Here is a 288,358-nt window from a genome sequence, read left to right as displayed (position 1 = left end):
GGAATTATTATATTCTTCTTGAAGTCTGAGGGTATTTCGCCTGTCTCATACATCTTTCTCACCAGATGGTAGAGTTTTATCAGGACTGGCTCTCCCAAGGCTGTCCGTAGTTCTAATGGAATGTTGTCTACGCCCGGAGCTTTTTTGCGACTCAGGTCTTTCAGTGCTCTGTCAAACTCTTCACGCAGCATCATATCTCCTATTTCATCTTCATCTACATCCTCTTCCATTTCCATAATATTGTCCTTAAGAACATCGCCCTTATATAGTCCCTCTATATACTCCTTCCACCTTTCTGCTTTCCCTTCTTTGCTTAGAACTGGGTTTCCATCCTTGATATTCATACAAGTGGTTCTCTTTTCTCCAAAGGTCTCTTTAATTTTCCTGTAGGCAGTATCTATCTTACCCGTGTTGAGATAAGCTTCTACATCCTTACATTTGTCCTCTAGCCATCCCTGCTTAGCCATTTTGCACTTCCTGTCAATCTCATTTTTTGAGACGTTTGTATTCCTTTTTGCCTGCTACATTTACTGCGTTTTTATATTTTCTCCTTTCATCAATTAAATTCAAAATCTCTTCTGTTACCCAAGGATTTCTACTAGCCCTCGTCTTTTTACCTACTTGATCCTCTGATGCCTTCACCACTTCATCACTCAAAGCTATCCATTGTTCATCTACCGTATTTTTCCCCCATTCTTGTCAATTGTTCCCTTATGCTCTCCCTGAAACTCTGTACAACCTCTGGTTCTTTCAGTTTATCCAGGCCCCATCTCCTTATATTTCCACCTTTTTGCAGATTCTTCAGTTTTAATCTACAGTTCATAACCAATAGATTTTGGTCAGAGTCCACATCTGCCCCTGGAAATGTCTTACAATTTAAAACCTGGTTCCTAAATCTCTGTCTTACCATTATATAATCTATCTGATCCTGTCAGTATCTCCAGGTTTCTTCCATGTGTACAAACTCCTTTAAGATTTTTGAACCAAGTGTTAGCTGTGATTAGGTTGTGCTCTGTGCAAAATTTTACCAGGCGGCTTCCTCTTTCGTTTCTTACCATCAATCCATATTCACCTATTACGTTTCCTTCTCTCCCTTTTCCTACTGACGAATTCCAGTCACCCATGACTATTAAATTTCCATCTCCCTTCACTATCTGAATAATTTCTTTTATTTCATCATACATTTCTTCAATTTCCTCGTCATCTGCAGAGCTAATTGGCATATAAACTTGTACTACTGTGGTAGGCGTGGGCTTCGTATCTATCTTGGCCACAATAATGCGTTTACTATGCTGTTTGTAGTAGCTTACCCGCATTCCTATTTTCCTATTCATTATTAAACCTACTCCTGCATTACCCCTATTTGATTTTGTGTTTATAACCCTGTAGTCACCTGACCAGAAGTCTTATTCCTCCTGCCACCGAACTTCACTAATTCTCACTATATCTAACTTTAACCTATCCATTTCCCTTTTTAAATTTTCTAACCCACCTGCCCGATTAAGGGATCTGACATTCCACGCTCCGATCCGTAGAACGCCAGTTTCCTTTCTCCTGATAACGACATACTCTCGAGTAGTCCCCGCCCGGAGATCCGAATGGGGGACTATCTTACCTCCGGAATGTTTTACCCAAGAGGACGCCATCATCATTTAACCATACAGTAAAGCTGCATGCTCTCGGGAAAAATTACGGTCGTAGTTTCCCCTCTCTTTCAGCCGTTCGCAGTACCAGCACAGCAAGGTCGTTTTGGTTAGTGGTTCAAGGCCAGATCAGCCAACCATCCAGACTGTTGCCCCTGCTACTACTGAAAAGGCTGCTGCCCCTCTTCAGGAACCACACGTTTTTCTGGCCTCTCAACAGATACCACTCCGTTGTGGTTGCTCCTACGGTGCGGCTATCTGTATCGCTGAGGCATGCAAGCCTCCCCACCAACGGCAAGGTCCATGGTTCTAGAGGGTAGGTATATATATATATATATATATATATATATATATATATATATATATATATATATATATATATATATATATAGAGAGAGAGAGAGAGAGAGAGAGAGAGAGAGGGTATATAGAAGCGTATATAGAGGGTACATTTCATATTGTGAACAAACGCAGATGTGTGGAATTAGCAACTTGGTGGATCCCCTTCGCAACGATCCCCTTCGCGCTTTGCCAAGCTGCCAACGGAATGCTTGTACTTGATAGAAGTATGTCACAATCCCTGTTGCATGAGATAATCTATTATGTTGCGACACCACTAGCACAACTAAAACACGTTGAGAGGGTGGAAGTAGAGGTTCATGCTGCCTAGCAACCTCAGCGTGATGTAGCTCGAATCCCGATTTCGAATACCGTTCAGGAATCAGTGGAGACTGGCTCGCTGTCTCAGGTTCTCCCAACAAACAGTTCGGGCGACACTCAAGAGGAAGCGAAACTCTCGAAACCCAAAAAAGAAGTTGCAAAAGTGAGACCGCTATAGATGCCCCTCACAAGGGGGACAGTTGTAAAGAGACCGCCTATCAGGCTTCTCGTCCTACACAGTTCGTGAAAATAGCGAATGAACAACGTTTACGCGAAAACAGAGAGAAACACTCTTGCAGAATTTCCCACGTAACGAAAGTCTAACATCGGCAAAATGTAAAAGCGAGGATTGCGCGATGGTCCTGCCCTGGCACTAGCGCCAGCCCTCGCACAGAGAAGGCCCCCCAGAAACCTTGACACAAACGGCTACAGCAAGCTCAGAAACTAGTTTCGAGTTCAAGCGTTCGACTGCTACAAGCTCAGAAACCAGCTTCGAGATCAAGACTGAAAACCTATAGCAGGGGCAAAGCGTTTTGGCGAAAATTTACCACGAAATTCTACACTGAGATCACAAAAGTCATGGAACACCTCCTAATATCGTGCCGGACCTCCTTTTTGTCCAGCGTAGTGCAGCTACTCGTCTTGCCATGGACTGCACAAGTCGTTGGTAGTCCCTTACAGGAATAATGAGCCGTTGTGCCTCTATAGCCATTCATAACTGCGATAGGGTTGCCGGTGCAGGATTGTATGCATGAGCTGACCTCCCGATTATGTTCCATACATGTTCGATGGGATTCATGTCGGGCGATCTGGGTGGCCAAATCATTCGCTTGAGCTGTCCAGAATGTTCTTCAAACCAATCGCGAACAATTATGGTCCGGTCACCCAAAAAAAAAAAAAAAAAAAAAAAAAAAAAAAAAAAAAAAAAAAAAAACATTGTTCTTTGGGAACGTGAAATCCATGAATGGCTGCAGATGGTCTCGAAGAATGTTGAATGTGTCCATTTCCAGTCATTGGTTGGTTCAGTTCGACAAGAGGACCCAGTCTATACCATGTAAACATAGCCCATTCAATTATGGAACCACCGCTACCTTCCACGGTACCTTGTTGACATCTAGGATCAATGGCTTCGTGGGATCTGCACCAAACTCGAAACCTAACATCAATTCTTACCAGCTGGAATCGGGATTCGTCTGACCAGGTGACGGTTTTCCAGGAGTCAAGGGCCCAACCGAAATGGCCAGGCACTGAAGGCGATGTGCTGTTAGCAAAGGCACCCACGTTTGTCGTCTACAGCTATAGCCCATTAACGCCAGATTTCACCGTACTGTCCTAACGGATACGTTCGCCGTACGTCCCACATTGATTTCTGCAGTTATTTCACGTATCGTTGCTTGTCTGTCAGTACTGACAACTCTAAGCAAACGCTGCTGCTCTTAATCATTAGGTGAAGGCCGACGGCCACTGGGTCGTCCTTGCTGAGAGTTATCCTCAGCATAGTCTTGACACTGTAGATCACGGAACACTGAATTCCCAAACGATTTTCGAAATGGAATGTCCCACAAATCTGCAGCTCCAGAGTCTGTTCCTTTCCATGGGCACATTTTCACATGACTCACCTTGTAATTTGTATTAATTTACACGTGGTCTGTTCAAAAAATTCCGGAACATTCGTAATTTTACGACTATCGTGTGTTGGAATGAAATGCGGTTGGCATCCCTGCACACCCCTGGTTAATGTGTAATTGCTGGAAGTTTCATTGTTGTATGTCTGTTAGTTATTGTTCAGTGCTGTATTGTATAAAACGTTGTGTCGCACAGTTTTCGAATTTCGAAATGGCAGAGTTGGAGGAGCAACGCATCTGCATTAAATTTGCATCAAACTCAAGAAAAACACACAAAATGATGCAGGAAGCCTACGGTGATGGGCGCTTAAACCAGACTCATTGTTACTAATGGTTCACATGGTTTCAAAATGGCCGTACGGAATTTAAAGACGACCCTTGTTCAGGACGTCCTTCGACGCCTACCGACGACGCTCACGTTAGGAACGTCAGCGAAATTGTGCTTGCCAATCGAAGACTGGCTGTCCGAGAGATTGGACGAGAATGTAAAATTTCAGTAGAATCATGTCATGAAATCCTGACACACAATCTTGGAATGCTTCGTGTTGCAGCCAAGTTATCCTACAGCTCATGAGACAGCACCAAAAAGACCTTCGCCTCGCAATCTGTGAAGAACTTTTGGATCACACAAATGAGAACAAGATGTTCCTTAAGAGAATCATAACTGCGAGGAGACCTGGGTCTACTGTTATGATGTCGAGATGCAGAAAGAACGAAGATTTGCAACGACAGATAAGATAAAAGAAAATTCGCTGACGGTGCTTCGCAAAACCCGGCAAAGGCGTATTAAGCTGCTTCGGGAAATGGAAACAGCATTGAGAGCGGTGTATCAATTGTCGAGGAAAGTTTTTCGAAGGATACCATGCACAATAAGTAAATGGTTAGCGTAGAAAATTTTGTGAACAAAGTTCCGGAATTTTTTGAGCAGACTTTGCAAGTAAAAATGATAAAGAATATTATATGAATGTGTACCAGTCTGTTTCTGAATGTATAGTCTCTTTATGAATATAAGCTGTTGCATTCCAAAAAATTCCATTCATAGAAAAGAACTATGTGCAGAAATAAACTAACCTGAAGTTAAAGGTTTTTAGATCTGTCTGCGAGAATGAGAGGCAAATATGACTGCGAGAGTGTAAATGAAATATGCCCAGTCTGAACGAACAATCTTACAGAAACAAATTGACCCTGACTTTAACTAGAATAATTAAACTCAGACTGTTAATTGACCCTGTGAAACTGGAAACTCATATCTCCTGTATTTGGTTTGCGTGTGTTGCGGTGGAAAACGCCGTGCAACTGCTCTCTTAGCGATAGAAGAAAAGGCGCATCTCAATTTCTGAGCTGCTGCTAACTTCTGAGAATCACAGTGGTGCAATATATGAAATGTAATATATGAAATGCAGACTTGATTCTCATACAAATTATCTCTCATAAAAGGACTTCATCATGTAATGGAAGCAAGATATCTACATAGGATACCACAGTTATTCTCTATACAAAACTTCTCCTCAAGAAACTGTATTTAAAAAATCAATTCAAAAAACTTCCTAATACTATTGCATTTACAAAATTTCGCCATTAGAGGCTTAGCAAGAAATAAGACAACATTTCATTATACATTGCAGTTACGTAAGATCAACACTGGAGAACTAGAAAAATGTAACTTAACATGAAGATTTATTCTAACGCAAAACCCTCAGGCTAAAGTTTAAATCATCTTCGTGTTTCCAGATCCTTTAATACTGACAGTAACAAATGTTTAAAAGTAGCAGGAAATTCCTGATTTCGATGTCTGTGTTGAACCAAGAATGCCTAACTCAATGCTGCCGCAATAAAGTAAAATACGTTCATTCGTTACCTTCAAGCCTGATCTTCTCAGAATAGTATCTGTCTTAGTAAATCCATCTCATTCAGTGCATAATGATAAGATTCCTTTTGTAAGAACAATTTCTTCCATCAGATCAATAAAATAATTTAGAAGAACACAATGCCCAGTGTCCTTCCTGTACAAGCGCACTGCCACGACACCCCTATACAACTCCCTGTCGCCTCTTCTCGTGACCAACATTTAACTCCCGCGCATTCCAATGATTAACTAGCTTGTCTACGGGTAGCACTCCGTCTCTGATGAAGTTGCGTGCACATAACTAAACGACTCAAATATTAGATGCGCGTTCGAAAACATCCAAAAACTAGAAAATTACCTATAAAATTATGTACGCACACCTTTCAACCTGAGGGCAAATGACAGCTCCGCTAATGCACTGGCCTTTTCCATCTTGTGTAAGCGGTGCTATAGCCATTTGTATATGTGCATAACGCTATTCCATGACTTTTGTCACTTCAGGCACCGTCAGTTCATAAACAATGCTGTAGAGACCGATCTCAGACGCTCATACGACTTTTTGCAGCGATTAAAAACCATGAAGACGGAGCTTTTTACGGTAGAAGAACCCAAGCAAAATATACAATTGTTTCTAAGTCAGCCAACTGGCGTTACCTGTTGGGAAGAACCATCTTTTACAATATGATGGGTGAAATCCACGGCCGTCGCAAACGTATTCTGGGCGGATGTAAAGAGGAAAAAAGGAGAAGATTTTATCATTCTTGCTGCGACGTTGTCGAAAACGCATAGAACTTGTTTTAGAAAAAAGTAGTGGGTGACATAGCAGTGAAAAGCTTTATGCAATGAATCCCAAACATTCTCAACGGAAGAGATTAGGCTCGTCACTACAAACGCTTCATGGGAAATGAAGTTCACGACGTTCTTAAAAGCAGCTCTAGAGAAAGACACCAGTGTGAATACCCCATCTTCCGAAAATCTTCGCTTCCGGGAATTTTTGCGCCCAGCGATAATAGAGCTCTTCAATGAGGTACACTAGCGAAAAACCATCGTTCGGATCGACTGACGACCTCTATCAGTGGGAATGTGTTTTGACGAAAGTCTACCATGGAGTTCCCAAAGATTTCTTGGAAAGTATCATAGATCCACTACCTAAAGAAACACGAAAAGGGCAAATAGAAAATTTATGACCTGTGCCTCTAGTGAATGCCAGCTACAATCCCTTAGTCCGCTGCTTTCTTGCTCGCCTATAAACCATGATGATGAAGGCACTTACCAAAAATCAGAAGTGCGCGATCGCTGGCCACAACTATCTACGAAGCCCTGACCACGTACAGAGATGCAACAGCCAGTGCTGCAACTATACGAAAACTCCTGGCGACCCTTTCAGTGGACTTTGCCAAAGCGTTGCACGAAATCAATCATAATTACTTGAAGCAGATTGTGTTGAATATTGTTTGGTAACAAGTTAAATAAAGCAGTCACGAGACAGTTGTACACCTCATGTGAAGGATTATGATCGACGGGAAATTACCACAATCTATAAGATCCAAAGGACAGCAACGCAGTGCTTTCCACGGGGCTCCTCGTGATCTCGGTGGAACCTGTGCTGTTCAAACTGAGTTCCGAGTGTGGCGGTGTACAGGTTGGGAACGCACAGATGGTCTGTCGTGCGTATCCAGATGATCTCGTCTTGTTTGTTAATAATATTTTCCTGGAGTCTCAACTCTATCTTCGATAAGAACGGAAGCTGAAGTAATTAATTAAAATTTGTGCCAAGGCCGGGACTTGAACCCAGTTCTCCTACTTACTAAGCAGATGTGCTAACACTACACACCATTATGTATTTTCTCCAAACTCAAGAAGTTATTTATTACATTTCTCCAACTTCAAGAAGATACTTATTCCAGTTGCAAGCGCCTGTAAGATGCAGTACAATGAAAAACCCTCCAAAATTGCAAATTTCACTTTTTCATTCACTCAATGACTAGTTTTGGGCCAGGACCCATTTTCGAATCATCGTGACATACAGTCAAATCAGTATTTCCGAAAATGCAAAAACAGTGTCAAAAATGCGCAAACAGTTACATCACATGCAGATGAGTTATCTGCATGAACTGTAACTGTTTGTTTGCACATTTTTGACATGATTTTTGTATTTTGGGAAATACCAGTAAACTATCTCTTACGAAGTATTGGAAATGGATCCCAGTAGTCATTCACTGAAATCTGTAACGTTGATTGGCTTTTCGTTGTACTGATTAACAGAAGTTGTTGACCTACAATTACCACGCGACCGCTCCGGTCGCAGGTTCGAATCCTGCCTCGGGCATGGACGTGTGTGGTGTCCTTAGGTTAGTTAGGTTTAAGTAGTTCTAAGTTCTAGGGGACTGATGACCTCAGATGTTAAGTCCCATAGTGCTCAGAGCCATTTTTTTTTTTACCTAGAATTATGTCAGGGGGCTGGAAGTTTGTGAATGTATAAGATTTCCTTTCCTCATTCCAACACAAGGAGATCAGTTCTTCTGTGAATTTCGGTTGCAAATAGAACTTTTAAATTCACGCCCGCAAATGAAAATACACTACATTTTCACTAATTACATTAACACTTCTGGTTTCTTTAGAACAGTTTTTCGGTTCAGTAATTACAAATGCGTCAATAACTCAACAGTTCACTGGAAAATGTTGAAGTCCAATTTCATTTTACAGTTTTCTTGTGATAAAGATGTATTACTTGCTTTTAGTTTTCTTTGGACAATAATTACAATGGATGAAGTTTGTTTATTTCTGCAAGGATTCTTTTTTTATTCTGAAGAAGAACTTAAAAATCCAGGGATGACTGATTGCCGTTAGCTCAGGAAAACGGACGTCACCGAAGTACCGTCCACTAGAAGGACAAGCAACAGCCCGTTGTGTCACACGGAGATAATATTGTTAACGTGCAAGTACTGAATATGATGCAAGATATTGATTACCTCGTTTCCGTGTAGAAAACTATGGTAGTGTTCTTTTGAAGAGAATATTGTGATCAGTGCAACAATTCCAAAATGCGAGAAACAGTCACCGCCCAGCCCACAATAAGGCAGAGAAACTGGCTACCATTCGTCAGTCGGCGAGTCACGATTTCACACAGTGCGAGGCGTCGACTCGACGAGAGCAAAATGTAGTGTGTAGTTCAGCCCGAAAGGGGAAGAGGGGGGGGCGGTTCTGTTTGGTTATGTGAGTGTTTTCTTGCAGCGTCACTTGGGTCCACTGATTCAGGTTACTACGAACACAAGCCATGATTTTTATTTCATCATTCCTGGTTAGGAGGTTTCACTCTTCTTCTCCTACGTCTTCACAAAGAGTACGTTGTGACCACACCTGTCTTTCAAGCTAATAATAGCTACGTTCACAGGGGTAATAGATACTGGTTTGATATGCGCTCACACTTCACTGTTGCACCTTACGTCCTCAATTACTTGCTGATGGTGTTCAAATCTCTGTCTTGCTCTACACTTATTACCCTCTACGTTTCTCTCCAGTGCCGTGGAGGTTACTCCCTGATGCCTTAACACATGTCCTATCATTCTGATATTTCTTGTCAGCGTTTTACATGTCTTCCTTCCTTCACCGAATCTCAGAAGATCCTCCTCATTAGTTATCTTTACACCTCTTTCACAATATTGTTCTGTAGCGTGGCAACTTAAACGCTTCGATTCTCTTCTGTTCCAGTTTTCCCAGTCGCTACCATACAGTGCTGCGCTCCAAAGTACATTCTCTGAACGTTTTTCGTCAAATTAAGGCCTATGTTTGATCCCAGAAGGTATTTCTTGGCCTGGAATGCCTTCTTTGCCGGTGCTAGTTCCATGCTTCGGCTATCGTGGGTTATTTTGCTTCCAAGGTAGCAGAGTTCCTTAACTTTTTGGCCACTATATTTCGTATTAAGTTTCTCGCTATTCTAATCTCTGCTACTTCTCAGTACTTTTCTATGTTTTTGGTTTACTGTATATCCAATTTTTGTACTCATTAGATAGCTCATTCCATCCAAAAGATCTTTTAACTATTCTTTATTTTCACTGTGAACAGCAATATCGTTAACTAACATTATTACTAACATCCTCGCACGCCGAATCTTAACCCCACTCTTAATTGTTTACTTTATGTCCGTCGTTGCTTCTTCGATATTTAGATTGAACAACAGGAGCGAAAGAATGCTCCCCTGAAAGTAAAGCTACGAGGACGGGGCTTGAGTCGTGCCTGGGTAGCTCAGTTGGTAAAGCACTTGCCAGCGAAAGGCAAAGGGCCCAAGTTCGAGTCGCGGCACGGCACAAAGTTTTAATCTGCCAGGAAGTTTAATATCAGCGCAGACTCCGCTGCAGAGTGAAAATCTCATTCTGGAAACATCCCCCAGGCTATGGCTAAGACATGTCTCCGCAATATCCTTTCTTTCAGGAGTGCTAGTTTTGCAAGGTTCGCAGGAGAGCTTCTGGAGAGTTTGGAAGGTAGGAGACGAGGTACTGGCAGAAGTAAAGCTGTGAGGACGGGGCCTGAGTCATGCTTGGGTAGCTCAGTTGGTAGAGCAGTCGCCCGCGAAAGGTAAAGGTCACGAGTTCGAGTCTCGGCCCGGCACACAGTTTTAGTCTGCCAGGAAGTTTCATACAGCGCACACTCCGCTGCAGAGTGAAAATGTCATTCTGAGTGCTTCCCTGTTTCAAACCCGTTTTAATCCGAGCACTTATTTCTTGGTCTTCACATAATTTCGAACATTTTGCCACATTTCACATTGTCGAAAGCTTTTGCCAAGTCGACAAATCCTAGGAGTGCATGTTCATTTTTTTGTTCTTCCTTCCATTATCAACCAGGAAATCAGACCTGTCTCCTTGGTGTCTTTACCTTCTATAAAGCCAATTTGGTTGTTATCTAACAGATCCTCACTTTTGATTCCACTCCTCTGTACATTATCATTGCAGTATCTTGGATGCTTGAGATGTGAAGCTGATTGTGTTATAGGTTACGCACCCAGCTGCCCCTGTTATCTTCGGAACTACGTGGATGGTATTTTTTCCGGAAGTCTGATGGTGTTCGGTAGTTACATTTGACTGAGTCTCTGGACAGTGCTGCCCTCTCTGGAGGTATTTGTACATGAGGGATAGTAGTCAGCCGGCCGGAGTGGCCGTGCGGTTAAAGGCGCTACAGTCTGGAACCGAGCGACCACTACGGTCGCAGGTTCGAATCCTGCCTCGGGCATGGATGTGTGTGATGTCCTTAGGTTAGTTAGGTTTAATTAGTTCTAAGTTCTAGGCGACTGATGACCTCAGCAGTTGAGTCGCATAGTGCTCAGAGCCATTTGATAGTGGTCAGTGGGCCACCCCTCCTAGGGCACCTGACGCTACACTCGCCGCGGCGAGAGAGAGATTTGGAAGTTGCGAATGGACACCCGGTAGAGCGGTTGTAGTATATCGGGGCCCGCGCGTCTCGTATGCTAAAAGGCGAATATGTATATTTTCTTTGCGTGTGATTGTTGTTAATAATAAGTGCTTCTCCGCATATGTTGTCACTCATTGCAACCGGAATGGAGCCGAACCATTATATAGTCCTTTACATTCCTGGTCCTCCGGTAAAATTGACGATTCACATTTCCGCCTGCGGACGCAAACATTTTGGTCCATCCGGGTCGGATTGTGATGGATTCGACGAAGTAAACTGCAGCGATAGCCACCCATCGGCGGAACGGCAGTGACGAGTGTCGACCGAGCAACACGGACACGCAGCTTGCAGCGTCGAGACGACACATCTGATAGCTACGTACCGTGTCTGGCTTTCCTGCTTCCTGTAATTCCCACTCATTGTAACTGCTGATTCTCCTGTTGGCTGCCACCGCTAGCTTTCCATGATGGACGAAGTATTAAGAAAGAAACTTGTAAGCACACCCTCGGTGGCGAAAGCAAGCCTCACACGGTTTTTAAAGTTTGCAAACGAATAAGGTGTAACAGGCAAATCAGACACTTGGACATTACTGTCAGGTTAGAACAGTTGCCAAAGACCGTATAGAAGTATGAAAACTAGCAGTCACAGCTCGAATTGTTTGAAGACGTAGAGAGTCATGCTTAGGACAGAAAGTTTCGAAAAAATGGTCTTCCAGGTTTCAAAAAAAATCAGAGCAATTCAGATGAATCACACAAACGCAGTTGACAAGGTCTCGTCAGATGCTGGGTCTGCCTTGAGTGTATCAAAACGTAGCATCAAGCTGCCCACCATAAAACTGCCATCATTTAACGGTGACGTAACGCAGTTCCGGCATTTTCACGACACATTTGTGTCTCGTCGTAAACAATGAGGAACTAAAGGACATTGCTAAGTACCATCATATGCTGAGTTCATTAAGAGGTGAAGCACACAATGTAATTGCCCATCTCCCTGTGACTAATACTAACTTTAAGGTAGCCTTTGATTTGGTCTTTAATAGATACAATAATCCTCGACTGATTGCATCAGCACACGTAAAGAAACTGCTAACGCTACCAGCAGTGACAAAGACAGGTTCAAGTGAACTTTGTGCACTACTAAACAAAGCTTTAAGCAACGTGCATGCGCTGATGGCATTACAGATAGATGTCTCCTTGCAAGACATAATTACATCACAGCTCCTTTTAGAAAGGGCTGAACATTCTATAAGAACCGAGTTTGAAGCCAATCTCAGTTCGAGTAGCTTTCCAACATTTAAAGAAACTTGTGCCTCTCCCGAGAATAAATGTAAAACTTTAGAAATGGCCAAGACTATAGCACAACAACGTCACGGCACAGCTATTAACAAACATCAGAATGCACCCAACACCATGCAGTTTGGGCATCCGAAACAGACATACGTCGCTACAGGTACTGCACGTGTCATGTGCTACCAGCCTCACATGCTGCACAAGTGCAGCAAACTCAAACAAGCTACGTGTAGTGACCGCTGTTCTGATGCGCAACAACGTGTGTTACAACTGTCTGAAGAATGATCACAGGTCTTCTCAATGCAACTCTGTTAGCTGTCATACCTGTGGTAAACGATACCACACGTTATTACATGCAGAGTCACAATGGGCACAAGCTACACAAAGGAAGGAGGTACAGGTGACATACAACACCAACACAGTGGCAGGCATCAGTCAACTACATTGAGCTATTGTTCACTGAAGATCAGTCCAGACAAACGAGTGCTCCTTGCGACAGCGAGAATAAGGTTGCATGATGTGTAAGCAACTTTATGTCATCTGTCGAATGTTTAGTCTTGCCAAAGATAGCTGATACCTTGCCTGAACAAATAACTGGTCCCAGTACGTGACACTTGCCAAACGTACAACTCGCTGATCCAGAGTTTTGGTCATCTGGAAAGATCGACGTGTCGCTAGGAGCATAATTTTGTTCGTACACTCATAAATCAAGGTCTATCTCCGCAGGAACTGATCACCCTGTGCTTCAAGTGACAGAACTGGGCTGGGTCATATCCGGTCAGTATCAAATGGTAGAGCACCATATTTCGTCACGGAGGCCGGTCGTGTCGTGCTTTGTAAAAGTGAACACTGATGTTCAAACACTCTTGAAGAAATTCTGGGAGATAGAAGAATTAAATTGTTATGTAATGACGAAATAAGAGGAACAATGTGAAGCACAGTTCATGCAGCACACAACGAAAGATTCCACAGGCAGATACGTTGTCCACCTTCCGTTTCGCGAAGAGCCAAGTAAATCAGGCGAATCTTTCAACTCTGCAGCAAAAGTCTTCTCTCAGATTGAACAGAAACTGGCGAGACACCCAAGTCTTAAAGAAAGCTACACACAGTTTATGATGGAATATGAAGACGTAGGACATATGAAACAAGTAGCTGCACCTGCTGCCATTCCATACTACATGCCACACCATGTGGTTCTTAAGGAAGCCAGCTCTACTACCCGAGTAGCTTTTGATGATTCGGCCAAAACGAGATTTAGTTTGTCACTAAACAGTTTGCTGATGGTGGGACCAACGATTCAAAAAAAAATGGCTCTGAGCACTATGGGACTCAACTGCTGAGGTCATTAGTCCCCTAGAACTTAGAACTAGTTAAACCTAACTAACCTAAGGACATCACAAACATCCATGCCCGAGGCAGGATTCGAACCTGCGACCGTAGCGGTCTTGCGGTTCCAGACTGCAGCGCCTTTAACCGCACGGCCATTTCGGCCGGCGATTCAACAAGATTTGTGCTCCATAATATTACACGTCTGCATGCATTGCACTGCGTTCGCAGTTGACATAGAGAAGATACATCGACAAGTTCTAGCAGGCGATGAAGATCGCGCCCACCAACTAATACTGTGGAAGAGTGACAGATCTGCAGCACTGCAGCCGGCCGAAGTGGCCGTGCGGTTACAGGCGCTGCAGTCTGGAACCGCAAGACCGCTACGCTCGCAGGTTCGAATCCTGCCTCGGGCATGGATGTTTGTGATGTCCTTAGGTTAGTTAGGTTTAACTAGTTCTAAGTTCTAGGGGACTAATGACCTCAGAAGTTGAGTCCCATAGCGCTCAGAGCCATTTTTTTGCAGCACTGCAGGAATATCAGTTAAAGACAGTCACATGCGGAATGGCCTGTGCACCTTTCCTTGCAGTACGATGTCCGTTACAATCAGCTCATGAAGAGGGCTGATGTAACAAGGCAGCATATATCCTTGCTCATGACTTCAACGTGGACGATTGTATCTCAGGCTGCGATGCAGTAGAGGCTGCAATCAAAGTCCAGCAAGATCTCACAAAGCTTTTGAAGAAAGGTCGTTTCTCATTACAGAAGTGGTCCGGTAAAAATGTGGAATTCCTCGAAAATATCCCCTCGGAGTTAAGAGAGACACAAGTATCCTTACAGCTTGATAACGACGAGGATATTAAAACTTTAGACTTTCTCTGGCACCCAGGTGCTGATCAGTTCCAAATTGTGAATAACGTCAAACCAGCACGTAACGTCTACAGCTCCACAAAACACATTTTACTGGCTGTCATGTAATCCATTTTTGATCCTCTGGGATGAATCTCTCTCGTTGTTATCACATTCAAAACCTTTTTGCAATGTCTGTGGGAAGTTTCAGTTAACATAAGACAAGCCCTTGTCTCAAGAGTTGAGTTGCATGTGGCAGACACTATACAGAGAGGTTCGTATCATATATAACATTTGTGTTGATCGGAGTGTCATTACAGAAGGGAAACTTCTCAGCATTCAACTGCACAGATTATGCGATGCTTCAGAGAAAGCCTACGGCTGTTGTATTTATGTACGATCAACTAATCATCATGGACTCACATGTGTCAAATTATTAAGCTCCAAAACACGAGTATCCCCACTGAAACAGTTGTCCTTACCTCGCATGGAACTCTGTGGTCCTCTCTTGCTGTTGCGACTACTACAGCACGTTGTTAGCACTCTGGGTATGGATACAGAATATACTTGTGGACTGACTCATCCATCTTACTGGCATGGCTCACGTCTCCACCCACGAGGTGGAAGATATTTGTCGGGAACTGTGTCGCTGAGATACAGGAAAATACAGCAGCTGCGATGTGGAACTATATATTTACAATGGAAAACCCATCCGGCCGGAGTGGCCAAGCGGTTCTAGGCGCTACAGTCCGGAACCGCGCGACCGCTACGGTTGCAGGTTCGAATCCTGCCTTGGGCATGGATGTGTGTGATGTCCTTAGGTTAGTTAGGTTTAAGTAGTTCTAAGTTATAGGGGACTTATGACCTCAGCAGTTGAGTCCCATAGTGCTCAGAGCCATTTGACTTCGTAAGGAGTGTCTCCTGTAGACCTTCAAGAAAACAGCCTGTGGTGGGAAGGACCAGCTTGGCTTAAGGAAGACATCACCTCATGGCCTGTGATAGACATCTTTAGTGATTCTACAGCCCAGGAGCTGCTAGAAGGAAGCGCTTAAGACCTGTGTCACATCAGCAGAGAAATTCAGGACGGTATCATCTGTCGATTCTTGAAGTTGTCACGACTACAGCGGATAGTGGCATACTGTCTTAGATTCATTAATAACTGCAAGACTGCAAATGAAATCAGAGTAAATGCTGAATTGTCTCGCAGTGTACGGCAGGGCGCTTTGCTACAGTGTGTCAGGATAGCACAAGAAGATACATATGCAACGGACATCTAATAGTCGAAGACCATACAGTTAGTGGATAAAAATAGCACACTCTAATCACGGCATCCTACCCTCACTGACATGAGACTGCTACAGGTTAGACGCAGGCTACAAAATGCTGATCTGTCATATGAGGAGAAGCATCAACTCATACTGCGACCTAGCCATCATCTCACACGACTAATAGCGGGAAGTGAACATCGTCGTCTTTTCCATCTTGGTTGTCAATTGTTTCTTACATCTCTCAGAAAGCAATACTGGATACCTAACAGACGAAATGCAATAGGGCGTGTTCTACATTAGTGCTTGACTTGTCAGCGATTAAAGGCGAATCCTGCACAGCAGCTCGTGGGAGACCTGCCACGCCCACATGTAGAAGCTGTGAGGCCTTTCTTCAATTGTGGGATTGATTACACAGGACCTTTCTGTATGAAAACAGGCTCACAGAGATCCAAATTAAAGGAAAAATGCTACATTGCCCTGTTTGTGTGCTTGGCTACACGAGAAGTGCATTTGGAGATAGTTGGCAAGATGATGACTGAAGCATTCCTGTTGGCCTCAGAAGATTTGTTTCATGGCGGGGTAGGTGCCAAAACCTGTACAGCGACAATGGAAAAACTTCGTTGGAGCTAGTCTGCAACTTCACGAAATACAAGCTGCTGTGAGCAGTCGTTATCAGCAAACACAGGTGGAAAGCTTTGTGCATGAAGAAGCTGTGGACTGGCACTTCATTCCTCCTGCATCACCAAACGAGGTGCATTCAAATTCTAAGACCTCCGTTTTTTTTTTCTCCGGACTGGAAAGAGATAGAAACATGCGCATTGTTTTAAAATGAGGCTGCGTTCATTGTCAATACGTCCCAGAGATGGCAGCACCGTACGGCAGATGGGATTTTACCGCCAGTGGCGAGAATGAGAACTGTTTTAAATACTTAAAATGGCGACGTTTTCCTTACTTGAACAGTGTGCAATCATTCGTTTTCTGAATTTGCGTGGTGTGAAACCAATTGAAATTTATGGACAGTTGAAGGAGACATGTGGTGACGGAGTTATGGATGTGTCGAAAGTGCGTTCGTGGGTGCGACAGTTTTATGAAGGCAGAACATCGTGTGACAACAAACCGAAACAACCTTGGGCTCGCACAAGCCGGTCTGACGACATGATCGAGAAAGTGGAGAGAATTGTTTTGGGGGATCGCCGAATGACTGTTGAACAGATCGCCTACAGAGTTGGCATTTCTGTGGGTTCTGTGCACACAATCCTGCATGACGACCTGAAAATGCGAAAAGTGTCATCCAGGTGGGTGCCACGACTGCTGACGGCGACCACATGGCTGGCCGTGTGGCATGTTGCCAAGCAATGTTGACGCGCAACGACAGCATGAATGGGACTTTCTTTTCGTCGGTTGTGACAATGGATGAGACGTGGGTGCCATTTTTCAATCCAGAAACAAAGCGCCAGTCAGCTCAATGGAAGCACACAGATTCACCGCCACCAAAAAAATTTTGGGTAACCGCCAGTGCTGAAAAAATGATGGTGTCCATGTTCTGGGACAGCGAGGGCGTAATCCTTACGCATTGCGTTCCAAAAGGCACTACGGTAACAGGTGCATCCTACGAAAATGTTTTGAAGAACAAATTCCTTCCTGCACTGCAACAAAAACGTCCAGGAGGGCTGCGCGTGTGCTGTTTGACCAAGACAACGCATCCGCACATCGAGCTAACGTTACGCAACAGTTTCTTCGTGATAACAACTTTGAAGTGATTCCTCATGCTCCCTACTCACCTGACCTGGCTCCTAGTGACTTTTGGCTTTTTTCAACAATGAGAGACACTCTCCATGGCCGCACATTCACCAGCCGTGCTATTGCCTCAGCGATTTTCCAGTGGTCAAAACAGACCCCTAAAGAAGCCTTCGCCGCTGCCATGGAATCATGGCGTCGGCGTTGTGAAAAATGTGTACGTCTGCAGGGCGATTACGTCGAGAAGTAACGCCAGTTTCATCGATTTAGGGTGAGTAGATAATGAGAAAAAAAATCGGAGATCTTAGAACTTGAATGCACCTCGTACTTTGGCGGAATATGGGAAGCTGGAGTGAAGTTCTTTAAGTACCTCTTGCAGCGAACGATGGGACCCATATGTCCAAGATTTGAAGAGTTGACAACCCTGACTTGCCAAATTGAGGCTTGCTTGGACTCTCGTCCTCACACGCCACTGTCTTGTAATCCTACTGATCTCCAAGCTCTCACCCCACTGATTGGAACCGCAATCACAAGCATCCCTCAGCCAGATGCAGGTACAGCCAACCTGAGCCTGCTCGCAAGGTGGAAACTACTGCGAAAAGGCTTCCAGATCTTATGCCGGCGCTGGTCACCTGACAACCTGCATCATCTGAAGCAGCATGCCAAGTGTATGGTCCCCAGTCATATTATGCAACCTGGTGAATTGTTCATAGTAAGAAAAGATAACCTGCAACCCTTATGTTGGAAGCTGGCCGTCATTGTAGCAGTGCGCACTGTTTGAGAGATGGAATGGTGCGAGTGGCCACTATTCCCACATCACAACCTGTTTTCAGGAGACGAATCTATAAGCTATTTCTTTTCACGAGTGATGTGATACAAGAGTGAACAATGTATTCGTGTTTTTTACTTGTGTGTGTTTCTCCGTTCCTTGCAGCAGACTCAGTATATTTGGTAATTTTTTATGTTTAAATGAATATTTTTTATGTGATTGTGATTTTCAGATTCCAGTTACAAACTCAACTCTATGGACAGAATACCTGATTGAAGGACGCAATGTTATGTGTATTTACTTGTGTTATTTTCTATGATTTAGCAGGACTTGCGATACCTGTATTATGCTGGTATGTTCGGTTGTTACTTTTGACCGGGTCTGTGGACAGTGCTGCCCTCTCTGGAGGTATTTGTACGTGAAGGACAGTGGTCAGCGGGCCGCCCCTCCAAGGACACTTAACGGTACACTCGCAGCGGCGAGGGAGAGATTTGGAAGTTGTGAAAGGACACCCAGTCGGGCGGTTGTCGTACGTCAGGGCCCGCGTGCCTTGTATGCTAAAAGGCGAATGTGTATATTTATTTGTTGATTGTTTTCAATAATAAGTGCTTCTTTGCATATGTTGCCATTCATTGCAATCCGAATAGATCTCAATCATTATATAGTCCCTTAAATTCCTGGTCCTCTGGTAAAAGTGACGATTCTAATTTCCACCTGAGGATGCTAACAGATGGTGAGTCACTGACCTCATAGATTCTACACCAACTTTAATGGTCGATGGGCTGCTACTTTGTCAGATGATTTTAGAAATTCCGAAGGAGTGTTGTCTATTGCCTCTACTTTATTTGATCTCAGGTCTTCCAGAGATCCTTTAAATTTTCACTCCAATACTGGATCCTCTATGACTTCCTTACATATTGCAGTTCCTGCTTCTATCAAGTCATCAGACAAGTCCTCCTTCTGACAGAAGTGTTCAGTGAACTCTTTTCACCCATCCCCTCTTTCCTCTTTCTTTAACACTGAAATTACCATTCAACTATTAATGTTACCACACTTGCTTTTCTGCATGCTGAGTCAGTCCTTCCGACAATCATTTCTTTCTGATTTCTTCAGTTTTCCTTGCACTCGTTTCCCCTTGGCTTTCTTCACTTCTTATTAGTTTCATCCCTAAGTGATTTATATTGCTGTATTACTAGCTTCCTCGTCTTCTTCGCTCAATTGAAGTATTTCTTCTGATATCCAAAATGTCTTCACACTTAGCTTACTTGCACCTATGCCTGACTTTCGAACATCTGTGACAGGCCTTTTCTAGAGATGTCCACTCCTGCTTGTATTGAAATTCCATGTCGCAGTTCCCACATCATTAGCGAACTTCAAATACGTAACATAATTCCTCAGTACAATAGTATCTCTGTCTTAACACAAAGTTTCTTCCATACGATACTTTTAAACTTCAGTCTGTTCTACAATATTAGTAAATTGTGATCTGTGTCTATGTCTGGTCCTGGATACGCCTTGCACTCCAGTATCTGATTACAGAATCTGTGTCTGACCACTCTGTAATCCATCTGGATATTTCCCTCGTCTCCTTTACAAGTTTACATCCGTATCGTTTGATTCCTGAGCAGCGTATTCTCTGGTACCATCTGAAATTTATTGCAGAACCCAATTAGCCTTTCTCCTGTACATTCCTAGTACCATCACCATATTCTCCCTTAACCCTTTCTCTTATTCTTTCCTCTAAAACTGCGTTCCAATCCTCTATGATTATTAATTTCTTATCTCCATTTACATACTGAACTACCAGTTAAGTATCCTCATATACTTTCTCTATCTCTTCATTTTCTGCTTGCGATGTTGCCATGTATACCTGAGTGTTAGTTTGCTGTCTAAACCTGATGAGAACAACCCTGTCACTGAACTGTTCACAGTGGCTCACTCTCCACACTTTCCTATTCATAAGAAATCTTACTCCTATCACACCATTTCCCGCTGCTGTTGGTGTTAACCTATATTCGTTTGACTAGAAATCCTTATCTTCCTTACATTGCACTCCACTGGCCCCCATTATTTCTAGACTAAACTTAAGTATTTTCATTTTCACATTTTCTAGCTTCCCTACTACATTGAAACCTCAGACATCCCACAGGCGTAGGAAGTTATCTTTTCATTGGTTATTCACTCATGATCTCATGGTCACCTCTTCCTTGGCAGTCCCCTGCTGGAGATCCGAATGGGGAACGAGTCCGGAATCTTTTCCCGATGGAGAAATCATCATGTCATTTTTAACAGGTCATATGTCCTGTGGATACACATTATGTATCCTTAATGCATTGGTTTCCATTGCGTTGATGTTCAAATGGTTCAATTGGCTCTGAGCTCTATGGGGCTTAACATCTGAGGTCATCAGTCCCCTAGAACTTAGAACTACTTAAACCTAACCAACCTAAGGACATCATACACATCCATGCCCGAGGCAGGATTCGAACCTGCAACCGTAGCAGTCACGCGGTTCCGGAATGAAGTGCCTAGAAGCGCTCGGCCACTGCGGCCGGCGTATTCACTTTCTTTTCTTCAGTAATTAATGTGCGAATCTTTTAAAGGACCCGTTGATGACGCAAGGGAATGAAATTATTCCTATGCAAGACATCTGCCAAGAATGGTAGATTGTTCGGCAGTTCTTGTTAATTATCCAGCGTACTGAAAAGCCTACAAATAATATTTTTACTTCTGCATGAAGTCACAAGGCACGTGAAAGAAAAATGCACGAACAGCATAAATTACCATATATTATTTAAAATTTTACAACTTACAATGCGAAATGGCCGCCGCAGCGTGCGCTAGCTTCGAGACTAGAACAGAGAGTGCGTAATAACGTTGGTCGTTTTAATTTCTTTCGGCAGCGAATATAAGAACAATTAATTACCACAAAGATCCTATACAGTTATCTTATAGAGTCTGTTTGTATCATTATTATTTCATTGTATTATAAATGATCGTTACGATAGCTAATTGCACGCACATTTTCAGAGTTTTTTAGAATTTTCATTTCCCTTGGTTTTGTGTCTGACTTGTCGTCGCACGATTTAACATTTTGTGCCGCGTATCGATACAAAGACCCCATGGCATGAGTGGGCCAAAAACACTTGTGGTTTGCGAACAGTCATACCGCCTTTACAATAACACATGTTACTTCTCGAACATATGTTTTTAGACACATGTCACTTTACGTCTCTTTTGCTTTCAACACATATGAGTATATATACAGTATATATCACTTTACAATGGTTGAAAATTTATAATCATTTTGAAACTTCCTGGCAGATTAAAACTGTGTGCCGGACCGAGACTCGAACTCGGGACCTACGCCTTTCGCGGGCAAGTGCTCTACCAACTTAGCTACCCAAGCACAACTCACGCCCCGTCCTCACAGCTTTTCTTCTGTCAGTACCTCGTCTCCTACCTTCCAAACTTTACAGAAGCTCCCTTTTTACGAGGTTTCATCTATTTCGACTATGAGCATTTGTCTACCTTTCACCCTTACACTACGCGACGGGTGAGAACAGGTTGGTATGATTGAACAATCCTGATAAACAATAACTTCACTCCCCTATTTAGGTTACGGGCGACGGGAAAAACAAGGTTAAAAAACCCCGCCCAGAGTCATCAAAGTACACACTCTTGTTACTATCAAGTATGGATTGTGAATGATGTTACCATTTGATTACCTTGATCTGTAGAGGATCATTTGTAGAGGAAACAGTTACATATCTGATTCATTATATCGGGCATACAATATGAAAATATGCAACTGATGGTTAGTTTTACTAAGTTCTTTCACTTTTCTAGTGAATCAACATTCAATGTAAGTCCACTTTACATAGGTAACATAGTTTTTAGGCGATAAATACAGCACAAAAACCTTTTCATTCATGTCTCTCGCAGTCAGTGTCGCAGAATACATAAGTAATTAGGATTCACAGAATTTTACATAGTTTTTATATGAAATTATGACGATGCTCTCGTCGGTTGACTTTGTTGTTCGGTGCCGCAGGAATGCTGGGCAAACTATCGGGAACGAGCCATTTGCCGACGAGCGTTGAACGCCGAACAGCTGCGCATGGTTGTCGTAGTAGCGGGTCCCGCCCATCGCCCGCCGATCAGCTGTTGGAAGTCATCGCGAGACCCCGAAGCAAGCATGAAACAAGTCCGCTGCGCATCAGCTTTCTTATCATGAAGACATATGCACATATACGCTGAAAAGATGTTTAGATTAATTCACAATCACTCTACAGCCACACGTGTCACTGTCTTGTTGTTTGTGTATGTACTTTGTTTCGAACGTCACTAGTCCAGAACGTTATAACATTTATGATTAGACTTCAGCTATCTCACTGGTTAATAGAATGCGCAGCTCGTAGCTTGTCAACGCCTCCCGTCACACACGCACTGCATTTTCACTTCCTAGGGCGTTTTCCTTTAGGATTTTCTGTTGTATGTTGGTCCACCTGTGACTTCAAGTGTTCAGTTGACCCGTGTTTTCACGTTACTCACTGCCGTATGCGGATTCCGCAGTTTGACAGTACATCTAACACTTTTATGCATAGCCAACCGCGGTGGTCTCGCGGTTCTAGGCGCTCAGTCCGGAACCGCGCGACTGCTACGGTTGCAGGTTCGAATCCTGCCTCGGGCATGGATGTGTGTGATGTCCTTAGGTTAGTTTAAGTAGTTCTAAGTTCTAGGGGACTGATGACCCCAGATGTTAAGTCCCATAGTGCTCAGAGCCATTTGAACCAACCACTTTTATGCATGTGATATTTCACATTAATTCTTAGACATTTCCACACGCTACAGACTTTGGCCTTAAATTTACATACTATTTACAGATTCACAATCTCTTCTGTGTATCATAGTTATTCCTTGGTGTGATTGCGCTCACTGCTTTTTCCACCTACACAGTTTGTGAATTTGTCTTTTATTTGTTAATAGGTTTTGACCTTTTACTGTCGTTACTTTACCGTCGAAATTGTTCGACACTTACAATGCACTTTCGCACACAGTTTGTACATTTTACGTGCGAAGAGTCTATTATAAGCACTTTCACTTTTATATTATGTAGCACACATTTTACATATCTTATAATAAAAGTCTTTATATATCTTCAGGATTCATGTAGCCAGTGTGCCCTCATGCAGAACGTTCGAGCAATTGGTCACCTGTACTGTTCAGTTCAGTATATTTAACCATCATACTTGCTGTCAACACTAACTCATTTTCTAGAGTTAACTTTGCTTTCTGACAACAGGGTCCGAGCACATTACTGCCCAGTATCTAAAGTGCGAAAGGTTTATACCTTCCATCGTGATAGCAGTTTAATATCACCAGTTATGTTTCACAATTCTGTCACTATGGTTATTCTAAAATTCTTAGATATCGGTCTACGATTTACAGGCGCACATTAGTCACCTACGGACCAAATTGCCTACATTTCCGTACTCACATTGTGATTTCATGAAATTTCCACTAACTAAGTGCACTGTCCTCATTAGTAATTCACTTTTTGTTGCTGATGTTCACATGCTCTCTCATGTAATCATGCAGACATCCTGCTTTCATACGCAGACACGTAAACATACATATACATAAACATTTAGGCGGATATTTACAACTCACACAAGAAAAATACAAGAATGAATCTAAAATAAATGAAATAACCTTATACTACTGTAACTACTTTTTTTCATGATCTTCATTTCAGGTCGGGTTCTTACAGACATAATGATTTTGTTACTGTCTCGGGCATCCAGCACTAACCGCATACTTCCATCTGCTTTCGTGACTGCGAGCAGAGGGCTGCTATATGGCGACTATGAATGTTTTATTATTTGCCATTTATGCAATTGTTAAATCTCTTAACTACGGCTTGCTTTTTAGCCCATGGCACGGAATACGAGGAGCGGCAAAACGTATCATGCGGTTTAATTTGCATGACTTAAGTGTATCCATTTACTATACCAGGTTTCTCGGAGAATACCTGACTCTACTTATTTAGAAGGTGAGTCAGTTCGTTCTTTTGGTTACGATCGAGGTAACTCGACTGCGACACATTTACTTCAGTACGTTGTCCTATTTCTTTTGTTTCAGATTCGGTATCATAGACTATCTTATCGTAAGTCCCCCTGTAACAGCCATTTCCTACCTTTTGGTCAGAGACATCCACCTCAACCTGCCTACAGTAGTTGTTATATGTGGCAACATTCTTTACCAGTGCTAGTTCAACCAACTTATTGTAGTTTTTCACTGTGCATATCGCAAGAGAGAGGTCTATCTTTGCGTTCCTCTCACGCAACGTATACAAACTCAGGATACAGGATACCGTTAAGTTCCTAACGACCAAGAATGAGCATTTCATCGCTTCTTTTTCGATGTCTAGGACGGCCTGTACCTGATTTTTAATGATCTGCACCCGGTCACGTATGGCCCCCACAATTTTACAGTTTTGCACTGGCAAAAACGGCAGTCTCTTACCCTGGTCTACGCATTTATAAAATTCATAATCCATAACTGAGCACTTGCTCCTGTATCAATAATGACATTTACGGTATTCCGTTTATCTGAGCCTTAAAAGCAGCTTGGACTAACTCAGCCTTTTGTGCTACGCCTGTCTGGGTTCAGCAATTAATTCCTCCCTGAGGTTTTCACCTTCATTATATCTCAACATGAATGTTGGCACGCTTCGCCTGCCTTCGTCCTGTGCCATACCGACCCTATGTGGAAGGTTTACATAGGTCGGTAGGAGTTTACCGCCCCCGAACATCCGGGATCCGACTCTTCAACAAATTCCACATTGCGTACTGTTTCATTTTGTTTCTGTTTCTTCTGTTTGGGACATATTGTGGTTATGGTTTCCAATGCTGCTGCGTAGTTGGCGGCGGCATTGGTATAACATTTATATGTATTCACTAGCACGTTCCGGTCGTCGGATGAGTGCTCTTTCTGCCAGTTTGCACGGTCAGATATGTGTCACTGCTCATTTGCACTTCGCATATTTTTGTCGGCGAAGGAAGTGTTAAAACTTCCTTCGTTCCTCCGTTTTCTATAAAAATTTCGGTTTCCGTTTATATTCGGGGAACGGTTACTATTTCCATTGTATTGGTAGCCAGTCGAAACACTGTGACTATTTTGTTTGTTGTTACTTCGGTCGGTGTGGTAATCACTTTCTCTATTATGTCCACCTTTTCTGGGACTGTTTTCATTCGGACTTCTTTGTTTTTTCTTACTACTGTTCGATCTTGGCCCACCACTCCCCAATTCGTTTTGCCTGGCGCCTTCTCCTGTTAAATCTAACGAATCTATGGTGGCCATAAATTGGTCGAGGTCCGTATCAGGCACGTGGACAAGCTTCTTCCTAATTGAAATTGTTAACTTGCCCTTTAATACACGCAATACACGTCTCTCAAGCACGGGTTCATCCCAGTATTGTGTCTTGTTAAAATACCTTTCAAAATATTTTCGAAGATAGCCTTGAAGGGGATTAAACGGCTCGGGGTTAAACACTTGCTTTCTCAGTAGTTCTTGTACGCATGACGATCAGAAGCGAGCTAAAAACATCTTCTCAAAGTCTGAATATACCTGTCAATTGTCTGCAGCCTCCATTGCCCAGAGAGCTGCATCTCCGTCTATAAAAAAAATTATTAATTGTATTTTCTGTTTCTCCGTCCAAAAAAAGGTAAGACATTTCTAAAACTCTTGATATATATCACTGGGTGGATTGACTTTCCTTCGTCAGTGAATATTTTGAACTTCCTGTCCTTAATAAGCGACTCCTCGTGTTTTACCTGTGCGACAGTTGGCACTGCACCCACATTTGTCGCATCAATAACACTCCCATAACTGCACGGGCTATACTGCTTGGCGCTATTGCAAGCCTACTGATCACCGTTTGACATAATCACAGGTACGTTTCCGTACCGAGTACAAATGAGTGGTGGGCTATTATGTTCCCTACGACCACGTCCCCTTTCTAAAGCGGAAATACGCCGCCGCATCTCACTTAGTTCAGGGTTTAAGTGCGTGTTCGAGTCCTGGCTCTCACACTCAACACCTATATTTAACCTTTGCAACACATTTTTACTTCTTGTTCTATTTTTGTTTCTACACTGTCACCTATTCGATCTAGATTTTTAGCTAGCAATTTCACCTGACCCTCCAGCACTTGTTGCGCTCTGTCGAGTTCGGTCACTTTCTCGTCAAGTTTCTGGACTTTTGGTGGAATACCTTTACTTTGTACTAACAATCCGGGAACTTGTTCCCGCAGACCATATATTTCTCCCTTAAGATGTGAGGCGATGAGTTGATCTCGTTCATCTAAAATATGGTTTAGTCGACTGACTAAACGTTCATCACGTTCCACTTTTTTACTTTCCATTTCCAAGCGTTCTGCGGTTACTATAATTTTAACTTGATTATTATCGATTTTTCATTTTCCGCACGCTCTACTTCTAATATACTCTTCACTTGAGCTATTAGAGCCTATTCTCTTTCGAGACGCTCCTCTTTTTCACGTTTCTCTCCTACTTTTTCTCTCAACTCGATATTTGCCAGCAATACGGCCTTCCAAAATGCCTTCACAAAAGAAGACGAAGTACATATTCCAGAATTCGAATCCAGAACAGCTGCCAACATGAGTAACGTAGAAGTAAATATCCTCGGAGTAGTGAAGCAACTCAAATCGCTTAATAAATGCTAGTCTTCTGGTCCAGACCGTATACCAATTAGGTTCCTTTCGGAGTATGCTGATGCATTAGCTCCATACTTAACAGTCATATACAACCGTTCTCTAGACGAAAGATCCGTACCCAAATACTGGAAAGTTGCACAGGTCACACCTATATTCAAGAAAGGTAGTAGGAGTAACCCACTAAATTACAGGCCCATATCGTTAACGTCGATATACAGCAGGATTTTAGAACATATATTGTGTTCGAACATTATGAATTACCTCGAAAGAAACTGTCTATTGACACACAGTCAACATGGGTTAAGAAAACATCATTCCTGTGAAACACAACTAGCTCTTTATTCACATGAAGTTCTGAGTGCTATTGACAAGGGATTTCAGATCGATTCCGTATTCCTGGATTTCCGGAAGGCTTTTGGCACTGTACCAAACAAGCGGCTCGTAGTGAAATTGCGTGCTTATGGAATATCGTCTCAGTTATGTGACTGGATTCGCGATTTCCTGTCAGAGAGGTCACAGTTCGTACTAACTGACGAAAAGTCATCGAGTAAAACAGAAGTAATTTCAGGCGTTCCCCAAGGTAGTGTTATAGGCCCTTTGTTATTCCTTATCTATATAAACGATTTGGGAGACATTCTCAGCAGCCGTCTTCGGTTGTTTGCAGATGACGCTGCCGTTTATCGACTAATAAAGTAATCAGATGATCAAAACAAACTGCAAAACCATTTAGAAAAAAATATCTGAATGGTGCGAAAAGTGGCAGTTGACCCTAAATAACGAAAAGTGTGAGGTCATCCACATGAGTGCTAAAAGGAATTCGTTAAACTTCGGTTACACGACAATTACGTCCAATCTAAAAGCCGTAAATTCTACCAAATACCTAGGTATTACAATTACCAACAATTTAATTTGGAAAGAAGACAGAGAAAATGTTGTGGGGAAGGCTAACCAAAGACTGCGTTTTATTGGCAGGCCACTTAGAAAATGTAACAGACCTACTAAGGAGACTGCCTACACTACGCTTGTCCGTCCTCTTTTAGAATACTGCTGCGCGGTGTGGGATCCTTACCAGATAGGACTGACGGAGTACATCGAAAAAGTTCAAAGAAAGGCAGCACGTTTTGTATTATCGCGAAATATGGGAGGGAGTGTCACAGAAATGATACAGGATTTGGGCTGGAAATCATTAAAACAAAGGCGTTTTTCGTTGCGACGGAATCTTCTCACGAAATTCCAATCACAAACTTTCTCCTCCGAATGCGAAATATTTTGTTGACACCCACCTTCATAGGGCGGAACGATCACCACGATTAAATAAGGGAAATCAGAACTCGTACGGAAAGATATAGGTGTTCATTCTTTCCGCGCGCTATACGAGATTGGAATAATAGAGAATTGTGAAGGTGGTTCAATGAACGCTCTGCCAGGCACATAAAAGTGATTTGCAGAGTATCCATGTAGATACAGATTTAAATGTAGAAGAAAATCACTCGTCGGTGTTGGCTGGGGCAGCACATCAGCTGAGTTTACAACTGACGTTCATTTGTTTGAGTCGTCAGCTGAGCTGACGCCTGTTTGCTGTTCCAGCTGTTGACCGCTAGCTTCAGGCAATGTTTCCTCTACATTGCTCTCTTCAGTTTCCAAACTGTGGACTGCCGAAACAGATTCGTCATCGATCACTGTTGTGTCGTCCATGTCTAGGTTTCTCTCTTTGCAGGTCTTAACCATACTTGTATTAACACTTTTACCCCCTAATGACGCAAGAAACACAAAAATACACCACTTATTCCAACACAAATTGGAAAGAAAAATTAAAATTACTCTTGAATGGAACTTTTGAACGCTCTATAGCAACATATCAGATTGTGTAGCTTATTTCACAAACTGCCTATGTCAATTAAAAGCATGTGGCTACACCTGAACTTTAGCACTGCAGTCAAACATACACATTTTTGAAATTAATGAACCCGGTTACACTAATCAAAGTATTGAATGTCACACTTTATGTAATCAGTAACCACTCTGCATGGCCCACAATTACCTAATGATTCCAACATTGAACTTGGGAGCTCATGTAGTTGTATCAGTTACCTTGGTAAGCAATTTCTGTTACTCGTCGCTCCACATCAAGGTTCCCACGTCTATTTTGTACAATAATGTTATGGCAGCTGCAGTCTGTCCCAGTCCAGCAGCTCGAGTTACTTATTTTCCGCGATCAGTAATGGATTGTAATTGTTATAAGTTCACGGAACAAAACATTTACAGAATTACAATCTGTACAAAATTGTTATCATACATACATAAACATAATCTGGTACTATTAATTTTTGAATAATATTGTACTCACCACAGCAATATTTCTGACTTGTCAGTTGGATACTGAACAGTAATATTTATTTAGTCCAGCCCCAGTTAGGCGCCATTTGTACCGCTACTGCCTTGGTATACTTAAGGTGAAGCCAACGAATGTGAAGTAAAGAGTGTAAGAGAATCTTACCACCTAACTTTACTGATATTTACGCCCGGCAGGATCGTGAACAGAGCACTTATTTGGCGGAGTGGACACAAGAAAGAATCATGATCATATGTGGGACCGGAACCTATATTTTCGTAAAATAGTTCTATGAAGCTCTTATTATTTAACAGCGCGCGACTCACCACCTTGTTAATATAGGATTGCGTGAGGAGCTTTTAGATTTTGTTGAAAGTGATGTTTAGTGGAGCTTTCATACTGACAAAAAACGTAAACATAATCTCTGGGATTGTATTTCGTGTTATCACATTAAAATATTGCTGCAGGGCAACTTTACTGTAGCGAAATTTAATTAAAAGAAACCTTTGAATTAAAGAAAATATTTACCTCTTTAGAAACTTAATAATCTTGGTTCTGTCGAGAAGCGGCCAATATCTTAACTGAACTGAATGTTCGTATTTTATACTTCAATACGAAATAAATTAATGTATTCACTTTCTTTTCTGTAATAATTATCGTGCGAGTCTTTTCAAGCGTCCGTTGATGACGGAAGGCAATGAAATTATAATGAAATTATTGCTATGCAAGATGTCTGCCAAGAATGGTCGATTGTTAGGCTGTTCTTGTTAATTATCCAGCATACTGAAAACAGTATGAATAATATTTTTAATTCTGCATGAAGGTCACTAGGCATATGAAAGACAAATGCACGATCAGCATAAATTACCATATATTATTTAACATTTTACAAACTTACAATGCGAAATGGCAGCCGTAGCGTGCATTAGCTTCGAGACTAGAAAAGAGAGTGAGTAATAACGCTGGTCTTTTTAGTTTCTTTCGCCAGCGAGTAAAATAACAACTAATTACCACAAAGATCTTATACAGCTCTTTTATAGAGTCTGTTTGTACCATTATTATTTCACTTCATTATAAATTAACGGTATAACAGATAATGGCAAGCGCATTTTCAGTTTTTTACAATCTTCATTTTGTTTTGTGTCTGACTTGTCGTCGCACGATTTAGTATTTTGTACCGCGTATCGGTACAGTGCCTTCGCAAGGTTGACAATTATTAGCATTTTTTTTTCTCTTTGGAGTTTTCTGCTACTTGACTGCAGTGATGACAAAATAACGCTGAAAGCAGTGACATTCGCTGTTCCGTAAGACGCTGCCTCAATGTACATCTATCTGCGGTGGCTTCCAACAGAGCGCAGCACTCAGAAGGAAACCGAACTGCGTATGCACCTGTTACTAGGCAACCTGCTTAGCTGACGTGTTGAAACGGTTGCCGGGAAATCAGGTACTTGTTGTATCTCGAAGCATTTAGTTCATTATAAAAATGAACAATCAAGGAAGATAAAGATCAAGTTTCGATGTTCCGTCGATGATGATATCATTCAAGACGTAACAAAGGTTCTCATCGGTCACAGATGAGGAAGGTAATTAACTGAGGAAAGTAAAATGATTAAATCTGCATGATTGGATGGAGATCCTACCCTGCAACCCCCGCAACCCCCCCCCCCTCGATTTCCTCACCAGAATACATTACCAGCGTCTAAACACGGCAACACATTACTTGGGTTTTTCTTTCTGGAGGATGCTCTATATTTTACGTGTTGTATTTCCCACACAGAAAATAAGCAGTCTTCAGATACACGACAGAATGAAACAAACAGAAAAAAATAAAAGTGCTAGCTGCCACTTCCTTGCAGTAAATAAACATAAAAAATTGATTCCATCTTTCATCTCACAACACATTTAACTTTCACGTGTACCAATGTGTAAACTAGCAGGTGTTACACACATTTAACTGCCAAAAAGTCTCTCATGCATCATTGTTGTAGCAATGCCAAAGAGTTTCTAAAATTTTCTGAGGCTCACTGCTAATTCACACTCATGACACAGTTATACAACATCATTCATTTTACACGTGGTTGTACTATAAACATTTCTAAGAAGTGATGTCCCTTTGAACGATTAGAGCCCCACGAGTTTTATACGTGGTTGTTAATGATGTTAAATAGTTTCTTGTATATTACGGAGGAAATTCTGGCTGCTCATTTGCTTTTTTTTCTTTCCTATAACTTTTCTTGTGAAGTTCCAACACTTTTCTAGGTTTAGGGCATCCTCTTCCTCCATAGAATGTCTACACAGATTCTTAATCTTTAAAGAATTCTTCGCATGCTTCTCTAATTTTCGCTTTGTTTACGATTTCTGCGCCATCCACTCGAATTAACAAATTAAATGTGATGTCTACGCACTATAAGTTCTAGATTCACCTGCTTCATATTGTAATGGAAAGTTTTGCATCACTTAAGCTAATTTTATTGCGAAATAAAACCTAAAATTACCCAAATAACGACAGCTTGTTCGAAAACCGACATCTTTGCATATTTGTGAAGATAAATCAGCAAATTGGGAACATTCAACAGCCTGTTGCTCCACTCCACGCACAGTAACACACTTGCACGCTCCCTGGTATGCTGTCAACAAGGTGGTCTAGTTGTTCATGCTGACGCCTGTCGCACGGTTTGACAATGGCAATCTTGTGGATACACTGTGTGTGAGGATGGCTCTGCGCACTGCGAGTTGTTGCTGGTTAGAAGCATACTCAGTCGCTTTAATGTCAGAAGATACCGCAGCTCATTCTATCTGCTTCATTTCTGACGTCCTATTGAAGTGAGCACGGTGTTCTCGTGCACTATAGTTTTGAAAGACATATTCATAGCCGAAATTCTGGCAGTAGGGCTTTACAAGAGACTGGATAACCACTGCAAAGCCTTCAAGTTCCGATCGATAGGGATGTGAGACCTCCGACTACCGTGTGTGAGGCGGGACTGAAAGGGGGGTTAGGTGTAGTGTTCAATAAAATTATTTAAGCCCGCTACTACATGAGGAGGACTGCACTTGAATGCAGTAGGCTATAAATGTATTTTCAGATCAGGCTCTCAGTGTATCAGTGAACATGTGTTAGACAAGTGAAAAGGAAAGAACTGTTTTATGTGGCTAGTGTTATTGTTAACATTGGTTTTACGTGCAACGAAAACTTTCACTACGACATGAACTCAAGAATGTTGGATGGTGTTTGGAAGAATTTTATATGCATCTCACTAATTAATTTAATCAGACTTCCAAGCATTCATCACATCGTAGTAGTTCGCTTTAGGGGATTGAAGCTTGGAGGTAAGCATTTTATTAATAATAGATAATTAGTCAATAATCATTGTAAAGGACATTTATTATTTTTAAACTAATACCACGGGCATCGACTCCTACATTAAGAAAGGCTAATAAGAGCGATGTGGACAGCAATGAAAATGTTATAATTACATAGTCACCTAAGATAATTGATAATTTACATTAACATGTGGATGCTATCACACATGTAGCTTATTTTATATGAACTGTGGATAGGAAGAACTGTATGAGATATTGGTAGTGGAATAATTCATTCAAATTCACTAGAACTGGTATAGTAAGTTTCAGAGATAGAATCTACCAAGGATCTACTGGTGCTCACTTCATGGACTAGGGCGAAAACGAAGTGATTACATGTATGTCACTAGCTATATACCAAAATGATGAAAAACGCATTAAATTCTACACGTGCCAAAGGAGAGAAGATTCATTACACATGATAGTACTCGTTCAGTTCGTTATTTCATGTACGACAGTATGAAGGATAGCACTGCTTGTTTGATGCGAACTGAAGAACACATAAAATATTATGCCTGTGACTATTACGTGCAGCGTCGAACAAAAATTGCGTAACTCCCAGAAAGCGGGTCATGAAATAACAAAACGCAATCGCTTATGGCTACGATAAATTCATTTAAACAATTCAGGATGAACTTTGATCACTTACTCAGCAACGTATCTCCTGAGCGTCGTGCAGTCACTGTTGTAGGCTGTCTTACTGTTGATGTTGCGAGGGCTATTCGGAAAGTAAGTTACGATCGATCGCGAAATGGAAAGCTCAGTGATGCCTGTCAGTCGGCTCAAATCACTCTTCTTAGTTCTGAGCACACAGTGAGCACGTAAACATGGCCAAAAGATGTGTCTTCCGGCAAGTATATTTCCCTGGAGGCATGCAGCCCATATGACATAACTGTCATGCGTTTCCTTCTTCATGACAATCATCGGACGCACTCTGCAGAGGCAATGAAGATGTTCCTGCAATATTTTCGATACGAAGTGTTTAATCACCCACCATACAGTCCGGAATTGGCTCCCGCTGATGTTCGTCTCTGCTCACATGAACCGCTGGCTATGGAAACAACGTTTTTACACGGACGACGAACTACAGATGAGCGTAGAGAACTGGCGAAAAGCACAGGCGCCTGCATTCTCCTACAAGGCTATTGGAAAGTTCGTACAAAGCCACGACAAATGTTTCATTCGGAGTGGCGACTTTGTAGAGATATAGCTGGAAGGTGTAACTAACTGTTGAAAATAAAACATTTTTAATTTTACCTGTGGTTCCATTTCGCGACCGACTGTACATTATTTTCGAATAGGCTTCGTAATTGCTCATTTGTTACAACTGTCTCTATAATAACTCCTACTAATGTGACTATTACTCGTAGCAGTTACGACGGTCTTACCTGAGGCATTCGGTACCTATCACTTAGAAGTTGTTCTGGCATCACAAGAAGATAAACGATTCAATAGAATGTGAGAAACTTAATCTGTAAATGATGTCATATTATTCTACGCGGGAAATGGCAGATACGCCATTTTCCTATGTTTTAGCCAACGTTGTTCGTCGAACCACATATGACACTTCCGACAACGAAGTACGTAACGCTACATTGCATCTGACTAAATATTTTTCTGTTTTTTACAGTGACTTGCAGAACGGAACCATTCACATGGAGGACAAGGGATTTCGGTGGACTTTGCACAGTACGACCGTCGAAAGTTGTGCGATTTGTAGGTGAAGAACCTGAAACATATGGAAGCTTCTAGACGCATTGACAATGCTCTGACGTGGCTAATTCTGCACGAACAAGTAATTTATCAATATCAGTTAAGGCATGTGTAAGCTGACAGGTGCCGGCCGCGGTGGTCTCGCGGTTCTAGGCGCGCAGCCCGGAACCGTGCGACTGCTACGGTCGCAGGTTCGAATCCTGCCTCGGGCATGGATGTTTGTGATGTCCTTAGGTTAGTTAGGTTTAAGTAGTTCTAAGTTCTAGGGGACTTATGACCACAGCAGTTGAGTCCCATAGTGCTCAGAGCCATTTGAACCATTTTTTGAGCTGACAGGTGACAAGTCCGCATTGTCAAATGGCAGTAGTGCCCGAGGATTTTAATTGTAGGGCGGAACCCTAGGCATCCACACCTCAATGTTTGCATTTTATTTAAGGAGGAGGTGCGATTCGTACTGAGTGGCATAATGTCAGCACAACAGCTACTCATCCGCAGATGCAAATCCTTGAGCAATCATGGTAGTAATGCACCAAGTTCGTTTTAATGTCAACACATAGGCAGGATATGTAGTCGACAATGTCCTTACTTTACCCAAAATACTAGCAGGCGACGTTAATCATTAATTTCTGTGTAACGAATTACCCACGCTACTGGAGAACGTTATCCTTTCATTAAGACAATGATTCTGGTTTATGTACGACGGAGCATGTCACCAGTTCCCTAGCATCGCATAAAAGCATCAATCACTGATGATCGTTAGTGTGATGGATTGGTCAAGGAGGTCCTATAGCATGACCTGAAGTTTCACCTGATCTCAGTCCCTTAGATTTCGGCGTAGGGGGACGTTTGATGTCACTGTTATATTATTCACACGTTGACGACCTCCACATATTATAGGAGTTTGTCTCCCAAGTTTCTGACCAAACGCAATAGAAGCCAAATGTGTCCACTCGATTCCTATCGAAAGAGGTGTGAAAGATATGAGACAATAAATGGTAACTACACTGAGCACGTGCTGTACTGCTAACAACTATAAAGCTAACAGGTCATAATGGTTCTTGTCTCAGACAGTATTATTTTCCAAAAGATCTGCTTTCTTGTGGCATCATCTCTGGAAAGAAATGGAGGTTAATATGAATTAAGGTTTAAAAACCTCTTCATTAATACGTCATTAACTGCTACTTAGCATTCTTGAAAGATGGTGTCCTTCAGACTGCTCCATTATCCATTATATTCATCGGCGATACGTATCCTTGTTGCTGATGTGTAAATTCTTATATCAACTACCCCTCTTCAGGTGCTTCATATTATTGGTATTTCCGCATCTCTTGAAACGCAACTAAAATATTCCTTTCTCCTTCGGCCATCCATTCACCTGTCCATGTCCTGACCACCTGCTGTGCATTTTCATTAAATCACATTTACGTCATCCACGCGAATCTGTCCCATTACCTGTCTGATGTTTCTATTACTCACAGTAATTCCCTGAAGTCTTTTCTGCAAGTATCTGTATGCCTGACAACCCTTTCAACAGTTCTGCGCAGTGGGTTGCCACGCTCTAGGCGTTAAAGGTACTGTCTCGTTTTGTTCTGCACTGTAAGTCAAACGACATTGATTACGAATCTTCCATTCATACACATTCGATGCAGTTTTCACAAAATTGTTATTTCTCCTCAAGCACTGCAGGTCAAGATCATTGTTATCTTTATTTCTTTTGCTGAACATGAAGTCGTTTCCTTGAAATTTGTCTAAAAACAAACGCCGTTTCTAACGCTGCATTGTAAATTGGGGCTGTGTGTTTTCAGTGTATTATTTCTATATTATTTTAGAATTATTACAATGCAATCTAATCAATGTAAAATACAGGATGGAATGTAACAATATTGTGAAAAGGACAGGTGCTACTCGCCATGTAGCGGAGATGCTGCGTGGCAGATACGCACAACAAAAAGGCTGTCACAAATATAGCTTTCGGCCAGTAAGGCCTTCGTCAAAATTAGACGACAAAAACACACACATCCACACTCACGCACATGACTGCAGTCTCGGGCAGCGTGACAGAACGTACAAACTTTACTTCCTTGGACATGAATGGGGTCACACAGATTTGCGTTTATCCACGTGTCACTGTCAGTGTAGCCCTGTGGAATTAATTTGGACAAAAGATAAGGCTGTATGAGAGGGGGAAAACATTCAAGATAACATTCACTGAATCGCTTGTGCATGAGGCAATACACAACATCCCACATGTAGCGTGGGCACAGTCCTTGTGGCATGCTGAAAAGCTACAGAAAGAATAATTTGACAGACAAGCGATGACGGATATAAGCCTTGAACCTATCAGCATGAATTCACGATCAGGTTGTTCAGAAACATACTCAAATGACAGTGACTGTGGTATTACGATACAGACTCTGGAACAAAGTTTTAATATTTCTTAGTTTTAATGACGCGTGGTTTAAAAATGTGTTTGTCAACATATCGTTTGCATAAATAATAATGAGAACTTCCTAGCTTTTCCATTAGAGCACTGTATCCTTTGAATTATGCAGACTATAATGTTCAACATGCCCGAGGAACCGTTAAGCTTCTCCCACCATGTTGTATGCTCTAATAACACGCGAGAATGCAGCTGAATAGATCGTCAAAAGTTTGATATTTCCACATGTAAACAGCTACCATTTTCAAGGCACGAACTGAATACGGCCCTAAAATGACAGTAACTGTTACTGGTCGAGATATCGGTTGTTTTCGATGTTATCGGTCATCATTCCCTACAGTTATTCACAGATGATGGTTAACTGTCTGCATTTCAATGGATTATAAATGCGGTCGCTTACTGTAATGTCGAATGAGTTAGTTTACACTCAAAATTCCTGTTAACAGTGAAAAATATGACAACTTACTGACCATTTTTACGATAATCTTTTCATTAGTCTTTTCTACCACTAATTCTATGTTACGCGCAGAGAGTACACTTAACTACAGTCAAATACAATAACAGACACCCCTTATACAAATTTTTAAAAATTCTATTGAGTAGAAGCAGTTGTCGAGCAAATATAATGATTTCGGTTTCTGCTTGAAGTTAATTTTGTTGTATATTAAATTTTTACTTATAATATAGTATTAAGGAATGACGAGATACGTTTGAAGTTCTCTAACGCTATAGATACAGCAATAAGGAATAGCGCAGTAGGCAGTACAGTTGAAGAGGAACGGACATCTCTAAAAAGGGCCATCACAGAAGTTGGGAAGGAAAACATAGGTACAAAGAAGGTAGCTGCGAAGAAACTATGGGTAACAGAAGAAATACTTCAGTTGAATGATGAAAGCAGGAAGTACAAACACGTTCCGGGAAAATCAGGAATACAGAAATACAAGTCGCTGAGGAATGAAATAAATAAGAAGTGCAGGGAAGCTAAGACGAAATGGCTGCAGGAAAAATGTGAAGACATCGAAAAAGATATGATTGTCGGAAGGACAGACTCAGCATACAGGAAAGTCAAAACAACCTTTGGTGACATTAAAAGCAACGGTGGTAACATTAAGAGTGCAACGGGAATTCCACTGTTAAATTCAGAGGAGAGAGCAGATAGGTGGAAAGAATACATTGAAAGTCTCTATGAGGGTGAAGATTTGTCTCATGTGATAGAAGAAGAAACAGGAGTCGATTTAGAAGAGATAGGGGATCCAGTATTAGAATCGGAATTAAAGAGCTTTGGAGGACTTACGGTCAAATAAGGCAGAAGGGATAGATAACATTCCATCAGAATTTCTAAAATCATTGGGGGAAGTGGCAACAAAACGACTATTCACGTTGGTGTGTAGAATATATGAGTCTGGCGACATACCATCTGACTTTCGGAAAAGCATCATCCACACAATTCCGAAGACGGCAAGAGCTGACAAGTGCGAGAATTATCGCACAATCAACTTAACAGCTCATGCACCGAAGCTGCTTACAAGAATAATATAAAGAAGAAGGGAAAAGAAAATTGAGAATGCGCTAGGTGACGATCAGTTTGGCTTTAGGAAAAGTAAAGGGACGAGAGAAGCAATTCTGACGTTACGGCTAATAATGGAAACAAGGCTAAAGAAAAATCAAGACACTTTCATAGGATTTGTCGACCTGGAAAAAGCGTTCGACAATATAAAATGGTGCAAGCTGTTCGAGATTCTGAAAAAAGTAGGGGTAAGCTATAGGGTTAGACGGGTCATATACAATATGTACAACAACCAAGAGGGAATAATAAGAGTGGACGATCAAGAACGAAGTGCTCGTATTAAGAAGGGTGTAAGACAAGGCTGTAGCCTTTCGCCCCTACTCTTCAATCTGTACATCGAGTAAGCAATGATGGAAATAAAAGAAAGGTTCGGGAGTGGAATTAAAATACAAGGTGAAAGGATATCAACGATACGATTCGCTGATGACATTGCTATCCTGAGTGAAAGTGAAGAAGAATTAAATGATCTGCTGAACGGAATGAACAGTCTAATGAGTACACAGTATGGTTTGAGAGTAAATCGGAGAAAGACGAAGGTAATGAGAAGTAATAGAAATGAGAACAGCGAGAAACTTAACATCAGGATTGATGGTTACGAAGTCAATGAAGTTAAGGAATTCTGCTACCTAGGCAGTAAAATAACCAATGACGGTCGGAGCAAGGAGGACATCAAAAGCAGACTCGCTATGGCAAAAAAGGCATTTCTGGCCAAGAGAAGTCTACTAATATCAAATACCGGCCTTAATTTGAGGAAGAAATTTCTGAGGATGTACGTCTGGAGTACAGCATTGTATGGTAGTGAAACATGGACTGTGGGAAAACCGGAACAGAAGAGAATAGAAGCATTTGAGATTTGGTGCTATAGACGAATGTTGAAAATTAGGTGGACTGATAAGGTAAGGAATGGGGAGGTTCTACGCAGAATCGGAGAGGAAAGGAATATGTGGAAAACACTGATAAGGAGAAGGGACAGGATGATAGGACATCTGCTAAGACATGAGGGAATGACTTCCATGGTACTAGAGGGAGCTGTAGAGGGCAAAAACTGTAGAGGAAGACAGAGATTGGAATACGTTAAGCAAATAATTGAGGACGTAGGTTGCAAGTGCTTCTCTGAGATGAAGAGGTTAGCACAGGAAAGGAATTCGTGGCAGGCCGCATCAAACCAGTCAGTAGACTGATGAAAAAAAAATACAAAATCAATTAGGGGTAATGCAGGAGTAGGTTTAATAATGAATAAAAAGTAGGAATGCGGGTAAGCTACTACAAACAGCATAGTGAACGCATTATTGTGTCCAAGATAGACACGAAGCCCACTCCTACTACAGTAGTACAAGTTTATATGCCAGCTAGCACTGCAGATGAATTGATAAAATATATGATGAGATATTCAGGTAGTGAAGGGAGACGAAAATTTAATATTCATGGGTGACTGGAATGCGAGAGTAGGAAAAGGGAGAGAAGGAAATATAGTAGGTGAATATGGATTGGGGGTAAGAAATGAAAGAGGGAGTCGTGTGGTAGAATATTGCACAGAGCATAACTTAATCATAGCTAACACTTGGTGCATGAATCATAAAAGAAGGTTATATACATGGAAGAATCCTGGAGATACTAGAACGTATCAGATAGATTATATAATGGTAAGACAGAGATTTAGGAACCAGGTTTTAAATCGTAAGTCATTTCCAGGGGCAGATGTGGATTCTGACCACAATCTATTGGTTATGAACTGTAGATTAAAACTGAAGAAACTGCAAAAAGGTGGAAATTTAAGGAGATGGGACCTGGATAAACTGAAAGAACTAGAGGTTGTACAGAGTTTCAGGGAGAGCATAAGGGAACAATTGACAAGAATGGGGGAAAAATACGGTAGATGAACAATGGATAGCTTTGAGGGATGAAGTGGTGAAGGCAGCAGAGGATCAAGTAGGTAAAAAGACGAGGGCTAGTAGAAATCCTTGGGTAACAGAAGAAATATTGAATTTAATTGATGAAAGGAGAAAATATAACAATGCAGTAAATGAAGCAGGCGAAAAGGAATACAAACGTCTCAAAAATGAGAACGACAGGAAGCGCAAAATGGCTAAGCAGGGATGGCTACAGGACAAATGTAAGGATGTAGAGGCATATCTCACTAGGGGTAAGACAGATACTGCCTACAGGAAAATTAAAGAGACCTTTGGAGAAAAGAGAACCACTTGTACGAATATCAAGAGCTCAGATGGAAACGAAGTTCTAAGCAAAGAAGGGAAAGCAGAAAGGTGGAAGGAGTATATAGAGGGTCTATACAAGGGCTATGTATTTGAGGACAGTATTATGGAAATGGAAGGGGATGTAAATGAAGATGAAATGGGAGATATGATACTGCGTGAAGAGTTTGACAAAGCGCTGAAAGACCTCAGTCGAAACAAGGCCGTGGAGTAGACAACATTCCATCAGAACTACTTACAGCCTTCGGAGAGCAAGCCCTGACAAAACTCGACCATCTGGTGGGCAAGATGTATGAGACAGACGAAATACCCTCACACTTCAAGAAGAATGTAATAATTCCAGTCCCAAAGAAACCAGGTGTTGACAGATGTGAAAATTACCGAACTACCAGTTTATTAAGCCACAGCTGTGAAATACTAACACGAATTCTTTACATACGAATGGAAAAACTGGTGGAAGCCGACCTCGGGGAAGATCAGTTTGGATTCCGTAGAAATGCTGGAACACATGAGGCAATATTGACCCTACGTCTTATCTTATAAGATAGATTACGGAAAGGCAAACCTACGTTTCTAGCATTTGTAGAGTTAGAGAAAGCTTTTGACAATGTTGACTGGAATACTCTATTTCAAAATATGAAAGTGGTAGGGGTAAAATACAGGAAGCGAAAGGCTATTTACAATTAATACAGAAACCAGAGGGCAAAGTTGAGGGGCACGAAAGGGAAGAAGTGGTTGGGAAGGGAGTGAGACAATTGTAACCCATACGCGATGTTATTCAGTCTGTATATTGAGCAAGCAGTAAATGAAACAAAAGAAAAATTCGGAGTAGGAATTAAAATCCGTGGAGAAAAAATATAAGCTTTGAGGTTCGTCGATTACATTGTAATTCTGTCAGAGACTGCAAAGGACCTGGACGAGCAGTTTGATGGACAGTGTCTTGAAAAGAGGATATAAGATGAACATCAACAAAAGCAAAACGAGGATAACGAAATGTAGTCGAATTATGTCGGGTAATGCTGAGGGAATTAGATTAGGAAATGAGAAACTTAAAGTAGTAGATGAGTTTGCTATTTGGGAGGATGTAAGATGTAAACTGGCAATGGTAAGGAAAGCGTTTCTGAAGAGTATAGGAAGTCGTTTCTCAAAGTATTTATATGGAGTGAAGCCATGTATGGAAGTGAAACATGGACGGTAAATAGTTTGAACAAGAAGAGAATAGAAGCTTTCGAAATGTGGTGCTATATAATGATGCTGAAGGTTACATGGGTAGAGCATGTAACTAATGAGGAGGTACTAAGCAGAATTGGGGATAAAAAGAGGAATTTGTGGCACAACTTGACTAGAAGGAGGGATCGTTTGATAACATGTTCTGAGGCATCAAGGGATCACCAATTTACTATTGGAGGCAATGTGGAGGGTAAAAGTCGCAGAGGGAGACCAAGAGATGAATACACTAAGTAGATTCAGAAGGATGTAGGTTGCAGTAGGTACTGGGAGATGAAGAAGGTTGCACAGGATAGAGGAGCATGGAGAGTTGCATGGAGAGTCTCTGGGCTGAAGACCACAACAACAACAATGCAGTTCAAATCGCAATAAATAATATTTATAAAAGCTGTTTCAATGATCTTATCGTTAGACAATTGTCATTTTGACTTCACGCCTCCACAAAGCTGTAGCAGCTGTTCTCGCCTCTCGACGTCACGCAGAGAAAATCTATAGAGCAGTTGACGTAACGTCGACTAGACGTGAATTAATATTTCTCTCGTGACGACCGATCGAAATTGGTTTTAATATTTACTATCCGCTCATACATTTGAACGCATAATACGATGCACCGTAGGCAAGTGAGCCTGACTGGTTTATACAGCATCGCAGTTCGACAACGTGGGCGATTTTTTAAATAATTTTCGATGCTATAGTGTCAGCAGCTACGTTGAATTTTTTGAATGATTTCTTGAAGCCTTCAGCTGCCATTCTCTTTATTTTTGTACGATTTTACAATTTCGGCATTAGGCCATTTTCAGGTATCTAAAACATCAACCACAAAGTACCTAATAGATGGAGCACTTCAAATTTTACGTAAGTTAAAGAAAAGTCATGGATATAATGAAAGAAATTGAAATCTACATACATCTAAAAGTTCAGTCAGACAGAGATTTAAATGAGCAAAGAGACCTGCACAATGGCAAATTCATAGAAAACTTCTACGAAGCGTTACAGAAGCGTACAATGTAAAATCATCGCTACACTAATTAATAAATTTGAGTGAAATGCGAAACATCACGTAACCATAACTCGACTCTCGTGGTTCTCAGTACTGTGTCATTAGAATACTGTGACAAACGTGATATACAGATCTTAATACCAACTATTCAAAAATGATGTAAAATTGGTTCAAGTGGCGCTGAGCACTATGGGACTTAACTTCTGAGTTCATCAGTCCCCTAGAACTAGTAAAACCTAACTATCCTAAGGACGTCACACACATCCATGCCCGAGGCAGGATTCGAACCTGCGACCATAGCGGTCGCGCGGTTCCAGACTGCAGCGCCTAGAACCGCTCGGCCACTCCGGCCGGGAAAAAAATGACGTAACAGAACAAATATTTACAAGTTATTTTAAATAAATTACATACAGTCATACTTACACCAATGATGAACGATAATTAAATATAACTAAGAACAAAAGCATAGGCAGATTAAGTAGCAAATTTCTGTAAAATAATTATAATCTTCCTAGTGTTAAGTACGTGATATATGAGCTTTCCAACAATTGCTCGAAAGTAACGTGTTCCTAAAATTGCGTGAACATCTAGAATTATTTTATGAGCCTAACATGATGTCAAAGGAGTAATGACGTATATGACATAATCTGCTACTAAAAAATCATCCGTAAAGTAAGTTATAATGCGCCTAGTATATCTACAGACGTGACTTGTTCCTACATAAAAATCACAAGTGTCACTAATGTATCCAATAAATAATACTTCCGTTTTAGTTACTTGAAAATGGCCTAAGGCCGAAATTGTACAATCGTACAGGAAATAAAGAGAAAGGCAGCTGAAGGCTTCAAGAAATCATTCGAAAAAAACGTGAACTTTGTTTGCCCGCTCTCTACTGCCGCGCATACGCAGCTCTCATCTCTCCACTGTTCGTCTTCCGAGACGCAGCTATAGCTAAAAGTGAATTGATGGTATATATGGAGTGGAAATTAAGATGTACGTAGAATTATGTGCAAGTTACAATTTATATAAAAAATGGAGCCTGTGGGTGAATCATAAGGTGGTGAATGGACACCACTAACCAAATACGTAGGTAGGGAGAGGCTGAACGTAGCTCCAGATAAGGAACGGCAAAAAGGATGATTTAGTATAGAATGCTTTCAAAATAGACCAATATTTGTCGTGTGAAAATAATTATTCATTCTCGACACCTAAGTCTTCCGTTTGATACAAGATGTTGCTCACCACTGATGTACTAAACGTGGCTGAATCTTCACTTTGTCTTTCATTCTTGCATTAGGGTCCGAATGTATAACGACCCCCTTGATTCGTGTGACCGAGCGAGGTGGCGCAGTGGTTAGCACACTGGACTCACATTTGGGAGGACGACGGTTCCGACCATCCTGATTTAAATCTTCCGCTATTTCCTTAACTCGCTCCAGGAAACGGCCTATTTCCTTCTAAGGAAACAGCCTATTTCCTACCCCATCCTTCCCTAATCTGAGCTCTGTCTCTAATGACTTCGTTGTCGATTGGATGTTAAACACTAATCTCCTCCTTTGACTTCATCTACATAGTAATATGCCTTTTTTTTTGTAGTAATGTGATATGAGTATCGAAGTTCAAAATGTCCTGCCCCATTTTAGAGTTTCGTCTTTTCTATACATTTTCATTCCTTATCGAACATTAGTTGGGACCATGCACGTATGTACCCACTTTATTTACTGCTCTTTTGGACTGACATTTTGCTTGGCAAACATCCACATTAGTTGCAACTTTGGCTGCCTCTTTTTGCATCGTTGTTATTTAGTTTCTTGATATTCTAACAATTTTTTCGGTGTTAACAGCGCCAATCGCCTCTTCCCGCTACATTTTGTCCCGCTAGCGTCCAGATTTCTCGCTTCGATTATTTCCATAAAATTATCTTCAGCTGCTGGTCCTTCTACATCCAGAGCATTCACCTCCCTCCTATTTCGATCTGTTCTTGCAATACCCACACCATGTCGGGTGTTTCTGTTATTGCAGTTGTTACTGTGGTTAGGCCTGTTTTGATTACTATTACCTCGGTTTTCTTCGAACTCAAGTATTCCTCTAAAAATATAGCCATAACACATTCCCCAGAGATGACCAAACCTGGGACAACCCTAGGTAATTTTCTGTGTTGTACGTGTAACAAATGTTCTTTTACGTGCATAACCTTTCAGTGTAGTTCTTCGCAGCAAGGTCTCACTTTCCTTTCTCGTCCTGGATATTACGGAGTAACGTTCAGGTATTCGTGCTGTATTTCGCTTTGCTTGCAATGTCATAGGAATTATGCTTCAAATCTATTCTAAAATTCTCCGTATACTGCCCGACGCCGTGCATGTCTGCTGAGTTTCGTTTCTGCTATTAAAACTCAATTTTCCTCAGGATATTCTGGAGAAATAAAGTTTCTACATATGTTGTTGAATGTCACCGATCAGCTCTTTTGTTTTGGGTCGACGTTTTCTAGTTCGGCACTTTTTGCTATGACTTATCCTTGCTAATGGGAAACTACGTGCCACCCTTTTAATACTTCCTAAATGTTCAATACGGTCGTTAATTCTTGATGTTGTGTTTAACATTCCCACCAACGGCTGATAACAATCGCAGCTCTGAGGCGCTGCAGATCGCGGTTAACGATCGCCTCAACGTGCGTGTGCAGCATGTCTTGCGGACGCAGCCTCTTGCAGCCACGGGGTCAGGTAGGCAGCCGTGATTCACTGTAGTAGAGACGGCTGCATTAGCAGCTATCAGTCACACCCTTCTGTTTACTGGATTTGTATCCTGCATTGTTCCTATAATCATTTGTTGTCGTTATGGGCTTTCATTCGATGTGCTCCTCTTGACGGACACGACTTCGTTTACAACGTACAGGTGTGTATCAGGAATCTACTGAAAAATGCCGGTATCGTCTTACCCTAACACGTTTGTCGACACGTCTACATCCACTACAGTATTAGGTATTCCACGCTTCTGGAACTTTGGCAACAACAGCTGTCACAGCAACAGCAGAAGTAACAGGAATAACGACAGCAAGAGTTAAATTATCATGTTGCTTTTTGGCATGTTTCTGCAGTTCTTGTCTCAACAGCAACAAAGTCCACCAGTGGTCAAGTGTTCCGTGTCCACCTCCATTCACTGCCTGCAACGATTCTTTGGACAGCTGGGAAATCTACTTCCGTCGTTTTGGACTGTAATGTTTCAGTTTTGGCATTTCTGGTACGGCAGAAAAGTGATTGCCTCTTGTCATGCAAAGTGGTGCAGACCCAAGTGGTGCGGACCCAAGTGCTTTGCCTTTTAATGGTCTCTGTGCTCCGTTAGCGAAGTACTACGGTCGTCACAAGCACCTTGTTATGGCTGGGTTATAGTTTAATCAGCGTCATACACAAAATGGACAGTCATTCACACCACGGTCTGCGGACTTGCAGGGCCTCGCATGCAAGTGTAAATACTGCATCAGAAGTGTAAAGAAAGTACACAGAATCATTGATTCAGGATGTAAGTGTCTGCCCTCCACCTGACAAGTAGGTCATACGTATAAAAAAAGCTTTGGCCGCGTCCAATCCTAGTCTTAGTGAAACTGTTAAATCTTTGGGGGTTGCTTCTGAGGCTCGGCATGATTTCGCAAATGAAATTCATGTATCACAATTAGGTCGTCGCCGTAGCGAGCAGCGGTCAACATGATTCCGAGCCATCATCTCTGGGACCTGGGTTCACGGGTGTCCGGATCGCTGGCACCTAGTGAGAGAAATGTGGAGCATTATGTTTCCCCCACACCTCGACGTTGAGTGATAGATTTTGTAATGATAACTAGGCAGGTCAGAATCGCCCTCGGGCATTGCACTGCGACATGCTTCGCGCAAGGTTCAAGAAAATCCAATCCTGCCCTGGCTGCGGTACCCGGCATTCCAGAATCAGCTGCCCAGAGCGGTGTGTTGGGTCTGTGAGAAGCACGCCCGCCTCTCAGCACTGTTTGTCAACAAGCAGCGCGCCGGCCGCTCGCACAGCGACGGGGACAGGACCTCGGTCCACACCGTCGCGACAGAGGAAAATGGCTCTGAGCACTATGGGACTTAACATCTATGGTCATCAGTCCCCTAGAACTTAGAACTACTTAAACCTAACTAACCTAAGGACAGCACACAACACCCAGCCATCACGAGGCAGAGAAAATCCCTGACCCCGCCGGGAATCGAACCCGGGAACCCGGGCGTGGGAAGCGAGAACGCTACCGCACGACCACGAGATGCGGGCAACGACAGAGGAGCAGGCGGCTCCCCTACCACCGTAACAACTTACGTTGTGTTCGATTCCAGGCCAGGTCGGAGATTTCCTCCAATCGGGGACTGGCGATCGTGTTGTCCTCACATTCATTTCGTCATAACTGACACGAAAGCCGCCTCAAACACACAGTCGTATTCTCTTTCCAACAGTGAAATGGCTGTATGAGCACAAACCGAAAGCCATAAAATGGATTTTTTTTTTTAGTTTTGTGTTTGATCTGACACTTTCTGGTCAGTCTATGAACTTCCAGTTGGACACCAGCACCGTGTGTCATTAGACGTTGACGGCACGTATCACCAACATGGCTCTCCTTCACTACATCTGTACCTGTTCTGTGTTGTGTCTTACAGCAGCGAGGCTATTCTTCTCATCGGAGAAGATTGGCAGCTACCAAGGGAACCACGCCTACTCGTCACCACCGAATTCGTCCAAACTTATTACACGAGCGGCACTTGGCCAGAAATGAAATTGACAGAAGTGGGAGGGGGGGAGGGGCAGATGGGCAACCGATTGGGTAACTCCGGACAAGTGAGAGTAGGACTCACGCACCGAGGATTCCGTATAAACTTAATTATGTGTGTAGATAGTTTATCCACACCGAGAAAGAGAATTTCGAAGATTCACGCATGTTATCGATATCGATGCTGACAAGACATCAAACTACGTGACACAAATAACAGTATTTTTTAATTGCGTTGTCGCGGAAAATTAATTTTCTTACACCGCCAAGGGACCATACGGTTAAGTATGTAACAAAAATTTCAACTTCATTTGTCTACAATATGACAAGAAAAATCATTTTTTTACTTGTGACTTAATTAAAAATAACAATTTTCTATGTTTTCCTTCGTTTTTCCTGTAAAATTATGCTTCTCGCCAAATTTCATGATTCTAGGTCAACAGAAAGTAGGCTGCTCTAAAGATTCTGATGAGATAGGTTTGCAAGTATCAAAATACGTGCATAAATGGCCGTGTTCTTTGATTACAATAAACAGTTTTCGAATTTTTTCCTATAGTTGTACTGTGAAACCTTGCTTCTTACCAAATATGATGATTCTTGGTCGATGGGAAGTACCCTATAGTTTTTGATGAGAGAGTTTGCAAGCATTAAAATATTTGCATAAATGGCCGTATTTTTTTATTGAGTTGACTTGGACGGTTACATTTTTACGCTGCCTGGAGACCATAGGCCTTAGTATGGGACGCTGCTTGATAAGTTTAGTGATCCTGAGAAAAAGGGCTTTCAATAGTCAGACAGAGAGACAGATAGATAGCCAGTCAGACCGACAACATATCGATCCTACAAGGTTCCGATTTTACCGATTGAGGTATGGAACTCTAAAAATAGCATTTTTGGTTCGGGTCGAGGGAGTTATCAACCACTTATTTTACCGTAGTTTGCAGGCAGCGGTTGGTGGAGCGGAAAGAGTACAGAACAGTAATCTGAGGGGCGTTCGGTGAAATCCCTACGCACAGACATCCTTTTTTTCTGTTCATGTTTTACTTCGCGCACATCGAAAATAAACCGAAAAAATACTCAGTGTACTATGTTTATTAATATTTCCAAAAAAGGCTCGAAAATGAAAGACAAAGAAAAATTTGAGATAGCAGATAAATTAAAAAAAAAATGGCTCTGAGCACTATGGGACTTAACAGCTCTGGTCATCAGTCCCCTAGAACTTAGAACTACTTAAACCTAACTAACCTAAGGACATCACACACATCCATGCCCGAGGCAGGATTCGAACCTGCGACCGTAGCAACCGCGCGGCTCCGGACTGAGCGCCTAGAACCGCTAGACCACCGCGGCCGGCGATAAATTTCCAGAAAAGGACTGTAGCGCCTACACGATAACTTCGTATATTAAATTAGGTACTCTCATTTTTTTACAGTTGATAGTTCTTACCTGCTGCGGAGATATTCATCGTAAAAGCAGGGAACATCGCACAGATCGGCAAAAAACTAAGCGTAATGCGTAACGAAGATAGCTGGTGATGTACACTGGAAGGTATTTTCACCTAGTGTTCCGGAATGCGATGTCTTTCTCTCTCTCTCTCTCTCTCTCTATGAGATACAGCAGTTTTGAAGCGTTTTGATCAAATTCTTTATTTGACGATAAAGGTAGACATAACACAGTCGCACTAACGGACTGCATTTGAGGGGAATCCTGAAACCCTAAATTTTCCTTTGCTTTCCTACTCATGCTTTTTATGAAAATATTTATGAGAGGAGCGTAAAAGTTGAAAGTAAAAGAAAGGAAAAAAAGCCTTCCACATTGAAACTTGACACTCGAACTACCGTTACTTACTCTTTCCCTTCGGCATAGGCTGCCTAGAAACTATGCAACAGTAAATGGCTCATTCCTCCCCGACCCGTGTCAAAAATGCTATTTCTTCTGAACGTGCGACCATATGCAGCTTCTGCTTCTGCCACTTTCATTTCTGCCAAAGCCTTGCACATACCGTACATTCGGACGAAATCGATTGCGACGTGTAGGCGTGGTCCCCTTGTAAATACAAAAACTTATCTTCTTTGTTGTATGCTTCTATACTGTTTCAACCATTTTAGACTTAGATACATTCACCAGTTTTGATTTCAAGTACTGGACAAAGTCAATTTTATGTCTAAAATAGTGGCTTTTTCTCGCGTTGACGCTCTGTGCAGTCCATACGATTTTGAATCATTGCCCGCCTGTCACTTATTCAGTTTTACCTCTCACATGTCTATGAAGCCTTCATAGTGTCAAAATATTGTACAGCTCGCCTGCTACCGATTACTGGTGGAGAATCTGTTCAAGCAGAGCTCTCACTGCTTCAGAACCAAGGAGTCACTTTGCCGGTTTTAAACCACTCAATGGACGATGCCAGTGACTATCCCTAAGAAATCTCACAGGGCTCTATGCATTTGTGGTGATTTTATGCCCACTACAGATGTCCAGTCTAACACTGGTCTCTGTCATATGCCTCGCTAGGAGTATTTGTTAGCTAAACTGGACGAAGATCAAAATTTTTCAAAGGACTTGTGTAGGAAACGTTTCTGCAAATGCTACTCGGAGATGCATCGCATCAGCTGCTACTGTTAAATTCGCTCCTTTGCTCACACAGGTATTGTCGCTTACTGTTTCGGGTTCCTACTCGCCCCGCCATTCTCCAAACCTGTTTAGAACAGTTGACTGACGGTATTTCGCACTGTGTTAATTATTTATATGATAATATTAGTGTTGGGTTTCGACGCACTTCGAACACTGCAGGAACCTCTAACCCCATTTCAAGCGATCTAAGAAAATGGCTTACAACGTCCGTTGGAGAATTTCAGTTTCTTAGCTCCAATGGTGCTAGAGAACATTCATAGTCACGAGGGTATGAGCCATTGTAGGACCACATCGACGTGATCACTAAAAAGTTGAGTCTTAATAACTGTGACGGTATGTGTTAGTGGTGATGCTGGACTGAGAGGCGTGCACAATAACATTAAAAAAAGCTATTTCTTACTGTCACCAGAGAAGTAATCATTTAGAACAAAACCCAATCAAGAGAAGAACACCAGTTAGCTTTAGAATTTCTTTACCACAACGTATAATAACACCAATGAACAATAATTAAAAATACTCAAGGTAGCAGCACTTAAGGGATGGCTAAGAAATTAATAAACTTTAAACTTTCAAAATAGTTAATAGGAAATGCCAGAATTAAAATAATTTGCTTGAGAGCGTATGTTTATAACGCCATCTACATTCCTTTTAAAACAACATCAGTATTAAAATCTCTTAGATATATTTCCAGACAATATGAAGTTCACATCCTAACCACCTGAGGTGATAAGGCACAGTTTGATCTGAATGGGAGCCCACAAAATTTGTAATAGTTAAAAGAAGGGCCTTGAAAACAGTAACAGACTTACCTGAAAACCTACGGCTGCTCAATGCTGCACCCAAGTTAACATGGAATCTCTTATGTTCTAGATATTTTATCTGCGGAAGGTTCGAAGACGTTAACAATCTCGCGACACCCCTGATACGTCATCACGACACACCAACGGATCGTGACACTTGGGTTGTGAAACGCTGGGCCAGACAATACTCATCCTTTCGCTCTTCTTGAAATATCTTTATTGGTAGCCATTGTATTGTGGAGCATGGAACTTGCAAGGCCTGTCACAACCAAAAGCAGTTGCTGCCCACTAGCTCGCCGTGCAAGCGCCGCACATACTTTCATCCTCACTCACTCTCATATTACACGGCTGCTCCTCTTACCGCCCATTGCTGTCCAAACCTGTGCCCTGTCAAAAAATTTCTTTCGAACCATTCACACGGTTTCAGTGATTCGATGCGATATAAAGTCTCTGACATTACCAATACAGATTTAGCAAAACTGTTTGTTACAGTTTCAGTTACTATATCAATTATAACAAATTAATTACTCATATTTAGTTTACAACGTTTACGGAAGAGAAACTGATCGCAGTTAATAAGGAAATTTCATGAAAAAGAAGAAACTTAAATATTCCAGTGGAGATGCTGTGTTAAATTGTAACATATTGCGTTGTAGTCACAACCTGTCAGCCGGAATTTATGCAACCTACGAAACGTGATGGAAAAATTCTCTAAATATGGGACGTGTAAACTGACGTAATTAAATCAAATTTGTTTGGAAAGAGTGGGCCACATTTACAAATTAAGCACCGCAACTGACCGTGAACAGACGCTCCTTAATTGCAGCCAGTGTTTGCGTAGCGCGTGACCCGTAGGTATCCTGGAGCAGAGGTTATTACCTCGGATGACTTAGCACTTCCCGCCGACGCCAGCTAGAGTATTATATATTCATAAAGAAACGCATAAGTAAGCCGGTGGCCGTGGGGATACGTAAATACAATTCATTTCACTAAAACTACGGATTCTTCAAATGTACATATCCAACTCTTATTAAAATAGCTGCATTTGTTTCTTTATTTCTTCTCGTGTTGCGTATCCTGTTGGTTTAAAGTATCGACTCGACATTTCATTTCCAGCCACCAAAGCGCGTAGAAGGTTTTATTATTTCACTGATTTCTTCTGGAACCTTGGAAAGGGAAGTTATTTATTCCTAGTCTCTCGTCACATTTACGTTGCAGCAACTGAAAGGTCACGTTATGAACTAGTGCTAATATATACGTTAGTACTTCGCAGTCCACGCATTTGTTGCTCCACAGAGAGATACGTAACCTGTAGCGCATGGCAGTACAGAAATACTCGTCACCAGATGTTAGCGGAGCTCATAAAGTTAGATGTTTCAGTCTCAACAATTTTTATCCATAAAGCACGGTTACGTTAGCTGGTGAAACAATAGTAACCCACTCAACAGACAGAGTAATCGCTGCTTTACCTGAAACTTGCATGAGGGCATTGAACCAGTATAATATCAGGTGTATACAGTCATCAGAATTTGTAATTTAATTAAATGATTGCTCTGATAGCGTAATAGAGTTATTCTATGCCCGATGACGACATGAGTTAGCACCGAGTAATAGAAACTTATTAGAAACTTATTAAGTGCTCCCGTATTCACACATTAGTCACGAAATCAGATACTTCGAGAAGAACTGTTCCAAATGTGCTCGAAACATTTAACGGATTAGACCGCCTAGACAAACATTCTGATCCTTGGACGGAGACAAAATGTTCCTGTGCTCTATGTGGAACTCATTGAAGGTGGTCGTCATGCAGTTAGAAAATTGCATGGTAGGATTCCATATGCTTTCTGATCTTTATGAGCTGCATTCCAACCCCATGTGCTCAGATACGTCGTAAAGTTTAGTTTGAAATGGTGAAGTGACCCCCATATAGAAAAGAAACCTTGCTCCCTTGAGCTTACTGTTTTGGATTCTTTTTGAAATGTTTCCTATAGAAGCATGACAGGTGTCATGTGTAATTTTGGTATCTGAATATATTGTGAGCGAGCAGCGATATTGTAAAGCTGTATCGAAGAAGTTAGGTTAGTATAATCTCTGGCATGCGCGAGGGCGCAGTGGGTCAGACAATGTTTAGCTGTGTCAGGGTAAGGAAGCAAATAGCCGGCCGGTGTGGCCGTGCGGTTCTAGGCGCTTCAGTCTGGAACCGCGTGACCGCTGCGGTCGCAGGTTCGAATCCTGCCTCGGGCATGGATGTGTGTGATGGACTTAGGTTAGTTAGGTTTAAGTAGTTCTAAGTTCTTGGGGACTAATGAGCACAGATGTTAAGTCCCATAGTGCTCAGAGCCATTTGAAGGAAGCAGATAATGTTAAACTGTGCTAGAGTGAGGAAGCAATGACAATGTTACCTTTCAAAAGTAAAGTATCAATTTATCAATGTATTCTATCAACATGATTATATCAAGATCGTAACGGAAACTGATTTGTGAATGAGGAAGTCTAATGGAATGCAAGTGGTAAATATATAATGAAATTTTTTTGCACTATTGCTACGCCATCGGACTAACTTGGTTATTGTACTGAGAGCTGCTAGATTTCAGAGATAGGAAATTGTATTATTTGGATGTTAAGAAGTTCATTAAATTTAAAATCAGCCATGAGCACTTTTCCACAGTATGCAAAAAAAAAAAAAAAAAAAAAAAAAAACTTATTGTTGTCATTTATGCTCATATTTCATTTTGTTACCAACCTGTCTCTCATTATTTTTAATTGATCATGGAACCAAGACTGTTCATAAAATACTTTTGATTTGCAACTAACAGAGAACTCATTGCACCTCTCGAGTGTCTCTGTGTAGATACAGTAATCTGCAGCTGTAGCATATCGGCGCCCAAGGTAGAACAGATTGCAACGTGTTATCCAGATTTGCGCAGAATGCAGGTAAAGACTAACTATTTTGATGTTTTTTTATTTATTCAATCAGGGCCAACTTATGTCATTCAGAGACAGTTTTTGTGATCAGATTTGCAAAGCTAATTCTTGTAGGTTTCATGTCAAAGTTCATTACTCAGGCAGTTTATACTGTTCAAAATTCTTTCAGTTAGATTTCCAACTGTTACAGTAAGAAATACTTACCTTTACATTACGACAATTATTTGTTATTACAGTGCAGCTTTGCTTTCACATGAAAACAGTACGAGTTTCATTACGACCATTTATTATTGGAGCTCAGAGATTACAATCAGAAACCGTACTTCACTATTTATTTTTATTATTTTAAGGGAATTTGCGGTAAGGGCTTATGGGACAAAACTGCTGAGGTTATCGATCCCTAAGTTTACACACACCCATGCCCGAGGGAGGACTCGAACCTCCTACAGGGGTAGCCGCGCGGACCGTAGCAAGGCGCCATAGACCATGCGGCTACCCCGCGCAGCCGGAGGTTAAGACTTGTCTACTAGATATATTATTATAAATATCAGTAATGGTAGTATAAAATTTCCTTGAGGTACATCTTACATAACTTTTACATCTGACTGTTTTGTTCCCTAAGAACGATATGTGGATTAAATTTGACTCACTTTTTGTTCCGCTAATAAATAGTAAGGAGACCAGGTATGTGGAAGATTTAAAACAGAAGTACGTGACGTAAATTAGGAGAGAGAGATAGAAGGAGCTGATAATGTCCGTTTCACAGATCCACAGTGAAATGGTTCTCATGTACGTGAAATAAGCTAAAACAAATATGAAAACACATTTTCATGTAAGAGGTCATAAGAAACTTGTCAAAAAACATGGAAATGGGCAATACACTGCAATATGGTAATCCTTAGACTATAGTTAATACACATCATGAAAGTAGAATATCAGCTTATAGTACTTATTTACACTCATCATAACACTGCATTAAAGATGAGCAGAAGTCCGATTTTACATAACATTCACGTTACTTGACGTCATTAATAAAACGTATATCAATCGGTTCTTCTAAGAAATTAGTCACCTGGAGCAGGAGTCACCACGATTAAGTCTCATAGGCTCCTCTTAAACTAATCTTTCTTAAGAATTAAGCACTTTATGGCTACAGGCATTACTAAAAATGGGCGTTCCTGGATAATGAATAGCTAAATAAGTAAGTTTAAATTCTTATAAATGTTATTCTGAGCTGTTGGTTTTAAAAAGATGTGTATTATTCATGACAAATTTCGTTAAGAAATAAATATATATGGAAGTAGTAATTATTATTTCCATTTCCCTGAATGGGCCTCTGCAGGTTGTTCTTGGGTTCACACCACCAACAATTCGTATCATACGCTTTTGGACTCGAGTAACTTTAGCTTAGCTTGAGGAGTTACTGATAATGTATGATACTATGGAATAAAATATGCTGAAATTCGGATTTTTTTATAAACAGAATCTGACAGCATCCATATGATAAATAAAGATTTATTTAGATGCTTCAGCACTTCTGTAGATGCACATCCAAATTTAATAGTATTTCTGCAGAAGCGAGTCTCAATTCATTATCAGCGTATAATCCCCAGAATTTGACTATATCAACCTGTTATCCGCTTTTCATCGTGTATTAGGCGTATACTGGAGGAAATTCCTTACAACTTATGAACTGAATATAGTTTTTTTTTTTTTTAATCTAGTGACAAACAGTTGACGAGCTACCTTTTCTTAACGTCAGTGGAAATTTCATCAACAATAGAGGAGATACCTTTTATTAACGTCTGTGAAAGTATCATTAATGTATCTTTCTAAAACTGTAATTGCAATGTTTAAATACTGTACAAACAAAACAAACTTTGCATCTGTAACTCTACTGATGATAGGTCATTAATTTTTTGAGTCATCAGTCTTCTGAGTGCTTTGTTGCTGCTTGTCATGATTTTCTCTCTTGTGTCACAGTAGGATTTGCACTCCACGACCTCAATTATTTGTTGTTTGTATTCTAACATCTGTCTTCCCCTGCAGTTTTTACCGTTTGCAGCTCCCTCTAGTACCGAGGAAGTTATTCCATGATGCCTTAATATGTCCTATCATCCCGTCCCGTCTTCTTGTCAGTGTTTCCATGTGTTCCTTTCCTTGTCGAGTCTGTGCAGAACCACCTCATTTCTTACTTTATCTGTCCATTCAATTTTCATCATTCTTCTGTAGCACCACGTCTCAAATGTTTCCATTCTCTAAAAACTTAGAAGTACAGTATGAAGGCTGAAAACTGATCAACAGTACAAAAGGAAAAGTCTTATTTTATACGTCACATGTAAGGCACTTATAGAAGTTGTCTAAACCTGGTCAAAGGACTTAAATTTTGAGACTGGGGGCTGTAACTGCTTCAACTTTACATTGTCGAATGCTTTTCTATATCGGTCAGTTCTAACAACGGGTGTTGATGTTCCCTAATTTTTAGAAAATCGAGAAAAATCAAGATGTTTAATACACACTATAAAAAGTAAGGGTTCTATGATGGAAAATTGTGGCACTCTACCTGTAATTAGTTCCCTGTTGGGTGCTAACTAATAGTTTAACATATAAGTCTTTCCTTCTGTCACCCACTGTTTTCTGCCACAGACGTATGATTTGTAACATTTTGGACATTTCCTGTTACACAATAACATTCCAATGTATTTAAAGGGACACAGTTACTTATACAGTCTAATCGTTTTGAGAGAATGTAGAATAAAGCAGTAGTCTGTAATTTATACCGTAACGAGTTAAGTACATTCTCACCGTATTAGTAAATATCATTCTCATTATCGGAACCCTTTAGGAATTTAAACTGTGTCTTTTGACAATATGCGTAAGTTCGTAGGCTTCTACGGCCGGTGTCATTTTGGATAAATAATTTTGGGTATTGGGCGCGTCAGTGTAACAACATACACAGGGTAGTTAGCAACATCTGAAAAGGTTGTAAGGGGGTTGCATGGTAGGCTGTCCTGAGAAATAACTGTTGTGAAACAAGTACGATATGTGGGGCCGTTTCCAATTTAGTTAACATCAGGCCGCTGACTTTTTTGTGAACTTTGTTGGAACCACTTTTACTTCTTTGAGGGAGACAGTTTTCAAGTAAGGTAAGAAGTTTCTCAATAAATGTGCCGCATTTTTGTCATGTCATGAGTTTGTATAGAACACTGCATCCATGTCTTCGAAACAATACATTTTTTGCACACTGAACCTCCATCCCCCCTACCCCCTACCCCGGCAAACTCTGATTGATGTTAATCCTGAGCAATATTGCTTTTTAAACTAATGAGATTCATGTTACACGCTGAGAGGCCATTGACTATTGATTTTGTAATACGGTTTCGTTCATTAGACTTGATATGAAGACGTTATCAACGCCTGTTTTTGAGCAGTTAGTTTTGTAGTTGGGAGGTTTAACGTAGGAATTAAATTTTGTGAAAAATAATTTCTTTGTGGAAGAAGGTTTATGAAAATCCGTATTGAAATCAACGGGAAGTATTATTTCTTAGTTTTTTATTTACAAGTAGACCAGACGATTATGAGTTCTGAATCTAAACACAAATCTAATCTGACACTCGGTAATTTCGAATTTTGTTCACTAAATGAGAATTGCGCCATCGTCTTGGAACCTTTTTTTGTACGGTGCACAGGATCTCATGGGCAAGCAGAGCGAACTAACTTTCGAGGCATTTTTGTTTGCGGAATCCATGTTCTTATATTACTTTTCACTGCTGAAAAAGGTCAAAATGTGTGAGAATGAAAGACGTTGCTTACGCCTATGCAGACGCAGTGGTATATGTCAATAAACATCTGCATCTGATGAACTAGTCTTCTTGGAAAAGAGCCCGCATCTCGTGGTCGTGCGGTAGCGTTCTCGCTTCCCACGCCCGGGTTCCCGGGTTCGATTCCCGGCGGGGTCAGGGATTTTCTCTGCCTCGTGATGGCTGGGTGTTGTGTGCTGTCCTTAGGTTAGTTAGGTTTAAGTAGTTCTAAGTTCTAGGGGACTTATGACCACAGCAGTTGAGTCCCATAGTGCTCAGAGCCATTTGAACCATCTTGGAAAAGAGAATCACCTGAATTTCTTTTCCAATATCTTGGTATGTTTTGTTGCTCCAGCGACGCACAATAAACTGCTGCTAGAGGATTAGCAAATTCTTTCGCATCATCTGCGTAGAACTGCATACCTATGTAATCAGGTCTACTTCTACATCTACACGGAATACCTTGAAAATCGCATTTATGTGTCTGGCAGAGGGTTCATATAACCTCGTTCACACTAATTCTCTCTTATTCCAATCTCGTATAGCACGCGAAAAAGGTGAACACCTACCTTTATTTTATTATGACGATCGTTTCCCCCTATTTGGGTTGACGTCAAAACATCTCTCAAAACATTTTCTCATCTGGAGGAGAAAGTGGTGGTTGAAATTTCATGAGAAGATTCCACGGCAACAACAAACGCCTTTTTTTTATTGATGTCCACCCCAGATCCTGTATCATTTCAATGACACTCTCTCCCCCATTTCGCGGTGATACAAAACGTGCTGCCGTTCCGTGAACTTTCTCTATGTACTCCGTCTGTCCTACCTGGTAAGGATACCACACCGCGCAGCATTATTCTAAAATAGGACGGACAAGAGTAGTATAGGTAGTCTCTTTAGTAGTTACATTTTCTGACTGTCCAGCCAATAAGACGCTGTCTTTGGTTAGCCTTCCCCACAACATTTTCTATGTGTTCCTTCCAATCAAAGCTGGTGGTAACTCCTAGGTATTTTGTGGTATTTATGGCCATTACATATGACTGATTTATCGTGTAATCGAAGTTTAACGGATTCATTTTACTACTCATGTAGATGATCTCACTCTTTTCGTTATTTAGGGTCAACTGCTAGGTTCCGCACCATACAGATATCTTTTCTAAATCGTTTTGCACTTTGTTTTGATCTTCTAACGACTTTACAAGTTGATAAACGATAGCAACATCTGCAAAATACCTAATACGGCTGCTCAGATTCTCTCCTAAATCGTTTATATAGATAAGGAACAGCAAAGGACCTATAACAATACCTTGGGGAACGCCAGGAATCACTTCTGTTTTACTAGATGGCTTTCCGTCAGTGGCTACGAACTCTGACCTCTCTGATAGGAAATCACGAATCCAGTCACATAATTGAGACGATATTCCATAAGCACGCAATTTCACTAGAAGCCGCTTGTGTGGTACAGTGTCAAAAGCCTTCTGGAAATCTAGAAATAAGGAATCAATTTAAAATTCCTTCACAATATTGTTTACTATAGTGATACACAGTGGCACTATTTTGTCACCGAAAAAGGTCTTCCGAAGAGCAAAGGCACTGTCAAAAGTCTTACCGTCAAAGAAAGTTTACATGTTCCATATAAAAATCAAAAGTGACACCGAAATAACTATACTGCTGTGCTCAAGAAACCATTCGTGGCACAAATTTCTAATTTTGTATAACACAAGAATATATGTAAAAGAAATAAGGTTACTTGTCCGATTCAGTCATTCAAAAATCATTCAACGTACTCTTTCACTCCAGGAAAGTCATCAAAAAGATTAGCGAAAACTCTAAAATCTCACAGCAGTAATATTTCATTTTATATACTAAACACTGCAGCTGATTTCTTAATTAACTGAAAAAACCTAACAGATTTATTATTAAATAATAATCAGTTGCATTGGCTGTTCGCCCCCTGCAGCTGAGTGATGAGGGCGACAGAATATCTATCCTAAGAGCCCGGGTTCGATTCCCGGCTGGGTCGGAGATTTTCTTCGATCAGGGACTGGGTGTTGTCCTAATCATCATCATTTAATCACCATCGACGCGCAAGTTGCCGAAGTGGCGTCAAATCGAAAGACTTGCTCCCGGCGAACGGTCTATCCGACGGGAGGCCCTAGTCACACGACTTTTTTTTTTAGTTGCATTGGCTGTAAAAAAAAAAAACTTTTTACTTCCAGCATGCTATTTGGCAATAGGCAGAAACTTACTATGATTCAAGGAAATTATAAAACCGTCATAGTTGCACAGATCTCTTTTTCTATTCAAATAGCGATTAGTTTCGGACTTTTGTAGTCCGCAACTGATAGCTATTTGAACAAAATCAAATTTTTGTGCAAATTCGACGCTTTTGTAATTTCATTGAGAAAAGCTGGTTGTAGATCAGACGGGCCGGGCTGTAGCAGATAGACTGACTGAAACGAAAGCAGTTTGAGAAAACCCAAGTCAGATGTTACTTTAGCCGAACACGAGCTGAGGAAAGGTTATGAATATAACGTCAATACAGGAGTGCTATGCTTAGCAAACAAAGGGAATAAATGTAGCCTAGTAAAGTACTTTAGGTAAATAAGCATTCAACACAAAACCCACACCTAGTTCTAAATGATAAGGTACAACTGAGCACATACCCACTGTTAAGTTTTACATGACTAATGAATCAGCCACATACTTCGTGATCTCAATCCCAGTGAACACACTCGTCTCCACAAACTTGTACCACAGATTAATTGTTATTATATGTTGTTTTTCCTTACAACCTTTAGTATAACTTTCATACAAATTACATATTTTAATATTGTTTGTTTTCGTTATCTACAGTGTTTTATACTATACTCCCTGTAAATTACAACTTGACACTGTAATTTAACATATTTGGAGCATGAAACAAATTATGAGCGCTCGATTTAACACTTCCCACATAACGACAAAAGTCTGTGTACGTCGCTGGTATCTTAATTAATAACGTTTGGTTTCCTAAGTATTTGTGTCTCTTTTGGATGCTGAGTTGTTTCCTGTGAGCCAATAAGCACAAAACCAGTTCGAAATAAATGCACATCAGTAGAGAAAAATACAGTTGGCTTGTTTTTGAACCTTAAATAACAGGTAATAAATTTCTGACACTACGAGGTCTATACCTTCGTGGACTTGGTATGTACTGACTTGGCACTCGTGTTACATACAAATGCGTTACATTCATTAACAAACGACAGACATACTAAGAAGCTCGACATTCAGTCACCAAACTGCTGTAGTAAAATATTAAAGTACATTACTTTATTCACACAAGATTACGATCAATTTTTGTACGTGTTTGTTCCAGTTAGACACGATTAATTCATTAACATCCGTCAATACATCAGCCGAGACGCTGGTCACCCAGATGTCCTCTGCAATGTAGTTATCCTGCAGTCTTCATTATTATTATGACACTTTAAGTCAGAAAAGGTTTTCTGTCGAAAAGTCACGTTCTTCCTCTTTAAGTGCTTTAAATCCTCTGAAATGTGTTGATGAACTTGAAGTTAGTAGCTTAGTGGGGACTCTCAAATTAGCATTTCATATTAAACTGACAAGGCACAAAGCAGTCATTACGCAGGCGTCACAAAAATCTTGTCACAGGCATCCAGTTGTGGCGATGTTGCCAGTTATTCATGTTACCTAATTGTCACGATGACGTCACTCCCGAAGGCCAGTGCGAAAGAGTTAGCCTTCAACAGTCTATCCCAAACTCAGGCTTAACGAGCATGAATATTCCCGGCTAATTGTCAGACGGTATCCTGATGTCTTATTTACGAGTGCAGGAGCTAATCGGTTTGAGGCGGGATGAGACCGTTCTATGTGGAAACCAGTTTCTTTAGCAATAAGTCGAGTTGATCTATGGGCGTTCTGCATCTAACGAAGAAGCATTAATTAACAGTTTCAGATCAACATCGTAGGTAACGACTGATTTTCATATACGTTCCACAGCCCAAGGTCTCATAAGATGCTGCCATTCAGCTCATCTTACCTTCTGTCTGTCTCATAATCTATGATGACAGGAAGCTGTCACACAATAGTTGTATCTGTGATCTATAAGTTGCCGCTACGATAGCTCAGCGTGTTCGGTCAGAGGGCCGGCTGCAGTCTGTATTAAAAAAGAAACTGAGTAAAGGACTCGACAATGAAGTCCATCGAGTGTTACGTGACGTCCGCTCACACCAAATGCAAAGAAAAAAAGGAAATAACAATAAAAATAAATAAATAAAACAAGAAGGGAATCATCTTTGACTGGTAATAAAAACGTCCTCAGTTCCTGGTTCGAACCCTCCTAAATTTTGAATAAAAATCATCAACAATGATAGAAGACTTCCGGATAAAGAAGTTACTCTTATTCAGCTAACAGCTTTGTTAAACAGGCTGGAGGAGCGGACAGAGCTACACGGCATTCTCTTGTCCTTGGGGTGGAAAACTGCCACTAAAGGCGGAAGAATCAGCGATGATCAGCGGCCTAAGGATTCAGAAGGCAATGGAAACCACTGCATTACAGACACATAACGTGTATCTACAGGACATCTGGCCTGTAATTGAGAAAGCGTCGTGATTATCTCTCCATTGGCAAGAGATTCCGGACATGTCCCCCATTCAGATCTCTGGGAGGATACTGCCAAGCGGGAGGTGACCCTGAGAAAAAAATTTATAACCAACGAAAGGATAACGTTCTACGAACCGGGACATGGAATGTTATAAGTTTGAACATGGTGGGGAAGCTGGAAAATTTTGAAAGGGAAATCTAAAGCTCTGTCTAGATACAGTGGGTGTCAGTGAAGTGAAATGGGAAGAAGACAAGGACATCTGGTCAAATGAGGATGATATCAACAGCAGAAGAAAATGGTACAACTGGGGTAGGTTCAAATGGTTCAAATGGTTCTGAGACCTATGGGACTTCAATTCTGATGTCATCAGTCCCCTAGAACTTAGAACTACTTAAACCTAACTAACCTAAGGACGTCACACACACCCATGCCCGACGCAGGATTCGAACCTGCGACCGTAGCGGTCGCGCGGTGCCAGACTGTAGCGCCTAGAACCGCTCGGCCACTCCGGCCGGCACTGGGGTAGGAATTATGAATAGCAAGGTCGGGCAGAGAGTGAGCTATTGCGAACAGTTCAATGATAGTGTTGCTCTCGTCATACTCGACAGACAATCGACACTGGCAACGATAGTTCAGGTACATACGCCGACGCCGCAAGCCGAAGACGAGGAAATAGAGAAAGTATATGGGGATACTGAGTTACCTGTTCTGTATCTACATATGCTTTTCCTATCTCCTGTCTACTGTCTCCTATCTACATACTAAATTATCCATTCGGTATGTAAATGGAGATGAAAATTTAATAATCATGGGGTATTGAAATGCAGCTGTAGGTGAAGGAGTAGAATAAAGGGTTGTGAGAGAGTATGGACTTGGTAGTAGAAATGAGAGAGGATGAAGACTAATCGAGCACAGCAATTAATTTCAGCTAGGAATAGCGAATACTCTGTTCAGGAACTACAATGCGAGGAGGTATACGTGGAAATGGTCGGGAGATAGGGGAAAATTTCAGTTAGATGACATTACATTCAGACGAGATTCCGAAATCAGATATTGGGCTGTAAGACGTACCTAGGCGCACATACAGACTCAGATCGCAATTTAGTAGTGATGAAGAATAGGTTGAAGTTTAAGAGACTACTCAGGAAAAATCAATGCCCAAAGGGGTGGGATACGGAAGTACCAAGGAATGAATAGATGCACTTGAAGTTCTCTGAGGCTATAGATACTGCTATAAGAAATGGCTCAGTAGGCATTTCAGTTGAAGAGGAATGGATATATCTAAAATGGACAATCACAGAAGTTGGAATGAAAAACATAGGTACGGAGAAGGTAACTGGGGAGAAACTCTGGGTAACAAAAGAAATTCTTCAGCTGATCAGTAGCAAAAATGTTCAGGAAAATTCAGAAAAACATAAATACAAGTCACTTAGGGATGAAGTAAATAGGAAGACGAAATGGTTGTATGAAAAATGTGAAGAAATCGAAAAAAGAAATGACGGTCGGAAGGACTGACTCAGCGTATATAAAAGTCAAAACGACCTTCAGTGATATTAAAAACAAGAGCGGTAACATTAAAAGCGCAACGCTAATTCCACTGTTAAATGCAGAGCAGAGAGCGGATAGGTGCAAAGAGTACATTGAGGGCCTCTACGATGGAGAGGACTTGCCTGATGACGTAATAGAAAAAGAAACAGGAATCGATATAGAAGAGATGGGGGAACCGTTACTAGAATCAGAATTTAAAAGAGCTTTGGAAGACTTAAAATCAAATAAGACAGAAGGAACGGATAACATGCTATCAGACTTTCTAAAATAAAGACGCGTTCATAGGATTTGCCGACCTGGAAAAAGCGTTCGACAATGTCAAACAGTGCAAGATGTTTCAAATCCTGAGAAAGGATTTTCTATAGGGAAATATACAATAAGTACAGGAACCAAGAGGAAACAGTAAGACTGGAAGACCAAGAATGAAGCCCTCGGATTAAAAGAGGTGTAAGTCAGGGATGTAGTCTTTTGCCCCTACTGTTCACTCTGTACATTGAAGAAACGATGACGGAAATAAATGATGTTTCAAGAGTGGAACAAAAATTCTGGGTGAAAGAATATCAATGATAAGATTAGCTAATGACTTTTCGATAGAGTGAAGAAGAATTACAGGAACACTGAATGGAATGAAGAGTGTAATTTGTGCAGAATATGGACTGAGAGTAACTCGAAGAAATACGAAAGTAATGAGAAGTTTCAGAAATGCAAACAGTGACAAACTTAATATCAAAATTGTGAATCTCGAAGTAGTTGAAGCTAAGTAATTCTACTAACTACGCAGCAAATTAAACCATCGCGGACAGAGCGAGGAGGACATAACACCTGAATAGCTATCGACGTATTGTGCGTTCCTGAGCAAGAGAAGTCTACTAGTATCAAACATAGGCCTTAATATTAGGAATAAATTTCCGAGAACATACGCTTGGAGCACAGCATTGTACAGTAATGAAACATGAACTGTGGGAAAACCGGAACAGAAGAGAACCGAAGCATATGAGATGTGGTGCTACAGAAGAATGTTGAAAATGAAAGGGTAAGGAATGAGGATGGTCTCCAGAGAGTCGACGGGGAAAGGAGCATATGGAAAACACTGACAAGAAGATGGGACAGGATCGCAGAACATGTTTTAAGACATCACGGAATAACTTCCATAGTGCAGAAGGTAAAAACTGTAGAGGAAGACAGAGATGGGAATACATCCAGCAAATAATTGAGGACTTATGTTGCTAATGCTACTCTGAGATAAAGAGATGGGCAAAGGAGAGGTATTCTTGGCAGGTCTCATCAAACCAGCCGGAAGACTAATGACTCAAAAAAATTGTCTGACACATATTCTGTTCTCTCTGTGCTTCTCAAACTTTTTCCCTCTATTTCTGCGTATACAACGATGATGACAACGCTTAGATACTATAGCTGGTGTCCCACTAACCTGTAGCATACTTTCACAGCCCTTTCGCTACTAAATTTGTGCCAGCAGCGCCCCACGCTCCAGTACCGACCGTCCTGTGATGGTAGTTCTATCATTTTCCTGTCAAAAATTGTCCATATACCGGAGAAAAGCTTAGTTGGTAGTATCCACATTCAGTGGGGTGGAGTCGTCCAAATATTCCGCAAGTTGCCCTGTTGCCATTTTCAGGTGGTCTTGATGACAGATTTGTCTTCCGCTCGGCGCCCCCTTCCAGAGCGCAGCTCTTCCTGTCATCTTCTTCTTTGTCTTCGTCATCACTTTCAATCCCAGATGGCGAGCGCTGAAAGCAATAGTGATTTTCTCAGTCTTGAGTTGCTGAAGGACCAGGATTGTGAACACTCTATCCTCATCGGAAGGAAGAAAGAAAGATTATGTCTTAGCGCCCCGTCGACGTCGAGGTCATTAGAGACGGACCAGAAGCTCTGACTGTATCAAGGATAGGGAAGGAAATCTGCCGTGCCCTTTTAGAGGAATCATGTCGGCATAGTCATCCCGGCATTTGCCTGAGGCGATTTAGCGAAGTCACGGAAAACCTAATTCTGGATAATCATACGCGGATTTGAGCCGTCGTGCTTCCGAATGCGAGTCTAATGATCGTTATCGGAAGACGAAGGAAAATTAAGTTGTCCTATCATTAGTCATAAATAATCTCTCTGTTTCCGCCTTTGACAATCTGCAAACCGCATCTTGATACTGCTTTGTAACACGTTCGTAAACTGTAATACCACGAAAAGAAGTGAAGGACAAGTGATACGGCTTCTTCTGCCATATTAATGTAGTTCGTAGTACGACTATCAGCTTCATGAACCGCTGTGGATCAAGTTGCTCATTCATCTTGACTGAAAACGTGGAAAGGATATATCTGACTTTCGCCGTCCTTCAGCTAACTGACTGCTGCCTCCGACAGACGCCCAAAGCACAAAGCTCACGGAAATACGACACTGATGTAGACGCTGACGAATCAAAAACATCAACACCGCCGCCCACCGCCGGAATGAATGCTGTCTCGGGGCATTGCGGGCGTGTGATGCGGTAAAGGAAGTACTTGAACTGAGCAGGGACGAATGGGGAATCATTAGCCTCGATGCAAGCTGTGAATGGGGAATTCCAGTGACATAAGTGGCTTCGACAAAAAATTTGTAGTGGCCAACGTCTGGTAACGAGCATCTCCGAAACGGCGAAGCTATACGGCTGTTCGTATGCTAGTGTTAAGAACGTCTATAGAAAGTAGTTGAACGAAAGTGAAACCAAGATAAGGTGACAGGTTGCTGGACGTCCACGCGTCATCACGTTACATGGAGGTCAGAAGCTCGTCCACTCTGTGAAGCAGCACAGGCAACGGTCTGTGGCAGTTCTCACAACTTACAATCCTGTCGCAGCCACAAGTTTTACGGGGCCCATCGTTCAGCTCACGTTGTTTAAACATGGAGCTTCGTAGCCGACGTCCTCTTCGTATTCCCATGTTAAGCGACCAGCGACGTCAGTTGCGACTGCTATGGAGATGGGATCATCGAGAATGAACCGTGGAACAATGGAAACATATCGCATAGTAGGATGAATCACGTTTCTTATTCTGTCAGGTCGAAAAGTACATCGCGGCACGGACACAAGCTGGTGGGGTTATACAATACGCTAAGGTGGGGGGGGGGGGGGGGGGCAGGCAACAGGGCTTCCATGGGACTACTCGGAGAAGGGGTAGAATCAACGATAATTCTAGTATTGGAGGCGATCCTACTGCACCTCGACCCCTATTGACACTAAATTTTGTAGTGTTCAACAATTATGAAGTACTTCTGCACCCGCGAGAACGGAAAGTGTTCAAGCTCAAGGTGAATGCACAGTCAGTGGTGCCTGTAAATTATCCTCTCTTCATATTAGTATCATACACTCTGCAGCACTCTTCATTCATGGTGTTCCGAAATGTCAATATAAATAGCAGCTGTTTACCCCCGAACTACTCATCTCTATTTTCTTCAGAAGTTTCCGACATTTGACTGTTAACTGGTCATTTACTTTACACAATTATGATTTCTACTTTACAGCCCTTCTCAAGTGGATGTTGAAATGTTAAAATACTGTATGTTTCACCTGCCCGTGACATGTCATCGTCGAAAAGTCATACTGTCGATCTTATAACCCATTATCGTATTACAGGATATGAGCACATAATACGACTGACATTGTGCAGAGTGAAAAACCATTAACACACAGTATGACACATTTAACTGCTAATCTATTTACGTGACCTGCATTCATCAGATAGATCAGATTCATTTTAGCGTTTCTGTAAGCATCTGAGAGTGGCTATAAATCCGATATCATGACTGAGTCAAATAAATGAACACTCAACAGTGAAATGGTGAAAATATATTTCAGAAAATTCCATGAGACTGTGATCCCTCATGAAGGAAAGACTACTGATTTCTAGCCACAATGTGTGTATTACGTGCCGATAGGAAATTGTCTGCCGCCATGGCTCTCTCATGACGGACATGAACTGAGTACTGATTTGATTCTCGGCCGCTTTCACAACTGAGGCTGTATTGGCAGCCGCTTTCATTGTGGCCTAGTGTTGCAAGTCGTCCCGATTTTTGAGGGATGCCCACATTATCAGGGCTATCGTGACCCTTCACGCGTCCCGACTTTTGAACACCTAGACAAATTTCCAATATAAGGCGTGGTCAATTCAAAAATAGCCTACTACATGAGAGTTCTGAAATGAGTTTCTGAGCGCGTCGATGGAAGTCATCAAGAAAGTTACAATACGTTCCGCCAGGAGGACGCCATCAGCCGATAGCTGAAGAGGCAGCCCTGCGCAGGCCCAAACAGTACGTTTCGAAAACACTGAGCCACATGGAATGACCCTTCCCATTACTACCGCTACACCGCTGTTTTCTAAACAGGGTTTCACCTCGGCCGTATTTCACCCACTGACTGGTCGCGACTACTCTGGCTTGCCGATTGGTAGTTCCACAGGCCTTTGAACCCGTTCACTTATTCGTTTCGTACTTTCGTTGGCAGTGTGGAACAAAACGCAGGAAACAGGTGATGTTAAGTATGTGCATGTCGTGTGGACGTTCTCAATTCTTTCAGTTGGACTTTGGCCGCTTAGTAACGAGCGCAATTTCATTTCTTCTGTAGTTGGAATACGCATTGTGTTAGTCACTTATTCGGTCAAGCTGTCGATTAGCTTTTCTACTGCAAAATTTGTTTGCTAATGCGACCATGCGGTGATCTTTTCTCAGACATTAAGGTATTTGTACCTCAGTCAGCCACTGGGAACATTCGGCGATAGTTTGCCCTTTTCCTTGGCACGTGGCTCGTAGCACACAAGACTTTCCACCCTTCTTCCTGACTGCTCTTCGATCGGCGTGACAGGCACGCTGCCTCTTCACTCGACGCTGTTTGCAGCGCCACCAGAACAAGTAAATATTCAGACCTTGATCAGATGTACGAGAGAGATGCTTTTGAGGAGCATTCGATGTAATATGGTGAGAAGGATACTGCCGCGAACATTGCGTTTAGCTTCGTTTCCATTAAGAGTGCCGGCCGATGTGGCCGATCGGTTCTAGGCGCTTGAGTCTGGAACCGCGCGACCGCTAGGGTCGCAGGTTCGAATCCTGCCTCGGGCATGGGTGTGTGTGATGTCCTTAGGTTAGTTAGGTTTAAGTAGTTCTAAGTTCTAGGGGACTTATGACCTCAGATATTGAGTCCCATAGTGCTCAGAGCCATTTGAACCATTAAGCCTTGTAGGACTATTGGGTTTGTAATTTCGTGTACTAAATATCGGTCTTTGTTCGACTTATTCTAAAGCACGTGAGATCCAAAACTAGTTGCATGTGAGATCGAAAACCAGTTTCCGTGGTAAGCTTTCTAATGCTTGAGTGATTTACACGCAGCTTGTTGTTGTTGTGGTCTTCAGTCCTGAAACTGGTTTGATACAGCTCTCCATGCCACTCTATCCTGTGCAAGCTTCTTCATCTCTCAGTACTTACTGGAACCTACATCCTCCTGAATCTGCTTAGTGTATTCATCTCTTCGTCTCCCTCTACGATTTTTACCCTCCACGCTGCCCTCCAATACTAAATTTGTGATCCCTTGATCATAATGTCCCTATCGACGAAACTCTCGAGGCCACCAACAGAAGGAACACCAGTACCACCTCTTACAATGGCTACAGTTAACCAACCGTTGCCATGAGTGAAGGAATCATTAATATCAATGCTGAAATTCAGTCTACATCCACGAAACACACATGGTCCGTCGACAAGTGCAGTGGCAGCAATATTCTTGACAGTGTTCTTCTTGTCTGCAGCTGATGTAGTAAATTCAATGTTTTCAATTGTTTTGTAGATTGTTAGACTGAACATTCACATACACCTTTACCTTTAATCCAAATAAATACAGAATCATTTACAGACACCTTACGTCTAGAACGGGTGTAAAGGGAAAAGGGGGAAGGTGACATATAAGCAGATTTGCCAAAGTCTTTATTTGCATGTTCAGTCACGTGATAGGTACGATAGGCTCGTCTAACAATCTACAAAACAATTGAAAACATTGAATTTACTACATCAGCTGCAGACAAGAAGAAGAACACTGTCAAGAATATTGCTGCCACTGTACTTGTCGACGGACCATGTGTGTTTCGTGGATGTAGACTGAATTTCAGCATTGATATTAATGATTCCTTCACTCATGGCAACGGTTGGTTAACTGTAGCCATAGTAAGAGGTGGTACTGGTGTTCCTTCTGTTGGTGGCCTCGAGAGTTTCGTCGATAGGGACATTATAGCCTATCGTACCTATCACGTGACTGAACATGCAAATAAAGACTTTGGCAAATCTGTTTTTATGTCACCTTCCCCCTTTTCCCTTTACACCCGTTCTACCAACTGGTCCCTTCTTCTTGTCAAGTTGTGCCACAAACTCCTCTCCTCCCCAATTCTGTTCAATACCTCCTCGTTAGTTATGTGATCTACCCATCTAATCTTCAGCATTCTTCTGTAGCACCACATTTCGAAAGCTTCTATTCTCTTATTGTCCAAACTATTTATCGTCTATGTTTCACTTCCATACATGACTACACTCCATACAAATACATTCAGAAACGACTTCCTGACACTTAAATCTATACTCGATATTAACAAATTTCTCTTCTTCAAAAACGCTGTCCTTGCCATTGCCAGTCTACATATTATATACTCTCTACTTCGACCATCATCAGTTATTTTTCTCCCTAAATAGCAAAACTCCTTTTCTACTTTAAGTGTCTCATTTCGTAATCTAATTCCCTCAGAATCACGCGACTTAATTCGACTATATTCCATTATCCTCGTTTTGCTTTGTTGGTGTTCATCTTATAACTTCCTTTCAAGACACTGTCTATTACGTTCAACTGCTTTTCCAAGTCCTTTGGTGTCTTTGAGAGAATTACAATGTCATCGACGAACCTCAAAGTTTTTATTTCTTCTCCAAGGATTTTAATACTTACTCCAAAATTCTTTTGTTTCCTATACTGCTTGCTCAATATACAGATTGAATAGCATCAGGAAGAGGCTACAACCCTGTGTCACTCCCTTCCCAACCACTGCTTCCCTTTCGTGCCTTTAGACTCTTATAACTGCCATCTGGTTTCTGTACAAATTGCAAATAGCCTTTCGCTCCCTGTATTTTACCCCTGCCACCTCTAGAATTTGAAAGAGATTATTCCAGTCAACATTGTCAAAAGCTTTCTCTAAGTCTACAAATGCTAGAAACGTAGGTTTGCTTTTCCTTAGTCTATTTTCTAAGATAAGTCGTAGGGTCAGCATTGCCTCACGTGTTCCAACAATTCTACGGAATCCAAACTGATCTTCCCCGAGGTCGACTTCGACCAGTTTTTCCATTCGTCTGTAAAGAATTAGTATTTTGCAGCTGTGACTTATTAAACTGATAGTTCAGTAAGTTTCACATCTGTCAACACCTGCTTTCTTTGGGATTGGAGTTATTATATTCTTCTTGAAGTCTGGAGGTATTTCGCCTGTCTCATACATCTTGCTCACCAGATGGTAGAGTTTAGTCATGACTGGCTCTCCCCGCAGCTTACCTCACTTTAAATTATGTGTTCATTCCACGTGGACTATTATGTTTGTAATAATGGTTTGAAATACTGCACAGAAGGCATTTAAATTTAGCCCATTTCAGTTTGTGAGCACAGCCACCAGCGCTGAATTGTGTACTGATTCCACTTTCAATTATAACTTCAGCAGATTTATTTTGCTACAGACGTTCATTACTTTATTACACCTGTTATTGAATCTCAACTTGGCGTGAGGTACAGCATCTACATTACAATTTCCAATGAAATCGCTCAACGAGCTCATGTAAGCCACAGGATCTGGTACATAATGGACACACTGCAGTACGTACGATGCTGCAGTGCCTGTGTCGTTAAGAAAAAAAGACCCAACGTTCATTCTTATCTACACAGGCACTACAATACCGTATTTATCTGCCGGTACAGGACAGCGACATTCATTTAAAATATCCCCACCTGTAGGGGAATTTCGTAATCTGTGTGCGAGTACAGATTGTGACGTAGGATCGACGATGTATGGAATTTTGGGGCTGGCCGTGAGTCATGAACGGATAGCCTAAGCGCTTAAGGCGACTGCCTGCGTAAAGCGGGAAACCCAGGCCCTCAAAATTTTTCATTGTCGTCATTTCCTTATAGAGCTGATAGTCGATCGTATTCACTGCTGCGAATACGTTTCATACATTGCGCTAGCATGTTGCCTTTGAACTTATTTTTTGCAAGTGATTTTCAGGCCGTAAGCTAAGTCTGACACGGATGCAGTTTTCCCCGAGATCTCCGGATGATGGAGACGAAAGACTTGCACTTATTACTACCGATCAAAGAACAGAGATTGTCAGGCTGTTAAGCACTAATAGGGAAGAGATATTTAGACATGATATCGGAGTTTACAGAATCCATTTAAGTACTATCTTTTACCCTTCGAGATAGTGAAATTAGGAGCTCATAGTTCACAATTCACGTTTAACGTACAGAAAGATATTCCTACCAAATGATCTTTCTATCATCTGCGCTTTCGCTGAAGCTTGCTCTCCCTATTCCTATCCAACTCAGATCCATAACTTTCAAATAGTTTTATCTATTTGTGGGAATATTTTAAATAATTACTTTAAAAATGAATGAATAGGCAAATAGTAGTTTACAAGATAGGGGGTAAATACAGTCAGCGGATATACGACTGGTAAGCAATTTACAGAACATATATCTGTTTCGAAACAAAGTAAACAGAAACATGCTGATTAGATACTTTAAGTAATTACAATAACAAGGCAAAACATCGCCCAGTCTTAAATTTTAAAATGTCATTAGTATTCTTAAGAAACGCAAAGCATGCAGTTCTTTATTGTGCGTGTTAAATCATTTAATACGAATTTGTACTATTCAGAATTTTTGATGTTTCGACTTCTAAGTCCGTGTCCCGCTGCCTTTATAAAACACCAGCCCCAAGTTCCAGATTTCCCGCAAATTGGACCTGCTTTCTGCAGATGCCTGGTCCACTTTTTGTCTGACCATGCCTTATGTGCTGCATGTGTCATAGCCGTGACAGCTAAAATCTTTGCCAGTGGAAACCCGCACATCTGGAGACTATCTCGCCACCACTCTCAAACAATGAAAATCACAGTGGCATCTCCGCGACAGTTGCGAGTACTTTCTGCAGAAAATAGATGTGACAACTGGTGTTGTCGTTGCTTTGTGGAGAAAGTCGGTGAAGTGACACAAACTCAAAAATGGGCTGAAATGATGTAAGAAGCAATCTGTTATCTGAAATTGCTGTGGTCTTCAAAAAAGTTTAGGGAAAAATTCAGAATTTCTGGAATCAGGTGAATTCGAAACATTTAGGCTACTTCAGACCAGCTATAGAACCAACATACTCCGTGACGCGATTCCTAAAGGGATAAATTTTTTTTCAAGTATCCTAAGAATTGACTAAGAATAAGAGAACGTAGTTCAAGAGCGGAAGTGAAGGAGCAGATATGGCACTTGGATTAACTGTTATGCCATGTTTCTTAGTCGATGCACGTACACCAAATTTTTAGGAGAATACGGTAAAGATTGTGAATGGCAGAAAAATCTTTTTCCTTCGCTCAGACAAAGGTACTGGTGTCTGCCGACGCTGTATACAAGGAAGAGTTACAAAAAACACATGACATATACAATTATTGTAAGCAACATCAACATGAAGAAATTTGCACTGAGCATCTGCCGCTGACAACGTGACAACTCTGAGTGTGTGTGTGTAATTGTAGTAGCAGCTCCCACAGTCGTTCGGAATTTTAATAACCATATTCCTATGGCACATATACAATGACGAAGGTTCCAAAGCTTGTGCTACATTTCAGATGCCCCATCCAGGCTCGAGTTGTCTCTGGAAACTGAAGTAAGTAGTAGAGAGGGCTTTGATAAACGTTGTATACACGGTTCTTCAAACGATAAAGCTCCAATGGATGAAGAGGAGAGGTGGAGAGAGGGTGAATTGGTCGGGTTTGTGTAGGGTTTACATAAAAGCAACATTTCCTTATTTCATAATTGTTTGAAACGATTTTCTCTTTTCTTGGCAATAATGATAACTACAAGTAATTCCTTCAATTGAGATTAACTTTTTAATTTTTTCAAAAACAATTAAGTGATTGAAGCTCGGGTAAGTAGGCTTAATTTCGGGAATCTTCGAGGGTGTCTCATACACAGTACGGAAACAGTAAAGTCAAAGTTTTATTACTGATGGAGGGCAGCATTCCTGCCACAAACAGTGTAAAGGCACACTGAGCTACTTGTACAGATCAGACGATCACTGTAAAACACATTAATACAAATAGTATATGTACGATGGCCTCCTCACTGATTGTTAACTCCACTTTCACCTCCTGTCGTCTGTTGTTTCATCTAAGGCGGCTAGTGCGAAAGGAACTCGGCCCGGTCTGCAGAGACACTTCAGATTAAAAGGATGTCGGAATTTCAAAACTGACTACCTATTCAGGCTTGCGGGAACTCTCTGAGTAGTCTGGAGACTGAGGAAGGTTGGCGTGGGTCTAAACTCAAAAACAAGAACAGGTGAAAGTGTAACAGAATAAGTGCAATCCGAAATTAGAAATACATGATATTTAGTTGATGGCAGTCTTTACTATGTTAACCACAACTAATAGAAGCACAGAACATTTACGAAGGCAGGCCGTAGTGGACAAGAGGTTCTAGGCGCTTCAGTCTGGAACCGCGCGACTGCTACGGTCGCATGTTCTAATCCTGCCTCGGGCATGGATGTGTGTGATGTCCTTAGGTTGGTTAGGTTTAAGTAGTTCTAAGTTCTAGGGGACTGATGACTTCAGATGTTAAGTCCCAAAGTGCTCAGAGCCATTTGAACCACGTACGAAGAGCTTATCTAATGTGCACAGAAACCACATGACATGATAAAACTTTGGTTGGGCTATCCAGTGGTTCCCAATTTTGTCTTAGACTATTACTCCTGAGTGCAATGAGTCATTAGTAGTATCCCCGCTCTCCCCCCTCCTGTCGTCTGTTGTCCGCCCCTTCCCCCACAATACCACCAACTTTAGCACCTAACTAAACTGTACAATGAAACACTTTTCGTGGAACAGTTTTATTTTTAAAATGATGAGTGATGAATGATATTTAGTTTATGTTTGTGTGCTTGTGTATGTGTGTGTTAAGGTCTGTGAGTGCGTGTGTGTGTGTGTGTGTGTGTGTGTGTGTGTGTGTGTGTTTGTGTGTGTGTGTGTGTATATGTGTGAACCAATGTCTGGACTACTGGACGTACTATCTACAACAAAGAGAAGGCATTTTCTTGAGATATTTAGCATTTGTTAGGTACATGTCTCACTCTTATCATTAGCGATGTACGGAACAAAGCACAACATATGTGTGTTGTGGGTAGACAATGTGAGGAACCGGTAACCCCCACTGCATTGATGCTACTAATTGGGAATAAGTAATTATTGACAACTTATGTAGTTATGATTAGAGTCTTTCAAAATTATGATAATAGTAATGACCTTTTGAAAAAATTTACTTTCGTGACTGAAACAGAATCGAATCCTTTATTTTTTACCCCCAAGAAAATTTCATGTTACTCCTCAGGGGATAATTATCCCAGGTTGGCAACCAGTGGGCTGTACTAACACCAGTATTCTGCTACTTGGGAAATGTCTGAGGGTTTACGATTAAGCTGTACAGAAAGTACTGAGCTATAAGGTATAGATCAAGGTGGCAAAGGGACTAGCTAATGTGAAATCATGCCGATAGGCTGATGCCCTCAGTTTGCGTTTGTAGCGCGGGAGCCGGCCGCGGTGGTCTAGTGGTTCTAGGCGCGCAGTCCGGGACCGCGCGACTGCTACGGTCGCAGGTTCGAATCCTGCCTCGGGCATGGATGTGTGTGATGTCCTTAGGTTAGTTAGATTTAAGTAGTTCTAACTTCTAGGGGACTGATGACCTCAGAAGTTAAGTCCCATAGTGCTCAGAGTCATTTGAACCTCTTTTTTTTTTTTTTTTTTTTTTTTTTTTTTTTTTTTTTTTGTAGCGCGGGGTCATGGCCTTCGCTGAGAGAATGAAGGAGGCGTTTGTACACGCGTTACATTACAATGTTATGTTCAAAGTGATGTATAGTTAAGCTAAGGCGCGGCTCTTAGTTAAAGGCGCTGAGAAGGAGCATCACGAAAATAAATGTTAAACTACACTTATCAGCCAGAACATTACGACCATCGACCTACTATCGGTATAAACCCGTCCAGGCGACAGCAGCGTCACCTGCCGAGAAATGACTGCCAGTTAGACACAAGCACCGTGCATGTAGTATCAGTGAGCTTACTGTCCGTGTGTAGAATGGGGAAGGCGCGCGATCTATCTGAGTTTGACCGAGGACAGATTGTGATGGTTGTGGAGGCTCGCCACGAGCATTTCGGAAACTGCGAAGGCGGAACCACATCATGACGTCGCGGGGTTGGGCGTCCCACCTAATTACAGATGTCGGGCATCGTAGGCTGGGCAGACTGGCATAAAAGGACAGGCGGCGAACTGAGACGGAACTAACATCAGACTTGAATGCTGGAGAGAGTAAAAATGTGTTCGAAGACAAAGTGCACCTTATACTACTAACGATGGGCCTCCGCAGTGAACGACCCATGTATGTGCCGATGTTAACACCACGACATCAGCAACTACGAATGAAATGGGCAAGCGACCATCGGCACTGGACATTGGCGAAGTGGCAGAGTTTTGCATGGTCTGATGAATCCCGATATCTTCTTCATCATGCCGACAGGAAGTCACGAATCCATAGTCTTCGAATGGAACAGCTCCTTAATACCTGTAATGCGGGACGGAGACAAGCTGGCGGCGTCTCCATTATGCTCTGTGGAACAGACACTTGGGCATCCATGGGTGCAGTGGAGCTCGTGCAAGGCACCGTGACGGCCGAGGGGTACCGTACAGTTGTTGTAGACCACGTACACCCCTACGTGACGATCATGTTTCCCGGTGGCAGTGGTGTTTTTCAGCAAGGTCAGAAGTGTGATGGAGTGATTCGAGGAACAGAGTGGCAAGTTCCAGTTAACGTGCTGGCACCAAAACTCACCAGATCTGAAACCGACCGAACACATCTGACATGTGTCGTCATAGCCCATCGCCTCCCTCCCCGAAATTTACGGGAATGAAGTGACTTGTGTGTCCCAATGTGGTGGCTTCTCCCTCCAGCGACCTACCAAGGGCTCATTGCTACGATAGCCGCTGTTATTGGTGCCAAAGGTGCACATACATGCCTGTTAGGTCGGTGGTCATAATGTTCTGGCTGATTAGTGTATATTTCTCAATAAATGATTAACACATTTAAAGTATCAGAAGAATTTCGAATGTTTCTCACACTACTATTAATAGTCTTCCTTTTTAACACTCATTATGTCGACTGATGTTTCTCGAACAGGTAGTAGGTTGTCTTAACGCTGCTTGAAATACCCCTCAGCTCTGTGTAGAAGTGGCTTGCGGCTTGGATTTTCACATTCCTCTGCTTACGACAAAAGGAAATGAACAGAGTGGGTGAAACTTCGCTATAGAATCAGTGTCTCTTTATATCACTATTAGGCATTGATGCGTCATTAATCGACGTTCAGTATTAATGTTTTGTTGGTGTTTTAGGTAGTCTTTTCTTCCTGTCATTGGCAGTTCTATTTACCGTATGAATAAGTTTCTAAATGTATCGCTGTAGAGCACTAGAATATGGTAACATTAAGTGTCACCACCTAGCGAGAGTTTCCCACTAAAATAGACAAAATACGGGCACGAATACTGCCCCGTTACTGTTACTAGCAAGTTTCTTTTTGTGTGTGTGTTGCGACTGGGTTCTAGCGATTTTTATTTTCTTATGAATAACGGCAGCATACCGCGAGTCTTAAAACAGCACAACAAGAATTCAGCGTGCAAGTTATTCGGCAAAAATTTGGAACATGAGTTCGAAATACAGGTTATCCGAAAAGACTTTCCCTGATTACATAAACTGATAACTCAGGCTAGAAGTAACATAGAAATATGAAACTTGTGTCGAATTGTTTACAACTATCAAAGTTCTTTTCTGTTTTAGGTTCGCAGTACGCAAGTAGTGGATGAGGTACAGTACCCAAGAAGCCATGTCAACCAATCAGGAGAAGGCACAGTGTGTTCTGTGGTACCATGAGACACGATCACCAACCACAGTGCAGAGACACTTCCAGATAACATTTGGAAGGAATCCACCTGATGTCAAGAGCATTAAAGCCTGGTATGAGAAGTTCAAGAACACAGGATCGGTTGCTGACCTTCCGAGGTCTGGTCGACCAAGAACCTCAGCAGACAGGGTGGAAGCTGTAAGACAGTCTTTTCTGAGAAGTACGAAGCGTTTCTGAAGAAGAGAAATTTGTTAACATCGAGTATAGATTTAAGTGTCAGGAAGTCTTTTATGAAAGTATTTGTATGGAGTGTAGCCATGTATGGAAGTGAAACATGGACGATAAATAGTTTGGACAAGAAGAGAATAGAAGCTTTCGAAATGTGGTGCTACAGAAGAATGCTGAAGATTAGATGGGTAGATCACATAAGTAATGAGGAGGTACTGAATAGGATTGGGGAGAAGAGGAGTTTGTGGCACAACTTGACCAGAAGAAGGGATCGGTTGGTAGGACATGTTCTAAGGCATCAAGGGATCACCAATTTAGTATTGGAGGGCAGCGTGGAGGGTAAAAATCGTAGGGGGAGACCAAGAGATGCATACACTAAGCAGATTCAGAAGGATGTAGGTTGCAGTAGGTACTGGGAGATGAAGAAGCTTGCACAGGATAGAGTAGCATGGAGAGCAGCATCAAACCAGTCTCAGGACTGAAGACCACAACAACAACGAAGAAATCGGTGTGCAGGGCCTCGCGTGAATTACGGATGCCGAAAAGCTCTCCCCATGACATTTTACACAATCGTTTTTGTTTCGTGCATACAAAGTGCATATCGTTCAGGCCTTGTTGCCCAATGACAGTAAACGTCGATATGACTTTGCGGTCGAAATGCTGTCACGTATTGAGGACGATGATGGTTATCTCAGACGAATTACCTTTTCTGACGAAGCGACCTTTTTTGTCAGTGGAGTAGTGAATCGCCATAATGTGCGCATTTGGGGTTCGCAACCCCTTGGCGAGGTCATGGAGTGCACCAGAGGCAGTCGAAAGGTGAATGTTTGGTGCGCGCTATTGCACGATCGAATTATCGGGCCATTCTTCTTCGCTGAGGCTACCAACACATATGCAGTGTATCTAAACATGTTGCAACTGTATGCTGTTCCACATCTGCTTCAGTATCACCCCAATGTCTTGTTTCAGCAAGACGGTGCACCGCCTCATTGGGGTTTGGACGTCCGTGCCTATCTCGATATGACCTTTCCTGGGAGATGGATTGGTCGTGATGGGCCAACGGTTTGGTCTCCACGTTCTCCTGACATAACCCCATTAGACTTCTTTTTATGAGGTTATGTCAAGGACGACGTCTACCGAACACGTGTACCAGATCTAGAAACCCTGCGGCAACGGATAACCACAGTCGTTGAATCGATCCCTCCTGTGATGTTGGCTAATGTTGTGACGGAAATTGAATATCGCCTTGATGTGCTACGTGCTACCAAGGGTGCTCTTGTGGAAGTTTACTGATGTGTGAAAAAACTTTGATAGTTTGTAAACAATTAGACATCAGTTTCATATTTGTAATCTTACTTCTAGCCTGAGTTATCAATTTATGTAATCAAGGAAAGACTTTTCGGACACCCTGTCGAACGAATGATTCGTCCAAATTTTAATCAAATGCTCGTACAACATTTTGCAGGGCGGGAAAGGACATAAGTTGATTTCATCTCTAACGAAATGAGTTAAAGTAAGCAAGAGTGCATTAATAGGCGATAAGCGTTTAATTTATTGGAATTACTATTCAGCCTACTAAACGAAGTACTTAAAAAATCCGGCATGGGTAGGGGACAAGTCTGCTTAGAAAAAATGCACTGCAGGCGGAGAACTGCAGCGTCAAATTGAAATTGCTTTCACGTCAGCAACGCGAGTGTGACTGACATGCAATCTATTAACAGTGCCTGCGTAGACGGCGGGGTTAATTATTACTCGTCTTCATAATAATTAAAAATCAACGTGACAAACAATTTGAGGAAGGCAGACAACTATACATCATGGAAATCAAGGTGCATACTAAAAGAAAATAATATGTCAATTAACAATACTTTGCCTCACTGTGCAAACATTATTACGGGTAAAGCCTACGAAAGCGAACATTTTTTATATGATTTTCCGTTATATCTGTCTCCCGTACCCAAGTGTGAGACGTGGAACGTTTCTTGCAGACTTTCATGTATATTCACATCAAACTGATCTTCGGCTATTGTTTTACGATTTCCTGCTCAGGTTTCACCTTCATTATTGGGTACAGAATTCAAAAGTGGGACATCTGTAAGAATGTGTGCGATGAAAGAGAAAAATATGAGTTGGAAAGAATTATTAGAGCGTGAAGGCAGAAGACGGCGAAGAAGAGGGAAAAGCCCTCTCGACAGGTCACTGGAGATGAAGCACAAGCCCTGATACCGTGCGAGGTGGCGCAGTGGTTAGCACACGGACTCGCATTCGGATGGACTACGGTTCAAACCCGCGTCCGGCCATCCACATCGCTTCAGGCAAATTTCGGCATGGTTCTTTTGAAAGGAACCCGATGGGACCGATTTCTCGTTGTTTGGTCCCTACATCGCTTCAGGCAAATTCCGGCATGGTTCCTTTGAAAGGAACCCAATGGGACCGATGGCCTCGTTGTTTGGTCCCCTCCCTCAAATCAACCCAACCAACCAAGCTCTGATTGCGAAAAGAAATTGACCATGCTCTCTTCGATGAAACTTCTCAGGCATTTCGTTTGCGAGACGTAAGTAAACCACGGAAAATCTAATGTAAGATGAACCGCTGCGTACCCGAATGCGAGTTCAGGTTCTAATCACTGAGCCAACTCCGTAGCTGAAGAAAAAATGGATCAAATGGCTCTGAGCACTATGGGACTCAACTGCTGTGGTCATAAGTCCCCTAGAACTTAGAACTACTTAAACCTAACTAACCTAAGGACATCACACAACACCCAGCCATCACGAGGCAGAGAAAATCCCTGACCCCGCCGGGAATCGAACCCGGGAACCCGGGCGTGGGAAGCGAGAACGCTACCGCACGACCACGAGATGCGGGCAGCTGAAGAAAAGAAAAAAAAAAAAAAAAAAAGGTAACAAGGGAAAGTAATAAGTTGAGTTAAAGTAAATGGTTTATTCCAAGAAATATGCATGATTAGTAAGCATATACGCGATTCATCTGTGGAAGGTGGTGAAGGGCGACAATGTGTCAAGGCGCGTTGCCTCTCTCCAGACTGCGGTCCGTACGGTTCCATACTTGAGGGCCAAATATCATCCTCCCGGAAGAAAACGCCACAGTCTGAGTCAGCGTTGCGATTAACTCGGAACGCACAAGGGCAGACGGTAGCATTCGCCGGATTACGAAGCGGGCACCCTGACCCTCGCCGCCACCACTCTCAGACCATGACAAAGCAGTCAACGTCGAAACGCAAATTCCCTCAAGGGGCGGTTGACGAAGCTGCACGGCACTAAAAGTTGAACTGTTACATCATACAACAGCCAAAGGGAAATTTATTTTAGAGATACCATTCTCAGCTTTATAGCAAAGTATACAGGGTGTTTCACAATTCATGTTACGCACTTCTAAAGACTGCGGAGGGGACTTAGTAGACCAGGTTTTAAATACGAACCCACATCCGCAAAGGTGATCCAACGACCCTGTAGTGTGTCAAAGTTATAGGGGCCGGAGCCTGTAAATGTACCTGTATACAGGGTGATTTCGTGACGATGTTTCAAGTTTTCAAGGACTACGGAAAATAATAAATAAATCATTGTGAGGTAAGGATCCCTGTACTAGAAATGAACGAGTCGAAAGTTATAGGCGAAAACCGTTCACAAAACGGTCAAATGACTGTAAGCACAATGTGACTTAACATCTGAGGCCATCAGTCCCCTAGACTTAGAACTACTTAAACGTAACTAACCTAAGGACAACACACACATCCATGCCCGAGGCAGGATTCGAACCTGCGACCGTAGCAGGCGCGCGGTTCCGAACTGAAGCGCCTAGAACCACTCGGCCACAACGGCCGGCAACCGCTCTCATACAATTCACAGTGGAGTACAAGTACCGGTACTGTCGTTACCAACATTGCGGGTTAAGTAACTTTCAGAGAGGGTAATATCAACAAACACAAGAAAACTAGGAAACACGGGCTCTGAAGTGCGTATCTGAAGAACTATGAACGCCTGTTCAATAGAGATGTGTTGCACACTAGTGAAGATGAACAAGTGCTTACAGCTCCTCATGTATGCATTTTAGAGCTAATCTTTAGAAGACGTATTTTCTTGCGTTGGTCCAAACTATCATCTCTGAAAGTTGCATACCCTACATTATTAGCAACAACGCCAGCGGTACATGTATTCCACTTTCAAGGGTATTGGAATATTTTCCGCTCGTAATTTTCGACTCGTTCATTTCCGAACCAGGGACTCTTATCCGAAACTGATACATTTATTCGCCATCAACATCCTTAAAAGTTTGTAACATCATCACGGAATCGCCCTGCATATACGTACATTTATAGGCGCCGGCACCTATAACTCTGACGCTCTGTAGTGTCGTTGGATGACGTCACAGACTTTGGTTCCTATGTAAAACTTGATCTACTAAGTCCCCTCTACAACCTCAACAAGTGTGGAACATGAACTGTGAAGCACCCTATACATACCCTGCAGTGAACGACACCACAATGAGTACATCTGACTATTTAAATCGCAGCTGGAAAATAATTCAGTTAATCATTACCGGTTTCGGCTAGTAGTGGCCACTTCTGAGCTGTACGGACAGATTTCTGTGTCGTGAGGTTCATTATGAATTTATTGGGGAGACAACCGTTGCTGGCGCCGATAGTAACCTATTGCAGAACACCTGAACGCTACAAATTTCGAGATTGCCTCTAGCGTTCGAAACCGGTCTTAAACTTCAGAATAGTTTTGACTTATGACTAGAATAATCAATTTTAAGTCAGTGTGTGGCTCTGTGGAATTTGGCTATAGGAGACGAGATTTCTGTAGTAGTGGACCATTTCTACCCCTCGTCTTCTTAGGGGTTAATGCAGTTTACTGAATACATCTCGAAGTAAGTTGGGGTAACTTTCTGTCACTTAAATACATAGTGAATGCGGATAACATTGCAACAATCCCAAAGTACCCACCCGTCGCTTTTGGTAACAATGTTCTAGGCCGCGCACATCTGCTCAAAATACGCCACCCGCCACTAACAGTTATTTGCACCCTACATCAAAGCGCTGAACCACGTCCTGGAACTTAAAGTGAGGGCATACAACGACTGAGAAGATGAGTGAGAAGAAACACGACAGAAGAGAGACTGCTAGATCTGTAATATCCAATCTTCTTCCACAGAAGATAGTGGTTTATGGATTGTAATTGTGGCAGACGATACCTAAAATCAATGATATGATAATCAAGTAACTGTGCAGGCCCTTGCCGCCTTCTCTAGCCGATGAGCGTTTGCTTCAACTGTTCTGATGACACAACACGTATTTATACTGCATTTGAGGAGTTGACCTACGTAACGAGGCTTTAATGGGATGGTTTATAAACAGGCCTTTATTATTCTGCCTGTTGCCGGTTGGAGGATTATTGTTTGATCAGTTGAAACCGCTCATAGTTGTAAACATTTTCCACCCTTAAGGTTGGGTATTCCATGAATGTGGCCATGTCAAGTCCTATAAAATCCATGAGAAGGATATGCTCTATCATGGAAGTCCGTCATGATAGATCGGAGAATAAAAATTTTAATCTATTGTTAGTTGACAATAAGAATGCAAATTAGAAGGCGTCAGAACTAGTGTCCCTTATTAACCGTAATAATGCCAACCTAGTATAGAAAGCTGCTTCGAATGAAATGTTACAGCAATGAAGCTCTAAATTCCGATTGGAATGTGCATCGCAAAGACAGGCTGATCACAGCTGGTGGAAGCGCGTTTACAGCCGTAAATAACCGGGAGATATAGCTTAATAGTGATGTTACTACAGGTTCCAAATTGGAAATAATGTGGGGAAGGGAGGTGTTAAACATCGATCAGTCATGGCACTCGGATGGTTTTCAGATATTCCGTCTCAAGAGCAAAAATGGCGGAAAATTTGAGGGAAGACGAGAAGTTTGCGCATAAATTCCCTGATCATGTTAGAACATTAAGGGGAGATTTCAACTCACAAGGTTACAAACAGAGAGATTCCAGTGATCAGGTAAGGCTGCAGGAACAGGAGATTGTGTTGTCTTCAATCTTATGGCTACAAAGAGGATCCAACTTTTCGCTCAATTAACGTATAACAGGGGATCGGCGATCATAAGTCCGTTATAGTACCTGTGCATGTCCTTATCAACGCTTTAGATTACTAACTGTTCGCTAAATATTAAGCCTTTCTTACTAAAACGTTCGGGCATGAACCACCATACTAATATCAGGGAAAAACTTAATACCGAGTGTGTATTGTTAAGTGGTATCAATCGTAACACTGGTTCTCAAATCAGTGTCACTGTAGATACCACTCGGCAGGGTACTTGTCTATTACGTTTTTCTCTGATATTCTGATACTGATCCATGCCTGAACGCGTTAATAATAAGAGGTTTAACATTTGGTCGACAACCAGCGACCTAGAGAGGCAATGAGGCTGTGCTCACTTATTCAAACAATTATCACAGGAGTCTTGCTTGACTTTACGAAGCTATTTAAACGTTTTACTGATTTCGGCTGAAAATAGGAATGCAAAAAAAGATAGAAAGTTATATCTCCTTAGTATACGCAACAAGAAACGGATTTCAGATTATCTGAGCTGTCAACACGAGTCATTCATTTCTAAGACTGAAAATGCTAGGTATAAATGACAAAGTTCAAGAGTATTCTACAACACTAAACAGGTATATGCCGAGAAAATTTGTGAAGAATGGGATAGACCCTTCTTGGTTCGACAGTAAACATAGAAAGCTGTCTCGAAAACAAAGACAGCTTCACAGCAGATTAAAACCTAGTCTAACATTAATAGGCAATCAAAAACCAAACGAAGTCAAAACGTGCGTAAGGAGAGTCAAGAGTGAATTCGAAAGTAAAATTTCATCTAACAGTAGGCAGAAAATTATAGGAACTGTTAGTCTGATGTCAAATTACTGAACGGATCAAAGTCATATGTCTAAGCATTCTGTGACTGTACAGGCATCGACATGGAGGACGAAAGAGAGAAGGTAAGAAAGCTACACGCTTTTTTTCAAAAAACGTTTTGCTGAGGAAGGTCCATTTGCGGTCCCTCCATTAAAACATCACACGAACGACGAAATGACATGTGTCAAAATAAGTCACTGCTGGAGAGAAAATCAACTGAAATCTCTCAACACAGCAAGAGCGACTGGACCTGACAGGATACCTGTACGATTTCACGTAAAGTGTAAGAAACAACTTGTTCTTCTTGTAGCAACAGTGTCCCGTAGGTCGCTGGAAGAACGAAGCGTTTCTAGTGTTTAGACAAATGCGCTGCTCATTCCCGTTTTCAAGAAGAATCTCGAACAGAAGCGGAACACTATCGGCCATTACCGCTGGCTTCAGTGTGTTGTAGAGTTTTGGAACATCTCTTACGCTCGTGCATTATGACATTTCCCAGTACTGAGAGTCAACATGTAATACGCAAACAACGATAGTGTGTAACCCAGTTTCCTCTGATTGCCCGTGAAACCCAAATGGCAGCATATATCGGTTTCCTTGTTTATGTCATTGTTCCTTGATTTCCAGAAGACACTGAATACTGTTCCGTCATCTAATGAATACATCAAGAGTGGACAGAATAACAGACCAATTTTGTGATTGGATTGAAGAATTCCAAGCAAATACAATACAGCAGGTCGTTATTAACGAAGAGAGATCTTCAGACGTAAAGCTAACGTTGGATGTACCCAAGATAAGTGTCAACTTTTCGCAATATATATGAATGAATTGGTAGAGGAGCTAGAATGTTCCATGAGGCTTTTCGCGAATGATGCTGTTATTTAAAGGGATGATGCAACGCTAGAAATTATAGTGAAATGTAGGAAGACTTGCAAAGGCTAATGATTGGTGCAGCGGTTGCTAGTTGACCAATGTGAATGATGCTGCTATATAAAGGGCAGTCGCAACGCTAGGAATTATAGTGAAATGCTGGAAGACTATCAGCAGATCAACAATTGGTGCAGCGATTGCCAATTCATCATAAAATTGTGCTCAGTATACAAAGTGAATCACCTAAACTTGCACCGCAAATATTACTCAAATGGAAAGTGCTATTGATGTTTGGTTTTCACAGAATGCATTGGTAGTCAGGAGCTCGAATTGTTAGCCGATCAACAGATTGTATTAATATTTAACAAGTTTATATGTCTGCAGACATGCATTTTTTTTAAAAAATAACATTGCCTATCGACAGTGACAAACTAAAAGTAGGGTAAATCAGAATGTCAGTGACCTTTTCAGCAGGATTCTAGTGCAAGTCGCTTACGAGATATCGCATTTTGAGAAGTTCTCACGCCGACATTTGTACAATACCCTTGGAAGCATAAACTAAAGAACAACATAGGTGCATTAACTAGTTATCTAGATTCGGACCGCTAACAAGACAACTGACAATCACAGGCTGACTTCAGAATGACTACCGGCAGCGGAAATATGTGTACTTACTTCCAGTCTGGTATGGAAAGATTGCTACACACGTGCTAGCATTTCAGAGGCGGTGTTCGAGCAATCTGCTGTAACACGCTGTTTCATATCGTCGGCTGTAGCTGGTATATCCTGTTATACATCTTTTAGCTTTACCCACAGAAAAAAGGCTACAGGTGTCAAATAGGGTAAACGAGATGGCCAAGGTACAGATCCTCTGCGTCCAGTCCCACGATTTAGAAACAGTTCGTGAAGATAGGCCGTAGTTCTTCGTGCAAGTTGGGTTGGACAACCATTATGTTAGCACCACAGGTTCATCCTAGACTGCAGAGGAAATCTAGCATCCGTGGAAGATGGTCTGTTAAGAGGCTGCGATACTTGTGCGTGTTTATTGTTCCGTCTATGAAAAACGGACCTGTGAGCTGAGGGTTCACTCTCCCACACCACACTCCATGGAACCTGACGTTACTCCTGACGAAGCCACATGGGATTGTCAGCAGACCAACAGCGCATGTTTTCTTCCATAAACCAAGAGAAATTACACTGGTGAGACATACGCAATAGACATATGGTAAAGTATTTTATTCAGATATCGGTTACAATCGTAATTTGTGTGTGATACAATACGATGTTTTGCTGTCTCGACTCTTCACTTCAGGTTTACATGGCGTTTACGTAGAGCGAGACACCATGGGGTTACCATAATATGGAAACAGTCACTATCGTTGCCATCTAATATGGTATGTGATCACCTCAGACGGCCAGTACAGTTGCACACCATTGTGGCATGGACAGTACGAGGTTATCAATGAGCTCTTGAGCGATATTTGGACATCATTCCATGAGTGTAATATCCAGCTCTCCAGCCGTTGTGGGAGGTGCTGGTCTGGCTGCAATTCGTCTGCCAAGTGCATCCCAGACATGCTCAATCGGATTTAAGTCCGATGAACCAGCTGGCTACTCCATTCGTTCAATTCTATCAGCTTCAAGCATGTTGTCCACCAATGCAGCTCTGTGGGGACGAGCGTTATCGTCCACCAGAAGGAACCCATATTCTATGGCCCCACCGTAGGGCACAACAAAAGGTCCAAGCATCTCGTCTCTATACTTCCGAGAAGTCAAAGCGCTGTTCTGAACGGCATAGTGGTCCGCACGTCTGCCAATACTGACTCCTGCCACACCATTCGTCCACCACCACGACATGGTGATGTTTCCTGCACATAAGCAGGATTGTTCGGAGTTCGACGTTCTTACCAGATTACGGAACGACGATTGTCCGGCTAAACACAAAATCTTTATCTGTGAACAGCATCTGGGGCCATTAGTTACGACTCCAATCCTGATGTTCCTCCTCCCAGTTTCTGCGGGCTAAACGGTGTCGTGGTTTTAATGAGACACACACCATAGGCCTCCGGGCGTAAAGGCCACATTTCCGAAGGCGATTTTGGACAGTTTGTGTTGATATTGCGCGTCGTGTTGCTGCCTGGAGGGTGCTTTGCATTTGAGTTTCATTCAGCCTCCTACCTCCGCCAGCTGTCAACCGGAGATAACGGTCATCTCTTGCTGATGTTACCCGTGCGCGACCTTGACCTTGTCTTCTTTTAACGGTTCCTGTTGTCTGAAATCCCATCCATGTGCTGGAAATCACACCTTAGGACACTCCAATAGCTGCAGTCACCTCCCTGTGTGTCTGTTCCGCTTCCAACCGTCCTATGGCTCTCCATGCCATAGCTTCGGGTAAGTCAAGTTGTTGCATTGCACTACCTGCTCACTAAACTGTCTGAACCCAACTGCATGTGTAATTCGTTTGTTAGAGTGAACTAAAGTCAACACCAACCCCCTCTGCAGCAACTTTCCGTTATTACCACTATCTCGGTGACCATACTGTCGTGTCTCCACTCCGTAGAACCGACAGAAAGACGTCGAACCATTTTAGTTCATTCTGCCGATGACAATACGTCAAGACCTTGATATCTCAACTGATCCCCTAATTGTTTTGAGCAGTATATATATGCTGCTTCTTTACGGACAGTGCAGAACTGCTTAGCTGTACGTACAAAGGAATCCCGAAAGACGGTGTCCAGCAAGAATTACTTTTCAGCGAATGTGCGAAAAAGTATTATTGGAAGGGCATTGACATACTATGTGGAGGGCATGGAGCAAGACTGCAATGAATAGAGTAAAAGAAATACTCGTTCTGGCAGCTGTTGCTCATAACAAACATATTAGCTCCACAGAAATTGCGAGTGCCCCTGGAATAAAACAGCTCAGTGTTGTTAAAATCTGAATCTGTATCATGTGTCACTTCAACTGCAGATTAACCAGCGGCATTGCAGAAGACACATGGTTTTTTTTTTTTTTTTTTTTTTTTAGTTTTCAGCAGCAGCGTTCTCCTGAAGACGGCGGACAGATGGATCGCCGAAATACTGAACCGTGTTGATTTTAAGATCCAGCAGAAAACCCAAGGAGTTTATCAAAAATTATTACGCCGGGATCTATTACGAAGTCACACACTTGGAAATTAGACTGTCCGTTCTGATAATGCATCTGGGCAATGAATTCTTTCCTCAAAGACTTCTCGTTACCGATGAAGCTACTTTTACAAATCGTGGAAAACTGACTGTAAGAAATGTGCTTTATCGGGCCACTGGGAATCCGCATTCACTGAGACCGGTTGAACATCAGAGATAGTAGAATGTCAGTGTTTTGTGCTGGACTACTTGACTGGTCCTTAATCCTTTGAAGAAACCTTCACTCGTAAAAGACACTTACAATTTCTTACTGAGGTGCTACACCCTGTAGGAAACACGATCTGGTATACTTAGACTTATACGATACCATCTCACTACTTGCTCCCCCCAGCTCACCCGGCTCTTATCTGATCGCTGGATAGTGCATAAAGTAGTTACCAGTTGGCATGCACTTTCGTCTAATTTGATGCGACTGGACTTTTTTCTGTGTGCTAAACTTAAAGCGGTATGTACAATTCACGGCGACCTAAGGGCTTTAAATCATCCCATTGTTGCAGCATATACGAGGGTTGACTGAAAAGTAAGTTTAAAGATGTTGAGGCGGAAACATCTGACCTGCGTGACAAACAAAGAGTTGGACATCCTGTGACAGCAACCACGGAGTTTCACAAGCAAAATGTTGACAAATTGATTCAGGACGATCTTCGTATTACTCAGAGAGAAACTGCCAGCACAATCGGCATTTCACAAGAACATGTGGCCATTACTGTTGATATACTTTCCGGGATGTGAGGTCGTGGTCCAAGAACTTTTCTGCTCCTTACGTTTCGTCCAGGACTGCGCTGGACTTCCTCAGAGGCGCTGCTCCGCTGAGTCTTGCCGACTGACTGGTCGGGTGTCTGAGAGCGACTTATATATTGTGAGAAAGGGGGGCGTGGTTCAGGTGACACGTGATGAGCAGTGATAATCCATAGCAAACATAAGGTTGACTATCGATTACCACCTTGTCAAACATAAAAATTGTTAGCAATTTTGTAGAGCCACTGTCCATATATCGCTAAGTTTCATAGCCTCCTCTTTCCTATTAAAATTATCGTGATGTTTATAAATTTCGATAGCTTCTCTATATAGCCGTGGATAGTAATTTAACGTTGTAGATAAAACTTCGGTATCCGAAAACTTCACTTGGTGGTTGCCTGGTTGAAGAGCATGTTCAGCTACAGCTGACTTTTCTATTTTTCCAAGTCGACAAAGACTTTTATGTTCTTTCAGTCGCGTGTTTACGCTTCTTTTGTTAGTACCAATGTAAACTTTACCACAGGTACATGGAATTTTATACACACCACATGTCGACAGGGGAGGGCGTTTATCCTTCACAGATCGTAATACTTGACTTATTTTCTTTGTTGGTTTAAAGATCGGTTTTATGTCATGTTTTCGTAAAATCTTATCGATCAGATCTGTTACTTTTTTAATGTAGTAGTACCCCTTTTCATTCTTTGTGTCGATATTCCATAGACTGACGTTTCGTATCCGGGTCGTAATGGTGTACCCAACTTTCGTCTCCTGTCACAATTGAATGGAGAAAGGCGTCACCTTCATTCTCCTAATGCGAGAAGAGTTCCTGGCAAATTTCAAGTCTGTGCACTTTCATTTCAGCAGTCAGCATCGTGCACAGATCTTCCGCTAGCCAAGCAGAGCAATAATGTGATCCACAGGTTCCTGTGAAATGCCGATCGTGCTTGCAGTTTCTCTCTGTGTGATACGACGATCGTCCTGAATCAATCTGTCAACATTTTGCTTGTGGATCTCGGTGGTTGCTGTCGCAGGACGTCCAACTCTTTGTCTGTCACGCAGGTCAGATGTTCCCGCCTCAACATCTTTAAACTTACTCGCCCAACGACGCATAGTACTCACATCAACACAATATCCGCAAACTGCTTTCATTCTCTGATCAATCTCCTTTGGGGTGACACCTTCTGCTGTCGAGAATTCAATGACTGCATGTTGCTTAAATCTCATTCACCGACAGTCGGGGCAGGTTTCCATACTTTATACTGTAACAACACAACCGTTCAGTGCTAAGGCTTCCCGCGAACTGGAGCTGTAGACTACGGAACAAGCCAGTACCTGCCGCATACCAATGCTGCCAACTGTTGAAGAGCTACGAAGGTGGAGGCATTACTTTTCAGTCAAGCCTCGTATAATAATATCCAAGGAATCTCTTCACTACGAGATGCAACACCGATTGCAGCAGTGTTTCTCAGTACACGGTGGAAATTTTGACAGCTTGATGACGTAAATGTAATTTAAAGAATGGTTTATGATCGTAATTTTTAATGATTTCATTTTCGTTGCTGCTGCAGATGTAATTTTGAAGTGTAAGTGTATACTTCATACCTTAATTCCTGTTTTAAAAATCGATCAAATTTTCGACGTGTACCTTTCTTTCGAGGCTTTAATAACAAGAGCAAGGCAGTTACCGTAGCCAACTGGTGAATCATACTTACATGTCACGTCCATTGGTTTCCAGTTGGAGTGTCTGTCTAAACACATGTAGCCCTGTTTGATTACTATCACTTTTAGATTAAACTTTTCTTCGCTTTTCTGCTTTTGTAAGCAGTCTGTCTTAACTGCCTCAAACAGCAATTCCTCAATTGACACTCCCGTACGACAGTTCCAACGTCAACATTAGATAGCTATCGGTTTCATGTTCGAAACAGATTAATCCTAATAAAGTTCTAAACATTGTAATTACTATTCGGATAATTTGTAATCGGATTTTGAAGAGTGAAAAATCGTTCAGATTGTATCTTTCATAAAGAAATTACTATAATTCTAAACGGAAGAACGAAGTTAATATCGGTATCTTTATAATTAACTAGCTCAACACCCACTACTTTGCTCGCGTAGACTGTGTGGCTTGCAGAGATTATTTTGTTTTTATTTAATCGAATTTTTATGATGTTCACAAATTGCAAAACCTTTAACTGGAGTCCGAAGTTTTCTTTAATAGTGTTTTTCGCGTTCTTTTGGAGATATTTCCATAGTAACTTTCATCCCCTAATAAATCCGGAAGTGAAATCCCATTATTCATAGATTTAGCTTTAAAATTTTGTTCATGAAACAAAATATTTTCTTAAAAATTTTCACCTCTTGTTGCTCTCCCTTGGAGGTTGAATTTCCAGAAACACTGAAGCATGTATTCTCTTTTATCTCTAACCGCGAAGTGGAATACAAGCTATCATAGATGCAGCTTTAAAAATCCGTTAGTAGTTCTTTAGTGATACATTTTCACAAATACGTTCATCCACTATTTTATACCCTTCGTGGTCGAATTTCCGACAATGCTGAAACACGTACTTTTTATTTTCTTATTCAGAAACCAAATACCAATTGTCGTAGTATTAGCTTCAAAATTCCCTTAAAATCAGCAGACTTTCAAAATGCCCTTCATCCTGCATTTCACCCCAAAAACAGTGGAACACGTACTTCTCATTTCTACTCCAGAAGCCAAACACCAATTTTAAAATTTAGCTTTGAAAATGCTTTCTGAAAAAACGTTTTACCCCCTGTTTCACCCCGTTAGGGGTCTTATTTCCCAAAACAGTGACACGCATATGTTTTATTCCTAAAAGAGAAGCCAAATACAAAATTTCATTGATTTTGCCTCAAAAATGCCCCCCATTTTACCCTCTTAGGGACTGAATTTCCATAAACCGTGATACAAATTTTTCGTTTTGTTTCTAAATAAGAAGGAAAATTTAAAATTTCATAGATTTAGGTTTAAAAATGATTTCATAATAAAATATTCTAATAAAAAATGTCATCCACTATTTCACCGCCTTAGAGGTTCATTTCACGAAAACACTGACACACGTATATTTTTATTTGTAACGAAAAAGTCAAATACCAATGTTCGTCGATGTAGCTATAAAATACTTTAGAAGTTGTTCAATAATTATATATTTTCAAACAAAGTTTTCACCCACTATTTTACCCCCAAACGGCTAAATTTCGAAAATTGTTGAAATACGTATTTCTTTATTTCTGAGTGAGAACCAAATATCAATTTTCGTAGGTCTCGCTTCAAAATTTCCTTAACAGAGACTTTATCAAAAACTCTCTTCATCCCCTACTTCACACTCTTAGCTTTGGAATTACGAAAATCCCTTCTTAAACGATGCCTACCGTATAAGATCCACACTCAAGTCTCTACACTAAGCGTGTTGGGCTGGGAGATGATGATTCAGTCAGTCAATTCGGAACATTGCCTTTTATGTATAGAGATTAAGTTGTAGCTATGAAAAGAAACGATATTGTATCTAAAGAGGACTTTCTCAAAGTTCCTGTACCTGAAAAAGAACTACGACATCAGGCGAACAGCTTTGCTCAGTCACTCTTCTTTCCATCCTCCTAAGTACTGTATATCCTGCAAAAAGTCAACGAAGATAAAATTATAGGAATTAGAGCTCACATGGAGTTTTACCAACATATCGTTCTTCCACACACCAATCGCGACTGAGCAGGAAACGCAGTGTGTTATAGCGCAGTGTTTATCGCACTGGAATCGCAGTCGAGAGGACGACGATTCAAATCCCCGTCCGACCGTCGAGCTTTAGTTTCCCGTGCTTTCCTAAATCGCTTAAGATAAATGCCAGGATAGATGCTTTGAAAAGGCCCAGCCGATTTCCTTCCCCGCCCATCCCTAACCCGAGCTTGAGCTTCGGATCTAAAGACCTCGTTGTCGACAGGACTTTAAATACTATTAGTAATCGTCCTTGGAACAGGGAAGGAAGTAAGGGACAATGGTATAGGGTGGCACCTGCGTGGAAGTTAATTATCGCCCTGAGCACTGAGAGAGCCAACCCTGTTTAGAGAAGGTGGCCGCCGCAGTCGGCTGCCGTGTCCCAACCTGCGAACTTAAACCTTCTCATCACTGTCTCTTCGATACGTAGCGTGGTAACGCAGTCTTTATGCACCATAAGTGCAGCGAAAGTTCTTTATAACCAGGCATGTATGATTATATGCAATGATGTTAATGTCTGAACAGCCGAGGAGCCAAATACCATATTAAAATTTTGCTTAACAGAGTTGAAGGGACCTCTAGTTATTCAAATTACACAACAAAGAGAATAAAGGAGGGGCAAAACAGAGCTGCAAGCGCTTTCCAAGGCTTCACTACTTCAGAAAGACACAGAAGAAAAAGATAATTATTTTGTTTTTAGGTAACAATACTAATCAGGTTGTCAGGGTACTGACTCGTAACTTCCAAGTCACCCTTGTTCTTCATTTTATAGTTTCATTGTCACAGTATGTGACATTGCTATAGTTGGAGTCACGTACAATGGCGGTCGGGTTTAGCCTTGTTCTGCGCACCTACGTCACGCATACTACGGCAACCAACGAGCGTCCAGTAGTGTTCTGAACGCTCTGCTCTGAATGCCGTAGATAATGCGAGCATTAAACGTGATCGTAGCGAGTTGTTTAGTGAATTTATATTTCATTTGTTGCGAGTTGTCATTGCTCGGTTGTGGTAAGTGCTAAATTCTCCATAAGCAAGAGAGAAATATAATTTGCAGGTCATACGGTTCCTTCAAGCGTAAAGCACGCGCATGCGCTTATCGCAACTGTCGCTCGCAATCGTCAACAATACCATTCCCGTCCATGCCCCGATATGCACGAACGGCCATCATTTGTGGATCGGACAGTAGCTACGCTCTCTTTGGTTTATGAGTTCTTCTTCTGGCAGTCTGAAGTCAGACTTGTTTCAATATGGTTGATCCTTTCTTATGTGACTATTTCTTTTTCGATGTTTTTCTGGGAAACGATTGACAATGAGTGTGATTCAAAAAGGAAGAAGAGATTTCAGTTGGTTATTGTACAGAAACTATCAAGGACAGAAACACATCGCGCAAGTCACTATCAAGTTTTATGTTCGCACAGACACTATATCACACATTCAACATGAGTACTGTGCATTGCTCGAGAAATATCGAAAGGGTTATTCATCTCATTGCAGTCGCGAATCAATAGGTCCCTGTTTATTGAATCGACAGCTTCAAAAATTTGACTTCTCAGATCTTGAAGAGTAGCTGCTACAGGTGGGACAAAGACTGTCTTTAATGTACCCCCAACGAAAAAAAAATCGCAAGATGTGAGGTCTAGTGACTTGGGAGGACGAAAGCAATGTTGTCCACCTCTTACAGTCCACAGTTGTGGGATGGTGTTGTTAAGATAACGCCGCACCTCAAGGAGAAAGCGAGGCAGGGCGCCGCCATGCATAGAAATTATATCATTGGGATCTTCGTGAAGTTACGGCAACAACCAGCTTTGCGACCTGTACAGGTATGAAATTCATGTCACAACTTCCTCCACAAGAAAGAAAGGTCCATAAACTTAGTGAACAAAAACGGCACAAAACACATTCAGTTTCGGTGGGTCTCATTTTATTCGACGACGGCAGGATTTTATGATGCCAAATTCTTACATTATGCCGGTTTGCTCTGCCCGATAGACGAAACGTCGGTTCGAGCGAAAACATGAGTCGTTTGGAAAAATGTCCTCTACCACATCCTGGACAACTTAAACGGAAAATTCGTACCGCCTGCTATGGTCGCCGGAACGCAACTGCTGCGTTAATTGCCCCTAATAATTCTTCATATCCACACGTCATTTCAGAACACACCGCACCATTGTTTGAAAAATTCAGTTCCTGGTCTGCGCGACTTGTGGACTTCCGAGGACTCCTTGTGAACGCATCTCGGATACGCTCGACATTTTCATCAGACGTGCGTGGCCGACCAGTGCTCTTCCCTTTCCACATGCAATCAACTTCCAAGGATTTTGTACCTCAGCGGTAAATCTGCTTGTGCATAAGTGGCTTCTTGCTGAATCGGCGACGGCATGCACGTTGTACTTGAACAATGGATGGTTTTCGTGCCGATTTTTGTAGTTTAGTCACCATATTGCTATAAACAAACAACAGCGCAACTGTGTCGAAACTTTGAATCTTCCCCCCTCCCGTGACATGCGCAGTGTGTTTCTATCTTTTACAGTGTGTCTGTAATAAACACCTGAAGTCTGTTCTTTGATTATTGAATCACCCGGATTTGTTGAATTATATTGGTCATACTGGTACAAGCTGTTAGTACTAGGGACATTCAAGTTATAACACCTCCGATTTTTTGTCTCACAAACCAATGAAATGAGAACTTCGAAACTTGTGTCACTTTCCGACGCAGTCTCCCTACAACCGTACACATTTTTCGTGTTGTCGGCGCCTTGATTCCATGGTCGCTGCGAACGCTTCTTTAGGAGTCTGGTTTGACCATGATAATCGCATCCATGCCTCATACAACGTCATAGCTGGTAATAAGTGCCATTTATGCCATCATAATGCATCAACATTGCCTGACATCATGCCATGGGCTATCGGAATTCGTGGCACTCACCTGGAGAACAATTTCTTCATTTTAAATATCAAAATCAGTCCTCCCTCTTGCTCCTGCCGCTAGAGCTCTATATGCCATCTCTCTCACGCATTCACCTGTGCGCGCGTGTTTTAAATTAAACTGTATCTTTTTCCTGCTTCCAGTCCTGAGAAAAAAAATGAAGTTGTCATAACTTGAACGCGTCTCGTACGGTAGTTCGCAAACTGGCTGGCTATAGCTTTTAAGTTGTGCTACATACGTATTTGTGTACAGGCTTCATGCTGATCGCCGGCCGATGGTGGCCGAGCGGTTCTAGGCACTTCAGACTGGGACCACGAGACCGCTACGGTCGCAGGTTCGAATCCTGCCTCGGGCATGGATGTGTGTGATGTCCTTGGGTTAGTTAGATTTAAGTAGTTCTAAGTTCTAGGGGACTAATGACCTGAGATGTTAAGTCCCATAGTACTCAGAGCCATTTGAACCATTTTTCATGCTGATTGTTAACATTGTTTGGGAAATTCTTTCACTTTCGCGCCGTCAACAGAACTGTAAGTTTCGTCTGTTGTGATGGAAAATCGTATTTTTTTTCTTTAATGTTTTAGATATTATTCTCTTGAGTCGTTCATTAGATTTTGCGAATTGCTGTCAATACATAATTAAGATGGTAGTTTTAATGCATTAGGAATTCTACGTTAGTCCCTCATTTCAGTACAATGCACAAGACGTTCACAAACCATGTGAAACACACAGATGTTCAACACACTCATCACGTTGGCTCGCATATCGGTTATGTTGTCAAAGCCCTTCATGAGTCTTTCTGCATTTAGTCGTTTTGTAGCAGATTCACTCATATAAGACTATGTTTCCTCATTCGTGATGATTTTCTCCAGAGAAGGATTGACAGCGTTTTGCATTTCAATCATGTTACGGCCGGTGTCCAGGCGTCATTTTTTTCGTTCGACTGCCAAGGTGTGCCGAACTAGCTTTGCGTATAGTTTTCCCCTTTTAAAATTATTCTACAGAACGTCTTGATTCAGAAGTGTTTGTCCAATGTGATCTGCGACAGAGCAACTTTGACACACTAGCGCTTCACGTCACCTATCTAACACTTCTTGCTCAGAACTGACTGGTTGAATGCACGTCCATCGTAACCAATTGTTTACAGTTCTTAGTTCAAGCTGCATTGACTTTTTGGAAGAACGGTGAAAATAAGGAAGTTCAGTAACGATGCGAATTATCGAATCACTGCTCCTTTCTCATTGATGTCCATATACTCGTGACTGCTTGAAGTGGAATTTCAGTATGTGCATCCATTTGCAACGAAAAGAGTTTTATTGAACAGCTACAGGTGAACGGACCTGCATTTGGCAAGACCACGACAATGAATGGTCCAAAGCAATTCACCGCTTAAAATTATCCGTTGCTCGTTAACCAACAACTCACAGAGCACAAGTTATATAGGCCCACTGTCTGCAAATTAGGAAGAGTTTAGCACCTAACAGCTAACCGAGGACTCACGCTCTAACTCCTGTACTTGTTATCGTCTATGGTTTGGGCACAGCTGAGAGAAAATGTACTGCTGACACAAGCAACACCAAATTCAGCATTATTTATTTCTTGTGTGGTCTCGAAATAAAGGCACGAGCCTCTTGCGGTACGCTACGACTGCAGATTCAGCAGTTATGAATACGTTTATTCAACTAGGAAACCCTTCGGAAGCGTGTGGAGATCGATCAGTTGGTAAACGCCTTGGAAGAGTATTACTATCGTCCATATAACTCTGCGGTACCTTCTTCGTAGATAGCTTCGGAGATTTTAACGATTGGTGTACCAAAATAGCGTCATGGCGTTTTCTGTTAATCAGGAGCTGTTTATCCAAATAGCAGAAAATGCAGTATATGACACTAGCTCCCTGCTGTGTGCGTACCACAGCCAACCTGCCCATTTCTTCGAGGGAACGCTAACAGTTAAATGTTTCCACCCATAACAATAATACTGTTAAGGGCAATGTACTATGATACAGTAGTATTCTTGAAGCACCCTGTTTAACAGATCATTGACATCAATGACGTTTGAAGAAAACGTCGTAATTCTGCTTAATCAAACCCATTTTTCGAGGCACAAGACTTTTATTTACATATTCGTTCTACTATGATCTGTTGTGCATTATTGGAAACTTGCACATCAATATTTTCATCAGAGACTTATTATTAATAAAGGGGACTTGATTGTTTTTAGTTGTGATCTCGCGTCAGTCGATAGACCGCTAAACAAGAAAGTCGGAATATGACTGCTGTTCATTTGAAATAATGTTTATGATAATCTAGCTCAGTGCTATTGTTGCTGTCATACTCGTATCTAACGGTCCTTTGACTGTTTTTCCCTTCATCCACAAGGTACCTTTAATGTATGTATGTCTACCAAATTTTAAACGCACTTATGGAATGTTTTGATACGTACTATAATAAATAACCCTTTCTGATACGCTAATGTGCTCACATCTCTCATTCAGTGCAGTAGTATTAGGTTTCGACTTCCACTGCTACGCACACAAAAAAATAAAAAATAAAAAAAATCTCCGCGCAGCGGTGGTCGCTTACGTACGCCCGGGAGGTGGCACTCGGCATGGAAATAGCGAAGTTCCTTTCCTGCTGGTGGAAAAAATTAACACCGCCATTATTTGGCCCACAAAGAAAGTAGAGTTTTTGAAGTACAGTTACTGGTCACCGGACTATGCATATGTATCTGTTTTACCAAATCAATTAAAAGTGGCATACAGACGTAAGACATTTAGAGAGGCACAAAGAGACATTTTCAGCGCCTTTTGCAGTTATAAAATAAGTACCTCTATGGATTAGTAAAACACATCTTATGTGCGCCGCAAGGCAATAAGTCGAGAAATCACACCACATACACACGTTATAGTAAATTCAGTAAATGATTTTGTAAGTTATCCTGGCGTGGAATGCCACAATGAAGGTTAACCCGTGATGTGACGATATAAAATGATAGAGAAGGTAGTAAAATTTACTAACAACATTTAGTTTTTCACATAAAAACAGACATTAACTATGGTTATTGATTGAATACAGTAAACAACTAGCAGTTGGGTTAAGAGAACGATGGACAAGGATCCTAGGTGGCAGAAGTCAGTCAAACAATCTGGCACTAAAAATTTGCTTAACGCACTCTGAACTGATCTGACACTGAGCAGATTTTGATTGATAATTTACACAAGTCTGTATAGATGCACCTGAGAGCAAGTGGCGATTGAGTTATGTACGCCCTGACACGGCCGGAACAGCAGTATCTGTTTGCTTTGTGCAGTGATCTAACTTCCAGCTGGCGACTTCTGTGCGGCGGAGGCGAGGCCTAAGGCAGTGAGTAGTTCTCGGCAGAAAGATGGCAATTTACTCTCTACCAGAGCACTGAAATAACCGTAGATTTCAGTGTGTGACACATCAGGTCGCTGGTCGTGCCAAGGACCAATTTGGCTCACTTATACGACAGAGCGCAGAAGGATATCAAACGTCAAGACTGGTAAACCAAAAACGAATATGTGTGCCCACGGCAAACGAGTCTGAGACATTTGAAGTCACACTGTCGGTACAGTAAGAACTTCACCTCAGGCTCTCTAGTCTAACTGCTTGCAAGTGAAGTCTCAGGCCAGGTCCCGAGCACCAACCACACATGCCAGAGCTTCGACCAGATCACTGCCAGACCAAAATCCTGAACACGAGAGCTTTGCACCTCTCCAGATAAAAAAATTTAGTTTTTCCGCAAAGTGCATGAACGACACCACCTTCACCACGTCTTGAGTCAATCAAAGGGATTTAGAGGCGCTAAATCTCACCTCCTAAACGACAGCACAAACTCATATCAAACCAGCGCAAGTGTTAAGAAACATGCATCTCTGAAAAAAAAAGAAACCTACAATTACTGCCTTTTTTAAGTTTTTACGAAGGAATAAGATGTTTTTCTATGAAGTCGCTTCACTTCCTGTGACAACAAGCGAACGGATAAAATTGTAAAGATCTTTATCTAAATCACATGTGCCTTGCGGCATGTTAGTCCTAGCTTTGAGGTGTAATAAAGATCCTATCTCTAAACCTTTCTCAGATGCTAGAGCTCTTATACAACCGAGGTAGCCAATGAAAGTGAGTCACAGGCCTATTTGCAGTATCGGCGAACATGAAAACTTGTGAATTTTTATTAGACGTGGCTCTGCCTGGTATACGATTCCACTGTGTAGACACGTCCCTTAGGTCCATTGCCCCCAGCCCAGCCTTCGGCTGGCGCCAACGCAGGTATAGCGGCATTATCCTGCTGGAGACCTGTCTTAACTAGGGGCTGTCCTGTCTGCCCTGTACAGCTGTGGTCCTCTCCAGCAAAATTTACTGAGGGATGGGCTCGCCACCAATTGCTTTCAACATCTAAAATGCCGTTTCTACGTGTTGCGGATTGGCAAGAAGGCATACCCACTAATGTAAGAGGAAGCCAAAAGGCACGCGTTTTAGCTCACGCAGGCTGGCGTGAGGTCTGGGACAAGGAAGTTAGACTAGAAAAAAAGGATGTAGCTGGTGGAATACTTAACTTTAATCCATTAATGGTGAACGTAGCTCTTGTCTGTACATTATTTACAATATCAATGTTGTTGTTGTTGTGGTCTTCAGTCCTGAGACTGGTTTGATGCAGCTCTCCATGCTACTCTATCCTGTGCAAGCTTCTTCACCTCCCAGTACCTACTGCAACCTACATCCTTCTGAATCTGCTTAGTGTATTGATCTCTTGGTCTCCCTCTACGATTTTTACCCTCCACACTGCCCTCCAATGCTAAATTTGTGATCCCTTGATGCCTCAAAACATGTCCTACCAACCGATCCCTTCTTCTAGTCAAGTTGTGCCACAAACTTCTCTTCTCCCCAATCATATTCAATACCTCCTCATTAGTTACGTGATCTACCCACCTTATCTTCAGCATTCTTCTGTAGCACCACATTTCGAAAGCTTCTATTCTCTTCTTGTCCAAACTGGTTATCGTCCATGTTTCACTTCCATACATGGCTACACTCCATACAAATACTTTCAGAAACGACTTCCTGACACTTAAATCTATACTCGATGTTAACAAATTTCTCTTCTTCAGAAACGCTTTTCTTGCCATTGCCAGTCTACATTTTATATCCTCTCTACTTCGACCATCATCAGTTATTTTACTCCCTAAATAGCAAAACTCCTTTACTACTTTAAGTGTCTCATTTCCTAATCTAATCCCCTCAGCATCACCCGATTTAATTTGACTACATTCCATTATCCTTGTTTTGCTTTTGTTGACGTTCATCTTATATCCTCCTTTCAAGACACTGTCCATTCCGTTCAACTGCTCTTCCAAGTCCTTTGCTGTCTCTGACAGAATTACAATGTCATCGGCGAACCTCAAAGTTTTTACTTCTTCTCCATGAATTTTAATACCTACTCCGAATTTTTCTTTTGTTTCCTTTACTGCTTGCTCAATATACAGATTGAATAACATCGGGGAGAGGCTACAACCCTGTCTCACTCCTTTCCCAACCACTGCTTCCCTTTCATGCCCCTCGACTCTTATAACTGCCATCTGGTTTCTGTACAAATTGTAAATAGCCTTTCGCTCCCTGTATTTTACCCCTGCCACCTTCAGAATTTGAAAGAGAGTATTCCAGTTAACGTTGTCAAAAGCTTTCTCTAAGTCTACAAATGCTAGAAACGTACGTTTGCCTTTTCTTAATCTTTCTTCTAAGATAAGTCGTAAGGTTTGTATTGCCTCACGTGTTCCAACATTTCTACGGAATCCAAACTGATCTTCCCCGAGGTCCGCTTCTACCAGTTTTTCCATTCGTCTGTAAAGAATTCGCGTTAGTATTTTGCAGCTGTGACTTATTAAACTGATAGTTCGGTAATTTTCACATCTGTCAACACCTGCTTTCTTTGGTATTGGAATTATTATATTCTTCTTGAAGTCTGTGGGTATTTCGCCTGTCTCATACATCTTGCTCACCAGATGGTAGAGTTTTGTCATGACTGGCTCTCCCAAGGCCAACAGTAGTTCTAATGGAATGTTGTCTACTCCCGGGGCCTTGTTTCGACTCAGGTCTTTCAGTGCTCTGTCAAACTCTTCACGCAGTATCTTATCTCCCATTTCATCTTCATCTACATCCTCTTCCATTTCCATAATACTGTCCTCAAGTACATCGCTCTTGTATAAACCCTCTATATACTCCTTCCACCTTTCTGCCTTCCCTTCTTTGCTTAGAACTGGGTTGCCATCTGAGCTCTTGATATTCATACAAGTGGTTCTCTTCTCTCCAAAGGTCTCTTTAATTTTCCTGTAGGCAGTATCTATCTTACCCCTAGTGAGACAAGCCTCTACATCCTTACATTTGTCCTCTAGCCATCCCTGCTTAGCCATTTTGCACTTTCTGTCGATCTAATTTTTGAGACGTTTGTATTCCCTTTTGCCTGCTTCATTTACTGCATTTTTATATTTTCTCCTTTCATCAATTAAATTCAATATTTCTTCTGTTACCCAAGGATTTCTATTAGCCCTCGTCTTTTTACCTACTTGATCGTCAGCTGCCTTCACTACTTCATCTCTCAGAGCTACCCATTCTTCTTCTACTGTATTTCTTTCCCCCATTCCTGTCAATTGTTCCCTTATGCTCTCCCTGAAACTCTCTACAACCTCTGGTTCTTTCAGTTTATCCAGGTCCCATCTCCTTAAATTCCCACCTTTTTGCAGTTTCTTCAGTTTCAATCTGCAGTTCATAACCAATAGATTGTGGTCAGAATCCACATCTGCCCCTGGAAATGTCTTACAATTTAAAACCTGGTTCCTAAATCTCTGTCTTACCATTATATAACCTATCTGATACCTATTAGTATCTCCAGGATTCTTCCAGGTATACAACCTTCTTTTATGATTCTTGAACCAAGTGTTAGCTATGATTAGGTTATGCTCTGTGCAAAATTCTACAAGGCGGCTTCCTCTTTCATTTCTTCCTCCCAATCCATATTCACCTACTATGTTTCCTTCTCTCCCTTTTCCTACTGACGAATTCCAGTCACCCATGACTATTAAATTTTCGTCTCCCTTCACTACCTGAATAATTTCTTTTATCTCGTCATACATTTCATCAATTTCTTCATCATCTGCAGAGCTAGTTGGCATATAAACTTGTACTACTGTAGTAGGCATGGGCTTCGTGTCTATCTTGGCCACAATAATGCGTTCACTATGCTGTTTGTAGTAGCTAACCCGCACTCCTATTTTTTTATTCATTATTAAACCTACTCCTGCATTACCCCTATTTGATTTTGTATTTATAACCCTGTAATCACCTGACCAAAAGTCTTGTTCCTCCTGCCACCGAACTTCACTAATTCCCACTATATCTAACTTTAACCTATCCATTTCCCTTTTTAAATTTTCTAACCTACCTGCCCGATTAAGGGATCTGACATTCCTCGCTCCGATCCGTAGAATGCCAGTTTTCTTTCTCCTGATAACGACGTCCATATCAATAGTAACTGAATAATGGCGCCTTGCTAGGTCGTAGCAAATGACGTAGCTGAAGGCTATGCTAACTATCGTCTCGGCAAATGAGAGCGTATTTTCTCAGTGAACCATCGCTAGCAAAGTCGGTTGGACAACTGGGGCGAGTGCAAGGAAGTCTCTCTAGACCTGCCGTGTGGCGGCGCTCGGTCTGCAATCACTGATAGTGGCGACACGCGGGTCCGACGTATACTAACGGACCGCGGCCGATTTAAAGGCTACCACGTAGCAAGTGTGGTGTCTGGCGGTGACACCACACTACGAACTACGAATCATAAAAATACCTCATGCTTTTAGCGCCCTACCAGCCTCCATCAACTTTTGCTCAGGCTGTTAACATTCTACAGCCTCACTCATGGTGCGTAAGGTTGTAACAAAATCTTTAATAATCTTCTGCATACGAAAAATTGGTGAGAGAGTAACCTGTCCCATCTCAATTTCTCCTAAACTCTCAAAATAAAGATTCATTTGACTCCAAATACAGTCAGGTCATTAAAACACGGCCGAATCCATTGTCTTTGAAGTCATTCATTAAACTGCATGTGCTTAGATGAATGAGCCCAGTTAAGAATTACTGTTGATCTGTTTACAATCTGGGTGCACGATATTCAAATTTTGTGTAGAAACCTATAGTTCTAAACCCTATGTAGTGCTGTTACTTTAATAAAATATTTTGATGTGTTTCCTCAATAAGAAATTATATTAATAGCTGATGGAGTTTGTATGACCGGCGATAGGATGTAGCATTACATATGGAAGGGACAGCTGGCTAATTTACTTATTAGAGCGCTGAAACACGAGGCACAAATAGCGGAGGTACGACATAATTCTCTCTATTTCCTTCTATTTCAAAATTTATTGTGTATTTCAAATTTACTCTGCATGGTATTCTGTCAGAATAGGATAAGTAACGGTGGTAGAATAGTGTTGTGTAGCAAAAGGTGTAAAACGTTGCTCGTTTAGTTCGTCCGAGACCCTGACGATGGTAGATGAAGGCACCCTGGTAGATGGCGTGTTCCTTGAGTAAAAAATTCAGTTCTGCACTGCCGCCAAATGGACAATATAGGAGCATGCGGAATATCAGGACACCTGTGTGTTTGGATTGAAGAGTTCTTGCGAACAGAACACAATGGAGAGTCTTCAGACGTAAAAGTAACGTCAGGCATACCCCAAGGGAGTGTAATACATCCATTACTTTTCATATTGGAAGTTCCGTGAGATGTTTCGTGGATGATGCCGTTTTATAAAAATGAGTCACAACGCTAAAAAATTGTAACGAAATGCAGGAAGACTTTTAAAGGGTCGACGCCCGGTGCAGGGAGTGGCAACTGACCCTCGACAAGAACAGGTGTAGCGTATTGGGTATACAAGACAGAAAGACCCATTATTGTGTGATTACACCTATATGATTGAAGAATAATCAATGAGAGCAGTCACTTCCATCAAATATCTAGGAGTATAGGTACGAAGCGATTTAAAGTGGAAGGAACACATGAAACTAATCACAGAAATGGCAAATGCCGGACTGAGATTTATTACAAGAATCCTCAGGAAATGTAGTTTGTCTATGTGGAGGTGACTTACAAAATTGTCGTTCGACCAGGAGTTGAATATTACTCGCCAATATGCGATCCGTAACATATAGGCTGGAGAGAGGGAAGGAAGATACAAAGAAGAGCAGCACGTTTCGCTACAGCACGGAAGCGTCATGGAGATTAACATTCAACTCCAGTGGCAGACGCAAGAAGAGAGGCGTTTTGCATCATGGGGTGGTTTACTGTTTAAAGTTCCGAGCGCGTACGTTCCTTAAACTGTGAACAAATGCATTGCTTGCTCCTACATATATTTCACAAAATAATCACGAAGATAAAGTTATTATAGAGATTCAAGCCCACACAGAGATTTACTGTCAAACGTTCATCCCGCGAATCATTTGCGGCTGTAACAAGAAAACGGGAAAGTAACAATGGTACACAAAGTACCCTCCGTCAGAGACCAAAAGATGGCTTGCGGAGTATGGATGTAGATGTAGAAGGAGGAGATGGAGGGCTGGCTAATTTGTTATAAGAACGCTGAAATCACGTGGCACAAATATCGGAGATACGACATATTCCTCTCTACTTAACTTTTTATACGTTTACTAAGCATGGTGTTCCGCGAAAACAAGATAAGTAATGATTAAACCTAAAGTTGAATGTGTGAATGCTGAATCTGCGTATTAATGTTCTCGTAGAGAAGCGTTTTTCCTTAGTTCTCGTGGTGTTTGTTTAAAGCATTACTGAAGACGTAACGCTTCACTTATGTAAATAGAAGCTTTTCCTTACTATTTACATGGAGATAATGAAAGACAGCTGGTGCATGTAGTTGTAATGTGTTAACTAAGGATTACTACGATATTTTGTGGTTCACAGCTCGACAGTTTATAGAATCTTCTGGTACTTAATAAAATAAAATTTGGCTTGTCGTTACGTTCACACATTACATGAACGTAAAATAATAACGGTTAAAAATATAAGTACATGTTCCTGAGGAGGAACCTCGAAGTGAATCATTTCTATAGGCCCTGCGCGACTTAATACCCGTTCCTGTAAACAATCTTACAGACAATGATAGTCCCGGAGTAATGTTACCTGTAATCTCAGTGTTGATCACGATTAACTGTCACAGGTATTCAGAAGAGGTTTTTGTATCTGACAGCGTAATGTAGTATATCTGGAAGGTTTTGTCAAGGTAACTTTTTGATATAAAAAGGGTATTTCATCATTCGTAGAGAACAAAACTGTGCAGTGACTTACGTATAAGTGAATGTGAGTGCTTAACTGTTGTGGTTTTATCGGGTATGTGGAAAATCGTAACATGCTCTGTTTTAACTTCAGTTTGTGGATCTCGAATGACGCAGAAGAATCTTCGTGAATTTTATAAGATTTTACAAGCTAGATCACGTAGCTCCTTACACTGAGATTCTGGATGTGTTCAGCTTATTGTCGAGAGTGAAACTCATGCACACAAAATAAAAAGTTCTTCATTTTAACCATTGTTGTATTAATCAGAAGTATCAAAGTTTCCGAAATGTTAACAGAAAAGACTCTTTGTCAGCGCTGCCCAGCAGTTTTAAATATTTTAGTTTTAAACATTTTACTTCCGCGTTTCATCTCTTGTATGACATATGCGAACCGCACGCACACTATGACAGTCCTGAATGGCTTTGCATTGTTTTGTTGCACACAAGGCTCTCTTGGCCTTTTGTGGTTCTCACTGCACGGGAGCCGAATTTCCGTTTAAGAAATAATATTTCGTTTAAATTAGATAGAAACTCCTGTTGCCTAAAGAAGCTTTGATTCATACAACTATTTGCAGTCTAGGTAATTTTTAAGCGATTACTAATCTTGAATATACAGACATACAACGAGAAAGTTTAACGACTATTAGTCGTGAAGTTTCTGCAAATAATATATACAGACAAACGTATAAAACTTGCGCATGTCTCGTATTATACGTCAAGGAGGGCAGGCAAAGTAGTCGATTCTGACACACACACACACACACACACACACACACACACACACACACACTACACCTGTGCAATATTAATTCATTTAATTCATAACATCCGAGAGTATTCGTATTTTTAAAACCAAATTACTGTCTCGTTTGTAGCAAATTCTAGGTGAAGTGATATAGAGTAGGAATATCTATGGACTGAGCACAACACACTGCACATGTAGCCAACATCTAACGGAAATTGTGACGTGATTTTGGAATGACCCTTACGTTTACGTTTAGCACTAAGATCTAAACTTTAATGTTACACCTATTTACCCTGTTTTCACCGATTTATTTATCGGTAACAGTAATGATGTTGAATTAGTGCTGCTACGGATGAAATTCGTCAAAGGAGGAGAAGTTCCTGTTCGTAGGTAAGTACCACAAAGATCTAATTCCAGTTTCTACACCAGTAAGAGCCGTTTTGTGTGTTGGTTAACAGTGGGACACAACGTAATGAAGGCATAAAATCGTAGCGTTAATTAATGTGGCTGTATGGCCATATATTTACGAGACAAGTGATACACAAATTATGTCATTTGTGAGCGTGCTACCAATCAGTCTGTTGAATGTAGTGTGTACACATATCTCCCGTTTTTTACCTGTACATAAAATCTATATTTGATAGGCTAAGTCATTATCTCCGGATCATACAAATCTCCAAACAGCGGTCTGTCTTTTACAGTGGTCACAAGAGGGCACTGTAGTACTAGTGCCCATTATATGAAGTATGAGTATGTACGATTATTTCTCCAATGATGATGGAAGATTGAACATACAAAAAAATAAAGAGAGTAAAAAAAAAAGAAAAGTTTGCTTCATGTCATAACCTCAAATTTGATATTTTTCGGTACAATTTCATATTAGCTTGCTTATGAGCAATATCGCAATGCTGTCACAGCCTAATTTACGATAACGTGTAGTACAATACCTAAAAATAGCAGTGGCTATTCATTCTTTACCTATAACGAAAAAAATAACGACATGCAAGCTGTCACAGTAGTCATTATGCACTTGCGTTTGTCTCTTAAAGGCCTTCCGCCAAGTTCACTCCAGATATCAAATGCAAATTAGTGAAATACGTATGAAAAGAGTGTGCCAATACATGGTATTTTTGAGTGGTACCTGTCTTTATTAGTGATGTGATTACACTGAAAATCAGCTGAGCATTTTCGGCGTAACATTACGCCACGCGCAAATACGAGACTGTCGTAGGCGCATGTAGGCGATAAAGAATTCTGTTCTGCGCCTTTACTCAATAAATATTGTTCCCCTAATGATGAAATAAAATCTGATTGAGCACTATACCAGAGACGTTCATGTCCTCTTTGCTATATCTCTGATCCAGTTTTTTTCTCTTTTTTTTGCCATGTGGTGGTTTCATGTTTAGCGTAGCGAGAGACAACACAGCAGTTACGAGGATAACAATTAAATAAACAATGGTGGAAGACGAGAGCTGTCAGTTTTGTGTTCAACCTGAAAAAAGTCTGATCGAAAATAGTTTTGTGCGCCGTCGTTGCAAGTGATATTGGGATAGTAACGTAATAATAAGGACCATGTATCTGTAATAAGAGGCAAAGAAATAAACTGAATGCTGGCTATATGAAGGTAACTGTTACATTGTCCTTCAGCTGTCTTTAAGTAATTAATACTTCTCAGTTTATTGAGTGGTATCCGCCCTTGCTCAGTTAATAAACCAACGAAATTTTTGACAATTATACTCATAAATTCTTTTTAAATTATTACCGTATGTAAATTAACAGTCGACTAGTATTTCCTTAGGCCTTCATCAGATATATCCGCTATTAGCATTCGGAATTCGTTACCGCCGTTTTCATTTGCATACAATAGCAACAGCGACTAATTACAATCAGTTAACTATGACTATGACGAATATATAGCCCTCAAATGCAGTAAAAATCTCATACTTAGAAATTTTAACAAATTGCTTCTACCAGAATGGTAACCCATGGTAATGCAGATAATCTGTTGGGCAGTGTGTTACCATACGAGATTGATTACATGGTGTCATGTTTTATAGAATGATTCATCCTATAAAGTATGAAATGGGACAATAGAGACAAACACCAAATTAGACGTAAAGCAGTAATGCTTTTCGGAAGATAGATTGATAATTGAAAGTTTTAGTGCCTAATTTTCCTAATATAGTACAGTGAATACCTGATACACAATACTGCAAGAGGGTGCAGTCGCTTAGGAAATAATGGAAGTATAATTATCCTGTCTACCAAGCTTATTTACACAGATGTAAAGTAATTAAGTGAATTCAATGCATTATTTGCTTTTTCGCTCCAAAAACTATTTTCCTTACACTTCAACAATACCTTACTATATTTCCAGTAACGCTTCACGTGTACACTCCCTCACTTAAACTGAATCACATTATTCTATACAAACACATTTCACTTTATTTCGGACTATAAATTAGTCCAACAGCATTTTTTCTTTTTGCAACGTACTATTTTTCCATTCATTATCCTCTGTCTTTCATCACGTATGTTAGTCATTACCTTTGCTTTCTGAATTAAGGAAAAGAACAATATTGGGAAATATAGTTTCAATATTTCGAGTTTTGGGGATAGGTAAAGCCAAATAGTTTGATCAATTTTTTTTAGCATTTCGGATTTTATAAAAGAATCGTCGTTCCCAATAGCTTTATTCTAAAAGTATTCTTTCAGGACATAAAACGTCGTTGTTAGGACGCGGTGATCATTCTGGATAACAATATTTTAAACCTGTAAGGGACACTTGACGCTTTTCACTACTTTTCACGCTTGTAGTCGAAACAGTTTTATTTGCTTCGGTCGATCAATCATCTTACTACGTATGTGCGGTATGCGTAAAGAAACTTGGTAGCAGTTTTTGGTGACAGCGAAATTGATACCTCGCCTTTGTAGTGCCCCGTTATTCAAGATAGTTGTCACTTTTGTAGTCATTCATCTAATGTCTAGACGCGAGTTTCTCGTTCTAATTGCAAACTACTGCGCATGACACCAACTATGTTACTGCTCTTCCTGAATACAAGTGAAAATGATATATGGAAAGTGATGTGCTACCAATCTGAGACTAGGGTTTCCATATCTTGCTGAGACTTTGTCGGGACACTCTGAGATGGGGTTGCTGAAATGAAGTAAAAAATTTATCCAATATTATTGCTTTTTATTTAGAACACAATTACATGGAACTTGTTGTCGCAAAAGTAGTTGGCACACCATATTTTTCGAAAGTTCTCACCTGTTTCAGCACGTCTTTTTTCCCTTTTACGAATTTATAAAACTTCATGCAAGTCAGCTTGTAGTTAAACTGGCTCTGTAAGATATTTGATATTTCTTAAAAGAAATAACCTATATCTCTAAGTAATCAACGTCTATGGTGCAGAAAGCCATTGTCTCTACCTCCAGTTTCGAAATCTAATTATTTGTTGGTTAGCGTTCTCATTCTTTAATTTGTTCAAATTCTTCTTGGTCTGCGTGCCAATAAAACTGGCAGTCTTCCTTCCATTCTGGCATCTTTTAGTGTCCATTAACGTATTTCTTATTTCAATTATATAGGCTTTATCATTCTCCACGCTTTTTATGTGTTTTTCTTAAACATAGCCAAGTTTGACTGCGGAAACAAGAAGTAAATTTCACTGATCGTACTGCTGAAGAAATCTGAAATTGCTGTAGATGACTCGTCTACTGCGTCAAAAAATTGGTTCAGTGGAATCCCAAGCTTAAGAATTGTCTCAACTGTTAGAATTAACGACAGACATGTTGTTTTTGAGTGGGATGGAAGAGTCTGATGATTGACATCAGCGAACAAAAGTCTTTCGTCTTCTCTGTCCTTAAGTGTATATTGATAAGCAATTAAATATTTTCATGACTTATTTCAGTGGCGACAGACTACAGCAGCGCTCGATATAGTGTTGTGGATGGATATTGTATTTTAGAGAATATGGGAAGGCCATCCAAATCCTTCTATTTTTTTTCTAATTCTTGAATTTTGTGAAAAACATTCCGCTATACGCGTCGATGAAGCCCTCCGAAGTTGGTATTGGTATTGTCCATAAGAAGCGATTAATTTATCTAATCGATTTTGCAGATCTCACATAACGCTTCCTGATCCGTATGCTCCTTCTTGATAAAAGACTATTCTTCTGTGTAATCATCCGAAGAGTGACATTTTCGCTTTCATCCTTTGGCATTTCCGTAAGCTAGAATAAGTTTATTTGATGGTAAACAGTCGACAATAACACGTCACTATACATTTCACGCTCTATTTACCATAAGTACACACTTCAAACATTACTAACGTGCACTCGTTGTTCATATTACGTTTAGAAAGAAACGCTTTATCAGATCGCTACAGATGGGAAATGGCCGATTCTTCCTCGTAGCGCTTAAATAGTTCCAGGCCCATACTTGTGGAGAAGTCTGGTATGTTCTCGAATGATGGCGCTGGATCTATACAGGATACTCATTATGGAACGCCATCTGTGAAATTGATTCCAACCGAGACAAGAAATTCGCCAGACATGCTCAGCTCCTTTTATTGCTGCAGGTCGGACGTTATTTTGGCGATGAATTCAAGTTGTCTAAATTGTCGCGGTGAGCAGCCATCCTTGTTCGTGCTGAAGGCAAAAGTAATCGGCTTGTGGTCCGTGAAAACCGTGAATGGCCTAGCTTCCACTTGTGGCCTGAAATATCTCATAGCTTCATAAATTGGCAGCAGTTCCCTATCGTGAGCGCTCCGTTTAACTTGCTACGACGCAAGCTTACGGAAGAAAAAGCCCATGGGCTGCTAGGGGCTTGTCAACATAAACTTGTTGTCATAAATAAAATTAACTGAGGCTGCATTTACATGTTGTGCTAACAGATAGCGTTACTTCAGTACTTGGACGAAGCTCGTAACAGTATTTTGTAAAATCGGGACGAAAGTATGTCATGTCGGGACAAAAAGGCCCGTTAATGCTGACGATCCCGATATATAGGGACGGATGGCAACCCTATCTGAGACTGCTTTCAAAGCCGCTTACTAGTATTATTCAGCGTATTAAAGTCTTTTTTGTCACTAAAGTAACGCGAGAGAAGCTCGTCTTACGTTCTTGGAGAAGATGTCTGCTCATTAGCGTTACTAGAGAGATTTCTAACAAAGGGAAGTCGATAGTGGAACAATCTTGGGCGGGCAGCGACAAAACAGTTTTAAATACCTGAAACACATTCGTAACACAAACAAAACGAAATACTTTGTTTGCGGAATACAGGAAACAGTTTTCATTTTTAGTTATTCCTATTGGTTAAAGTTACTTACAACGAATTGTTTACACAGTATAATCAAAACGTCCCTGTATCAATTAGGCAACTGTAGAAAGTTGTTGCGTTAAAAAGGAATCGGCCGATATCCTGTTCCATCCTTTTCCAGTCCTATCTTGTGCCTCGTCTGTAATGATCTCTTCAATGACGGAAAGTTAAAGTCTTCTCTCCTCCCCTTATTTTGTCTTTCACCCAGTGTCAGTTTTTGGTTTCGAGGCAGTTAGCATTAAATACCACAGTCGCCGTCGATAGATTCGTGTAGTTCAATGAAAGAATCATCCAGTCCTTCTCACAGGCTATAACTCAATGCGTTTCATTACTCAGCTAATAATATACACCCGCGACTCTCAGTAAGGTAAGCTGTAAAAGGTATGCAATACATTTTCACGATGGTAATAGAATTTTCAGCTCTTTTGTGGTGGATAACACATTAAATTACTGACCAGGGCAGTAAATATTACCGTGAATTGCATGACGCTGACACTAGTATAAGTTAACCACCGAAAATTACCTGAAAGGAAGCACACCTTCAAAAACAAAATCCTTTATGTAATCTGTAAAATAGATTTTCAGTGTAAATGTACTAACTTTTCATTTACTGGAATAATTACTCTGAAATGGATATTATATTAACTGTTAAAAGTAACCTGAAGCACATCACATCTACAGAAACAAAATGTCATACAGTATATAATTTTTAAAACAGATTTTTAGTTAAAATATACAGAACAATTGTTTTTGAGGGAAGGACTTAGTATGCGAACATTTATAACACTTTCTGGACAGAGGTTCGCGATACTAACCTTTGTGGGACTTTTTAATCGGCTTATTGCAGAAGACTGGTGTATACTGTTTATAACATAAAAAGTGTTTTCGAAAACTGTTCGTTTAAGAGTTCGGAATCACCTTGTGCCCGAAACAAAACTGTATTCCGTTACTTATTGACAGACACAGTCATACTTGAAAAAAAATTTGACTACATTGATGATGCAAAAAACGCAATACTGTGAGGCAACTACCGATCATCGTAGGTGAGGGCGCTAATGCACACCTCTGCGCTGACGCTCAGCTCAGAAGTTTTCCGTTCGAATCGCCGGCCAGGATGGCCGAGCGGTTCTAGGCGCTTCAGTCTGGAACCACGCGACCGCTACGGTCGCAGGTTCGAATCCTGCCTAGGGCATGGATGTGTGTGATGTCCTTAGGTTAGTTAGGTTTAAGTAGTTCTAAGTTCTAGGGGACTGATGACCCCAGATGTTAAGTTCCATAGTGCTCAGAGCCATTTGAACATTTGAACCGTTCGAATCCTGGTGCTGGGAGGAAGTTCGCCATTATTATGAGTCCGAAAGGGGAAATGATGGTGTAAATTTCCTGTTCACAAGACGTTGAGGCAATATCCTGTATTAAATTCAAACCTCTGAGCAGTGTCTCATGGTGTGAGGGCATACGGCGCTGTTGATGTGCTATCATCCATCGGATGTGGATGTTGAGCTCAGCGGCGTCTTTACTGCTGTTTGAAAGGAGTAGACTGTGTGCCCACAACATGTTTCACCCTCGCTCTCCTCTCACAATCATATGATATGAACATCACACCTTAGTGCACACACAATCACTGGTACACTTAAGACATATTTATTGCAAACCGCATGTAAAGAGTACTTTGTGTGCAGAATAACAACACCCTTTCGGATTAAACGGTTCGACCCAAACACTAGGGTATCCCAGCCAATAATTCCTTACAACACTTTCTTTCTGAGACAGTGGTGCACCAAGCGAGGTGGCGCAGTGGTACCACAATGGACTCGCATTCGGGAGGACGACGGTTCAGTTCCGCGGGCGGCCATCCTGATTCAGGTGTCCGTGATTTTCCTAAATCGCTCCAGGCAAATGCTGGGATGGTTCCTTTGGAAGGACACGGCCGACTTCTTCCCTAATCCGATGAGACGGATGACCTCGCTGTTTGGTCTCTTCCCTAAAACAACCAACCAACAGTGGTGCACAATTGAGAAGGTTCCTGCAGCCATCCTGACTTTGAATGATTGTTCGAAAGCGTCAACGAAGCGAATTCCTTTGTCGATGAAATTTCTGTACATTTATACACATTCTTAGAAATTAATTATAATCCATAATATGTTGTCGAAAACTATCTATGTTTCAACTGGCATCCGTTTTATAGCGATTATATCGAATGTACGAATAACAACATTGTGCTGCTCTGTAATAAGTTTGCAAATTTCCGAGTTCTTTACAGTGAATCATTTTATTTTCGACGATATTTTCGCATTGGGCAGTCTGTAATAACTAGTTCGTTGCTTGCAGTGCGTTAAAAGTCATATTTCTTGGGTTCTTCAGTTAGACTGAAATTACACTTTATTGAAGGCAGCTTCAAGGTCTCATAGCGTAGCCGAATGTCGTAACAAACCACCATAATATTCACATAATATTGTACTACCCCTGCACATCTCACAGGTCCAAAGGAACTTAATGTTAAACTTACTGTCGTCGACGAACTCATTAAAGCACAGAACCAACTTTGATCGGCGGAGGGATGACGAAGGAAATATATGGGGTTCTTTTAAAGAAACCAATCCTCGAAATTTTCATAATCGATTTAGGGATTATCTAAATCTGAATGGCCAGACGGGAGATTTGAAACGCCGTACTCCCGAATGCGAGTCCTGTATCTTAATTACTGCTCTACGTCCCTCTTTAAAATCAACATGGACACTTACAAGAGACCTGTTAAATGCAAATAAACTGTGTTATAGAAGACAAACGATATATTACAATTGCTCCGTCTCGTGAACATCAAATCTTAACAACCATAAGAAAACTTTGGTACGCCTCTTAGTGACAGTCAGTTCAGTTCGTTGGTAGTACATACTGCGCCATATGAGAGCAATGAAAATTCGAAAGTAGTTTTTATTATGTGTTTATTCGTCTTTCTGACAACCTGTTATTTTTCGTCATTCATTTCTGCGTGAAACAGATAAAAATATTTCAACGTCGAGATACATTTTTGCTGGAGAGATCTATTCAATGATTCTATGCTTTTTCTCAGCTAGAAAATTAATTGCATTTGCAACACATCTAGTTTGAAATACGGGTCGTAGGGTACCACACATTCTTGCATTTTGAGACAAATTAAACAATACTACCTTGATTAAGAGAAACTACTTTTTGTTAGTGGTAGATCATAAAATACTCGTATACTTCTTAAATCCAATGTGAACCTCACCTCACGCCGTAGCAGTGAAACCAGAGCTTTACGTGGAACGTGTAGCGACAGCCATCTAGCGACAGAATGTCTAACTGTAGCGACATTGCTGAAACTGAACACAGCGGTTACACTTTGTTTTCTAGCTTAGAGCTCAAGATTCGTTGAGGCTTTGTTGTTTTCAGAAAAATTTTCAACAGTTACATTTGTTTCATATTTATCTCTGTAAATTGAGAAGAAAAATAAGTACTTTTAGACGGTGAATGGGTACAAAGTCTTCATTTCTGTACAAAATGCGTAACAACCTATGGGACTGCGCTCTAACTGAAATTATCGTACCTCAAAATTTCACCCTTAGCTCACGAGGCACGATCTCCCCCCTTGATTGTTTTCACCACTCTATTTTCCCCTCACCCGTCCTGGTTCCGCACCATCCACCCCCCCGACCCCCACCCCCTATCTGCCTTATGCTATGATGCGTTATTTTAGTTTCTAATTTCTGGTGTAGTGTTCAGTGTAGTGTGCTCCGTTTATACAGTGTTGCGAGCAGAAAACATAGTGTCGCCGTGTTTTCTAAATTGTGTCTGTGTTCTTACTGTTAGCATCGTCAATCCCTTGTTTTTTCTATTTTCACTTCCGCAACTTTTCCTCTACTTCACCATTTTATCACCTTTATTATATTGTTTGTTATCTTCCCATTTTTTCTTTAACTCTTCTAACGGCTGTAGGGCGGCTTATTAAGCTGCTGTCAGCCCCACCCTTTTGGGGGAGGGGAGGGGGGGAATCGAAATTCAATAAAGGAAAAAAAGGTGGGGTCTCTCAGACCGCGCGAAAATTTTCGAACTCGCTCTCAGAGATCAGTTGTGGCGAAATAGTTTTATACTTCTCGTACCCTTCTTAAATTGTCAGTCATGCATTGCTTTTTTGTTGTTGGCGTTATCGCCTTCTTTGTTTGCTGACACGTGTTATTAACAGGTGTTAGAGTCTCCTAGACTGCATTTCGTGAACTACGTATCTATTTTCTTCAGTGCGATAACGTATAGTACACAGTGTATTCTCAGGAACGAGTCAGTTTTAACTTTCCTGAGTTTCATGAAATATTTAGTCGGTGGATGGAGGAAGGTATCAATGATATAGATAAAGACATAGATGAAACAGACGACTATTTCACAATTACTAATGATCACGGTTCTACTGTAAAATAAGGGCATCATTCGGAGGGGGAATTTCAGGTGAGTTGTCATGGGGATCCGTCTGTTCTTTCAATAAAATAACAAGTATTAGTTAAGTGTTTTCTGAGTGGTGATAAGAAAAATGTAAATCCCAGCACTGGCTGTCAATTTTCAAGACTTTCTATTTGTACCTATCAAGTGAAATTTTTATGTGTAAATTTAAACCTTGGGTTTTAGCTTTATGTGGAAATTTACTTGCTACAAGTATAGTATAATTTTTCAGAATGTAAAGTTCAGTTCTCTAACAGTCCATATTTGTGTACTATTAAAAAAACACGCAAAACATGTGATCTTGAGCGATAAACAATAAAATACTGCAAGCTTTATTTAGTGCGATACAATAAACAAGAAGCATTTAAACAACATATAAATAATTGTAAATATTAATGTTATATTACATAAATTAAAAATTTAAAATAATTTGTGCCTTAGATCTCGGTTTAAACACAGGAGTCCCAGATACCCCACCTCGTAGCTATGTTATTGAATAGTCACCTCGTGAGTTAAAGGGTTAAATTCATAATGCAAATCTGTGGTGATAAAACTTTGAAATGCGTGCTTCAAAGACACTGAAAACCACACAAAATGTCAACACATTTTCCAGTTGGCATTTTATCTTTGAATTTTAAGAAAATATATTAAAAAAATATGTTTTAAAAGCACGTAATGTTAACTTTATAATGCTATGTACCATTTACAATTTGCTCTTAGAAACTGCAATAAAAAGATATCATGAGGAAAAATTTTCTAGAAAGAACTTACGCTTACCCAGATTGAAAAATAGTTGTCAAAATCTGGCCCCTTGTACACTAATCGAAATAACACTAAAAAAGATAGAAAAAAGTTTTAAATTAGAGAAAACGTAGCCTAATTTCGAAGTAGGTGCCATATAACATTTTCTAGAAGGTTATCGAATTTGCTGAACTAACGATTCCTGCTATATTACGTCCGTGAACGCTTTTTTTCTGATACTTAAAGCACTGAAGAATGGAAACAACAAACACCACATTTGTAAACCACCTTGTAAGAGGTATGCGCTGCCTGCGATATGCAAGGTATACTAGATATGCGCGAGGCTGCTTTTTACCTTATACAATAATACTCAGGCTCCGGCATCGCTGCACCGCGACCGGCCCAGCCAACACGATACACCAGACCAGAGCAGACGAGCGACAACCGCAGACTAGCGACTAGCAACAACTTACTGCTACAGCTACACAGTCCCTACTCAGTCAACACTGCTCTCTGGTCAGCGATTCTCTTACACCTTGCATATCGCAGGCAGCGCATACATCTTACAACCTCACATAACAGAATCATAGCCGGCCGCGGTGGTCTAGCGGTTCTAGGCGCTCAGTCCGGAACCGCGGGACTGCTACGGTCGCAGGTTCGAATCCTGCCTCGGGCATGGATGTGTGTGATGTCCTTAGGTTAGTTAGGTTTAAGTAGTTCTAAGTTCTAGGGGACTGATGACCGCAGATGTTAAGTCCCATAGTGCTCAGAGCCATTTTTGAACAGAATCATAACCCTACTCCCATAAAATCACCAGCAGGTGGTAATAATAATTGGTAGTAAAGTTCACCTACTGCAACCCAAAAGAGATCAACTATAGCAATTTTAAGCAACAAAATTGACATACGTACCAGTCTCACTTGAACACATAATTTTTTGATACTTGAACTTTCTGATACAGATTTTGCTAGCGTTACAAGCGACACGCTGCACTTAATATAGGCATGAGGGTGAACGGGTAGACAGCCACAGAACTCGCATAACCTAACGTAATACAACGTTCAGTAAGTTATGTCGTATATTTATGCTGTTAAAAGCATAATTTCCACTAAGGTCGCAATTTCAGACTGTACTTTTCGAGACACATCTCTGTTATTGTTGTTACTCATCTTCAGGATGTTATAAACTTTCTTCTTTCTTGTGCTAAGCTTAAAAATTTCTCACAATCCGTTTTTTTTCGTGAGGGATTCCATCGAAGAAAACAAACTAATCTGAATTACATCGACCATTGTCCGATGTCTGTACTTTCGGACTTTTAGATCGGCTGTTTTTTCACCGCACACATTCTGTTTTACTAATTTGAAAAGATGGGCCGTCTTCGGCCAAATGCTATAGTATGATTGCACCTTTAGAGAAACACAGTGGCCTAGTTGTATCTTTTAAGTATTTAATTTTATATGTTTCATTCTAATGTCACACAAGTGGTATCATTACTGGTTTTGACTTACTACAAAATCGTCTTCAATGATCTATTTAAAAATAAAGAAATGATGATAGTAAAATACTAATGGTTCAAATGGCTATGAGCACTATGGGACTTAACATCTGAGGTCATCAGTCCCCTAGAACTTAGAACTACTTAAACCTAACTAACCTAAGGACATCATCTACATCCATGCGCGAGGCATGATTCGAACCTGCGACCGTAGCAGTCGCGCGGTTCCGGACTGAGCGCCTAGAACCGCTCGGCCACCGAGGCCGGCTTCTGATAAGAGGCCCTCGGTTTGTTTAAGTCGTATGGCTTAGGATATAAAATAAAACAAGATTGTTACAAATAAACTTTTCTCGATTTAATTTCGACAAATTTAGAAATAATACAAGTTAGATCAATGTCTCTGAGCAAATCGTGTGCAATGTTCATTATACCGAGGTCATTTTAACGCTCCTATCCCATCGTGTTTCTTAATTCATTTTAATGCGTCTTGACGTTGAAAAAGAACGTTCTTCACTGTAGTTGGTGATCATTAAAGATAAGTAATTGCGTGAGACTATATCTAAAGATCCTATATTACTCATATCCTAACGAATTTTCGATAAAAAATTTGTAAATTTGTAGTTCCAAAGCTTAGTTCTTTTTTCTATCAATGGCAGTAGCGATATCCGTTTTCAGCAGCGCAGCGAACTGTACCAGTTCGTCGCCTAGCGACACTTCTAAACCATCTGGGTAATCATTCACGATATTAGGAGTTCTCTTCAAGATCTCTTCTACTGTAAGAGATATTAAGTCCCGTAATATTCCAAAAACATTAGTCAGGTGATGGTGTGTCTCCACGCGTTTAGCTAATGCAGCGAGTGCATTGTCAATTATCACATTAACACATGAAATTCAAAATGTTCTCCACGTGTTTGATCTTCTAAAACTTCATCGAGTGTAGTTGACCCGCTAAAATGGCCGTAGTTTTTACTTCGCTTGTGTCTTCTTGAAGTTTGTTGCTGATGTTCTTTACAGCTAGTCACGGATTTGGCGTTTGCCTCAGGTTCTGAATATGTGAACCTCATTGCTTGGAATATTCATATAAGGATTTATAAAGTGCATATCCGGTGCTCAGATCTTGACCAGACGACTGCCGCGAAACGCTAGTCGCTTGAAAGCGTTCTAGGATTCTGTTCCATGCGACACACGATTCCCGTTTCAAACTTACTCATTTTCAAAACCAGTCCGTAAGCCTGATTGCGGTACGCTACCTTTTGATGCATATTAGTATATATGTAATTCAAAACCTGTTTGATCATATGAAAACCAAACAGAAGGGCCTTTGTAGCATCAGCTCTGGCTGGCCAGCCAGTGTCCGATAACCTTTTCAAAATCTGAATTTTAGTACTACCATTTTTCAGTGCTTTCAAAAGAAGGCCACATCCATAGGTAGAAGCAGGAAAAGACGCATACTGGCTTTCAGGGAAACCAAAGAAAATGGATGCTTCTGTACAAGATTCTGTAGCACACTCGGCAACCAAACTTGGCGTATGTGAAAAACAGGGAATATATTCCGAGTAGTTATTTATAGGTTAATTCGTGCTTGTAAGCCAGTGTACCAGCCATTCATGTTACTGGCATTGTCATAGCTTTGTCCACGACAATATTTTATTTTAAGCCATCAGCAGTATGACATTCCATATCCGAAAACTTCACATATCTCTCCACTGGTCCGGATGGTAGGTCATACCGCACTATCAGAATCAGTTGATCTACGTGAGATATATTAGGAGTAGAATACAATGAGACTGAATAGTATTTGAATCTCTGAATTTCGCAAATAATTAGATCCAGTATGGCTGAGGCCTTTAGATGCATAAATTCCTCGCACGTTGTTTTTGACAAATAGTACGTATGTCCCTTTCCATTATTTGCATCAATACGTATATGTTTGGCCAGAAACACATTAAATTTGGCTATTAATTCTAATAACCCTAAATATTTTACATTGTGGGATGAACCAACAATTTCATCACCACCTCGAAATGCTAGCCCTCACTCAGAAAAAAACTTATAACTGCTCTTATAACTGCAACAACTCGTCCTAAGAGTGTTCGCCAAACTTTTGTTCGCTCTCAATTTGGCTTACAAGTTGAGAACCGACACGTCCGTCCTTGTTTTTTAGAACTAGCAGGGAAATTATCGCTTTTCCGTGCGAACTGCTTCAGCAAAATATTTGCATTCTTCCAGTCATCAAATCCGACTTCCGTAAAACGTGGCGAGCCGTCAGAATACGCCACTTTGCAAACAAAACAGAACAGTCGCCCTTTGCTTTCTGAATATTCGTTAGTTTATGTTTATATGTGATAAACGACTCTCTACTGAATCTTGGCTTATTCTCCTCGTCCTATATTTTCACTGAAGACAAAAAACTACTGTTCATACACTGAATTTCGCTACTTCCTTTCGTAATCCAATAATCTCTGTCGAAGTTTTTGGCCACTCACCAATATCATTAGAATAGATTTAGTTTCAGTTTGTGTTCCACTTGTGGATGCAGTAACGTCAGAAGCCTGTAAAATTTTTTCTACTTCTCTTTGTCTTGAAGACGAGGTCTTTGGTCCGATAGGACTTCCTATGCGTTTCAATTCAGTTTGGCTTGGAGACGATATGACTGAACGGGGAAGAGTTGCCGTCTGTTCAATTGCTGTTGTGGAAAACGTAACCGCATCGGAACAAGTTGCAATTTCTGATGAATCTTCTGTAGTATAACAATCATCCTTACAATGAACTACAGCTTTTGTATTTTGTTTTTCATTTTCTGTATATTCGGCAAAATCATTCTGAACATTATAAAACTCAGTTTACGTGTTTTATATATAACAGCTTGTATCGCTCTCTCCTTATCATCTCTTGCTTTACGCTCTGCACTTCCAGAAGTGTAGTGGCATCCAGTATCTCTCTCTGCTGCTCATGGTGATTAGGTCGATCTGTGTAGAATGGAAAATAAATTGCAAAATAAAATGGAATACTAGTATTTAATCGGATTGCGTAACGCGTAAATATCATAAATAATATACATCCATTTTCTACTGAAGCTAGTGCCAGCTGACTGCGCAAATGCTAAGCTTTAAATATGAGGGTTTTTCACCCACAGAGCTTTTTCGAATGATACGTGCCACGTAAGCAGAAGCGAGAGTCTGCTCACTACCACTATATGAAAGTGGGGCGAAACCGATAGTCGCCTTCCAAGAGTTTAGACTACTACAGCTTCCCGCCTATCGAGATCTATTGAATCTCTGCCCATAAAAATTGTGCAGGAAGAAGAAGAAAACGAGTTGACAGTGAGCTCTCAGCTGTTATCTACTCATCAATACAAACTCAGGCTCATCTTTAAAGTATTCGTAATTATCTCTCTCAATAAAACATCATCCACTTGGTTTCATGTTTTATATTTTATAAGGGAAGCACGCTGCTGAAATGTCAGCTCCTACGAACGACCTAGCTTGAGAATGTGGGCAATATAGTAAAAGTATGCAGTTAAGACCTGACTATATTCGTGCACACTGGATGTTCGTCACTCACTCTGCCACACTGCAGCCATTTTAAGCCTAAGCGGGAAGTACCTACGTAACCTCGACTTATCGGCTACCCACGAGTTACAGTGTGGCAGTTCCTGGATTTGAATGGAAAGATTATCAAATTGAAATGGTTGAATGTAAAATATCGAGAGCTAGTAAAGATATGACTGACTAAAATCATTATTTTCCGGCTATTTTACTTGCAAATGGAGGTGCGTGGGCTTTTCTTTGCGCTCTTATGTATATGTTTCAGTTTCGTTGCAGATATAATAGACAACTTTTCAAATGAAGATGCAAATAATGAACTGACGTTCGATGCATTGGTAGTAAGGACAATGGACCCTGAAATGAGGAAGTAAGTGATAATGAAGACTGTTCCGAAGATTTAAAATCAGCAGTAATAGCTCGTGATGATAGCGAGTCCACATCAACAGCTATCTGTCTATGTGGACTTGCTTTTTGACAAAAACTGTCGCACCTTGTCATTAGTGTGAGAAATTTTTTTCATATTATGGTTGACCTGTAGGAACGAATTACCTTCGTTTAAATTACGGTATAACTTTCCTGGCGTTTATGCCAGCTAAGCTTGATAATGGTCGTTCACTGAAATAAGTAGAGAATTCCTGCAAAATAAATGATAGCTGAAGGTATCACCATGAATTTTAACGAAGTATGTTTTCGTTACTTACTATCCTCCAAGTGTTGAAATTTTATTGACCAGCATGTTGTGGAAAAGTGTCAAATTGTGTAAGTTAACAGCTCTCATGGGCTGAAGAGTATTTTAATTTGTTGTAGAACAGGAGCACAGTGTAACATTCAATAGTTGCTGAGAAAATGACTCACCACCTATCGCCAACCACTACGATTGATGAACTGTCCACAGTGTTGAAGGGCAGCGTGGAATGATGTAATGGTATCTGTCATCCAACCTCAGTTTGTATACTCCCTTCCCCCAATCCAATTATAGCATAGGACCGCTGTTAAGCAGTAGTTGTAGTAGTAGTAGTAGTAGTAGTAGTAGTAGCGATAGGTACTTGTATGACTTTTCCATTTTTTTTAAGAAAGTGAGTGGTTCGCATTATTAAAGGCGAACATCCCCGTGCCTGGTAATGACATTTATCAGCATTAGCCTGGTGGGTAACATTATATACATTGCCTGAAAAAAATCGCAATACCAAAAATAATTAATGTAGAGTAATGCAATTTCGGGAATATATTTGTCTAGGTAACAGATTTAAGTGATTAACACTGCAAGATCACAAATTAATGTAAGCGGAGATAAGCGACTGCAAATGTGAAATGCTGGTACAGTAATAACCGGTGTAACCGCCAGCACGTTGATTGCAAGCATGCAGACGTGCATGCCGTGTGTTGTATAGATGCTTGATGTCAGTTTGTGGGATAGAGTTCCATGCCTATTGCATTGGTCAGGCTACACGCGGACGGTCAATGCTGTTTGTGGATGACGCTGGAGTCGTCGTCCTATGACGTCCTGTATGTGCTGGATTGAAGACAAATCTGGTGATCGAGCAAGCCAAGGCAAGATGTCGACATTCTGTAGAGCACGTTGAGTTACAGCAGCGGTATGTGGGTGAGCGTTATACTGTTGGGAAACACCCCCTTGAATGCTTCCATGAATGGCAGCACAACAGGTCTGATCACAAGACTGACGTCCAGATTGGCAGTCACTGTGCTTGGATCAACCTAAAGAGTGCTACTGCTGTCACACGAAATCGCACTCCAGATAATAACTCCAGGAGTAGGTAGAGGGTGTCTAGGTCGCAGACAGATTGGTGGCAGGCGCTAACCTGGCCTCCTTCAAAGCAACACACGGCTATCACTGGCACCGAGGCAAAACGAGCTTTCATCAAAAGGCACAACAGACCTCCATCCTGCCCTCCAATGAACTCTCGTTTGCCACCACTGAAGTCGCAGATAGTGGTGGTTTGGGGCGAGCGGGATGCACGCTACAGGGCATCCGACTCGGATCTGTCCTTGAAGTAACACATTTGTAAATTTTTAAACGTTCGTTGTGTCACTGTGGTGCCAATCGCTACTCAAGTTGCTACCGCAAATGCAGGAGGATGTGCCAGAGCCATAAGCAGAATACGCCGGTCCTTCCTCGCGGTAGAGCCACTTAGCCATTTGGAGCCCGGTGTTCTTGCGACCGTGTTTTGTACAGTGTTACATTCCTGCCAAGTCTTTCTACAGTATCGCAGAAGGGGCATCCAGTTTCTCGTAGCTCTATTACACGCTCTCGTTAAGTCATTTTCATAATGCCGATTTTTTTGCCTTAAAGGCATTTTTGACCAACGTCAACTCTCCATGTCTAATCTCAAAGGTAACTAACTCTCACGACCGTACAGCATATATTTACAGAAAACCTGATTTTCATCTTCCTAGTAACGCTATTCGCGCCACTCCTATCCCGACTGGCACGAAACACGCCTACTAGATAGGGTTAACGGAGAAGTTCGAAAAAGTTCAAAGATGGGCGGTTCGTTTAGAGGTAAATAGAGAGGAGGATATGATATGTGAGCGGGTTATCAATCACGAAAACAAAGGCATGTTTCGTTGCGGAGAGATGTTTTCACGAATTTCAATCACCAACTTCCTTCGCCGAATGCGAAAATATATTGTTGACTCCCACCTAGGCGCTCAGTCTGGAACCGCGCGACTGCTACGGTCGCAGGTTCGAATCCTGCCTCGGGCATGGATGTGTGTGATGTCCTTAGGTTAGTTAGGTTTAAGTAGATCAAAGTCCTAGGGGACTGATGACCACAGATGTTAAGACCCATAGTGCTCAGAGCCAATTGAACCAATTTTTGACTCCCACCTACATGGGGAGAAATGAACATCGCAGTAAAATAAATCATAGCTCACATGAAATATTTAGGTGTTCATTTTTCCTATCAGCTAATCGAGATTGAAACGGTCAAGAAATGTCAACTCTCTGGCGTACTGTTAGGTAACTTGCTGGTGAACGCCTGGAAAAATATTAACAACCTTCTTAAAGTTTGCTTAGTTCTAACTAAAAAATGTGAACTCTTAGTAGGATGAAAACTGTAGGACAACAGGAGTACTTCTTGCTGAACATTTTGATGTACAATTAATCATGTTAATTTCCATACTGACTTTATTACATTTTCCTGAGAAAATCAGTAAATTACGTTTTATATTTGACAGCCAATGCTTGGAATCTATGCTTTGACTATCTTACTTAGGTGCTTGAAATTTCACGTACACATTAACACCATGTCCATCTAAAAAGTAGACTACAATCAGAAACATTTACAACTGATAGTCAAAAGTGAGGTTACTTTCCCATAACCAATCGGTATGTGTTCACTTACTGTTGGTAATACGCTAGTATGTTTAGCGTACTCAATGCAAATAATATCCTGAAATTACCCAAAAATTTCAAAGCCCTAGCTCATATATATATATATATATATATATATATATATATATATATATATATATATATATATATATATATATGGCTATTACAAATGATTGAAGCGATTTCATAAATTCACTGTAGCTCCATTCATTGACATATGGTCACGACACACTACAGATACGTAGAAAAACTCATAAAGTTTTGTTCGGCTGAAGCCACACTTGAGATTTCTGCCGCCAGAGCGCTCGAGAGCGCAGTGAGACAAAATGGCGACAGGAGCCGAGAAAGCGCATGTCGTGCTTGAAATGCACTCACATCAGTCAGACATAACAGTGCAACGACACTTCAGGACGAAGTTCAACAAATATCCACCAACTGCTAACTCCATTCGGCGATGGTATGCGCAGTTTAAAGCTTCTGGATGCCTCTGTAAGGGGAAATCACCGGGTCGGCCTGCAGTGAGCGAAGAAACGGTTGAACGCGTGCGGGCAAGTTTCACGTGTAGCCCGCGGAAGTCGACGAATAAAGCAAGCAGGGAGCTAAACGTACCACAGCCGACGGTTTGGAAAATCTTACGGAAAAGGCTAAAGCAGAAGCCTTATCGTTTACAATTGCTACAAGCCCTGACACCCGATGACAAAGTCAAAAGCTTTGAATTTTCGGTGCGGTTGCAACAGCTCATGGAAGAGGATGCGTTCAGTGCGAAACTTGTTTTCAGCGATGAAGCAACATTCTTTCTTAATGGTGAAGTGAACAGACACAATGTGCGAATCTGGGCGGTAGAGAATCCTCAACCATTCGTGCAGCAAATTCGCAATTCACCAAAAGTTAACGTGTTTTGTGCAATCTCACGGTTTAAAGTTTACGGCCCCTTTTTCTTCTGCAAAACAACGTTACAGGACACGTGTATCTGGACATGCTGGAAAATTGGCTCATGCCACAACTGGAGACCGACAGCGCCGACTTCATCTTTCAACAGGATGGTGCTCCACCGCACTTCCCTCATGATGTTCGGCATTTCTTAAACAGGAGATTGGAAAACCGGTGGATCGGTCGTGGTGGAGATCATGATCAGCAATTCATGTCATGGCCTCCACGCTCTCCCGACTTAACCCCATGCGATTTCTTTCTGTGGGGTTATGTGAAAGATTCAGTGTTTAAACCTCCTCTACCAAGAAACGTGCCAGAACTGCTAGCTCGCATCTTCGATGCTTTCGAACTCATTGATGGGGACATGCTGCGCCGAGTGTGGGAGGAACTTGATTATCTGCTTGATGTCTGCCGAATCACTAAAGTGGCACATATCGAACATTTGTGAATGCCTCAAAAAACTTTTTGAGTTTTTGTATGTGTGTGCAAAGCATTGTGAAAATATCTCAAATAATAAAGGTATTGTAGAGCTGTGAAATCGTATTTGAATAAAATAAACGTATCAGAAAATTTAATTCTTAGGAAATTCAATTCAAAACTACATTTGATCTCTGGAATGCCTCTGTAATTCCTAATGCATTCCAGCTCCATAATGTTCTTCGTTTACGTGTTCTTCACATTTCCTCTTCCTTTTCTTGTTTCTCTATGTTATTCTGGCCGCTTTAGTTGTCCCAGGGACAAAAAACTTTTCTGCTTTTGCGACTGTCGTGGACACAACAGCCTCATACTGAACCCAGAGTATATTTCTAGCAATTGGAGAACTTCATACCAGTACCAGAACACTTTTTTTAGAGGCATAATAACTTTCGAGAATGACAAAATAGGGCAACCTCAAATTACAGAAATGTTTATAAGCAAAAGAACCGTCGAAAAAGAAATATATAAGGGAAAACATAAGACCTTCCTAAAGCGTATCTTCCAATACGGCAGACGTTTCGAGAAACAGTTGTGCAGTGTTTCTTTCTCGATGCGAGACTAATCACAACATTAGACGAGTGAAAGCAACGGACAATTCTGTACTGCCGCACAAAGAGTGATCTGTCTGCACGGGATAGGCGTGTTATTCTCGATATGACAAAGTTAGTGGTGGAGTGAGGCTGAATGTGCTTCCTGTACAGCAGGGACGGAATTTGTGTACCCTATCTACCTGCGTCATGTGCTATTCCATGTGAAAGGGTGCGGAAATTTTTGAAATGTTTGCGAACCATGTAACTGGGGTGGAACGTGGATGTCAGACGAGTATTCACTTTGTCAGATGTGGGAAAACGCCTAAAAGCCACATTAAGGCTGGCCGAAACACCGGTCGTCGTCGTTAATTCATCAGGCGGATTCTCTCCATGGGCCAGCGCATCTCCCTGAATCCCGGATACGGCCGTGGTAGCGTCTGCGGCTATCCGGGCAGGTCAACCACTGTCTTATGTGAAATATATAAAATTGTGTTGGTGCAATTTGATCCCATGTAGTTGATGGACCTTAATAGACTGTATTACGTAAAATAAATAAAAGTGTGTTAGTGTAGTTTGATCCAATGTAGTTGTGGACATTAATAAATGTAAAAAGAAAGCTCGTACGAATCAATCTGTGTTAGACGGCGCCGCCGCCGGCCTTCTTTGCCCGGGGCCCTCTAGACGGCGCTCACGCCGCCTGACCGCAGTGGTGCGCGTGCGAAGCCGGGTTGCGAAAAGCCTCGGCGCCTGTGGCCTGGTGGCTGTGGCCTGCAAGGAACGCGGGTCGCGCCCTGGCGCTGCCCTATCCGGCCGACCCAGCCGCCTTATGAAACGCCCTCCATCCGCCAGCCCGGCTCACCTCACAGCTCAGCGGCCGCCTGCGTCTCCAGCCGAGGCATTTAGAAAGCGAGGAAGGAAGTTCGGGCCGCAGCGCCCCATCGACTACGACGTCACTGCAGGCGGACTGGGGAAAGATGGGGGTTGAAAGTCGTCGGCGTTCTCTCTGAACACACAATCCCGGAATTTCCTTCAAGCCTCGTTTACACGGTAGCTAACAAAAGCGAAAGAGCATTATCTCATTTTAATGGTAGGTAAGAGCCAGCGGATAGGTTTTGCTCGTGGTCGGTTCGCATCTAGAGGGCTCGCTGGTTTTTAGCTTGATGTCGGATTTTCAGGGAACCGTTAAAAGAAATTCCCGTACTCTCCGCTTTGGCGTCACTGCACAGAAGGCACTCGTCCACTGTCCTACATTTGGCTCCTACGTTTATTACTGACATGAGCTTCGTGAGTACTGGAGTGGTCAGAAGCGAATACAATGCTGCCGGCCGGTGTGGCCGAGCAGTTCCAGGCGCTACAGTCTGGAACCGCGCGACTGACTGCTGCGGTCGCAGGTTAGAATCCTGCCTCGGGCATGGGTGTGTGTGATGTCCCTAGATTAGTTAGGTTTAAGTAGTTTTAAGTTCTAGGGGACTGATGACCTCAGCAGTTAAGTCCCACAGTGCTCAGAGCCATTTGGACCATTTTCAATACAATGATGCTTATAGAAGAATACTGATTCCATATGTGCCTGTGACAGCTGAAAGATCAGCAGCACAAATTTTCTAACAAAACGAAATGCGTTTAGTAAAAAAAATATATATATATATAAAAAAAACGAAGCACTCAGAATGTCCAACTGCGAATGTGAGAAAGGCGGTAAATTCATTAGTTGCTTCCATCACAAGGGAGCAGAGTGAAGGGGCACAAGATCTTGCATTTCTCTTTTTTAAAAAGGAACGCCACAGTAAACTTTCTTGAAAGAAAGTACGTACATATATTTGTCTATTATAATGACTAATGTGAAACTGAAAGTGCACAAAAGACCTGATCATTTTCCTGGCCTACGTTTAGAGTAACTGTAAGTATCACTGATATTTCAGTAGTCGAATAAACAAAAACTTGATTCTCGTTGTTACGCTACCTCCCCAGAAACAGGCTATATAGTCGGCAATGTGGAGCAGCCTATCTGAAGTTATCTCGCTTGATACGTACTTCCATTGTATCCTTGGGTGCTTAGAATATCTCAGCACAGACATCAGGAACTTTCTGTGCAGCTACTGCATTGCCAAGCGATTACTAAAGTAAGTCTCTTCGTCTGATATGAACCAGACTTTTATATTGCTGGTCGATAATTAGAGATCTGCTCTTTAATTTCCCCTTCAGTTGCAATGAGAAGCCAGTGAAAACCATCAGCCAACGTATGTACGAGGTTTCGCAATAATACGATCGCCAAGAAATTAATGTACCATATTGTTTTTCTTCACAGTTATTTACTGAACACAATTAAATGTCCACACAGGAAAGACTGGTGTTTCTCATACACTCCCTATTTTTCCATGTAATTTCCTTCACGTTCCGTGGCATTCCTCCAGCGAGACACATGGGCGGGTATGATGCCCCGTCGGTACCACTCCTTTTCGTGCTCACAAAGCCATTTCATCAGTGCGCGAATCACTTCTTCGTCATCGAATTGTCTTCCACGAGTGGCATCCTTCAATACCCGAAACGAGTAGAAATCTGAGGGAGGCTGGTTAGGGCTGTAGGGTGGATGGGGTAACACTGTCCAACCCTATTTACTGATGTGTTCCGAAGTCTTCAAACTTGTGTGAGGCCGAGCGTGATCAGATTGAATCAACTAATCACCAGGTTTGTTATGGCGCTGAAGTCGGTTGAGTTTGTTTAATGTGTTCGCATACGCTTCAAGATTAATGGTGCTGCCTCCTGGCATCACGAATGAGCACAATAGCCACTCAGTTGTGGCAGCGTTGGATGGCTTTCCCGAACGCTGCAAATCATGGAGCTCTGCCGAACTGCTTTGTGTAATCCTTTTTGCCAAGCGACTAACCGTACTTCTGTCGACTTCAGATGCTCTCTAAAGCGCACACAACTTTTATGAATGTTCTCAATAGTTTCCTTCTCCACAGTCAATAATGACACACCGCTTGTACGTCAGTTACAGACGCCATTTTGAAACTTTGCTGCAGCTACACTGTATGTCGGGGGAAAGGGAAATTCTCGCGCGGGCTCTATAATTTCAAATAATGCACACCATAAGTTTCGAATTCGTACCATTGCTGTTGGCTGAGAGAAAAAAATGATGCATTACTTTCTGGGTGACCCTCGTACTAAGGAGGGATGGAACTGTGGTATATTGCAGTAAACCGATATTCTTACGCAACGGTTAATATAATTTACATCATTTCACGATGAACGTAGCTTCGAATTCGTCCAAATGCATCTACACTGAAGCGCCGAAGAAACTGGCATAGGCATGAGTAATCAAATACAGAGATATGTAAACAGGCAGAATATGGCGCTGCGGCAGGCAAAGCCTATATAGGACAGCAAGTGTCTGGCGCAGTTGTTAGATCGGTCACTGCTGCTACATTGGCAGGTTATCCAGATTTAAGTGAACGTGGTGTTATAGTCGGCGCACGAGCTATGGAACACAGCATCTCTGCGGTAAGTATGTAGTGGGGATCTTTTCGTACGACCATTTCACGAACGTACTATGAATATCAGAAATCCGGTAAAATATCAAATCTGCGACATCGCTGCGGCCGGAAGAAGATCCTGCAAGAACGGGACCAACAACGACTGAAGAGAACTAAAGAGAATCGTTCAACGAGACAGAAGTGCAACCCTTCGGCAAATTGCTGCAGATTTCAACTGGGTCATCAATAAGTGTTAACGCGCGAAGCATTCAACGAAACATCATCGATCTGGGGTTTCGGAGCCGAGCGCCCACTCGTATACCCTTCATGACTGCACGAAACAAAGCTTTACGCCTCGCCTGGGCCCGTCAACACCAAATTGTTGATGACTGTAAACATGTTGACTGGTCCGACGAGTCTCGTTTCAAATTGCATTGAGCAGATAGACGTATACAGGTATCGAGAAAACCTCATGAATCCATGGGTCCTGCATGTCAGCAGGGGACTGTTCAGGATGACGGAGGCTCTGTGATTGTGTGGGGTTCGTGTAGTTGGAGTGATGTGGGACCCCTGGTACGTCTAGATACGACTCTGACAGGTGACACGTACGTAAGCATCCCGCCTGAGCATCTGCATCCAAAAAAAAGTTCAAATGTGTGTGAAGTCTTATGGGACTTAAGTGCTAAGGTCATCTGTCTGTAAGCTTACACACTACTTAACCTAAATTATCCTAAGGACAAACAAACACACCCATGCCCGAGGGAGGACTCGAACCTCCGCCGGGACCAGCCGCACAGTCCGTGACTGCAGCGCCTGAGACCGCTCGGCTAATCCCGCGCGCCATCTGCATCCATCCATGTCCATTGCACATTCCGACGGACTTAGGCAATTCCTGCACGACAATGCGACACCCCACACGTCCAGAATTGCTACAGAGTGGCTCTAGGAACATTTTTCTGAGCTTAAACACTTCCGCTGCCCATCAAACTCCCCAGACATGAAATTGTTGAGCAAATCTGGGATGCCTCGCAACTTGCTGTTCAGAATAGGTCTCCACGCCTTCGTACTCTTAAGGATTTATGGACAGCCCTGCGAGGCTCATGGGGTCAATTCCCTACAGCACTACTTCAGACATTAGTCGAGACCAAGCCACTCGTTTTGTGGCACTTCTGCGTGCTCACTGGGGCCCAACACTATATGAGGCCAGTGTACCAGTTTCTTTGGCCCTTCACTGTATACAGTGAAAAGGTTCGGTTCTCATAATGACCGCGTCGGAAGATTTTGAATCTCATGTGTGTTTGCTGTGCCACTTCATGATGGCCTTAAGGAGAGAAGACGTCTCTTCTTCTTTCTTAAACTTCACATTGCATACACCACGTTTTGTAAGTTAGGGCTAGGTGTTGATTATGCCCACATATGTTAGATTCCTTTGAGTACTAAAGGTTATAACTTGACGTTGTTCTAGACTCTAGAGGCTGATTGTTGTCTCAATGTTACATTCATACTTCCCACAACTTTTTGAGGAACGTGAAATATTCGTATTTGTGGACATACACTGACTAACTACAAAATGAGATGTGGTGTTAATAGCTAGTCACTCCTCTTCGACCAGTCAAACCTGCTGTTACAAATCGAATCTTGGTCACTACGAGGTATTTGAATCGTTTTGGAGAGATGCTGATCCGACCCATAGTAGCCCGTTCAGTGCTCCGTATGGTTCTATAGAAGTACGTGATATCCGTTCATCAAACGTTCGTGATCGTTCTTAGTGGCGCTTTAAGCGCTTGGAAACATTTTCATTGCCGTATTGAAGATCCACCGTAGACACTGTTGAGTAAGGTAACCAGAATTACTGAATAAACTATGTCTTGCTATGACCAACGCATCTTCCGCTCACTATCATCGCACGTCCAAAGACGGTTAAATCGAGACTAGCATTGATGTTAACTAAGCCTGTCAGTAACAGACGTATGGGATATCTGTCAACACCTGCTCAATGCGCTGCATCTAGCCGCAATTTTGGGCGTTACCCTCTTCACCACTATAAATAGGACAATCCATCCCGCTATTTTTGGGCGCTCAGTTTATATGCTGTATAGAAATTGCTGAGTACCAATAGTTCTGTGGACCTACTGGAAGATAACATTACATTAATCAATCACACTGCTAATGCAACGTTTTATTATTTCTAGTCAGTGGGTCGACGACTAAGATTTTAGAGACGGCGAACAAGCTCAAATTAGGAGGAAAAATGGAAAAGGAAATCGATTGTGTTCTTTGCGAAGGAGCCTTCTTGGTATGTGCCTCAAACCATTTAGAGATTCCTGACATCAGGATTCCTGACAGGTTTTAAATCGTCATCCGCCAGAATGCGATTCCAGTGTTCTCACTACAGCTCCACCTCCGTCGGTGGCAGCTTTGTAGTTATAACCTGTGAAAGCAACTCCTGGAATAACTATATACGAGGAAGAAATTCATTCCCCCTTAAGCCTCTACAACATTTTGGTCGTACCAAGGCCTTTATATCTCCACATCTCGACAAACATACAGGGCCACTATAAATGATACATTCGTTTTCAGAGTTCTATATTTTAAAAAATATTACATGCTCAAATACGACTGATGCATGAACAGAACCGTAAAGTCACCGATTTATCATAGTGCCCAGCAGTTGTACAGGCGGCAGTGCCTTCACAAACTGGCGACAAAGCTAGAAAAGAGTTTTTGTGTGTTGGAATATGAAGGATGTTTATCTGTTACAACAGTGCCGCGTGAAGTCAGAAGGAATTATAGAAAACCGCTATGCAAACAGAGCTTTGTGGGTTGGTACCGACAGGTTAGGGACACTGGTTACTTCTGTGAACATAAAACTACTTGCCAACGGTGCTAGATGCAACCGTGCAGAGGATGTGGAATTGTTTCGTGTGCAGTCCAAAAACATCAACAGTCTCCGCAAGCCACGAACTTGGAATGTCGTAACAAACAATGTTGAAGATTTTGCGACGTCGTTTACATTTCAAACTACAGCGTCTACAGCTCGTGCAACAAGAAGACCGAAAGACTGTGGCAGACACGTTCAAGCTTGCAGGAAGCACTTCAGGAACTAAGATTTCGCATCCAAGCTGATTTTCAGCAATGAAGCAACCTTCTGTTTATCTTCAAAGGTTAATCTCCACAGGGTGGGAGTGTAGGGCACTGAAAGTCTTCGTGAAATTTTGCAAATGAACAAAATTTGCAGAAGGATAATGATTTCCGTGCAGTGTTAAAAATTATATCCACAGCTGACTGCTGATTCCGAGAAATTCATCTTCCAACAAGACGGCGCTCCCTCTCATTGGAGGATCGATGTTCGTCGCTACCTAAACGACGAACTTCCACATCGCTAGTTTGGACGTAGTGGTGAGGGTGTTGCGGCTCTGTTCCCTCCGCCCACCGGGCAGCCTGACCCACAGCCTTGTGACTTTTTCGTTTGGGAATACTTTAAAGACCGTGTTTACGTACCTCCACTACCAATAACACTCGGACAGCTCAAAGAAATCATCAATGCTGCAGCGATGGTACATTGAGAGGATGTTGCTACATAGCGTGTGGAACGAACTCTGCTACCGATTGGACCTGTGTTCTGTGACGAAAGGGGCACTCATGGAACATTTGTAGAGTGCAAAATGCAGTCTTCGTGAGATTACGATTCTATTCATGCATAAATCATATTTGTACAGGTAAAATATAGAATAATATAGAACTTGGAAAACGAATGATTTATTTATAGTAGCCCTGTATAATCCAGAAATTGGAGAGTAAAAGTTTATTATCGGTCACTGTTCGCTCTTTAAGCTGTCTTACACTAATGAGAGATTGTACAGTATATTATTGTGAATGCGTCGCTAATCGTGGAGACAGGAGAACGTAGAGAATGGCTTTCGACATCAGCTCACAGTGTATCAGTTCCAAAAAGCGCATCCATTCGGTGAATCACCGGCATCAGTTTGTTACATGATCACAAGATAGGGAAAATACATCAGCATTTTAATCTGTGACATTGTCACGCAGTGTAATGATTTTATAATAAGCTCTCTTTCCCTTGTCAACCAAATTCACATAGTGAAAATTTATTCCATTCATGGTATTCAGGGTGGCTATTTCTGCACTGAGCATAGCCGCTTTTTAATTAATAGGGAAGAGGGAAGGAGATAATAATTGAGCGGGGAGGCGATATCCCGGAATGTAACCCAAAAACTACCTTCTAAATCAGCGTCAAGAGGCGGCAGGGACGCGAACGAACGACGTGTCAGCGCTTCGCCACTACTGACCGACAAGCGGTTTGTACACGGTTCTGCCTGCCGGTAGCATACGGAGCCTCCTTTCCTTCAATTACTTCCTTATGTATATTGACAAGGCGTGCTGATAAAATGGAAATGAGCGTTTGGCGTCATTGGCCGGGAGGACCCTTACGGGGCAGGTCTGGCCGCTTTGGTGCGGGTCTTTTTACATTCGACGCCACATTGGGCGACCTTTGCGACAGATGGGGATGAAATGATGAAAACACAACACCCAGTCCCTTAGCGGAGAAAATCCCCGACCCAGCCGGGAATTGAACCCAGACCCGTATGACGGCAATCCGGCAAGCTGACCACTCAGCTGTCGGAGCGGACAAGGCGTTCTGGTCGTCGCTCCTGCCTTGCCACCAAAGATAATTCCGGGATAGTGTTGGTATTTGACGCAGTGACCCCCGTACGTAACGCAGGAACGTTAAACCATTTACCTACGAAGGCTGTAGAAGATGTTTAGCCAGAAGCGAGATCAGTTAGTAGTAGACATAGGTGGTCATCGTATTAGGTAGCAACTGTTCGCGGCAAGATCAAAACATATCATGTCACTAAGGTCTAAAACAAACGTAGTACCATAGATTATATAGATGACAATACATGAATGATTAGTATGATGTCAAGTCCCCATGACCTGCAGTTGTCGAGTGTATAAATTTCGAAATATGAATCAATCAGGGCCGATATGTGCTCCTTTCTCCTATCTATTTACTTCAGAATACGATTTAAGAGATTATAAACGACGTATAATTCTTGTATATACTGATATTGTTTCCGCTGAGGCAGCAACGCAAATCTTTGGTAAAGGTCACCATTCTTACTTTGATTGATAAAACATGGACGTAACCTAATGTAGAGCACTTGTCCGCAAAGGATGTTTCATATCAGCTCACATTCTGCTGCAGAGTGAAAATTTCGTTCTGAAACTTAACACACTGTTTCTACAAAACAACTAAAATGAATGATAACAGTAGCTCAGGGTTTTACAACTTGCCTGAAATATTCAATCACAGTTTCAAAGTGGACCTTGTATATTTTTGGTATGACTGTATGCGTGAGGCCGAAGGGCGGGAAGTAAGGCGGACTAATGGAACAATATTTTGTATATTAATCTTCAATTTCCAATCGTAATGAAGTATGTAAATGACTCAGCTCCTGTCTCTGTTCGTAACAATTAGATCTCAACCAATGCTACACACAAATGATAGAAAACAGTTGGTTAGCTCAGCTAAATTGAATGGAGCGATGTGATACTCCAAATAGTTGCTTGAGAAGATGATGATCAAGTCGCTGATCAACCATGACCCTGGCGTGTCCGACAGGTGACATGGCAGGCAAAGATCCATACAAGGGAAGCAACGATATCCATTGATCTTACATGAAGGACTGCGCATTCTACACCAACTGTGGGCTTGTAGAAATATGTCTCGAGGATTTGTCTAAACAAGTGATTAGCATCACGTGGACAAGATAAGTATGAGGAGCAGCTAAATGAAAACCGAACCCCAGCCGCCGGCCGCGGTGGTCTAGCGGTTCTAGGCGCGCAGTCCGGAACCGCGCCACTGCTACGGTCGCAGGTTCGAATCCTGCCTCGGGCATGGATGTGTGTGATGTCCTTAGGTTAGTTAGGTTTAAGTAGTTCTATGTTCTAGGCGACTGATGACCTCAGAAGTTAAGTTCCATAGTGCTCAGTGCCATTTTTTTGAACCCCAGCCACAATAGGACCATGACACGGCTCCAGTCAAAAGTGTTCACCGCACTCATTAAGACATTAACCCCTCTAAGAGACGAGACGATCGATTCCTGTTTCGTAGAACGTGGTCAACTGCTCATGGATGGACAACCGCACCAACTCTTGCACTTCCTCATCCGACTGAAACCGATGTCTGGGCAAGTCTTACTTCAGGCCACCAAAAATGTGAAAATCACACCGTGAAAGAGCTGGCTGTATGGAGTATGTTGCAGTGTTTCCCAACCAAATCGTCCGATTTGTAGTGTGGGGGAGGCCGTGCTCACGCAACAGGATGATTCCGTCCGACAGCATTCCAAGAGCCCGAAGGCAAACGGCAAAGCCAACAGTGCAAACATCCCGCACGTCTTGCAGGTTCTAGAATGTCACCGCAAGTGAAACGTTTTCTCCGGTGACCGGTGACTATCTCCAGTTAGACTCCTCTCAGGTGATCTCGGCGAGATGTGCCTCAAATTTCCACTTCGTTTGACGGCTCTTCAGTGTACGGCTTTGGTGGCGCACTGATCTGTCAACTCACATACTCTTTACCACTTACTACTGGTACAGTGTTCTGCATATTCTCCCAAGTTTGTATTCATTCTAGCCATTCCTCTTGATCTCAGTTTCTCAAATTACGCAATAACTTTACAGGGATGTGAAGAGTTTGTTTATCCTGTCATTATAAGTACCAAAGTTTCAACCAACAGCGCCGTCCTAATCACCATGGAAAATCCTTTTCTGGGACACTGGACACTGCGACCGAGAGAGAAACCATCTACCGCAGTAAAAATTACTTCTTTTAATATCTGGAATACAGATTACTCAAGCTCGCTATGTAGCAAACAATTTACGTATTAATATAGGTATTTCAGATCGTGGAGGTACCAGAACAATCTGACGCTTTCACAGACATAAGCTAGCAAAAAGGTGCATGAGCACATATGGAAGCAGCATTTTAGAACCACCCGAGAAAGCTTTTTTTATATAAACTTTAGGAGGGCAGGAATTTATTTTAGAAGTTAAAGCAAAACTGATTTAAACTGCTCCACGTGGATGATAGGATATAAACAGTAGCATGTCTTATCGGATAGCAAATAATTGGACAGCCTACTTTTCTACTAGTGCGTGTAGGGCAAACTTTGGCTGATTGAACCGACTTCAATATCACATTGTCGTATATGCGAACTACTTTCTGTTGTATTAGAGAAGGTAAGCTTCTTTGCCATGATCACTAATAATAATCTTTATTCTCGATAACTGGATTCGGTAATCAATGTTACAACCTTCAGACCTGAAAAGCATTTATGTAGAGTGACTGTATACGAAGCTGTAAAATTCAGTATGAAGTATAATATAAAAGGAAAAAAAAGGCAAAACAACAAATTACCTCGACACACGGGTTATTGCATGTGTCTTAAAACAGAAAACTGTTTCTCATGAATTGGCAGGTACGTAACAGATTAGAAGACTGATGCATCAGCATGTCAAAATTAAGACAACTATATACACAGTTACTCAACTCAGACATCTGTCTTATGTTAGTGACAAGGGAGTTCATCATGCAACCAGGATGCCGCTGCTATCGGTAACATTATAAATTGGTTTCATTTAGTTTTTTCACTATCCGTATCACTTCTTATACAGATGGTGTTGTACGTGCCTAAATATGTCACCAGTTTATTCGCTGGTGATCGTACTATAGTGCTTTACTCTCAAACCCCTTGCCGTGTTAATACAGGATATACTGATGTCTGAATATCGGTGGTCACCCCGACTTCATTTTTATGATCTCTGCTTCTTGCGCTGACAAGAATTCACATTTTTAAAATAAGTTAGCAAACATTGATTACATATACATCAGTGGAGTAATTCAAGTTATATACGTTAGCACTTATGTTCTCAGGACTGGAATAATCCAAGTTACATAGGTTAACACTGTCTTTCGAGGCTGTAATAAAATTCTTATTTGGAAGACTACATGGAATAATCCGTTTGGCTCTGCACAGTTTTACTGTCTCAGAGGATCTTGATGGTGAGAGCTATTACAAAACATTTTATAATCCTACGTTAACGCATCCTGAGAAGCAACTTGTCCAGGCGATTTTCCCTCTTCTGAGTTAAGTCAATAAAATATATACAATTTCTGTTCACTGCACCTCTGGTCTATGTGGATTGAAGACGAAATGTGCTAACAAACTTTTGAACTATGCACGGAGATGTTACATAGATATCTGGATGTAATGAGTCTCCCAACATATTATGCAAATGTGTCGTTACTAATTCTTCAGTTCATTGCGATTCAACGGGACGAGATAATGACAGGTTTTTCGCTTAGCTTTGGAAAATTATTTAAATGCGCTCTTGTCAACAGTAATATCCCTGCCAACGGCGAATATCATCCGCAACTCAGAGGTGCTACAACTCGTGCTTGACAGTGGTTATTAGGGGAGTACACGAGACAGAGTCGTTTGCAGAAATGAGGCCAGCCAGGCAGCTGTGATTGTACGAGAGACGATCAATAAGTAATGTAACGCACTTTTTTTACTGGAAACAAGTCATTTTTATTCAGAATTCCAGTGAACTATTTTCTTCCCCAATCTTTTGGCTACAGAATCCTATTTTTCTACATAATGTCCATTCAATGCGACGGCCTTACGTACCTTACTCAGAAGGGCTATATGCCCACATGGTACCACGCTACTGATCGACGTCATAGCCAACGGCTTGCTACGACAATAACCTCCCCTTCATCCATGTACTGTTTCCCGAGGAGAGCATCCTTCATTGGACCAAACAGAAATCGGTAGCTACAATATCCGGTCTGTAGGATGGATATGTACAACAACCAAGAGGGAATAATAAGAGTGGACGATCAAGAAAGAAGTGCTCGTATTAAGAAGGGTGTAAGACAAGGCTGTAGCCTTTAGCCCCTACTCTTCAATCTGTACATCGAGGAAGCAATGATGGAAATAAAAGAAAGGTTCAGGAGTGGATTAAAATACAAGGTGAAAGGATATCAATGACATTGCTATCCTGAGTGAAAGTGAAGAAGAATTAAATGATCTGCTGGACGGAATGAACAGTCTAGTATGGTTTGAGAGTAAATCGGAGAAAGACGAAGGTAATGAGAAGTAGCAGAAATGAAAACAGCGAGAAACTTAACATCAGGATTGATGGTCACGAAGTCAATGAAGTTCATGAATTCTGCTACCTAGGCAGTAAAATAACCAATGACGGACGGAGCAAGGAGGACATCAAAAGCAGACTCGCTATGGCAAAAAAGGCATTTCTGGCCAAGAGAAGTCTACTAATATCAAATACCGGCCTTAATTTGAAGAAGAAATTTCTGTGGATGTACGTCTGGAGTACAGCATTGTATGGTAGTGAAACATGGACTGTGGGAAAACCGGAACAGAAGAGAATCGAAGCATTTGAGATGTGGTGCTATAGACGAATGTTGAAAATTAGGTGGATTGTTAAGGTAAGGAACGAGGAGGTTCTAGGCAGAATCGGAGAGGAAAGGAATATGTGGGAAACACTGATAAGGAGAAGAGACAGGATGATAGGACATCTGCTAAGACATGAGGGAATGATTTCCATGGTAGTAGAGGGAGCTATAGAGGGCAAAAACTGTAGAGGAAGACAGAGACTGGAATACGTCAAGCAAATAATTGAGGACGTAGATTGCAAGTGCCTCTCTGAGATGAAGAGGTTAGCACAGGAAAGGAATTCGTGGCGGGCCGCATCAAACCAGTCAGTAGACTGATGACCAAAAAAAAAGGGATGGATGAGGAAGAACAGTCCTGTGAAGTTTTGTAAGCTCCTCTCGGGTGCACAGACTCGTGTGAGGCCGTGCCTCGTCATGGGTAGGTTTGCATTTTTGTGGTGACGAAATCGCTGAAGTCGTTACATCAACGACACCACACACTTCAGAGTTGATCGTTGCACCGTGACGAAGGACATCGAAGGGAATGACCCCTTCAGAGTCCCAGAAGACCATTGAAATTACTTTAACGGCTGAGGGCGTGGCTTTGAACTTTTACTTCGGAGGAGAAGTGGTGTGGCGCACTCCATGGACTGATTTTTTTTTTTCTGGTTCGAAGTGATAGACCCATGTTTCATCACCTGTGACAATGTCCGACAAAAACTGTCACGATCAGCTTCGTAACAGGTACGAAATTCTGCAAAGATGGTCTTATGTACCTCTTTATTGTCTTTTTGCTACGCGGCGAGGAACCCTTGGGGCAACCACCTCAGAGCATCCCAACTGTTGGATCCATTATTCACCTCGAATGAAAGTGTCCGCACGTTACAACACTGCAAGAGTCTTAGTTGTCTGCGGGTGACATACACGGGAGATCGGACAGGTTGGCGCTACCTTGTTACAACGATGACAGGCGCCTTGTCCAACGACTTACCGTGCTTTTGTTCACTGCCAGATCTCCATAGACATTATGCAAGCCCCTCTGAACAGCTGAGATGCTCTGGTTTCCCGCTAAAAGAAACTCAATAACCGCTCTCTGCTTGGAAGGCATGTCCGTTACAGACACCATTTTGAAGGCGAAGTATAGCGCTGCCATCTATCATAACTTCATGAACTATAGTAGCTGAAGCCGGAATACTCCACGATGTTCCACAACAAATTCTATATATTTTCAACCCAAATTGGCCGAGGAAAAAAAGTGTAGCATTATTTATAGAACGCCCGTCGCAAGAGTTATCATGCAATTCTCCTTACTGGACTTCGACCCTGCACTGTGCCTGAACTGCCTTGTTTCGTTATTGGCTTCCCTTTAGTGCTCCAGTCACGGCGATTTTGGCTCTGTTTAAAAATTACGGGTTCGAAGTAGACAGAAACGTGGGGACGGAGTCTTACCTAAATAATGCTTTCGGCGAAACTTCCGTACGCAGTGCCAGTGTCATGGATCGTAAGCTTCTGGAACTTTGTCCGCAACAGTTGTCACTGGAACAGGAGTCGTACCGGTAATGACAGCAGCAACAGCGTGAACAGCATGTTGCTCTCCTGCAGGCCGTCTCTCAGCAGCAAGAACTTCATTCGGTAGTCACAGTTACATTTCCACCATCGTTTGCTGTCTCCAATCAGTCTTCAGAGAGCTGAAAAGTCCGCCTCCGACATTCTGAACTGTGCCGTTTTCATTATACCGTTTATGGCAGGCAGAAAAGTGCGTTGGTCTTTTCTTCTAGTAGTCGTTCACACAAAGTGGTGCAGAAATTGCAGCCACTCTTGGACCCTAGTGCTTTTACTTTCAATTATCTTTTGATCTGTTGACCGAGTACTAAAGCCATCAGACGCACCGTTTTCAGCTAGGCTACAATTTAGTCAGTGTCGTAAATAAAATGGATAATTTTACGCAACATGAGCTCCTACATGCAGTGTCTCGCACGTAAATTTAATTTCACGTTTCAGGATTGGAAAGTATCATGTGCAGGAGCATTGATTGTGAGTGTGATGGTGTGGCTTGCCCCCTGCAGGGGGTCACAGAAAAAGTTTTGGCCAAGTTCGATCATAGTCCGGGGGAAATGCTTAAAAGTGCTAAATCTTTTGAAGTTGCTTAGGAATGTCAGCATGCTTTCACAAATGAAATCCAAGTGCCAAAAATAATTCGACGGCTTCGCGAGTAGCAGGTAACAGATATTCCGACACATCATCTTTTCCTATCTCTAATTCTTTCCTGACTTCTCGGGCGTTCGGATCGCCAGTGATCCATGAGAAACTCAAGTACGCCCAACAGTCTGCTCCGCCCTCAGCGTCGCGTGACCTCTTTTGTAATGTTTTTCTGGCAAGTCAGTGACCCCCTCGATTCTCGGCGTTGCGACGTGCTTCACACAAGGCGAATAAACTCCAGCCATAACTTGACAGCGGCATCTGGCATTCCAGAAGCAGCTGCCTACACCACGCAGCGACTGTTGGCCTGCAACAAGCAGGCCCCCTCGAAACAGTGTGTCAACATGTGGCCCCACTCATCGGTCAGCTCGTCGGTCGGCGGTGGAACCAGTGGCTCACCTTCCGCTGCAAAAGCTTACGTTGCACCTGAAGCTTTTCAGTCGGTCCATGAAATTCAAACTGGATACAGGAGCTACCGTGTCATTAATCTGTGAGGGGAAGTATGGGAGGTTCAAATGGTTCAAAAAATGGTTCAAATGGCTCTGAGCACTATGGGACTCAACTGCTGTGGTCATAAGTCCCCTAGAACTTAGAACTACTTAAACCTAACTAACCTAAGGACAGCACACAACACCCAGCCATCACGAGGCAGAGAAAATCCCTGACCCCGCCGGGAATCGAACCCGGGAACCCGGGCGTGGGAAGCGAGAACGCTACCGCACGACCACGAGATGCGGGCTTCAAATGGTTCAAATGGCTCTGAGCACTATGGGACTCAACTTCTGAGGTCATTAGTCCCCTAGAACGTAGAACTACTTAGTCCTAACTAACCTAAGGACATCACACACATCCGTGCCCGAGGCAGGATTCGAACCTGCGACCGTAGCGGTCTCGCGGCTCCAGACTTGAGCGCCTAGAACCGCACGGCCACTTCGGCCGGTGAAGTATGCGAGCCTCGGCTATCCTTCGCTGCAGAGGCCACAGCACTGGGTCGTGTCTTACTGCCACAAGGTCATTCATCTCCTCTGAGAACTGTTGCTGGCAGTTAAGTTAAAAAACGATGAATGTTTAGTAACCTTCTAGGTGGTGCGCTCCCCTACTGCTGCTAACATTTTCGGCTTACATGCCTTTACCAGTTATTCTTTGAAAGCAGTGGACCAAGTCAGTTTATAGTTCGAAACGGTGCCCTTTCATGACATTGATGATCTGCGCAATTTGTACAAGCAGATTTTTGAACCAAGGCGCTAGTATGCATGTAATTTTAATTACCAAATCTCTGTGCCAAACTTTTGTAGAGCTCATCTTTGTCGTTTATGGTCAGAGAGGATGTTCAAGCGGAACTTGCACGGCTTACTGAACGGGTCATTCCGCCTTTGTGGTAGTTTTAAATCCGACACTGATTTCTGTTCTATAGTCGCTCGGAGGATTCGTCAGTAGTTGCCAAAGGCCACTATTTTTCAAAGATATATAAATAAAGGAAACATAGCTACAACTGCCGCCTGGTGATGTATCGTGTCATCTGTTAGCTTTATACGGGTACAGTCACTTACCGTATTGTTAGTGTATTTCCTATTTTACAGAAGTATTTAGAACAACTGATTCACGCTATTTCCCAGTATGTTAATTACTCGAATGATATCATTGTTGTGGGGACAACACATGCCGTTTCAGGAACTTTCAGTTCCTTTTCAAATGGCTCCAGGGAAATGGCTTATACTGTTAGCTGTAAAAGTGCAGATCCTTGGGCCCCCAGTGTTAAATACATGAGGCACATTCTTAGTCATAGGGACACCGCGCTCACACGCGACTACGTCGATGCTGTCACTATATGCCGACCTCTACTGATCTTAAACAACTGCAGTAATTCCTGAGTAAAATCACGTACTATTCCCAGTTGATTCCTCAAATTGCACAAATCGCAAACCCACTCAGCTGCTCAAGAAGGGCGTCAGATTTGCGTGGTTGGCCGCCTGCCAATAGGTTTTTCAGCGCCTTAAGGATGGTTTCAAGGCGGAGCCATGTTTGATGCCATATTCACCAGGCATGCTATGGACACTCGCGATGGACATGTTCTGTTACATGATTGTGGCGTTTTTGTCTCACAAGTTGTCGGATGGTTCCGATTTGCTGGCCACGTTCGTCTCCACAACGATGACTGTGTTGTAGCTTAGCTATTGACGTATTGAGAAGGAGGTTTTAGCAATCGTTTACGGCGTCAAGAAAATACATGTGTACTTGCATGGCAGCAAATTCTATTTGTTGACATGTTGTTCGGTCATCGCTGTAAGTTCCCTGAAAAGACAGTACGGTGTATCCAGTGCTAGGCGTTGATATGAAGTGTGTGCCATCCTGAAACCCACTTTCGCCCAAACGCCCAACACGCCAGTGCAGACGTCCTGTCCCGACTCCATCTTGGCCTCAACTTGAAATTCGACTATCAGGAACCAGTTTGTTTAAACCTGGACCAGAAGCTACAACATACTCTAGACTGATTCCCGCTGACAGAACAAAAGGTAGCCGCAATGTCGTCCCGCAACTTGGTGCTGTGGGAAATTATGTCTGCAGTAGAGAAGGGGTTCGCAGGACATGTTTCCAATCAGATTGACCGTGTTTTACGCAATTATTATGCTCTGCGGTATAAGGGCATTGGGCATCTTATCGTTAACCGCAGAGGACGTTGAATGTTGGGTCACCTTTCCAGCCCTGCTCCATCTTTGCATCCTCCAGCTAATTAATGCTTTACTTTGGGGGACGATGACCGTGAAAGCAATGTGCCCAGCGGCATGTCTACAGACCTGGCATTGATGTCGACAGTGAATGCACATGTCATACTCTCATGCCTGCTCTCAATCAGGTGGCCCACGTGTAACGTTTTCGACATTGCCTCGCACTGGTCGCTCGTGGGAGAGGGTCTATGCTAATTTTTTCTGGGCCATTTCAGGAAGTTATGTGGCTGCTGGTTGTGGAAACCCTCTCGAACTTGCCTTATGTGGCATGGATGCTGTCCACTATCACCTCTTTGCCAAATGTGCCGTCTCGATTATATGCACAATAGCCAGAGAGCCATGCAATAGTCTGTCAGGTAACATGCACCAATTTATACCAACAAAGTTCCAGGTTTTCTGTTGCCATAATGACACCGAACACCTGACCACCAGTCCCTTTCACCTGACTTCCAACATGGAGACTAGATGGTCCATACATTCATAATACAGATGCAGAAACCCTTGCATATATCGTCTACTGAGGAAGCCCTTCCCCACTTCCCCACTGAATGGGATCAGTCCAGCCAAAATACTGCACAGGTGCCACCATCACAACCTGTTACACCGTCTACATCCTGTGCAGTGTGCCCAGCCAGTTTACAGGCCCATCCATAAATGGGCAGTCTGTGTCAGGACATGCATATTCGGGCCACTTCCAGGACAGATCAAAGGGTTCGTCATCAGCCACATGGAACGTCGTTTATTTGACGTCGTCGACATACTTGTCGATTTGACCCACCGCTACAACCAATGCTGATGTTGACCACAGCTGCGATCATCACCGACATCCCCTCCCCCACTGTCGCTTCTGACCCATGTGTCTGACACTAGGGTCACTACCAGCTGTAACTCTCGCTCTCACCCTGCACCTGCCACATCTCAGTAAGACCTCTGGCCCATGCTACCAAACTCCAGATGAATTATGAGTGTATCACAGTGCAGGAGGTTACGGAGGTGGATCCGCTCGCTCCACCCTGACCATCTTTCACCCTTCTTGTATCAGTGCAGTCTGCTGCCTTAGCACATTCTCACTTTTGCCGTCCTGCAGTCCTCGGACAAGTGTAGGAGTTGGCCGGCACCAGCCCCATCGTTTTTTATCCATTGACAGGTGTTCTGCGACTCACTACTAACCCCCCCCCCCCCCCCCCGCCATTTCCACCGATACTGTCGTAAGGCTCAGCAATGTTTCAGACAACAAGGTGCCGACACATACAAATGAAAGGCCAGAAATTGGAAGTTCTCGTAAAGTGTAAGGTGGGTTTATAATGTATCATTTTCTCCACATTTCACCACAACTCACAACTCTGACCAACGCCATGTCGTTGCGCCCAAATCTGTGACGTCCAGCGCTGAAATCATCCGTTTTTTATGGAAGACTGAGGAAAAAGTTTCGGACACATCGCTGCTCAGCTTAGACACGAAAAGTCGTCAGAAGGTGTCATAAACGGCGTGATTGAAAGAACCCCTTTCCTTGGAGCTTTCATGTTCATACACTTCGTGGTCGAAACGACAGTTTTGCAGAGCGATTTACAACAGGAGGACGTCCTTAACAACCTGTATGCTGCTGTCACTCCCTGCACGACTCAATCCTTCTCAGAGGATATTGCAGCTCTGCAACGCCATTGAAAGTGACGTCGCCTATATGGAGAGTAGTGCGACTGCAGTTTACTGAAATTTTTGCTCTCGTGTATAGAGTGGAACCACTAAAGGCCGTTCAAAACCATTTTACGAAATTTTATCGTGATCCGAAGCAGAAGAAGGTGTTTATGCTACCTCATCCCTTCTTCTTCGCGCCCTCCTGTGGCGTTAGACAAGTGATATTGTCACATATGTGAATTAAAACTGTAAAGGATCCATCTAAAACTACCCATTTCGGTAACACAATTGGTGCCATCCATATATCCCTTACATAGACAACCACTGGGATAGAAATACTTTTTTTCACCCATCAGATTTCACATGTTGTCAGTAACCGCTAGCTCAATGGTGTTGAATTTATGTACGCCTGGAGCATGTTGTTCTACACATTTTGTATTTTTCCTCAACTGTTTCTGGCTTTAGATTTTTGCACCCTTACCTTAGACTCATGAAATAGCACACATGTTCACTTTGGTTTAATTCAGAGCTGCTGTCAGGCCATTCCATTAGCAGAAAGTCCACCACCTTGAGAGTATTTGGGACGACCAGGTGATACGAGGCTGAGCGCTGTCCTGCATCAGCGTGAAGCACAATTAAACCACTGGAACTTCTGTAATGATGTACGGCTCCACTATCTCATCCCTTTGGCACTGGTCATTCAGTCTGTTTAGCCTGATGCCTCACTAAACCATGACAGATCAGTCTTAGGATAGGGTCTGTGGGAAAATGACGTCCGGATTATTCCTCTCCTACACTTGTGACGCCAAACACGGATCCTACCATCATGGGTCTCGTTGTAGAAATGTGATTCATCTGTGAAGAGCACACAGTGGCAATGCGCTATATCACATTGCATGTGCTGTCTGGAAAACTGCAACTTGGCCACATGATGTAAGCGTGTCAAGTTGAGCACCTTCACTGACTTGCAATGATGTATTTGCAGTCCCAAACCTGTTGCCAAACTGTCTATCTACATTAACAGCACTTGATCAGTAGCTCCAGCACGACGAATGGTTAGAACCCAGACTGCCTGCATTCAGTAGCATTAGCTTGCTGCAGTGTGGTGCAACGGCGATGGCCTTGACCTGGAAGTCGTGTGAAAAGGTTTTTCTCCCTATGTCATTGTAGCATGGTTCTTACCACTCTCTGTGACACGCTTAACATGTTTTTCTATGAATCACTGTGATTTGCCGTCTGCAAGATGGCTTGGTTAACCTCAGTGGGACACAGCTATTTCTATACCACAATCCTGTAAAACGAAACAGACTTTCCACTCCCTCTGTGCTGATATGAACAAAAGGTTAAGGCAAACATGGTTATTCACAGAATCTTTATAGCATACTGCAAACAATGACTACAACATATGAAAAAAACAAAACACATAGTACAAAACTGAGTATGGAATGATTTGCTTGTGCATCAAAACAAAACAGCTGTGCAGTGCTATGCTGTAGCACCTGCGCTTGCTGACTGTATGTGAAATCTGAGGGGTGTCAAAAGGATTTCCTGTCTCTCTTGCACCTAGAAACTGATGAGTGGGTATCTCCACAAGGACATATTTAACGTGCTCAGCAAAGGTGTACAGGTAGCACTGAGGGTACTGCCGAACAGGGGAGTCTTAGAATGAACTTTTGTTATCAATGTTGCACACCCCTTCCCCCACCTGCCGCCGCCTGTGTACACGCTGCATGAGGATTCGAATAAGGAAGGATGGAGAAGCTTAAGGGGGGTAGGACGTCAGGTCGACTTGGAGTAGGAGAGGCACCACAGGGCTTCTTAATTTCCACTGTCTACACTTTTGCAAATAAATTTATAAAACTTTGTCAGCAAGACCAGGAATGATTCAGGATTCATACCCATAGCAGTGGAAGTTCAAAAACATAGCAAAATATTTTTTTTTACGTGTGAAATTTCATAATTTTTCCACTTGAAATTGGCTGCATTTGTTGCTAAAGGTACACTTTGCTTCATAAGTAAAAGATATTCTTCAATGAATTTTGCACAGTATAGAAACCATACTTACAGGTGTATGAAACTCTAGAATTTATTTCATTTATGAAAAAATGAACGAGCTGTTACATCTTAAACTTAGCGTTTAAAAAAACTCCAGTTTTATAGTTAATTATCAGAATTTTTACCACAGTTTTTAATAGACGTGGAAAATTCTAAATTTTCATACACCTGTAAGTATAGTTTGTATGCTGTGAAAAATTCATTGAAGAATCTCTCTTACTTATGAAGAAAAGTGTACCTGTAGGAACAAATGCAGCCAACAGTAAGTGAAAAAATGATGAAATTTCACATGTAAACAAATTATTTAGTTATGTTTTTGAACTTCCACTGTAATGAGTGTGAATCCTAAATCCTTCTTGGTCATGCTGACAAAGTTTTATGAATTTATTTGTATAACTATAGACAGTGGAAATTAAAATGTCCTGAGGTGCCTCTCCTGCTCAAAGTCGGCCCGTTTGACGTCCTACCCCACTTAAACATTCTTTCCTACTTCAGATTACGCTCAAATTATTTGGAATAACTTCAGTCATGCGACATTCCAAAGAGATGATATCACGTTCAGTGGAATTGTAGAACAGTAATGTCGTTTGAGAAGGATTGAAGCGACCTGGAGTGTCATTTGGGCCAAAGTTAGTGAAGAATGTCGACCTGTGCACATCGCACTGAAAATTGTCGTTTTCAACCGTTAAATGTGTGAAAAGAACGCTTCCGTAGAGGGCGTGGTTTCATGCTGGTACTTTATGACTCCTGTTGAGGCCTTTTCGTGTCGATTATGAGCGGCGGTATGTTTGATACGTTTTTCTCGGCTACCCCTAAAAAACCCCGTGATTTCAACGTTGGGTGTCGGGGTTCTGACCTGCATCGCAGAGACATCAAGGGAAGGGATGAAATGTAGGTAAGAGGGGGTGTGACGACCTTCCCACCGTATGATCTGTCCATAATGGCGCTGACCAAAATTGTGATGCAATTTGGGGCCAATATGACATCATTAATCCATTTTACACCTCGCATGAACTTCTGAACTCTGGCCTTTCGCTCCCTTGTGTCGATAGCTCGCTGTTTCAAGCGTCGCCGAGCCCGTTACAGGACGCCAATCTTTGGAACCATTACAAATGGAGGCTGTATGCATTTTCGTGCCAAATTCTGAACGTCTGTGTCGCAATAGGAGGAAATGACGTGATTTTAAAGAAGCAACACTTTCATTCTGTTGCACAGTTTATAATTGTAAATGAGAATCCGTTTCAAGGCAAGTTTGGCACACAAATATGATGCCGAAGTGATTTTTCCATCAGGATACTGTCAACAGCGTAGCTGTAACAAGAGAAACGTCAAGTAGAAGTCTTTGAAGCCCGATTAGATCCTCCGCAAATAAAAATATATGATGCCTCAGTATAAAACCCTCTTCATGTATGAACAAAGAAGGGACGTAAATAACTATAGAAATTTATCTGGAATGGTTCAGTAATAACTTTCTTCGTACCCCCTTCCCTAGAATTAAAATATGTACACTGATATTAACTATACATACAGTACGTGATCTAAAGTATCCGGATACCCCCGAAAATATACGTTTTTCATATTAGGTGCATTGTGCTGCCACCTACTGCCAGGCACTCTATATCATCGACCTCGGTAGTCATTAGGCACCGTCAATTGGGTGCTCCGTGGAACTCGCGGACTTCGAACGTGGTCAGGTCACTGGGTGTCACTTGTGTCATACGTCTGTAAGGGAGATTTCCAGACTCCTAAACATCCCTAGGTCCACTGTTTCCGATTTAATAGTGAAGCAGAAACGTCAAGGGACAAATATATCACAAAAGCGTATAGTAGGTCGACCTCGTCTCTTGACTGACAGAGACCGCCGACAGTTGAAGAAGGTCGTAATGTATAATAGGCAGACATATACCCAGAGCATCACACAGGAATTCCAAACTGCACCACGATCCAATGTAAGTACTATGACAATTAGGCGGGAGGTGAAAAAACTTGGATTTCATGGTCGAGCGGCTGCTCATAAGCCACATATCACGCCGGTAAATGCCAAACAATGCCTCGCTTGGTGTAAGCAGCGTAGACAATGAACGATCGAACAGTGGAAAACGTTGTGTGGAGTGACGAATCACGGCACATAGTGAGGCGATACGATGGCAGGGTGTGAGTATGGTGGTAGTGTCAATAGTAAAATTCGGAGGCGGTGGTGTTATGGTGTGGTCGTGTTTTTCGTGGAGGGGGCTTGTACCCCTTGTTGTTTTGCGTGGCACTATCACAGCCTAGGCCTAAATTGATGTTTTAAGCACCTTCTTGCTTCGCACTGTTGAAGAGCAATTTGAGGATGGGAATTGCATCTTTCAACACGATCGAGCACCTGTTCATAATGCACGGCCTGTGGCGGAGCGGTTACACGACAATATCATCCCTCTAATGGACTGGCCTGCCCAGAGTCCTGACCTTAATCCTATAGAACACCTCTGAGATGTTTTGGAACGCCGACTTCGTGCCAGACCCCACCGACCGACATCGACACCTCTCCTCAGTGCAGCACTCCGTGAAGAATGGGCTGCCATTCCCCAAGAAACGTCCCAGCACCTGACTGAACGTATGCCTGCGAGAGTGGAAGCTATCATCAAGGCTAAGGGTGGGCCAACAGCATATTGAATTCCAGCATTACCGATGGAGGGGGCCACGAACTTGTTAGTCATTTTCAGCTTGGTGTCCGGATACTTTTGATCACATAATGTATCGTAATTTATGGTCACCTGCTTCTTTTTTGTGTCTGTATGCGAAGGCTAATCTCAGGAGATACTGTAAGGATTCCGATTCGTTTTTTCCTAATAGGTAGACTTGTTCACAAGGAGAGTTTTTATATATTATTTATTATCGCTATGTCAGACAAGTCGTCCTGCGTAGATACTTAGAGTTATCCGTGCAAAGCCAGTATGGGCCACTGGTAGTCCATTAGCGGGCGCTCTAATGATGGGAATCTTGAACAACTATACAGGGCAGGAAAGCAGATGAGGTATCTTGATTTTGCGTTTTTTGTAAATGTGGCCCACGTATGATACAACTGCATCGTGTAAATGAGAGTGAGGAGCTGATAGACTGCAGTGTCTTTACTGTACGCTTCTAATATAAGGAGCCGGCCGGTGTGGCCGTGCGGTTAAAGGCGCTTCAGTCTGGAACCGCGTGACCGCTACTGTCGCAGGTTCGAATCCTGCCTCGGGCATGGATGTGTGTGATGTCCTTAGGTTAGTTAGGTTTAATTAGTTCTAAGTTCTAGGCGACTGATGACCTCAGAAGTTGAGTCGCATAGTGCTCAGAGCCATTTTTCTAATATAAGGAAGGGAAACAAGGATTCCAGCGGCTGTTCACTAAAGAGTCAAATGTCGAGAGGCTGAATCGCTTTCATCTCCCTCAGAGAGCAGTACGTTGAATGAGCATATGTATCCACCATAATATCAGTAGTGTTTTAGATACTTGATACGTTTTAGATACTTGATATGTAAGGTACTGCAAGAATATTTGGAATTCAAAAGGCGATATTTGTGAACAGCTTGGAGATGAAGAACTAAGGGATCCCAGCTCTATATTGTTTCTCCAAAACCGGTCGTAACTGGTTATCTTTCTGGTAGTGACCTTCCCCGTTACAGCTATGAGGCAACAGTGATCATAGAGAGCTCTTGACTGTTACAAAGTGATATGTGATTACTACACATCCCTGTGATTTATCAGTAACGTAACTGTCACGAGCTAAGGTCATTACTGTCAACTTTAATCCACTTTACCTGTTTCTTTTCCAAACGAAGGTTCTATTCCACCCTTTATCACCGCAGCTATAATCCTACATGCCTTCCACCACCTAGTTCCTGTCTCTACACCTCCCGCAGATATCCTTCAGTTTCACGGCAAATGCATCACCATTGCTTCAGATTAGGATACAGCTTTTTACTCAAGCCAGAGTATTTTATGTATATTTAAGTATCCTAATAAGTGGCTGTAGAACGACTACTACATGCCACTGTTAACCTCCCGAGAGTGGAATGCACACTGCTTGAAAATTGCTAAAGAACAGAGACATTACTGGACAAGAATAATCACAGGCAATTTTAGACAACATGAAAAACAACAAATATGTAATAGAGGTAGAAGGGTATATTTATAAGGAAAAATGGAACAGATTTCACAACATGGAAAAGCCGAAAAACAGACATAAATAACGGTCATGGCTCTGAGCACTGTGGGACTTAACATCTGTGGTCATCAGTCACCTAGAACTTAGAACTACTTAAACCTAACTAACCTAAGGACATCACGCACATCCATGCCCGAGGCAGGATTCGAACCTGCCACCGTAGCAGTCGCGCGGTTCCGGACTGCGCGCCTAGAACCGCTAGACCACCGCAGCCGGCAATAACGGTCATGTTTGACACAGGTGAGACTCCCAACAAGCAGGTCGATATCGGACTTTCAGTAATGAATACGGCACCTTTTTCACCTGTTATTCATGCTGGCTACAAAATTGTTGGGGAATCCCTGAGGGATACTGCCCCAGTCCTCTCTCGAGTCGGTTTTCAGTTCATGCAAGGTTCGAGGAGGGGGGGGGGAGGGGTATTCGTTGAGAAACACATCAGCCAAGAGCATTCCAGGAAGGCTCTATAGTGATTGGGTCCGGGGAGTACGGAGATCATTCCATACGTTCAGTATCTTCACTTTCAGCTGTACTGTGTGGGCAGGCATTGTCATCCATAAAGAAGGGTCGGGACTAACCGCATTCCTAAGCAGACGGACATGATCCAGAATAATCTCTCTGTAGTACCGCTGTGCAGTAACGGTACCTCGCGCAAAGATATGCTGCGGTGTTGGGCCATTGTGCTTCTTACATGCCCGCAAAATAACCCCTCGGCAATATCGATGACGGTCATGAACATTCTGTGGTGTATAACGTATTATCCTTTCACTCCAAATCAACTTGTGCTGTGAGCCCGCGTTTAATGTCGCGTAATTCCCGCGGATTTGGAGTCGCTCTGGCCGCTAGATCGCATGGAGCGTTACCGCCGCCGGTAGAGGATAGGTCGGAGAAGAAGGCAGTTAATGACTGCGGCGACCTGGAGAAATGGAGAGTGTGACACGGGCGGAGAAGAGCGCAAGTGAGGTGGCGTGTTGTTGTGGCCAAGCATCTGCCGTGGCCCGTTGACAAGAGTTGCGCCTTTGCTCATTGCGGGTTTTGGCTGGGCCACGTGTCGGTCGCAGCCGTGAACATGGCTCGTTAAAAGCTACTTTGGCAGGAAGTACAGTAATCGGCGTGTCCTCTGTTACTGAAATTACAAGCAGTTTGTGCCCATTGTGGTGCCGGACTCGAGTCCGGTCTACCTTCACAAGTACTGGACGCGGTGGCGTCTGGTGGGTGACACCCGCGAATTTCCGACTACGAGTAATCTTCGTTTCATCCTTGTCTCGGCGCTCTCTAAGTAATCGTATGTCAATGGGAGCTGGATTTCACGAGAAATACGGGTGAGATTCCGATTAGTGTGCATGTCACTTGGTGTAGCGTGGTGGCTTGTTTTGACTCCGTAACCTGGTTGCCCTTCTTTTTTTTTTGTCATCAGTCTACTGACTGGTTTGATGCGGCCCGCCACGAATTCCTTTCCTGTGCTAACCTCTCCATCTCAGAGTAGCACTTGCAACCTACGTCCTCAATTATTTGCTTGACGTATTCCAATCTCTGTCTTCCTCTACAGTTTTTGCCCTCTACAGCTCCCTCTAGTACCATGGAAGTCATTCCCTCATGTCTTAGCAGATGTCCTATCATCCTGTCCCTTCTCCTTATCAGTGTTTCCCACATATTCCTTTCCTCTCCGATTCTGCATAGAACCTCCTCATTCCTTACCTTATCAGTCCACCTAATTTTCAACATTCGTCTATAGCACCACATCTCAAATGCTTCGATTCTCTTCTGTTCCGGCTTTCCCACAGTCCATGTTTCACTACCATACAGTGCTGTACTCCAGACGTACATCCTCAGAAATTTCTTCCTCAAATTAAGGCCGGTATTTGATATTAGTAGACTTCTCTTGGCCAGAAATGCCTTTTTTGCCATAGCGAGTCTGCTTTAGATGTCCTCCTTGCTCCGTCCGTCATTGGTTATTTTACTGCCTAGGTAGCAGAATTCCTTAACTTCATTGACTTCGTGACCACCAATCCTGATGTTAAGTTTCTCGCTGTTCTCATTTCTACTACTTCTCATTACCTTCGTCTTTCTCCGATTTACTCTCAAACTATACTGTGTACTCATTAGACTGTTCATTCCGTTCAGCAGATCATTTAATTCTTCTTCACTTTCATTCAGGATAGCAATGTCATCAGCGAATCGTATCATTGACATCCTTTCACCTTGTATTTTAATTCCACTCCTGAACCTTTCTTTTATTTCCATCATTGCTTCCTCGATGTACAGATTGAAAAGTAGGGGCGAAAGGCTACAGCCTTGTCTTACACCCTTCTTAATACGAGCACTTCGTTCTTGATCGTCCATCTTATTATTCCCTCTTGGTTGTATATATTGTATATTACCCGTCTCTCCCTATAGCTTACCCCTACTTTTTTCAGAATCTCGAACAGCTTGCACCATTTTATATTGTCGAACGCTTTTGCAAGGTCGACAAATCCTATGAAAGTGTCTTGATTTTTCTTTAGCCTTGCTTCCATTATTAGCCGTAACGTCGGAATTGCCTCTCTCGTCCCTTTACTTTTCCTAAAGCCAAACTGATCGTCACCTAGCGCATTCTCAATTTTCTTTTCCATTCTCCTGTATATTATTCTTGTAAGCAGCTTCGATGCATGAGCTGTTAAGCTGATTGTGCGATAATTCTCGCACTTGTCAGCTCTTGCCGTCTTCGGAATTGTGTGGATGATGCTTTTCCGAAAGTCAGATGGTATGTCGCCAGACTCATATATTCAACACACCAACGTGAATAGTCGTTCTGTTGCCACTTCTCCCAATGATTTTAGAAATTCAGATGGAATGTTATCTATCCCATCCGCCTTATTTGACCGTAAGTCCTCCAAAGCTGTTTTAAATTCCGATTCTAATACTGGATCCCCTATCTCTTCTTATATATATGTGTTATTGATGAAGGTTTTGCCTGGTATTGTGTGAGTTCAGTTCTGTCAGTGCGTGTGGGCTTCTGGCTGTCACTGTTCCAAATTGATTTTAGAATCTGATGGTACACAATGCAGATATAATTCTTCTGATTTACGAGTTGTACTTTATATTCAGTGAAAACTGTTTAATGTAGCTACCTTATTTCTGAGTCGTGTCTATAGTTACCTGTTGGCTAGTGTCACGAGCTCGAGCTGTTTACTAAATAATTTGAATCTACCAAAAAGAAAAAAAAAGAAAAATTAAAAAAAATAAAATAAAAAAAAGTAAAGAGAAATTTTATGCCTCAGTAGTCAAATCAGAGTTTCCTGCATAACAATGATCAACGAGTTGTCTCTGTGTTAGAGGTTAGGTGATTGTATGTCTTGTTAGCCGTGGTCTAGTTAAAGAGGCCTGTGTACCATGATTGAAATTTTTAATGAAGGTTTCTAATACTGCAGTAGCTGGAACCGCCGTTCTATGTTAGTAGAGAAGGAGGAATTATTGCTACTGGCGTTGCCTCTGCCACCGCCACTTTCATCATAAATTTGAACCACATTTGTCAGTCATTTTGGCTACCTCAAAGGCAATGTGTTTTGATAATTACTGGCAATAGCCGATGGTTGATATTTTTGATATATTCATTTGATCATATGTTTTGTTGTTTGTAATGTAAATATATTTTTAGTTCGTTTTATGTTCTTTACTAAAAGGAAATGATTTTACAGTGTTGCCGTTTTGAGGTGTTTGCTATCGGTTGTGTTATTGAAATTTGTTCAGTTCTTGAGGCAATTTGTGAATGTTATTGTTGGATTTTTGCTTCTTACAAAATAAATTCATTGGTGTTTTTAGAAACATTAATCAATTCATTATAGCTCAGTAGCTTTCCACTCAACACCAGCTCCCTACCGAATTTCACAACTGGTGGCTAGACTCACATGCTAGAGAGAAGAGAGAGAAGAAGGATTCATCAGAGAGTCTCACTCTGGACCACTTTTGCTCCCTGTACCAACGAACTCCTTCTCGATGATGCCTTTGTTTTAAGTGGGATGGGTTTAACAGGCTTTTCAGTATACAAAACAACCTGATTTAATGGCCGCGAAATGGTTCTGGCAAAATCACCTGTACATCGACGACCAGCGGCATGCTTTCACATAACATTCCCACCTTCAGGAGCCTTTTTTAATCTCGTGGTGGCACATCTGGACACACCCGTTAACTGTAAGCACAGTAGTGACACATCGGCTTCGAGCCGTCCATCTGTTCGTCCACGATCGTAGGCTCTCAAATAACGTCTTGCAGACGTGTTGCCGTACCCTACATTACGTCGTACTAATCGGTTCCGAAAGAGGCTTCGACAGACACTTTACTGCTTGAACTGTAGAATACACACACAGCGTTCTTACACACGGTTCGCTGTAGCTAACACTTACGATCCTTTACATTTTCTTTTAATTTATGTATTTTTGTCAGGTGATCCGTCGCAGCTGTTGCGTAGTGATTGGCAGTTGTTCCTTAGCAAGCAGCAGTTGTTCCTATGCAATTGTCAAATGGCGCAAGTAACAAAGAAATGAACAAAAAAGGGGGCTAAGGGATGTAATAAATATCTAACATACAAACAGCAAATAAATTTGTAAAAAGACCAAGAACTTCGCTTATAAAAACATTCACTCAGTACTTCTGATCAAAGCACGAACGCTATTCTGTGAAAAATTTACTTCAGGTGGCACAAGTGATGGCAAGTGGGTTCAAATGGCTCTGAGCACTATGGGACTTACCATGTGAGGTCATCAGTCCCCTATAACTTAGAACTACTTAAACCTAACTAACCTAAAGACATCACACACAGCCATGCCCGAGGCAGGATTCGAACCTGCGACCGTAGCGGTCGCGCAGTTCCAGACTGATACGCCTAGAACCGCTCGGCCACACTGGCCGGCTGATGGCAAGGGGGACAGTAGGTTGTTTGAAACACACATAGAAAAGAAACTAGGTTTAGTTGAGTAGTATGTTTATTTTTTGTACATTATGAAAAGAGCAGTACGTGACATTAACACACTCGCACAGATTATCTGACGCAACACTGCGGCGCACTCGGTTAACGCGCTAACGAGCGAAGCGCACCAAATGTGCTGGCAAGGCTGCCTGCCATCGTCTTTTTGCTCGGGCCGGCGGCGCGACCGTCCGCGGACGGAGCTCTCTCATTCTCTCTCTCACTCTCTCTCGTACACATAAATATTAGCTTTCGCCACCACCGGGTGGACGCAAATAATAGTCCCCAACGGCAGTATAAATGCCGTAGGTAACTGGACATTTTCCCACTGCAGTTCTATTGCAATACTAACAGATTCGGGGGCGTAGGTGTTTTTGCCGTTTCGTAGTGTGTGGAACTGTTGAGTTGGCAGGTTGTAGCATTCAGAGGGATTACTCTCGCCTGGCAGGGTGGATGTTTTGGGGGTTGGGGCTACAAGTAGAGCGCAGTGGGGGCGGCGTTTGAGAGACGGGCACGCCCCCGGCGGTGGCTGAGTCGTCGTGAGTGCGGGCGGTGGTCAGTATCCGGTCTGCTGCGGCGGCTGCTGCTGCTGCTGGGGCGGCCCGTAGGTGCCGGGAGGCGCGGGCGCCGGGTAGCGCGCCTCTCCCTGGTACGAGACCTCCGCGTGGAAGCCGGTGGCCCAGTCCGCGGTGTAGCGCACCACCTGCACGCGGCCGTCCGGCAGCAGGTTGCGGTACTCGCCCTGCACCACGTCGCCGTTGCTGTTGGCCCGGTGCGCGTAGTCGGCGCCGTGGGCGTCGTCCTTCACAGCGTACTCGAAGTCGAAGGGCATGCCGGGCACGTGGACGTGGTCGTGGTGGTGGTCACCCTGCAACACCGGCAGAAACAGGTGTCAGTCGACTGACTATATTACTGTGGGGCACTGCCACCCAAACCCAGTTGCGAAAAATGGTTCAAATGGCTCTGAGCACTATGGGACTTAACTGCTGAGGTCATCAGTCCCATAGAACTTAAAACTACTTAAACCTAACTAACCTAAGGACATCACACACAGCCATGCCCGATGCAGGATTCGAATCTGCGACCGTAGCGGTCGTGCGGTTCCAGACTGTAGCGCCTAGAACCGCACGGCCACTATGGCCGGCAAACCCAGTTGTAGGTTGCCTCTCTGATTGCTACCAGTGGCAACTAAAGTTTGATTTTCAATCTCTGTGTATGAAAGGCAATGTCCCGACTGACTGACTGAGCCGCTGAGTCATCACCCAGTACGGATGGAAGCTTGAAATTTGCAGATGGTGTTGATCCTATACTATAGGCGTCTTTTAAGAAAGGATTCATAGAACCTCCGTCCCTAAGGGGGTAAAATAAGGGGTGAAAAGTGTTTTGAAAATACTTCATTATGAAAGCATTTGAAAGCGAAGCTTATTGCAGTATGAATCTGCCTTTCAGGTTGAAAATAAAAACATTATGTGTTCCAATCATACAATGAAGGCTTTCACGACCGGATGGTACTGTTGTTGATAATTCCTCCGGGTTATATGGCCGTGGTCCATGGAATACTTCTATTCCTAATGTTTCGTCCAACTACGTTGGACATCCTCAGAGGTATGGCTGGTCCTAGTAAGGTTACAGATCGAATCGGCAAAATTTTGCTGAAACATAAAGTGAAACCGTTATTGAAACTTACCAGAAAAGTAGGACAAGTAATTCGTTCTGTTAAAGATAGGCCATCGTTATCATCTAGCGATGTGTATAAAATTCCGTGTACCTGTGGCAAGGTCTATATTGGTACTACGAAAAGAAGTGTGAATACGAGGGTAAAAGTCTTTGCCGAGTGGGTTGAATAGATAAATCGGCCGTTGCGGAACATGCACTTCAGTCCTGTGACCATGTAGATAAATTTTCTGAAACTACAGTTTTAAGTGCTACCGCGAACTTTAATCCACGACTGTATAGGGAGGCTATTGAAATTTATAAACATGAAGACAATTTTAGTAGAAAAGAAGAGGCCTTGAAATTAAGCGAGATATGGACAGTGGCGTTACAGAATCGATAAGTGATTTTTATCTATGACGCACTATTATCGATAGTTACATTTTATCTTTGACTAATTTTCTCTTTGCTACTATGTGCAAGCTAGACCACGCCCAATTTCCTCAGTATTTAGGCCGACTCGTCAGCCGGCAGGACTCAACAGGACCAGCCATACCTCAAGATGTCCAACGTAGTATTCGACGAAACGTTAGGAATAGAAGTATTCCATGGACCATGGCCATATAACCCGGAAGAATTATCAACAACATTATGTGTTCCACTGTCTTTGGAAAATTAACCACTATAGGGTGAAGTAAGGGATGAAAGTTTTGATGGAAATATTTCATCATGCAAGCATTTTCGAAGATAAATGTATGAAAATTTGTATTTGGCTTCTCTCTTAGTACGCATTTCACTGCTTTTGGCAACGGCCTTGCCGTAGTGGATACACCGGTTCCCGTCAGATCACCGCAGTTAAGCGCTGTCGGGCGTGGCCGGCACTTGGATGGGTGACCATCCGGGCCGTCATGCGCTGTTGCCGTTTTTCGTGGTACACTCAGCCTCGTGATGCCAGCTGAGGAGCTACTCGACCGAATAGTTGCGGCTCCGGTCAAAGAAAACCATCGTAACGACAGGGAGAGAGGTGTGCTGACCCTTCCGCCCCTCCTATTCGCGTCCTCAGCTGAGGATGATACCGCGGTCGGATGGTCCCGATGGGCCACTTGTGGCCTGAAGACGGAGTGCATTTCACTGTTTTTGAAAATTGATCCCCTAATGGAGTGAAATAGGTAGTGAAATGTTTTATGAAAATTTTCCGTTTTCAAATCATTTTTAAAGTTCAATATTTGAAAATTGGTATTTAATTTCTCGGTAAGAGATGAAAGAAAAGTCCGTGTTAAATTGTTTTTGGAAGTTCAATCCCCAATGGGGTGAATTAGGGCCATCATCACCCACGAAAAACTGCTGACGATAGAAACTTGAAATCTGGAGACAGTGTTGATCTTACACTGTACGCATCATTCAGGAAGGGAATGTTCAAAATTTCGCCGCGTGCAGAGGCCGCGTGGTTTGAGGCGCCATGCCACGGATTGCAAGGCCTCTCCCGCCGGAGGTTCGAATCCTGCCTCGGCCATGGGCGTGTGTGTTTCTCTTAGATTAAGTTACTTTAAGTAGTGTGTAAGTCTAGGGACCGATGACCTCAGCAGCTTAGTCTCTTAGGAATTCAGATACATTTGAATATTTTGTTCGAAATTTCACTCTTAAGTAGGAGAAACAGGGGATGAAAAGTTGTATGAAACTATTTCATTATGAAATTATTTTCAAACCTAAATCTATGAAAAAGTTGTATTTTGATTATCTGCCAGAAATGAAAAAGAATACTTGTTTCAGTGTTTTCTAAATTAGACTCCAAAGAGGGTGAAACAGCGGGTGAATAATTTTAAGAAAACATTTCGTTATATTAAAGAAAGCTAAATATAGGAAAATCGTGGATTCATTTCTCTATTAGACATAAAGAAATATGTGTTATGAGATGAAAGTTTCTATGGAAATATCACCACAAGAACGCTTAATACCTTAGCAAATACCTTGGACGCCAGCTACCAGAATAGCTTTTTGGTCAGACGTACTCTCGGAAAACACCATGCTTCTACGGCTTTAATTGGCTTGAAAAGTTTAGAAGGTGTTGCAGTTTGTGTACAACATAAAAATTAAAGACTGTGCAGACCGCACAGTCTATATGAACAAATCAGTGGGTGCTAAGCTAGTTTATAATATTGGCCCAATTTAAAAATTCAAAATGCTAAATGCGATCATAAATTATTCATTCAGAAGTGCAACCTTACGTTGAATGTTTAACACAGTAAGTCAAATATTAAAGTTAGTATTAAAGATAGGACAGCGTAACTCACAGCGTGCAGATTACATTCATTCAGTTTTTGAGAATGTGAGCACGTAGCCACTTGGAACAAACTGTAACATAATTTCAAGCTTTTTCGAAGCTTTCTCTCGGCGACGAACCATCTCTCACAAAAATGATGAAATGAAAAAGTTAAGCGCTTAGTACAGTTTCGCTGTTCGTGCCGTAAAACTTCTGCACTTGATATGAAGTGTTAATTTATTACTTCCTCGCTACTAACTCTACTCGCAACACACTTCGCAGACAATATACACATATAAGATTGAATGTACTAGCGAAATTTTATCATTGTAAGACACAGACTTTTAATGTGTGAAAAACTAGCTTTTCTTAAAATGGCCAGTATTTAACACATTAACTCATTTGTAAAATAACCAGACGTTTGAAGCTTTTAATGTTATGGGAACACGCTACTTTAAAGATTCGAGGGTCGGGGTTTGTATAGAACAGGTACTGTCATTCAAAAGGAAGCCTGCTAAGGCTGAGGCGGGTTATGTTGGAACAGCCCTTCCCTTCGTTCCTTTTCACCCCACGGCAGCCAGAATTCAATGATATTGCCCAGCTGAAAAATATTGCCTTCCTGCTGTATGATTTATATTAGTTGACATGTGACGCTCAATGTCCTAATTTGCAACAAGTATTGTCTGTAGGCTCCGCTATGATAGAAACTTTCTTTAAAGTCCCTATTGCCTAAAAGTAAATAATTTGAATTCACGTATGGAATATATATATATATATATATATATATATATATATATATATATATATATATATATATATCGAAATGGTCTAAGCATATCAAAAACCTATCCTAAATTTTAAATTGTGTCAGATGTATGTAAATTTTCTTTGAAACGGATGGAACTTTCCCATCCAGGCAACAATTAAAACATAGTTATATTAATAAGCGATTAATCCAGAGCACGATTTCTAGAAATAAGGATTGTGCTCAGCACACTCACTTTATAGTAACCAACGTGTTCTATGACTCCCCGTCTCTGTACGTTCTGAGAGCAAACCCACCAGCCTCCCCCACACTGCCCATTTAACCGTAAATTCGTCGACTGAGTCTTTTCGGGTTCAGTGGACTCCACGAGAATAGCGAGGAGAGCAACATTGCCCCTACATAAGGAGCACTGGTCATGACGATGGTTGTATACCGACATGACTGGCCGCTGTAACTATATTTATAAATATTATAATCCAGTGATTATAATTACAATGCAGCTACTCAGGGAGGTCCACTGTGTGCTGTAGTTATGGCACCGCAACTTGGCAGATATGCTGATGCGCTAATGTGGAACCGTTTCACGCCAAAAAAAAAAAGAATACTTCAGATTTTGGGCACCAGCATCTCGTGGACGTCTCCGTTGCTCATGTTGAACAAACTGTGTAAGCGGCTGTTAACAATGAAATCAGCATTATGTCTTTGTCACTTTCTCCATGTGTTCTGCCCAAACCCCGTTCCTAATTCTTCACATATGGAAACATTTCTACACGTCTTTCTTGCACTGACAGCGATGGATTTTCACGTGGTGCCAAAATTGGAACTAATTTGTCCAGCGAAAATTGGTTCGGCATTAACGCTCCATAATATCTAGTAAGTTTCGCTGCCTTACGATAATTGCAGTCGACAATGGACTTTCGTGTGCAGCAGTATTTTAATTATAACCACCCAGTATACAGTGTTCCAGGCAGAATGGTCAGTATTCAGGAATATGACAGGAACGAAGCAAAAACGTCTAGTAAACGTGGGCTCTAAAGTCATACCTTTAGAACTATGGGTATTTGTTCTTCTTCACCACTGTGAAACACATCTCTTCTACTGAGCACGTGGTCAAACCTCTTATGGTACGCATTTTAGAGCGCATGTTTACTAGACATTTGTTTCTCGCTTTAGTCTATACAGGCACATCTCAAGTAGATGAAATTTGTTTCACAGTATCGAAGACGAAGAAGTGCTCATAGCTGTTAAGGATATGGTGGGACTGGAATGAACAAGAACACAACCACTTTGCTTAGACTGGGTAATATTTATAAGTTTTCAGTCTGAAGCGTGGACTATAACATGGAACATACCGCTATTCAAGACCTCACCGTTCCTGTAATGGAATGATACCGCGGTCGGATGGTCCCTTCACGGCATCACAAAACAGAGCTTCATTAAAGGCTATCTGATATCGACAATCGATCATTTCGCCTTGTCAGTGCTACTTTTAACGCAAGATCGTGCACTGGGCTTCTGTACTAAGTCATGAATTGCCTCAAGCCACTACACGCTTCAGTAAGGGGGAACGAGTAGACGAGTAGGAAGCTACCGCAGTGCCATCGTACTGACTAAAATAGTAGTGACAAAATTATGTGTATACTTAAGTTGTTGTGTGTGCCTTTAATAAAGGATGTCTGCTTGAGACGTTTGTATGCTAGCTAGGAGGTGGGAGCTTTTCGCAGTGTTCAGCAGACTACCGTCTGAGAAGCAGCCCTGTGCATCTTCCGAGCAACCTTTGAGTCACACAAGGTAACAAAATGTGGAAGGTTGAAGAGTAGGTGCTAAGCAAGAGATTATTGCCTAACTATGTGTCTCCTACACAGTGACATACATTGAGTAGTGATGCCATGTGGAATAATTTACACCATTTAGTTCACAATTGAGCGTGGCAACAATGGTAAAAGATTACTGCTCAGAAGGTTCTGGCTTAAAAGCTACTCCGGCCTGCATGAAGTTTGTGCTTGCGATTGATTAGTATTTACTGAGAAATAGTACAAGCTAGGAACCGCGTGAAAGGACACTATTTGGCAACAAGCAGAGTGAACTAGGCAAATCACGTCCAATAATAGATACCTGAATCATTTGTGATAAAACCTATATACTCTCTCTAAAATAAAAAATAATCCTCTTTCTTGCTTCAATCACTTTTTCTTGCGTCTTATTTTATTTCAGAAGTACGTGTCGTAAAATTCCTCTTGTAGAATCTGAAGTTATCGTTTCACTTTTCAGTACTTTGATGTCTATAATGACTGAAGAAATACAGTGAGCTCAAATGAGCTACAGTCGACACCAACAGCGAATCGTTCTCGGGCCTGCCAGGTTGTGGCGAAAAAAGCATTCGCATGCGCAGTACGAAAACTGGAGTGCCAGACTGGCAGATTATCATGTATCTGCATCTAAAATTTGACTGATGTTTTACACTTACAATAACTCCATTTACCATGAGAAATGAGATACTAAAGCACAAGGTACGGTGTCGACCAAGTCAGATCAAACTGTTAATATATACAGGATGAGTCAGGAGAGAAATGGTTCAAATGGCTCTGAGCACTATGCGACTTAACTTCTGAGGTCATCAGTCGCCTAGAACTTAGAACTAATTAAACCTAACTAACCTAAGGACATCACACACATCCATGCCCGAGGCAGGATTCTAACCTGCGACCTTAGCGGTCACGCGGTTCCAGACTGAAGCGCCTAGAACCGCACGGCCACACCGGCCGGCTGTCAGGAGAGAACTCTCATGCTTTGAGGGGTGATGGTATTAGTGCTTCTGAACAAAAAAAGGTAATGCGAACGCATGTCCGGTTCTTAACAACTTCCGAATAAATTAATGAAAACATTGGTGAACAGGATAAATGCAAGTGAGCGTAAATGAAACATTGTGATCTAATGTTTTGTGTAATTGCGCAAATTTCCTCACAAAAAAAGGTTAAAAAAGTCCACAGTCAATTGCAGTGCATTTTGCAGCTGTTGTAGACAGCTGGTGAGTTACTCATCTGAGCTCTTACGTACGGTCTTTTACAGCGGCTCTGGAATTACCATTGCAGATCCCGTCGACAGAGATATCATGTCATCGTACAGCACATTTGTGAAGACATGTGGCATTTTCACTACACTGACTGAACTGTTTTGTCTGTACACGTAACCGTACTGTAGTACACCGGTGCAACCAATGTAGCACTGAGACGTGAGGTAAACAACGTGTTCACTTGTAGGACTCGCCGCCCCACAATGCACAAGTGAAATGCTCATTCAAATGGTCAGTAAAGGCAATACAATGTAGCCGAATGTGGCTTTGGTTGCATTCGCATGTAAGTGCTGGTGAAGCTCATGCGATTGACGCCCGTGATTTCCAAACAGCTGTACGTCGGATACGGTTCACAAAAGTACATATGTCCATTTGAATTTGTCTGTCCAAAATCATCAATAGTAACCCTCTTCAAAGCATGCACCTTTCCTCCTGATTCATCTTGTAAATATGGTATGACGAAAGATGATAGTAAGAAAAACCGCAGATAGCGAAAGTCTGAGGGCGCGCTTAAGCTACTTCTTATACCATTGACCCGTTGTCAAGAGCGCTGCTCCTGTGTGTCATTTCTCTGAATAAACGAAACAGTTAAGAAAATTAAGTTTTCTACACATTAAAGATGTTTGATGTTCATTTATAGCTCACCGAGTGAGGTGGCGCAGTGGTTAGCCCCTGGAATCGTGGTTGAATACTGCATTCGGCCGTCATGATTTAGTTTTCCCTAAATCGCTTGGGACAAATGCCAGAATGGTTCCTTTGAAAGGATACGGCCGACTTCTTTCTCCACCGTTCCCTAATTCGACGGGTCCGATGACCTCGCCAACCAATTAATTTCTATCTCCCAGCGGACACTCATCTCACAAGATATCTTCTACGTCCATAATATTGTAATGCAAGTCATGCTCAGATCTTCCCTTCTATCCCATTCGCCCATAAGAGTCTATTATTGGTTATGTGTGTAAAACCTTTAATCTACGGTATGTGGTTCAATGTAATATTTTGAGGAGCGATTGAAGGAACAGCCTTGTAGAACTCATCTCCCCCTTGTAATGTCGGAATAGCTCATTCTATGTTGCTAACCTATTTCGTTAGGTCGTTAGTAAACTGTTAAACCATATTAAGTAGCGATGATTGGTTTAACTAGGATACTGAATAGCTTATGTGAACTATGCATCTTAGATACACAGGCGTGGAAGCAACCTCTAATTTTCTGCTATCTGTAATACCAGTGCACTTTCAAGAAGATGACCATGTAAAAGTGTTACGGCGGTGCACCTCGCATTACAACCTCCAGATATAGTTCTCTATGAAATCCCGTTAAATGTCAAGGTAGCAATGCGCCGTGCAGAATCTATTTCCAGTCGTAAGTATAGCGTCCAGCGTATCTCCGTGACCGCGTAACCGTGACAGAGAAGCAATTGACGCTCTCGGGCTTCTAGCTTGGCGGTCTCTCGGTCTGGTTCCGGATTATCCAGGTTTATGTATGCTCACGACCAATCCTGAGGAGAGAATACAGTCCTTCCACCGCCTGCAGTACATCGTTAAAAAACACACGCGCTGTACGCCCATGTCGTATTCCGGTGTCCGTAGCACGTCAAGACAAAAATAAAGGTGATACTTCGTAAACCATAGGTCACTGAGTAACCTCAACGTCATATCTCAGTAGTAGTGAAAGGTTTTAAAAAAGGAAGATTTTCATTCAACTCCTCGTCATTAGGAACAGAACACGATATCGGATTGAGGTAGGAAATCGACTATTTGCTTTTCAAAGGAAACGTCCAGGCATTTGCGTCAAGTGATTTAAGGAAACCGCGGAAATCCTGTATCGAGATGGCCGGATTGGACTTCGAACCGTCATCCTCCCGAATGCGAATCCATTTTCTTACCACTGCGACATCTCGCAGGGTCTGAGGATTTTAAATGAGCTTTGCTGTGTATGCCCTTTGCACTTATAAGAATATAACTAATAATCTTCGTCTCTTTAGATATCATATACGACACGAAACACACACGTGAAAAATACTTTAAGAAGGTATCTGTTGACGAGGATATATACTGAAAATGTATACAACCGAGAGAAATAAAAACACAGATTATCTTGGCTAACACATTGAAGCAGATTTCGTAAAAAAAAGTAAATTTTGTGATAAGTTGCTTGGAAATTGCATTTCGCAGTGTTTACTTGTCCCCCGCAAAGTGTACTGAAATAATTGTTACAAGTACGGAGTCACTTTATGAATGTACACGTTTGTAGACTTGTAAAACTGAATGATTCAGTATCAGAAGATGTGTACCTTACGGTTGTTTGCTTGAAGCTCTGCACGTCTATTCACTTCCATAAGTAAGTGTGGGACTTGACTCCTACTGTTTGGTTTCACTAAATCAGGTGAGGATATATACCCGTACCCGTGGTCTAGGGGATGCGTCTTTGATTCATAATCAAAACGTCTTCGGTCCCGGGTTCGATCCCCGCCACTGCCTAAACTTTGATAAATAATCAGCATTGGCGGCCGAAGACTTCCGGCATAAGAAGTCAGCCTCATTCTGCCAACGGCCTTGTCAAAGAGGGCGGAGGAGCCGATAGAGGTTCAGGGCACTCTCTTGTCCTAGGGGTGGGAAATTGCCTCTAAAGGCGGAAGAATCAGCAATGATCAACGACATGAGGATGCAGAAGGCAATGGAAATCACTGCATTAAAGACACGTAACGTGTATCCACAGGACATGTGGCCTGTATTTAAAGAAGTGTCATGATGTTCTCTCCATTGGCAAAAGATTCCGGAATAGTCCCCCATTCGGATCTCCGGGAGGGGACTGCCAAGGGGGAGGTTACCATGAGAAAAAGATTGAATAATCAACGAAAGGATAACGTTCTACGAGTCGGGGCGTGGAATGTCAGAAGCTTGAACGTGGTAGGTAAACTAGAAAATCTGAAAAGGGAAATGCAAAGGCTCAATCTAGATATAGTAGGGGTCAGTGAAGTGAAGTGGAAGGAAGACAAGGATTTCTGGTCAGATGAGTATCGGGTAATATCAACAGCAGCAGAAAATGGTATAACAGGTGTAGGATTCGTTATGAATAGTAAGGTAGGGCAGAGGGTGTGTTATTGTGAACAGTTCAGTGACCGGGTTGTTCTAATCAGAATCGACAGCAGACCAACACCGCCAACGATAGTTCAGGTATACATCCGACGTCGCAAGCTGAAGATGAACAGATAGAGAAAGTGAAGTGTCGGCAGAAGTGCCAACACCGTGTTGTTTGAGGAAACCGAAATGCACGCTATAAGCTCACGCAGGATGGCGTGAGGTCTGAAACAGGATACTTAATGAATGCTATAAAGAAAAGTACGTAGCTGCTGGAATACTTAACTTTAATCCACAACTGGTGAACATTGGTCTTGTTACAGTACATGCTTCATTAGATACATAGCAAAGGATAAATGGCGCCTTGCTAGGTCGTAGCAATTGACTAAGCTGAAGGCTATGCTAACTATCGCCGATTTAAAGCTACCACCTAGCAAGTGTGGTGTCTGGCGGTGACACCACAGAAAGTGTATGAGGATATTGAAAGGGTAATGCAGTATGTAAATGGGGACGAAAATCTAATAGTCATGGGCGACTGGAATGCAGTTGTAGGGGAAGGAGTAGAAGAAAAGGTTACAGGAGCATATGGGCTTGGGACAAGGAATGAAAGAGGAGAAAGACTAATTGAGTTCTGTAACAAGTTTCAGCTAGTAATAGCGAATACCCTGTTCAAGAATCACAAGAGGAGGAGGTAACTTGGTAAAGGCCGGGAGATACGGGAAGATTTCAATTAGATTACATCATGGTCAGACAGAGATTCCGAAATCAGATACTGGATTGTAAGGCGTACCCAGGAGCAGATATAGACTCAGATCACAATATAGTAGTGATGAAGAGTAGGCTGAAGTTCAAGACATTAGTCAGAAGAATCAATACGCAAAGAAGTCGGATATGGAAGTACTAAGGAATGACGAGATACGTTTGAAGTTCTCTAACGCTATAGATACAGCAATAAGGAATAGCGCAGTAGGCAGTACAGTTGAAGAGGAATGGACATCTCTAAAAACGGCCATCACAGAAGTTGGGAAGGAAAACATAGGTACAAAGAAGGTAACTGCGAAGAAACCATGGGTAACAGAAGAAATACTTTAGTTGATTGATGAAAGGAGGAAGTACAAACATGTTCCGGGAAAATCAGGAATACAGAAATACAAGTCGCTGAGGAATGAAATAAATAGGAAGTGCAGGGAAGCTAAGACGAAATGGCTGCAGGAAAAATGTGAAGACATCGAAAAAGATATGATTGTCTGAAGGACAGACTCAGCATACAGGAAAGTCAAAACAACCTTTGGTGACATTAAAAGCAACAGTGGTAACATTAAGAGTACAACGGGAATTCCACTGTTAAATGCAGAGGAGAGAGCAGATAGGTGGAAAGAGTACATTGAAAGCCTCTATGAGGGTGAAGATTTGTCTGATGTGATAGAAGAAGAAACAGGAGTCGATTTAGAAGAGATAGGGGATCCAGTATTAGAATCGGAATTTAAAAGAGCTTTGGAGGACGTACGGTCAAATACGGCAGAAGGGATAGATAACATTCCATCAGAATTTCTAAAATCATTGGGGGAAGTGGGAACAAAACGACTATTCACGTTGGTGTGTAGAATATATGAGTCTGGCGATATACCATCTGACTTTCGGTAAAGCATCATCCACACAATTCCGAAGACGGCAAGAGCTGACAAGTGCGAGAATTATCGCACAATCAGCTTAACAGCTCATGCATCGAAGCTGCTTACAAGAATAATATACAGAAAAGAAAATTGAGAATGCGCTAGGTGACGATCAGTTTGGCTTTAGGAAGAGTAAAGGGACGACAGAGGCAATTCTGACGTTACGGCTAATAATGGAAGCAAGGCTAAAGAAAAATCAAGACACTTTCATTGGATTTGTCGACCTGGAAAAAGCGTTCGACAATAAAAAACGGTGCAAGCTGTTCGAGATTCTGAAAAAAGTAGGGGTAAGCTATAGGGAGAGACGAGTCATATACAATATGTACAACAACCAAGAGGGAATAATAAGAGTGGACGATCAAGAACGAAGTGCTCGTATTAAGAAGGGTGCAAGACAAGGCTTTAGCCTTTCGCCCCTACTCTTCAATCTGTACATCGAGGAAGCAATGATGGAAATAAAAGAAAGGTTCAGGAGTGGAATTAAAATACAAGGTGAAAGGATATAAATTATACGATTCGCTGATGACATTGCTATCCTGAGATAAAGTGAAGAAGAATTAAATCATCTGCTGAACGGAATGAACAGTCTAATGAGTACACAGTATGGTTTGAGAGTAAATCGGAGAAAGACAAAGGTAATGAGATGTAGTAGAAATGAGAACAGCGAGAAACTTAACATCAGGATTGATGGTCACGAAGTCAATGAAGTTAAGGAATTCTGCTACCTAGGCAGTGAAATAACCAATGACGGACGGAGCAAGGAGGACACAAAAGCAGACTCGCTATGGCAAAAAAGGCATTTCTGGCCAAGAGAAGTCTACTAATATCAAATACCGGCCTTAATTTGAGGAAGAAATTTCTGAGGATGTACGTCTGGAGTACAGCATTGTATGGTAGAGAAACGTGGACTGTGGGAAAACCGGAACAGAAGAGAATCGAAGCATTTGAGATGTGGTGCTATAGACGAATGTTGAAAATTAGGTGGACTGCTAAGGTAAGGAATGAGGAGGTTCTTCGCAGAATCGAAGAGGAAAGGAATATGTGGAAAACACTGATAAGGAGAAGGGACAGGATGATAGGACATCTGCTAAGACATGAGGGAATGACTTCCATGGTACTAGAGGGAGTTGTAGAGGGCAAAAACTGTAGAGGAAGACAGAGATTGGAATACGTCAAGCAAATAATTGAGGACGTAGGTTGCAAGTGCTACTCTGAGATGAAGAGGTTAGCACAGGGAAGGAATTCGTGGCGGGCCGCATCAAACCAGTCAGTAGACTGATGACAAAAAAAATCAGGTGAACGGCGAAGTGACACCACTGAAGAGGTCACCATATTTTACGGCCGAATCGTTCTTCAGTACGAGTTAATGGTCTGTCTGGTGACCTCCTCATCGACTAGGTCTTAAATCCTAATCTTATTACCCGTTTAGCCTCCGATTCTGCTACAGCTGGTTTATTATCCAATATACTCGTTTTAATTTTCCAAATAAACAGTATCGTAACATCTTTCAACGAAGAATGAGACAGTTCAGGTAACGGGAATGAAAAAAAGTTTTGAAAATAATTTCATCCCAAGGTGAAAACTATGCTAACTACCGACGCTGTTGGTTTAACTGTAAGACAGATATAATCAAGTCTCTTGACGGTTCGTTTTTATTGGAAAGCAAGAGAAGTAATCTGGCATACATGCGCCTTGCATCCTTCGAAGACAGCCTTGACATTATCGGCCTGCTGAAGAAGTCGCTGTACGTTCTAAGATCGGGAGATCAGGTCGGGCGTCCGTCAGAACGACAGCAATAACTTCCCACGCTTCAGACCACGGATTCCCACGTAACTGCACGCTTATCCTCCTTTTTGCCGGCAGCGACATGCGGCTTCCGGTGTAGCAGGTGTATGGAGCATGTCAACTTGCCCTCAAGAAACAGAACATGACGAGTAACAGGACCTGTTCCGCTACAGTCTACTCAAAGTGTGGGAACAAAATTTAGTAATTACTGAAATGACGAAAATTCTCACAGTTTCTTCTGCTTTTCGGTATGTAATACAAGCAAAAAGTTAGCTTCGTCAATGGTCCCATGAACTGATTTACTACGATCCCGAATCCCACCTCGAAATTTCAGAGGTATTACAGGGACATTATCTGAATATTTTGGCATGAGACACCTTAGGTCTCCGGTGTCTTACATCTTTTCAGGGAATGGTCCCAATAAATAAAGGAAACAAGAGTTACAAACAAACTACCTTTACTGGCCTTCAATGTAGTCACCATCGTCTGCAACACAATTCAGACCTCATGCTGATGGAAAGTGAAACATCCTGGCAGATTATAACTGTGTGCCGGACCAACTTTCGAACTTGGGACCTTTGCCTTTCGTGGGTAAGTGCTACCTACTGAGCTATCCAAGCACGACTGGCAGATGATGACCGTTTCTCCTTATGTTGGATAGCGTCAACAAAATGTTCTCGCATTCGAAGGAGAAAGTTGGTAATTGAAATTTCGTGAGAAGATCCCGCCGCAACGAGAAACTCCTTTGTTTTAATGAAGCCCACCCCAAATCCTGTATCATGTCTGTGACAATCTCTCCCTATTTGTCGATAATACAAAACGCTGTGCTATTCTTTGAACTTTATCGCTCTATGGTTCCTCATATGAGGGAAGATAAAAGGGAGAACAAGAAGTCTACTTTCGCTGCACGACCTATTCCTCCCCAATAACACCAAGGGGTTCACCGAGCTATTACAGGGCCTCATTCCACTGGAGTTTATCCTAGGACAGTGGTGTAAAACATGGTGACCATGAATTTTACACCACAACCTCTCTTCCTTTTTCCCGCAAATACTGATAGTGAAAATCTGTTCCACCACAAGGACATCAGTTGGTTGTCTAAATGTGTCTCCTTTGAAGAGAACTAAACTAACCCCAGCTACGGACACAAATTCATCACGGCAAATTTGCTGCAGTCACGGAGGGAAACGATGTACCTTTTTGTTCTTCAGAGACAGTGGGACTTGGAGATGATTCTAGCACCAGCAAGAGAACAACTTCCAAACGTGGGATTTCAATGTTGGTACTGCACACCCTCTTCAGTGAAGGAAAAGGCAACTAAGCTGCCTTGGCAGACCTTAAATGCGCCGTTACCCATCCAGTCTCGCTCTTTAGCTGGTTGGCATACGGGTATGTCAGTGGATACCTGCAATGAGTATTTTTTTCAACGTAGTGTTGAGATCCTATGGAAAGGATGAGTGAAAGTGAATTCCGATGACGACACATACACTTTTCTTAAATAGAATAGCAGCATAGTTGTTGTTTAGGACATCACCTATGGTGTCAGAGGACCCCACTCCACGTGAACATGCGCGAACGCTGGAATTTCGACCTAGGGTGTTGAATAAAAGTCTGGCGACCATCATTTGTATCTGCCTTTATATTTCATGGAATAGATATCACTCTGTCTCAAACAATAATTTTACATAATGTCCCAATACCCTCATCAGGTAAAGAGAACAATGTAAAATGAACACTGGTTGTAGATATCGAAGCCAGATTTTCATTCAAAGATAGAACGGAAAGAGGCTAGTGATTTTTCTATTAGTGATAGTTACAAAGGATGATTCAGTGAATATATTACAAACTGTTAGGTATGATGGAAAAGGGTAAATGTATCGCTTTCAGGTAAGAGACCCTCGTGTGAAAAAAAAGAAAAAGGCAGAGGCAAGAGTTGTACCTCTGACACTGGACCTTTTCTATTACAGGTTTTTCTCTTTCCTTATTTTGGGAGGAGGTAGTAGGGACTGAAACGAATTTCAAAAAGGCCAGTAAATATGGTCTGTAAAATGCATTTCTTAAGACCTTCGAGCATATGTTCATCTTTACTACAGTACACAACTCTTCTACGAACAAGTGCTCATAGCTCTTAAGGTATGCAATTTAGAGTCCGTGTTTATTAGACAATATATTTCTTGTTTTGGTCCATACTACCTCCTCCCAAAAAATGGGAATCAAAGAGCTTGCAGTAGAAAAGGTCCATTGTCAGAGGTATCAGAACGATTTTCACTTGTAACTTTCAACTTGGTCGTTTTCGAACCAGGGTCCAGTACCTCATATTGATATATTTATCGTCTCCACTGTCCTTGAAATTTTGTGTCACCATCATCGAATCGCTCTATATACAGGGTGAGTCATTAACTATTGCCACCAATAATAACTCCGAAAGTATGATAGTAGCTTAAAAGTTTGTGGGACAAAAGTTGTATGGAACAATGGGGGCCACATTATGACGTTGGTTTTTTGTTGCTAGGTGGGGTCGCATCGGAGATATGAAGGTCAACTTTGTTTTTTTTAAAAAGGGATGCTATAGTTTGGTGCTTATTTTCTGATAGCGGCTATCGAGATGAATCCCATGGTGTATAACAGTAAAGTCTTTGAAGATCAACTAAGGTCACAAAGGTGGCATGAACGTCGATTTACAGAAGATATTTGAAGTGATGACCATTGGTATCAATGCAGTGCTGCAATCTTCTTATGGATTGAGTGGTATTCCTTATCACTACGGAACTTATCGAAGCACATGCTTTGACAAATCTCTATTGCGTATCTTCAGGTGTATTCTCTCTCGTATATCGTGCAAATAGTAAATATTCGCCGAATACGGCGTATGAATCTAACGTGTCATTGACATGTAAACACCATTCGATGGCTTCGCAATACAACACTAATAGGAACGGTAAGACTAGTATCGTCGAATCAGGTGAACGTGAATGATGTATTTATTCGAAGAGCAAGTCGATACGCTTCTCATTTACGGAAAATGCGAACGAAATTCAGCGAGAGCTAGAGACATATACGCTGAATGATATCCTCATCATACCCACCCTGCACGTCGCACATTTAAATATGTGTATGACAAACTGAGAACAACTAGAGCGTGGTCGACATGAGAGTCTTGACACCTTCTATTACAAGGTATTCTTTTAAGATAACAGAACAATTAAGTATAACAATACCATTACTTTTAAGCAAAGCTGAAGCTCTGTTAATGTTCACAATACGATTACATGCCGTTCATGAAGTATCAGAGTGTTGCTGCGTGGCTCACCCTTTATGTATATGTATGTGTGTATGTACACTGAAGTGACGAATGTTGTGGGATAGCGATATGCTCATATACAGATGGCGGTACTACAGCGTACAAATGGTATAAAAGGACAGTGCACTGACAGAGCTGTCAGATATACCCACATGATTCATTTAAAAAGGTGTCCGACGTGATTATGGCCGCCCGATGGGAATCAACAAATTTTGAACGCGGACTAATAGTTGGAGCTAGACGCATAGGACATTCCATTTCGGATATCGTCAGGGAATTCAGTATGCGGAGATCCGCAGTGTCAAGAGTGCCCGAGAATACCATATTTCAGACATTACCTCTCACTACGGACAAAGCAGTGGAAGGCGGCCTTCACTTAACAACCAAGATCAGCGGCGTTTCCGTAGAGTTGACAGAGCTAACAGACAAGGAACACTGTGTGAAATAACCGCAGGAATCAATGTGAGACGTATGACGAACGTATCCGTTAGGACAGTGCGACGAATTTTGGCATTATTGGGCTATGGTAGCAGAAGATCGACGCGAGTGCCACTGCTAACAGCACGGCATCGGCTGCAGCGCCTCTCCAGGGCTCGTGACCTTATCGGTTGGACCCTAGACGAAAACTGTGGCCTGGTCAGATGAGTCTCGATTTCAGTTGGTAAGAGCTGATGGAAGATTTCGAGTATGGCGCAGATCCCTCGGAGCCTTGGACCCCAGGTACCGTGCAAGCTGGGGATGTCTTCATGATGACATCAGCTGTGTTTACATGCAATGGACTGGGTCCTCTGGTCCAACTAAACCGATCGTTGACTGGAAATGGTTATATTCGGCTACTTGCAGACCATTTGCAGCCATGCGCCGGCCGGGGTGGCCGAGCGGTTCTAGGCGCTTCAGTCTGGAACCGCCGACCGCTACGGTCGCCGGTTTGAATCCTGCCTCGGGCATGGATGTGTGTGTTGTCCTTAGGTTCGTTAGGTTTAAGTAGTTCTAAGTTCTATGGGACTAATGACCTCAGATGTTAAGTGCCATAGTGCTCAGAGCCATTTGAACCATTTTTACGGAAGACGATGTGCTATGTCACCAGACCAAATTTGTTCAAGATTGGTCTGAAGAACACCCCGCACAATGAAAGCGAATATTTGGCCACCGGATAGCCCGACACGAATCCCATCGCACATTTACGCGAGGTAATCGAGAGATAAGTTGGTGTAAAATTCCTGCGCCGGCCACAGGCTCTCAGTTATGGACGTCCACAGAGGCAACATGGGTCAGTATTTCTGAAGGGGACTTCGAACGACTTGTTGACTCGATGCCAGTCTACATGCTGCACTGTCCCGGGAAGGAAGGGAGTCCGACGCGATATTGGGAGGAATTCTGTGCCTTTTGCACTCAGTGTATTGTACACTACTGGCCATTAAAATTTCTACACCAAGAAGAAATGAAGATGATAAACTGGTATTCATCGGACAAATATATTATACTAGAACTGACATAGGATTACATTTTCACGAAATTTGGGTGCATAGATTCTGAGAAATCAGTACCCAGAACAACCACCACTGGCCGTAATAACGGCCTTGATACGCCTGGGCATTGAGCCAAACAGAGATTGGATGGCGTGTTCAGGTACATTTGCCCATGCAGCTTCAACAGGATACCACAGTTCATCAAGAGTAGTGACTGGCGTATTACGACGAGCCAGTTGCTCGGCCGCCATTGATCAGAGGTTTCCAATCGGTGAGACATCTGGAGAATGTGCTGACCAGGGCAGCAGTCGAACATTTTCTGTATCCAGAAAGGCCCGTACAGGACCTGCAACATGCTGTCGTGCATCATCCTGCTGAAATGTAGGGTTTCGCAGGGATCGAATGAAGGGTAGAGCCATGGATCGTAACACATCTGAAATGTAAGTTCCACTGTTCAAAACGCCGTCAGTGCGAACAAGAGGTGACCGAGACGTGTAACCAATGGCACCCAATACCATCACGCTAGGTAATAAGCCAGTATGGCGATGACGAATACATGCTTCGAATGTGCGTTCCCCGCGATGTCGCCAAACACGGATGCGACCATCATGATGCTGTAAACAGAATATGGATTCATCTGAAAAAATGAAGTTTTGCCATTCGTGCACCCAGGATCGTCGTTGAGTACACCATTGCAGGCGCTCCTGTCTGTGATGCAGCGTCAAGAGTAACCGCAGCCATGGTCTCCGAGCTGATAGTCCATGCTGTTGCAAACGTGGTCGAATTGTTCGTGCAGATGGTTGTTGTCTTGCAAACGTCCCCATCTGTTGACTCTGGGTTCGAGACGTGGCTGCACGATCCGTTACAGCCATGCGGATAAGATGCCTGTCATCTCGACTGCTACTAATACGAGGCCGTTGGGATGCAGCACGGCGTTCCGTATTACCCTCCTGAACCCACCGGTTCCATATTCTGCTAACAGTCGTTGGATCTCGACCAACGCGAGCAGCAATGTCGTGATACGATAAATTGCAATCGCGATGGGCTACAATCCGACATTTATCGAAGTCGGAAACGTGATGGTACGCATTCTTCCTCCTTACACGAGGCATCACAACAACATTTCACCAGGCAACGCCGGTCAGCTGCTGTTTGTGTATGAGAAATCGGTTGGAAACTTTCCTGATGTCAGCACGTTGTAGGTGTCGCCACCGGCGCCAACCTTGTGTGAATGCTCTGAAAAGCCAATCATTTGCTTATCACAGCATCTTCTTCCTGTCGGTAAAATTTTGCGTCAATAGCACGTCATATTCGTGGTGTAGCAATTTTAATGGCGGGAGTGTTGTAACTGACCTTCTGACTATGACACGAATAGGTAATAGGCTCCCTAGACGCCATTTGTAATTTCTTAGTAGGGCGGATATTAATTAACAAAGAGCCGTAAAGAGGAGGAATTTAAGAACAGCTTTGCGACAACATGTTGGTAACTTTGTTTGTGGTTGCCTGGTTTTTTTATGGATTGTTTTTCATAGAAGAAATTGACAGCAACAGTTTGGAGCGATCTGTCCTTGACTCTGAATCAGTGAACTCCCTACTGAGAAGAGACACGTTGGCGGACGCTGGGGAAGTGCTAGAGCGTTAGACGCGTGCTCTCTCCGAGGCGGCGGAGCGGCCGGCTAGCATTAGTATTAATACCGGGCCACGAGTGCGGCGGGGAGCGGCAGGTGATCTCAGACTACCTTGACCCGCCAGCGCCGACCTTTCGCAGACCGAGTGCCGACTCGCGGCTCGTGGCGAATCGAGCGCCAGCAGCCGCTGCGCTGGGAACACCCCGGCGCGCTCACAGCTCGCCTTACGGCGCGGCGGCCGCAAATGCCGACCTGTGGCTACGCCCACTGCATGCCGGCGCTTAGAGTCAGCGCCGCAGCATCGGGCGTTGCCTCGATCTGCAGGAATTTCGTCCCACAGGACACCGCTCTCAAGGCTACACGTCTGTTTCCCGAGTCACTCGTTTACCTCTCAGCATGTTTACTAACAAACGGCGTAAAGTCAAACAGGCAAGCTGTTGTCACCTGTCAAGGATCGCTATGGAAGTTACTGTTGAAAACAGGTAGAAAGCGCCCAGAAGAGGCGCAACTGTGCGTTTGGATGACCTGCTGGAGAGAATGAAAAACCAATAAAGATCTCTATATATTTTCACGCAACAGCGACCATGAATTAAGACATAAACGAGTCGCAGACACTCGCTGCGAGTGCGCTTTGATTAATTCTGTGGGAAAAGGTTCGCCACGGCGAAAAAAACTCTTCTGCCGGAGGTATCTTAAAAGCAAACACAGTATCACAACAATTTTCACACCCGGAGATCACAACTAAGTTACTTTTCGGGAAATTAACACAGGGCCCTCAGCGAACACCGAGATAGATAGCCTCTAACAGTTTATACACTGAAGCGCCAAAGAAACTGATATAGGCATGCGTATTCAGAGATAAGAAAACAGGCAGAATACGACGCTGCGGTTGGCAACGCCTAGATAAGACAGCAAGTGTCTGCTGCACTTGTTACATGCCAGCCGATGTGGCCGTGCGGTTCTAGGCGCTTCAGTCTGGAACCGCTCGACCGCTACGGTCGCAGGTTCGAATCCTGCCTCGGGCATGGATGTGTGTGATGTCCTTAGGTTAGTTAGGTTTAAGTAGTTCTAAGTTCTAGGGGACTGATGACCTCAGGTGTTAAATACCATAGTGCTCAGAACCATATGAACTCGTTAGATCGGTTGCTGCTGCTACAGTGGTAGGTTATCAAGATTTAAATGAGTTGTAGCGTAGTGTTACAATCGGCGCACGAGTGATAGGACACAGCATCTCCGAGGTAGCAATGAAGTGGGGATTTTCCATACGACCATTTCAAGAGTGTACCGTAAATATCAGGAATCAAGTAACACATCAAATCTCAGACATCGCTGCGGTCGGAAAAAGATCCTGCAAGAACGGGACCAACGACGACTGAAGAGAATCGTTCAATATGACAGAAGTGCAACCCTTCCACAAATTGCTGCAGATTTCAATGCTGGGCCATCAACAAGTGTCAGCGTGCGAACCATTCAAATGGTTCAAATGGCTCTGAGCACTATGGGACTTAACTTCGGAGGTCATCAGTCCCCTAGAACTTAGAACTACTTAAACCTAACTAACCTAAGGACATCACACAAATCCATGCCCGAGGCAGGATTCGAACCTGCGACCGTAGCGGTCGCACGGTTCCGGACTGAAGCGCCTAGAACCGCTCGGCCACAGCGGCCGGCGCGAACCATTCAAAGGAACGTCACCGATATGGGATTTCAGAGCTGTAGGCCCACTTGTGTACCCTTGATGACAGCACGACACAAAGCGTTACCCTTCGCCTAGGCAACTCCGACATTGGATTGTTGATGAATGGAAACATGTCGCCTGGTCGGACGAGTCTGGTTTCAAATTGTATCGAGCGGAAGGACGTGTACAGGTGTCGAGACAACCTCATGAATCCATGGGCCCTGCGTGTCAGCAGGGGACTATTCAAGCTGGTGGAGGCTCTGTAACGGTGTGGGACGTGTGCAGCTGCAGTGATATGGAACACCTGATCCGTCTAGACCTACGTAAGCATCCTGTCTGATCATCTGCATCCATTCATGTCCATTGTGCATTCGGGCGCACTAGGGCAATTCCAGCAGGACAATGCGACACCCCACACGTCCAGAATTGGTACAGATTGGCTCCAGGAACAATCCTCTGAGGTTAAACACTTCCGATGGTCACCCAACTCTCCAAACATGAACGTTATTGAGCATATCTGGGATGCCTTGTAACGTGCTGTTTAGAAGAGATCACCACCCCGTCGTACTCTTACGGACTGATAACAGCCCTGCGGGATTCACAGTGTCAGTTCCCTCCAGCATTACTTCAGACTTTAGTCGAGTCGATGCCAGGTCGTGTTGCGACACTACACGATATTAGGCAAATGTGCCAGTTTCTTTGGCTCTTCAATGCACCGGGTGATCAAACAGTCAGTATAAATTTGAAAACTGAATAAATCGCGGAACAATGTAAATAGAGAGGTGCAAATTGACATACTTGCTTGGAATGACATAGGGTTTTATTAGAACCGAAAAAATACAAAAGTTCAAAAAATGTCCGACAGATGGCGCTTCATCTGATCAGAATAATTAGCATTACAAAGTAATACAAAGCAAAGATGATGTTCTTTACCGCAAATGCTCAATATGTCCACCATCATTCCTCAACGATAGCTGTAGTCGAGGAATAATGTTGTGAACAGCACTGTAAAGCATGTCCGGTGTTATGGTGAGGCATTGGCGTCGGATGTTGTCTTTCAGCATCCCTAGAGATGTCGGTCGATCACGATACACTTGCGACTTCAGGTAACCCCAAAGCCAATAATCGCACGGATGGAGGCCAAGCATGACGAAAGTGACGGCTGAGCACACGATCATCACCAAACGACGCGCGCAAGAGATCTTTCACGCGTCTAGCAATATGGGGTGAAGCTCCATCCTAATAAAACCCAATGTTACTCCAAGCATGTGTGTCAATTTTTACCTCTCTATCAACATTGTTCCGTGGTTTATTAAGTTTTCAAATTTATAGTGACTTTTTGATCACCCGGTACATTTTCTTGCAACAGCAACTATGAATTAAGACACAAAGGAATCGGAGACACTGGCTGCGAATGTGCTTTGATTAAAACAGTGGGGCAAGCTGAAAATTTGTACCGGAAAAACATGCAGGCTGTCGTGACCTATCAAAGATGACTGTGGAAGCTACTGATGAAAACAGGTAAAAAGCACCCAGAAAAGGTCGAAATATGACTATGGGGAAGGCTAACGAGAACCTACTGGACAGAAAGAAAAACCAATAGACAAACATCAAAAACAGTTTTGCATCACCTCGGTTCCGAGAATTCCGAAACCTGTACAGAAACCTGAAATAGAGATCAACATAAACACGATTTCCACAGTTGTTATTGCCCATGGAAACCACACATTGCATGCTGTACCGCCATACAGCGAGACCTTCAGAGGTCTTGGTCCAGAATTGCTGTACACGCCGGTACCTCTAATACCCTGTAGCACGTCCTCTTGCATTGATGCATGCCTGCATTCCTCGTGGCATACTATCTGTGGTGTCACCGCCAGACACCACACTTGCTAGGTGGTAGCTTTAAATCGGCCGCGGTCCATTAGTACATGTCGGACCCGCGTGTCGCCACTGTGTGATCGCAGACCGAGCGCCACCACACGGCAGGTCTAGAGAGACTGACTAGCACTCGCCCCAGTTGTAAGGACGACATTGCTAGCGACTACACTGACGAAGCCTTTCTCTCATTTGCCGAGAGACAGTTAGAATAGCCTTCAGCTAAGTTAATGGCTACGACCTAGCAAGGCGCCATTTGTACCATTGCATGTATCTCAAGATAGTCTCACTTGTATCATCAAGAATGCTGTATACCAAAGGACGATATAAAAGTTAAGTGTTCTAGTAGCTACGTTCTTTTCTTTATCACATTCATTACGTATCCTGTTCCAGACTTAACGCCAGACGGCGTGAGTTGACGCGTGCCCTTTCGGCTACTTCACTGTGGACTGGCTGCCTTGTCAGTCCACTACACTATCCACAATTTGATCAATTCACTGTTGGTCCAGATTGTCCCAGTCCTCAAAGGCGATTAGGTGTTGATCCCTCAGAGTTGTTGGTGGGTCGTGTCGTCCATAAACAGTCTTTTCAGTCTATCCCAGGCATCTTCGATAGGGTTCCTGCCTGGAGAACATGTTGCCCACTCCAGTCGGGCGATGTCGTTATCCTGAAGAAGTCATTCACAAGATGTGCACGATGGGGGCTCGAATTTTCGTGGATGAAGACGAATGCCTCGCCAGTATGCTGCCGATATGGCATTCACGTTTCGTACAGCCTTTGCCGCGCCTTCCATGACCACTGGCGGCGTACGTCGGTCCCACATAATGCCACCCCCAAACATCTGGGAACCTCCACCTTGCTGCACTCGCTGGACGGTGTGTCCAAGGCGTTGCCTCCAAACACGTCTCTGGCGATTTTCTGGTTGAAGGCATATGCGACATTCGTCAGTGAAGAGAACGTGATGTCAGTCCTGAGCGGTCCTTTCTGCATGCTGTTGGGTCCATCTGTAGCGCGCTGCATGGTGTAGTGGTTGCAAAGATGGACCTCGCTATGGACGTCAGGAGTGAAGTTGCCCATCATGCAGCCTATTGCAGACAGCTTGAGACGTAACACGACGTCCTGTGGCTGCACGAAAAGCATTATTCAACAAGTTGGCTTTGCTGTCAGGGTTCCTCTGAGCCATAATCCGCAGGTAGCGGTCATCCACTGCAGTAGTAGCCCTTGGGCGGGCTGAGAGAGGTATGTCATCGACAGTTCCTGTCTCTTTCTATCTCCTCCATGTCCGAACAACATCGCTTTGGCTCACTGCGAGACACCTGGACACTTCCCTTGTTGAGAGCCGTTCCTGGCACAATGCGGACGCGATCGAACCGCGGTGTTGACCGCCTAGGCATGGTTGAACTACAGACAACACGAGCCGCGTATCTCCTTCTTGGTGGAATAACTCTTAACTGATCGGCTGTCGGACCCCCTCCGTCTAATAGACGCTACTCATGTATGGTTGTTTACTTCTTTGGGTGTGTTTAGTGACATCTCTGAACAGTCAAAGAGAGTGTGTCTGTGTTACAATATCCAAAGTTAACGTCTATCTCCAGGAGTTCTGGAAACCGGGGTGACGTAAAACTTTTTTTTTTATGTGTGTATATAGAGGTGAGTCAGGAGCAAAGGTTCATGCTTGGAAGGGTGATTATGAACGCATGGACGCATGCCGTATTCCGAATGGTTTCCGAGATAGAATGCATGTAATATCAAGTTTGTAACTTTTTCTTGAATAACTCGAAAACCGCAACCTCCAGTGAAAACGTGTCGCAGTACAAAATTAAACTATATTAAATTTCCTACAAAAAAGGCCATATTAATTTGTTTCTCTAAAACTGAGAGTTTGTGCGAAGAGAGCGCGATAATGTTGAAAAACTCTCGACGCGCATGCGCTATAGCTTTCGTTGTTTTTGTAGTCCAATTTGAGGTTTAGAGCAAGTTGTGACAAACAGTTTGATACGGGACACTTGTGGTCTATCACGTCGGGAAAACTCAAACTGGCTTACAAAAAGTACTTAAGCTACAGCGCATGCTCGTCGAGCGAGTTTTTCAGCATTCTCGAGCTCTCTTCGCACAAACCATTAGTTCTAGAGAAACAAATGAATAGGACCTTTTTTGTACGAAATTTAATGTAGTTTCATTTTGTTCTGCGTCACATTTTCGCTGGAGGGTGCGGTTTTCGAGTTATTCACGAAAAACGTACAAAAGTGATATTAAATGTAATCTCGGAAACCATTCGAAATAGGGCATACGTCCAGATGAAGTTTATTTTTTCAGAATCACTATCACCCCTCAAATCGTGTACCTTTATATACTGAAAACAAATCGTTTTGACATATATTGAGTCACAATAGATTTTCAACTCATATATTGGAGGAAAATATCTGGGAAAGAAAATCAGGAGGAGTCCAAGAAAGGAAGCAATCGAAAATCTATTCGAAGTAACAAAGTGCCAAAGTTATCAAGAAGTGGACAGCATGAAACGGGAGTGGATGGGGGAGAGGTTGTAGCGAAGAGACATAGTCATTGGAAGGTGCTGATGAAGGGAAGCGGTTGAATCCAGGCAAAATGCATAATCAGGTTACGGCCGCGAGAGAGTCGGATAGAGATAGATATTGGAGCATTGCCGCACCATTCTAGAGAAAATGAACGCTACAGACACTGTCACAGTACTACAAGAATACAAATAACAACAGTGTGTCGATACGTGGACATGCATGTTGACAGAAAGAAAGCAACGACACCCCAGTCTAACTTACGAGTACCTCGTAGTTGCAATAGGAACATGAGTGCCTTGTAGATGCAGGTGGAATCTCTCCATATTTTGGACTGCAGATCATTGCCAACAATGTACACTGGACGAGACTTCACTTTTAATATGGGGCATAAGCAGTACGACACAACAGGACAGTGGGTTTACAATGGGTATAGTGATAAATTAAACATAATTCGGGATATACATGATGTGAGACATTTCCACGTCTCTCCGCAGCTGCTGGTCCAATGATTAGCGTCACTGCCTGTAGACCGCGGGATTCCTTGTTCGATTCTGGCCGGGTCGCAGATGATATTCGCTCGGGGCTGGGTGTTTGTTTTGTCGTTATCACTGCATCTCGTGTTTATCACAAAGACAAGCAAGTCTCTGAAGTGGCATCAACCAGAAAGACTTGCCACACAGTCACTTCATTTCAGCTTTTATAAGAAAATTCCTGAAGACTCTGGGTACGAATGTAAGTGGTCAGGTGGATTTACTGCTGGCAAATGCCTTGCCCAATCCTGTCAGGGTACGGTCATGCAAACGACAGCTACAGGTAGTGTCTCACACACTCACTCTGATAACGTTCTGTTTCTCTCAAGAATTAACAGCTAACATTCTAAAAACCAACCGTAAGATGATCATTAGTAGAATGGGCGTATTATTATAGTTGAAATATTTTAATTTAGTTTAAACACTTTAGAATAATTAAGTAATTTTCAAAGGGTAACTATTATAAGTTCCCTCATAAGCTGAAATAGATAATTTTTATTCATATAAGTGGAGTTGATTGAAATTAGTTAGATCCTCGCATCACTGCACTTAATACTAGTGTATCTGACCATTAAATCCCACTTTTAAAAGCATTAAATTACGCAGTCACTTTGTTTGCAATTCACTGCACTTCAATTCATTATTTATAATTATAAAATGTAATTATCCGGAAACAGTAGTGAATGCATCTACAGGATTATTAGATGCCGAATGTGGGCCTAAGAGATCGTTCCCTAGGAGACATGTTATTTTTCACTTGTTCATGAAGCTTCACCGGCTGTATTCGCTCAGCTGCTTTCTGCGGCATTGTCGCGAGCTTCGTGATTTGTAGCTGTGGAACTGTGCTACCATGACTGAGACGCGTACTCCGAGCGCAGTATCGCAGTTTTTAAGGCACTGGACGTGCCATTTCGAGGAGTGGGTTTAAAACTGAGGCTCAGGTTTACGTGGCCACTCTTTTCTTAATCACTTGGGCGAATGCCTAAAGTTACGTGGTCGATTTCTTTTCTTATTCTCTCACCTAGTACACATGGCAATTTTTGTACATGAACTGTCGCTGTATGTTTAGTGCGGTTACAATACAAGCATAACATGCTGATTAATTTAAGTCATTAAAGTTAACCGTATTTCTAATGTCTTGAGAAATGAAATTCTCCTATTTTCAGTGTAGGCATTGTAGCGGCTGTCGGACAGAATCAATATCTCCTCTTAAAGTATTTTATGCATTTAGCACATAATAGAAGCACAACAATTAAACTTTGACTGGCATTGTTATATGGTAACAACGTTGCAAGCTGATGATAAATGCAGTCAGTTTGCCAACACTGATTCACCGTGAAACGTGTCAGTAGTCGATTCGACTATACTCTGCCTTTAGTAATACCCCTCTGTCTATTCTAACTCATTTTAAAACGGAGTCTCATTGGGAAAAAAATTGTCTATTTCTTTGCTCACCTTGTACTTAACTGTCGTGTAAACGTACCTTTAGAATTATAGGTTTAAGTTTTCAGTGTCAAAGATATACTGATTGCTTGGAGTAATATTAATTTTCAAGGGTGTTAACTTGTACACGGGGCGAGAGTGATTTTTGTTGTTCTATAACAAAGAAATAATCTAACGCGCTGTACCTTTATGTGGTAGTGATATAATTTGTACCTGTTAGTAGAGAGCAGCAGCAGATGAATATTTAGATGGTAGAGAAAAGTAGTTCGCTATCATAACATTAGAAGTTAACGATCTCATACTTTGATAATCATCAGGGAATTATGCGAGTTATATGTGGATAAGGTCAAACGTCAGAGAAACAATGTGTACACTCCTTGTCTTACTACTTTATGTCTTCCTTGAAGACGTCAGCACAACCGTTATGTACTTCTTAGAGGAATGCAGTAAATCTATCCTTACAATGAAACAAAAAGGGAATGTTCATATAACAAAGTTAAGGTATTTACGAAGACATTTACCAGACGGTGCTCCATAAGTACGGAACACTTACTTTCCTTATGTGCAGAATAGAAAAGAGAAAATATCTTATACTGAAACATGTTACTCGATTAGTGTGCAACATTGCCTAACAGTCTCATGTCATAATCAGATATTTACTTATTACTAGTACCAAATGTTTTCTAATCATTGTTCCGAATGTCCCTGTGGAGAGTATAACATGATATTTGATTTGAAAGCTGCAGTATAGTAAAAATACTTTGTAAAATCCCATTCTTAACTCTTAAATATCAATTTTGAAGACGTTCATTGTTTATACCTCTTCTTAAGAAGTAGGTCAAAGCCCATAGAACTGTGTTCTGTATGTCTAAAGCTGTAGATTTTAAGTTAGTTCTAGGAACGATAAGTTTCCACGTTTTCACAAACAACCTGCTCACTCGTGTACGTTCGTTGATGTTAAACTTTGTTAGTGGCCAGTAACAGGTTTTCGCTTCCTCCCACCTTTGGGTAACATGACTATCTCATCAAATAAAGAAAATATCAATATGAAAAAGTGGTTAATTTAAACAGAAAAAGAATACTGGAAATTACAAACTCGCCACTAGAGGATTCTAAACAGAAGAGAACTGTAGTACACAACTGTTGCCAAAACATTTACTTCTTTGTATAAAATGTCATGGGACGTAAGGGCTTCGAGAAGGATTCGAGTGATCCCACAAATCCCACAAAGGGGGGGGGGGGGGGGAGGGAGGGGCAGGCTGAGGCGAAGGTGGAGGGAAAGTGGGATACGACTTGACTTCCTTGGCAAAGTGTCTATGATAACGCATGAACGATCTGAAACAAACTTATTTCTATAATACAATAGAAATAAGCATTATTTGTATCAAACATACTGTTAACATATTATTTCTGAGAATATATTGAATCTTTTCAAACATCTCCTGACTCGGGTTGCAGACAGCTTTGTCCCTTGATGGAGGACAATGGCACAGCATAGCATTCCTGTCGGGACCGATGCCAATCATGAAGTGAAAGTGATCTTTCTCGGAACCGTCTTCCCTTGTCGAAGATGGCACGACAGACAAAATCCAGGTCACTGTGAGAGTAATTTACGAGAGATAACCACCACCTCTGAGAAAATTGCACATTCGCCGGAAAGAAAATAGAGAAAGAATATAGAGGTCGTCAAGTCATGCAAATATTTGTCTCCTATTGGAAACAATATGTGCTTGAAACTGCAAGTATCTAACAAAGCTAATAGAGTACAAGACTAACGACGTTTCCATGAAAGATGTGTATCCTCCAGCTTCAAGTTAGGGGACTTATGCAAAATAATGCAGCTGCTTCTGATTGGTGTAAGGAGTTTGTAGCTATATTCTACTTGCCGTTTGTGTTGCTTAAGTGTTTGGCTCAATCCTTATAGCCAAATTGTTTTAAGTTTGCTTAACTACGCATGTTCTATGTCAACTATACAGGCTGTTTCAAATTTGCAATTAGGGACCTTAGAAAGGCTGGTAAGTCCTTGTAAAATTCGGCGACAACTTTTGGCAGAAATGATGAATTCAATTTTGACCACTCAATTTTTTAAATTACAGTACAAGACTCTTATTAGTAACGAAATAAATCTGCATTTTATCCAAAGCAAGGAGCAGGTTGATAGGCAAGCAGATTTCGTTATCCCCAGAACTACTAGACCAGGCCTATTGAAAGCTTTCCACTTTCTAAACTTGGAGAAAGAAGATGATATATGTGATTAATGGCCACCTTAATTTTACTGCTGACGTTGCACTGTTAGCCTCTGTTGAGGACAATCTTCAACCCCTCTGGAAGAAGTTAATTGAGTATGATTCCAAACAGCCCTCCAGTTTCCTTGTAGTATGACTAAAATGTGAAATAGACACAAAGAAAAGTAAATGGTACTTGTTAACAATGAAAACGTAGAGGCAATTGGTGATTTTTTTGTATTTAGCCCCACTGAAAACAATGACTGGGTGGAATACAAAAGAAATAAGCAGAGAAGAAAAAGGAGAATGAAGGACCTTTGTTATATTATTATTCAGAACTAATCTTCGCGTGTGTCTTGTTTTGTCCTCAGATATGAGACTCAGCCGTACATAGCAGAGGGCCGAGCCGAGTTAAGGCTAGCGGCCAGAGAGGGCTCCACACTGCAAGGACTATTTTATTCTCACGATGTACATCATTCATATAGTTCCCAGTAGACATGAATCCACCAAACGTGGATATGGGCCGACACAGCAGCGTCACTATCGAGACAGCATCCATCAGTATCAGCAGCAGTATCTGGAGTATCGATAGTGCCTCAAAGACAGCGTCAGGGCCGTGTCTATAGTTGCCGCCAAGAAGAACCAAACTGGACGGTGTATAAGTGATTGTAGTTACCGTTCACTGGATTCAGGACCAGACAAGTATTAAAGACAGTTCAGTACAAACGAGCTATAATCTGCTGCCATACACCAACTTTATATTAAAGCTAATTAGTGTAATATTTCTTTTAATAAATAGTTGTAAATGGTTGCAAATCTGTGTAGCCAAATATTTTTGTTTAGCAGTGCCTAGCCATATTTTCTCGTGAGACGAGGCTGTATAGCTGTCGCGTGCAAGCACGCCATATGTTAAGATGTCTCTTGCTGCTGCCTGCTTATGCTTCACACAGATGGCACTTGGTGAATACAACGTGTATGAAACTGAAAGATAACAAGGAGAGTTCTTCACGATTTTTAACTTATCGCAATGGTAATTGACTTTCACTTCGAAACTCATTACGAAATTGAGAGCTTTTTGTGAGGCAATGGAGGGTTACATGTTGGGAATTACTAGGATAGACAGAAAAAGAAAAAAAACAGCTGAGGACAGACTGCAGTGGAAGACTTAATTATGGCTGCCATATAAAAAAAATTGAGACAGTCGGAACATGTAGTCAGACGAATGGGTGGTAGATGGTCCAAGCTGAATTCAGAGATGTAAGGGGTTATGACCTCATGGAAGATGGATAGATGACTTTTAAATACGTATAGTAGAACATACACTGAAGGGGAAGAACTTACATCAGCAAGAAGGAGTGTGCGACATAAGAAAAAGCTGGTAAGTGTGTTTCTACATCTGAAAGATGATGTCTATTCAGATTTCGCGCCAGTTGCATAAGAGTGGCGCTAGTGGCGCCACTGTGAGGATTTAAGTTTTCCGTGGTTTCCCTAAAGCGCTCCAGGTTAATGATGGAATGGTTCCTTTGAAAGGGCACGGACATTTCCTTTCGCTTCCTTGTCATAATCCGAACTTTTGCTCGTCAGTAATGACTTCGATGTCGACAAGATGTTAAACCCAGTCTTCCTTCCCTCCTTGTGAGCTCCTGACAGCAACATGACACTACCAAGTGGAAAGCCCATCGTGTTCGGAGCATGACTGTGGCACATCGTACAGCATCTGTAGCAGCAGTTTGAGCAGTCGTTGGCACCTCAGTGACACAACGAACTGTTACAAGTCAATTACTCCAAGGACAGCTCCGAGCCAGATGACCTGTAGCGTGCATTCGACTGACCCGAAACCACCACCATTTACGCTTTAGTGGTGTCAAGCATCTGATCAAGGCCAGGGTGGAGATCTGTTGTGTTTTCTGAAGAAAGTTGGTTCTGCCTTGGTGCCAGTGGTGGCCGTGTGTTGGTTAGACTCAAGCCTGTTGAGGGTGTGCAGCCAACCTGTCTGCTTGTTAGACACACTGCACCTACAGCTGGAGTTACGGACTGGTGTGCTATTTTGTATGACAGCAGGAGCACTCTCGTCGCTATCCCACGGACCTTGACAGCGATTTTTTTGCACAAGTCTGCTGATTCGATCTGTTGTGCTGCCGTTCATTCACAGCATTCAACGGCGTGTTTACCAATAGGTTAACGGTCGCCCACAAAACGCTGTTGAAACATGATACCTTAGTCTGCTCGATCGCCAGATCTGTCTCAAACTGAGCATATACCGGACACCATCGGACGCCAACTCCAGCTTCATCCAAAAACTGCATTAACCATCAAATCAAGTGCAGGGGGTGTGGATGTCCATCCCACAAACTTATATGGGGAAACTATACAACACAATGCATGCACGTTTGCTTGCTTGCATCCAACATTCTGGTGGATATACCGGTTATTAATGTACCACACTAGCAATGGCTTATCTCTCGCTTACATTGATCTTGCAATGGTAATCACTAAAATATGTTAGCAAGACATATGTGTTCCCGAAATTTCATTTTCAGTGTTGCGATTTTTTTCCGTCAGTATAGATGTATTTACCTGAAGACTGTAAAGACACGGTGACACCAGTATACGCTTCAGTTTCGTCGTTTTGTGGGTTTCTGAGTCGTGTCTAAAATGAAAATTTAGGCAGCTGCGCGTCATACGAATTGTGATGTAGCTAAAGCTTGTTGCGTGGAATCGCTTCATATGAAAGAAATAAGAAAATTGTTTCGATTCGTTACTGGATGAAGAAAAGACGTCAGCTCGATTGCTCAGCATCCTTGCTGAAATAATTTATAATGGAACACTCAAGAAGTTCTTTTAACTATCGTAGAACGTCAACAGAAGTTTTCACGTTTCTTCTAAATAGAGTTAATTAAGCGAAAAGGAATAAAGATACTGTAACGTCTGTAGCACTGTCGCCAGAACTGCAATTACCTATCACGTTGCGTGCATTACAATCGAGAACACTCGGCATGCTAGTAGATGGGATTTTAGTTGTTGATGACGTTGTTTTATTAACAGTAACATTAACAGCAATAACTATTCGAAGCACACCGCATTAAGAAGACAGTGGTTAGCAAACTACTCTCTTGAAAACAGATCTCTACAGTGGAAATATTCCAAAATTCAAATACATGTGAATGGGGAGCACTGCTGCGATATTTAAATAGATGAATATTGAATTAAGAATGCAGCTTGTTGATTTCTGTAGCATTCCCTCCCGTCAACAATATTCCTTACCAAAGAGACAGTCAACTCGAACATTGGGCTTTTAGTCTTGCAGACGAGAGTATTTGCACAGCTAGAATTACACCTGCTTGTATTTTCTTAATTCAATTGTATATATGCTCCTAATTCAATAAATTATGCCCTGCAGCTCAGATATTGTCAAACCATCTATGTTCTGATCGTACATGATGATCTCAGGAGCAGCAATATGTCTGTTCAAAAATGGCTCTGAGCACTATGGGACAACTTCTGAGGTCATCAGTCCCCTAGAACTTAGAACTACTTAAACCTAACTAACTTAATGACATCAGACACATCCATGCCCGAGGCAGGATTCGAATCTGCCACCGTAGCGGCGGCGCGGTCCCGGACTGAAGCGCCTAGAACAGCTCGGCCAGAGCAGCCGGCAATATATTTTGTAATCAGTCTCACAAACATCTATGCAAATCATAGCTATCCAAAAAGCGAACATTGTTCTCCGTTCCTCACTTAATATTTCAGTTTGTGTACAGTCTATGAACACTCGTATCCTCAAAACTCATGCAACTAGTGACGACAAAGTTGGAACACGCTGAGATTGTTCAGTTTCACCAACGGGTTGTGCAAACGCTCGGCACGCATGCGCAGTGGCCGGTAATGCATTTGCCTGCAGCCTAGTGTCGTCGTGTAAACTAGGCTTAATGTCAGAGATGTCTGGAAGAGGTCTTATTCAGCAGTAGATTTCAAATGTCTCCTGCTAACGATCTTAATTATGGTTGTAGTCAAATGGTCGGATGCTGAGAGATTCCTGATTTTCTTTTTGTTGAGGAAATACGCAAGTCAAGAATTACTGTGAGCTGCCGCACTCGTCCTCGGTTCAGTCATATTTCAGGTGGCACTTTACTGAAGCAAGTAGCCGAGTAAATGCGTGGGGACACTTTAGGAAATTACGCGTCATGCCCGCACACAGATGTATGAGCGTCCGTGGAGCTAGGAAAGCCGCGGTAGCGTAACTCACTTCGCATACGACACGGACACGGACCGGCAGACGAGGAATGCAGCGGTCCCCAAGGCCACTGGGCGGCAACGCCGGCGGGAGCCTACAAGGAGAGCTGCTGCCACTGCCGCCCTCTGGCGCATCCCGCCATTGTTGCGCGTCGCGGTGTCGTGTTCCGCGCGGTTGCGGCCCTGACCCAGAGGCAGGCCGCTCGCGTCCTAGCCCACTCCAGCCGCTACGCGGACTGCTACATTACCTCAACACTCTGCGAGACGCAACAAAACGTACACTATGGACCCACAATAATATTTTCTTTAAATTTTTTACTTTCTCCACATTCTTGAGGAGCATCTTGCCAAGATCCTGTGGCGGGAACATCTTCAGATCAGATATTTTATAAGTGTTATGAAATTTTTTTTGTCTGGTACAGTTACAAACCCTCGACGATCTCGTCGCTATCTCTCTAGAAAAGAAATATGTATCTGACTTTATCAACTACAGAGCTGTGCGGCAACTGCCATTGTAGGACAGCTCGACAGAAGCAAAAATGACTGGTGAGTGGGTTAACACAGAAAACTCAAGATTTACTAATTTCTTCCAGCAAACGAAGAGAAAGTCTTGCTATCACAATGTCCATAAGGAATAGTCTTTGTAGTAAAGCACAGACAAAGCTTCTGCGTTAGCACGATTAAATATTTGGACGTAAAATTGTAGAGCGATATGAAGTGGGACAAGCATGTAATGACAGTTGTGGGGAAGGCGGATAGTCGTCTTCGGTTAATTGGTAGATTTTTGGGAAGATGTGGTTCATCTGTAAAGGAGACCGCTTATAAAACACTAGTACGACCTATTCTTGAGTACTGCTCGAGCGTTTGGGATCCCTATCAGGTGAATTGACGGAGGACATAGAAGCAATTCGGAGTCGGGCTGCTAGATTTGTTACTGGTAGGTTTGATCATCACGCGAGTGTTACGGAAATGCTTCAGGAACTCGGGTCGGAGTCTCTAGAGGAAAGGAGGCGTTCATTTCGTGAATCGCTACTGAGGAAATTTAGAGAACCAGCATTTGAGGCTGACTGCAGTACAATTTTACTGCCGCCAACTTATATTTCCCGGAAAGACCACAAAGATAAGATAAGAGAGATTAGGGCTCGTGCAGAGGCATATAGGCAGCCATTTTTCCATCGTTCTGTTTGGGAGTGGAACAGGGAGAGAAAATAATAGTTGTGGTACGAGGTACCCTCCTCCACGCACCGTATGGTGGATTGCGGAGTATGTATGTAGATGTAAATGTAGATGTAGATCTCATTGCGAAGTGGCTCCGAGCGCATGTACACCGAGTGGCTACCACTAACTCTCCCGTATTGTGGTAGCAGAGGGCGCTCGAGGTACAGAGCTGCTGGAGGGTTGGTCAGTGGACGTGCACCATAGGGTCTGCCAAGTCCTGTGTGGTCAGTGGACAGGCTCCATTGGGTCTGCCAGGTTCTGCGTGACCATTATCAGCATCTTAATGAAACTTTCTATTCCGTAGTTATGGCAACCGTGGGATGATATCGATATGTGATGCCACAGGAAGCAGTACTATTTCAGTACCAATCGTTTCCCAACCCCAGATCAAGATGTTCGTATGCTCTCTCGAACATCGTACCTGAATATGTATAATTCATGAGGTTCGACGCATGGCCCAATTTACATTATGACCATCATCTCTGCGACAGCAGAAAGAGGCATCGGATGCTGTCTTCCTTGATAATATCCTATATAATCGTATATGTACACAGTTGTAGCGCTATTTTGTAAGCAGAGAAAGCTACACAAAGTACTAATGACGTTGTCTATTGGTGTGTCGCTTGTTTACGAAATCTCGCGTACAGTCTGTACACGGACTCAGAAATTGTCTGAAATAGCTTGTAAGGGTGTTGCAGAGGAGGATATGCTGAGAAAGAACTGTTAAGAACAAAATTCTGTACGTTGTGTCGTTTCCAAGATTTAAATCAGGTCGCCGAGCACGCATATTCAAACAGCCTGCCTGTGGCGATGTTGCCAAACGTGTTCTTCGTTTGGTGTCCTCAGATTGAACAGGAGACATATTCCAAAATTAAACAATTGTGGGCAGTAGGCATAAAACCCAGGCCAATGGGTCACATGTCTCGTGCGCTACCATCTACCCTATGAGAATAAATGGCATTACTGGTATCAGCTTGTGTAGCAGACTTTTGTCTGCCAATCACTCGATCATATTGGAAATCGTGCCCGGCCCTTGTGGCCGAGCGGTTCTAGGCGCTTTAGGTTCGAATCCTGCCTCGGGCATGGATGTGTGTGATGTCCTTAGGTTAGTTAGGTTTAAGTAGTTCTAAGTTCTAGGGGACTGATGAGCTCAGATGTTAAGTACTATATTGCTCAGAGCCATTTGAACCATTTGGAAATCGTGTTGAGGCAGTCGATACTTGACGGAAGTTTTCGCTTAGCTACGAATGTACACGGAAAGCGGAGCGAAGGGACAACGACTGAGGTTGACGTGGCACAGACTTTCACAGCAGTGAACGTCTTGGTACCATGGCGCGTCATCGGTATTCTTACGACGAATACGCCGATATACATTTACCATACGGTGCTGCAGGTCAAAATGCACTGGACGCCCACACAGTTTACAATGCAAGGTTTCCAAATCACGTTACTTAATGTCCGAATACGTTCGTAGTGGTTGACAGACAGTTAACGGAGACTGGAAGTTTAGTTGTGAGTAAATTTACACTGGACGACAACGCTACGTGTCGACCATTCAGTTTGAAGGAAACGTTCTTGATATGGTAATTGTAAATCCTACTCCCAGCTCCAGGACCGTTCATAATTAGAGGAAGTAAGTAAAGTTAATTCGAAGTTCTTAAATAATGGCTGAAAACCATTTCTGTATCATTTACGGAAAATGCAAGTTTTGGTGGAAGAGGGCTATGGAATCAGTATTCCCTATGGTACTTAAATCAATGCATCGAAATTCCTAATTATGTTAGAAGGGCTATGTGGACAGGAGAGACGTCATCCACCAGAGAAGGATCAGTCAGCTCTCGAAAAAGCCACATTCGGAACAACGAAAATACGCGTGGCACGCATTTGAGGTTAGATGAGCATACGTTTGGCATAAACATTTGGGTGGGTATCGTAGGCAGCTGTTTTTTGGGTACCGTCCCACTACCCGTTTAATCGGACGGACGTATTTAGTGTTCCACGTAAACGTCCTTCCGTTGTATTTATATGACTTTTCGTCAGGTAATGTGGTACCAGTGCACTTCGCTGTTGCGGTACGCAAGTTCAAATGTTCAAAAGTGTGTGAAATCTTTTGGGACTTAACTGCTAAGGTCATCAGTCCCTAAGCTTACACACTACTTAACCTAAATTATCCTAAGGACAAACACACACACCCATGCCCGAGGGAGGACTCGAACCTCCGCCGGGATCAGTACGGAAGTATTTAGATGCATTGTATACACAGAGGTGGCCCAGTTCATTGGCCGGCTCGTTCGCCAGATCTTACCCCTTTATATTTTTACCTGTAGAGTTTACTCCAGTAGGCACCGCAGAAATACTTATTCTGAGAATAATTTTAGCCTTTGATGAAATCAGGAAAACCTTTGATTTCCGAAAATATGTGGACTCTATGACGTTTCGTTGCAGTGCGCGCATTTAGATTAGAGGAGGACACTTTGAGGAGCTGCTGTGAATAATTGTTGTTGCTTTTCGTTTTTAGTTATTTTGTTGCTATATGAACGAATTTTTACCTGTTTTTGTTGCATTAATGATTGTTGACAAGCAAGGAGAAATCCCCAGTACTGGTTCCGCGTTTTGAAACAATCGGAATTTCGTGTGATATGCTAGTGCCTTAAAAATGTCCTGCACCGACTGATAGTACAACGTAGTGGTAAAAAGAAAACATTCTCTTGCAGAAGGCTGTGGGTGCGAATCTTATTGGGTGATTTAACATCGTTACTTTTATTTAAATCTTTATCGAAACTACTTTGATCGTCATGTTTTTCAATTACATGGATTAAATAAAATATTTATATCTGTTCCTTTGTCACGTGACTCTAATCGACCTATGAACTTTTTCATTTGCTCTGAATGTTACTTCCTATCAATCTTTTCTCTCTTGCGATATTTGTTCATGCTGTTTTGATTATTTTTATGTATTCGATTTCACTTCGTCCGTTTGAACAGTTTATGTTTTTGTCCATGTTACTGCTTTCATTATTCTATTCCTCATCGTGGTTGGTTGGTGCATATGGGGAAGGGAAGCAAACAGCGAGGTCATCGGTCCCATCGGGTTAGGGAAGGATGGGTGATGAAGTGGGTCGTGCCCTTTCAAAGGAACCAGCCCGGCATTTGCCTGAAGCGATTTAGGGAAATAACGGAAAACCTAAATCACGATGGCCGGACGCGGGTTTGAACCGTTGTCCTCCCGAATTCGAGTCCAGTGTGCTAACCACTGCGCCATCTCGCTCGGTCCCCATTGTGGTTGTACTTAAAATCCCTTCTTTCGTTCACATCTTCATCTGCGTCGTTGTTTCCATGGTGCAACACGAATTTATATTTTAAATGTTTGTGTGACGATTACCATCCACAATATCCACATCTTGTATTGAAAAATGCATTTTTGACTCCATTGCACTGTCAGTATAAATAGATTATTTTGTATTTTGATTTTTAACCGATAGCTCACCAACTTAAAATGTTTCAGCATTATGACAGATTAATAAAAATAACGTACATAACTTGCACAATGATTCCAATAGGTAAAACAGTGACATGAAGAAAAATGATACGCTACTAGAACAATTAACATGATGTTAGAAATAGATATAATGAAATGAAATGTCATGTGGCTAGGGCCTCCCGTCGGGTAGTCCGTTCACCTGGTGCTGGTCTTTCGATTTGACGCCACTTCGGCGACCTGCGCGTCGATGGGGATGAAATGATGATGATTAGGACAACATAACACCCAGTCCCTGAGCGGAGAAAATCTCCATCCCAGCCGGGAATCGAAGCCGGGCCCTTTGAATTGACAGTCTGTCACGCTGACCACTCAGCTACCGGGGGCGGACAGAAATAGATATAAAAACATTACGTTTAAAGCAATTAATTGCATACAAATAATGATCAAAATCATTTTGATAATGAATTACAAACAAAAAAAATTTGAAATAAGCTTAGTATATTGAAGCTCTCAACCTTCTGCAAGTTACGAATGAGCCTCAACGACTATTCTACACTACCACAATGTGCAGTGTTATTATTTTTAAGGCAGTAGGATATCACGCGGTATTTTCCACTTTCATCGATTATTCGCAAACAAGGACCCACCAGGGTAATAACTGTGAGTTCTATCATCTTTAACGTCCAATAATTTCCCTTCCGTGTTTGTGTGTGTGTGTGTGTGTGTGTGTGTTTTTCCATAGCTAACCAAATGAAGAATACCTTTGGCAACACCGGCTCTGTTCCTTGAATTTGCGCGTCCAACGGATGTTAAAGAACTCATAAACGACACAGCCTATCGAATTTTTTTCTCAGTAATTATTTCTCAGCACAACTTTCCTTGCAACACCCTTATAAGCTTTCCGGGCTGTTTCTGACCACCCTGAATAATTTGGACTGGAATTTCAGTCATTAGGGACTATTTTACATTAAATCAACATTTATCATATGTATTTCTAAAGCTACCTTATGGTGTGTGGTGGAGGGTGCGATGTTTACCACTGTCACTCCTTCCTTTTTCAGTTTCAGTCGAAATATGATCCGTAGAAGGAACAATTGTTGGTAAGTCTTCGCGTGAGTTAGAATCTCTCTTATTTAACTTTCATAATCATTTCACAAGATATCCGTGGGAGGAAATAATGTACTGGTTGAATCTTCTAGAAAAGTAGGCTGTCGGAATATTAATAGTAGACTTACCCCTGACCGTGGTTCACAACACCTTTCTAGTAGCGTCTGTCACTAGAGTTAAAAGAATATCTCTGTTATGCTGACGTTTTAGCATTTGCTAAACAAACCTGTCTTTGGATATTCTCTATTTCCGCTAACAGTGCTATGCGGCATGAGTCCCGAACTGACACGCGGTATTCAAAAGTATCGGCCCAACGATGATTTTGTAGACAACCTCCTTCGTGGGTGGACTACTATCACTGAGAATTCTCTTGCCTTTCCCAAGGTAAGTTTTACGTAATTGTTCCACTTTAAAATGTTCCACACGCTAAATCACAGCTATTTCATGGATGCGACTGCTTCCAGTAACGGTTCGGCAATCGTGTTATCTTACATTAAAGGACATTTTCGCATGTTTATGCGGAGTATGTTAGCATTTGTTTAAGTTGAGGATCAACACCCAGTCATTGTATTGAGATCCACTGCACGTCTTTTTACATTTCCTACAATTTCTAGCGTTATGACTTCTCAGTATTCAACAGTATCATCTGCGAAGTGTCTCCTGTATTCCGAAGTTATCCGCCAGGTTAAGTATATATATGGTGACAACAATGGTCATGTAACATTACCTTGGCGTACGCCTGAAGCCATTTTTACGCCTCAAGCGTTCACTCCCCTAAGAATGGCATGCTGTGTTCCATTTGATAAGAATTCCTCAGTTGAATCACAAGGCTAGTATGATATTCCGTGCGCTCGAATCTAGAGGGAAGTTCCACGTGGCGTTTTGTGGATGATGGTGTTGCATACAGAGATGTCACCATGCTAGAAAATTGTAGCCAAAACGCAGAAAGACCTGCAAATGAACGACGCTTGGTGCAGGAAGTGGCAGCTGATTCTCAGCATAAACAAAAGTCTTTTTATAGAAAAGTAACTTATTGGGAATGCATAGGCAGAAAGACTCTTTATTGTATGATTACTCGTTGCAGAAAAATATGTAGGGATACGCGTAGTGGAACGACCACATAAATTAATCGCGGGTAAGGCAGATGCCAGTCTCAGATTCACTGGAAGAAACTTTAGGAAGTGCCAGACTCAGATTCGCTGGAAGGAACCTTAGGAAGTAGCTTACAAAACACTTGTTCCCCAATACTTGAGCCGGCCGCGGTGGTCTCGCGGTTCTAGGCGCGCAGTCCGGAACCGTGCGACTGCTACGGTCGCAGGTTCGAATCCTGCCTCGGGCATGGATGTGTGTGATGTCCTTAGGTTAGTTAGGTTTAAGTAGTTCTAAGTTCTAGGTGACTAATGACCACAGCAGTTGAGTCCCATAGTGCTCAGAGCCATTTTTGAACCCAATACTTGAGTATTCCCATATCAGATAGTATTGATACAAGAAATAGTGAAGATCCAAAAAAGAGCAGCTCATTTCGTTACAGGTTCATGTAAGTAGCGCGTAAGTGTCACGGAGATGCTCAGTGAATTCCAATGGCGGACGTTCACGAGAAAGGCGTTCTAGATCATTATATCGTCTACTGTTGAAATTACGAGAGTGCACTTTCCAAGAAGAGTTAACCAATACGTTTCTTCACCCTAAACACATTTCGCGAAAAGACTATGAAGGTAAAGTTAGAGAAATTGGAGCCGACACAGAGTCTTACGAGTAATCATTCTTCCCGCGAAAGATGCGACTGGATCTGCAAAGGAGGGAAATGATATTGATACACATAGTACCCTCCGTACAGACGTAGATATAGATGTCGTTAATTAGATGACAGTGCCGAAGTTTATCAAACTGCTACCAGAAGTCAAGCAACGCAGTATCTACCGCTTTCAGGCTCTCGTGGACGAACACGATGGTTGTTCACGGAATCCAAATTGGTCCTTATAGAAATTTTCTGCCTTATGAAAAGTCATAATAAACGAGCATAAAATTTATTCCGAAGGTCTATAACAGATTTACGTCCGTGTTGCACCGGTGAGCCTGTAGTTGTGTGTGTCTGTTCGACGACCCTTGTCGCAAGCGTGAAAAATCTGCACATTTTTCTAATTACTGGGAACACTACATTCGTCCAGCGAATTACGGTAGACTGCTGCTACTATGGTAATTTTTTCGCTGCAAAAGCCGTCGACATACGGACTGTGCTGTCGATCGTAAACGTTGAGCGTAGCGAGTTGAACGTACTGGTGAACGCTCAGAAACGATGCGCCTGGAGCATACGATACGTGTGCCCTAACGTGGTATACGCGGCAGTTGTCGGCTGCGTGTAGCTCGCAAATAACACTGTTTAGGAAGTGAACGGACGATAAATTCCTACGTTAGCTCTATTAAAACGAACATTTCCTCCACTGTCAATATGCTAGTCATATTTTTCTGTCTGTAGTACACATAAATAAATACTTCAATATCTGTAGACATGTTATAAAGCAAAAAGGAAAGTATCCGCTTATAGAAGTTTCATTGTAAATAGTGCGATACAAATTTACAATAGTTCTCAACATAAGATAAAAATTATTTCATCATTCTAACTTTTTAGTAAAATCGTAAGGTCATTCTTACTTGACCACCGTTCTTATTCAGCAACAGAATCTTTACAGCATGTGAAATACAAAAGTTAAAACATGGAAGTGCCAAATGTCCTACTGCAAGTAATGCGAGCTGTCTTGTAGATCAAGCCAATCGAACAAACTCACTCCTCGCAAAGAGCGCACTTATATTTACGTAAAATCGAATATTATGGATTACACTTGCATTAAGCTTTTATTAAACTAATAAAAGTATTAGAACCTATTAGAAAACGCGATGCCTAATACAAAATTTTTGGTAGTACTGAGACGTGGAGTAGCAACACAACACCCGGTGTCTTACAGTTCTACGAACCTACTTTTGTCTGATCTCATTTTGTTCTTTATTGTTCGTCGCATTTGTTCCGGGCTGACGTCCCATGACAACTGTTCAAGTTCCTCGTTGATCCATGCGCTAAGTTTTTTTTAACTTTTATTGTTATTATTACAGAGGGCAGGTAGCCCTCCGACTGAACACGCTGAGCTACCGTGGCAGCTAATATCAAATATTTTGGAAAGATCGTTGCGTTTTTTTTTGTGGATGCCCAGTGTGCCGTCGCTTCGAAACGGCATCCTTTCATAACACGCAAGCTACAATAATTCTTCCACCATCAGTATGATGTTTCCCGTCATTTTATTACTACAAATCATACACTTAATGACGGGTTTTCAAGAGATTCTCAACTGATTGATGCTTACAAACGGCATACATACATACGGGCTTCAACTGAAAGCCAGTATGGCCTCCAGCGACTCTGTACTGGAGAGAGACGGCATGTGACGTGGGTGGCGTTCATACATCGCATTGGTTAACGTTAAAACGTACGTTCAGAATATTTGCTATGCTAGATATTGCTCTGCACGTTCGGAAAGAGCCCCAACGTGCATTTTCCACGCTATGACGTCAGAAAATCGGCACGCTCAACGTTCGAAAGCACGGCTAAAGCGTCGAAATGTGTGGAAGGTGAACGGTAAACGTCGTGAGACTAAAGTGGCCTGTGGCTGGTACTGGCGGAGGCCTCGCCCCCCTCCCCTCCCCGCCCCTAGTGTCGACACAACGCTGTTCTGCGGCTGTGGCAAGCGCCCGCGAGGCGTTCCGTTCCCATCGGAACGCACCGTCCTATCCGCGAATCTGCTGCGTTGCCTGGGGCGCGTCCCTCCCAGGCGAAGCACTGCCGGCGGCGGCGCCAGACAAGCGGCCGTAGCAGTACATCCCGCACCCAGCTACCAGGCACATCGTAAACTAATCTGGAGGGGATCAGCCGTCCCTGTCTTCCGACACACGCCTCACGCCTAGCGTCGTAGCCGTTGCATAAATGTTACCTACCAGTCACGCCGGTCTCGCCGTGTGTCAAGGACACTTGAAGCTGCAATAGAGAGCGCTGCCTTCAGGGTACGGCTCGTGACTGAAATATTGGGAGGGAATCCCGCTGTCTATCGATGTCGGCAAACTAATAGTCCGAATTGTGTTGACGTAGAACAGTGGAACTTTATCGAATGAATAAGCAAACATTACTGATCGAAGGGGAATTTTTAAAAGACGATCCACCACGTCTCGAACAAACCACACGGAGCATTCAACGATATCGTTTTTGTGGTTCGCCGACCGGGTTGGCCGAGCGGTTCTAGGCGCTACAGCCTGGAACCGCACGACCGCTACGGTCGCAGGTTCGAATCCTGCCTCGGGCATGGGTGTGTGTGATGTCCTTAGGTTAGTTAGATGTAAGTAGTTCTAAGTTCTAGGGGACTGATGACTTCAGAAGTTAAGTCCCATAGTGCTCAGAAACATTTGAACCATTTTGTGGTTCTCCCAGCGGAACAGACTGTCCATTTCTTTGCAAATATCCAGCCTTGTTCCAGAAACGTTTAAATGCAGACCATCTTCGGATATACTGAGCGTTTCACAATTGATGGCGTCAACGCGTACAGCTAAAAGTGCACGATACTGGAAGCAAAAAAGTCGCTCTAAACATGGGATCTAAAATGGGTACGGTATGAGCTATGAGCACTTCTTCATCTTCGGGACTGTGAAAAAAATCCCCCTATTGCATGCTATTTGCTTCCCATATTTTGAGAGATGGTAGTATAGACCAAAACAAGAACAAAGTCCAGTAAACATGGGCTCTAAAATACACTCCTAAGAAGTATTTTGGGCCGGCCGGAGTGGCCGAGCGGTTAAAGGCGCTACAGTCTGGAACCGCACGACCGCTACGGTCGCAGGTTCGAATCCTGCCTCGGGCATGGATGTGTGTGATGTCCTTAGGTTAGTTAGGTTTAAGTAGTTCTAAGTTCTAGGGGACTTATGACCACAGCAGTTGAGTCCCATAGTGCTCAGAGCCATTTGAACCATTTCTGAAGTATTTTGAAACCCATCTCTTCTACAACCTCATAGCTCTTACTAATGCATTTTAGAGCCCACGTTTACTGGACCTTTTGTCATGTTTCTTCCATATTAACACCTCTCAAAATATGGAAAGCAAACAGTTTGCAGTAGAAGAGACTTGTTACACAGTATCAAAGGTGAAAAGGTGCTCAAACCTCGTAAGACATACATTTGGAAGTTCATGTTTACTGAAATGTTTTTGATTCTTGCGCCACGTACTTTCAACGGTATGCGCCTACGATATTAATTATGATACGCCCTGTATATATTATTTACGAATATTCGCTTTAAACAGAGCGTTTGAACTTGAGAAGTTATGTTTTCCTTGTTCTTTCGTTCTTCCAAATTATTTTCATACACACGCAGTGTTTTCTCTCGTGTTCTCTTTTCAGTGTGCTTTTGCTTAAATGTATATATTTTGTGTTTTTTTGAACTTTTTCCGATTGATGATGTGTAATTACCACTTCTTTAATATTTTCTTTCATTGTCTTGTTTTTGCTATGTCGAAGTTGTGCCTTGTAAGCACGTGCTTGTTCATTCTTTGGATGTGACCATAACATTTCATCCTTCTTTTTCTGAAGATGTCTGTTATTGTTTCTGTCTGTTTGTATACCTTTCTCCAGAGCCTCCTTATTCGTATTTCTTCATGACAAACTGGTCGGAATGTTTTCCCGAGAATTTTCTATTCCTGCTTTTGTACCTCTTATTTTTGTTGACCGCGAATCGCCGTCGTTTCTGCAGCGTACAGTACTTCCGGAGTTGTAATGTCTAAATTCTGCATTGGTAGAGATAGATTTTTTATTGTAGCTTACTCCAGGTAAACTTATATGGTTTTTACAGTTTTGAGATTCTTTGTTGATTGGCTGTTGTGTTAAATCCTGATGGTTGCGTAAACTCGTCCAGAGTTACAATGGGAAATTATGTGCAGGCTCCCTCTCCAAGTACTGAGTTTTGTCGTAGGAGGTTTGTAGACTAGTTTTCTGTGAGATTTTGTAAAGAATCTCCCCTATTTTTTGTTAGGACAGCGAGATCGCCTTTCAAAGGCTGACACTTCAGATACATTCTCTGCTCTTTTTTAACCACGAGTTGGATTCCCTTTGTTTGCTTTCCCAGGTCTCCATAATTTTTTTCAGAAATGTGTTTAATTGGAGTGGGAAGAGAACATCTCCAAGGCGAACACCTGTGTGGATTTGAAATACTTCGGAAGTTTCGCCCATGAATTTAATTTTGGTGGTTATTAAATTCTGTTGGATACTTTTGCTTATATTCCCGTCAGCTTTGTATTCCTCTAAATTGTGCATATCTATCGAATCATAAGATTTTTGAGGTCAACGAATCATAAGCCTTCTTGAAGTCAACGTAAGTTACCACAGTATTTTTACCTCTTCTTATTTGCAGAACGCTGTTCCATGTCTTTTCTATACACGATTACCCTTTGCGAAATCCTGTCTCATACTCTCCTGTTAATGGGTCCACTTGTGTCCCAGTCGAGTTAACAGTGCTTTTGGAAGAATTTTTTACACAAGACGGAGCAGTGAAATTCCCCTGCAATTATTAGACTTTTTATCTCGTTTCCTGGGAGATTTCTCAGAAACTAAAACACTGACGGAAAAATCGCAACAATAGAAAAACAATTAAAAGTAGAATAATTATATTTCGGGAATACATTTATCTACATAACATACTTAAGTGATTAAGTGCATGTATTGTGCTGTACAGGTGCCGGAAGTTACTTTGTTCGATGGCGTTCTGTGCCCGTTGCACTTGGTCGGTCCGTAGAGGGACGGTTAATACTGGTTGGAACGACTCTAGAGTTGTCGTCCGATGATGTCCCATATATGCTGTATTGGAAACAGATCTGGCGATCGAACAAGCTATGGAAACATGTAGACAAAACGGTCGATTCACCCCTATGACGTGCAGATTTACAGTCAGGGTGCGTGGAGCAGTCCCACGAATCATTAGATTGACGCAGAAATTTGTAGTCAGGGTACGTGAAATAACCGCGAGAGGGCTCGTGCTGTCATACGAAATCGCACCCCAGACAATAACTCCAGGTATAGGTCCAGTGTGCCTAATAGGTAGACATGTTGGTTGCAGGCCTTCAACTGCCTTCTTTCTAATCAACATACGATCACCACTAGCACCGAGGCAGAACAAGCTTTTATCAGAAAACACAAGTGACCACCACCTTGCCCTCCAATGAGCTCTCGCTTGCCACCACTGAAGCCTCAAGTGGTAGTGGTCTAGGTTCAGTGGAATGCACGCTACAGGGCAACTGACCCGGATCTGTCCTTAAAGTAATAGATTTGTAACTGTTATTTCGCTGTGGCGTGAGCTGCTGCTCAAATTAGTACTGCAAATGCAGAGCCACTCGGTCGTCTGGAGCCCGGCGTTCTTCCTACCGTACATTCTGGTGACACCACTGCCAGCGACCATGTACAGTGCTACATTCCTGCCAAATCTTCGTGCAGTATCACAGAAGGAACATCAACTTTCTCGTAGCCCTATTACACTACTTCGTTCGAACTCAATGAAGTGTTGATAATGGCTTGTTTCTCGCCTTAAAGGCATTCTTGACGAACATCAATTCACCATTCTTAGTCTCAAAGGTGATTAACTCTCGCGACCGTTACAGCGTGTATTTACAGCAAACCTGATATGCATCCTCACAGGGACGCTATCTGCGCCACTCTTATGCAACTGGCATGTAATTCGAATAGACATCGTCTTTCAGATGTAGAAACACATCTGGCAACTTTCATTTATAATGAACAACTCCTTCTTGGTGTTGCGATTTATTTCGTCATTATAGAAACTTGGATTGGTACAACGACTCTTCTAGTATTCAACACGTTTTTCCTGAACCTCAGAATGAAAATTTCGTACGCAACTAACAAAACCATACGAGAGCCCATCAGGGCATATATATTCCGAGATGCATGTCTCGTCAATGAGAAGTCAAGAATTTCATACGAGGAAATGAAAGCGAACTCAAAAGAACGTGAAATTTCAATTTGGTACACGCAGTCCGAACCAAGAGAAAGCTGGGAGAAATTCACATGTCAGGTCCGTAGCGATAATCATCAACGAAACATGAGACAGTTCCTGGTTTTAAAGCTAGGGAAAGCATGTAATGTTATCTCCAGAAGCTGTGCCCAACTGTGCAGAACAGTAACAGGTGAGTGCCGTGTTAGAATGAAGCTTTCACTCCAGTCGTTACTTTGATGGCTCACTTCGCATCGCTTCCGGCTCCATACCTGACCTGACCTGACCTGGAGTTGCAGTTTAGATTTCGCGTAGTTGCATAACGTGTAAAACTAGTTAGAAATTTAGCGCTGTTTGTCGTGTACGCTCGCTACTTTTCGTGCGGATGAAACACTGCCTCAAGTGCTTTGAATGTAAGGAGCTTGTGTGCCTCTTCAGTGTCTATTGTTGAATAAATCTTTCGCTCTACAGCGGATTTTGTTGAGTTTTGAAACTTGTCACGTATCATAACTGCCTATAAATAAGGAATCGAACCCAGAACCTTGCCTTGTCTATCGGGGGCATTACTGTTACCGGCTGTTACTGGCCTAGCAGCTTTATCACATCGTGAATGAAGCTACCCGATCTGATGGTGTACCACCGCCGATTGTCGGGCGTGTCTATACGGAATGGTTTATCACTTGCATCTGTGTTACACGGTAACACGGCATAAGAATAGTGGCCGTAAAGATGTCCAATCGACATGATCTGGACGCTAGCATTACGAACTGTTGATGCTAGTCATTTTCAAACGCGACAGGAACAGCGGCTGTTAGTGAATGCGTGACTATCTCATTCAGTTAACACGCGGACATTGCGAAGGCAGCTACGTGAAACGGAGATTTGGAGTCGGGTGCCTCCCAAAAGCCCATTATTCACGGCGGCACGTCGTTATTAGCCCATACAACACAGAAACACTATATTGCAGTGCCTGTATTGCAATACTTCTTCGGACATGCAAGCATGTCTTAAGGAACAGGCTCTGCGGCACCCACCGCCGTTGCGAAATACATGAAATGTATTTGCTGTTGTCAATATTGACAACCATCAGGTGTAGACTGGAATGACGACATTAGAAATTTATGCCGAATGATGAGTCGAACCTGGATTTCCCGCTTATCGCAAGTGGTCGCCTTACAGTTAGGCTATAAGGTCAGGTTCCTTGGCCAGACCCAAACGTGCATTGTACTTCTGAACAACCGAGGCAATGCAATACCGTATATAACCGCCGACACTGGGCAATCTAATTTCAATCAAAATGCCTCCCCTGCGCAGGAATATAAATAATGAATGTACCAGTGCAAATTGTAGACAAGTGGTTGATGAAATATGGAAGTTTGGGTGTGGCTGTGGATCGTGCTTGAATAAAGTAACGGTAAGGCAACCGCTCGTAATAAGTAGGAAATCCGGGTTCGAATCCCAATTCGGCACAAATTTTCATTGTCGGCTTTCCGTTATTCGGCTGATGGTTCTCCAGATTCACAACTTCGAATAAATTTCATGTAACAGAGAAACAGGTCAGTAACTAAGATGCCGGACGGGTGTAGTTCTGTATTGTTTCGGGAATGTGTTACCATTCCATAACGGACCGACCCGTGCTGTGGACGCGGCTGTTTTCCAACACGACAACGTCCATGCTCACACGGCTGTACTTACGTGATCCTGGTTGGCGAACTCTCAGGCATCCTCTAGCATCCGAGTGGCCCGGTACCTCATCCGACCCTAATCCTGTAGAATATACCTGGGACTACACAGCTGGAAATTTAAAATATGCAAAACTCCAAGGACTGTGTTCATGGGCACTACGGGTATAATATGGGCATACTGAGGGTTTGTGCTGTTAATGATTCTTATGTCACGGTCATCGGAGATCAGACAGCGCTCGGGTCCTGTCTGTGCACCACTCCGTTTTGACTGAGCTGGCAATACCTGGGCTGAGTTCAGAGGTGAACAATGTTTGCAGCATTCATTCTAATGGAAAACCATACCACACCTACGACTATCTACTCAAGTTGAACAGCTTGAGCCATGAGAACGGGGTCGCACAGTGCGCCTGCAGGAAGCTAGACGGATATATCGACGCATTGCTTCACACATTGGTCACAATGTGTCGGTGGCGTGTTAACAGTAGTCTGTGGAACCTTCTCAAACCTATAGATCGGGTTCTGGACGTCCACTTAGTAGAGACGCACGTCAAGATCAAATCATTGTGTGAGAAGCGACCGACGACCGAATATCATGCAGGGACGATATCTGGCCACATTTTGCACATGCCGTGTCACCAGTGACCACTGGGAACCGTCTGTCTGCAGCAGTATTAACATCGCGTGTGCCTCTGACGAGATTACCACTGACACCACAGTATGCCGGCTGTTTCTACTCTGCTGCCATGAGAGAATAGAATGGCTCCCTATTGTTTACTTTTGAATACATTAAGGGAGACACAGTGATCAATATGTTACCAATGTCTACTATTAAAAAGAGTCCTGATCACAATTTATTTAGTACGGTGACCGGTTTCGACCACGACTGTGGTCATTTTCAGACCAGTGAGTAATAACCTCCTTCTGCTAGATAATCACTGAGTTCAGAGGTGAAACCGGTCACCGTACTAAATAAATTGTGATGAAGCTCATCTGTAGCATGGTAGTCAAGAAATAAAAATACTTGTGACAATCAGTAATGGTATACTCTGTGCTATAAACTGACATAAATAAATATGTGTAAAGTAAATGTGCTCATCCATTAAACTACATTCCAAAATTTCCTATTCATTCGAGTCGCCTGTACAATATATCGCAGAATGTCATTCGGCACCTTCGGCAGCTTCATTATGGTTTCCGTGTGAGAATAAACAACTGCGTTGCATCCAGAAGATGGTGCACTGTGTATTGATGCAACTGTTTGGACACCGCTTGCTTTGACCTGTGTGTTTCGTTTGCACTGAATATGATATCTTATGTTGCTCACATAAACACCTACCTGTCAGTTCACTTCTCACTAAAATGACCTCGTCTCTGAGGGTGGTTTTGCTGGCATCCTATTTGGAATAGCGGGTAAACGTAGCAGTCAACGTACCCACAATTTTGCAGCCCTATAGGAGGGCTAAAGCCTAGATCAGGGCAAGCGGCAGTAACGCAGGTGCTTGTCGACTACTCATAGGTAGGCAACGCGTCGGTTTCGCGTAGTCATTTGGATGATTCTTTGACATAACCAATGACAGGCGACAAGAGTGGGAATGTATTTCTAGTGCCGAAATTTAAACCATTGTCTTTTTTGGTGTTTTGGGATGTATTAGTCAGTTTCGAGAGAAATAATCTGTGATTATGGCAGCGAGTGCTATGTAGTGGAATGAAGATCATGCATGTCTCATGGGTTAATTGCAGGGACACGAAAATGTGTCTAATGTGGTAGTGAAACAAATACACAAGCGATCTACTCGAGCACATTGAGTAAGTGGACCAATGTTTTTTTTTTAATTAAATCATGGCGGATCAATGTTTGTACCTAATAGAATCGCACGCCCGATGTATTACTAAACATTGATCCACCTACCTTCTACCAATGATTTAATTAAAACAACATTGATCCACATACATCCTCCCAAAATTTATTTAAATAACATTGATCGGTCTACCTCCTCCTATGATTTAATTAAAAAATATTGATCCACCAAACAGTTGCGACCCAAACAAGGGGAAATTAAATTTAGAATCCTCGTTTACAGAAATGTTTCTCCTTTTTGTGATCAGCATTTCTTGTCGAACACAGGCCTTTATCAACACTAGACATTGTTTTTCACGGATATTCATGATGGCCCACAGGCTTGACCAGTTTTTTCCGGTGTGGTTGTGTCCGTTGCAGGGACCCTGCAATTACTGCCAGCGGGATAGATAGGGTACTAACCTACACTATGTGATCAAAAGTATCCAGCACCGCCAAAAACATACGTTTTTCATATTAGGTGCATTGTGCTGCCACCTACTGCCAGGTCCTCCATATCAGCGACCTCAGTAGTCATTAGACATCGTGAGAGACCAGAATGGGGCGCTCCGCGGAACTCAAGGAATTCGATGGTGGTCACGTGATTGGGTGTTACTTGTGTCATACGTCTGTAAGCGAGATTTCCACATTCCTTTAACAACTCTAGGTCGACTGTTACCACTGTGATAGTAAAGCGGAAACGTGAAGGGACACGTACAGCACAAAAGCGTATAAGCCGACCTCGTCTGTTGACTGACAGAGACCGCCGACAGATGAAGAGGGTCGTAATGTGTAATAGGCAGACATCTATCCAGATCATCATACACGAATTCCAAACTGTATAAAGATCCACTGCAAGTACTATGACAGTTAGGCGGGAGGTGAGAAAACGTGGATTACATGGTCGAGCGGCAGTTCATAAGCCACACATTACGCCGGTAAATGCCAAACGACGCCTCGCTTGGTGTAAGTAGCGCAAACATTGGACGACTAAATAGTGGAGATACGTTGTGTGAACTGACGAATCACATTACACAATGTGGTACAGGGTGTGGGTATTGCGAATGCCGGGTGAACGTCATCTGCAGCGTGCGTAGTGCCTACAGTAAAATTCGGAGGCGGTGGTGTTATGGTGTGTTGGGGTTTTTCATTGAGGGGGCTTTCACCCCTTGTTGTTTTACGTGGCACTATCACAGCATATGCGTACGTTGATGTTTTAAGCACATTCTTGCTTAGCGCTGTTGAGCAATTCGGGGATGGCGATTGCATCTTTCAACACTATCGAGCTCCTGTCATAATGTACTGCCTGTGGCGAAGTGGTTACACGACAATAACATCCCTGTAATGAACTAGCCGACGAATGGAAAAACTGATACAAGCCGACCTCGGGGAAGATCAGTTTGGATTCCGTAGAAATGTTGGGACACGTGAGGCAATACTGATCTTACGACTTATCTTAGAAGAAAGATTAAGGAAAGGCAAACCTACGTTTCTAGCATTTGTAGACTTAGAGAAAGCTTTTGACAATGTTGATTGGAATACTCTCTTTCAAATTCTGAAGGTGACAGGGGTAAAATACAGGGAGCGAAAGGCTATTTGCAGTTTGTACAGAAACCAGATGGCAGTTATACGAGTCGAGGGGTATGAAAGGGGAGCAGTGGTTGTGAAGGGAGTGAGACAGGGTTGTAGCCTATCCCCGATGTTATTCAATCTATATATTGAGCAAGCAGTAAAGGAAACAAAAGAAAAATTGGGAGTAGGTATTAAAATCCATGGAAAAGAAATAAAAACATTGAGATTCGCCGATGACATTGTAATTCTGTCAGAGACAGCAAAGGACTTGGAAGAGCAGTTGAACGGAATGGACAGTGTCTTGAAAGGAGGATGTTTCGAAATGTGTTGCTACAGAAGAATGTTGAGGAGTAGGTGGGTAGATCACGTACCTAATGAGGAGGTTCTGAAAAGGATTGGGGAGAAGAGAAGTTTGTGGCACAATTTGACTAGAAGAAGGGATCGGTTGGTAGGACATGTCCTGAGGCATCAAGGGATCACAAATTTAGCATTGGAGGGCAGCGTGGAGGGTAAAAATCGTAGAGGGAGACCAAGAGATGAATACACTAAGCAGATCCAGAAGGATGTAGACTGCCGTAGATACTGGGAGATGAAGAAGATTGCACAGGATAGAGTAGCATGGAGAGCTGCATCAAACCAGTCTCAGGACTGAAGACCACAACAACAACAACAATGGACCGGCCTGCACAGAGCCGTGAGCTGAATCCTAAGAACACCTTTGGGGTGTTTTGGAACGCCGACTTCCTACCAGGCCTCACCGACCGACATCGATACTTCTCCTAAGTGCACCGCACCGTGAAGAATGGGCTGCTCTTCCCCAAGAAATCATCCAGCACCTGACTGACCGTATGCCAGCGAGAGTGGAAGCTGTCATCAAGGCTAAGGTGGGCCAACACCATATTGAATTCCAGCATTACCGATGGAGGGCCCCAAGAACTTGTAAGTCATTTTCAGCCAGGTTTGATCACCTAGTGTAGCTCCCCTGATGGATCGGCACTGTGTAGCTGGATCTACGCTCGGTGCACGAAGCAGTTTAGATTCGTGTACCTACCGGTGGCGGGCCATAGGTTGGCGGCGGGGTGGGCCGTCCATAGGGCGGCGTAGTGACCGGCGGGCCGACCGGGTAGGTGACGGGCGGCTGGGGGTAGGTGGGCCTCGTGGGCGGCGGCGGCGTGCCGTACGAGGGCGTCGTCTGCGGCGGCCGGTAGCCTGGCGTCGTCGGCGTCGTGAACGGCACCTTGGGCGTCGGGTAGTTGTAGCCGCGGTCTGGCGGCAGGTACTGGAACTGGCCCGGCAGTGCCGGCTCCGCCACCGCCACTGCAGCCACCGCGACTGCCACCCACACGCTCTGTAACAGACGGCGGTCCGTATAGCGCAGTGCTTGCCAAACTCATTTTATCCAGAGCCAGTACGGACAACTTGGGGCGGCGCCTTGGGCCGCATACACTGATCCGCCAGAACGTTATGACCACCGACCACCTCGTCCTGATGAGGAAAGGCGGCTAGTCAGACACTCATTATCAATGAGCGTGTTGTCCGCTTGTAGAATGGGTAAGGTCCGTCTGAGTCTGACCGAGGGCAGATTGTTATGGCACGGTACTTCGGGACGAGCATTTCTGAAACTGCACGATTTGTCGAGTGTTCCAAGAGTGCTGTGACGAGTGTCTTCAACAAGTGGCGAAACCAAGGTGAAACCACGTCCAGACGTAATGGGGTTGGGGGCCACCCATCATTAGAGTCGGACCTCGTAGCCTGGGCAGACTGGTAAAACAGGACAGGCTACGAATTGTGGCGGAACTAACATTAGACTTCAATGTTAGACAGAGTACAGGTGTATCTGAACACAGAGTGTACCGAACACTCTTAACGATGGGCCTCTGCCGTCGACGACCCATACTTGTATCAATGCTGATAAAAAGACATCGACGATTACGACTGATAGGGGCACGTATGTGACGTTGGCGCAGTGGCAGAGCGTTGCATCGTCTGATGAATCCCGATATCTTCTTCACATTGCTTGAGGGAGGATACGAACCCGTCGTCTTCCCAGGGGACACGTCCTTGAAACCTTTACTGCGGGACGGCGACAAGACGGCGGCGGCTCCATTTGGCATCCATTCACGTGGGGATTCATGGGTCTGATGGAACTCTTGCAAGGCACCATGACGGCCAATGAGTATTGTACACTGGTTCCAGACCACGTATGCCTCTTCGTTGCTATCATGTTTCCCGACGCAGTTGCGTTTTTAAACGCCATGTCACAAGCCCAGGAGTGTGATGGCGTAGTTCGAGGAACACAGTGGCGAGTTCCAAGTGATTTTCTGCCCCTTACTCGCTAGATCTGAACCCTATCCAACACATCTGGAATATGAGTGAACGTGGCTTCAGAGCTCATGGCCCGCCTACAAAGAATTTAAGTGAATTAGGTGACTTGCCTGTGCAGGTGTGGTACTGACTCCCTCCAATGACCTACCAGTGCCTCATTGCTTCCATGCCACTACGCGTCGCCGCTGTTATCCGTGCCAAAGGTGGGTTCACCGGTTATTAGGTAGGTGGTCATAATGCTGTGGCTCATCTATCTTATTAAGAATTAGTAACCTTGATAAAGGAAGCAAGACTAAAGAAAAATCAGGACACGCATATAGGATTTGTCGATCTGGAAAAGGCGTTCGACAATGTCAAATGGTGCAAGATGTTCGAAATTCTGAGGAAAACAGGGGTAAGCTATAGGAAAAGACGGGTAATGTAAAAAAGTAGAAGGCCCAAGAGGGTACAACAGGCGTGGGAGACGAAGAACGAAGTGCTTGGATGAGAAAGGGTATAAGAAAGGGGTCCTTCATTCCTAATGTTCAATCAGTATATCGAAGAAGCAATTTCGCAAGTAAACAGGTTCGAGAGCGGAATTAAAATTTAAGGTGAAAGGATATCAATGGTAAGATTCGACGTTCATGCCACCTTTGTGACCTTAGTTGAGCTTCAAAGACCCTACTGTTACACATCATTGGATTCGTCTCGATAGCCGCTATCAGAAAATAAGTACCAAACTATAGCATCCCATTTAAGAAAACAAAGTTGACCTTCATATCTCTGAATCGACCCCATCTATCAACAAGAAACCAACGTCATATTATGGTCCCCGTTGTCCTATGCAACTTTTCAGCTCCTATCATACTTTCGAAGTTATTCTAGGTGGCAATGCTTAGTGACTCCCCTGTACATGGTTCGTGGTGCATCGCAATTGCCTCGGTGTCGGTTTTAAATAGCGCCATTATGCCAGGCGCGGTATACTTTAACCACTGCGGCAGTTTCGCAACTGCTTCCACCCTTGGCCCGAAAGTCAATGACGATGCCCTTTTGGACGTCACATAAATCGCTCCGTTTCTGTTTTACGACAATGACTGCACTGTCGTCCGCATCCCACTATACACCTTCTATATACTCTCCACTGCTAGTGCTGCCAAATGCCGCACGTGCGTGAGTATTGCAAGTTGAAGTCACAGTATTAGACAGGACGGTGTATTATCGCCGCGCGGGGTAGCCAGACGGTCTAAGTCGGCTTGTCACAGTTCGCCCAACTCCCCCCGTCGGAGGTTCGTGTCATCCCTGAGGCATAGGTGTTGTAAGTAGGCTGTTTAGGTGTTTGTGTTGGTAACGCCATGTAGCGCTCTATATGAAAATCACTGACTGTGCTGTGTGCAGTCTGTGGCTGGTTTGCATTGTTGGAATTTGCTATTGTAGTGTTGTGCAGTTGGATGTGAACAGCGCGTAGCGTTGCGCAGTTCGAGGTGAGCCGCCAGCAGTGGTGGATGTGGCGAGATATATGGCGGAGTTTTGACAGGTGATGATCTGGACGTGTGTCCATCAGGGAGAGTAAATTTGTAAGACTGGATGTCATGAACTGATATATATATATATATATATATATATATATATATATATATATATATATATTATGACTTTTGAACACTCTTAAGGTAAATACATTGTTTGTTCTCTATCAAAATCTTTCATTTGCTAACTAAGCCTAACAGTAGTTAGTGCCTCCAGTAATTACAATCTTTTATTTAGCTGGCAGTATTGGCGCTTGCTGTATTGCAGTAGTTCGAGTGATGAAGATTTTTGTGGGGTAAGTGATTTGTTAAAGGTATAGGTTAATGTTAGTCAGGGCCATTATTTTGCAGGTATTTTTTAAAGTCAGATTGCGTTGCGCTAAAAATATTGTGTGTCAGTTTAAACACAGTCATTTATAATTTTTCTAAGGGGACGTTTCATATGGCGACCCTGCCAGGATTCGAACCTGAAATGTTCTCCATAGCGTTTAAGTTAGTTTAAGTTAGATTAAGTAATGTGTAAGCCTAGTGACCGATGACATCAGCAGTTTGGTTCATTAGCTACTTACCACAATTTCAAAAAAAAAAAATTGTGGTTGTATTGTCGACGAATGTCAGAGTCTATAAAGTCGGTGACAGTAGTGGAAAAGTTCTTTGTGAAAAACTGCATTATAAGAGAAATTACTAGTAGAAGTATAACAAGGATCTGTCTCACAGCAGGAGTAAAATATGCTCTCGGAGGCAAGTAATGTAAATGGTATTGCCGAAGTTTGGTAGTTAGTGGTAAATCAATGGATGGCGCAGTTCCTGCCACTGCTGTCACCATGATATTCAGCTATAGAAGTGCACACATGGCGAGCGAAATGAATTGTCGCTTTACACCCTACCAGTTCATTCATTCACACAAATCACACAAAATGCAAATCATTATTATTAGAAGGGGATTTGAAACCAAAATGGGCGTTTAGTATCTCTAGCACTGAGCTGTCTCGGCCGGCCGCCATATGTGATGTAGTGTCAAGTCAATAACTGTAGCCGTGGTAAACTTTCATTGTATATAATCACCTAAGCTACTAGTATAAATTGGGTACGATTGTTACGGTGATACAGCAAATTATAGGTACGTGAAGCTTTTTTTAATATTTTCGATAAAGGAAAGGAAAGGTGACTTTAATACGGACGTGGTACTGCAGTTAGTGAATGGAACACTCCTTCCTTACTGTCATCTTGTGCGGAAGTCCTTAAATCTGTTCCGTGCAGACGCTATATTTTCAGGCGGTGACGCGTTCGTCGAGTCACGCGGCCCGCAGTGTGGCAGGGTGCTCCAGGGAACACATTCGTCAAGAAGGTCTGCACGCTGAGAGGACGAGAGAGAGATAGGCGGTGCTGGAATGCAAGGCTGCAGCCTCCGCTCCCCCGCCCTCCACCCTCCTCCCCCTCTCTCCCGCATGTCGTCTGTCGCTGTTTACCGTCTGCACACACTGCGGACTCCCGAGGAGATGCACACTGCAGAAAATTATCCGTCTGATCCGATAAGCCGCCTGGCCGCTGGTTGCCATCCTCTCGCTCATTACGGCCTCCGCAGCCTTCTGCCTGCGGGCCTGGGGCTAACCGTTGCCAGCATTACGGGCTCGCCGTTTCGTTTCAGAATCGTGTCTGTGCCAGTCTCACAGCTTGATGCATTATTACGAATGCGAACATGCTGCTCATCTAAGGTCTATGGTCTGTGCCACAGGCTATAGTTTTGTAACGTTGAATAGGAAATTTCTCGGATTGGATTTGTCCTACTATGTTATAAGCGATTTGACACAATGTTGCAAATACGAAATAACAACATATGTCAGTCTTTCAGTTAGAGTGCAGAATGTGCCATCGCTTTCCCGGTACTACGTAACATTTGCTAAATCGCTCTTTAGAATCTGTCGTACCGCTTAGATAGGATTTAATACGGAATAGAGTTTGTGCTGTGGGTTAGTTGTTTCCCAGAATCATGATGTAAGTCGCTTGCTCTTAGTTTCGTTTCTGAGTTTTTTGTGGTGTTCCTCAACGTTAGCCGGCCGGAGTGGCCGTGCGGTTCTAGGCGCTACAGTCTGGAACCGAGCGACGGCTACGATCGCAGGTTCGAATCCTGCCTCGGGCATGGATGTGTGTGATGTCCTTAGGTTAGTTAGGTTTAAATAGTTCTAAGTTCTAGGCGACTGATGACCTCAGAAGTTAAGTCGCATAGTGCTCAGAGACATTTGAACCCTTTGAACCTCAACGTTAACTGTCCAGTTTCGTGTCATTGGGACACTAAAACTGTATGCATGACGTTCTCGACACCACTGTCGCCGCAACAGTTTACCAGCATACAAATTAGTTAGCCTTCCTATGAGGCATAATGAGATCCAGGGTAAAAGGTACGGATTCGGTGCGCCATCACTTTCTGTCTTTCGGAACGACACACTCATTATTTCTGCAAGATCCTTCTTGATGCAATTTCGTAGGTTTCGCGATCGGAGCCAATTTTCATAAAATTCTTCAGGTAAATGTAAAATGAGGTACCATTGTTCAGGTGACTTTCATCATTTTATAGAGTACTTTGAGTTGTAGGCCACCTCAGGTAAAATAATGTACAACCCAGAAAAAAGTGGAATAATTACGTTTCTTTTTAACGTCGTCTTCTTTCGGATAGTACTTCTGTTGTTTCAACTACTAACCTTGATTATTATTATCGACTTTTATCTCGGAGCTGCTCCTTCGTTTCTTTTGAGCATTAACGGTCATACATCTACATCTACATCCATACTCCGCAAGCCACCTGACGGTGTGTGGCGGAGGGTACTTTGAGTACCTCTATCGGTTCTCCCTTCTATTCCAGTCTCTTATGGTTCGTGGAACGAAAGATTGTCGGTATGCCTGTGTGTGGGCTCTAATCTCTCTGATTTTATCCTCATGGTCTCTTCGCGAGATATACGTAGGAGGGAGCAATATACTGCTTGACTCCTCGGTGAAGGTATGTTCTCGAAAATTCAACAAAAGTCCGTACCGAGCTACAGAGCGTCTCTCCTGCAGTCTTCCACTGGCGTTTATCTCTCATCTCCGTAACGCAGTGGGCGATCAAGCGTACTGTAACCTACTTCCTTTGTTTTCAGTTGAAGTGGCATTTAGTGTCCATTCAGAAACACACAAGGTGATTCAGTGCAAAGAGCATTTGAATGGATTGTCTGCAAACATTCTTACAGAATTACACCAGTGGTATTCGCCTTAAAGTCAACAGAAAAGCCTGAAAGCCATGGACATTATTCAGTTTCTCTATTTTCTTTTCTGTTTCCATTATTCGTTTGGCATGAACGTATTTTCTTCTTTCGTTCATATTTCGTATATTTCTATAAACCCTTTTGTCTTTAGCGACATGCACCCCATAGCCTACAATGTTACGATTTGTTCCAGTTTTACATTGTGAGATACGCATTTTTTGGTGTCTGTGATTCGTGCCAGTCGGTAGGTGGTTGCTTTCTCTGACAAGTTGGATGTAATCCATTCACTGAAATATTTAAACTTCATCACTGTCTTGCATTTTTTTCGCTGTTCCAGTAACGTCTGCTAGATGCTGGAAAAACGCTGTTTTTCTTCCAATTATGTCAGAACCAGCTTCCTTATTGATAAGTAATTATTGTCGTAGACTCGAGATTTATCTGAGGATGGATATAAAACATCTGATCATGAGATAAATCCGAAACCTAGGACTAACTGCGTAACAGACATGAATGTAAAGTAAATCATGTGGAGGCTCCTTTAATGACCAACGTAATCCACTGTATTGTTATTTGGAACTCTTACTCGCTACATCTGATAATAATTTGTTGCTCTAGTCTTTTGCGTGAGTTTCTCATGTTCAGTGCGTTAGCCGCTCAATGTAAACGCTCATTCTTGTAGATCAACGCCTCACGTAGAACTGCTTAACAACATTCCTATCCGTTTAGGCCTCCTGTCTTGCAAATCAATAAAATCTCCTTGTAACTATGGATCATTGCAAAACTCCAGTCGAGGGTTATTTTCTTATTCAGCCGGTAGCAATAGTGAGTGTGGTATAGCATTGGAAATGAAGTTTTCTGTTGACTTTAAGGCGAATACCACTGGTGTAATTCTGTTAGCATATTTGCAGACAATCCATTCTAATGCTCTTTGCCCTGAATCACCTTGTGTGTTTCTGAATGGACGCTAAATGCCACTTCAACTGAAAATACCAACGCCAGAGTGGTAGATTTGCAATTTAAAGCGTTTCTGGGATCGTGGGCGGAGTCCAGCTGCCTACAAGGCATAGCAAGTCACAAAAAGACGTCCGCCCTCAAACCAGTTGCGCAATGTACGAGAAATAAGTGTCCCTGAGGGTCTCTTCGCGTCCCACCACTACCAGCTCCAACACGTGAGGTGTATTAGCGCTGATTAACGTAGCGGAGATGCAACACACCGTCCTAAATCACTTCTACTTAGTTCTGCTTACCAGACCATTGATTTCATTTGATAACGCTTCGTTCCTAGCAGCTAAAACCTTCATCATTCATTTGATAAGACGTGTGCATTCCTCTCAGACTAAATCTATTCTTCACAGGGGTGTAAAACTGTTTTTTTCTAACGTTTCGCGTTCTTTCTTTGATCTCTAGGCAGCTGTCGGAGGCTGAAATTCAGAAAATATTTCCTGCACTTCACCCCACACCGCATGTACTAATTGCGAAGAACAGCGTAGTGATGCAAAAGGGAGTGCATGAAATCAAAATAAACCAGAAATCGCATAAGCAAAACGTGCTTACATAAACTCACCTACTCCCTATGTTTGATAATCCACAGTGAGTTTACCGAGCGAGGTGGCGCAGTGGTTAGCGCACTGGACTCGCATTCGGGAGGACGACGGTTCAATCCCGCGTCCGGCCATCCTGATTTAGGTTTTCCGTGATTTCCTTAAATCGCTCTAGGAAAATGCGGGGATGGTTCCTTTGAAAGGGCACGGCTGACTTCCTTCCCCGTCCTTCCCTAATCCGATGAGGCCGATGACCTCGCTGTTTGGTCTCTTCCCCGAAACAATCCAATCCACAGTGAGTTACGGTAATTATGTTGTTTACTAGAATGCACACAGGAAGAAATGCATTTTTGAGGGTACAGTGCTGTTTTCCTATTGTGCTGTTACGTAAGAAGTAAGACTGTTGGTAGAAACTACACTCCTGGAAATTGAAATAAGAACACCGTGAATTCATTGTCCCAGGAAGGGGAAACTTTATTGACACATTCCTGGGGTCAGATACATCACATGATCACACTGACACAACCACAGGCACATAGACACAGGCAACAGAGCATGCACAATGTCGGCACTAGTACAGTGTATATCCACCTTTCGCAGCAATGCAGGCTGCTATTCTCCCATGGAGACGATCGTAGAGATGCTGGATGTAGTCCTGTGGAACGGCTTGCCATGCCATTTCCACCTGGCGCCTCAGTTGGACCAGCGTTCGTGCTGGACGTGCAGACCGCGTGACGACGCTTCATCCAGTCCCAAACATGCTCAATGGGGGACAGATCCGGAGATCTTGCTGGCCAGGGTAGTTGACTTACACCTTCTAGAGCACGTTGGGTGGCACGGGATACATGCGGACGTGCATTGTCCTGTTGGAACAGCAAGTTCCCTTGCCGGTCTAGGAATGGTAGAACGATGGGTTCGATGACGGTTTGGATGTACCGTGCACTATTCAGTGTCCCCTCGACGATCACCAGTGGTGTACGGCCAGTGTAGGAGATCGCTCCCCACACCATGATGCCGGGTGTTGGCCCTGTGTGCCTCGGTCGTATGCAGTCCTGATTGTGGCGCTCACCTGCACGGCGCCAAACACGCATACGACCATCATTGGCACCAAGGCAGAAGCGACTCTCATCGCTGAAGACGACACGTCTCCATTCGTCCCTCCATTCACGCCTGTCGCGACACCACTGGAGGCAGGCTGCACGATGTTGGGGCGTTAGCGGAAGACGGCCTAACGGTGTGCGGGACCGTAGCCCAGCTTCATGGAGACGGTTGCGAATGGTCCTCGCCGATACCCCAGGAGCAACAGTGTCCCTAATTTGCTGGGAAGTGGCGGTGCGGTCCCCTACGGCACTGCGTACGATCCTACGGTCTTGGCGTGCATCTGTGCGTCGCTGCGGTCCGGTCCCAGGTCGACGGGCACGTGCACCTTCCGCCGACCACTGGCGACAACATCGATGTACTGTGGAGACCTCACGCCCCACGTGTTGAGCAATTCGGCGGTACGTCCACCCGGCCTCCCGCATGCCCACTATACGCCCTCGCTCAAAGTCCGTCAACTGCACATACGGTTCACGTCCACGCTGTCGCGGCATGCTACCAGTGTTAAAGACTGCGATGGAGCTCCGTATGCCACGGCAAACTGGCTGACACTGACGGCGGCGGTGCACAAATGCTGCGCAGCTAGCGCCATTCGACGGCCAACACCGCGGTTCCTGGTGTGTCCGCTGTGCCGTGCGTGTGATCGTTGCTTGTACAGCCCTCTCGCAGTGTCCGGAGCAAGTATGGTGGGTCTGACACACCGGTGTCAATGTGTTCTTTTTTCCATTTTCAGGAGTGTATATGCAAATATTATTAAGGCAAGTAATTATTTTACTTGGTAATGGACAATTTTTCAGGATTTCGCCACTACAACCCTTATTCAATACCGGCATCCTCAATGTTCTAACCGCTACTAGCCTCACTGACCATTATGTCGCTTGCCGAGTCATGACCCATAGGGACCATACCTTATCGACCTACATTACTAACATATGCACGGTTGCTCCAATTCTGTATGTTATTGGTGTCGTTGGTTTACCTATGCCGTACATGATGACTTTGTCTCCTTTCCACAGCGCAGCCGCTCTCAAAGCAAACCGTTAATGCTAACGTCCTTTAAAGCTTGTTTGCTTGTTCATGTTTTACAGTCTTGCAATAAGGTTTACTATTAAAAACAGTCTTGATCACAAATTATTTAGTATGGTGACCGGTTTCGACCACTACTATGGTCATCTTCAGACCAATGAGTATTTACCATACTAAATAATTTGTAATCAAGACTGTTTTTAATAGTAAATATTTGTAACATATTGATCACTGTCACCCCCACAATGTATTCAAAAGTTACAATAAGGCGCTTTCAATAGTTTGGTGCTGCAAGAAGGGATTGCTTATTGAAAAATATTAATGGAATTGACTACAACAAAACATTCCAGCATGTGACTTAGATATGACCTGTTATCTGACTATATTGCTAGGATAACACACTTCTATCTCAGTAGCTGAGTGCTCACAGTGGCTGACTGCCATACGGATGACCCAGGATTAATTGCGACTACTGCTAAGGAATTTTCCTTGTGGGAGGACCAGAATAGTGGCGACTGAACCTCGAGATACGAACTGAGGAGCTACTTGACCGAGCAGTATCGGCTCCAAGGTCTGTACAGCTGGAAGAGCGGTTTGAGGACTACACGGCCTTCCATACCACATCCTAATGACGTCATTGGCTGAGGATGACATGACCGCGGGTCTGTCTCCATTGCCCCATCTAAGGCCAGAATGCCGGATCTGAGCTTATAAGACACCGTTACATTCTCAGGAGTCGGGTGAGAGCGTGAAAACACGGCATGGAAAATTACGTGAAGACGAACTGTACTAATCTCCACTATAACTCGGGGTTGTTGGGATGATAGTCCCGATGTCATTTAATCCTCTGGGTTGATGTTGACCCTAGGAAAGGATGGAACATTAAGCATAGCGTTGGAACGCTCTGAGTAATTTTTACCAACCTTGCTTCACCTATGAATTACTAGATGAAAATATACTTTGGTGTCAAGATACTCCTAAAATACCTAATGATGAGGGTAAGGGGGAAGAAAGGAAAAGCATAACTCTGGGGGGCACGCAGAAATTTCAACCTAATTTAGAAGAGATAGCGTCAACTGCCTAGGCTAGAACATCTCTCGCTACCGTATTTGGAGTGATGGGAAGGAAAACGCGGGAATTGGTAACATATAATTGTGGAATGTTTGGGAAGTTTTAATCAGTTTCCTTATGAGTATGAATTCCACCTAAAATAAATACTGTTGAGCGTAAGACATCAGTACAATTCTTAAATGAGTGTCATGAGTATCAACAGGATGAATCTATAAAAGACCTTACTTTGTAATGCTTATACTTGTAAGTAGTCTGTTTAGGTTTTTATGTTGGTAACGCCACGTAGCGCTCTGTATGAAAATCACTGACTGTGCTGTGTGCAGTCTGTGGCTGGTTTGCATTGTTGGAATTAGCTATTGTGGTGTTGGGCAGTTGGATGTGAACAACGCGTAGCGTAGCGCAGTTGGAAGTGAGCCGCCAGCAGTGGTCGATGTGGAGAGAGAGATGGCGGAGTTTTAAGAGCGGATGATCTGGACGTCTGTCCATCAGAGAGAGAGTAAATTTGTAAGACTGGATGTCATGAACTTATATATATGTATTATGACTTTTGAACACTATTAAGGTAAATACATTGTTTGTTCTCTATCAAAATCTTTCATTAGCTAACTATGTCTATCAGTAGTTAGTGCCTTCAGTAATTACAATCTTTTATTTAGCTGGCAGTACCGAGCGAGGTGGCGCAGTGGTTACACACTGGACACGCATTCGGGAGGACGACGGTCAATCCCGGCTCCGGCCATCCTGATTTAGGTTCTCCGTGATTTCCCTAAATCGCTTCAGGCAAATGCCGGGATGGTTCCTCTGAAAGGGCACGGCCGATTTCCTTCCCCATCCTTCCCTCACCCGAGCTAGCGCTCCGTCTCTAATGACCTCGTTGTCGACGGGACGTTGAACACTAATCTCCTCCTCCTCCTCCTTAGCTGGCAGTATCGGCGCTCGCTGTATCGCAGTAATTCGAGTAACGAAGATTTTTGTGAGGTAAGTGATTCATGAAAGATATAGGTTATTGTCAGTCAGGGCCATTCTTTTGTAGGGATTATTGAAAGTCAGATTGCGGTGCGCGAAAAATATTGTGTGTCAGTTTAGTGTTGATCAGAATAAGTAAAGAGAGAAATGTCTGAGTACGTTCAGTTTTGCTCAGCTGATTGAAAATCAAATAATGTAAGAGGTTTATCAGCACAGTCATTCATTAATTCTTCTAAGGGGACGTTTCATTCTGTATCTGTACTTTTAAAAAATAAGAATAACCTATGTCTCCTTTTACTGTAGATATATATAGTGATTCTACGTGTACCGGTACCGTTGTTGCTAAGATTGAAAGGTAGGCAACTTTGAGAGGCGGCAGTTTGGACCAAAACAAGATAAAAAGTCTAGTAAATACAACCTCTAAAATGCACACGTGAAAAGCTGTGAACACTTGTTCATCTTTGGTACTGTCAAAGAGATATCTTCTACTGATCAAGTGCTCCTAGCTCTTAAGGTACGTGTTTTAGAACCCATGTTTACCGGACATGTTACCTTTTCTTGGTCCATACTACCACCTCTGAAAGTTACCTACTCTACAGTCTTAGCAACAACAGTACCTGCATGCACATGTGTTACACTGTCAGTCATATCAGAACGAGTTTCGCTTGCAACATTTGAGTCGGTCGTTTCCGGATCAGTGTCCTTTACCTCTAATTGTTATGTTTACTCTTCTCCACCATTCCTGAAAATTTGTAATATCACAGTGGAATGACCCTGTATTTCATTCCTTTTCCTATCAACTCTAACACACAAACCAGGTAGTGGACAAGATTCTTGATGGAGTCGACGTCAACAGTGCAAAGAGTTCGCTACAGCATCGCTGGTTTCTCTTAAGAGGATTTATTCTCCACGGGTCGTTGGCCTTCGCACCGGAGGAGAATGATCTAACAACGCTGTGTACTCTCTCGTGCTCGCCAGCTGCCTGGCGGCCTTGATCTGCTCCTGGCGCGAAAAGAGAGCAGGCAGAAGGCCGCTGAACCCGCCGCCCGTGGCCACGCCCACCTCTGGCGCTGGTGCCGCGGCCGCTGCTCCACTTAGCTCGGCTTCTAGATTAGTTAGTACCCGGCCGGCTTCCGGCGGGAGCGTACGGTCCGTTCTAGCACGGTGGCCGCTGCAGCTGCTGTGTGTGTCGCTGCGACCTTGTTATTCTCACAGCGGAACTGGGACTGCGCTCCACAGCCTTTGTCGAAGCCGTACTTTGTGTCTTTTACTTCTCGGCAGCACGCAACGCTTCACGACGATGCGTCTCGACTACTGCTGCGTTTGACTTCCTGTGACATACATTTTTATATTTCTTTTCCGGTTTTGATTTATTTGGTCTTTAACACCTCTCTTCACAGCAGTCGTCACCTGCATACAGATCACTAGCTATATTTAATGGTGTAAAAAAGTGTCGTCATATTCTGAAAACTAGTGAAGTTGTTGAAATACTATGGATGCTGCTACATTTCTGCGATTTGAATTTACGAGATGTTGTGTGACAAGTTGTTCAGGATACGACAAGGCGTGTGTTTAAGATATAAAAAACTAGTGCTCTCCATCTCACTGCTTTGAAAGTTATTTATTTTGAATCGTGTCGCACTACAGCTTGGCAGGAAACAGTCGGGAATTTCTGGTATTAGCGAAAAGTTTTCTCTTTTACGTCGCTGATGTACTGACTAATGATACTGTGACGACTAACGACGCCAAACTTTGACAGTGCAGTATAAGTGCCTGATTAGTACGGAATGTTCAAATTCAGTAATGAAGTTCCTTGTAGCCTAAACCAAATCCTCATTTAAATAAAGCTTCATTTAAAATGTTTGGAAGCATTAATTTATACATTACATAAATATCACCACATAAATAATTGTTCATAAGCATTCCGGTACAATGTACCGTCTAACATTTAAATGAAATTTAATCGTGCATCGCTGGGCAGGTGATATGTTTCATACTCCTTACAATGTACGTGATAATCTGTAATATTCGTCATCATGTAATCAGTGTCACAGATATTCACACAAGTGCATGATATGTGTAGACTTCTTCATCATTTTTATCGAATATGAATATTTTACATCGGTATATATATATATATATATATATATATATATATATATATATATATATATATATATATATATATATCTTTGGCTGTAGTCTTACACGATTAAAAGTAACAAATAATGCAATTTTATTTGTCTCATACAGTTCAGACAGAGCGTCTTGAACTACTGAAATGTGAAGCTCTGTGCAGCTACTTACTATTTCGTATACAGAAACACAGAAAATTGAACGAAACAATATAATTTGCATTTCTGATACATTTGATTTGCTCTCATAGTACCTAGACGAAGGCGGAACTTCAAGTTTCTGTAGTTGTTGAGGATATCCTGCGATGTATCGACACTCATTCACGTGCAGAAACATACTGAAATTCTCTTTGAAATGCCCCTCCCTTAAAACTTACAGAAATGTTACTTCGCTTCTTTTGTTTCCTGAGATACACTGAAATGGATTGCTTGCCTGTATTCTTTGGCTGGGCGTTTTTTCGCAACTGTTCGGAAAAAGGAAACAAGATAAAAATTTCCAAAATTCTGTGAAAAGGTGGGTTACTGTGAAAATAAATGTCCCCCGAATATAGCGTGCATGAAACATCATTTTAGGATGATACTGAAAACAACTGCGTTTTTTAAGGAAGAAGACGATGATGTCATGGTACTTGCGAAACGGAAACTAATTGTAGCGTTTTCGTCAATGTAAATGGTGTATGATTTCGATAGTGCGTAGCTTCATTACAGTTCGAAATCCTTTACCTGGTTTTAGGCACGTTCTCACTGCGTCTTCACCTGTTCACCAAATGCCAAGGCACAAGACTTCCGTATAGTAATTTTGGTTGAATCTATCGTTACACGAGACTAGAAACATTTCTTGCATCAATCAGTAGCAGCCGTTAATAAGAATTTCCGTTACGTGTTACGGTCCGCCACTGGCGTCGTAATAGTGAGGTGTGCTGTTTCAAAATATTCTTCGCCCATCTTGATTCCCTTTCTACTTGTCTTCCGAGATGACTTGAGACAATTTTCGGGGCGCTTCCTAAAACAAGTCATATCGGCATTCCTGCTCCACTCCTCTCGGAGCTACTCATCCACGTGTCATTATTTGTATGTGAGCGTCGACATAATCATAGACTTCAATCTTTTATCCTTCTCTTAGATGCAACGTTCCATAGAAAAATGTATGTCGCACGATTAAAATGTATTTAAACTTCGACATGAGAGAAAAATACATATCTGGGTTAGTTTCACGACACGTTGCTTGCCGCAGCAATGAATAGTTCGGTCTGTGAGGTATCGCATATTTTAATGCAATACGTAGTTCTATGACGGCCTACTGCATATGATTTTGATAAAACAACTACTGCAGTTCTTCCCTATTTGCGTAAATTATCGATACGAAATTATCTGTCTTACTTGCCATCTAAGCCACTGAGGATTAAAGTCTACTTAAGGTTATGGTTCATATCTGAAAAACTTTTCTTGTGATGAGAGACATGACTGTATTTCCTATAATACGCTATACCTATCTGTGAAACTATTCCTATAAATTTCAAAACTCTTATCAACTGCAATAAGAGACGCGTCAGTTCTGTGAGTTCTGTGAGTTTCGACTGTTACTCTGTTGGAAATGGGATACTGTAACTTCCATCCTCTCTGACGACTCTTTGACGGACACATTTCCCCACTGCGAGATAGTTCCAAGTGCATCACAGTAGGGTGCATATGTATCGTGAACAATCGTTCAAAGGTAAAACGTGCTGTAATATTTACGAAGCATATTCTTTAACTGTTTTTGTATACACTCTCCTGTTTGGATACACGCCAATGATAAAATGTTGATGAGACACTGATACTAAACAGGAAAGTACATATGCAAGTGAGCAGTGAGCTAGAAATTGCCAGAAAGTGCCATAAAATGCCATAAAAGATTTATGTTTGACTCAAGACGAATGGATGGATTCCACATTGCTTAGTGTTGGTGGAGACTAAAGGCCGATGTACTACATACAGACTTTTTCTAATGTGATGGTCATTTTCTGATGTAATAGTTGCATTACCAATTTCGTGACGTAATACAGTAGGCATGTTGTACATGTGCCTTAGTAAAAAATTAAGGCAACGTATATATTGAAAATTGCATATACAGGGTGAGTCACCTAACATTACCGCTGGATATATTTCGTAAACCACATCAAATTCTGACGAATCGATTCCACAGACCGAACGTGAGGAGAGGGGCTAGTGTAATTGGTTAATACAAACCATAAAAAAATGCACGGAAGTATGTTTTTCAACACAAATCTACGTTTTTTTAAATGGAACCCTGTTAGTTTTGTTAGCACATCTGAACATATAAACAAATACGTAATCAGTGCCGTTTGTTACATTGTAAAGTGTTAATTACATCCGGAGATATTGTAACCTAAAGTTGACGCTTGAGTACCACTCCTCCGCTGTTCGATCGTGTGTATCGGAGAGCACCGAATTACGTAGGGATCCAAAGGGAACGGTGATGGACCTTAGTTACAGAAGAGACTGGAACAGCACATTACGTCCACATGCTAACACCTTTTTATTGGTCTTTTTCACTGACGCACATGTACATTACCATGAGGGGTGAGGTACACGTACACACGTGGTTTCCGTTTTCAGTTACGGAGTGGAATAGAGTGTGTCCCGACATGTCATGCCAATAGATGTTCAATGTGGTGGCCATCATTTCCTGCACACAATTGCAATCTCTGGTGTAATGAATGTCGTACACGCCGCAGTACATCTGGTGTAACGTCGCCGCAGGCTGCCACAATACGTTGTTACATATCCTCTGGGGTTGTAGGCACATCACGGTACCCATTCTCCTTTAACGTACCCCACAGAAAGAAGTCCAGAGGTGTAAGATCAGGAGAACGGGCTGGCCAATTTATGCGTCCTCCACGTCCTATGAAACGCCCGTCGAACATCCTGTCGAGGGTCAGCCTAGTGTTAATTGCAGAATGTGCAGGTGCACCATCATGCTGATACCACATACGTCGACGCGTTTCCAGTGGGACATTTTCGAGCAACGTTGGCAGATTATTCCGTAGAAACGCGATATATGTTACAGCTGTTTGAGCCCCTGCAATGAAGTGAGGACCAATGAGGTGGTCGCCAATGATTCCGCACCATACATTTACAGTCCACGGTCGCTTTCGCTCTACCTGTCTGAGCCAGCGAGGATTGTCCACGGACCAGTAATGCATGTTCCGTAGATTCACTGCCCCGTGGTTTGTGAAACCCGCATCATCGGTAAACAGGTAGAACTGCAACGCATTCTCTGTTAATGCCCATTGACAGAATTGCACTCGATGATCAAAGTCATCACCATGTAATTGCTGATGTAGCGACACATGAAACGGGTGAAAGCGGTGACGATGCAGTATGCGTATGACACTACTTTGACTCAGTCCACCGGCTCTCGCAATGTCCCGCGTATTCATGTGTGGGTTCATGGCAACAGCAGCTAACACACCAACTGCACCCGCTTCTCCTGTGACGGGCCTGTTACGGACCCGTTTGCGTGCTACGACCATACCTGTTGCATACAGTTGGCGGTAGATGTTTTGCAATGTGCGGCACGTTGGATGCTCTCTGTCCGGGTACCGTTCTGCATACACCCTGCAGGCTTCAGTTGCATTTCGTCGACACTCGCCATAGATGAGTATCATCTCCGCCTTTTCAGAGTTCGAATACACCATGGTCACAGTTCCTACAACACTACACTATCACAGACGTCTGGTAACACGGTGTACTACAGTTGGTCTGCGTGCGGAGACGAATGCAGAATAACAATAGCAGCAAGCGCTACATGCGGACACTGCGACAGCTAGACCAAACGACAACAGTGCACTACAGCCATACTCGTAAACACGGTCGTCATCGTAAACATGTCCCTGCAGATGCTGCTCGCCGACCGTGGCCCGTGTTTGTTACAACACGCAACTGAACGTCGGAGGTTTCAAGCGTCAACTTTAGGTTACAATATCTCCGGATGTAATTAACATTTTACAATGCAACAAACGGTACTGATTACGTATTTGTTTGTATGTTCAGATGTGCTAACAAAACTAACGTGGTTCCTTTAAAAAAACGTAGGTTTGTGTTAAAAAACAAACTTCCGTACATTTTTGTATGGTTTGTATTAAACAGTTACACTAGCCCCTCTCCTCACGTTCGGTCTGTGGAATCGGTTCGTCAGTATTTGATGTGGTTTACGAAATATATCCAGCGGTAATGTTAGGTTACTCACCCTGTGTGGTCCAATACATACTGTGTCGAAAAATCAATGATTTGGACTGTTCTTCTCGCATTAATTTCTAGCTTCCAGACGTCGACCTGCCATATTAAGAAGTTAGACAAATTAAAGGTAGACATGTTTTCAGCTGAAAGGCAAATCTAGCAGTTGAAGTGTGGCTCGTTGTGAACTCTAAGAGCAGAAGTTCTTCGAATGTTGACACCGAATTGCAGTCGGTACTGTGAGAGAAATGGAAAATGAAAGGGCATGACTGAGTGCTATTGAGGCGGAAACCAGTGCCAGCCCGAGACCGGGATAACTGTTCCTCACGGGCGAAAGCGCCCTACATCACGACTGAGGCCGCTTCAATTTCTGCCTCAGGGGCGAAATTGTCTTGCGTAATGACTTTGCAGCTGGGGAAGGACAAGATCTCTTCCACTGCCTGTGGAGATCGCACTTCACCCTCAAACGACCAACATATCGTCAAACAGAATAAGTAAGAGGGATGTTGTTGCAGCCCCATATTATACATAACAGTATTCCTCCCCTCTCTCTGGTCTCGGCGAAGGAAAATAAGTATCGCTTAACTAAGTCCAATTCTAATTAAAAATCATCACTCCTATCACGTCCTCTGTTAAAACTCCCGAAGTTATTTTATCAAATGATTCAAATGGCTCTGAGCACTATGCGACTTAACTTCAGAGGTCATCAGTCGCCTAGAACTTAGAGCTAATTAAACCTAACTAACCTAAGTACATCACACACATCCATGCCCGAGGCAGGATTCGAAACTGCGACCGTAGCGGTCGCTCGGCTCCAGGCAGTAGCGCCCAGAACCGCACGGCCACTCGAGCCGGCGTTATTTTATCCATTGAACTCAAATACTACATTTCATATTCAAATCACGTCTTCAGAGATATCCCCGTAAAAAAAAAAAAAAAAAAAAAAAAAAAAAAAAAAAAAAAAAAGACTACACAGTGCTTAGGTGTTTGTCATTTTGAAGAGATTTATTGCGTAACTACCAGTACAGCCCTATACCACTGACGTTCGACCTCTTACATAACTACGGAACAAACTCTTTGATGGTGTGGTATGATTTTCCCGGAGACCAACAATATACTCTGTAGGCCTCAACATGAATTGAGCAAACAGTGAAATTGTGAAATCCGGTTCACCATATGCGCCCAAGAGGACATGAAGACCTCAGATGGCGACGCTCCTTGCCTGCCCAAATTATGTGATGCAGTCGTCTAGTGAACAAAATAAAAGTTATGCAGTACTGGACTGGCCCAATGACGGACTCATGATGTCTTAGTAAATATAACTAAACGTGGTGCAATCGACAGATGTCAGATACCTCAGTATCCTCTAAAGGACCGTTATTGTTCACTGCAAATGTATAAGATTTGGCTGATTAAGTCGAAAGAACCACGAAGCGATTCACGGATGATGTATGTAAGGAAATAGGAGCTCCAGAAAATTATTCACAAATGCTTGTAACCTTGATAAGGACTGACGCTGGGTGCAGAGATTAGCAGTCAACTTACAGTATGAACACTTACCTACTACGCATAAATTCTAAGAAGGATGTACTAATGAATAATCACACGACCGGCAATCAGTGAGTGTGAAACGTTGTAGCCAATAGATAGTTAATGTGTGCAGAGATTTATAGTGTAACGGCTATAAAAGTGGATGCCATAGACAGATTCAAATGAAGAATCTTAATGAAATGTAATTCATTCACTTAATATGTTTCTTACAAAATTCAGTTTCAGCCGATTGTTAACTATTGTCTGGGATATTTTCCATGTAGAATTTATAGAGAAAATGCAGATGATCGAAAGAAGCACTGCACGTTTTGTCACGGTTTCATTTTGTAAGTATGAGAGTATTCATCCAATTGCAGTGGCAGATGTTACAAGGAAGGCGTTGTGCATCGCGTATAGGTTTTCTGTTGAAATTCATCGTTCGTACGTTCAAATAACAGTCATGCTACGCATTACTTCCTCCCACATACTCGTATACCTTGCGAAATGTCCCGAACCGTAGACTTAGAGATTTTACAGCTATAGGTTTCTTCTGCGCCCCACTCTCGTGAATGGAGCTATAAGTGGGGAAACTATGGTGGTGGACGAAGTACCCTGGGCACTAGCTTGACCATTACAGTTGAGAATTCAACGATTGTTAGTAACTGAGGGTGTCCGCTAAACCGGCTGATCACACATTTGAGAAATAAAGTCGTCAATATAAATTGCTTGAGATCCATAGTAGCATAGAACCTTATCACAATCATCACGATCGTTGATGTTGTTGTCCAAGAGACCACTTGATGTACAACTATTTGAAGACGAGTGATTGGTAAGAATCCAGTGTAGTATTATGTCTGAGGTGTTAACGTAGGATGCGAGACGAGTGGTGGAGGGGTGGGGTGGGGGGGGGGAGGAGGAGATACTTAGAACGATATGGTACATCCCTGTAGCCTGATAGATGACCCTTAACTGTCTCCACGAGGTTTCAGTTTCACTGCAAAAGTGAATTAACGCTATAGTTGTACTGAGATCATTCGGCAGACCCTAATATTAGTCGGACAAGGGCCACAGTGGGAGTAGTCCATCACTGAAAAGAATCCATCCTGGAATTCGCCTGAAGTGATTCGAGAACGGCAGGAAACCAGATTAAGAACAGATGAGCCGTCCGTACTTGTAGTTCCATATGAAAATGATAAAAATCCATGTGCTGTCAGTAAAAAGACACCAAAGACCTTCCACTTTATCGGTTTTGGGAGTTAAAGATCTACCAGAGTTTATTTGTATACTTTACTAGTTTAGGACGCTCTATAACCTTACGGAAATAGGAAATTTATGGTAATAACTATGGGATCACACTGCTGAGGTTATCAGCCCCTAGGCTTACACACTACTTAATCTAACTAACTTACGCTAAAGACAACACACACACCTGTGCCCCAGGGAGGACTCGAAACTCCGACGGGGGTGGGGGGTGGGGCTATAGCCTTACGACTCATCTTATTATTGACATACAAAAGTGCGAAACTAACGTACTTATTTCTGAACTTAATACAGAATTTCTTAGTTTTTTGTCGTAAACTATCGATATATCAACGCCTTAATGCTTAGTTAATACAGAAACCGTCACAGAATATCCTAAGGGTTGACAAAGGAACTGCAGATAACAGCACTTGTGTATTCGGTACTATGTTTATGATTTTATGCATTTATTTTACGGCCTCACTTGTGTATGGTTTTTCATTTATGGTTACTCACTGGAGATTCCGATTATGAAATTTCTGTCGTTAATGGAGACCTCACTGCCAATCTAATGAGTGTAAATGTTTCGCGAACTGAATTTTCATATTCTGCACTCCGAATTCATTCAGATGTCGATATTCAAGCCAGCTTTTTCAGCGCTATTAGGAAGTAGTACGAGTTTAAGGATTTGAAGATAAACATTGTGTTTTCTCTGCCTCGTGATGGCTGGGTGTTGTGTGATGTCCGTAGGTTAGTTAGGTTTAAGTAGTTCTAAGTTCTAGGGGACTGATGACCACAGATGTTAAGTCCCATAGTGCTCAGAGCCATAAACATTGTGCAGATCCCAATAAATTTTTATTTCTTCTTCTGTTAACATTAATGCGCACAATAACCAACTTAACCGGAGCCTTTGTGTTAAAGCGAGCTCTCTGAATAGTACATTCAGAAATTTCCGAATGAAAGTGGACAGTATATCATGTAAAGCTGACGTCAAATCCACGTCTTTTCCTCGCACTCAGGCTAGTTCGCCGACCATTTCTGAGATTGCCTTCCTTCCCTGCTCAGTTAGTCATTCCAGTGTCTGCGATAAGGAAAGGTATTTGCAGAAGAGATGAATTGATACTAGCGTTCAACTTCTTTACTTCTTTCAGCAGATTTGAATTTTTAAATAGATAACTACATGTAACTCATATCGACGTAGATATTCTTTTTAGTGAACACTATTTAGACTGTTTTATCGTCGACTTTCAGGTTCACCAATTCTGTAGAAAATTCTTCATCTCTGTGCACATACTTTACCGAACATTGTCATTAATCTGTGCTGTTTATTTTGTTGTATTCCATAATGTTCCCACTATGTACTCCTTTCCTCTACTGGTCGGACACATACATAAACAGCTTTATCCTCATTTGATGCTAATTTTCCAAATCATAAATATTCATTGCATTCCTTAACTGCTCATTTTCATCTTTCTTCTGTAGCAACAAGTTCCAAATGTTTCTACTCTTTCTCGTTTCATGGTCATCATTCAATGGTGCATAACATATGTCGTCTGAACTCCATTTTGCAAGTATGTCATCATAAAAAACAAGTGACAAAGCTGCTGTCTGATGAATAGAATTATCAGTGTGCAAAAAATTCGTAATTTTATAAATTTTTTGTTGGATTCTTTTCTGTTAATAAAAATATCTCCACTCGAGGCAAAGGTTGCACAAGGATCTGTGGTTCCCTTTCCTAAGAGGTATTACAACTGGCCTGCAGCACCAAGTGTCAGAATTGCCTACTGTGATAACTGCTCGCCCTCTTGGAAAGATTCCTACGTCATACAAAATGGTGACGCTGCAAGAAGCAGGATGACGTACTGCACATTGGCAGACTATGATTAGGAGCCAGGAAGAGCCTTGAGCGTTCATATTAATAGTGAGAGAAAACAAGTACGCGGCTGATGACCTCCACCTGAGGCGTTCGTTTTCATTTTGACTAATGAGACTACATCAGCAGAAAGCGGCGCGAAGCCTTCAACTGCACAACAGGTACGTGCGCGAAACATGATGTGTGAAGACAGTCCGTTGGAATTATGCGCCCAATTGCTTGTTTATGTAACTGTTCTTCTATTTCTTGTGAAAGATCCCCTATAAGGTATCCAAGAACGGTGACACTGTCATTATGACACTCGATCCGTGTTCTGGAGGAGAAGAGGCCAGATAACATGCTGGCTGTGTGCCCATGGTTGGCTTAAACGAATAACGGGATGGATCTGAGGAAAAGGCAACACTCAGTTTGTTGCCCCACAGTTCTCTAAGTCAGTTTGTGCTCCCTCTCTAATTATTTCGATGAATCTTTATTCTGATTTTTTGTCTGAAAAGTAGTGAATTGCTTCTGGAACTTTCAGAATTACTTATATTCAGTTGATCGACGTAAGGTAATCGGATCATGAATACTAACGAAGAAAAGAGTCAAGGACTGCGCACGTTGAAAGGAAATGATAACCATGTAAAATTCATAATTATTACTACGAAAAATACCTCATTAGCATATCAATCCCATCACTCGCTTTTGTTCAGTAGAGAGGTGACGGAAAACCTCCGCGAGGAGGTCATTAGAGGCCAAGCTTGGATTGGGGAAGTAAATCGTTGATGTGCTTCAAAGGAACCATCCTGGCATTTACTGATTTAGAAAACCCAAGATAAACCTAAATCTGGATGGTAGGTCGGGGATTTCAATCTCTGTCTACTCGAACTCTTACTCAGTCTTACAATCTACGTCATCTCTTTCGGTTCGGCGTCAGATATTACTCGAATAACAACAGTAGAGCTTCAAGTACATACTCTTAATCTATATATCACGAGCTTAGGGCGTATGGTGGAGGGTACTTTCTTGATCCGTATCATTTCTCTCCATTTTCTGCTTCATTCGCGATGGTGCGTGGGTGAATGGCTATTGATAAGTCTCCATATAACTTCTAATTTATCTAACAATCTCGTCGTGCTTGTTTTACGAGAGCTGTTTGAGAGGAAATAATGCGTTGCCCAACTGTTCTTGATAGGCTCCCTCTCGGAACTCCGATAGTAAACCTCTCCGTGGTGCACAATGCCTCTCTTATAGCGTCTGTCTGAATTTTGCTGAGCGTATACGAAACGCTCTCGCGTTTTCTAGACAATATGCTTTCAAAATACATATCAGAGATTATTATTTGGCAGGTATATCTCAGTAAAGGTTTATTGGTTTTCTCATTTTTCGCCTATTCTAATACTCTTTCAAAACGCCGAGGTGTTGACTTGAATGCGATACTGCAAAAATTTGTTCGGTACTGGATGTGTCTCTGTGAATGAATTAATTTTTAATCAGATGACTCATTATAGCTAATTTTTGTCATAGTCGGGAACCTATAGTACTTTCTATGGATTTTAGCCGAACAGTAACCAAAGAAATTACTAACATGCGTCTCTCATTTCGAGAGAGATTTCCGTCTTTACTGTGATTCATTCAAGACACTGGACGAAAGTTTTCTATGGTTTTTCTCTATGCATGCTTCGTCTTAATTATCCTACACTAAATGGAGTAGTCTCTTTTTCTGCTGAAAGAAACAGTCACACTTAAATTACCTTTCATTCCAACTTTGTACATAAGAGAAGAAGAGAAAGCTGTTATCGGGATGTACTATATCATTTCGCTCGCTTCTGTCTCTCTAACATGTATTAAAATGTAGCCTTAAATTTACTCATATATCTTGTTTTGACGATAATGACACCAAAATACTTTTTGCTCCGTTTTCTTCATTCATATATGGAAACGGTTAATTCCTCAGACTGGAACATCTTTCACTCATTATAATCCAATATCTAATTGTTTGGAAGATTTCTGAACCATAGAAGTTCAGTGTGAAGAGATAAGTTCATTGTTGATACTGTCATTATCAGGTTTTCCTGATGAAGTTATAACGTCATACCTTATTCTGAGTATACTTTACAGAAACGAGTAAGTTCGTAGTACTTTGTACATGGAACTTCCAGTGTCCGGAGTCACATTCGGGCTATTGATTGTTGACACAATATGTAATCCGTAACTGTAGTCATAAATTATGTTACACACATCTATGCTGCAATGTAGGATTCTTCATTAATGTTTGTAAATTATGGATATTCAAGGACACCCATAATAAAGACAGTACCAATCAATATTAATGGTTTAATAGTATTGGTTAGTAGTCTTAGCGATAGAGTTAACGAGGAATGAGCGATATAGGATTTTTGACAAGATCCTGTCTGGCAACTTTTATTCCTATAATTAAGAATCAATGTACGCTTAAGTGTTTAAATGATATATTCTGCCAAGTGCCTCACATTTGAAAAGAACGGAATACATTTTGAAACTAAAACGTGATTCGATTATTAGGCGATTTAAGAATCGTATCTTCCTTCCTGTATTCTTAATTGTTATGTAGTTTACTTTCGGAGCCGGGAAATCAACAGTGAGTCTAATTTTGTTCTTAATCATCACCGATTCGTTGTGACGATGCATCAGGTGCCAAAGCCGGTTTGGTAACTTACTTAAGTGCCAAGGATCCTATTTTAGTTAAAACGTGGAGAGCTTTGTAAGACTTGACATCGTCAGGTGATGGAGATAAGCAGAAATTTTAGTTGTTTTGAGCACATTTATGTATTAATTTGGAATTTGATGTTTACTAGTTTCTGTTGCTAGACAACCATTTTTGGATCAGTCTTAACAGAGTGTCAGTTTGTATGTACATGTAAGCTACAGAACATTACTGATGATGGCTTTGTAGCCTGCAAGTATATAGATACTGACTCTCAATAATACTGATCTGAAGATGATGGTGTAGCAACCCTGAATAGTAATCAACAAATTGTAAATTAATGTATTACTGCGATCAAGGCAGTTAAATTTTTTTAAGAAACATGCTGATATAATGAAATGTAATCCTAATCCATTAAGAATGTAACACAAGTGTTATATCCGTTATAAGCTTGATAATTACCAAAAGAATCACCAGAGAAAATGAAATGTTGTTGTAAGTTTATTAGCGGAAGAAATTCAGTTATATGAAGTCCATGCATTACACCCCAAACGTTTCAGTGTTGAGTGTGCTCGTTAACTTCTCAAAAATTTTTACGCGAGGATGTCCAATAGAGATAACACCAAATGGAAAACGCAGTCATGCACGAAACGGTGAACTGCTCCAGAAATACGTCTAATATTTGGATCGGATAATCAATCGTTACACTGCGCATCACAAGATCCACCACCAGACAGCATACATAAAAACACACCTTGAGCAGATTCATCGCCACGTTACGTTGAGCTGCCCGTCTACCTCTCCCAACACAATTTCACACACAACTGGTGACTCGCCGGCGTCTCCGCGGTGTCTTATATACTCTGCCGGGGTGGTCCCTGCGGCAGCCGAAAATCCTTCCGCTGCTCTCGAGGGCCCACATGCGCGCTCGCCCCTTTTCCTTCACGCCCAACACTAGTCCGGGGGTGGGGGTTGGGGAGGAGTAGCGATGAAGGAGGAGGAGGAAGGCGAGGCGAGAACGATAGACGGACTGAGGAAGATCGGCGCCCAGTGGCGGTGGAGTCGCGAAGCGGCGAGGATGCGGCGGCTGCAGAGATGGGCGGGGGAGTGCGCGATGGTGGGGTGGGAGGGTGGAGCACGCGACGCCGTGACGCAACGCAGCTGCGTCCCGTTGCCGGCCCGGCCTCCCCTCCACTCTGCTTGCCTTCTTCTCTACGCCTCTCGGTCTGTCCCGCTGCTGCTGGTGACGTGAGAGCAACCACGCTCTACGCTCTCGCTTTCATCCCGCTTGTTCCGTTTCCTCGCGGCTGCGGGGGCGCCTTCTTCACCCACTGACCTTACAACAGTTCCCGTTGTGCGAGCGCGGCGCAGGCAGCGCCCGAGTCTAGCTTCCGAAGACACTCTCCCCACACGTCCAGTACAGCTGCTATCGGACCCTTAGACCAACAGGGAGTTCGGGTTGGCGTTCCTAGCTTCAATACCAAAGAAATGCATTCTAGGGGTGCCGGAACATGATTCCTACAGCTGTAATTGACATCTCATGTAAATGTACGCTGTGTTGCGGGCGGTCAACTACACACTTTTTTTTCTCTGCGGTATATTGCAGCGTACATCACACTTAATTGCAGTTGCTTTCTAGTTTCTTGTTGAATCTCCCGCAGTACGAGGCTAGTCATATAGTAACGTAACTGACTTTTTTAAAAAAAATTTTCACAGGTAAATGTCTCATGTCCTGGCACGCACTGGAATTCCCGTGCGAAAGTACCGTAGCAGTTCATTGATGATGATTTCATGTCGTTTTGGCTCATATAACGGAGTGCTGCGATACTGAAGCACGGGTTTTCGGTGTGTACCGGGATTATAGGCATTTAAATGTTGTTGTTATTGTGGTCTTCAGTCCTGAGACTGGTTTGATGCAGCTCTCCACACTACCCTATCCTGTGCAAGCTTCTTCATCTCCCAGTACCTATTGCAACCTACATCCTTCTGAATCTGCTTAGTGTATTCATCTCTTGGCCTCCCTCTACGATTTTTACCCTCGACGTTGCCCTCCAATGCCAAATATGTGACCCCTTGATGCCTCAATACATGTCCTACCAACCGGTCCCTTCTTCTTGTCAAGTTGTGCCACATACTCCTCTTCTCCCCAATTCTATTCAATACCTCCTCATTAGTTATATGATCTACCCATCTAATCTTCAGCAGTCTTCTGTAGCACCACATTTCGAAAGATTCTCTTCTTGTCTAAAATATTTATCGTCCATGTTTCACTTCCATACGTGGCTACACTCCATACAAACACTTTCAGAAACGACTTCCTGACGCTTAAATCTATATTCGATGTTAACAAATTTCTCTTCTTCAGAAACGCTTTCCTTGCCATTGCCAGTCTTCATTTTATATCCTCTCTACTTCGACCATCATCAGTTATTTTTCTCCCCAAATAGCAAAACTCCTTTACTACTTTAAGTGTCTCATTTCCTAATCTAATTCCCTCAGCATCACCCAACTTAATTCGACTACATTCCATTATCCTCGTTTTGCTTTTGTTGATGTTTATCTTTCAAGACACTATCCATTCCGTTCAACTGCTCTTCCAAGTCCTTTGCTGTCTCTGACAGAATTACAATCTCATCGGCGAACCTCAAAGTTTTTATTTCTTCTCGATGAATTTTAATACCTACTCCGAATTTTTCTTTTGTTTCCTTTACTACTTGCTCAATATACAGATTGAGTAACATCGTGGAATGTAAACAAAAAATTAATTACGGGCTTACCCTGTTCTATGTGTTAATTGAAACTTTATGATCACCCTACGCACGCTCAGCGTAAAGGTTACCTGCATATGCACTGCATCATATAGCTCCTCACATAGCTCCTAGCTTTCCAAGCAGTGGGTCAACGGCGACGACGTAAAACCCAGGACCACAAACAGATTTATAGTAAACTTTTTTCTGCGACAAGTTAATTTCTTCTGCCACGAAAGTAGTCTCTTGATCAGCTAGGATTCTTAGGGGTGTGACTTTTCTCAATCGTGGAACTGGATGGGCCACAGCAGGTTAATACTCTCCACATGATCACAAAAATAAGCACGACCTGTATATGCACAAGAACACGAAAATAGGAAAACATCGCTAAAAATGATTTCTTGCACAGAAATGCAGGTAATAGATAAGCCTGCTGTCGTAACTGACCACGAACGGCACCTCTGGAGTGTCCTTAATATGTTTTAAGTCTCATTGTGGTCAACACATTGTTCTGTGTAGTTTCGGGTGGATTATATTGGAGCAAAGTGGTCAAAGTGTTGTTGTTCGTATAAAGGCACTTCCATTACTAAGGTAGCCGAAATCGAAGATTTACACCACATACAGCGAAAGCTGAAAGACATAATCCGCTATGCCACAACGCGGACGAAGGTGTGTGTTACGGACAGTTGTTGAAGACGATTGTGACAAAAAATAAGGGGACAACAGCTGCTAAAGCCATTGTAGGACTGAATGTCACACTCGTGAACCCTGTCATCAACAAAAGAAGTTGAAAGGAGCTCCGTAAGCAGGGAATTGCCGGGCGAACTGGAATTCCAAACCCACTCATCAGTGTTGCAACTTCCCGTAACGGGGAAACTTGGTGCCTAAGTTAGAAAACACGGACTGTAGAGCAATGGAAGAAAGTTATTTGATCGTATGAGTCTTGTCGCGCGCTGTTTCCAGCTTCTGACCGAGTTTCTTTCCCAACACTGAATAATGATGGGGGTTCGTTGATGTTCGGGCAACCATGTCGTGGTATTCCATGGACTCCAAGGGTACGCTGTAAGGTCGCACTGTTGCGAAGGATTATGTAGCCGTTTTTGTTGACTGGTACAATGTTTGTTCCCTATTGGTGATGCTGTGCTCAAGGACCGATTTGCATTGTCCAAGACTCGTTTTGTGAGGACGAAAATGATTTATCACATCTCCACTCGCCACCACGATCACCAGATCTCGGAATTATTGAAGCTTTGTGGTCTACTTTGGAGAGAAGGATGCGTAATAGCTATCCACAAGCGTCCATCATTACCCGAACTTGTCACTACATTGCAGGAAGAAAACCACACAATACCTGTATTTATCCATTCCTGGACGACTGGAAGCTGTATTGAATGACAATAGTTTTATTACACGGTATTAGGCATGGTAATGTGTTGTGACTTTGGCACTGTTCAGGGAGTATTATAATCAACAGCGAAAATTTTCACAGATTAAAGTTTACGATAACAGAAGCAAAGTAGTTCCAGTAAAGACAGGTCCGCAAACTTTTCTATTTAGTCTCCATCTAATTGGTCTCTGTTTTCTCCTTTGGCCCACCTTAACAAGATATACAGTACTACGTCAGCAATTTAATGTTGCAATTTAGTGTTCATCCGTACTTGTTAAACGAGTTATTTTCACATATCATCATTACTACAGCTCTACAGTCAGTTACCGATAATTTTAAACACTCCTGTAACATCCCATATGTCTTGAGAAGACTGTAGTTTCATTTTCTGTAATGACTCCAGCCAGAAAAAGCCAGAGGATTACGAGCAGGTGATCTTAAGGGTGGGGTGGGGGGGGGGGGGGAAGGTTACAGGCTCTGCATCACCTATACATGTTGTTCGATGTTGAAACGTAAGATGTCGTCTTAAATGTGCCCATCATGCATGTATCACATTCTGCAACATGGGCCAAGAGAGAAATTTGAGCTCAAATAGATGGGGACTTAATAGAAGAGTTTTCGATTCCGTATGTCTGCATTTCCGGAAGGCTTTTGACACTGTACCACACAAGCGGCTTGCAGTGAAATTGCGTGCTTATGGAATGTCGTGTCAGTTACGTGACTGGATTTGTGATTTCCTATCAGAGAGGTCACAATTCGTAGTAATTGACTGAAAGTCATCGAGTAAAACAGAAGTGATATCTGGCATTCCCCAAGGTAGTGTTATAGGCCCTTTGCTGTTCCTTATCGATATAAACGATTTGGGAGACAATCTGAGCAGCCGTCTTCGGTTGTTTCCAGATGACGCTGTCGTTTATCGACTAATAAAATCATCAGAAGATCAAAACAAATTGCAAAACTACTTAGAATAGATATCTCAATGATGCGAAAATTGGCAGTTGGCCCTAAATAACGAAAAGTGTGAGGTCATCCACATGAGTGCTAAAAGGAATTCGTTAAACTTCGGTTACACTATAAATCAGTCTAATCTAAAAGCCGTAAATTCAACTAAATACTTAGGTATTACAATTATGAACAAGTTGAATTGGAAGTAACACACAGAAAATGTTGTGGGGAAGGCTAACCAAACACTATGTTTTATTGTCAGGACACTTAGAAAATGTAACAGATCTACTAAGGAGACTGGCTACACAACGCCTGTCCGCATTCTTTTAGAATACTGCTGCGCGGTATGGGATCCTTGCCAGATAGGATTGACGAAGTACATCTAAAAAGTTCAAAGAAGGGAAGCACTTTTTGAATTATCACGAAATATGGCAGAGAGTGTCACAGAAATGGTACAGGATTTGGACTGGACATAATTAAAAGAAAGACGTTTTTCGTTGCGACGGAATCTTCTCACGAAATTCCAATGACCAACTTTCTCCTCCGAATGCGAAAATATTTTGTTGACACCGACCCACATAGGGAGAGACGATCACCACGACGAAATAAGGAAAATCAGAGCTCTGACGGAAAGATATAGGTACTCTTTCTCTCCGTGCGCTGTACTACATTGGAATACTAGAGAATTGTGAAGGTGGTTCGATGAACACTCTACCAGACACTTAAATGTGATTTGCAGAGTATCAATGTAGATGTAGATGTAGATGTCACATCCCTTACACAGGTATGCGATATATGACAGTCACTTACTTATTTCACGTACCTAAACTCCGTAGGCTGTCTACAGTTCTACTTCTCACTATCTCCCGTTTTCATAACCACTGCAACCTACATCCACTTGAATCTGCTTACTATATTCAGGCCCGGAATTTCTTTAAAATTTTTGCCCCACAATCGTCCCCATTGCCAGGCGATTTCATGGCGCCTCTGGATGTATCATCTCTATCGAACTACCCTTCTGATCTTCAGTATACTTCCATAGCACCACATTTCAAAAGCTTCTATTCTCTTGCTGTCTGAACTGTTAGTCGTCCAAGTTTCTTTTCCATAAAAAGGCTACAAACCAGACCAATATCTTCAGAAATTTTCCTAGCATTTACATTTGCATTCGATGTTAACAGAATTCTCTTCTTCAGAAAGGCTTTTCATGCAACCATCTGTCGACACTTCGGCCATTATTAGAAATTTTACTGACCAAATAACGCACCTCATCTACGACTATCAGTGTCCCAAATCCCACAGTGTCGCCTGATTTAATTCGACTACATTCCATTATCCCTGTTTTACTTTTGTTGATGTTCATGGACTATTTTCACAACACTGTCCATTTCACGTCGTTACTTATGGAAGATTGTACCGAAGAGGACGCCACCATCGTTAAGCTCTAGAGTTAATGCTACATGTCCTAAGGAAATATAGCGTTTTTGGTTTCCGCTTGCTTTCAGTCGTTCACAGTGCCAACATAGCAAGGTCACGTTGGTTGACATTACGAGGCCAGATCAGTTAGTCATCCAGACTGTTGCACTCGCAACTATTGAAAACGTCGCTCCATCTCTTCAGGAACCAAAGGTTTCTCTGGCATGCGCGCTACCCCTTCGTTGTGTTTTCACGGTTGTATGTATCGCTGACGTAAGCAAGCAACCCGACCTTTGGAAGGTCCATTGTACGTCGGGGTGGGTGTGGGAGTGGGGATTGGGGGCAGTGTTCCTTGGCAGATGGTATCTTCAAAATTGATCAGACATAAATTGATTAGTTCACATTCCCTCGATGATGACTTATGGTAACTTTACATTAGTTTTAATTTAGAGAAAAGATGTTTCTCTGTGAGCTACTGTGACAGGCAATATACTGAAATAAAATTGTTTGAAGTTAAATAATTGGGTATGTCTAAAGGGGCTCCGCAGTTTTCGACGAAGAGTGGTAAAAGTTGTATTTCGTTAAAGAGACCATTTTGATCAACATCCGAATTTAAGCCTTTTTTCCATTTGTATTACAAATTTTAACAGAGCTTGCTTGTTTCTTCTTTGATTTTTTCCTATATACACTCCTGGAAATGGAAAAAAGAACACATTGACACCGGTGTGTCAGACCCACCATACTTGCTCCGGACACTGCGAGAGGGCTGTACAAGCAATGATCACACGCACGGCACAGCGGACACACCAGGAACCGCGGTGTTGGCCATCGAATGGCGCTAGCTGCGCAGCATTTGTGCACCGCCGCCGTCAGTGTCAGCCAGTTTGCCGTGGCATACGGAGCTCCAGCACAGTCTTTAACACTGGTAGCATGCCGCGACAGCGTGGACGTGAACCGTATGTGCAGTTGACGGACTTTGAGCGAGGGCGTATAGTGGGCATGCGGGAGGCCGGGTGGACGTACCGCCGAATTGCTCAACACGTGGGGCGTTAGGTCTCCACAGTACATCGATGTTGTCGCCAGTGGTCGGCGGAAGGTGCACGTGCCCGTCGACCTGGGACCGGACCGCAGCGACGCACGGATGCACGCCAAGACCGTAGGATCCTACGCAGTGCCGTAGGGGACCGCACCGCCACTTCCCAGCAAATTAGGGACACTGTTGCTCCTGGGGTATCGGCGAGGACCATTCGCAACCGTCTCCATGAAGCTGGGCTACGGTCCCGCACACCGTTAGGCCGTCTTCCGCTCACGCCCCAACATCGTGCAGCCTGCCTCCAGTGGTGTCGCGACAGGCGTGAATGGAGGGACGAATGGAGACGTGTCGTCTTCAGCGATGAGAGTCGCTTCTGCCTTGGTGCCAATGATGGTCGTATGCGTGTTTGGCGCCGTGCAGGTGAGCGCCACAATCAGGACTGCATACGACCGAGGCACACAGGGCCATCACCCGGCATCATGGTGTGGGGAGCGATCTCCTACACTGGCCGTACACCACTGGTGATCGTCGAGGGGACACTGAATAGTGCACGGTACATCCAAACCGTCATCGAACCCATCGTTCTACCATTCCTAGACCGGCAAGGGAACTTGCTGTTCCAACAGGACAATGTACGTCCGCATGTATCCCGTGCCACCCAACGTTCTCTAGAAGGTGTAAGTCAACTACCCTGGCCAGCAAGATCTCCGGATCTGTCCCCCATTGAGCATGTTTGGGACTGGATGAAGCGTCGTCTCACGCGGTCTGCACGTCTAGCACGAACGCTGGTCCAACTGAGGCGCCAGGTGGAAATGGCATGGCAAGCCGTTCCACAGGACTACATCCAGCATCTCTACGATCGTCTCCATGGGAGAATAGCAGCCTGCATTGCTGCGAAAGGTGGATATACACTGTACTAGTGCCGACATTGTGCATGCTCTGTTGCCTGTGTCTATGTGCCTGTGGTTCTGTCAGTGTGATCATGTGATGTATCTGACCCCAGGAATGTGTCAATAAAGTTTCCCCTTCCTGGGACAATGATTTCACGGTGTTCTTATTTCAATTTCCAGGAGTGTATATACAGGGTGTTTCAAAAATGACCGGTATATTTGAAACGGCAATAGAAACTAAACGAGCAGCGATAGAAATACACCGTTTGTTGCAATATGCTTGGGACAACAGTACATTTTCAGGCGGACAAACTTTCGAAATTACAGTAGTTACAATTTTCAACAACAGATGGCGCTGCAAGTGATGTGAAAGATATAGAAGACAACACAGTCTGTGTGTGCACCATTCTGTACGTCGTCTTTCTGCTGTAAGCGTGTGCTGTTTACAACGTGCAAGTGTGCTGTAGATAACATGGTTTATTCCTTAGAACAGAGGATTTTTCTGGTGTTGGAATTCCACCGCCTAGAACACAGTGTTGTTGCAACAAGACGAAGTTTTCAACGGAGGTTTAATGTAACCAAAGGACCGAAAAGCGATACAATAAAGGATCTGTTTGAAAAATTTCAACGGACTGGGAACGTGACGGATGAACGTGCTGGAAAGGTAGGGCGACCGCGTACGGCAACCACAGAGGGCAACGCGCAGCTAGTGCAGCAGGTGATCCAACAGCGGCCTCGGGTTTCCGTTCGCCGTGTTGCAGCTGCGGTCCAAATGACGCCAACGTCCACGTATCGTCTCATGCGCCAGAGTTTACACCTCTATCCATACAAAATTCAAACGCGGCAACCCCTCAGCGCCGCTACCATTGCTGCACGAGAGACATTCGCTAACGATATAGTGCACAGGATTGATGACGGCGATATGCATGTGGGCAGCATTTGGTTTACTGACGAAGCTTATTTTTACCTGGACGGCTTCGTCAATAAATAGAACTGGCGCATATGGGGAACCGAAAAGCCCCATGTTGCAGTCCCATCGTCCCTGCATCCTCAAAAAGTACTGGTCTGGGCCGCCATTTCTTCCAAAGGAATCATTGGCCCATTTTTCAGATCCGAAACGATTACTGCATCACGCTATCTGGACATTCTTCGTGAATTTGTGGCGGTACAAACTGCCTTAGACGACACTGCGAACACCTCGTGGTTTATGCAAGATGGTGCCCGGCCACATCGCACGGCCGACGTCTTTCATTTCCTGAATGAATATTTCGATGATCGTGTGATTGCTTTGGGCTATCTGAAACATACAGGAGGCGGCGTGGATTGGCCTCCCTATTCGCCAGACATGAACCCCTGTGGCTTCTTTCTGTGGGGACACTTGAAAGACCAGGTGTACCGCCAGAATCCAGAAACAATTGAACAGCTGAAGCAGTACATCTCATCTGCATGTGAAGCCATTCCGCCAGACACGTTGTCAAAGGTTTCGGGTAATTTCATTCAGAGACTACGCCATATTATTGCTACGCATGGTGGATATGTGGAAAATATCGTACTATAGAGTTTCCCAGACCGCAGCGCCATCTGTTGTTGAAAATTGTAACTACTGTAATTTCGAAAGTTTGTCCGCCTGAAAATGTACTGTTGTCCCAAGCATATTGCAACAAACGGTGTATTTCTATCGCTGCTCGTTTAGTTTTTATTGCCGTTTCAAATATACCGGTCATTTTTGAAACACTCTGTATTTTGTGGACAAGAGAACGCTCTGTGATTTTCATTTATTTGCTCGAAACGTTCTTCACATTTTGTTATAGTGATATCCAGCAAGGAAGAGTTAAAATCTATTTTGAAATACACTCCTGGAAATTGAAATAAGAACACCGTGAATTCATTGTCCCAGGAAGGGGAAACTTTATTGACACATTCCTGGGGTCAGATACATCACATGATCACACTGACAGAACCACAGGCACATAGACACAGGCAACAGAGCATGCACAATGTCGGCACTAGTACAGTGTATATCCACCTTTCGCAGCAATGCAGGCTGCTATTCTCCCATGGAGACGATCGTAGAGATGCTGGATGTAGTCCTGTGGAACGGCTTGCCATGCCCTTTCCACCTGGCGCCTCAGTTGGACCAGCGTTCGTGCTGGACGTGCAGACCGCGTGAGACGACGCTTCATCCAGTCCCAAACATGCTCAATGGGGGACAGATCCGGAGATCTTGCTGGCCAGGGTAGTTGACTTACACCTTCTAGAGCACGTTGGGTGGCACGGGATACATGCGGACGTGCATTGTCCTGTTGGAACAGCAAGTTCCCTTGCCGGTCTAGGAATGGTAGAACGATGGGTTCGATGACGGTTTGGATGTACCGTGCACTATTCAGTGTCCCCTCGACGATCACCAGTGGTGTACGGCCAGTGTAGGAGATCGCTCCCCACACCATGATGCCGGGTGTTGGCCCTGTGTGCCTCGGTCGTATGCAGTCCTGATTGTGGCGCTCACCTGCACGGCGCCAAACACGCATACGACCATCATTGGCACCAAGGCAGAAGCGACTCTCATCGCTGAAGACGACACGTCTCCATTCGTCCCTCCATTCACGCCTGTCGCGACACCACTGGAGGCGGGCTGCACGATGTTGGGGCGTGAGCGGAAGACGGCCTAACGGTGTGCGGGACCGTAGCCCAGCTTCATGGAGACGGTTGCGAATGGTCTTCGCCGATACCCCAGGAGCAACAGTGTCCCTAATTTGCTGGGAAGTGGCGGTGCGGTCCCCTACGGCACTGCGTAGGATCCTACGGTCTTGGCGTGCATCCGTGCGTCGCTGCGGTCCGGTCCCAGGTCGACGGGCACGTGCACCTTCCGCCGACCACTGGCGACAACATCGATGTACTGTGGAGACCTCACGCCCCACGTGTTGACCAATTCGGCGGTACGTCCACCCGGCCTCCCGCATGCCCACTATACGCCCTCGCTCAAAGTCCGTCAACTGCACATACGGTTCACGTCCACGCTGTCGCGGCATGCTACCAGTGTTAAAGACTGCGATGGAGCTCCGTATGCCACGGCAAACTGGCTGACACTGACGGCTGCGGTGCACAAATGCTGCGCAGCTAGCGCCATTCGACGGCCAACACCGCGGTTCCTGGTGTGTCCGCTGTGCCGTGCGTGTGATCATTGCTTGTACAGCCCTCTCGCAGTGTCCGGAGCAAGTATGGTGGGTCTGACACACCGGTGTCAATGTGTTCTTTTTTCCATTTCCAGGAGTGTATGTTTCAAGATCTATTATCGGCTGATCTCTTAAACTTAAGCATACATCTTGTACTCCTGTGGCGGGGACGGTTCGGTATGGAAAATTCTGTCTCATATTAAACCCTTCACTCCCATCTTTTACAGTATTGAGCATTCGATGAACAAAGATTGAGTTCGAATTCCGACAAATCGGCTACAGCTTGAGCCTGTGTCTATGTGAACAACATTGAATATTTGTAAAGCTTCGGACAGTATGTGTTACGAAACAGACCCTAACTATGGAGATCATTAATACGAAAGACTTCAACTTTGCTGTTAAAAGATTGACTTTGTTTCTCGTTTCAATGCCTCCATCCCCATCAGTTTGTATGATGCAACACAGAGTTTTGCAGACGTAGCCGCGCGGGATTAGCCGAGCTGTCTCAGGAGCTGCAGTCGTGGACTGTGCGGCTGTTCCGGGCGGAGGTTCGAGTCCTCCCTTGGGCATGGATGTGTGTGTTTGTCCTTAGGATAGTTTAGGTTAAGTAGTGTGTAAGCTTAGGGACTGATGACCTTAGCAGTTAGGTCCCATACGATTTCACACAAATTTGAACACATTTTTTTGCAAACGTGATACAAGTACCTGGACGCTTCAGCTCTGCTCTCCCGTCGAGGTGTAGAGTCTAACGACAAAACAATTTCGAACATAAGTATCCTCCATGTTCATTGGCCGCGACAAAATAAACATACACTGTATGACCAAAAGTATCCGGACACCCGCAAAAACATACGTTTTTCTTATTAGGTGCGTTGTGCTGCCACCTACTGAAAGTTGCTCCATATGAGTGATCTCAGTAGTCATTAGACATCGTGAGAGAACAGTGTGAGGTGCTCCGCGGAACTCACGGACTTCGAACGTGGTCAGGCGATTGGGTGTCACTTGTGTCATACGTCTGTACGCGAGATTTCTTCACTCCTAAACATCCATTGGTACACCGTTTTCGATGTGATAGTGAAGTGAATGTAGTCAAATTAAATCGGGTGATGCTGAGGGGATTAGATTAGGAAATGAGACACTTATGTAGTAAAGGAGTTTTGCTATTTAGGGAGCAAAATAACTGATGATGGTCGAAGTAGAGAGGATATAAAATGTAGACTGGCAATGGCAAGGAAATCGTTTCTGAAGAAGAGAAATTTGTTAACATCGAGTATAGATTTAAGTGCCAGGAAGTCGTTTCTGAAAGTATTTGTATGGAGTGTAGCCAAGTATGGAAGTGAAACATGGACGATAACCAGTTTGGACAAGAAGAGAATAGAAGCTTTCGAAACGTGGTGCTACAGAAGAATGCTGAAGATAAGGTGGGTAGATCACGTAACTAATGAGGAGGTATTGAATAGGATTGGGGAGAAGAGATGTTTGTGGCACAAGTTGACTAGAAGAAGGGATCGGTTGGTAGGACATGTTCTGAGGCATCAAGGGATCACAAATTTAGCATTGGAGGGCAGCGTGGAGGGTAAAAATCGTAGAGGGAGACCAAGAGATCAATACACTAAGCAGATTCAGAAGGATGTAGGTTGCAGTAGGTACTGGGAGATGAAGAAGCTTGCACAGGATAGAGTATCATGGAGAGCTGTATCAAACCAGTCTCAGGACTGAAGACCACAACAACAGTGAAGTGAAAACGTGAAGGGGCACATACAGCACAAAAGCGTACAGGCCGACCTCGTGTGTTGATTGACAGGGACCGCCGACAGTTGAAGAGGCTCATAATGTGTAATAGGCTGACATCTATCGAGACCATCACACAGGAATTCCAAACTGCATCAGGATCCACTGCAAGTACTATGACAGTTAGGCGGGAGGTGAGAAAACTTGGATTTCATGGTCCTGTCGACCATGCTCATAAGCCACACATCACGCCGGTAAACACCAAACGACGTCTCGCTTGGTGTAAGGAGCGTAAATGACGGACGATCGAACAGTGGAAAAACGTCGTGTAGAGTGATGAATCACGGCACATAATGTGGCGATCCGATGGCAGAGTGTGGGTAAGGAGAATGTATGGTGAACTTCATCTGCCAGCGTTTGTAGTGCCAACAGTGAAATTCGGAGGCGGTGGTGTTACGGTGTGGTCGTGTTTTTCATGGAGGGGGCTTGCACCCCTTGTTGTTTTGCGTGGCACTACCACAGCACAGGCGTACATAGGTGTTCTAAGCACCTTCTTGCATCCAACTGTTGAAGAGCAATTCGAGGATGGCGATTGCATCTTTCAACACAATCGAACACTTATTCATAATGCATGGCCTGTGGCGGAGTGGTTATACGACAATAAAATTCCTGTGAAGGACTGGCTTGCATAGAGTCCTGACCTGAATCCTGTAGATCACCTTTGGGATGTTTTGGACCGCCGACTTCGTGCCAGGCCTCACCGACCGACATCGATACCTCTCCTCAGTGCAGCACCCCGTGAAAAATGGGCTGCCATTCCCCAAGATACCTTCCAGCATCTGATTGAACGTATACGTGCGAGAGTGGAAGCAGTCATAAAGGCTAAGGGTGAGCCTAGTATTATTTTCTGCTGATCTGTATTTTTCCCTCTCGTATTCGCGCTACTGTCACAACGCTGGCCTGACCTAACTTGCAAATGAGTGCGATATTTCGATGTAAGACTTAAAGAAACATACTTAACTATCGACCAGTGGTATCTGTGGTAGGAAAAAGCCCAATGAAATGATTCTTTGGTTTATATTTATTTGTGAAGAAATTAAGAAAACCAATCTAACATTTGAAATTGAAATCTGTTCATCTCTGAAGTCAAATAACAGAAAAATGTTTGTATTTTTTCAAATAAAAAATAATAATATTTTCAGGATTCTTTTCCCCATAACTGAATAATTTCATTTTCTATTTTATGACCCACAAAATGAATGAAATCCTGACTGAGCGCTTTGTACATGAGTGACGTGTCCTGCTGCCCTTTTTTATGTAGAATAAAATTAGTACTAGAGTAACTTTGAGTACAGATTAACAAATAGGCTACGTGTCGATGGGTCGATGGTGCTCTCAGCCTTGGGCGTCACACTCCCCCTCCCCCACCCCCAAAACCTCCCACCCTCACCAGGACCACGGGCCCACTCTTCACTTAGCGCGCCTCTGGGTTCAGTAATGATAACCACAAATATTTATCCGTAGTTCATCAATATAGCACTCCTGAATCAACCCATCACAAGCGTTCATTTCAAGTCCTACGTTTCAAAAATTCAGTTGTAGAATAGCCTGTTTTCTAGCATCTCCTCCATTTCATATACGGGGTGAGTCATCTAACATTAGCGCTGGATATATTTTGTAAACTACATCAAATACTGACGAATCGATTCCACAGACCGAACGTGAGGAGTGGGGCTAATGTAATTGGTTAATGCAAACCATAAAAAAATGCACGTCCACATGCTAACACCTTTTTATTGGTCTTTTTCACTGACGCACATGTACATTACCATGAGGGGTGAGGTACACGTACACACGTGGTTTCCGTTTTCAACTACGGAGTGGAATAGAGTGTGACCCGACATTTCAGGCCAATAGATGTTCAATGTGGTGGCCATCATTTGCTGCACACAATTGCAATCTCTGGCGTAATGAATGTCGTACACGCCGCAGTACACCTGGTGTAATGTCGCCGCAGGCTCCCACACTACGTTGTTTCATATCCTCTGGGATTGTAGGCACATCACGCTACACATTCTCCTTTAACGTACCCCACAGAAAGAAGTCCATAGGTGTAAGATCAGGAGAACGGGCTGGCCAATTTATGCGTCCTCCACATCCTATGAAACGCCCGTCGAACATCCTGTCGAGGGTCAGCCTAGTGTTAATTGCAGAATGTGCAGGTGCACCATCATGCTGATACCACCTACGTCGACGCGTTTCCATTGGGACATTTTCGAGCAACGTTGTCAGATTATTCTGTAGAAACGCGATGTATGTTGCAGCTGTTTGGGCCCCTGCAATGAAGTGAGGACCAATGAGGTGGTCGCCAATGATTCTACACGGTCGCTGTCGCTCTACCTGTCTGAGCCAGCGAGGATTGTCCACGGACCAGTAATGCATGTTCCGTAGATTCACTGCCCCGTGGTTTGTGAAACCCGCTTCATCGGTAAACAGGTAGAACTGCAACGCATTCTCTGTTAATGCCCATTGACAGAATTGCACTCGATGATTAAAGTCATCACCATGTAATTGCTGATGTAGCGACACATGAAACGGGTGAAAGCGGTGACGATGCAGTATGCGCATGACACTACTTTGACTCAGTCCACCGGCTCTCGCTATGTCCCGTGTACTCATGTGTGGGTTCATGGCAACAGCAGCTAACACACCAACTGCACCCGCTTCTCCTGTGACGGGCCTGTTACGGACCCGTCTGCGTGCTACGACCATACCTGTTGCATACAGTTGGCGGTAGATGTTTTGCAATGTGCGGCACGTTGGATGCTCTCTGTCCGGGTACCGTTCTGCATACACCCTGCAGGCTTCAGTTGCATTTCGTCGACACTCGCCATAGATGAGTATCATCTCCGCCTTTTCAGAGTTCGAATACACCATGGTCACAGTTCCTACAACACTACACTATCACAGACGTCTGGTAACACGGTGTACTACAGTTGGTCTGCGTGCGGAGACGAATGCAGAATAACAATAGCAGCAAGCGCTACATGCGGACACTGCGACAGCTAGACCAAACCATAACAGTGCACTACAGCCACACTCGTAAACACGGTCGTCATCGTAAACATGTCCCTGCAGATGCTGCTCGCCAACCGTGGCCCGTGTTTGTTACAACACGCAACTGAACGTCGGAGGTTTCAAGCGTCAACTTTAGGTTACAATATCTCCGGATGTAATTAACATTTTACAATGCAACAAACGGTACTGATTACGTATATGTTTATATGTTCAGATGTGCTAACAAAACTAACGTGGTTCCATTAAAAAAACGTAGGTTTGTGTTAAAAAACATACTTCCGTGCATTTTTGTATGGTTTGTATTAAACAATTACACTAGCCCCTCTCCTCACGTTCGGTCTGTGGAATCGGTTCGTCAGTATTTGATGTGGTTTACGAAATATATCCAGCGGTAACGTTAGGTGACTCACCCTTTATAAGTTAATGGCTTTTTTTCTCTTAGCCAGTATTAATACCATCATATAGTATCCGCCGTTTCATGATGCAGCATTTTTTTTTGTCCGCCCCGCAGATGTTCTTCCAGCTGTTCGAGCTATATGTGGTGTAAGTTTGAGGACCTCTTGTCGACCCCTATTCAATAGTCTGGGAATTCTGACATTGCCCTCACAGTATATATTTTCTTTAATGTCGTTTGTTGTTAGCAATATTAGCTTATTCGCAAGAGTTAGCAGCTTTCACTCAGCTAGTACTAGGCAGAAATCAAATCAGCATGAGGAATGCACTTCCTTGACTCTTGTTCAGAAAGGATTGAAGTATTCTGCTGCATCCACTTTCAATAAGCTACTACAAGAACTCAAAAATCTTAGCAGCTGCCCAAACTCTTTTAAGTCCAAACTGAAGAGTTTCCTCATGGCTCACTCCTTCTATTCTGTCGAGGAGCTCCTGGAAGAGCTAAAAAATGAAGCAAATTCCACTGTTACATTGTTGATTTTCTTTATTTAAACTTACGACTTGTCGCCTGAATATGTTCCTTATATTTCGTTTTATCTGTTTCTACTATCGTGTTATAATTTCATGTATTGAATCGTTCCATGACCATGGAGACTTCTCCTTAATTTGGTCCCACGGATCAATAAGTAAATAAATAAACTGTTATTGGAATTGACAGTGAAAGTCCCTTACGAGTGGAAGTCGTCAAATGAGGGTCTTTGGCTGTGCGGTTGTCAGCGTTGTCTCTCGTCAGTCTGTGTTCTGCGTGCGTCACTAACTCATCGCGCATCCGTTAACTGTTAATGGGTGAAGGCCATGCGTCTGCCTTCTTCCTCTCTCACATGTCATATCAGATTGAATTAGAAGAAAACGAGCTTCACTAACCAGACCGCAAATTACGCAGCCAATTTAACCCATGATTTTCGAGAGCGGTCCAGTCCTTGTGCCTGAATGTCAGGGACACGTTTTCGTTCATCGTTTTCATAATTTCATCACCAGATCGTTTAGCGAACCGTAATGATTGTCTCCCACTAACATGTGTACTTAATAAACAAGAAACATCATTAGAGAACTGTATATTGCTTCACGAGCTTTGATTTATGTGACAAACAGATGGCCATACTTTATTTACCAGACTATAACGACCTGTAATTACAACACACCTGCAACGTCAGTAATCATCACCTGTTCACACTACAGAAAATACGATTCCACTCTTTTCAATTTACATGAACTCTCAAACAAAGTCAGAGTCCTCCTGAACTCGGAAGAAATAGTTCCTTGTAAATAGTCTTACAGTAATCCGATAATTCTGATCACTTTTCTTTGACAAAATTAGGTCTTTCGGTCTCAGTCACGGTGTCTTGTCACCTTCATATTTACAGTCGAACGTCCGTTTCTTTAAAATATCTAGTGATATGGTCATAGATTTTCGGCTGTCGAGAACAGTTTGTGACAATTGTGGATGGAGGAATTCCTACTCTGACGATTGCCGTAAGTAATTCGGCCATTGAAATGGCGCAGCGCGAACAGCCGAAGGAGCAACATGTGACTTAGATCTGGAAATTCTGAAGGACTTAAAACTTTGACGGTTCAGCCTAACACCGTTGTACATTTTCCATTATTCTGTTTATGTTACACTACTCCAGGATGCCACTCCAGAGTGGTAAACAAATAACGTAATTTTAGTTATTATAAACAGAATTTTTTATCTATTGAGATTTTCCTCTATACAAAGGTTTTTCTCCAACATAACAAATGCCCCGAAATTATGACATCTGTTACAAAAGACCCTAATTTATCTCCTCAGGATATCCCTTAAGGTGTTTCGATCTTGTATATCTTCTTCCTTTGCGCCAAGTCTTCTCATTGTTAATCATACGTTTTTGAGTCAGGTGGTCATGGAGTGACTTTTCTCTTTTATCCCTCCGGTTCCCATGCCGGGATAATTTTCGGTATTCCGGTTTCCTCCATTCTTCTTACAAGCCCGTATCATTGTAACTTCCTTCTATCCATTACATCATGTATTCTTTCCCTTACTTCCATTCTCTTTATTATTTCGACGTTTCTTATTTTCTTTTTCCTATAAATTCTTGCTGATCCTCTCCATAAGTATTTTTCTACAGCTGACAGTTTTTTCTTTTGTTTTAGAATAGGAGCTCATCTCTCCACTCCATACATTACTATGCTCTCTACTATCGATTTTCATACGATTCTTTTGGTTCGGTTTATTACATTTCTGCTCCATAATACTGAGTGGAGCATCCCAATGACCTTCCTTCCACTGCTAATTTTTTAATAATTTCTCCCCCTGATTTTCCATTCAGCTCTAAAATGGATCCCAAATAAGAGAAAGTATTGACCTACTTAATTTTCGTTCCCTCTATGTATAAGTTATCCGGATCATTGGTGAAGTATTGTGTTTCCTGATAATTAATCTTTAATTCCCAGTTTCTGTTATACCATTGCTAACTGGCTGCGTATATAATTTGCATCCTCCCTGTCTTGTGCTATAACTACTCGATCATCAGCAAATAGTTTATGGAGTAAATAAACTCCATCTTTAATTTCTAGCCAGATCGCATTGCAGTTACGAGACGATGTCTTAAGACTTATGTCTATTTAGATTTTAAATAATGTTGGTGACATGGGACAGCCACGTAACAGACCTTGCTTGTTCTAAATTTCTGTGGAAGTATACTACCAGGTTTCATTTGACGTGTTTTGTCTTTGTATATTTCTTGTATTATTTTAATTAGAGAGCCCTTTATGTTCAGCATGTGTAATGCTCTGCAATGTAGTTTTCTCGGAACTGTATCATATGCTTTTTCTAAACCTATGAAAATTAATCCTAAGTTTTTTGATTTTTCCCTACGCTTTTCTAAGAACTGTTGCAATGTGAAAATTTTGTCTTCTCATGATCCATCAGCTGTGAAACCATGTTGTTCTTCCTGGGTTTTAAAATTTATTACCAGCTTATTTGTAATTATTTTCACAAAAATTCAAATTAATGTGCTAACACAAATCCCTCGATAGTGCGAGAAGCTTTTGCGATTTCCTTTCTTAAATGTGGTATTGACATAGCCCAGCTTCATTTCCATGGGTACTGAATCTCCATGTAACATTTTACTGAATAACCGTGTTATTAGATTCACAGTTTTGTCACCACCATATTTTAAGAACTCCAGATTGATACTGTCTGATCCATGTGATTTGTCAGTCTTCCCTGTCCTTAATACCTTACTCACCTCGCTTCCTAAAATTCGGATCTCATCCTCTTCCTGTTCCTTTTCTTCCACTGTTCCTTCCTATAGATACTCTTCTCTATCCTAATTTAATAATTTCCGGAAATTTTCTTGTCATCCTTTTGTTGTTATCAGTTGCTCTTGTCCCTTGTCGAAGTCCTCTTAATACTGACCATGCTTCTTTCGCTCTCCCAAATACTAGTTTGCTATTGACATTGGCACACGTCCTTTCGCATGCTTCATTCTTTACTATCCTTATTTTTTGCCACTTCATTCTTCTTTTCCTTGTAGATTGTTCTTGTTAATTCCGATTTATCGTTCAAACATTAGTTGAATGCGTTTCTCTTTTCTTTAACTGTCACCACTTTTTCCTCCGTCCACCATTGTGCTGTACGGCTGTGGTTGTTTCCCCTTCTGTACAGCACATCTGTTGCTATATTTATAACACTGGATTTTATGTATTCATATATTTCCTCTGCTCTTCCCTGAAATGATTCTGCCAATGTTCTTCCAATTCCGGCAGCAAAGAATGTTCGTATACTTTTATCCTGTAGGCTGTCGATACCGGAGTGTAGATTTTGAGGTTTCTCAGCACAAATCGTTTTAATGTCGTTAGAATCATTATTTGCGTTCTTCCATGACCAAAAACTCTCCATCTTTACTATCTAATGGTCTGATCCACACTAGGATCCTCTACAAGATGTAACATCTGCTGCCTTGAAACTACCCGTGTTTAAAAAAAATACGTAGGTTATTTTCAGATCAAACTGTTTACAAATTTCAATAAATTGTTCACCATTGTCATTATATCATACGTCTCCGTGTTTTCCCGCTATCGGACATGATTCTCTAATTCCTATTCTTCCGTTCATATCCCCCATGAAAGTCATTTCCATCCTCCTAGCGATTTTTTCTGTGGTCTCCCTAAGGATTGTCCAGAAAATATCTTTCTCCTGGTCTCTTGGATAAGTCGTGGGTGCATATACACCAATAATTACAACCTCCCTGACAAATAGTCATTTCTACCAGAATAATACGTTCATTAATAAAGTTACAATTTGTGACTCTCTTTTTCCATGATTGTTTTATGATAATGCAGAATTCTGCTTTGGCTGTTATCACTTTGAACACACCACTCCAAATATGTACAAAATTACCAAGTTCATCTTCTACTTTGCCTTTCGTCTTGGGCTCAGAGAGTACGACAACATTCGTTTTGGGTCTGTCAAGTTCTGTTGGTAATATATTCAGTTTTGTGGTGATACCTTGCACATTCCAGTACCCAAATATCACTCTCCTTTCTTCTTCGCCAGTTCATCGTCCAAGATTCCAGTTTCTTCGATGCATATTATTAGCTTTTTAGCATTTCCATTTTTTCATGTGAATGTGGAGCTGTCCCAGCGCACGATCCCCAACATGGTTGACCAGGTAATTCATCCTAAAGGTTTCAAAAAAATGGCTCTGAGCACTATGGGACTCAACTGCTGTGGTCATCAGTCCCCTAGAACTTAGAACTACGTAAACCTAACCAACCTAAGGACAGCACACACATCCATGCCCGAGGCAGGAGTCGAACCTGCGACCGTAGCGGTCGCACGGTTCCGGACTGCGCGCCTAGAACCGCGAGACCACCGCGGTTTTCTTCCGTTAGCTCTTGATAAGCCAATATCATGCCAGAAGGCAGCAGCCGTCAGTTTAGGTCCACGCGGGGTATTTTATTTTCCCGATACCCACCATATCCAGTGAGCATTTCCCTATCCGCCACCTGGGAAGCCGTTCGATGGGTGGTCTAACAGCTCCACGCGTCATTACATTTGTAAGTGATATGGGTCTACTCAGTACGAAGATAAATACATACAGCGACCATCGTTGCCGGAAACAGTGGCTGTAACCAGAATGGGCATCGCGTCGACTGAGCTTGGATGACAGACGCCAGAGTGTTCCATGCTGCTTCACTCTATGTCAAAGTATCGGAGTCGCTGGCGAGTAATGCTGTCCAAATTACCAGCTACTAGAGACACACCCTGGCTTCATGCGGGTAGCAGTAATTATCTATGGCCGGACAACATGTCTTGCGTAGCGATAATAAATTATATGCAGAAACCTTCCCTGAAAAACCTTCTCTCTATTTGTGGAACCTGTATCAAACACCCTACAGTAGCCTTAACATACCGACAGAAAACGCAGCGGCTGCGTATGCATGTGACATCATGCGTACCTAATACGTTCCAAAACGTCGCACATGAAAACAGTATTTTCCGGTACTCCTACCTCGGGTTCTATTGGTGACAAAACGGTAGGGTCAAGTGTTTTAGATAGCCCTTGGGTTAGGGAACATTTGTATACCCAAAGGTAGGATCGTCTTAGTGTCACTATTCAACAGCACAGGGTCAAAGTATAAATCTTACACACTTCCTCCTGCTAAGGAAATTTGGATGAATCGGCATTTTCTTTTTGCATCTGGTGTGCCTGCGGTGGGATTGATGGTGCCGGGGGGGGGGGGGAGGGAGAGGGTTCCTCAGAAAACCCCACAAAAAGTCCTTTTTTTAACAATATATTCACCAGTGGACTGTAACCCTGCCGAGGATTATAAGTTGCTTATGATCAGCAAATGGCTGAAATTTTTACGATATGTTCCTAGTGTCCCGATGTCAAAGAACGTGAAAATTTACTTGATATCTTTGTCCGTTTCCAAGATACAGAGGTTCAATGTTACCCTATTACTACACCTAAAATGCGATATGAGCCGGAATCTAAATATTAAATAACAGCAGCAAATTGCTCCAACATTAACGGTATATTCTGTAGACATTTATTTAGAGGAGCCATCTACCTGTTTTCAAAAATCTTTATCGCTTACCAAGAAACACCATTAAAACTTGTTTTTTGGGTACGAAAACCCAGCCGCAAATTCCGAGACAGCTATGCACAGAAAGTGGCTGTTATTTGTGAGATGTATTCCTAAGATCGTGATCTTGAATAGTCTCGAAAATTATCTACATACCTTTATCCGTTTCCGAGATACAGAGATTCGAAATTACCCTTAAATACGAACTTAAAATTCGGTTATAAAGTGTCGTAGAGAAATATGCTGCGAAGTTTCTCCTTTCTCATCTAGGAGCCCCGTATTGTGGTACTGAAGCATATGTACGTAAATAAGATGTGAGGTGTAAAATTAGTTTTGTGTTATTTCATTTCACATACGTAAAATATCTAAATATAACTAACCAATACATTTCTTTTCATGTGAGTTAAGATCTCCATTTGGTATTTGTTGATCTAGAAGTGGGCTAAGATTTTGTTCCAAGGAAGTTATTACGAACAGCATTGTAAAAGATTGGAGTAGACGGTGAATTGATAGAGTGGGTGGAAAAGATGTACCACCAATGCGAAACAGTCGTGAAGGTTCGTTGTAAGATATCGGAAACTTTTGAAACAAGTAAAGGATTAAGACAAGGACGCTCTGTATCACCAACACTGTATAAGTTGTACTTAGAAGTTGTCTTGGTTACTGGAATAGTCAGTGCAGGAGTTTGAGGGTGATAGTACAGCATCAACGTTTGTATTCATTACTGTTTCCTGACGATCAAGTATTTATGGCTATGAATGGTGCCATCTATCAAATCAGAAATTTAGTGGCCGTCCGCTGTGGATGAACGGTTCTAGGCGCTTCAGTCCAGAACCGCGCTGCTGCTATGGTCGGAGGTTCGAATCCTGCCTCGGGCATGGATGTATGTGTTGTCTTTAGGTTAGTTAGGTTTAAGTAGCCCTAAGTCTAGTGGATTGATGACCTCAGATTTAGTCCCATAGTGCTTAGAGCCATTTGAACCATTTCGAAAGATAGTGGATATAAACAATGGGGATTAACAGTCAATAGCGATACATTTTTGTTGAGAAGAGTCCTTGTTACACGTGTTTAGATTGAAAATTCACCCTACACTGCCTCGTCTCCATCACACCTTTTTCTGAAGTATATAGGTGAACCTTTGGCATTCACAATTTAAAGATTTATTCCAGCACAAGTTGTCACCTGATCAAAATAACAGTAACTACGTTTGAAAATTACTTTTTCGTAGACTAATCAAGTAAAATGAATTACTTAAAGACTATACATTATTTTCACATTCATATGAATCGGATTTATATACCATCAGAGATTAAAATGATACGAACATATTAAAAATCTTAAATCATTAACTGAAAGAGAACTTGATACTATCGTGGTCAAGAAGAGACTGCGTGCCATATAAATTACATTCTTTACTTTCCTTTTGTTTCAGTTATGTTCATGGCATCATCATTATCTTCGCAAGAGATGTGGCAGAGCTTCGGGCTTATAAAGGTGGACTGATTGTCGGCTAGGAATATACTGAATGCGGTGACATGAAAATCCCATGCTGCACTAGATCTCAACGACGTACATGCAACAAAAGATAAAACAAACAAATACTTCCTAGTTTGTATCCCAGCTACGTGGACCTTTACTTCAGATTAGACAGAAACTGAGAATTGCTAGCAATGAAAAAGAAAAAGGCGTATTCGGAGTAATGCCACGAAAACAAATAAATTGTTATGAGTAAAAGCAGACGATGTCATACTGATTCTTAACAAAGTGAAATATTATTAGTTTGAGCATATACCTAAACGAACTGATGGAAGAAGATTACTTACGGAAATACTATTGATAACGAACGGTCTAGGCGAAGGCCGAAGAGAAGGTGGGTGTACAGAGGAAGCTTAGGGGTTAAGTCTGCATGCGAAATTCATCATCGATAAACGAAGAGAAACCAGAGAGTGGCTTTACTGACACAGAAATGAATAGCTAACACGATAGGGCGTGAATGATCTTTATTCAATATCGGACGAAATATTACAGATTATACTGTAGAGAGAATTAGTTTCAGCAAATGTCATGAATTCGTGACTGCGTCAGTTTGTAATACACTACAAATTTCGGTTGCTATAGAAGATAACCATTCATGAGGATGACAATTCGTACATTTTCTGTATGACCGATATAACTATTCAGTCTCACAGATGTTTCTTAAGTATCTCTTAATCTACATCCACGCCAGTACTACGCAAGCCACCTGACGGTGCGTGGCTGAGGGTATTTCTGGTACAACTAACAGGTCTCCCCTTCCCTGTTCCACTAGCGAATGGTGCGTGGGAAGAATAATTGTCGGGAAACCTCTTTGTTAGCTGTATTTTCTCGAATTTTGTCGTCGTAATGATTTCCCGAGATGTATGCGGGAGCAAGTAATATGTTGAAAGATATGCTTTGAACTTATCATGTCACGTAAGATTTAGGCAATTCGTTTTGACATACTGCACGGAGCTACATCATGATAATTATTACGTACGTCACTGAAGACGTGCTTAAAAATGAAGGGATAAATATGTCAAAGCAATTAATGTATTTTTCCTCATCCAGAAAAACAATATTTCATTACGACTGACGAAAAATTAACCCCATTCAAATATGTTATTTTTGTTCAGAAAATGGGGAACCAAGACTGAAAGCAGAAAGATTACAAGAGCAAGAGCAACAAGTATCACACTCATACTAGTGTGTATAACTAGGAAGAAATCACCGGATATATCGCGATCAAATGTTCCTTTGTAACAATACAGTTCCTTATAGCAAGAGAAAAAGTGAAACTTCAAGACTGCCGGAGCTTTTCAGAGCGTTCAAGGACATAATTCAATCGCCTTCATACTGGCTAAATGAAAATTACGTTGTGCGTTTATTTAATTTAAAATGCTTACACTGCAGTAACTCAAATAGCCATCTCTTCCCTCGTGATACTGACCTTCAGATGATTTCCGTGTAGCCACACAATTTAGAATGATGAAAGGGTTCAAGCTAGCTTTCCCAACCAACGATTACAGTTACTGCGAGTCTTTATGGCCATACTGAAGGCATGATTTTAGGATAATGATGAAAGACACGTTCGGCTCACCGTACATGCTGTCTTGCTCGTTTTCTCATACGCAGCAATAACTTCGCTCTCCAAATTTCGCCAGGTTGCTACACAGCGTCGTAAATAATTGTCAGACAAAAACCCTTTTTTTGAAGGTGGTAACAGCACACGAAAGACTGTGCCAAAAACTTATGGTAGTTCGTGCCGTTTGCTTCCTGCTGCAGTAGATAGCTTTACAATATACTTCAAAATCATTTGTACAGGTGGTGAGACTAGTGTAGGAGTATTTACGTGAAGTGTGACGTAGTGTTGCTGAAAAGGTACAGTGTCCAAAGTAGCAACGAAAGTGTACATAAGTTTCTTTCCTTCCCCGCTGTTCTTGTCGAGCACAAACTCTGACGCCTTACATAGCCTGAAGCGGCCCAGCAGTGTTCCCTTTTTAGCGTTAAATTATTGGTAAACCGAAGTAATTCCTTCCCAGAAATGTTTAAACCACAGTGACGGTAAATGAAATTTTGTATTTTAAAGGAAACACCTTCTGTTTTGACTTATACGTATTGTTGTACCCAAATAAAAATGATTTTACCGATGTGTAAGGTCTCAAGGATTTCATTTCATTGAGAAGGAAGTTTATGAAAATAACAATAAAAACATCAGTCTGGGGAACTGGAACAATTGATAACTTAAACTTTGCCCCTATCCCCTTACGTCAGTGACTAAAAGAACTAGTGGCACCCCTACTTTTCCTCTGAAGTCGAACAAGGCACTGCGTTAGCTAACTCACAAGAAGGGTGTTCTTGAGGAACAGGGACGTCCAGCAATCGTGATTTAGATTTCCTTCGTTTTCCTTAAATTACTTGGAAGAAATGCCGGAATGGTCCTTCAGAATCGCTGCTCCACACATCCTATTGTGAGCTAGTGTCCTATTTCCTTTGACTGTAACGTCGACGAGGCAATAAATTCTAATCTCTTTTTAAAAAGCTCAAAGACTCTGTCAAAAAATACAAATAAAACAATTGAAAATATTTTTAAAATAATAATTGAACTTATCCTCGACCGTCACATTCACTGGTCTTACATATAACTGGAATTGCATTGCTCACCATTTTTACCTCTAGTTTCCTTTTGAATTGTTGCTGAAGTCTTATGGGCAATTTCCTGGATTTTCATGCTGTTATCTAGTTCACATATTATTGAAAATTAGCATTTCTATGGGCATAAAAATTTCCTTTCCTTCCTAAATTTCTTGGAAACCTCCTAACAATGCAGGTTCTCTTCGCAGGTGGAGGAAAGGAGACAGATTAATTCTACCACGAATCAGTTGTTGTCGTAAGTACGCGCATGTTATTTGTAATAGGTTTTATGTGCACGATTACTGTAAATAAATGGCAGAGTTTCAAAAAAGTCATAATTCATGGCGCGGTTGCTGTATGAATAGTAATCATTTTTTATTGTGTTCTGTACTTCATAAAGCTTCTCTAACCTACTTCCACAATAGTTGTCTTACATACCTTACCAATTCTCAATATCTTCTGGATAATTTTTTCCTCCTGACACGAATAAATGCACATGTGTATAATTATTGTTTTCAATAAACGACAGTGTCAGATTACACTTGAAGCGTTTAAATGGTCGTGTAACTAAAAATTCTTTTTCAAAACGTGGAAAATCATTGTGAGAGATTGAACAAAAGTCAGAACTTTGTTTTCAGGTTTACCGAACCCTTACGTTTTCGCAAAATCTGACCCGAGAACTAAAAGTGTGCCATTAAACCTGCGTAGTTGCTACACACGATGTTGTTATGTTTGCATACAGTGTGATTGTGTGTTCCTTCATTGCACTGCGACTTGATTGTCAGTTAGTACTTGACAGTCCAAGCAGTACGTAGTTGAGTGGACGATGAAATTTGCCAATGCAGAAAGAGCCGATATGCTCATGGTGTATGGAGAGTGTACGAAGAATGCAGCTCGTTCTTGTACGGTGTGTTCAAGATATCCCAATAGACGTGAACCATCTCGGCAAAATAACCTCTTCAGCCAGTTACGTGAAAGTGGTAATGCATCACCCAGACAACGTAACGAAAGGAAACAAATGACGACATAAGTGCAGGAAATTAATGTTCCTGTTGCTACTGCAGCTGATCCGCACCTCGATTCCTGCGCAATCGCACGAATAAGTGAGGTGAGTCAGGCAAGTGTTTTACCCATTCTCCATCAACATAGGTTCCACCACTATCACATGTCTCTATAGTATACAATCGATAAGGACTACAATTCTCTCATGTTAGCGACGAAAACTCTTTCACATTTAACTTACGTGATATAGCTTCTACCATATAAATATTTCCGTATGCTTCCGGGAGTGCATGTTACGTTACCTCGAATCCACGCCACTTTTTTTTTCAACGGAGTTAATTCTGCGTTCAACATTTACAAAAAGGTACAGTTACTCTATACACTTCTTTTTATGTCTTCTCGGCACAATCCCAGAATAAGTTATTATTCATCCCCGGTTTCACATAGACAGGGTGATTCAAAAGAACACTTGCACACTGACGTGACACATCGCGCATACAATAATGATCAGTAACCACATAGAACCGGGGGGCGCAACAGCCACGAGAGGGCACTATGCTCACGAGATTAAAGTTTCACACCGAGTGTCCTCTTCACCGATGAGGCTGCGTTCTCACTCGAGGGTGTGATGAAAACTCACAACGTGCATACATGAGCGGATGTGAATCCACGTGCTACATATACGCCTGCCTCACAACACAAATGTACCCTTAACGTGTGGGCTGAAACCGACGGAGACTGTTTAATCGGGTAATACATTCTCCCGAACCGGTTTGATGGTTGCATGTATCTCTTATTTTTGTGAGGTTCTACCGGACACGTTGCTTGATGATGATGTTCCCGTACCTATTCGTTATCGCATTCGATTTCAGCACGACAGAGGCCCCACGCATTTCAGGAGAAAGGTGAGGGCACATCTGGAGGTAACCTTTCCCGGCTTCTGGATTGGTCGCGGTGGGCCAGTCGCACGTCCGTCACTATCACCCGATCTGCCCCCAAACGATTTTTTTCTGTGGGGGTATCTGAAGGATCTTGAGTATGACACACATGTTAAATTTGCGGAGGACCTAGTGGGTACGATTGTTGTGGCTGGAGGGTGTCCTCGGATACACCAGGTGTCTGAGAGGGTGCGCCGTTCAATGCAGCGTCGATGTCAGGCGTGTCTCGATGCATCTGGACAAATCTTGGCGTCCATTTGTAGTTTGTGACTAAATAACTGCAACGCAATGTAGTAGCCACGGATGACCATTGCAGCCCCCAGCTCCATTGTCATTACTGATCTTTGTTGTATGCCCGATGTGCCATATCGGTTTGTAAACGTTTTTTTGCATCACCTGATACATTGGCCCTCTTCAAGAATCTATATTAAAATCTGCAAAGAATTTAACCGTTTATACATACAATTGACGGAGTAAAATATATGATTTGCACTTAATATTAACAATGGATCGAAGACTAATTGTTAGAAATTACTACACTGCCGGTCATTATAAATTGCAATATCTGGAACGATAGCAAATAATGAAATTTTAGTTATTGTGCGTATAAAATATAGAAGGAATTTGTAGGTCATTTAGAAGTACACAGAGCGCGAAATTTTATAGGTAGGTCTTCCACTTCTGGCAGTAACGATGGCTGTAGTAGCCTGACTGAGCAGTGAGTCTCACTAAGATAGTACTGTTCCAGCTCTACTCCAGAGTTCATGTAGTGGCAGGTGAGTTACGTCGTTCCAGTCTTTCGCCAGTCAACGTGCTAACGGACGATTTACGGGCCGCTGCCGATCGCTGTTGTGATTGACAGTGGATACCTCAGTGTCTGTGGGACTACGGCTATTCCCTAGTTTCTTAATTCAGGTGTCGAGTGCTGACCTGACCCGTTTCGGTGATCTGCCAGGGCGAGGGTATTTCCATCAGAATAGCTGGCGTTTCCTGATGTCCTAAAAAAATGGTTCAAATGGCTCTGAGCACTATGGGACTCAACTGCTGTGGTCATCAGTCCCCTAGAACTTAGAACTACTTAAACCTAACTAACCTAAGGACATCACACACATCCATGCCCGAGGCAGGATTCGAACCTGCGACCGTAGCAGTCGCACGGTTCCGGACTGCGCGCTTAGAACCGCGAGACCGCCGCGGCCGGCTCCTGATGTCCTTTGGGAAGTAAACTACTGACAGTGTCAGCAAGTAGTAGCACTTCACAATAGTACTACGAGCGTGAACACGAAATAGCCAATTGTAGTGTCTACGTTCTGCTCTAGAGGCTAATTGGCCGAAATGTCAACAATATGTCGTGAGCCGTGGGAACCTTGCAAGGTCTTCTGGTCTGTTGGCGGCCTAGTAGGTTGCAGGAGACGAGTTGAATCTCTCTGGGGCTGGTCTCGAGGCATGTTTCGGAAGTTCGTATCCAGGGACCAGTAAGGTTGTTTTCTAGATGTGATTGGTAGTGGGCTCCTTTCCACGCGCGCGGGAAACGTGTTAACCTGTTGCCGGTTTTCAGGAAGGGTGCTGATGTTAGCGAGCATACACGGAATGTTAAATAAGAGGCCACCTAACAGAGTGTAGAACAACTGGCTAGCTGGAGGCGTTGTGCAATGAACGAAGCAGCCGACTTAGCGAGGATTACTAAAGGAAAACAACTTGTGATTTGCTCCAATGGAAATGGCCTTACCCCCTTTAGATTGCGTTCCTGTGTTGTTTACAGGAGAGATGGAGGAAACCGATTGGTGACGGTGCAGTAATTGTGGTGTTTGTTCTCCAACTAAGTGATCGGACTTGGGAGCTTTTGATGGCAGTCAGAAGGCTTCAGGGCATGGAATAGTATTGTGTCTCACGGTGCTAAGCGAGGCTGGCAACCCTTATTTGGCTTTATAGCGTAGGTGTAGCAAGGGCTAGAAATTATGGAGGTCCACCAGCAAACGTCTGGGTGCAAGCCTGCGGAACAGTACGTCGCGTGATGTGTCTCGCGCAACGCACGGTTCTCAGAGTTCTGCGACTCTGGCCGCTGCAGCGATAGGACTTCATGAGACGCTGCAGAAACTCCGAGCCGACGGACAAGGAGAAACGTTTCTCACGACCAGATGATTTCATTGGGTGAGAACTATGGAGAACGTGCTGACCAGGACAACAGGGCTGTTCAGGACTGCATTGGCAATAGGCTGCCTCGTGTGTCGTTGAAAATTAGCGTCATGGGATCCTCGAAAATAGGGCACTGCCACCAACATTAACGTGCCTGGAATGTAACCATTGCTCTCAATTCTACGAATTATAAGAACCAGAGTTGTTAGTTGTGTCTACCCACTGGCACCCCGCACTATCACGCCAAGTGCTGGACTTATAAGAGGATGACGACTGCATTTTGTCAACGTCAGTTCCCTAGGAGCACGAGACATAGGTACGTCCAAAGCGCTGTATTAGGCAGAACCTTGACTCACCTCAAAAGATGACATGGTGTCTCTCCTGTGGCCAGGGTTATTATTGGGCGCACCACAGTCAGCGAGTCTTTCTATGCTGTCGGTCAAGTGAAGCCACAGCAATGGTTCCTCGTTAACAGCCCTCAGTTCACCGTAAGTAGTTGCACTGTCCTTGTGGATGCTTATCCTGCAGCAAATAAGTTCATTTCCTGCTTCAAAGAAGGTGGCGAGGCTGCTCACTCCTGCTCAGTCGAGCGAATGATATGTCTGCCCCTCGAATGCTATATCGTGCATGGCGTTGAGTATTGCCCAGTGGCACCGGTACATCCCATATTGGCATAACAGCGGTGAGAGCTCTACCAACGATAGCAGTAATATTGACGAGCGGTAGAAACCCAGACGGCGTGGCCATATTGCTGCTGCAGACGAATTGCTAAACGAGCTGGAGACTTTCCTCCTCACATGAGGCATAACACGATCTTCTCACAAAAAAACTAACATTCAAAAGCAATTTTTGAATGAGAAACGTGCTGCGTAATCTTTCCTTGCGTAAAGATTTCAGTTGTTACACCCACCTACCTTACGCTGTTGAATGAAATTCTACTAATTTGCGTAAGCAAGTATATAAGTGTACTTAGTATATGGTGACAGATGTGTTTCTATAGGTGGCAGCATGGAGTGCTCTGTAAGTACACTACTGATCTTAATCTGTGTTTCTGATCAAAAATATGCAGTATTGAGACTTGAATGCATTTAACTACTAGTCCCTATTGTCTTTTTGACACCCACTGATGGAGGTGTCGTACCTCATACGTGAAATGGCTACCCTGTGGGTAATTAAAGTGGGAGGAGTTTCTGCTCTGAAGAGATAAAACAATTTCTTTACCATTCCGCAATGGGAACAAGCAGCACATTATGGCCTTAAGGAGACGAGCACAAGGTTTAGACGTATCTCTTATTTCAAACTAAAGCAGTGTGATGTAAAAAATTTAGCTTACGACAAATGTGGCAAAGAGTTCGGCAATTCGGGAAGAGTGCTGTACAAATAACTGGGACTGCTAACCGGCTCTGGCCACGGGCTAACTGCGATAAACCTGCAAACAGTTGCATTGCGTTTCACCATCATTGCCTCGTGGTACGGCATCGTGGTACGGCATCTCCAACACGTAGAGTCTGTGTCTTACCCAGTCTCTTACCCAGTCTCTTACCATAGTCTTCAACATTCGGAGGAGGACGCATTTTTTGGCGCACCTTCCTGCCAATCACAGCTCTAGATTCTGAGCGCGTCAAATCACGTCCTGTGGATTCCTTGTTCGTCCATTCTAACGGAGAGGCTACCTCGAAAGATCTCGATACTTCTGCAAACTTGGAGCAACCAACTGGAACACGTGCACAGGGTGGGAACGATCGCTCCACCTACGTCACGTACTGCAAGACAGGTAGGTCTGGATACCTCTGCCAGCTTCCCTCTCCTTGTTCTTCGATTACAGCCCCCCCCCCCAAAGCCCCGCCCCCCCCCCCCCCGTTATTGTTCTGTGCATTCCAGCTGTTCAGCCCTCTTTCTAAGCTTGGAGAGAGCAGCCAAACTAACAGAATGGATTTCGTGCAAGACAGGGAGTGTTCATGGAATAGAGACTGTTGATCATAAAGTATTAAAGTAAAGCACGTATCCCACAGACGACTTCTCACACTCATTGATCTGAATAGAAAATGGCAAAGATGGTATATGACAATGATAAAATATCATATCTAGTTGATAGACTATAATCTAATGAGAGATGTACACAAATAAACGGACGTCTTTCTGTAGCACACTTGATGCAAATTTGACATTTGTTGCATGATGCCTTAACGGCATTCAAGTTTAGTGGCCTAGCGCTCTTTGAAGTTTACAAAAAAACGTCGATAAAAGTATATTTTTACATTTAAAGCACTGTCACGCTCTCCAGTGACACTGTACAGGACACGTCCATTTGGTGCAAGGAACAGAAAATTTTAAGTACAGTCTGGGTTTCCTGTAGATCTTTGTTCTAGCTGGAAATATGACAGACCTCGTAGGAGGCTCCTGGCTTTATTTTAGACGACTGCCGGCGAGCCGTCCGGGGTGGCCGAGCGGTTCTAGGCGCTACAGTCTGGAACCGCGCGACCGCTACGGTCGCAGGTTCGAATCCTGCCTCGGGCATGGGTGTGTGTGATGTTCTTAGGTTAGTTAGGTTTCAGTAATTCAAAGTTTTAGGGGACTGATGACCTCAGAAGTAAGTCCCACAGTGCATCACACTTTTGTTTCGAAATTCAAGGCACAGAAACCAAATACTACCTGTGAGTCATGCATTTATATTCATTTACCGTGTGTCCAAATCACCAAATCATGAAAACAAAAATTTGTTTAATGATAAAATTGTCTAATACTCAGGGGCGGTTTTTCACACCATTCCTGAGCAATGAAAGCGCTTTTGCTCCGATACAGCGTTGAATCTGTCGTGCTATACCATCGATGAGATCATCGTGCAAGCTCTGGTCCAAATGGCCCCAATCTTCAATCGCAGTTCTGCATAAGTCGCGCAGAGTACGTGTTCGTTATTGACGTCCAAAAACGGCTCGTTTCAAAAGATTCCAGAATTGTTCGATTTGTTTTTTGACAGGGGAACAGGTAGGCCACTTCATTCTGTTGATCCTAACATGCCGAAGAAACATCTCCACGAGACCAGTACGATAACCACGCGAGTTATCGTTCCTCAAGATGAAACTGTCATCAAAATGTTGTCGATTCGTTCCAACTCTTGGTTGCAGATTCTCGTCCCGGTACTGTAGGGTACTGATAGTGCCCTCAACAACCACGAGAGGTGTACAGTGGACCCATGTAATGCCACCCCAGAACATCACCATTACCTTGCTGCACACGTGGGACGTAGTGCTAGATACTCTCGATCGTACCAGGTTGTCTCTAAACTCGTTCGGAAACAACGCCCGAAGCTTCTCTGGGACGCACATTCTGTAACGGAGTTCATGGTAAGTGGTGAACGACATGGTAATCATTTTAGCCGTCGGTAATGGAGAGTCACATCACGCAAACGTCTCCCAACAGTTTGGTGCGATACATGACGTTCTGGAGCACTCAGTCCACAGTTTCGTTGACTCAAAAGTCGTAGATAGGCATCATCCTCGCAACCTGTCGAACGTGAACGCCTGCGCGGTGTAAGTCCTCAACTCTACCAGTCATTTGGAACCGATTCCATGTCCACATCAGTTTGAGACCGGTGGATGCACCGAGCAACTTCCCTGAATAGCAAGCCTTCTCCACGTGACATGATGCCGACACAAGCATTGGTTGCGATCGTCCTTCGTGGCATGATGAATGTTCACTCCACTGTCCCACAGACGTCAGTAATGAGTCCTTACTGGTGCTGAGCTTTACTTGCAGCTGAAACGATGCAGTCTATTCGAGTGCCACGTTCCACCCGTCGGTAGCGATCATGGTAAATTTGCGTGTTTCCCAAATTGTCAGTTGTCCTCTTGTGATAGTTACAGCAACAGTCATAGTAGCAACAGACCTGCACGACAAATAAGGCTGATGCACAACTTTTGTTGATGTTTGTATTTTTTTGTAGCACTTTTAATTTCGATATAGATTGATGGCTTCCGTGAACATCTTCGGCAAAATGAGTTTTTTATTTTTTATTTTGTTAAGACAACAAGTCCGGTGCCTATGTGTCCGTTTCTCTGAATCTTCTTTTGCTTTTTCCGGCAACCACGTGCTTATGTTAGCTCTTGGTCTGGAACTGGTCACACTATGATTCCTTGCCCTATTTACATTGTCCAGTCACATTAATGTGACCACCGCCTAAGTTCGACGCAAGTGTCCAGTAGCCACTCACAGACAACACATGGCAGCACTAGCGGTGCAGGGTACATAAAGCGTTTCGGGGGGCGGGGGTAGGGTTGCTGGAAGCAGTGCAATGCGGATCGATTTAACTGACGTCCAAATGGATATGACCATTGGCTTCCGGCCAAATGTGGAAGGTTTTCAGAAGCGGCTAAACTATAAACCTTTCGTGTTCCGCTGTGGTTGAAGTATACCGTGCACGGCGAAAAGCGCTATCCAAAATCGGCACCGAGGCAATTGTGTCGCACCACGAGCGATAGAGGACAGGGTTAAACCAAGGCTGCGGAGATGTGTACGGGCGAATGAACGTCCTACTGTTGAGCAGCTGGGTCCGCAGCTCGTGGTCGTGCGGTAGCGTTCTCGCTTCCCACGCCCGGGTTCCCGAGTTAGATTCCCGGCGGGGGCAGGGATTTTCTCTGCCTCGTGATGACTGGGTGTTGTGTGATGTCCTTAGGTGAGTTGGGTTTAAGTAGTTCTAAGTTCTAGGGCACTGATGACCATAGATGTTAAGTCCCATAGTGCTCAGAGCCATTTTTTTGTTGAGCAGCTCTTCTCTACAATCGTTTAGCGAATGCTGCTGCTTGTGGGCCACCGGTCAGACACCTGGTTCATGCAGTCGTACTCACTGCTGTTCATGAGCGACGAAGGCTGAGAGCCGTTGCGGCTCGGTTTACTGGCATAACTACCTCTGGCACCGGTACCGATAGTCGTCTCCCTTGTGACTTATCTTTGGTTTTGGTGGTTTAGGTGGAGGTTCGGCACAGCGGCAGTGAGTTGTGAACGGCACGTGACGGAGCAGCAGTGCCTGGCGGCGGGGTTTGGTTGGACCGATTTGGGTTGGACAACGCATGAACCCAGCAGGATCGCCGAGCGACTTGTAGAATGTTGGGCAGCCGCTAAGGGTGACGAAGGTCGTGCTCTGGAGCTCTGGTGACGGCGGCCTCCTTCTGTTATTTGAAGAGGAGTTGAAAGGATAATTTACGGTGGGGAGACTGCACCGTAACATACTGCCTATGGACATTCTGGCGCTGTGCTTTTGTTGTTTAAAGGAACACTGACGCAATATTATTATGTCGAGTTCAGTGAATAATATGTATTTGTATGTTCTGCAGTGTGGCTTGGCTTGAGAGTGGCCAATGGTTGTTAATGTGTGTTCTTTGGAGCCACGTGATTCTGTTAATTGGTAAACCGCTTGTGGACACCCGCTTGGGGTGTGATGTTATGAATTGGAGTGGTTACACCGGTGAGTGGCGTTGTACCCGGTGGCAATGTCATTGTACTGTGTTAGGTACTGGGAATGAATTTGAAATCTAGTTGTGATTTAGTGAAGTGTATTCAGTCTAACCTACGTTGATGTGCTTTTGAATTACGTAGGGCTACTGTTGAGTGAAATTTTCTGCCTTGCTTAAGGGCTTAACTGCAACTGCTCTGTTTGTACCTGCACCTTGTCAGCTGCATTTACTCGCTTATTATCTTACCTAGACAGACGCGTATGTATTTATTGTGTACGACCAAATCCATTCTAATTACCTCTGTCAATCTTAGCGAGTTTCCCCAGATCTGATTAAAAGCCTTGTGAAGGCGTGTGTATATTCTGCTATAGTTTGAGAGTGCTGCCTGGCGTCTGATTTAAGTTCAAAGTTGATTGCAAAACACGCGAGCCAACCTGGGTGTTCTTAGCCGTGACGTCTGGGCCGCTACTTTGGCGGCATCCTGCCCAACGCCCGAGGTCTAGGTTACTGCCGCGGCAGCGCTTTGCAGCATCGTCTGTCATACCTAGCAAAAGTTGAGTAGTTGTCTTGTTCCTGGGAGCCTTACCTGGGTTGAGAGACTGCCGCCAGGTTGTAGGTGTGGAGTTTGGCGAGATTAACCCATGAACTTTTGTAAATTAAGATTCAAATTTCATTCTGTTATAAACGCAGATGCTTTGTGTTTATTGAATACTGTTTTCTTTTGCTTATATTGGTAAATTTCAGTAGTTTGTCACTTTACATTTCACTATAATTCTGATGGTTTACATGTTGTTATTAATCGGGAATTTAATTGATCAGTTTGTTTTTCTTAAATAAATCTTAATTTTCTGAAAACGATGAACTATGTGATGGGTCTCCCTTCCACGTGTTGATGTTTAATCCTTGTCTACCCTGAACCTGTTGCCTGGCTTTCAGGCTGTAATGAGCACGCCAGTACCGCAACTGGACGTAATGTGGCCTTTCCAGATGAACCACGTTTCATGCACCATCAGCTGCTGGAGTGTTCGAAGTGAAACATCTGAAAGAAAACACTCTGCGATAATCGTCTGAAGGTTCCAGGCCGGAAGAAGGAGCCTTATAGACTGGGGAATGTTTTCGTGACATTACCTGGCTGATATCGTCATTCTGGAAGGCTGAATGGATCAATACGAGTATGCTTCTGTCCTTGGGGACCATGTCTACCCCGACATGCAGTTTGCTTTTCCTCGATACGGTGACCTCTATCAACAGGAAAAAGCAAGTTGTCGCACAGCTTGCAGTATACGTGCGTGATTCTAAGTTCACCAAGACGAGTCTACCGTACTTCGCTTGTCACCACATTCCCTGGATTTAAGCCCGATTGAGAATCTGTGGAACTAACCCTATTAGGCTGTTAGTGCCACGGATACTCAACCGAGAAACGTAGCTCATCTGGTATCTGGCACTGGAGAAGGCATGGCCCCCACATTCCGACTTCCAGAACCTCTACTCTCTGCACGTCTCGCAGCAGCCCGCACTATGGAAGATGGTTACTCAGGTGTTTGACGGGTGGTCACATAATGTCATTGGACAACGTAATTGCACCGTCACTCTCGAAAATCTTGCATATTTCCTAACGCCACGAATATTACTGATTACGTATGACGTGATGTTTCGGCATTTTGAGGTAAGATGTCGTACTGCAGGGTGATTGCAAAACAATAACGCAGCGAGTATTTGCTATAGCTCATCTGTCATCAAATGCTCAGAGAAAAGCTCTTTTTGTTTCCATAGTTCGCTGTTTTTCGACTTAAGTACGGTTCAGAATTGTTTCACTTTATACAAACTTCCTACGGATACGTATTTTACGGAAGATCACACAGACACTGCGCTGAAAAGTAATGCCTCCGAATTTTTATGTGAAAATTCTTAAAGCTTTTTAAATAAAAGAAACGTTTTTAACATACCACATATGTGTTCTTCATGTCTAATTATTTATTTCTCAAAATAGTCACCCTGGCTACGAACACATTCGTCGCAAAGAAAGAGTAGTTTGTTGATACCGTCACTGTAGACTGTTTGACTTGGTTGACGGTGCTGTAACCTACCCCAGCTTGCAACGTGTCATCACTATCAAAGAGAAGTCCTCGAAAGTTCTGGATACAATTGAAAATCAGATGAAGCCAGGTCGGAACTTTATGGAGGATGATCGGTAACAGTAAATTCAAAGTGTCGGAATGTTGCAGACGTCGTTTCTTTGTCATGGTGACGTTGTTCCACCTGTGCACGAACTCTTCTGATTACGACACTCTGTTTCTCACTCTCCGACATAAAGTAATTACATTACATACCGTCATGATACACGCTACAGCTACGAGCCCTCTAACGGCAAAGAGTTGCAGATGTGTAGACATGAAGAACAGAGATGTTGAATGTTAATTAAGTTTGTTGTATTTATACAGCTTTAAGAGTTTTCACATACAACATTCGGAGGCATTAGTTTCCATCATGTCCTCGTAGAACGCGTTCTCCGTTATAATTACATTTGATAATCTTTGCACACACTAAATTCCATTTACTCCTCTTGCAATACCAACTAATCATTTCTTACAGAGTCTCCTATCCGTTGCACTTGAGAAGCTTAGCTATCAACGCCACATAAAGTACAGTGAGATGCTTCTTGACTATGGGTTACCAGAAACTGCTGTTACTAGTTGCAAGTAGTTTTGGTTCGAGTAGTTGAGTAAATGAAGACAAGCTTGTCAAGTGCACTCAAACCGTGCTACGGAAATTGACTGTTGCTACACTTAGTAAATCTTTGAGTCACTATTCATCATGATAGAAAACAAATCACACAATGATAAAAAGCTGATGAGCCCTGTAGCGTAGAAGGTGAAAGTACTACACGTTCTGTAATACGAGCACTATTCGAAAAGTAAGGTCCGGCCGGTCGCAAAATGGAAACTATTGTAAAAGTCAAAATTGTTTTATTTGACGGTTCTAGGCGCTACAGTCTGGAACCGCACGACCGCTACGGTCGCAGGTTCGAATCCTGCCTCGAGCATGGATGTGTGTGATGTACTTAGGTTAGTTAGGTTTAAGTAGTTCTAAGTTCTAGGGGACTGATGATCTCTGAAGTTTAGTCCCATAGTGCTCAGAGCCATTTGAACATTTTTTTTTTTGTTTTATTTGAAACAGTTAGCTAGACCTTCCATCTATTTCTCTACATAGTCGCCGCTCAGACTTAGACATTTGTCGTAGCGTTGAACCAAGTTTCCAATGTCCTCGTCGTAGAAGACAGCCGCCTGTGCTTTCTGCCAAATCTCTACGCTGGTCTACAGCTGGTTGTCTATGCCAAAATGTTGTCCTCATACCCAGCGGTTCATGTGAGTAGAAACGAAACTCAGTGGGAGCAAATAACTGGCTGTGTTCTTGGTAATCAAACACTTCCCATCGAAAACGTTGCGGGAGTATCTTCATTGCCCCTGCAGAGTGCGGGCGAGAATTGTCACGGAAAAGGAAACTGATGACAGTCACATTATGTGGTATAAATAGCTTCAGGCCAAAGCTCTCACCAGACCCTCACACTCGGCAGGAGACACTTTTTGTAGACATTTTTACGTGATCACTGTGCGCTCAAAACTGAAAAGAGCGACATGACGCGATCGACGGGCATACTAGAGACACTGCCCAGCATATTTGCTCAAAGTTTCATCGGATTTTTGCTGTCTTTTGTATTTTGCGATCGATCGGACCTTACTTTCCAAATGGCCCTCGTTGTATTATTTTAGTCATGCAGATCGGTCTAACCGATCACATCATTGCAACATATGTTTCCAGTAATAGGGGAACGACAACGAGCGATACAAAAATAATATAAGGGAGTATGAAACCGGTTTTGCTCTACGTCCAGTGAGTGCCCTTTTGGACACCAGAGACCTGTTTAGAATGCCGCCGGCATCGTACACGCGGGAACGGCCGCTCAGGAGTTACTGCGGACCAACAGCGCGGATGACTTTAACTGCACTTAAAACAGCGGGTGATGCGCTGTGGGCAGTAAATATGCGCACGGCTTCTGCGGGGAATCGACGATCGCAAGGCAAACGAGCGGCCGAACGCCTCATTAAGGGGCGCCGGACTGCGCCTGGTGGTAAGCAGCGGCAGGCGGCAGCGGTGATCCCATGTTTATTTCTGCAGGCATCTGTAATTCAGAACGCGCCGAGCGAGGTAGTGCACGCTAAAGGCTTGTTTGTCCTTCGTGCATCATTCGCATCACCGTAACGGTAATACATTTCTTTCTGTCTACAATCCAGTTCCTTCGTTCCGTGGAATAAAACGGTAAAGCGACGTTCGTTCCACTATGTTTCAGCCTTGGGATTTGTCCCTGCATCAGAGTGTATGTTGATTTATTGCATTTCTTTTCCTTTCGAGAAGCTTGAGAATATTTCAATTTTCATCTTAACAGTTCTTTGCTTTAACTGCTTCTTGAGAGTAGTGTTTTACAAGATCCCCATTAAACACTGACCTCGCACAAATTATCTTAATGATGTAATGTTCCCACCTAAGGCCTGCTACTTGGGTGCCTCTGACAAACTAGAGCAACCAGAAGTACGTTAAGGAGATGACGTATGTAAAATTGGTCAAAAGGTTTGAAATTTTTTGCCACCAGGCAGTTGTGTAGCATGTTAGAAACATTGTATTCAGTTTTCAGACCTTCATTCGCGCTACAAATGATGTAAAAACCATTTTGTTTCAACCAATTAACTGTGCCATGACCCCTTATGTACACGATTTTATCCTTGTGAATTTGATTAATTACGTTTTATTAAGAAAACCACACATGATGGAACACAAAATCCGAACGAGAGCCTTAACAGCCTCACTTAGAAGAGACGCCCTAATAATTTCACTTAGAAGAGACACCCAAAGACAACATTCGTTCATCTACTATTGTCGAAATTTCGTCATATGATGCTTGTCTGATGTTTAGTGAGAGTAACACTGGAAGAATCTGGACCCTTATGAGGCTAGGATTTGATGCAGGGTGCTTCAGTGGAAACCTACTGAAGAAGACTCATGGTGTGCATATTGCGAGTTCCGAATCGTCAATAAAGAACTTTGGCAAAACGGCATTCCAGAAGAATCACACCAGAAGAATGGATGTAAATGAAGAGTAAAAAGAGCAAACGCATGATAATCGCCAGCATTAAGGTACCTGTTTCCTGCATAAATTCTAATAAAATCTCTTTTCTGTATTTACCTCAACATACATTTTTCGGCGTGTAAGGAACATCTTCTGCTGAGCCATAGCAAATAAAAAGTTGAAATTTGCCGCAGACTTGGTACATGCTAAAGCACAACTTTTTGTGGTACAGACTTTTTCCAAGTGGATTACTGTCAACCTTCTTTAAACTTTTGTGAAATAAATACTGTTATGTATCGTAAACATAAAGTTTAAAAGTTTTGCAAGATCTCGAACACTGATATTTAAAAACACTGGTAAACATATTTATTTACCTAATTACTAAGAATAACTCACCAGATTTTGAAAGTGATCAGTAAAGCAAACTTTGAGAAAATGAGTGTCATGTGATAGTATGACTAGTAAAAGTATCCAGCAAAGTCCTGATCAAACTATTTGGTAAAAAATTGAAAAAATTCAGATTATAGCCAATAATAACATAAAAACATATCCCAAATTTGGTTCAGTTACCTCTCAAACAATAAAAGTTACTTTAGTTTATATATACCTGCGGCATTTTCTCATACGTTCCCCTTAAATACGATTTGGACAAATGTACTTCCGGGAATTACAGCAGCTTATTTACATCGTCAGAGGATTAGCTCGTACGCCACTACATTTTTGTCCTGCAACTGGTTTAGTTGAAATAACGATAAGGTTTACAAGTGATCAACCGTTATTGTAAATCAAATAGCGATTATTCTAAAGTGGTCGTGGATGATGAATGACGACTGCCAACAAAAAATGTACGATTGAAGAAATAAACCTTCTGAATGGTGGTCTCATAGAGCGCTGTCTACACATACGAAATATTACAAGTGCCTGTAAGATTGCGTGTATGTGGATAAGTGCTAGCAGATTCCCTGAAAACTATTGTTTATTTAAAGAATGCTATGACAGCTGACGTCAGTAAAGCGTCTAACGCTGAATACACTAAAATGGAGTTCTATGCCTCTCTGCATTGTCTTACAGTCCATCCACGAAACATTAGATTATCTAAACCACCCACGATTTTTGACAAGTGGTCATACACTGCGGTTAAAGGCGCTGCAGTCTGGAACCGCAAGACCGCTACGGTCGCAGGTTCGAATCCTGCCTCGGGCATGGATGTTTGTGATGTCCTTAGGTTAGTTAGGTTTAACTAGTTCTAAGTTCTAGGGGACTAATAACCTCAGCAGTTGAGTCCCATAGTGCTCAGAGCCATTTTTTCATACACTGCAATGACGAACGTCGTGGGATAACACGTAATGTTGTGTCCGACATCCTTTTGCCCGACGTATGTGCATTAGTTGGGTGTGGTATGGATTCAACAACTTACTGGAAGTCCCCTGCAAAAATGCTGAGCCATACTACCTCCATAGCCGTCCATAACTGCGATACTGTTGCCGTTGCAGAATGTTGTGTACTAACTGCCCACTCGATTATGTCTCATAAATTTTTGATGGGATCATGTCGGACGATCTGGGTGGCCAAAATGGACCGGTGACATTACTTCGTTGTTTGGGAACATGAAGTCCATGAAACCCAACAAATGGTTTCCAAGTAGCCTGTTAGTTATCGGTTCAGTTGTACTAGAGGACTTAGTCTATTCCCTTAAACATAGTGCACACCATTATGGAGCCTCCATCAGTTTGAACAGTACCTTCTTGACAACTTAGGTCCATGACTTCGTTGGGCCTGCGCCACACTCCAACCCTACCATCAGCTCTCATCAGCTGAAATCGGGGCTCATCTGGTAAGGCCACGGTTTTCCAGTGTCTAGGATCCAACCGATATGGTCAGGAGCCCAGGAGAGGCACTACACGCGATGTCGTTCTGTTAGAAAAGGCACTCGTGTCGGTCGTCTGTTTCGCCGCACTGTCCAAACCGATACAATCGTCGTACGTCCCACATTGATTTCTGCGGTTATTTCACACAGCGTTGCTTGTCTGTTAGCTCTGTCAACTCAACGTAAACGACGCTGCTGTCTGTAGTTAAGTGAAGGCCGTCAGACAGTGCGTTGTCCGTGGTGAAAGGCAATACCTGAAGCTGGGTATTCTCGTTTCACTCTTGACACAGTGGGTCACAGAATATTGAATTCCCTAACGATTTCCGAAATGGCATGTACCATGCGTCTAGCTCCAACTACCATTCCGTATTCGAAGCCTGTTAATTCCCGTCTTGCGGCCACAATCACTTCAGAGTAAAAATGGCAGCTAGTAACACTCCTATCGATATTGCCAATAACTGTCTCATCTGACTTGTTTGTCTTTGCTTAATGTGACTTCTGTATAACCATGTTCTTTGATGTAATATCAATTTTAATGTTTTATTCATTATTTATGATAATTTAGTTGTAAATAATGTATGAAAGTAATTTCAAATACTGTGCGCTGTAAAAGAATGTAAAAGTTAATACTGCAATTGTAATACTGGTTCTTGTGTAGAGAAAGTAGGTTTGTAATCATGTAAAACCTGGAGCTAAGTCCCTCCACAACGTAACTGGCTAGGCGGGAATAGGGAAGGTAGATTTGGCGGTCGAACTGCAAAGCTCCTTTGTGAAATGAGTCAGGCAGTGGTTCGCAGGCAAATCGTGCGCACCTTGTGAACTGAAAGAAGCGAGAAGAACTGCAAGATTATATAATTCGGATTATTATTCATGACGTACTTGGATCAGCTCCGTACTATGAAAATCCGACGCTACGAAGAGAATTTTCAGAGCTTAGACATAATGTACAAAAAGTTTCGGTACATTGACGGCATTCATATCCTTTATAGGAGCTCCGTATGCAGTAATACGAGGGTGGGCCGAAAGGTAATGCGTCCTGTGTCATGAAACATTTAATAATGAACATATGGCATAACAGCAGATTACACCGTCCAAACACTTTATTGTGACCACAGCCTATGTCTGACGTCAACGTACAGTAACGTGGGCACAGACGGCTGGTGGCAGCACTAGCAGTGGAGGATATATGAAACGTTATGAAGGGAGGGGGGTGGGGGAAGGGACAGACAGAGAGTGTGTGTGTGTGAGAGAGAGAGAGAGAGAGAGAAAACAAAGCGATTTATCTACGTCTAAAAAGACATCATCTTTGGCGTTCGTTCGAGCCAAGGATGGATGCATGTTCGGAACGGCTAAGTTGGTAAACTGCTCACGTGCCGCCATGGTTAAAGTATACCGCACGTGGCAAAATGGCGCTATCCAAAACTGGCGCCGTGACAACCGTGGTGCACCACAGGCCATGGATCACAAGGGTGAACGACGGCTCGAAAGACGTGTAAGTATGAATAGACGTCCAACCGTTGAGCAACTGACGACCCAGGTTAACCAAGGGGCTACTAACAGTGTTCAGCGAACGTTGCTGCGTACGAGCTTCCGCAGCTGGCACTTGGTTCACGCACCTGTGCTGACCGCTGTTCATCGGCGATGAAGGCTGGAATTTGCACTCCACTACAGCAACTGGGCGTCCACAGTTTGGCAACAGGTGGCCTTTTGAGATAAATCGCGTTTAATGCTCCATTGGGCAAACGGCAGCTGTCCCGTGCAGCCCTGTGACAATCATCGTAGGACACTGAATAATTAATGGGATTTGTAGCTTGTGGGCACTTATTTAAACCAGTGGGGGAAGGTGAAAATTATGCCGGATCGTTATTCGAAGCCAGGTCTCCTGCTGACTAGGCAGATGCATTGACCACTGCCGTTATAACCATCCGGGCTGTTATGCCGTGGTCGGTTGATGAATTCTGTGTCAATTCCCAACGTTTCGTCTCCGACTGCGGGAGACATCTTCAAGCGGGTACGTAGCTGGATGGAAGGTCCAAGACACCCACTGGCTCGTTACTGACTGCCGCTAAATTCCGTGTACGTGCGCTCCCGCGCCGCGGCGTGACGTCACGTGTTTTGAAAACGTCAGTGCAATTGGTCGCTGTCCGTCGCCGTCGATCGCCTTTGCAATCATCCAGTAGTTGACGGGTGGTACACATCTTCTTTAACACCGGCATCCATTTACCGTTTAATTCCACGCCCTCCTCCTTTCGATTGAAATTATTAGGATGTTCAGCGATTTCGATTGCCTCCCTGTAGAGCCTTTCGTAATATCCGCTTGTGGCCGCTAGTACTTGCGTCTCCTCGAAACGAATATTGTGGTTCCCTGGCTGGAAAGCATGCTCCGCAACAGCTGATCATTCCGTTTCTCCTCTTCTACAATTGCCCTTGTGCTCTTCCAAACGTTTAGAAATCGTTCTTTTAGTGGTACCCACATAAACATCTCCACAGCTGCATGGGATCCTATACACTCCAGCTTTTTCCAATGGTTTGCGAGCGTCCTTGGCAGGCTTAAGGTATTCCTGTATCTTCCTGATGGGCTTGTAAATTACAGTAATATTCCGCTTCATCAAGATCCTCCCTATTCTTTCCGTTACATTTTTAACAAACGGCAGGAAAACCTGAGATTTTGCAGTAGTCTGCACGTCACTATGATTTCTGCGTGGCTGCCTCAATGCACGTTTTATTTCGGCGGACGAATATCCGTTCTTCATTAGTGCATTGTGGAGATGTTCCATCTCAGCGTCGAGCAACTCAGGTTCACAAATATTTCTAGCTCTGTCCGCTACCGTCTTGATAACACCCCGGTTCTGTTGTGGGTGGTGGTTCGAATCCCGGTGCAAGTAACGGTCCGTGTGCGTGGGTTTGCGGTATACTGAGTGGCCCAAACTACCATTTTCGTTTCTAAAAACAAGCACATCGAGGAAATGTAAATTGCCGTCTACCTCCTCCTCTATCGTAAACTGAATTCTCGAGTTTATACTATTCAGATGTTCGTGGAACCAGCTTAGTTCCTCCCTGCCATGTCTCCACAGCACAAACGTGTCATCCACGTATCGGAACCATATATTTGGTTTTTTTCTGGCAGTACCTAAGGCCTGTTCTTCGAATTTCTCCATAAAGAAGTTTGCAATTACGGGATTTAGAGGGCGTCCCATAGCCACGCCATCCGTTTGCTCATAAAACTGTTTATTTCTCTTGAAGTATGTGGTCGTCAAACAACACTAAAACAGTTCTGAAATATCGGCAGGAAAAATTCGATCCAGCTATTCCAATATATCATTAAGTGGAATGATGGTAAACCGCAATACCACATCTAAACTGATTAATATGTCCTCCGGCTGGACCACTATGCCATTCTTTATATAAAGAATTCGACACATTTCATCAGCAGATTGAATATATTTCAGAACTGTCTACATTTTAGTATTGACCACTGCGTCATCTGGACACAATGGTCATCGCGACTGCATGGGCTACCCTGGCACACGTCCCGTCAAACCCAAATTCTCTATTTATAAACACATTGTTGATGTAGTGCGCCATACCCATTATCCGCATTCCTCACGGCATTTCACCTACTGCCATAAGAGTTCGATCCTGGTGCGCATCGCCGGCCGCGGTGGCCAAGCGGTTCTAGGCGGTACATTCCGGACCCGCGCGACTGCTACGGTCGCAGGTTCGAATCCTGCCGCGGGAATGGATGACCTCAGATGTTAAGTCCCATAGTGCTCAGAGCCATTTGAACCATTTTTTTAACCTGGTGCGCATCTGCACTGAAGTGATCAATTGATCGTCCTCCGCTTAAGAATATATATTACACACACACACACACAGCCACCGTGAGGGTCCGGGCGGGAAAAGGGACTTTTATGGTCTGGGGAAAGTTTTCGTGGCGTTCCCTGGGTGATCTCGTCAATGGACACAAGGATGCAGCTGTTCTTCGGAGCCATGTCCACCCCTTTATGCAGTCAGTTTTTCCTCAGCACTATGGCATCTATCAGCAGGACACCGTAACATGTCACACAGGTCGCAGAGTACGAGCGTGGTTCAAAGAGCACGAGGATGACTTAACCTCACTCCCCTAGTCACCAGAGTCCCAGGATTTAGCCTAATCGAGGATGTATGGCTCCACGTCAGACGTCGGTCTTCCTTGGTTTTTGATGGTGCTTGTTTTTACAGTGACTGTGTGTGTGTTATCACTCCGGAGTTTCTCTGAAAACCGAGACTTTAATTCCCTTGAACAACGCGTACTTGCTGCAGTTTTGCCTTGAAAATGGTACGATGTGCTCCTGTCGAAATATCGCCGGTTGTCGGCGAAGTCATCCAGCTGCATTCTCCTGAGGTATTTTAAGATCGTACAGGGTGTTTCAAAAGGTACGGTACGTCTCTAATGTGGTAGAGCATCCAAAATAATTCAGATATGCACAAAATGTCTGGCTTATGTGACACACTATCTCTTAAAGATTTAAGGCCAGTCAGTCATTTTCAGCATGTAAGCTTTTGGAGGCACGCACAACACCCAGCCTGCATTGAAACGCTATCGACATCGGCTCAATATCTCAGCATGATCTATGGAAACTACAGCAACGATTAGATTCTTTAAATCATTGGTATGGTTGACCG

The 288,358-nt window shown here is 42.8% G+C and overlaps 1 protein-coding gene and 1 pseudogene across 1 annotated transcript; one reads left to right on the top strand and one right to left on the bottom strand.

Annotated features, from left to right (window-relative positions):
• Positions 1-159,512: 159,512 nt before the first annotated feature.
• On the bottom strand, positions 159,513-241,131 carry LOC126262547 (cuticle protein 19-like). The gene is made up of 3 exons (XM_049959232.1): positions 240,862-241,131; positions 214,707-215,003; positions 159,513-160,379 (listed from the first exon to the last, which is right to left on the bottom strand). The coding sequence occupies exons 1-3, from the start codon at positions 240,874-240,876 to the stop codon at positions 160,068-160,070; spliced, it is 624 nt and encodes a 207-aa protein (XP_049815189.1). The 5' UTR covers positions 240,877-241,131; the 3' UTR covers positions 159,513-160,067.
• LOC126263898 (5S ribosomal RNA) lies at positions 161,969-162,086 on the top strand (annotated as a pseudogene).
• Positions 241,132-288,358: the final 47,227 nt, after the last annotated feature.

Source organism: Schistocerca nitens, chromosome 6 (genome assembly GCF_023898315.1).
Source record: "Schistocerca nitens isolate TAMUIC-IGC-003100 chromosome 6, iqSchNite1.1, whole genome shotgun sequence".
Lineage (NCBI taxonomy): Eukaryota > Metazoa > Arthropoda > Insecta > Orthoptera > Acrididae > Schistocerca > Schistocerca nitens.
Note: the sequence above shows the minus strand (reverse complement) of the source record. Positions and strands in the feature narration are given on the sequence as shown.

Excerpts from the sequence above, each read along its gene's own strand:
- LOC126262547 (XM_049959232.1), bottom strand. Across the intron at positions 160,380-214,706 it reads CAACCTATGGCCCGCCACCG|GGTGACCACCACCACGACCA; the intron begins GTAGGTACACGA and ends CCGGTGTTGCAG.